At 47.1% G+C, this 288,358-nt stretch overlaps 3 protein-coding genes and 1 long non-coding RNA gene across 5 annotated transcripts; 1 reads left to right on the forward strand and 3 right to left on the reverse strand.

Moving 5' to 3' along the window:
* Window positions 1–9,218: 9,218 nt before the first annotated feature.
* Window positions 9,219–187,841, reverse strand: LOC139052073 (zinc finger protein Gfi-1b-like). Of its 2 annotated transcripts, XR_011509678.1 has the most exons (6): window positions 187,581–187,841; window positions 124,933–125,094; window positions 76,000–76,376; window positions 74,334–74,802; window positions 13,444–14,071; window positions 9,219–9,344 (listed from the first exon to the last, which is right to left on the reverse strand). XR_011509678.1 is itself a non-coding variant. In XM_070529142.1 (5 exons), exons 1-5 carry the CDS (start codon window positions 187,756–187,758, stop codon window positions 13,884–13,886), a joined length of 1,374 nt encoding a protein of 457 aa, XP_070385243.1. In that variant the 5' UTR covers window positions 187,759–187,841; the 3' UTR covers window positions 11,422–13,883. The 2 variants fall into 2 exon arrangements, 1 of the variants encoding a protein (XP_070385243.1); XM_070529142.1 differs by lacking the exon at window positions 9,219–9,344 and having other exon boundaries at window positions 11,422–14,071.
* LOC135908646 (uncharacterized) lies at window positions 109,243–112,953 on the forward strand. The gene is made up of 8 exons (XM_065440496.1): window positions 109,243–109,528; window positions 109,618–109,743; window positions 110,231–110,390; window positions 110,561–110,724; window positions 110,977–111,185; window positions 111,445–111,814; window positions 111,900–111,996; window positions 112,414–112,953. The coding sequence occupies exons 1-8, from the start codon at window positions 109,329–109,331 to the stop codon at window positions 112,420–112,422; spliced, it is 1,335 nt and encodes a 444-aa protein (XP_065296568.1). The 5' UTR covers window positions 109,243–109,328; the 3' UTR covers window positions 112,423–112,953.
* On the reverse strand, window positions 112,383–114,341 carry LOC135908652 (uncharacterized). Its single transcript, XM_065440500.1, has 8 exons — window positions 114,215–114,341; window positions 113,960–114,137; window positions 113,448–113,480; window positions 113,316–113,369; window positions 113,186–113,227; window positions 113,054–113,104; window positions 112,588–112,629; window positions 112,383–112,513 (listed from the first exon to the last, which is right to left on the reverse strand). Exons 1-8 carry the CDS (start codon window positions 114,339–114,341, stop codon window positions 112,432–112,434), a joined length of 609 nt encoding a protein of 202 aa, XP_065296572.1. The 3' UTR covers window positions 112,383–112,431.
* Window positions 187,842–222,560: 34,719 nt separating the features above from the next.
* LOC139052021 (uncharacterized) lies at window positions 222,561–237,924 on the reverse strand. The gene is made up of 4 exons (XR_011509658.1): window positions 237,833–237,924; window positions 236,328–236,436; window positions 228,072–228,130; window positions 222,561–223,386 (listed from the first exon to the last, which is right to left on the reverse strand). It is a non-coding gene; the product is annotated as an uncharacterized lncRNA (long non-coding RNA).
* Window positions 237,925–288,358: the final 50,434 nt, after the last annotated feature.

The following is a 288,358-nucleotide window of genomic DNA, read 5'->3' on the forward strand; positions in this document are numbered from 1 at the left end:
GAAAGGAAGGAAAGAAGGAAAGGTCGATTTATTGTTAGCATCGAGTCAATGCTTCTTGTACGGGAGGGCTAATGCCATCTGGTGTAGCAATCAGGCTGATAGAAGACGAGGGAGTTCAAGAAGATCAGCGCGCAGGCTTCGCGGTTTTCCACGTGGTTTTTCAAGTGTTAATTGACACACACACACACACACACACACACACACACGCATATATATATATATATATATATATATATATATATATATATATATATATATATATATATATATATATATATATATATATATATATATATATGGTTTAAAAAGTACCGGCTGAAGTGTTTGCAACTAAGTACCATTGCAAAGGAGCTTGTTGTACTTGCCTTTAAAGAACGCCCGCGAAATACAAAAACAAGCGCTTGCTAGCGCGACTATTTCAGCGCTCCCACACGACCAATCAAGAAACGAAATGAAACTTTCCAAAACCAAAAAATACCTGTTACTAGGGGTCACACGATCTTCAACACCAGTGAGTTCGGTTCAGTGTCAACCCACAAGCACATTCCGTCGTTTTAGAGCGCAGCTCACAGGCGCCCTTTCCTGTGGCGAGCGTCGGCTTTACATATATATACATATATATATATATATATATATATATATATATATATATATATATATATATAACCTGCATTCAAATACATCGCAGGTCGCTTTAGACACCGCAAGTATTGCAACAAAGTGAAACACCACCAGCGTCCATCACGACACGTGGATTGCGCTTGCCTACCAGCCTGCTTGCGCACGAGCTCCTAGCGAGGAGCTGCCACACCAGTGGAAAACGAATGCGTGTGGCTTGATCAAATGAGGCCGCAAGCGGCGTTTGAGTACAGTGGCACGTGGGAGAGGACGTCTTCGACTGCCTTCGCAGCGCAGGGGGCAGAGTGATCTTTAGTTATGAGCACAAGTTCACTCCTCAATCAATAGCTCATTTTTTGTATAAACCCGCGTTGACAAAAGTCGCTACAGCATATAAATATATATGCACATATTCACGTATTGTCTAATTTTCTACTAAATAAAATAACAACCAATTTCGCTTATGCGTTCCTTGGAACTGTGTGGCTATTTCACGAAGTCCACGTTGAAAGCAGGAGGAAGTTTTGAATGGTCCCTCACCAGGTATGGCCATTTTGAGCCGACAAGCGCTGAGCATACAATGCGCGCCAGCGATCGTGTTTGCAAAGAATTACATCGCTACGTGCCGCGGAAACGCCTGAAATTTTAATCCGAACGCCGTTTCACTCGCGGCGAATTCGCCCGGAGAGGGACGGTGACGTAGTCGGGCTCCTGCGCCTGCGTAGTCGGGCTCCTATGCCTACGTAATCGTGTCCGCAGTGTGACGTCGCTCGCGTTGACCTCATTATTCAAAAGACTAGCGCAAAATAGCAGCCCAGCTTTCTGCCTTGATCGCGGTGACACGTGACTTCGAGAATTATTCAAGACATCTGTTATCTGTGTGATCTGTTGCTTGAAATGACGCATTGAACTTTAGAGAAATAACAAAACACACAAACGGAATGTGTGCGTGTTTTTTGCTTTACTTCGCACCGAAGCAAGAGAGATGTACTTCCGCTTCGTCTGCTTGTTCTCACGGTAGTGCAGTTACGTGTGCAAGTACCTAATCTATATGCCATTTTCTGCCGTGTTCCAGCGAGTGATCATGCTCTGCGATCCGCTTGTTCTGCCTCAGTATTCGTGTCGCACTGAATCATACCGCTAGTCATGTTTCCTTCTGCACAGCGCTCAAAATCGTGCGCTGCGCGAATGAGACAACAGGGCCCGTATTCTGAAACGCTCCCCTTCCGCGAAGCTATCGCCTTGGCCACGCCTCCACCAACCGCGTGCGCTGATTTGCGGTTTTAGCAAAACCGGAAAATAAACAGCCCCTGCTAGTAATTGCGGCCTACGTCACTTTAACGTCATGGTGTCGATGGGTCCTCTTGATATATTGAATAAACGAACTTGTCTTTTGGCGTTCGGTTGGTATTAGAGTGTAGTAGAGATAAGATAGGTGGTAGTTTATAGTAGCCTTTTTGGTGGCGTTTTACACGCGTTGTTTCGCGGAGATATTTGTTGATCGATTTAAAGTAACAGGTTTCGCACTTCCCTATTCAACTTATTTTACCTAAAGCGGCCGTAGCCAACCGTGGTCAGTGCTCAGAACCAGTAGTGTGGCCACTACACTCGAGAACAACACACCCGAACCGCTCTGCACTCGCACGGTGCGTTCCCTCATGCGATGAGAAGCGTTCGATAGCGCGTGTTGGTAGTGCACGCTGACGTCACGGGTAAGCATTCACTTGATTTCTTGAACGTGACTATCGTGGCGGCGAAACTAGACAGTTTTAGTTACACGTACGTAGAGGCGTTGCGTACGTAGATCTTCTACGTGTCAGCAGTGCGCATGCGTAGAACGTAGCGGGTGCGCGCGCGCTTCACGGACGTACGTGGGATTCAATTCTTTGCGTGCGTTTCTTGCGCACGTAGACAGCTTCGCACGGGAGTTCCGCGAGATCACGAACAAGCGATAGCGGGCCGCGCGCGCGCAGACGGCTTGCATCGAAACACGGCGACAGGATTGGCTACCGCCGCGTTCACGTTTCCCGATAGATGTAGCTACGGGGTCCCTCTTGGCATGCGTCGCGTACGTGTAGCTAAAAGCGTTTCAGATGGCGTGCACGTAAGGTACATCGGCTTTTCACGTTTGCGTACGTGACGCCTCTAATTACGTGTAACTAAAACTGTCTACTATCGCGGAAGGCGAACGTTTCAGAATACGGCCCCATCTCGCGCGCGGCGCGGTCAGCGGAAATGCGTAGCGCAGGAAAAAAAAATATAAACGATGAGAAAAAAGTGAAGGCGGATTCTGTGACGTCTGCGTTACGCGATCCTCGAAGTCTGCTATGGGAGAACGCAGGGAAGGAATGTCACTTGCGAAGGCTAGACGGGGCGACCGGAGAGAGCGTCTTGCTTGGCAGTGGAGTCCGCCTGCCTGAAATCATGGGTTTGTGGCACGGAAATATTTCTATCTAGGCTATTAATAAGCCGACTTGAAACATTTTTGGCGCCGAACGCTCCCTAGAGGGCAACTTCCAGCGTATAACCTAAGTTTGCTATGGGGCCCATTGAAGGGCCCTTTAAAGCGAATAGCTTCCATTTGCTTTTTTGCCCGTTTTCGTGGTAGATCGGTGGTAGGGACGTCGGTGGTCATTGGTGGGTGATGTTCTGCCACACTGCCTGCCTACATCGAGGCAACAGGCGCTCCCCCCTGGTTCTTCTGAAGCGGTTGCCCTTGGTGGCAACCAACAAAGTTCCAGGAAATTGTCGAACCCTTTCCGTGGGTTGAACTGAGGAGTCCGGTGGCACAGAGCAGCACGAGGAATCCACTGACATTCTTTTTAATTTTCCTGTGCTGCCCTCTGCGGCACGCCGCTGGAAACGTTTTGGAAGGGTGTCGGGGTTTTCGCCGGTTGAGTTGTGTACCTGCGCCCACATTGAGTGCGCTTCACTTTTGCGTTTCGTTGATCGCAAATAATTATTAATGGCTTCTCCGAGGCAGAATGTCGTTCCTGGAAGCCATGAAGCACTCAGTGAGTATTGGGTGAGCAGGTTTGAGTGCGCTGTAGTGCAAACAGGGTGGCCGATAAAATCATGCCGAGTTTCCTTTGCCGACACGGATGCCTTGGAGCTTGTTGCTGATTTCTGCACTAGGAGCTAACTTTTAGTATTCTTTTTGCAGATTATTTAGACATCTCGCGTATTCAAGAAGTCTGCGAGTGCATGCTTCCACGTGGGATTTATCAAAAGTGGTGCGCTTGTTTACATCGACAACTACAGACACAGATCCTTGTTAGCGTCAAATATTGTGGAAAAGGTGCTTCGCATATATGAAATAATGTCAAAACGTAGCAAAACGTACATATCTGCGCATATGTGCCGCGTTGTTCCACCCTGAGATGAGTCAACAGGAGCGACCGAACCAGTTAAACAATGGCAGCTGTGGTCCAGATAGCATATTACGGGCTGGTTATTTATTTCTGATCCTCGCTTTTCTTAAACTTTATCATACAGTTTGCTCTTGCCACAAAATATTATTGGAGAAAACTATGCTAGCATAAATTAAGTGCTCATTTTTAGACGGTGTTGTTTTCTCGCGAAAACAGGGATACCATCACTGACACCATTGATATAACTGAGCGAGACGGTTGTTTACGCTGCTGTGTACCGAATGCACAGTCTCTCTTCTTTCCTGTTTTATCCAGAGGTAAACAGTACATCTCTGGAATTGAGAAATGTTTCAGCATAACAACACGTACAGACCCACCCACCTCCGTAGCGATTGCGACCGGCAGCCGGATACGAGGACGTACAGATGTTGGCACAGCGCTGTGTCGACGCTTGCCACTTATTGTGTACGTGCCGAGCAAAGTGGTGTAGTTGATTTCAAATCGCTAAGAACATAACTGAACTATCAAAGCAATTTCCTTTGTCCTAATTTCTTAATTTCAATTCAATTCGCCGGTAGCGGGTGCACGAACGCGACGGCGCCTGGCTTAACCTTCACTGAACAGGATCAACATTGCCTCAAACGTTAAAGCTTGTGCATTTCTACTTCGTAGGTATGTTTTGACTCACTGTTAGCGCGATTAATCATATATACAAGCAAAGGCACTGTCACTATCGCGTTGTCAGTTCAATGGCCGATCGCGCAGGGTTCGGTCGAATGATGGTCGGCATGCTGACTTTATTAAACAATTATGCTGTTTCGCGTGCCAAAACCACTTTCTGATTATGAGGCACGCCGTAGTGGAAGACTCCGGAAATTTAGACCACCTGGGGTTCTTTAACGTGCACCTAAATCTAAGTACACGGGTGTTTTCGCATTTCGCCCCAACCCAAATGCGGCCGCCGTGGCCGGGATTCGGTCCCGCGATCTCGTGCTCAGCAGACCAACACCATCGCCACTGAGCAACACGGCGGGTGGCACGCTGATTTTGTCGGTGCCGTCGACAAGAAAGCCCGTCGCAGTGCGTCAACTCGCGTTCGTCGGTTGCGTCGTTGTCGGCCTGGTATGATAAAATGCTTTCAGTGACGCGCTGTATTGAATAGTCGGTAAATCGTTGACTTGAGCGTCTTGTCGGCCTATATCGACCCAGTGTTACTGCACCGTAAACAAGTACGTGAAATCAGGCACGCGCTCCCAGAAGACTTCATCAGCAACGTGATGCTTTTAAGTGTCGCCCAAGTGCAACGCACGGGGTTTTCGTTAAATTTTGCTAGCCACCAATGAAAGGCAGCAACTACGTCGAGCTACCAGTCGAGCTTCAACTCGGCACATGGCACGAGTGTTGGCAACAGCGCGTGCCCCCCAGTCCTTATATATATATATATATATATATATATATATATATATATATATATATATATATATATATATATATATATATATATATATATACGTTCCCTTCCAAAATGTTTTGCGGCTACTCCGCTACGGCAGGGCGCATGCACCGTCGCGCCATGAAAAAAAAAGGCTGATTCCACAGAACTGCTGACTCCTGCTGTGAAGACCAGTTTTATGCAGCTTGAACTTCTCCTTTGACGAAAGAGGAAAGCGATGCGCTTGACGTCAGCACCGGTCCTGCCTCGTTCCTGCCGACGATGGGACGCCCAAAGGGATTGAAGGCACAGCTGGCCGATCGTTAGAGATCATTAGAGAAATTAGAAAGTTGCCAACAGCCGCCCTGTCGGTCTGGTGCGCTCTTCGGCACCGTTCCCTGTGTGCTATTACCTGCTATATGTACATACCGTATAAAGCTTTTGGTCTCTTCCTCGTCGGCTTCAAGAGTCAGTCCCTCATCTTCTACCGCAAGTCGCAATAGTGGTGAGACACGGAGAGAAACATGTTCCTCCGCTTTCCCGATTTAGGTGTACCCTGAACACGGGAGACCCACACCGGCATTCAGCATCAAAAACAAAGTTTTCGTTCATTTATTCTTGTTCTCTCTGTTTCTCGCTCTAGCTGGCTCTCTTTCGCGCTCTTTGCCGATATCGTCGACGAGTTTCTACAAGCTTAGCGCATGAATTTTCCTCCAGAAGGGTCGATCTGCCTGTCGTTCACTTGTAACGATTAAAGAATTTTTCACTTTCTTTGAATGGAATGACCATGGAGAGCGTGAGTCATTAGAAATTTTTTGGTGTGGTCTTTGGCGCGTCCTTGTCCTGGAAAATACATTAAAACATGGTCGATGAAAAAAAATAACGAAATCGTTAATGCTTTGTGATGCCTATGTGGGCCTCGGTAGTGTGCCCTTCAAGGTGTTCTTTTTCTGGCGCACGCTATTTTCGTGAGGCAATGCGTGGCTTTTCGTTTATCGGTGCTCAACAACCTGTCTACTCGAGAAGCACGCATGAAGTTAATTTTATCTTACTGCCTGATGGTTTGCACGGCGTTTGTAGCTATGGCATCTAGCATTCTTGTGATGGCCGAAACACACTGACCACCACTAGCTTCACTTCGAGCAAGTGAAGCATGCAGCCATTTTCTGGAGGTAACGTTCATTTTTCAATAACTCTCATCAATTATACCTCAAGGGCCCCAGATATGTGATATTATAAGAGGGAATGGCTGAGTTTAATAAAACAGCGAGTCGACAATAACCTTGAAGTGATGTGCATCGGAATGATGCGTGGCGTTGGCAGACAGACCGTTCCTGTTCCTTGCGGTCATTCATTCATTAAAATAACTTTATTCAGTGCCCTGCGATTTGATGGGGTGGGCCTGGACCCCGCCTAGGTTTCAGCCAAGGGTTGTTGGCCCTTGGCAGCTTCCTCGGCTCGCTGGACGGCCCAGAGTTGGTGCTGCAGGTCCGAGCTGAGCAACGCAGAATCCCAGCGCGCGCGGAGGCTGTTGCTGTTTGAGGCTGCATCACCATTAGCCTGTATTACAGCCGTACATTCCCATAGTATATGCTCCAGGGTGGCTCTATAGTTACAATGTCTGCACTTGTCCGTTGGGTATAAATCTGGGTGTATTGGGTGCATAATAGCTGGACTCGGATAGGATCTGGTCTGCAACTGCCGCCCTTCTACAGACTGATTTTTGCTTAATTTTGGTTGCGGCGGCGAGAATGTACGCCTCTGCAATCTATGGTGTTGTGTAATTTCGTGAAATCTGGTCATTCGATCTTCCCACTCCCACTCATCGGTAGTCGGTGAGGCGGGGTTAACCGAGGCTCGGTCCGTAAGTTCTCGAGCCATGCGGTGCGCCACCTCATTGCTACCATCTGGTGGTGTGTGAGCGGGTGTCCAGATGAGATCGACACTTCTGTCGCGGTTATTAGCTAATTTTAGGAGTCGTAGTGCCTCTGGGGAGATCCGACCGTTGGCGAAGTATCGTGTTCACTAAGAAATGAGCCCAGATGGGAGGTATAGTCTGTGCCGGGGTAGGATGCACGGCTTTTCTGTGGTTATAATGCGGCTGAACTGGTGATGAGCTGTTAATATAGCTGCAATTTGAAGTGGCGAATGACAGAATTTGTGAAATGTACACAGTCTAGAAATATAACTTCGCGATTCTAGATTAGTAATACCGGCACTGGTTTTCATTTCAGAAACGCTTGCCAGATAAGAATATTCAGAGTAAATGAACCGGGCTACACGATTTTGAGCTGATTCAAGTGTATTAGATAGGATATACTGATGAGGATTCCAGACAGACCATGCATATTCTAAGTTAGGGCGGTCATATATGACGTAAGCTATTAATTTTACTGATCGGGGAGCGGTCTTAGGTTCGGGCACACAAAACTGAGGGTTCGATTCGTGGTACTGGCTGTGTTAAAGACGTGATGCGACCAAGTTAGGGCAGTTGGACAGATTATGCCGAGGTATTTATATGATTCAACGGATGTCATTTCGGAGCTGTATACGGCGTATTTCCCTGTTTGGTGATGCTGTCTGCAATGGAAAGAAACTAGTGAGTTTTTTTTAATTATTTGAAGATATCAGCCATTCGTTAACCATGATTCAATGGGTTTGATGTAATTTCAAAGGAAGTCTATAACTGAAGTGTTAGTTATGCGTCGATAAATTATACAATCGTCTGTGAACAATGCAACATTAGAAGAGATCTCAGTAGAAATGAGATCATTCGTTCAAATGTTTTCTACAGAGGCAATACGTGATACATTTACAAAACATGACAACTTCTTTGACGGTTACTTGGCAGTCTTTCATCCACCATTCCATGCCATGCGCACGGGAGTGCCGATTCACGTTATCCAGAATGGCTTCTTGCTCTGCTGGAGATAAATGCCGGTATTGTCAGTCTGGACAAGAATGGTGTTTGCATCTTTTGTTCTAAAACATTAGCTCTTAGTCACTTATATGATTATCACAATCGGAGAATACACATTTACATTGACGAATAAACAACTTTGTCAGGATCAACATCCGCATTTGCAACTCCATCCCTCTGAATGCGTCAAAGTTGGCGTCTTTCACATGGAATGTCATCGATGGCAGCACTGATCGGCGCAATACTCTTGGCTACTGACTTCATTGGAGAACGCAGAACGTGTTCTGATAAGCTGTTCTAAGTTTCAACAGGACAGATGGACATCAGTTACGATATTTTATTATCGTCCTTTCAGCAAGAAGATTTGCGTAGGCCCTGGGATGACACGTCATTGCAGTGATCAGCTGTGACAGCTTCATTACTGAAAGTGGCATTGTCTCTCTCTATTAATACTCGGTATGTCCTTATGTATCAAATCATTTATTTTGTATTATTTGATTAACTTCATTAATTCACGTGTTGAAGTGCAGAAAGTGCAGAATATGCTGTTTGTTGTTGTTGTTTTATATTGCCCATGTAAGCATATTTAGGAAAGGTGCTTTATTGCCGGAACGTTTTTGCATATCACCTCATGATATCATCCTTTGCTCATTGAGCAATTTTTTTTGTTTGTAAAGATGCTGCCGACACAATAGGTGCCAACATTTACAATTTCATCCCAATAAACGACGCACACCCTCATATGTGTATATATATATATATATATATATATATATATATATATATATATATATATATACATATATATATATATATATATATATTGGCTGTGGCCGGGCTCATCAAAAAATCTGGCTGCACTGGTTGCACCCTCCATCCCGCCACCTTTAATCCGCCCCTACGGCAGCGGATTAGCTGTCATTCCAGATGAGTCGGCAGGCTGCAGACAACTATAGTAGCATCTTGCGAGGCTTTTGGGTCCAGCCAGTCAGCTTGGCACAGGCTGGAAAGCGAGCAGACAGCAAAGCCGTGATATTTCTGTCAAACACCGAGGAAATTTATTCAGTAACATGGCCACCATGAAAATAAAACAAAAACAAAAACAACGCGTCTTTAGAGTAGACACACAGCCGTAGTCGCTGACTTTCACAATCTTTGGTGTTGCTTACAAGTGCTGCACCATTTTGACTTTTTTTTTATTCGTGTACTAAAGCAAGACTAGACAGCAATGACAAACGGCAGCAAGTTTTCAAATTACGTTGGCGCATGCCTTACACGTGAAAACACGGAGCCCGTTCCTGGGAGAGGCTATGTACAAGGACGGGATGCGCACTGTTACGCATGTATGTCGACGCTGCTTGATACGCGGCGCATGCGCGTCTCGCCGTCTTAGCTCGCCTGTATCTCCGCGGCTCGAAATCAAGCGGCGCATTGCCTGTGGACTGGAACCAGTTACACATTCATAATAGCTGCCGCGTGAGTTAAACAAAGCGTGCAGATTCCGGCACAAAGCATTGCCTTGGGGCGTGTCGTCGTTCGTGAACCAGCTTGTCGCGGACGATGTCACATATACAGTACGGGTCTGCAAAATACGATTTAAAGCTGAACAGGACCTTCGTGAAGGGGATGAAACGAGCGTTCAATGCAGCAACTTTTTTTATTATTATTATTATTAAACGTGCAATTTCATCCGCTATCACGATGGGCGCGTGCGAAAAAGTACACAAGTGGTCGCCGGTGTACACCGACGCGCACATGCTAGTCTAAGAATTTCACTGTCAGCTTGGCCAGAAATGAAGGCCGTCCGCTGACCATTACACGATCGTAAGAGGTGGCATGCACCATTCAGAACAAACCAAGTTTGGTAAATCGCACTATTGACACCATCGTTGTGGATGACGCAATAATAGTCGATACATCGACCTCAAATGAGCGCTCGTCCCAACTCCTTCTGCGTTGCTCCGTGTTGAGCGTTCTTTTATTGTTGCATCGCACCCAACTACCCAGCCTTTCTGCGTATCTGAGGCCGCATTCTCAAAAACAGTTCGCTCGTAAGTGCTGCTTCCCAATGGTGGGCCACCTTCACTAATATTCTGTTCAACATCACTACTGGCCGGCAACCGCTCTTGCACACAGTTCTGACGTAAGAAGTTTTTTTTTTCCCTTAGATACTGGCCCCGTTCAGTGCTTCTGCTAGTACATGCGAGCTTTAGAGTTCACCTCCGAAAATTTCCATTTAAAATATATCTCAAAGTAGGCGGAAGGTTTATTATTACTGCTGCATTAGGATCGCGTTAACGACGGCATGTGAAAGCTGACTTTTAGTCGGTAATGGAGGCTACAATACGCTATCTCAGAAAGCACGAGATTTGAGCGCATTGTTGTTGCTCTAATCTCAAATTGTCAAGTTCAAAACACGTGCAGCTGACATTTCAAATCGTTTAAGTAGCGACTAGTTACATGTCAAAACGCAGGCGCTGAACCCGAGGGAGGTACTCGAGCGACGAAATTCCCCGCGGGCCGCATTATTCGAGGCTATCAAAGCCCTCCTTCTGCGTCACACTGTGAGAAAAATGAATTGACGCAAGTTGTACTGCGACAGCTTGGGTGAAATTTGTTTGCAAATAACCGTGACATATATATATATATATATATATATATATATATATATATATATATATATATATATATATATATATATATATATATATATATATATATATATATATATATATATATATATAATGTCAGCGCCGCGTCTGGGCGATTTCATCTGAACGGTCTGCCACGCGTATTCATGTAGTCGCATTTATTAAAAGCCGAGTTTCTAGATCTAAACAAACTGACAAATCTTGACTGCTAATATCATAACCCCCTAAAGAACGTAAAAATAAAAAATACCTGATTAAAACTTCTGCAATTATCTTCTCTGCGTGATAAACATGCTATGGTTGATGCTGAAGATACAAAGCACCTGTCACTCTCCTATTTCGCCTTCTTCCTTTTCTTGCGAGGATTATGTATGTTTTCTCACTTCAGCGTCATTTGAAATATCATGCTGAGTGAAGCTTTGCGATTTCAATAATATTGCACTTTTAATTACGTGCACATGATTTTAACTTGGTCTTAGTGAATAGAAGAAAAAAATGGGGCATGAAAAAGTATATATTTGAGCTCTCTGGATTATTAACCACAAGGGCTTGTGAATTAAGTAGAACATTGTTTAGGAGCAATACTGTGTATTGTAAAATTTCACAATAGCGTCTATATCAACACTACTCATCACAGCCTTTCTAAATTATATCTCGGTCCTTTCAGGGAAGATTAAGAAGCCCTTTATGATATTACTGAAAGCCCGGTAATTTGCGATTTGAAATAATTCTCCTTTTCAGCATGAGACACTGCCTGGCGCTTCTCAAACTTGTTCCACTGTTCGTGCCCGTGTACTCAGTACACGCATGTTCTGCCGTATTCCCATATATGTAATTTCAATATTCCATCCATGTTGTGCTCTATATGCTATCACGCCATGCCTTATGACCCCGCAGACTTCTACAATGTTCAGAAAGACGCCATTGTTATGTGTTTTGTATATAGGGCGGATGGACGTGGTAGAACGGCTACCTACACGTAAGCTATCCCACATGCTGGACACATCCTGCTATATCCCGCTACTATTATTACATGAGAAAACAGTCCTTTCGTCTAAGTAGATTGCTCTAGAACGTAATATTGCCAAATCTAAGGTATGTTGAGAAACCATTAACTTTGTTCTCGATCGCCCTAAAAAAATGACACTTGCTCAAGTGAATCGCAAAGATTTAGTTAAGGCGATGCCGAGAAGTGAAGTGATTTTTGTGACAACCTGACTTAATATGACTAGAATAACCCATAACGTAAGTCACGTTGGCGCATTGCAGGGCGAGATATGAGACAGCTGTAATTGTTACCTTCGCGATACCCACAGCGCACGTACTCATCGGAGTGAAATGCTCACTTCGTCACGTGTTAACAGAGCAGAAGAATCACCCAGAGTCATGTTATGAAGACGGCCTACTTTATACATTACATTATACATTACACAGACGCTCTTTTTCCAGCCAGTTTCAGTTTCAAGGAGCCTGCCAAGGGGAACTAATTGTTCGCGTAGCTCCCACATGAAATCCGTTATTCAAAATTTTATCGTTGGGATAGGTGGTGTCGAGGGCGGGCCCCAAGGTACTCATTTGCCGTAGCCACCTATTGTTGATAATCAGAAAGTTAATTACCGTAACTTCGCTAATTAGGCACGTAATTGCGGAAATTGCTCTTTTTCTTGAGGCTGCCTATCCGTATATTCAAATGGTAAACATAATGTTACTATAATTTATATTTTTCTAATTTTAAATGTTTGGTGCAGCAAAAAAAAAACACCCTGTATTTCTGATAGCTAACTTAGATTTCCAACTCCCATTTTCTAGAACGTTCATTCACTCAAAACTCCACCTTGACTCAAGAAAGTGAATGGCAGTGCCGAACATCGGCAAAAATAGCCGCTGCGCTTCGCTAACGTCCCGCGACAATTCATGAAAAGCATAGCGTCAGCTTCAGCCGAGGGATGGCACTGCGGTCACCTTAATGGAGTGGAGGAAGAGCTTCGAGTCGAGGTTCGCTTGAGGATACAGGGCCAACGCGTCCGAAAGTGTGGTCGCTCTTAATGGCCGGATTTCGTATGTCAGTTTAGCAGCCGGTATAATTAAAGAACAACAGAGTGAGACGCTTCGTTCCGCTACGATCGTGCATTTCCAAGAATCCGAAAACTTGCGAGGGCGTCTCACGAACGCAAAATGTGTAACCCACTCCACGACCTCTGCTAGGTTGCATTAAAAAGGCGCAAAGGCAGCTATCTGTACATGTGTGGCCAGAAAGCGGCCATAACTAGACAGCACATAGACAAACATGAAATTTATGACCGGTATTATAACGTGCGCCGCTAAATCGACAGGACTGTAACGAATCAATAATGTTTGCAGCTTCGTACTCAGTTGTTACGCTTGCCGATCACTTGAAACAACTTCCTTCTTTAAGCACCACTCGCACTCACTATATCATGCACGACTCACCATTTCTGTACACCAGGTAGTTTCATCTTCCAAACACAAGCAGCAGTGCGCAACATCGGGGGCAAACAAAGCAAATCCGCACCGCGTACGCGCAAGAACGCACACAAGAAAGACGGACATTTGTGGCGCACACCGACACGTTATACTAGCGTCCCCCGTTCGCGCCGTGAAGCATTCGCAATTCGAGGGGGCTCTTCTGCGTCGCCCGCCGGTGCTAAGGACGTTCCCTTCTCGCGAACGGTGGTGTCTCTGTCGGCGATTCGTGCCTGTTTCAGTTTCCAAGCTGTCCCGATCCGCGCCGTTACATTGCTGCCCGCGCTCATCCGCGCGGTACACACGCAGCATGTCGTGGTGGTGGCCGCAGCAACAGCAGCAGCACAGCAGCGGCAGCATCGGATGACGCTTAGCGGCGGCGATGGACGGTCGCCGTTCCGGCCCCGTTAGATGGGCCGGATGTCGGCGTGCTGTGTCTCCTTGTGCCTGCGCAGGTCCACTTTCCTCTGGAAGGCCCGGCCGCACACATCGCAAGCGAACGGCTTGAAGCCCGTGTGCTTGCGGCTGTGGGTGATCAGGTTCGAGGACTGGCTGAACGCCTTGCCGCACACAGCGCACTTGTGCGGCTTCTCACCTGCGAAATGACAAGAGGACAGGCGTATGTAAGCATGGGGCAACCCCGCTGGATACGCTCTCCTCCTTTGAGTGTAACAAAGCCGGAGCTGAAAGCGTGCTTTATCATCGTCATCATCGTCATTATCATCGTCATCATTCTATTTGTGTTCACTGAAGAGCGAAGGCTTCTCCCGGATAGCGATCTCCAATTACATGGGTCTCGCGTGAGCTGACACCATCTTACACCTGCAAATTTCCTAATTTCATTGCGCCGCCGAGGTATGCCGCCGTTGACTACGCTTCTTTTCTCTTTGCACCAATACACCTATTGCGTAGCTTAATTTGGCCACCGGTTATCTGCTCTATACCTATTAAATGGCCTTCCATGCGCGATTTCTTCCTCCTAATGTCAACTAGAAACATGGCTACCCCCGGTTCCTCTCTAACTCACCACCAGTCAACCACTTACACGAGAACAGGGCACGATCGACTGCTCAAGCAATGAAAGTTTCTGTGGAAACACAACATATTATTTCACGAGTGAACTTGGGACTGCATTTATTAAACTTTATTTGCTTCGCCATTGGAGGCCCGCAAGCAATGCCTTCGCTATCATGACTGCGTCTGTTTTTACGAACTACTCTAAAGATTAAAACTGCTTTGCAAATACACAAGCAACAAACACAAGAATGCTGGGTGACTGCAATGAAATTTTTCCCTATGCAACAAGCCTGAAGTGTTTCGGTCTTTAGTGGCTCCTGTCGAAGAGAGAGAGAGAAAAAAAAATTCTTCGAACAAATATCCTTTTTTTTTGCATTATCACGAGTAAGCAAGTGCGCTGTGTTTACAAAAACTCAACTGATCTAGTGCAAATAGCTATTACGAGGTGCGAGTTCACGGTGGTCGTTTGCTGCTGTTTGATTTATGTATTTGTTATTCAAGCTTGTTCTAATCCTGCAGTTAATGCTCTAGACAATGTGCACGACAAACTTACGATGCATAAACATGCTAGAAAATAATTAAAAAGTAATATTACGACAATGTCATCAGTACACAGTGTCCATCCGAAGGTTTATATCGAGTATATACTAAAGCAACAAAAAAATTTCCTAGGCTGACTCGTATCATAGTTAACCTCAATAACCCTCTAACCAAGTTCTGCAAGTTTTTTTTTTTAATTTGAGCGAACTATTATTCGTTATATCCGTTTTCAAAAATAGAATGCATGTGCTGTTTAATCCTTAATTTTACTAAAACAATATTGAAAGATAGTGTCTATAACGTGAAACTATTCTACCACTGTGGCGGCTGTTCCGTATCAATATTTTCATTCCAATCTCCTGACATCAAATTTACGTAACCGCCAATGCAGGCATCAGGCGGGGAGCCGCACCGTTGTCTGAACAGCCAAATTAAACGCTGTCCTCGTTTATAGGAGATCACTTTTGTTTGCTTTTAAAACGAATATCATTGCCTACATTGAGCGGTTTTTCGTACCTAATTGGCTGACAAGAGGCGAAGAGCACGTCCAAGTGTGCAGGCTTTCTATATATATGGGGCCGAGCCAGCGCGATGAAAATAGATAACCAGATGAAGATAGCGGTGCCATCGCCTGCGTTTGCTCCGCTTCCCCTTACTTAGCTTGCTGTGGCTGGTGGAAATTGTGCTACGGAAACTTAAGAATGCCGCTAAAACGGATCCTCAGTAAAGAGTCGCAGAGGGACGTTTTAAACGGGCCGGAAAGGGCTAGATAATGTAATACGGCCACGCAAAAAGCTTTATTATACGCAAATAAACCCATGCTCTCCTGCAGGTGCGAGCAGCCAGTGTCTGAGCGATTGGCGGGACAGCCATATTCTTTTCCTTTCGGAACGGGACAGACTCTGGCTAATCAGGAAAAAAATGAGTTTTGTTCGGCCGAGTAATGCATCTTTAACATGTACACGTCACTTTCACGCTGCGAGTTCTGGCGGTTTTGCGACATCGCTTGGCAGACGGGCCATATGGGAGCTGCCCGAGAAATTTCGACCAATAGCAGAGGACTAATGGTGAAACGAGGTCAAATCGGAAATAATTATTTTACTTTTGTTTAGTCTAACCATACATAATCAGTGCGTACACGTCATAGATGGGGAGCGATCGTGGTTTTCGTGACGTCGCGTAACAGACAGGTGAAGTGGGGGTGGCCCAAAACAGTTTTCACCAATCGAGGAGGGCTGATTGCAGAATTGGAATGGGAATGTTTGGAATAGGTTTGCGTTATAGCGCCCCTACTTTCGCTTCGCTAGGCCCGGACCTACCGAAACACTCTCCCCTTTTGCGTGCTTCTCGAATCTGGTCAGCTCATTAGATAAGATAAACCTGTCAAGTAAAGCAATGCTATTCGCTTTGAAAGCAAACAAATGTGATCTCCTATTACCGAGGAGAGCGCTGGATTGGACTGTTCAAACAACGCTGCGGGTCACCGCCCGATGTCGCGTCAGCAGATACGCCAATTTGACGTATGGCGATTGCAATAAAAACAAACTGGAATAGTTTTACGTTATAGGGACCAAGCATGCACACAAGTGGCGAAACTCAACCGAATAGCGCGAACAGAATTCACGAGCACAGCTCGTCTCCGGCAAGCAAAGCACGAGAAGCCTGGCTGAGTACGGCTCCAATATTTGTATGAAAACAGCTATAGGACGAGTACAGACCGGACTTGGTAGTTAAAGAGCTGAGGAATACAGAAGTACAGATATAAATCCGGCCGAGAAGAATCAGGTTGACTTATGCCCTCTGATGACTTGTAACGCAGTTACTCTAAGAGTCGAGCGAGAAGAAAAAAAAGTGCATACCGACAACTACAACGGCAAAAAGAACGGCCACAAAACGCACCGTCAGTCAAGACTAATACCTACCGTCAGGGTTACTGAGACAACTTGGCCGTGCATACGTATACACCATGAATACCGACTGGTCTCCGGTCTTCCGGAGGCGGCAGCTAAAATTATTCTGGCGATCACTGTCGCCACTCTGTCGGTGTATGCGTACAACACGTCGCGCCCGTTAGAAAAGAAGATAATATTAAAAGAAAAGCACGCGAGAAAGCGAATGCTCCCCACAGCCAGCTCCCGCTCTGCGGCATGTAAAAGAGCAATTGGGCCGACGATTGCCGCGATCAGTGCGCCTCATGAAGCAGACATGGGGGGGTGTGGGGGGTGTGGAAGGGAGGGGGGCACCCATTTCCCCGCCTTACTCCGCCAGAGAGCGCGCACGCGTGCGGCCGGGGGGGCGCAGTCGACGTGTCACGTCGCAGCGAACCCATCGCGTAACACATTCAATATGTCGAGCTGCTGCTCTTTTCTTCTGTTGCTCTTTTGTGCGGTGGCGGCGGCGGCAGCCCCTCTTGCGCTCAATGACTAAATCAGCGAGTAATTTTTCGTGGGAGCCGTCGCTGTGCCGCGGCTACGCCGGCGACCCCGAGGGCGAGGAGAGGGACACTCCGGGGAGGCCCCCCCTCGGGGTCTTTCAGGCGCCGTGTTCAGCCGCGGGCTCCCAAGATGAATGGGCCCAGTTTCAGTGAATAGCTATCGACAGTGAACCCTAGCGGGGGCGCGCCCGGAGGAAGGCTCGCGAGCGTGGACTCGGAGAGCCTGTGGTGGAACCACGTTCCGTGTGAGGAGGGAACGAGCAAAACGCGCCGTCACGCCGCTTCGGGTGCCGGGCACGCGAAACGGTGTATAGCACCGCGAGGTCTGGCTCGCTTCGGCTCCCCTGTCATATCGGCGCTTCATTTTATTGAGAAGAGAAGAAATGTCGATTGGAGGTAATGAAGTGGTGCTCATAACAGCCAGAACAAATATTTGTCGCAAAATTATTGGCTATCACAGAATGTCGAAGGTGAGGGAAAGGGAGGTGGTACGCATGTTTTTTGTGCTGCGTTCCTCATTGTATTGTAGTGAGCGACCGTGCACGATAGAATTGTTCATAAACAAATAAATTCCCACTACCCTTGATGCTGGGTATAATGTTACTGGAGATGGCAGGCCTGTGACGAAAGACATGTACGGAAGAAAAGCCGCTTAGGTGGCTACGATCTCAGATGTTTCTTATAGATAAAGGCTGTTTATCAGATCAGCTGAACAAATACAATACAGCTCCCTTTGGTGCAAACGATAGCACGTCACATAATGCTGCTTGGATTAAGTGCGCGATGATTTATGAAACAATCACTTTCTACGCTCAAGAGATACGTTATACTGAGCTACTTGAAATCACATAAATAAGAGGCTCTGTATTCACGGGACAAATTCAGTATGATGATGCCCAAGAATTTGAGCTATTACTTTTATGCCGTTACGAACTCCGGGATGCCATCGACGACGGAACTCAACGCCACAAATACGCATACGTTGTCATTCTCTACACTGAAGAAAAAGTAAGCTTGAATCGACCAATATGTGACCCATACTTGTTTTAGAGAAGTAAAAGAAAAACAACAGTGTACGTAATGTTGCCTGGGATATTCGCTGAACATTTGAACATGAGCTTACTGCTCTCATTTGCGACTCTAGGTACTACAAGTAAAGAAGTGACCCGTGTTTCCGACGTTCATCGAAACTTATACGAGCTTTAAATTCAAGTAGTGTCAACTCAAAGCGCGTAGTAACGAATTGAAAGTTATTAGTGCCCTCCGTTATGTAAGTTATGCGCTTGATAATGACAAGAAAAAACAAAGAGAGAGAACGCAGCATTCGAAGCTTCTTCACAGCGAAATTGTGAAAATTGACGCAGCGAACATGCATATGCTAAGGCTGAATGAGTGAGAAGTGCTTAATCTCAAACGCAGACAGGATACCTCAAATGAAAAGACAGATACTGTTGTATCTTGGGACCAACACCTGACTTGGGGAAATGCCATCGCAGTCCTATATGTATTGCGTTGGTTGTTCCTTACTGTGCTCTCTCTCTCCCTCCTCTCTCTCTCGTCATCCCCATACCCCCTTGCCCCAGTGCAGGGTAGCAAACCGGACGTGCGTCTGGTTAACCTCCCTGCCTTTCCTGTCTTCTATTTCTCTCTCTCTCTCTCTCTATCTCTCTCTCTCTACGAAACAATCTTTCTGTTCAGTTAAAGCAACATAAAGCATTATTTTTTTCGATGCTAAAACGTTATTACAAAAAACTGTATTAGTTGCTGAAACCCTGTTTTGTAGGATAATCTGATATAGTACCAATCTGATGTATAAAGGTGCCTCCAACCTGTGTATTTATGGATGTATATTTACTATTTCTGCATGGATTCATGCTAACATTGTGCTACTGATCCAGATTCTTCTCAACCTGTTTCTTGTCTGACCTTACTTTGACTAATCAAAATGCAATTCATTCAATATAGGCTGTTTTTCTTGAACCAATATTATTCAAACTCGACCCTCAAAAAACGGCCTGCACAAATTTCAGCCTCACCTCCATTTTGGTTTGGAACAACAGTTGTTTCGTTCACTAGGTTCCGATATGATATTTTCCCTCTAAGTATTAGATTCCCCAGGTCTGCTATGGCACAATGTCCGCTATGGCGTGTATGAAACTAAATATAAAATTAGGTTCTGCTACTTCTTGCTACCTGACTCTCTGCCCATCTACCAGCAGTAGGCTTGTGTAGTGTTCTGGAAATAAAAATAACACCGAGAATAGCGAGAAGGGACAAGCCGGTGCACCCCCCGCTTAAATATTCTCGCATCTTCTGGGATAAAAAAATGTCAATAATAAAGAAACGATGGGCAGAACAGGTGATACCCGCTAACGAGTGCTGAGGAAGTGTTCATTGCGCAAGTAATGACCACAGTAAGCGTATGGTACAAGCTTCCGCTTTCAAGGTGCACACACCCGCCGAGGGCTCTAGCTCTGGACAATGGCCCCGTGACTGTACGTCCCAGCGCGGGGGAATCACGCACCTATTCACAGGGGCACCCCTCCCCCCCCCTCTATGGTCTCCTTCTCACAACATCCCTTTCCCCCAGGGGCCTTGGCAGGCAGCGACCCTGGTGGCGTGCATTGTTAATGGCCAGCCTGATTGTGTGTGCTTCGCCGATGGCGTAATAGCAGCGTGGCACAGCGGGGTTGGCCGGCGAAGAACGCGCGGCGCAGCGCCCTTACGGGGCGCAACACGTCCCCAGGGCAATTAAGTAATCTGGCCATCTGCATTCAATCACACGTGGTATGTACAACGTGACTAGGAGAGGAGAAACGGCGAGGGAATGGTTGGGGAGGAGATGGGGCGGGTTCTTTTTGGGCGCGGTGTGGGTGGTAGGGGGCGTAGGACGGTGTGGGGGGGGGGGAGGGGGAAGGGCAACGCAAGCTTTGCGCTGTGGTCGCGTGGCAACCGGTCTGAAACGCGTCACTGCGTTTTGCACCCGCGAGCTGTACTCTTGATGATTTTTTCGCAGTGGTCTTCATTACTGTCAAATCAATTATTTAGTGCATTCTTTCGGCCTTTTCAGCGTTTCCTCCCGTCCTTTCCGAAGCCGGGTGATTAAAGGCGTAGTTGGCTAGATCAAGTACAATAGAGCGAGATAATTAAATAGCAGCAGTTCCGAAGGATGATGAAATAGGTGGCGCAAGATCTTTTAGCCAGTCTGAGAAGACATTGAGAATCGATGAATAGGACCACCCTATTATCAATGTCACCTAAAATCATTTCGTAAAGCCTACGTTATACGATTTCATTTTCTCTTTTTTTCACCTCAAGCACCAACTGAGAGAATGGCACAGTGAAATTGTAGTTCCAGTCGGTTTTCCAAACATCTTCACATCGCGTCTTTCTTGTTATCTTTTCGCCGCATTTAACCCTAATGAAAAGACGGTGTCCAAGCGTTCTGTTACTCTTTCAAGATAATGTAGAATCACTGACATCATCACTTAACAGCCTGTCACAGAGAAGACATATCATGTGTATACAGCAGGTATACCGACTAATTTGATGTTAGGTAGAATTGCAGATGTGTTAGAAGACCATCGCCAAAAACGAAATTTCGCAAGTGACGGAATTGAGAGAAACACAAAGGCTTTATGAAAAGATGTCTTACAGCTTTAAAGAAATCGTGTTTGGCGCGATGCATGTCCATATTGAGAGCTTCGGTTGCGGAGTCAATCATTCGCATATATTTCGCAGATGTGTATTTCAGCGTGTTTTGCTTTCCGGCTGAAGAAATCATGGCAGTGGTGAGTGAGTGAGAAAACTTTATTTCGAATCAGAACGATTCGCGTCCGGCGAGTTAGTGGGCTGGGGCACCCGCCGAGGTTACGGCCAAGAGTTCTTGCCTCTCGGCGGCTTCCTTGGCCCGCCGGACTCCCCAGAGTTGGTCTTCCAGATTCGAGCTGAGCAGCGCGGCTTGCCATCGCGCGCACAGGCTGTCGATGGAGGCTTCGATCGCATTGCCGCGCTAGAACCCATAGCATGTGTTCTAGCGCGGCTCTGGTGCCACACACTTTGCATCTATCTGTTGTGTATATGTCTGGTTAAATTGCGTGCATTAGTATCGGGCTCTTGTGGGATTTGGTTTGTAATTGTCGCCACTGGACAGCTCGCGATCTACTGAGTTGTGAATGGGGTGGTGGATAAGTGCATATTTGCATCTTGTTATGGTTGGCGATGTCGTTGAACCTGGTCGTTCGGTCTTCACAGTGGTGGTGTCTTGCATTTATAACGATACAACTGTGCGCGTTGAGAGAAGAATGTCGCAATGAGAGACCGAAACACAGGCAACGAAGAAGAGGGGTGTTGTGAGGCGTCTAAAAAAATGTCTGTGAAATATCGTTTTCGGACTGTAGTTTCTTTTTGCACAATCCTCACATAGACAAGGCATGGCAGCTCTGTGTAACTAACATCGTTTTACTCACGATAAGCACAAAAAATGGGTAAAGTTAATGCCCTGATTAATTTCGTTCTGCAGAATCGCTCACGTCGTTTGAAAAATGTAGGCGACCATGCGGACGTTAAGGGGATATTCCTATCCACCTGCCAAGCTAAGTAAACTCTAAGAATGCGCAATAAGTCTAGTGCACAGGCAAGATACCATATTCATCTAACAATACAATGTGCCTTGCGCGCGATCTCACTGTCTGGTGTGGCAAGATCTATTTAAGCCCTCTGTCTGAACACTAGGCCCTGTAAGTCCTATTCTAAAGTCTGTTAGGTTGTCCAAATCATCTGTAGGGTTTCGCTGCAGCGATTATAGTTATACTATTATTTTGGTACTATCCCAGCTAAACACCCAAGTCAGGGGCCGAAGTGCTAACGCTTTTCATTCGTAAGTGTTCTTTGCAATTGGCAGGTTACCATCGCTAACAATATATCGAGCACCAGGATAGACCAGCATCTTTTCTTATGAAAAAATCTAGTGTAAGGCATTCTTGTGAGCACAGACTATGATGAGTAGAGAGGGTACGGAGACATCATAAACTCGCCATCTGGAGTAACTTCATGCGAGCTCCATTTGCATAGACCTTTCGCGAAAAGAAATTGAGTAGTGGTGTTATGTCTTTCGTTGAAAAGAAAAGTGCATCATCATTGCATTCTACCGGTACCTTCATATGGGGCAGAAACTTGTAGGGTAACGAAGAAGCTTAAGAACATGTTAAGAATCTCGCAACGAGTGTTGGGACGAAAATTGTTAGGTGTAACTTTATGAAACAGGAACAGAGCGGTGTGGGTCAGAGAGCAAACAAAGCTAGCCGCTGTTCCAGTTGACATTAACCCTTTAAGTCGCCACTTTATCCCGTTGATTGAAAACTTGTTTTCACCACATTTCTTCCATCTTCAGAATCGTAGAAAGTGTACAGCTGCAGAAAAGACTGAATTTTCAATTGTTTAAAGAGTTTCGTCAAGTTAAAAAATTTCGAATGCATTCGAAAACTCACTACAAGAACTCAAAATATGAGAACATATACTATTTCATGTTTTCAAAAACTTTAAAAGCACTTATCCAGCCACTTGAAAATTATGCCTGGTGCATGACATTGTGAGCAACAATGAAAGAAGTGAACCCGCTACATACAACATACTCTACACAGAGTAAAAACACCCAGCCATCTACCTTCCCACTTATTTTGCTAAAACATTCGCCACAGTATGCAAAATTACAGCACAGTTCCAATAATAAATGTTTCAAGATGTATGAAACACATCTTAAATACCATAACTTTCATCAGTACTTTTGCTGTTGATGCACTCTCCTGCTGTGCGCAATTGTGTAGACAGCGTCTCAAACGGTTAAGAGGAAAAAATGTACTTCTTCGTAGGCAGATAAACAGTGGTCCATTAGATTTCGAGAGTGGGTGCTTAGGGAAGGGAAGCGCAGTCGAGGACGGCAGAAAATTAAGCGGGGTGGTGGAATTAGGAAGTTTGCAGGCACAACTTGGAATCAGCTAGCGCAATGCAGTGGTAAGTTGGGATCGGTGGGAGATGCTTTCGTCCTGCATTGGGAATGATAATAGGTCCTTTGTTATTATTATTATTATTATTATTATTATTATTATTATTATTATTATTATTATTCTGTGTTGCGTAAGGTGCATTAAATACTCATTGTATGTTTTTTTTTTTTTGCTGTTATACTGTAGCTGCTTATGGCTAGGGTTTCGTGCATATTTCGTGTCTGTGAACAAATCCGCGTGTGCAAAACACTAAGTTCCCGAATTTGATGCGAAATTGCTTGGTTCTATGCAAAAGCTTCTAGGTCTGATTTCTTGGATATTAATTTTCAGTAGATCTTTCGTGGATGCATGCCGTGGTTCCGGTGGGAGGAGTCTCCAGAATATCGGTGGTGCACCAAGGGCAGACGGTCAATGGACTTTCTGTTCGGCACGGGGAAATTGCAGAATTGGAAGAGGTGGCGATCGCCATGGCAGCTTCGCGTCCTAGTTCCGAATACACCATTACAGACTCGCAACCTGCATATAGAAATTACACGCGTGGCCGAATTGCACCGCTAGCTTGCAGGATCCTCAAACAATCTGGGGTCTTCGTTTCGCGCAAAGAGCTGATTTGGGTGCCAGGTCACGAGGGTGTAGAGGGAAATGAGTGTGCACACGCTGCCGCCCGAGCTTTTCTCCCTCGCGGTCCCTCCTCCTTCCTCCCGAAGTCTCGGACTTCACAGTGCCATTAGTAACTTATGCAGATCTATGACAGCACTTGCGCTTGTCGCGACGAAAATACACAGGCCCGACCAAGGGGTTAGATAAATCAGAAGAATGTCGTTTACGAAGATTACAAATCATGTCATTTATTAACCCAGTCAAGCTACATGCTATTGAGCCACAATCCTTTTCGACCGAGTGTAAATTCTGCGGGCAGAAAGCAGATTTGTACCATATTGTATGGGGCTGTCAGGCTAATAGTGTCTTAGAAGCTATACGATAGCCAACGTGGGAAGGATGGGAGGCAGCCCTGACCAGCTCAGCGCTCGAGGACCAGCGAGCGCTCTTGGAGAGAGTAGGGCGGCGACCTTAGCCAACGGAATTCCGGAATAAGGATCCGACCACCCTTCTCCTAACTCCCCTCCCCTTTTCCTTTCAATAAAACGTTTTTATCATCATCATCATCACCAGTAGATTAGTTATGAATAGATACAATTTTCAAGATGAGTAGCCTCTCAGATATATTTTTTTTTTGGTTATGGGGGTATGAGTCATTCGTTCTCTTACGTGACGGACAAATTTCTTATTGGGTTGGCATAGAAATGCTTACACATTTAACGACAAATGTATCGTCCATGCTGACTGTTTACAATGCATTAATACGACAAAAAATTGCATATTCCGCGTCCATCTTACACGGACTTTCCCACACGTCAGAAGAGAGACTTCAAAAACTTTTAGCTAGAGGACTACGCCTATGTCTAGGAGTTCCACGAGCGACTTCGAGTTCTCTTGTAATAGCTGAGGTTCGCCAAACACCATTTCCAGTTATGCGAACTACAGAAACATGCCGGCATTATTTCCGTCTTCAAACCCAGCATAAAACCACCCATTGGCTCTAGACATAATGAAACGAGATAGAAGTTATGTTCATATAGAAATTCAAAAAAAAATCTTCACATATTGCCAGGAAATGAGTTTTGGAACTCAGACATCGAATATCCTCCATGGCTGCTTACAGTTCCAAAAAACGAATTGTCAGTAGAAGGGATATTCAGCAAAAGAGACATGTTCATTCAAGCTGCTCAACAACTAGCACTATACCAGATATATATGCGGTATTCAGGATACACACACGTCTATACAGACGGCTCCAGTACAGCAACCTCTTCAACTTCATCACTCATTATACCGCACCTCAACAAACAAGAATCATTTAAGTTATCTCGTGCGACTTCGTCCACAACGGCTGAACTGTTCGCAATCCTAAGTGTGGTAAAATTTATATTGTCAGTAACAGAAGCGCAAAAATGGGTAATTTTCAGCGATTCACAGGCGGCTCTAACATCACTCTGCAGCACAAAGGGGAAAACATTCAGCGACAGTATAATATATGAAACACTTAAAAACCTCACAAAGGCAAGCGAAGCGACACATGCAATAGCATTCCAGTGGATGCCAGGGCATTGCAACATTCCTGGCAACACAGCAGCCGATGAAGCAGCATGACAAGCGCAGCTGAAAGATGATACGGCTCCGCTCCCAATATCAAATGAATTACGCTGCATTATGAGGACAACGTCTTTCAACATGTCTTGAAACACTTGGTTTGACCAGAATTCTAAGAGCTCTGACTTATATCATATTGATCCATTTATTGAATTTAAATTTTCATTGTCATTGGATAGAACTATGGAAACGCTTATTCATCGATTAAGGCTAGGCACTGCCTACACAAAGCATTTCTTACACAGAATTGGCCGAGCGAAAACCCCCGAATGTGATTGTGGATTTGTAGATGAAGATATATATCACCTCCTTCTAGATTGCCCACATCACGACACACCAAGATGCCGACTTAAATCAGCGCTAAGTAAATTAGACCGCAGACCTTTCAGTTTAAGGAAACTTTTGGGCCCTTGGCCAACAACGGCCTTGCAGAAGAGCACTTTAAAAGCACTAACGACTTTTTTTGAAGACAGCGGCATCGTTGCACGTTATTAGTGCTTTCATTGTTCTGTTCATTTCAATGTCACTCTATATATCCATCTGTTTGGGAATTATGTTTTGTTGATTGCTCTGTTGTGACTGTATGTGCTAATATATTAACACGATGTATATACCATCCGCTGACTAGACAATGTGTTATTAGGCGACAGTATCGTTTGTACTTTTGAGACTTTCGACTACATAAGTGTGGAGACATTTGCCACGTATATTGTAGGTACCCGCTGACCTGCTGACTAGAAAATGTGTTATTAGGCGACAGTATCGTTTGTACTTTTGAGACTTTCGACTACATAGGTGTGGAGACATTTGCCGTAGTCTTCCTGTGTAAACGTTGCTTTATAAGTCCTGGTGCTTGTGTGAAAAGATGATTTGATATGTAACCGTGAACCCTGAATGATGTATGACGGAACCACCCAAGAGATAAGGAGTAGCCGGCGCCTTAAATTGCGCGCCAACATCTCCTTATATCATATCAATTCAAAAAAACAAATGTGATACGAGAATGCGTGCACACCTATCGTCACTCTTGTTTTATCAAAACTATCTCCCCAAAATTATATGACAATTGGCCGCTATGACCACGAATTGTAAAAGTTGTGGAATTCCCGACTGCTGTCAATACATGGGCTTCTACGGGAGGAAAACAGACAGCCCAATGTTTGTCTGCTAGGATAAAACTCTAGTCCTTCGAAGTTTCATTAAGCTAATTAACTAAGGAGTAGGCTCAATCGCAAATTACGAACCTGTTCTTTTTTTATTGTGCACTCCTTATGACTACACCTCGGTCAATCGCGTTTTTTTTTTCGTGTACTAGTTTGGCTTTGTCGAAGGTTTGCAAAAAATCTGGAGAAAATTGAGGGTATACATTATGTGGTATATGCCGACGACATACCCATATGGAGTGCCAAGGGTAATGTAGGACAGACAGAGACCAGATTACAGGAAAGCTTATGTGTTATAGAGAACACACTGAAAGACATGGGGTTGAAATGCTCGGCAGCCAAATCGGAACTCTTGGTCATTAAACGTCGCAGAAAAAGTCGCAAACCAAGAGGCTACATTCCGGAAGATGAGCCAAGAGTGTGCTCATACACTCATGAAGGATCCGCAGACAGGCTAATTGATACAATCAAGGTTCTTGGGTATCACATAGACGGAAACAATGCTAACTATAGAGCAATACAACATATCTGGAATAAAACAGATGAAGTCATTAGGTTACTAAGGAGAATTACCAATAGACACAGAGGCCTAGGAGAAGACACCGCTTTGAGGCTAATACACACCTTTGCCCACTAATGTGGCTGGATTATCCCAATGGAAGCAGGCAGAACTTAACAAACTTAATGTGATGCTCAGGAAGCTCGTTAAAGTAGCCCTAGGGATACCCAGTAACGCTGCAACTGACAAACTCATGCGTCTGGGAGTGCACAACACAATGGAAGAAATCGCAAAGGCCCAACAGCTAGCGCAACACGAAAGATTGACAAAATCACGAGCTGGCAGGAACAGATTACAGGCAATAGGTGCAGAACTGAATACATCAAGGAGCCCAATAGAGGCTGAAGTAGAATTAAGGACTGACGTTAGGAGCAAGATCAGAACCAACCCTCTCCCCAGAAACATGCATCCAGAATATAACGTCGAAAGGAGAAAGGCAAGAGCTAAAGCACTCTTGCAGGAAATGGAACAGCGGAACCAATTGGCAGCTGTAGTTGATGCAGCCTGGGTGAAAGGTAAAGAAGCATATGCGGCTATTGTCTCAAATTATCAAGGGAAGGTGCAAGATGCTATCACTATTTTTACCAAAGACCCCATGGTGGTGGAACAAGTGGCAATTGCTCTAGCCATCAGGAGTAATAAATGGGCCTGCATTTACAGTGATTCGAAATCCGCTATAAAGTGTTTTGATAAAGGCTACGTAGCTGGTGTTGCAGCTAAACTTTTTGAAAACATTGGGATTATGAGAACTGAAATCCGATGGTTTCCTGCGCATATGGGGAAAGTGGACGAGACTCGGATAAACCTCAATGAGGTCGCTCATGACTTGGCACGAGGACTTGCTAACCGTGACAGTCACAACCCAGCCGTTCACCATCAAGTCAGGGAATCTAGGGATTATTTAATAACATAGGATGACATTACCAAACACTACTATTTAGGGCGCAGGCAATTCCCATTGCCACATTCAAAACTGAACAGGGCTCAGGAAGTCTCAATGCGCTTATTGCAAACAGGTACATATCCCACACCGTACCCCATTAATAAAATGTATCCAGAGAGGGAGATTAAGATGGACTGCAACGATTGTAATGGCATCATTGGAATCAGACATATGCTGTCGGGGTGTCCCACGACTCTCCCCAACCTCGTTGAAGAATGGACACAGTGGGAGAAAAGGATTCAAAGCCCATTATTTCAGGACCAACTAAGGGCCGTCCAGAGGGCCCATGATGTCGCTGACAGGCTTGTCCTGACAGTGCCAACGTGGGAGCGGCCCGCCTTGGCTTAAGAAGCCTAGCCTCCGGACCTCATTAAAATAAATGTTTTCACACACATACACGCACTAGTTTGGCTTTGTTGTCCAACCACGTTCCCACCATGAATTGGGTGTGAATTTTGGAGCATAATGACATCTTAGCTGGCATTCCACATTTATAGAGTGGATTGGCCTCCAATTTTTCTTTGATCTGTTAACATGAATTATGTAGGTAAGTCATTCAAGATAGCTCTCTCAGTTTTCCAAGAAAATAATTGTCAAATCTACGCCATGAACTTTTCTCTCTTCTAAACCTCAGCTCCGGTGCTTGGCGCAACAAGGCGAAATGACAGAGAATTTTCTTTAATTTTTCATTTATGCTAGCACAGCTCGATATTCTCACACCGACCACGTGCTCACGGAAACCTTGGCCCAAATTCATAAAATAGAAAAACTCTTATGCTAGAATTATTCGTAAGGGCAACTTCCAGGCAATCCGGATGCTATAATATTAGGACATATTATTAGCGAAGGCCGCTGGTCAATCGCATAGAGCACTTACGATCGAAAACATTCATACATATGGCCCAGATTACTTCAATGACTAAATTCACAAATATTTCGGTTCGTAAAATGTATTTGCCATTAGCCGGCCGCCTTCGCTCCTAGCATGGTGGACATAACGATTCTTCGGCAACTGCTCTTGCAAAAGGTTTTCGCATAACAGCTTTTTTGTGCATACGTATGCGTAGCTATAACAGGAAATAAGCAACACATACTTTAACAACGCCATCCACCAGCAGTGAATAATAGCAGCAGTACTATTATGAAATGCTACTCTTTTTATGAGGAAGCCGACAGTGTTCGCTCGGAATTCGAGAGAGAGAGAGAGGCGGCTGAGATGAGAAGTACTTTCGGGCGGTCTGCGGAATGCAACCACGCGTGCCTTCGATTCGGCGCCAGGGCAGCCAATGACCTCCGAGGTCTAGAGGAAAGGCGCGGGAGGAGACATTTGAAGACAATTCTCGGCGCGCTCTTGTTTCCTTCCATGAGAGCGCGCAAATTCCATTCTCCGCCCCGTGATCCTCTCGCCATATTTTTTTTTTTCGCCTTGCGTCTCCTGCGGCCGACCGTAGCTGCGCTCTCTCGCCCCAATGTTCTGCCATTCCGTGCCGCAACGCGGGCCTTTTTCAACCGCAGAAAGCGGTTTTCGCCGCGCCGCGAATCACCTCGCAGTGAAGCCCACAGTGTGGAAAGCGACCGCCGCTTTTACAGGGAGAAGACGGTAGCGGCAATGCCTGGGGAAAAAAATAGTGTTTTTTTTTTCTGTTTTGTCTCTGAAACGTTCGGAAACAGCAGCGAGAAAGAGGTACTCGGTGAATTCCTGGGCCCCGTTGCGGTATCTTTCGTATTTCTCTTCTTTCTGAGCCGCACTGAGGCGTCAGTGTTATAAGTTCACGATAAGGATGAGAGTCGAAATGAGATTCCAGACGACATTTAGACGAGTACTCTTTGAGGAATAGGATGCCGCTGGTGCGCGTTTAGAGTAAGCAATAAAACATAAGCTGCAACCTGGGATCCACTTGTGTGAGAGCGCGGCGCGTTCTATATCCTCGTCTCTCGAGCGAGGCGATACCGAAAAAGAGGATGAAAGAATGAAAGAGCGAAACGAAAGAGAGTTCGGTTCTCCTATAACTTGGGGAATCTTTTCATGCCTGCAGAATTTGTCTTTTTCTTTTTTATTTATTTTATTTCTCTCACACATCATTTCTTCAACATCACTGTGCGTTCGCCTATGCCCGTACAAGAAGAAAGATAAGCTTAAGAGGACGAACTGAAATAATCCAAAAGAAAGTTTGAAGAAAGAAAAAGATAAGTGTAGGCGCACTACGAAGTATAAAGAAAGAATGTGAAAGGAAATCTAGAATGGGGACAATTTGAAGGCGCCAAAGTTGGCGCGTCTTATTGGCAATAAATCAAGAAGTGTAATATTTCTGTTCGCATTTTTTCTCTCCCCTTCTCGCTCCCTCTTTTTTCAGTACTCGAGGAAAGTTTTTATCGAAACTCTGCGGCGCTTTGAAGAAAGGGGGGGGGGGGGGAGGAGCGAGGGCGAGATGTCGGCGAATGCACGTCGGAGGCATACGTGCGGCGGATAGTGGGCGAGATTCCACCGACGTTTACGTGGGCGTCGCCTGCGGTCGGGCTCTGTCGTCGTTGGCGCTGGCGAGATTATTACACAGCGCGCACGCATCGTTCCGCGAACGCGGTGGTGATTGAGGGCTCCCGGCGCGAAGAGCGCGCCTCCCCCAACCCCTCTCCTCTTACTTCGCCCTCCCTTTTCATATCACTCATATGCCTCGGCGAAGCTTGCCCACCGCGTGGATCAGGTTCCAGTCCTGCTAGGCGCGCCAATCCGCCTCAATAACAGGCGACTTGCTGGAACCAACCTTTGATAGAGAATAGATGACCTGGGCGCTATGCCCGCTAGAACATCAACCTTCCAGGCGGCGCAGCTGCGATTTATTCATTGTGTTAGTGCGCACCAACGCTATTCAGTTAGCACCAACGCAAGGCTTAATACCTTGTGCCATTTTCACTCCCTTGAGTCAAGGCTAATTTGATGAAACAATGTCTGTTGCGCGTTATTGCTGCTTCTGAAATTTTCAAGCCGTTTCGTATCTAGTTGAGCAAAATTATTTTACTCTGCTTAGATAATATTCACAATATATTACCATGGTTCACAAAGTTCGCTGTTTCCCTCGCCTACTTCTAGTTCTTTTTTAACCATAGCATTCAGTAGCTCAACAATAAGCCTCCACTGGCGTCATGCACAAGCGTAACAATTGTTTGTGAACTGTTTGTCATTAACTAAATGTTAGCAGTTTGCAAATATTGGTTCCCTGAAGGCAAATAAAGAAATTATGGAATATTTTCCAAATAGTTTACCTATACTCAGTAAGGGTTTCTGGGAGTTATCGAACATGGCGCCGCGGCAAATACAAGTCTCCTAGTGAAAACATTGGCTCCAGTCTCAGGCTTTCCTTGTTTGCCCACTGTTAATCACACTACGCTCTTTCATTGGTAGGGCAACATTGCATTCGTAATGTGGAGGTTGTGGGTTCGGCTCGTACTGGCGGCAAGCTTTCTTTTTTTCGTTCACTTTTATCTCCCTTTAGCTTATCATTCATATAATTCAATTAAAGCGACAAATAATTTCCCCTATGCTTTCCTTGGCTTCATTATGTGTTGGTGTCATACGGTTGTGATAAACAAACAATGGGCCCCTCCGTTGCTCTTGCTGTAGTTCATTACACCCTTTAATGTCATTTCACCTACACGTGTGTTGAATGAACGTTAAAAAGAAGCATTGAAACTGTACTACATTAGTGTACCAAGTATTTTTCCGCATGTTACAGCGAAGAAAAGCTGCCTACTAGCGGAGAAGTTAAGTAAGCGGAACCCTTTGTTCTTGAATTTCGGGCTCAAACAGCAGTGTCCTTGGTGTTGTCATGACGTCACATATTTCGCGGTGTGTTAACATACTCGCACGATCTCAATGTAAAAGGGAGGAAGCAGTGGGCAAACGTTGCCAGGCTTTGCTCGCCCCTTTTCAGAGTTTTTTTTATTAATAACAATTACCTAAGCGCAGATATACTGCCAAGGCTTCTGACGTCATAGGTAGCGTGTGCTGGAATTACAAGCTGGCATGGTCACGTTGACAGAAGATTTTGAAACATGAAATTACCTTTTTGCATAATGTGTACAATAATGAAACTGAAACGTCACATACAAAAAATTCGCTGCGACACTTCACGACACGGCTCGGCGCACCATGCTGATCCACGTATCGTACCATGTGATGTCATCCCGTGTGCATTACCAGATCAGTTACCATTGTGGACGGCATCTGCTGTCGATGGAACAGAACCCGCCATCACCAACCAACCCTTCTTCACCACTGCTTCTTCTGGAAATCCAGTTCCAGTACGCACGGAAGTGCCTGTCTGGTAACACTTCGCCTTGCCTACGTCACTTGTCAGAGGATCGCCCAGGTCCATCTAATAGGTCGCGAAGCTCGGAACGAAAAGCATGCCATAAACCTATGGCCAAAGATATCAGTTGGTGGTGCACGATTGAAGCGCGACTAGGTGAGGGGGGACAAACAGTGAAACTAGAAAACATATGTGAAAAAAAATGATCGAAAATTTTTAATCGGAATACTGCCATACGAGTAAATATTCCGTTTCAAATATTTTTCTGTAAACTAAAACAAATGTAAAACTAAAACAACAAATGTTAATTTTTTGTATTTTACTATCTATTAGTTCGTTTTTGGGTACCCCTACCATGCCCTTACCGACCAGCGATTCTGGCGCAAGACATGGCAAGACTGTGCAAACCAGCTATTATGTCATTCATAATGACGTTGCTCACTTGAACGCGGCGGTTTCATGCGAGTTTTTTTATTTCCTAGCGTGTTTGCTCGAAGCGTGGCATGCGATTCACTTCAAATTTTGCTTGGCTAGCACACCACAATCATTGGCGAAAGGTGTGACTGCAGGTTTTTTGTTATCGTGCAAGTTCACGCTGCGGCATCCGACGCGCTTGTCTCGTCGTGACAATAAATGCAGAACTCCCCGCGATGAAACTTGGCGCTATGTTCGTTTACTCTCCGTAACACAGGCTCTCAGTGTCCGACGGGCAGCAAAATTGATCAGCCGAATGTTTCCTAAATAATGATGTGGGGCAATGTTGTCTGGTAACTGTTGTATATGAGTACTTGGTGTCGCAAGCAATTACGAATGATTCTGTGAAAAGGTTCGCATATGTTGCTGTACATTACGACTGTGTGCTGGCCATGGTGTTCTTCATCCATTGAAATATGTTTTGTTTGTTCAGTTATATTGGTTGCATTATTCTAGACGAATAAAAGTGGAGTTGCTTTTGAAACATCTGTGGCAGTGTCATTGATTTCCATCCTATTCGCTGACCTTCCTAAGGAACCTACTGAAGCAATTGCTTCCAATACCAGCCTAATTATGTTGACATTAAGGCGTACGCCACTCATACATTTAAAGGACAAGCTGGCGCTTCAGCTGAGGCGTGTCGCAAGCTCGCATCAGCCTCAAAGAAAAAATAACTGCTGGCGTAGCCATCGAATTGCCTCAGAAGAACTTCACTTTGTCCTAGTTGGTGTTTACTGCATATAATATTGACCGCAAATAAAGACGGGGATAGAGGGAAAGAACACATAAACAGCACGGGCCGTAACATTCAACTGTTGTTTTAACAGTTGAAAGTTACCGCCCGTGCTGTTTATGTGTTCTCTCCCTCTATCCCCATCTTTATTTGCGGTCAATATGATATGCATCGAAATGGCGTACGCCAGAGAAATTGAAACATACGTGCCAAGCCTCATAAGATCTTGAAGTCACTGCTATTTCCGGTTGTGACGTCCCTTTCATAATTTTTTTTATCTTTTGCTTGTTGTTAGTTGTTCGCACGATACATAGATGGCGACGGTTGCAACGAGCCGCCATTTTCTCGACATGCGGGATTCTATGGAAGCTTCGCTACTAGTTTACATATACCTTGGTGTCACACCAAGTAGCAGGGAATAGAATAGTGCCTGCGTGGTGCCCGACACCGCTCGCCACACCATGCTGATCCACGTATCGTTCCTGGTTTGTTACTTCGGCAACGCCAAGAATTTTCGCAGTAGGGACCGTTTTCTCATTACGATGTCTTGCCCATTTGACACAAAAATGACGCGTTGTGGTTTGTTTATCTAGTAACATGTTTGCTTTTTAACTGCTTTCGGAACTTATACTGCTTTTGTCAGGTGATGTCGAATTGAATACAGGCCTACCTCATCCTACCGACCTCTCCCTCTTGTTAGAAGCGATTCGAGCAAAAATCGTAGAAATACAAGCATTTAAAGCAAGTCAAGACAAGATGTTATCGTCCCTTGAATCACGCGTAACACTGCCGTAATCCACCCGACAAACACCAGGAAATGATTCTTCAAAATCTCAAACAACACTGATCCGCAACGACATTGCAGCCCTAAAAGCTGCAAGCATATATACAACTAATAGAATGCGACGAAATAACCTCGCATCCTTAGGATTAGACAACTGTGTCAGTGAGACATGCAGTGAGCCCAAAAAGAAGTTTTTGCCATTGTACTCAGAGAATCTAAACATTCAAATAGAACCTAATTCCAGTGAGCGAGCGCACCGAATCGACAAATCTTGCGAATCAAAGCAGTGGCCTACCATTGTGAAATTCGACCATTTTAAGGCAAAAGGCAACATTCTGTCCCATGGACGAAAATTAAAGGATGCCAGCTACGCCATCAGAGAAGACTTCGAGGCTGCCATGCGCGCGTCTAGATCTAAACTATTACAGTGCGCGTGAACTCAGAAATGTGCATTCAAACTTAGTTTCGATAAACTTCATATCGGCAATAAGTGTTTTTTTTTTGATGCCATCGCGTCTTCTACAGCTAAGGAATGCACACCACCAATTCAGCCTGCGTACGCGAGGGCCAAAAAATTTGTAGAATCATCAAGCGCATTGGCCAAATGATGTCACAAGAATATTACACATCAAGTAGCGCTTCCGAAAGGCTGCCTTATTCATTTTCAAATTTCAACATAGCATTCAACATACGAAGCCTAGTAACAAAGTGAGATCAACTACACAGCTAGATCAGCGACACAGAATCCGATGTCATCTTGCTAACATAAACATGGCTGAGCTCGGGCATAGAAGATAATGAAATTTTTCCGTCTAACACAAACTTCCCATTATACCGTAAAAATAGACAAGGCAAAAGGTAAGGGGCGTTCTTATCGCTGTTAGGAAGACATTATCATCTTAATATATCACGACGATAACCTTGAACATTCATGTGTATGTGTCCATAACAATACGGTAAAAACCGTTTTGATATCTGCTACAGACCTCCTGATAAACAGCCAACTTTCATTGATATGGTGTCCCAATCCTTAGCAAACGTAAAGCACAAGCTGCGAAATGCGCCGCTTTTTCTCTTCGGAGATTTTAGTTACCCACATTTTAATTGGAGTGTGCTGTCTGTATCAAGAGGGAACTTTTCCACTGAGGCTAAGCAATTTATTGAAGTAACAGAAGATTTGAACCTTGCGCAGGTGATAGCATGTCCTACCAGAGGCGTTAACATACTCGACTTCTTACAAGTCACCAGGACGACATTTCTGCCATTAGCGCGATACCTGACTTCGGCGATCATTGTCTCCTGCCCGTTGTTATTCGTCTACCACTGAGTAAGAAATCATCTACCCAAAAGCTCATCTCTGGCTGAGGCTATAAACAGTGGACTGGAGTCTTTTTGGTAGAATTTTCAGACTACTCTTTCGTTACGCTCAGTTAACACAAACTGGGAGTTATTTAAAAATACAATGGTAAACCAAAATGATAAGCACATACCCAATATTGTAGCGCAATCAGATTATAACAAACCTTGGTTCACTAAACATGTCGAAACTCTTCTCAAACGTAAAGAGCGGCTCTACAGGAAAGCTAATCAAAGCGATAACACTGCAGAGTTGGGACAGGTATCGCCGGTGCGTAAAACTGTATATTCAGGAGGTCAGTCAAGCTAAAGATAAATTAACAGTCATGATTCGCTTTCCATTCTCCACTCAATTAAATCGATATAAATTTTGGCGCATGCTCTCCACGAAAGACGGATCTAACACTATAGAACTCTTTGACCTCGACGGGACATCTATGCCTAACGTAGAATGCGCAACCGGCGTAAATAACTACTTTTCTTCAGTATCTACTGCTCCCATTAACGTCCCTGACCTGCTCATGCTTACTGATTCTGTGCATGCGACACCAGACCTACAAATTTACGCGGAGGGCATATTTAACCTAATCAATAATCTTAAACCGTCACATTCCGCTGCCTGTGATGGCATTGTCAGTAAACTTCTAAAAAAAACCAACTCTCAAATATAAGCTCAAATAAGGCTGCTGAGCACGAGGTCGCGGGATCGAATCCCGGCCACGGCGGCCGCATTTCGATGGGGGCGAAATGCCAAAACATCCGTGTACTTAGATTTAGGTGCACGTTAAAGAACCCCAGGTGGTCGAAATTGCCGGAGTCCTCCACTACGGCGTGCCTCATAATCAGAAAGTGGTTTTGGCACGTAAAACCCCATAATTTTTTAAGCTCAAATAATTTGCTAACTATTTAATCAATCGCTACAAACTGGGACCATTTCCGATGACTGGAAGAAAGCTAATATCCTGCCTATCTTTAAATCAGGAGACCGCTCGAACCCTGCCAATTACCGCACAATTTCTCTTACAAGCACCCCCTCAAGAGAGAGAAAAAGGATGCAATAACATAAAACATAAACATAAAGCACATGCTGCGAAATGCACCGCTTTTTCTTTTCGGATATTTAAATTACCCACATTTTAATTGGAATATGCTATCTGTATCAAGAGGGAACTCTTCCACTGAGGCTAAACAATTTATTGAAGTAAGAGAAGATTTCAACTTTCCCCAGGTGATAACATTTCCCATCAGGGGCGTTAACATACTCGACTTACTTCTTACGAGTCACCAGGACGACATTTCTGCCATTACCGCGATACCTGACTTCGGCGATCATTGTCGGCGAACGTTGTTATTCGTCTATCACTGAGTAAGAAATGATCTACCCAAAAGCTCATCCCTGACTCCTCCCAAGTACCCCCTCAACATTATTGAAAACGTCATAGCCTGAAGTCTAATGAAACACCTGGAAGCAACTAATTCTTTCTGCCCAGTTGAGCATGGTTTCAAAAAGCACATATCGTGTGATACCTAACTTCAATTCACCCACGAAGTTATGCAAATCATGGATAGGAACCTGCAGATCGACACCATTAGATTATTCAAAAGCGTTAGGCAAGGTGCCACAAAAGCTCTTACTCGAAAAACTATCTATGCTTGTAATCCGTGACAGCGTACTCAGATTCACTGAACAATGCTTATCCGGGCGCACACAATACACTTCCACAAATGATCATTGCTCACCTTTTACTTAGTGATATCTGATATCTCATATCTGATAGCTCACCATATCTTACTGATATGACTTCGAGCGTCCCTCAGGGCGCTGTTCGTGTGTGTCTTCCTGTGCGCTTATTTTTCGTCTATCCAATTCGTCACTTCACAATACTCATGGTTCACTATACTCCGTTCCATACATAGCAGTCAACGCTGTGAAAGCTACGCAAGAAGTTCAGCCAAAAAAAGTTGTCACTCCGCGCGTTTCGTCCACGCTTCTCTGCATTCAGAACGTTCGCTCGCGCGAGCATGCACGTGAAGCTCCTCGCTTCTGGTTACAAATAAAAAAAAACGAAAAGAAAAAAATCTAAAACAGCGCATCAGCTGCCGCATACCGCAGTGTGTTCGTTTCTAAGAATTAAAACTTGTTTCATTCAACACTGAGCCTATATAAACAACAGTTGTGCACAATTGCGGGCAAAAGACATCGAACTATATCCAAATGCGAACGAAGCCACTGCCAGAAGTCTCTCTAGCTTCAACAACGTTGACTGCTATGTATGGAACGGAATACAGTGTCACTTCCTTGAAGTAATCAATCGGTCTGCCAACACAGAAGTCACGCAGCATCATATCGCACCTTTGTTTGCTTCACTCCTTCTTTTACAATATACGCTTAAGGCACTACCGTATTAAACCACCATGGCGAACTTCCTCTCGCATAAGTCACAGCTCTGCCATAACACGTTTACTTGGCCTCTCAACAGCCATGGCCGTTTCCTTCTTGGTTAATGCAATAGTTTTCTGGAATGCACTCCCTGACCAATCCGTTACCTGTACTGACCGCAAGAAATTTCGTGAATACTTAACACATCCCTTTCAATGACTTACTGTTCCCAGTGTTTACGGTTTAGAATTCCTCACAAATCACTCTTAATAATCTACCTCAGTCAACCCTTCCACACAGTGTATTTTATCGCTTACGTATGCCGTGTTGCTTGTTTCAAATTGTACAAAATCAACAAAGTGTGGTTGTTGACTTTATTTCTGTTTTTAACGACTTTTACGTGCGTTTGTATTGCATCCCCCTTGTGTAACGCCTTCGGGCCTTCAAGGTTATAATAAATTAAATTAAATGACTGCAAAATTGCAATACTGTAAAGGGGGAAAAATGACTTTCACAAAGCATAATGGGTCTCATAGGTTTCAGTGATGAATGCCTTTAATTATATAAAAAAATCGTGATTTGTGGGAGAGTGCCATATTTCGCTGGGCTAAATTGATAGCAGTGGTAGACATTATAAACTTAGCGATAAAGGCCAATCAGCTCTTCAGACTCAATTTTATTCAATTATAACTGTTAGCTATTGCATAATATTGCGTACTCCGCCTCCAATGCTGCACAACCACGCCGGCATACAAGGCAACCACGCGGCAATCTAGTAGACTCAAGTCGACGCAATTTCCATGGTAGTCCTCAACGTTGACCCCTTTCATCAATTAGTGGGCTCTCTGGGACAGTCAGCTTGCAGCGACTCTTCGCGGTTGTTACCACTTCTGCAGAATCTGGTGGTCGTTCTCACCTTGAGGGGAGCTTCTTTGTTGACCCGTAAACAGTCGGCGCCAGGGCTGCGTCAACGTCTGGATGGGCGCTGATGAAGACGGAGGAAAAAGGGGGGGTGCCTCGTGGGACACACTTAAGCAATGCCCTTTGCCGTGTTGAGACGTCAAAATCCATGTATATATGTAAATCCGCGGATAATCTCTTTTCAGCTAACATAGATCACTGGGTAGTCCATGGTCAAATGGGTAGAGCATAAGGCTGCTGTACTGGGGAAAGTGGTTTCACAGCCGACAGTCGGACCAACTTGGGTCATTGGTATGTAGCTCTGCCTAGGTGCCTCAACTCAACGAACTTCTATGACGCAAACTTGTGTCACTGGGTATACGTGCCACTAAGTATGTGCCGTTCTTCAATGACCGGCTTTCACGCCAACTTGCGTCAATGGGCATGTTCCATTGTGTTTTGCCGATCTTCAATAAATTAATGAAGTTTTTCACCATCATCGTCATCTTTAACACTACTTTCGACACTGGGTATGTGCCACTAGCTATATGCCACTCTTCAATGACTGTCTTTCACGCCAACTTGCATCGTTGGGTAGGTGCTTTCGCAACGGCGCCCGCCGCTATCAGTGCGTGCTCGACGAAAGACAGAAGACGACTGTAGTGCAATCCGCCAGCAAGGGGAAAGAGCCCCGTCTTTATTTCCACAGCCGTTTAAGTAGAGCCAGCGTGACGTCAGCGACACGTGGTACCATACATGCGTCAGGCACAATTGCCCGGTGCGCCTTGCGGGAGCGTGCTTTCAGTCACAGAAAAATACATTCCAGCACATCCCCCCTTTTGCAAAATGAAAGAGTTGTTTTCGCGCGTGGCATTTAGCACACCCGCACATGAACAAAAAGCAAGAACCCTCAGTGGTAATCTACCACGAACAAGACCTTATTCATCAATCCCGTGTCGAAATGGTCGCTTAACCACTCTACCAGACTTGGTCACGGTCACTGAAGCAGAAGGTACTAAAGTTGAAGTCATAGCCCCTGATGCTAATGGTAACGAATCTGTTAAGGTAGCAGGTGACTCCCTGTTCGTAGAAACCAATTCGTATGAATCACTTTACTTTTGGAAACTCGTAGCTGCCTTCTCCCTTCCTCTGTTCTGGCAAGTGGTTGAGCATTCGTCGGTTACGCCGCAGCGTACTCCCATCCTGGGTGCGTATTATGTAGGACCGTGGTGTAGCGGCTGTGGCTAGCATCGTTGCTCTAGTCTTCATGTCCGTTACAAAAACGGAATCACCAGCTTTTAGTTTGCTCAATTCTCGGGTTCTGTGGCGCCTGTTGTAGTACCGTGCTTGTAGCTTCTTGTTGGCACTGTCTTTGGCCGCAAGATTAAGCAGCGGTGGCTGCACTGGACCACGCAGCTGCGGCGCCATTGGAACTCTTGTCCTAAGACGCCAGCCCATGAGGATTTCAGCCGGACTAGGGCCAAGAATGCCTGGGGTTCCCTGTAGGCACGCAGAGCCAGGTACGGGTCCTTAGATTTAAGGATCAGGCGCTTAATTGTTTGCACCATACCTTCAATTTTCCCATTAGCATGAGGGTACTAGGGCTAGTAGCGACATGACCAAAGCCATAATCGTGTGCAAACTTATCAAACTCTGTACAAGAAAATTGTGGTCCATTGTCTGTTACTACGGTCTCCGGGATGCCATGGCGTGCAAAAATGCTTTTTAGTCTTTCTATCACCGCCTCAGTTTTTGTTGAGGGGAGGAGGGCTACTTCCGGATACCGTGACAGGTAGTCGACTACGACAAGATAATGACAGTTGTTAATAAAGCACAAGTCGACCCCAACTCGTTCCCACGTGAAACTTGGTGTTGGGGTTGAAATCAATGGCTCCGAGTTCTGGCTGAAAAAGCGCGCACAAGTAACACATTCGTTCACTTACCGCGCAAGTTGTTCGCCGAGGCCTGGCCACCAAACCAATTCCTTTGCCAAAGCTCTAGTTCTCGGATGGCCTGATGTCCATCATGTTTTTTTTTTTAGTGCTTCCTTTCTTAGGCACTAAGGTACCACCAGTCTCGTCCCTTTTACCAGCATGCCATTGCATTCGGCAATTAGTGCTCTTTCCTGCCAACACGGAACTAAGTAGCAAGGAAGCTTTGGTTTTTTCGGCCAGCCTTGGCGACGCAACTTAAGCAAGGCTTGACAAACGACGTCAGTCTTTTGCTCATCGCGTATTCTGTTAACAAAATTGCCACCCATTTGAAGCCCTTGCACACATGTTTTGACGAAAGACGACACTTCCGAGACGGTCAGATGACCGGCTAGTTTATCTGCTTTCGTCGGTGCTCTTGAAAGAGCGTCTGCCGTTAGCAAGCTTTTACCGGGAACGTACACAATGTTAAAGTGATACCGCAAAATTCCGCATTCTGAAGCGCTGAACCCTTGGCGGCGATTAACACATCAATAGGCATTTTACCAAGCAACGAAACGAGAGGTTTGTGGACCGTTTCCAGCATCACCTCAATACCTCTTATGTATTCGTCGAATCTTTCGGCATCTCATGTTAACGCTAGTGCCTCCTTTTCCACTTGCGCATAGCGCTGCTCAGTTTTCGTCAGTGACCTTGAAGCAAACACTATCGGCTGGCGCTCGCCATTGCGTTGTTTCTGGAAAAGGACGGCACTGAGACCGTAAGACGAGGCGTCCGCCGAAAGAATCGTGGGAAGGCGTGGATCGTACATAGTGATGCACTTTGCTGAACAGATAAGAGATTTCAAGCTTTCAAAAGCCGTGTTCTGAGCAGGGCCCCAAGCCCAGTCGGTCTCTTTCTGCAAAAGCTCCCGTAGCGGGGCATATGGTTTGCGCCAAGTTCGGCAAAAGACGGCCTAGGTGGTTGGCCATACCCAGAACACTGCGTAATTGCGATATATCAGCGGGTGCTTTCAGCTCTTTAATGGCTCTGAGTTTGGCCGGATCCGGCTGTACGCCTTCCTCGCTGAATAAGTGGCCCAGAAAGCTTATGCTTCGAACAACGAACACACACTTTGCTTTGTTTAGGGTAACGTTAGACTGGGCCAGCTTAGCTAAGACGTTCGATAGTCTAGAGTCATGTTGCGCTTTGCTGTCACCAAAAATGAGAATATCGTCCATCAGGTTAAAGACGCCTGGAAGGCCTGCCAGGATTTCAGACATTCTTCTTTGAAAATACTCTGGAGCTGATGTAATCCCGAATGGCAACCTAGTGAAACAGTACCGCCCAAACGGTGTAATAAACGTGGTCAGCACTTCTGAGGCCTTGCTGAGTCGCACCTGATGGCAGCCGGAATTCGGGTCCAATTTGGAAAACCATTTTGCACCGGCAAGAGAGCCCAGTGCTTGGTCGACAGTAGGGAATGTTTATCTTTCTCTTAAGACAAACTTGTTCAACTGTGTAAGGTCTACACAGAGCCTTACATCTCCCGAGTGCTTTTGTACAGGTACAATGCCGGTACACCAATCTGTTGGCTCTCCGACTTTACGAATGACGCCCATTTGTTCCATCTTCTCGAGCACTCGTTTTACAGGCTCCTGAAGCGGTATAGGAATCCTGCGTGGTGCGCTTATTGCAAATGGAACAGCATTTGGTTTAAGCCTTATTCTATACTCCCCGGGCATAGTGCCTAAGTTGTTGAAAATCTGAGGGCACAAAACTTCGTAGTTGGGTTCCTTGTGAGCCACAGAGTCAACGAACTTGATGACTCCCAATGCTTCGAGAGCCAGCAAACCCAGCAGCACATGATGCAAAGGACTGACCACATAACGCATTTGGCGAGAAGTTTGCCCCCTCCAAAAGACGGTCATGGAGGAGCGACTCCTACCTAGTGGCACATACCCAAAGTCACTTGCCCGGAACATTTAAGCGGTCACCGCTAGTGCGAGTCAAGACCTCGTCGGCCTTTTCCAAACTCGTGGGAAGTCCCGGAAACGATGCTGGAATTACGGACACTTCTGCGCCTGAGTCGACCTTTGCAAAAACAGGAACGGAGTTAGGTAATACCTGAACGTAACGCGCAATGCGTGAGGCACCTGGACCTCACCCAAAAGAACCTCCCCACTGTCGTTTTGTACAGATGACACTTGTGCCATTCGCTGGTAGCCTGGAGAAGTCCCTTTGAGACACGCCTTGCCGAAGTGTCCCTTTAAGCCGCAGTTGAAGCACCTCTGGCCTCTCGCTGGGCAGGCTGTCCTTGGGTGCGAGTTGCCTCCGCAGCAGATGCACGGTCCCTCGGAACGAGCTCATGTCTGCCGGCTTTCCTCGCTGCGTTGCGGTTTTCTGAGGTAGCCCACTGCGTCGACATTGACGTCCTCACATGGCTTGCACGGTGTGTACTCGTGGACTTCGTTGCAGTTTCGAAGTTCTTCTTGCTGCTGCTGAACGGTCTCCTTTAGGCGGGCCCTCGCCAGAGCTGTTGCGAGAGACAGCTTGCGATCCATTTGGAGTGACTCGGAAAGTTTTTCATCCCGCAGGCACACGACGAACCGGTCCCTGATGAGGCGCTGCTTGAATTCTCCAAAGTCCCATTTGTCCACCAAGACGTGTGGAGTAGTCATAAACTGGTCAATTGACTCGCCAGGCATCTGGTGCCGCGTGTGAAAGCAAGCGCTCTCGTAGACAACGTTGCTCTCCTTGACGAAGCAATCGTCGAACTTCTTTTTGACCAGCTCAAATTTCTTCGAATCTTCTGCAGAAAGATTGAAGGTGGCGAAGATGTCCCTTGCCTGTCGACCCATGGTATAAAGCAGAGTGCGTACTTGTGCCTCTTCCGAGCGCTCATTCAGGCCCGACGCATAGCGATAGCCGTCGAAGTGCAGTATCCACGCCGGCCACTCCGAGGTAGTATCGAAGCCCAACGGTGGCGGCTTCTGAAGACCTGGCGGCGATGCAGTGGCCATTGCTGCCTCGTTTTCTGACGACGTCCCGACGCTCTTTTCCATCGCTTTTAAATGTGGGTGGATTGCATCACTTCTGACACCATGTCGCTATGGCGCCCGCCGCTATCAGTGCGTGATCGACGAAAGACAGGAGGCGACTGTAGTCCAACCCGGCAGCAAGGGGAAAGAGCCCCGTCTTTATTTCCACAGCCGTTTAAGTAGAACCAGCGACACGTGGTACCATACATGCGTCAGGCGCAATTACTCGGCGCGCCCTGCCGGAGCGTGCGTACCGGAGCGTACCGCAGAGAAATCCATGCCAGCACAGGTGCTACAGTGTATGTCCCGATCTTCTCTTCATATACTTCTCTTCATATGCCGCTCTTCAATGACTGTCTTTCACGCCAACTTGCGTCAGTGGGTATGTGCCACTGTGTATGTGCATATCTTCAATAAACCTCCTTCATGCCAACTTGTGACTTTAGGTATGTGCCACTAGGTAGGAGTCGCTCCTCCATGACCGTCTTTCCCGCCAGCTTGCGTCAGCGGGTGTGTGCTACTGTTTATATGCCGCTCTTCAGTAAGCCTCTTTGATGCTAACTTGTGCCACTAGGTATGTGCCGCTTCTTAATAAATGTCTTTCACGCCAAATTGGGTCATTGGTAATGTGTCACTGGGTATATAGCGCCTTTCATAGTAATCATCACATAAAGCATGCCAACAAAATTACCCACCAAACATAACTTATTTTGCTAATAGCATTAAAGTCGCCAACAATCTTTAAAGGACGGATGCGCGGCGGAATCATACTTTTTAGCAGTTTGGCTATAGTTTGCAGCGACACCTTGTGGGATACCAGAATTCAGCGGGACTTATTGGGGGCGAGCTGCACCACTGGAAAAGCTGGAGCCACCGTTGGCGTGACGTGGCATGAGAGATCACGTGGACACAGCGGCCGCGTTGGCTGCTTCGGAACCGCCGAAGCGAGCTGAAAACGAAAGTTTAAATTCCCAGCTGCGCCGCGGTTCTGATTAAGTGGCGAGGCTTTCCCGCCTTGGGTGTCTGCTTGACAACATTTGAAAGAACTATAATATGTATTGGCTGCCTTTGGAGGCGTGCAGCATGGTAGGCTACTGATCGGTACCTTAGTGCCGGACGCACGCAACGGAGCCCGGTGTCAGCCTTATTCACACGTAGCCACAGGGCAAGAAGCTGCGTGAAGCTTGGCTGGCGAAACTTCGAACCGGCAGACAGTCATCGGCTACAACTCGGGTGTGCAGCAAGCACAGACGCGAGGAAGATTTCTGCTACGGCGCTGGGACTGCGCGATGTTCGGAGAGCAGCATAAAAAGCGCACTGAGACGCTCACCCGCACCAGGCTGTCCGGCTAACGTACTGGCGCATTATTAGGCCTATGAACTTGTTGATACTAGATTCTGGCAAGTTCATTGGAATGGAAAGGGAGCGGTAAGAAGCGCATTAAAAAAAGGCATGGCATATGGTCATGCTTGTGTTATGAATTAATGCACTGGATTACGAAAAAGAAGCAGTGGGAAATCGCCCGCTGAGAAGACCAATAAACATACAGTGCGACGCAACTTGAGAAATATTATTCAAGTTTCCAAGAATTTAGAAGACAAAAAAAGATTGAATCGTCGCAACGGCACCTCACAATCACTGTAGGCGTCGAAGTCTCTATAACGAAATTATTTTTGAACAGTTTTGGTAGCGTCCACGCAACAATGGTTGCTGGTGCGCTGTCAAATGCTCACATCATCGTCGTCGTCGTCGTTGTCATCGTCATCATCAACATCATCGTCATCATCATCGTCATCATCAGCCTGGTTTCGCCCACTGCAGGGCAAAGGCCTCTCCCATAATTCTACAACTACCCCGGTCATGTACTAATTGTGGCCATGTTGTCCCTGCAAAATTCTTAATCTCATCCGCCCACCTAACTTTCCGCCACCCTCTGCTACGCTTCCCTTGCCTTGGAATCCATTCCCTAACTCTTAATGACCATCGGTTATCTTCCCCCCTTCTTAACGTGTCCTGCCCATGCCCATGCCCATTTCTTTTTCTTGATTTCAACTAAAATATCATTAACACGCGCTTGTCCCTCACCCAATCTGCCCTTTTCTTATCCCTTAACGTTACACCTATCATTCTTCTTTCCATAGCTCGTTGCGTCGTCCTCAATTTAAGTAGAACCCTTTTCGTAAGCCTCCAGGTTTCTGCCCCGTACGTGAGTACTGGTAAAACACAGCTGTTATAAACTTTTCTCTTGAGGGGTAATGGCAATGTGCTGTTCATGATCTGAGAATGTCTGCCAAACGCACCCCAGCATTCTTATTCTTCAGGTTATTTCAGTCTCATGATCCGGATCCGCGGTCACTACCTGTCCTAAGTAGATGTATTCCCTTACCACTTCATGCCTCACTACCTATCGTAAACTGCTGTTCTCTTACAAGACTGTTAAACAATATTTAGTTTTCTGCAGACTAATTTTTAGACCCACCCTTCTGCTTTGCCTCTCCAGGTCAGTGAGCATGCATTCCAGTTTGTCCCCTGAGTTACTAAGCAAGGTAATAGCATCAGCGAATCGCAAGTTACTAAGGTATTCTCCATTAACTCTTATCCCCAATTCTTCCCAATCCAGGTCTCTGAATACCTCCTGTAAACACGCTGTGAATAGCATTGGAGAGATCGCATCTCCCTGCCTGACACCTTTCTTTATTGGGATTTTGTTGCTTTCTTTATGGAGGACTACGGTGGCTGTGGAATCGCTATAGATATCTTTCAGTATTTTTACATACGGCTCGTCTTCGCCCTGATTCCGCAATGCCTCCATGACTGCTGAGGTTTCGGCTGAATCAAACGCTTTCTGGTAATCAATGAAAGCTATATATAAAGGTTGGTTATATTCGGCACATTTTTCTATCACCTGATTGATAGTGTGAATATGGTCTATTGTTGAGTAGCCTTTACGGAATCCTGCCTGGTCCTTTGGTTGACGGACGTCTAAGGTGTTCCTGATTCTATTTGCGATTACCTGAGTAACTACTTTGTAGGCAACGGACTGTAAGCTGATCGGTCTATAATTTTTCAAGTCTTTGGCGTCCCCTTTCTTATAGATTAACATAATGTTAGCGTTCTTCCAAGATTCCGGTACGCTCGAGGTCATGAGGCATTGCGTATACAGGATGGCCAGTTTTTCTAGAACAATCTGCCAACCATCCTTCAACAAATCTGCTTTTACCTGATCCTCCCCCGCTGCCTTCCGCCTTTGCATAGCTTCCAAGGCTTTCTTTACTTCTTTCGGCGTTACCTGTGGGATTTCGGATTCCTCTAGACTATTCTCTCTTCCATTATCGTCGTGGGTGCCACTGGTACTCCATAAATCTTTATAGAACTCCTCAGCCACTTGAACTATCTCATCCATATTAGTAATGATATTGCCGGCTTTGTCTCTTAACGCATACATCTGATTCTTGCCAATTCCTAGTTGCTTCTTCACTGCTTTTAGGCTTCCTCTGTTCCTGAGAGCATGTTCAATTCTATCCATATTATACTTCCTTATGTCAGCTGTCTTACGCTTCTTGATTAACTTCGAAAGTTCTGCCAGTTCTATTCTAGCTGTAGGGTTAGAGGCTTTCATACACTGGCGTTTCTTGATCAGATCTTTCGTCTCCTGCGATAGCTTACTGGTATCCTGTCTTACGGAGTTACCACCGACTTCTATTGCACCCTCCTTAATGATGTCCACAAGATTGTCGTTCATTGCTTCAGCACTAAGGTCTTCTTCCTGCGTTAAAGCCGAATACCTGTTCTGTAGCTTGATCTGGAATTCGTCTATTTTCCCTCTTACCGCTAACTCATTTATCGGCTTCTTATGTACCAGTTTCTTCCGTTCCCTCCTCAAGTCTAGGCTAATTCGAGTTCTTACCATCCCATGGTCACTGCAGCGCACCTCGCTGAGCACATCCACATCTTGTATGATGCCAGGGTTAGTGCAGAGTATGAAGTCAATTTCATTTCTAGTCTTGCCGTTCGGGCTCCTCCACGTCCACTTTCGGCTATCTATTCATTATTCATGAATAGATAGCCTTTAGGATTCGATAGAATTCATTATCCGCATATTATTCTGTTCCGCAAACTCTACTAATAACTCTCCCCTGCTATTCCTAGTGCCTATGCCATATTCCCCCACTGCCTTGTCTCCAGCCTGCTTCTTGCCTACCTTGGCATTGAAGTCGCCCATCAGTATAGTGTATTTTGTTTTGACTTTACCCATCGCCGATTCCACGTCTTCATAGAAGCTTTCGACTTCCTGGTCATCATGAGTGGATGTAGCGGCGTAGACCTGTAAAACCTTCATTTTGTATCTCTTATTGAGTTTCACAGCAAGACCTGCCACCCTCTCGTTAATGCTATAGAATTCCTGTATGTTATCAGCTATATTCTTATTAATCAGGAATCCGACTCCTAGTCCTCGTCTCTCCGCTAAGCACCGGTAGCACAGGACGTGCCCGCTTTTTAGCACTATATATGCTTCTTTTGGCCTCCTAACTTCACTGAGCCCTGTTATTTCCCATTTACTTCCATCTAATTCCTCCAATAGCACTGCTAGACACGCCTCACTAGATAACGTTCTAGCGTTAAACGTTGCCAGGTTCATATTCCGATGGCGGCCTGTGCGGATGCTCGTATGCTGCGGCCTAAAGCTCACGGCACGGTGCAAAAACGCGCTCACAGCGAAAGCAAAACATCGTGCGCCGATATGCATGCAGACGAGCAGTTGGTCGCTGTGAATCCGTGCGATCGCTGCATTGAGGCTTCATTCTGTTATGCTCCATTTGGTTATACAGACAGCCCACTATAAGAACATGTTTAACATAGTTTACTCTCAGCGTTTGGCTACCTTTCACGCAAGAAGCCGGTTCGGGAGACTCCATCGCGGCGAACGCGCGCAGTGGCGTTCACTGTGCGTATACGGCAAAGAGATATCGTCTGTAAACGATTCTGCGCTTTTAGTTTGCCCAATGTTATTATATCGACAGTCCAAAACTTCCCTCGTTTTGAGAGTGCCTACATAAATGCCCAGGAGGGCTGCCGCGTGGTGTTTTTATTGAGCGCCGTAAGCGAGACCTATGAGGAGCGCGCCGCGTGATCCCTCATACCACGCAAGGGAGGCGCTTCCGACAAATGGCGACTCCGTAAGTCCTCGCCTCCAGTACAGAGGAGGCATCGCCGTGTCGTGTTTCGCGTTGAGGTTCCGTGGTTCAAACAACATATGCCCTTTTGGTAAAGGATGTGGTGTGTCACGACTAGTAAATGGGTTAAAATGTGTTACTTTTTCCAGATCAAGTATTCATAAAGGCAGTGAAAAAAGTTATTCGTGCAATTACATTACGCACGTAAAGATAGGGGGGAGGGGGGGCGTTATGAAGAACCAGGAGAGAGGGTCACGCATATATCGGGCTGGCAGAATGCTATATTTATCTGAGCTTCAGGGAGCAGCAGTCGTCCGTGCGCAATTCACCAGTCTGTGAACTCTCAATCCCGCATCGCAACACAGTGCAAGAAATGTGGCTGTGCGCTCATGTTTCACGCACCAAACTCACGCTATAGCCAGGCATCATGATCAGACAACACGCGAGATCATTGAGGTTTGGCGCATGCATAAAAGAAAAGACGAATGCTTCATTCATCCATCAAATGTTTAGCGTAAAAATAATTTCTGTTTTCTATTTGGTCAACATCGCTTGATCTTGCCACGTGTTACCATATATTCTGTTTGTTTCTCACTAAACCATGCGTTCACAGTCGGCACTTGTGTCCAGCCTTCATCCATCTTTTCTTTTCTTGGCAACATGACACCAGTATGAACCCCATACAAACTAGCCCAACTTTCAATCATTGTGACAGTTGGGGTAGTAACGGGAGTGGACATGGATCTCGCGTTTAGATTTTCTATGGTTGAATGTCCCATGTGTATATGACCTCCCTGTATTTATTGGACTTACGCCGTACGTTGACATTAAACCGCATTTCAATCGGAAGCGCTATGCATATTTCTACTATATGTCTACTACAGTAAACATAGAGCGTTAATTTTTGCCATACATGCACGGAGGAAAGAAAGCGTAGGCGAGCTCGGATCAGTTGAAGTGTGCGTGGCGGAAGTCACGTGGTGTTTTTCGCAAAGGGGCACTGGGACTGGTGTGCCAAACATCAGCATTGCCATGGTAACCGCGCTCCTGAAGCTTTCGCTGATGATCCTGGCCTCTGAAAAGTGAGATCAAATTTTTTCTGTCCGTGTCTTTCTCCCAGCACATTCGGTTCGCGAGACAAGCAGACTTTCGAATACGGTGTGTAATCTAGAAAGTCGTGTTTTTGGTCTGTGACTGTGAGTGTCAGCCAGCAATAGAGACACTCAAGCAACCATGGCGCGGGTCGTCGTTATCTTCTTCAACGTGCCACGGAAAAACACAGGAACGCGTCTGCTTCACTAAAACTGCTACAGAAGTTTCGTAGGCTTCGTTGTGACGCGCGTCAGTAGCACACACTCCCGACGGCTCGTAACAGTGCAAGTCCAAGGCTCGCGCATATCTGCTCCGGCGAGCTGATTGGAGGGGGAAAGGCAGTTTACGCACCCACATGGCTGCATGCACCTCCAGCTTCAAAAACGGGACGTCAGGGCCTCTCCTATTTTGTTTCTTTTCTCGATGCGTATATGTATACTTGACTGTCTTGTTTCTGCTATTGTCCACATTCATAGTGTGAATGTATTATTTACAGTGCTGCGACCTTTTTCAAGTATCTTTTATTTTTGCCTTTAGCCGTAGCCCCCGAGGCAATGTATGGGTTTCAAGTGTTTCTTCGAATAAATAAAACTAAATAAAGTTATTCCACCCACTTTGCCAAAGCTTGGGGATAAAACAAGGAAGACTGACTATGGCTATTGTGATGTTCCTCAAAGGTGGTGTCTGTCCTACGCTGTGTATACGTTCGCACTCTGTCATACCAGTAACACCCCTACCACAAGAAAGCGTATAGCGGCTGCTCTGTGCACGTCTGCTTCTTGCGTGTTTACCTCACCCTCATATACCTAACAGAGCACCCTTCGGGTTGGCTCAGCGGTTATGGTACTCTGCTACTGAGCACAAGATTGCGAGTTCGTGTACCGGCAGCGGCTGCTGCATGTTGATGAGGCTGAAATACAAAAACGCTCGTGTACACATAGACTGATATGCACGTCCGCAAACCCCAGTTGGTCAAAACTAATCCGGAGCACTGAACTGCGTCCTCCCTGATAGTGACAGTGTACGCTTGGGTCGTTAAATGTCACGAATCAATAGATAGTTGCTGCTATCTCTATGCTTGTATGTACTGCTTATTTTTAAAATTTAATAAGGCCAGCATTAAAGGCTCACAGGCATTGCATTACAGTTTGTAAACAGTGGCGCTGTTTTATTACCAGGGCAACTGCCGGTAAAACAATAACACCGCAATAAACTGCGTTCACGCCAACTTTTTTTCGCATAATATACTGAGGCACACGCATATAAGCAACGAAAAAGAGGGGGGGAGGTGGAGCGACGTGATTTACCGTGTGGCTAGCTTACACATGTCTACTGCCACGGGCGACAACCGCGGCCTTTTAGTGTGCCCTTAAGAGACTCCGGAGCTTGGATTCGTTCCTTGTGTCACCGTGTTCAGCTCACGGCGTGGACATATATGCGTCGCGCTTCGAAAACTGCTCCACGAATGTGCTTTGCCGGAGTGCAGCATCGGCAGGAGCGCGTTGTGCGTTTCAGCTGGCCACGGATTCTCGCCTCGCAGAGCGAGAGCCTCTCGGCTCCGGGGTTGCAGCTGCGGGCACCGGAACGTGCAGGTCAATTCCCGGGCGCACTTGCATGCAAATGACCCCCTCCCCCCAACCCATTTTCTCTCCGTACGCTGCTCGCTTCATCTGTGCATATTTTTTTTCCGCCGCTCCTGGCCTCTACCAGGCAGCGCGAGAGTCCACCGTCCGAAATCTAGCGCGGTGCATTTGCATGTTCGCTAATCAGCGGCCCTCTACGGCTAATGACGCCTCCGCGGTGATGATTATGATGATGAGCGGGCTCTCTCCGCCTTCATCAGCGAGTTCTCCAATCTCACGCACACGCGTAGCCGGTAACACCGCGCTGGGCCCTTCGTTTATTCATCGGGTGCACTTTGCCTCGGGTTCGTCCGCCTCTTTGTTCCGTTATTGTTTTTTTTTTTCGTTTAACTATCGTTGCTGCTTCTGTGCTTCACGTGATTCCTCTTGTTATTCTGTTCTCCAGCTCTGGGATAGCGAAATGCTTCAGCCCCCCCCCCCCCCCCATCCCTTATGGTAATAAAAACGTCTGTGATAGTTTGGCGTACTCGTTTTATGCGCAGTGAAGTGGATCTCTGCGGTTCACTGCACTTAAATTAGCCAAGCACTGTATACGAAACGTTTGTGTATTAAACGCGAACATTCTCACAGCTTCAATGACGAACAATTTAGGAGCCTCGTTTTGCGAATGAAAGTGTGCGAAGATGGGCATCCAGGCTGCGCTACTGCAGAGCACAAAGTTTGATAGGTCGTGCAATTACTTTCTTTTGAAGGCGCAGACAGACTTCACTTGGTGCGAGAAACGACCAAATGACTAATGAAAGTAAAACGTACGCTGAACGACGAGCACCGTTGACGCTCTTTTATAGTTGCGAAGTGCCGGTCGTGCCATTTTGTCATCAGAGGTGTGAGTTTATCTGTTGTATAACGAAAATGCGGACACGTGCCCTGTGTGAACACATGCCTGTTCACGCATGTCGGTGAGCTAGTATTCACGTTAGCATAACGAGATGAGTTGTGCCGTGCTTGTGTGGGGTAATATGTGCGCGTATGATTTTTTAAAATTTGTTCACCCTCAAGGCCAATAGCAATACAGAGGGGAGTGGGGAAAAATGCAATCATAAAGGGAATCACAATATATAGTGAGTTACAATAACAATTTCAAACAGGCCTGTACCTAAACAATGGTGGTTAGTGAATCTCGAAGGGGTTGGTTATCAATGATTTATGCAATGTCAGCATGAAGGTGTCTCTGCTCGATTGCTGTGCGCGGAAGAAAAGATCGGAAAATATTTTCGTTTTACAAAATGACATACCTATCTTATGGCGATGATCAATGCGATAAATAAATAAAAATAAAATAAATAAATAAATGGGACATATATAGCGGTGATAGAATAAATTTGTCGCGAAGAATGGTATGGTAGTATATGTTATCAAATAATTTCAAGCGGCCAAGTTTTCGACGTGCGGCTAGGGACGGAAGGGAAAGGCTGGCTTTCATGGTTTTTATTCTAGCAGTGCGATTGTAGATGCAGAGAATCGAAGATATCAAGTCGGGTCGTCAGTCACCTTGACACTGTCTCTATTAAAACAACTCTATCAGACATTTATCGTGTGCTTGATTTTGTGTGAGGCGCCCTCGAACGGCCACAGTAGGAAATACAATTAAAAGAAGAAAAATCATGAAACGGTATTTGAGGTAAACCGAAGTCGGAAATGATAAAGCTACTGAATGGCACCGAATGAAACTGGATGAGATTATTTGAAGTGAAAAGTAGTAGTAAAAGCGTCTTTATTGCTCAGCGGATGTCTTCGAGGTTTATAAGGGGATGGTATAAAAATACTGTCTCGCGCACCCGTTCACATCAGGGAGAGTGAACCGGAGAAGCAGTTGCCAGAGAGATGCGTCTCGCCATGTCCGTAGGCCGGTTTCATCATGGACCTTTACAATATAGCCATATCACTTTCGTTCGATTCAATTCCTTTCATATCGTGTCCGCCGCTCACTACTCGCACATTCGGGTGATAATACAGATGGAGCACCTTTTGGGTAATTGAGGAAGCGCGAAAATGAAAATACTCACCATAGAATCGCACAGAGGGCTCTAGACAGGCGAGACGACAGCAAGTGCGATGCATCCATGGGCGTATCGTCTTGATGGAAGCCAATGATCGATTTGCTGGATTGGTGAGCACCTAAATTTCTCTCGGGCGCGCGCGTGCGTGTGTGTGTGTGTGTGTGTCCTCGATGGCATTGAAGGAACAAGGTAACGTCACGATGGCTTTCACGTTTCACTGACATGGGCTTTGCTCCGTTTTTCTTATTTTCACCACACTTTCATCACATGATAACTTTGCCTGCGTTAGGGATTTCTTGTGCTCTTTTCTGTGAACTAAACTACTTCAGCTTGAACGGACACTGTTCGTGCTTCTCCCAGGTCCAGCTCCGACTCTGCGCTAGCCTTGATTTGTATACATTTGCAACTTTAACTTCAACTTGGTAACATTAGACAGTGCATGTAATGTGTTTCCGCCCCCATAAGCGATTGGGAAAGATTTGGATTGTTTCAAAATTTTTACTGTTGTTTAATTTAGCGGAGTTCTCTTTCTGTATCTTTAGCTACAATTTGGTGGCATCGTGTTGGTGAATAATCAAACTTCTCATTCTGTCGCACTCAATAAATAACAGTAAAACATTTGAAGGCCCACATGCGCAGGGGCCGAATTCAACAAACGTTTTGTTCATAAGCGCTTTCTATCATAGGGCGGCCATTTTTGCTAATAATATATTCAGCATCAGGGGAATCAGGATTAGCAAAACTTTCCTTTGCGAACAATCCCAGCTTAAAGGCTTCTCGTAAATAAAGCTTAAAGCTTCAGAAACAACAACTTCTTCAGCCCCTCTCCCATCCCCCCTTCTCCCTCTTTCCCACAAGAAAGGAGATACAAAAACAAGATTGCCTTAGCTTTACTTCGGCTCTGTGATTGGGGTCTGTTATGGATCATATCAGTTTAGAGTGACACTAATTCTTTCTGATAATCGAAAAGATTGTTCACATAAAGAAAAAAAACGCACGTAAAACAAGATGAGACAGGACACGGGCGCAGCGCTGCGTCCGTGTTCTCTTTCTTTCGTTCTCTCTCTTTCGTTCTCTTTCTGACCATTTACCAACAATCTTCTTCCGAGGAGTAAAAGAAGTGCGAGCGGCATTCGTTTTTGGAAGGTGCACCTTCCGGTGATGAAGCGGGAAGATTCGACTTTGCTTCCTCCTCTTACTTATCCGGACTTAGCATTTACTCTCTACTGAAACAACCCTTTAGCTTCTTACTGCTGAATTTGTTCGGCTTCTCTTGAGTTGATGTTTGGGGTACCCATGTAATAGGGCTCAGCTATATATCCTTGAGGAAAAGAAGACGACGTCAACGCCATTCAATGAAGATGAGACGAAAATGAGATCTACAGAAGAAGGTTAATGAAGACGAAGCAGACCCTCTATATTACTGATATTACATGCAGAAGAAGAAAAGTTGTTTTGGAACGTCCCCGCAACTCGGAAGGCGACGTGCTAGAGCATGAAGCAGGCGCGGAAGCCATCTCTGTTCAACATAGAGATGTTGAGCGGGCGTTAGCCAATTAAGACACATGCTGGTGCAGATCGCGCTCTCCGGGATCAGTATTATCCGCTGTTGCAGCATCAGCAGAGTGACTGAGGGTTCCTGGACTACTAATCTCCTGGTTGTCACTTCGAATCCTTTCGACGAAAGGAGTGTTTTCCTCCTTTGTCATTTTCTCGAAAATTATTTTGGCATTACAGTGGCGGACGGCGGCGGACACCGGTGGGCATCAAAACGACTAGGGGTGTGAACCCATAACAGCTGTCACTGTAAAATACTGGACAATTTATTTTTACCGTAAAAAGCTTGCTATTAATGGGTTAGAGTTTATTGGAGGGCACTGCGCATCTCTTCAGAAACTCAGAAGACAGAGACAGTAAATACTTTAGAAAAGAGCTACATTATGTTTTCAAGAAGGTCTGTGAAGCAGTTCTGTGTACAAAGCAGTTAAATATTCGCAAGTTCTCGTAGCGGCATGCATAGCTTGGGAAGTGTTCACCAGTGACATTCGCATTTTCGGAATTGCAATGTCAGATTGATTACATGATCTGCACTATACGCGCGATGTGTAAGAAGTCGTCCTATCTGGGTTTTTGGGCATTGCTGTTTCTCTTGCTATGATTTTGTGTGTATTGGTGTTGAGCAAGCAATAATAAAATCAGTTAGCACTGGCACCTTGCTACGTCCATCTTCTGCTTTGTGCTGTTCATTTCGCAGACAAATTTATTCATAAAGATCACCAACTAGCACAACGCCACATCATTTTGCTCCGGATAAGTTCAACCTGTTTTGCTGGCCTAACCCATTGGTGCTCCAGAAGGGCTTTCCCAATTCAATAACCAATTAACTGTATTCATTATTGATACATTCTTGCGTTTACAACTTGCTGAGTTTTACCTTACGACTTTCTTCTAGTGAAAAAAGAAAATACATTTTGCTCCATTTCTCACGAACTACGTATCACAGACAGAGACGCTTGAACGCAGCAACTTTATTCCATTTCCATGGACCCAGCGATGTATTTCAACATAATTCACCTACGCGACGAAAAGAACTTACTAATTAAAACAACAAAGAGAAGAAGAATGCTACATCAACAAAGGGATCGCTCAAGCTGTCACCATAATCATGCCTTCATCCGAAGTGCCGGGCATATGAGAGACAGGCAAACAAAGTCGCGGCGGTCACTATAGCGACCTGCAAGAAACGCAGTCCACGCTCGCGCGCAGCTGTCCACAACAAGCGCGCCCTCTACCTCCCCATGTCCCTCCAACCCCCTCCGTCCCTTCCCTATCTTCCTTGGCAGCGAGAGCACCAAGCAAAACAAAGCAAGCGCAAAGGCACGAAAGGCCAAGAAGGGAGGGCGTGAGCAGCATCGTCCCTGTCTCGGCGTGTGTGCGCGTGTGCGGTCAAAATCCCCCAAGGCAAGGTGGAGGAGGCCCCTCCTTTGAATCAAGTTCCAAGGGCCCGCTGAAATTCAATCTTTCCCGAGGCTCTCGGGGTTGAGAGAGCGCGCGCAAATTGCGACTTGTAATCCAGTTAACGGATCTGGACTCCCGTTGTTTGTCCTGCTCGGCGCAACCTGCTGCCCGGCTGCGCGCATTTCGCGGGCCGCTTGCTCTCCTGCGTCAACGTCGATACACGCGATGAGTCAAAGCCGTCACGGCGCCTCCCCCCCCCCCCCCCCCCCCATTCCTCTCGCGCACGACATGCTCCGGACCCCGTTCCCTGTAGCTGCACGAACCCCCTTCCCCGTGCGCTTAGTTCCGGGACGGCTCGTCGCGAGCTCCGCTGCACTCGACCCACAAAAAAGCGATTGCAGTGTGTAAACAGTGTTGTTTATGATGGTGCGGCCTCCGTGCTTTCGTCGCAGAAGTGCGCCCGTCGCAAACGCAGTGAAATGACTCAAGCGATGGTCACACTCTTGACGGGGTGCTTACGGTCACACTTTTGCGATAGACGTAACCGTCTGAACCTGTGTATTCCAATTCGTGGCCTTCGGATGTTGTCAGACTTCTGACACGGTCGCTGTATAAACGGATACAAGGAACAGCAATTGTGAATGTAGTGTGAAGTAACCTTGACCCACGATGGTGGCTATGCGCGTCGTGTATACCGGTTACCGTCTGCAGCGTAATTGCATACCCCATTCTTATTATTGATTTTTAGATGTAGCACCATGAGTAGCCTCTTAAACCCTCCAAATTCGTAAAAACTATCTTGCTGTTTCCCTTCCACTCCGCCAGTGTCACACTATATTAGCTTTCAGATATCATGAGCGCAGAGAAATGGGCGTGAGGGTGGGATATATTGCCAATATTTTCCGTGATAGTTGTTCCGGCAGTGGTCCTAAATTCGAGATCAACGAAGCACCCTAGCATTTACCCAGTTTTAGTGGGGAATTCATGGCGTTGAATGATCCGTTGAAACTTAATTGACGCTGTGCTGAAACAGAAACGTGTAGCATTCCTTATTGCAGTTTGTGAACACGTTCCACATTTCTGCCAGCGTAACCACGTTAGTTATGACTTAATGACCACGACTATGTTATTTTCCCTTGATTTTTTCGATGAGAGAGAGATACCACGCAGACAACACGAGGCAATTTCGATTTTTTTATGGTTACACACAACATTAGCAGTGCCGCTAATCCAGGCTGTACACACCGGCCATGTGGCACTGATTTACGTCACTTGCGACTCTGGTGAGCGAAAATGCTCTCTTATTCGCTTGCTATAGCACTTCAACGCTTTAACACGCATGAAATAGCTAAGGTATCCATTACAATCTCCCCGCAGACACGTGTACCACGGTACACGTGTCTCGTTTTTGACGGTATTGTTTTCAACACTCCGTGCAGAGACACAGAATTGAGCAAAGCAGCAAGCCTCCGCTGTCACAAGTGGCGAAATACCTTTAATCTACGAGTGTCTAGTAACCGGGGCCAGTGGCGTAGCTAGGTCGTCTGGCACCCGGGGCCCTTAGCACTTCTGTCACCCCCCCCCCCCTCGGGTGTAGTCGAGGAAGGCGAGGATTTCGACAATTTTCGGGTGTCTTCAGACATATATGACACCCCCCCCCCCCCCTTCTCCTGGCCCCGTGCACCCGGGGCCCACGGCCCCCCGGCCCCCCCTGTTGCTACGCCTGGCCCCCTGCCGGCTTGATGGTGAAGGGAGGACGGGCTGGCTGTACATACACGTCTCCAGTTTGTTCTATAGTTTAACTATAGCTGGACAGTGGCAGCAAAATTTCCCTTGGGAAACAGAGGGCCACCGTTTATTTTTAGAAGTATAGCAGCAAACGAAGGTTCTTGAGTAACATCCATAACGTAGTATACTTTTTAACCCTAGAGTATACCAGCCACGCTCAACTTGACATTTGAGGCTCCCCGCGCCATTTGTCGGGCGAAACAAAGTTCGAAGTAGTTTTCAAGCATCTCCCTCATTGAGCCTGATGGACACTGTGGTCTGAAAAAAAAAAGATCACAGTGTCTTTAGGTAACGCAGAGCAAAGAGTTGCAAATGTGGTGCACGTAAGTCCAAACACATAAACGAGAAAAAAAAGAAAAGAAAGAACAAAAGGCACATGCTATTAGCTCGCAAACGGCTTCTTCTACTTGTGTGTCCTTCTAAAGTTTCAAAATGAAACAACTTGACACATAAAGTCCACTACTTTACAACTCTACGGAGCTTTTTCCGGATTCCGACGTGATGTTGTCGTAGAAAGACCGGTTGTATTGAGAAAAAAAAAACACGAAAACACACCGCACTCCTTGACATGCACCGCTCGATTGGCACGCTTGTTGCTACGAGAAAGCTCACGCCTGACAAGTGTAGCCTTTGTCCGGCCCCAAGTCTCTTTTTTATCTCCTCTACTCTCCCGTCCCCTCTGCGCATCATCGATTTGTTACCAGAACTCTTACGGCAACGAGTCGCAGCAATGTCAGATAACGAGGTTAGCAGCAGGAAAGGAATAAAGTAGAGTGAGCCAGTCGAAAGTAAAGGCAACCCTAGAGTATAGAGGCCGGTGCACACGTGAAAGGCGGGTCAAAAAGAAAAGTAATAGAGAAGGAAGACTGGTACATATATATATATATATATATATATATATATATATATATATATATATATATATATATATATATATATATATATATATATATATATATATATATATATATATACGTGTGTGTGTGTGTGTCCGAATCGAAGAATAAATCTGCGGAAAAGGGGCAGCGATGCGTTTGGCCAGAACAGAACACGGCTCGTAATTCTCACCCGCAATTTCCGCGGCGGACGGCCTTTCGAGTCAGCCACGAGGGGGCGTCGCGGCGGGCCTGGCCGCGCTGTTGCTGTCAGATACAACAAACCGTCCGGTACGCGATATCGGCCCGATGGGCTCTTAAGCGTCTGCCCGACGAGCACGGACGTAAGGGGAGGGGAGTAGCAGAGTTGACGGAGACTGCACCACTTTCTTTCCCGGGTCCGGCCTGGGCTGCTGGCTTTTATTAAATAGGCCTGGCCTGCAAGTGCGCGTGTGTACCTTGGAGCAGCAGGGCGCTCGCAAAGAAGGATTTCGGAATTCGGCGCTCCAAGGTGCGCGCGCTCGCCAACCGGGCTGATGCTGATGCCACGGCAATCGGGGCCAAGCCCGAGCGGCGCTGTATAATTTATACCGGGGCTAAAAGCCTGAGTCCGGCGCGGGCCGCGCGTGCCACAGGGGCTAAACGACCCGCTCAAACCTCCGACGGGGAGCCAACCTGCGCGCCCGAGGGAAGCCCGCGCGATGTTCCGGAGAGGGGAGCCATTGCAAGACAAATGGCCCACCAAATTGGATTTGTGTGCGCTTCGGGTCGGGCCGGGCTATGACTTCCGGCCGCGATTATTGTGTGCGTGCGCGCGCGCGCGCCTCTCTCTCGAAAGCACACACGAGGCGCACACGCAACCCCTCCACGGGAGCGCGCGATGCTTGCGCCCTCCACCAGTCCCTGCGCGCGCGCACACACGCACGTAAGCGCTTTCTTTGCGATTGTTCAGGGAGCGAGAGAGAGCCAGAGAGAAGAGGGGGGCATGCGCGAACCCTGGTTTTGAAAGTGGAATGCCCGCGCTGCTCCTAGAAGTGGGTGGGTGGGGTGTCGCGCGTGCGAGAAGCCCGCGCCGCAGGGGCGGTTTAAAACGGAGTCCGCGGCGTGTGTCAGGGGCGACAGGACGCGAGGCGACAGTAAAAGGATGGTGGATGACTCCGGTCGCGGCAGGCTCGCAGAATCAGAGCTGGCGTCGTTTCCCCCTCGGATGCGCGCACAAACGCGCGCCTGTGGGTTAGCCCGTAACGCGGTCTGTCGAGCGCTCACACCGGCAAGTGGGGGAGACACCAAGCACACTTTTCCGGACCTTAATTGGTCACTGAATTCTTAATGGGCGACCCCGCCTCCGTTGGCGAGCGCTATTGTCTGTATAGTCGCGCGCGTCGTTGCCTGGCGTTGCCGTCGGCCCGACAAGCAAGAGGGTCGCGCCGAGAAAACGGGCGAGACGTCTGATCAAATTTTAAAGCCGGCCGCCTTCCACCCACAGCTGGCGGCCAAGCGCTGCTGAGCAGTCGCCGCCAAGCGAGCTTTTCCCCGAGGTCCCTCTCTCGGACGGCGTGCGCACACGCAATCGGATTTCCCTACAATTTGCAGCCGCTTTTGTTTTCCCCCGGGTTCATCATGCGTGCTTGGTAACTTGCTTGCCATTCCCTCCTGCCAGCGCCGAAACCAGCGCGCGCGGGAATTCCGTCCTGCTTCTTGCGAGAGTCGCCATCCGAAGGGAAGCACGGCGCCGTGTTTGCCTCTCGTTGAATCCGGCTTCCGCTGCTCGTTTCTGCACTGCGGGGCAGCACTCTCCTGAGAGACTTCTTTTCTTTCGCAGTGGGCTCCTTTTTTTTTCTTTTGTAACGTTGCAATGCTTGCCGCATTGCAAGAAGTGATTGCTATGCCTTCTCTCCAGACGAACACTTGCTTTGTAGCGACCTCGTCTAGTCGTGTCATAATTTTTGTTTTATTTGCTTCATCGGGACAAAGAAGCTAGCGCATAGATACGCTTCCCACCTCCTCATCCTTCCACCTCTGCCCTTTTCTTTTCTTTTTTCTGAGGTACACGTTTTCTTTTCCTGCTTCCTCCCTCCCTGCCTACCTCCCTGAGAAATGAAACAGGATGTTCTGTAAAAGTAGCCTCACACCAACGCAGCAAAAGTTGGCTGCCGTCAGGGCCCATTTTCTTCGACTGTCTATTTTCTCATTTTTGTATGAAACGGAAGCGTTCCGAAAGTAAGCTAATTGAGAAATAGTGAACGTCCAGGTAAAGGGGCTTGGTCACCGTATGGCTAGTGGCGAATAACGCGTTAAATTAAGGACAAAATTTACATATTAAAAACGGCACAATCGTTGTCTCGCGCCATGTCTACTAACACTTGCCTCTCATCTTTATAGCACTCTCTGTTACCTGAAACAGCAACATGTTGCTTTTATTTATTAACTATAGCAAACGAAATAGAAGAAATCTGAAAGTCACAGTACAAAAAATGTGATTCTCATTCCATGTGAAAGATGGCGCGCTGGTAAGTCGCCAACAGTTGATGCCCTGACGGATTCTTCCTGCCCACTGTTTCCTCAGTCCTAGGGCTATGGGATGCTTGGGAAGGTTATTATTCACAATTTTTTTTCTGCTCATTTAGTTATGCATTCTGCCATACCATCTCCACACTACAGACGCTTTTAGCAAGTTCGAAAAAAAAGAGAACGAAGTATAGATGATGTGCGTTCCTACCACTGAGTTTAGACTGAAATCGCGCAAAGCAGTACGCAAACTCCCCCGGCAAATTATGCGAAACGCGCGCACACCCACACACGCAAACACAACGGCGCACGCGCGCGTGTATTTTATACACACACACACACACATATATATATATATATATATATATATATATATATATATATATATATATATATATATATATATATATATATATATATATATGTTGTTACGGGGATGTTGGGAGTATAGACTGAAGATATTTACAGTATATATTCAAGCAAACTCCATGTGGTCAAGATGGCAGACCAGCAACAACAGGCAGCAGACAGCGTCTCGCGATCTTCTTCCTGTCTCTCTCTTCTGTCATCCTTCCGTAACAGGACCTCCGGGTGGTGAAGGGCCATCTCGGCGCATGGTAAGCGAAGAACTGCGAGCGAAGTATGGCTTCAGCCACGAAACGTGCACGAAGTCAAAGCCCGCGGCCTGGTGCACGACGTGCACCAGGCGGCGGGCTTGAGGATGGATGAAACTGTAACGGAGCGATCTCGTAATTGACGTCGTTAACTTGACGTAGGACTTCATAAGGCCCTATGTAGCGAGAAAGGAGCTTCTGGGAGAGCCCGACCCAACAACACGCTCACCAAAGCAGCACCCAAGTACCTGGGGTGAACTGAACATCGCGATGGCACCAGTCGTAACGCTCTTTTTGCAGATGCTGCGAGGCTAATAAGCGAGATCGGGTGACTTGACGCGCCATGGAAGCGCGATCGATGACTTCACGAGCGTACTCAGTGGCAACGCGGGGCACAGAAGGTAGGATGGTGTCAAAGGGCAAAGTGGGGTCGCCACCATGCAAAAGATAAAAGGGTGAATATCTTGCGGAGCTATGTCGGGACGAGTTATATGCGAATGTCATGTAGGCCAGCGTGGCGTCCCAGTCGTGGTGATCGTTGGAAACGTACATCGACAGCATCTCTGTGAGTGTTCGGTTGAGACGTTCCATAAGACCGTTCGTTTGTGGGTGGTAGGTGGTGGACAGCTTGTGCTCAGTGGCACAAGAGCGGAGGAAGTCATCCATAACTCGAGACAAGAACGAGCGGCCGCGGTCTCTAAGTAACTGTCGAGGTGCACCTTGGTGCAGAATGACGTCGTGGAGGAGAAAATCGGCGACGTCTGTTGCGCAACTAGTCGACAACGCCCTTGTTATGGCGTAGCGTGTCCCGTAATCAGTAGCGACAGTGATCCAGTTATTCCATCTAGGCGTCGTCGGAAAAGGGCCAAGCAGGTCAAAATCTACGCGAATAATGGTTCAGAGGGAACTTCAATTGGATGAAGTAGGCCGTCAGGTGCCAGGGGAGGTTTGTTCCGGCGTTGACACAATTCGCAAGTTGCGACATAACGACGCACAGAGCGGTAGAGGCCCGGTCAGAAGAACCGGCGTCGTACGCGGTCGTATGTACGCAAAACTGCAAGGTGTCCCGCCGTAGGTGCATCGTGAAGTTGTTCGAGAACGACGGATCGCAGATGACCAGGAAGGACAAGGAGCAACTCATGGTCGTCAGGGTTGATATTGCGGCGGTAGAGGATGCCGTCATGCAGCACGAACATGCGGCATGTGCCGTCGGTGCTGCCAGATTGCACTCCGGCGATGATGGACTGTAAGGATGCTTCGCGTTGTAGTTCAGCGCGCATGTCGGTCATGTCAGTCAAAGCAATCATGCAGGTCACCGGATCATGTGCAACAGAATCAGGGGGATCCACGGGATGACGCGAGAGGCAGTCAGCGTCCTTGTGCAGATGTCCAGACTTATGAGTGACAACAAATGAAAATTCCTGGAGCCGCAAAGCACAGCGACCAAGCCGTCCTGTGGGGTCCCGGAGAGAAGACAGCCAGCAGAGGGCGTATTGGTCTGTAACGACCGAAAACGTGCGGCAGTACAAATATGGCCGGAACTTCGCGACAGCCCAAACTAAAGACAAGCACTCCTGCTCGGTGATGGAGTAATTTCTCTCAGCAGGTGACAGCAGGCGGCTGGCGTAAGCTATCACGCATTCGGTACTATATATTCTGCTGTTGGGCGAGAACGGCGCCGATGCCGTGGCCACTTGCGTCAGTGTGGACTTGGGTCGGTGCAGATGGGTCAAAGTGGGCAAGTACGGGAGGGGTGGTCAGAAACCTGATGAGAGCGGCGAACGCGTGAGCTTGCTCAGGAACCCATGAGAATGGCGTGTTCTTCTTTAGAAGATCTGTCAAAGACCACGTCGGCGAGGTTTTTGACGAAACGGCGAAAGTGAGAACACATGCCGACGAAGCAGCGCACGTCGGAAGCAGAACGTGGCACACGGAAACTGCGTACGGCGCGTCCTTCTCCCAGATCCGGTTGTACACCGGATGCGCCAACGAGGTGTCCCAACACAGTAATCTGACGGCGCCCGAATTGACACTTCGTGGAGTTCAGTTGGAGACCGGCTTTCCGGAAGACCGCAAGAATCGCAGCGAGTCGGGCAAGGTGGCTGCCGAATGTGGGAGAAAAAACAATAACGCCATCAAGGTAACAGAGACAGGTGGTCCATTTGTAGCCTCGAATCATGCGTTCAAATGTCGCAGGAGCATTGCATAGGCCAAAGGGCATGACTTTGAACTGATATAAGCCATCCGGCGTGATGAAGGCCGTCTTCTCGCGGTCCATTTCATCAACTAAAAGCTACCAGTAGCGGGGTCGAAGATCAATGGACGAGAAGTATTTAGCTCCGTGCAAGCAGTCCAAGGCATCATCGATGCGTGGTAGTGGGTAGACGTCTTTTCGAGTGATCTTGTTTAAATGGAGATTATCGATGCAAATACGCGAGGTACCATCTTTCTTTTTCACAAGGACGACAGGCGAAGCCCAAGGACTGGAAGATGGCTTGATGAGCCCGTTGCGGAGCATTTTGTCCACTTCTGATTGGATGAATCGACGTTTAGCATGCGATATACGATAGGGATGCCGACGAATAGGATTAGTGTCTCCAGTGCTGATACGGTGGTGAACAACAGATGTTTGTCCTAAAGGCTTGTCGCCGAAATCAAAGATATCAAGGTACGATTCGATTAGGATACGTATATCCGTGGCCTGTGCAGAGGTGAAGTAAGGTGCAATCATCTTCGCCAAGTCATCCGTTAGGGAACTGCTTTGAGCTGCATTTGGTGCTAAGAAACCGCTCTCGGCATTCAGACTTTCAATGTCAAATTCGGAAGTATTAGAAACGCTGGCCAAGAACATGCCGGCTGGAAGCACTTGAAGGCACAGGCTGAAATGCAGAAGCGGAAGAACGACGTTGTTGTTAGTAATCGTCACCAGCGTATGCGGAAGAGCGACGTTCCGGTTCAAAAGCACCTCGATTATGGGGAGAAGGAGATATTCAACGTTGGGAATCTGTGGCTGTGCGGTGCAAGCGGCATAAGTGACTGCCTCAGGTGACAGACGCACATCTTTAAGCGAACACAAGTGCGGTTCAGTGGTGCTCGGAGCATCGGCTACCTGAAGCAGTTCCAACTTAAGAACGCCGGTTGCGCAGTCGATGAGAGCGGAATGATGGGATAAAAAGTCCAATCCAAGGATAATGTCGCGAGGGCAGTTGTCGATCACAGCAAAAAGAACAGAAGTAGGGTGACCGGCTATACTTATGAGCGCAGTACACATTCCAAGTACAACCAGCACGCGGCCACACGAAGCACTGGGACAGCTGCTGGGGTGAGGACCTTCTTTAAACGTCTACGTAGGCTAGCACTCATCACAGATGCGTGGGCTCCAGTGTCGACGAGTGCTTTAGCAGGTAAGTTGTATATTTTAACGTCAATTACAGTTCTCTTTGTGGGCACAGACAGAGGATTTGCTGCAGTGGTAGGCAATGCAGCACCACCTCCGAGAGCTGCATTTCTTTGTTTTCCGAAAGGGTGCGGCCAAAAGCCACAGGGGACGAAAGGTGACGTGGCTGCGGTCAACGGGAAGATGGGCGATGTGTTTGCGGTGAGCGAGACTGGTGTTCGCGCGGCGATGGTGGGCGACTGTACCACGTTGGTGAAGCAGCGCACAAACACGGACACAGTGAAGACAAGCAGGAATAGACGACATTCCTGCTTGTCTTCACTGTGTCCGTGTTTGTGCGCTGCTTCACCAGCAAGGTACTATGATCACTCACCAACTAGCCCAACTTTCCACGTTACTGTACCAGGTGTTCCTAGCAGAATTGTCGGCGCTCTTAGAATCAGCGGTGGGCGAAACATTGCGGACATTTCCATTAAAACGGCTCAGGTTGGTCGGCGTGCGAGGTGTTGAGGGCCACGAGTTGCGACAGTATCTGGCGACATGAGCAATGCGGTGACAGGTGAAACATATCGGCTGGTCGTGCGCTGTTCTCCACTCAGTAGGGTTGCGATAACGGGGAGGGAAGCGTCGGGGTGTAGCGAAAATAGTAGAAGAGCGTTCGTTGGCTGTGGGGTTTTCAAGTTCCTTACGAACGATGGCTTGCACGAGAGGAACTGAAGTAGGGGTAACATCAGGGCTGCGCGAACAGGAAGCCCCGGGCGTCATCGCGTCCAGTTCACGTCAAACGATTTGCACCACGTCCTCTGATGGCGACGCATACTGCTGTGCGGGCTGATCTTCACACGTCGACTTTGCGGCAGTATTGGGAAGTCTGGTGAATGGGTGCAGGACGCGCCGGCTTTTGGCGTGCTCGAATTGTCGGCACTCTTTGATGACAGCATGAACTGCAGAGCAGCTTTTGCACATGAGCAGGTTAAAGGCGCCGTCAGCAATTCCCTTGAGCACATGCCCTGCCTTCCCAGCTTCTGTCATGTCGCGATCAGCTTTACGACAGAGCGCCAGCGCGTTTTGGATATACGAAACATAGGACTCTGTAGGGGCTGGGTACGAGAGGCCAGTTCCTGCTTTGCGGCAATTTTACGGCCGGCTGTTTTGCCAAACAACTCTGTTAACTTGTCTTTGCATCGGTCCCAGCTGGTCAGCTCCTCTTCGTGGTTTTCGAACCACACCTTTGCCGTGCCTCTTAGGTAGAAGAATAGGTTAGCTAGCATAAGCGTAGGGTCCCATCTGTTGATTCCACTCACACGTTCGTACATATATAGCCACCAACTCTTCAACGTCGGCACCATCAGTCCCGCAGAAAGTTCCGGGATCCTTGGGTTGCACAACCACAACCAAAGGGGACAGCGTCGTAGCGGGTGATGGTGAAGTTGGAGGCAACAACGACGTTGATCCCGAGTGCTTAGCGTCGGTCATGGTGAGGACGGTGATGCGACGTCCACTGCGGAGCTCCGTTTGCAGCCGTGGTACCCGCATTTCCCACCAATATATTACGGGGCCCATCATCCCCGTAATAAATATATATATATATATATATATATATATATATATATATATATGCTTGTTTGGGAGAATTTGCATGTTGATTTATGTATCGTGTGTGACTCGAAGAGCTGATAGCTTACCTATAGAGGTTCGCAGGAAATGAATAATGAATATTGCTGTTTACCTTTACAGAACAAAACTACAACTTTTGACTATGGCTAGGCTATTGATGCTTACGCACTAATACGTATTAATACTAGATGGTTTGACAGGCTCATGGAATACCAGCGTGCATAGTTTAGACTACAGGCCGCAAACCGATTATCCTAATTTAATGATGAATCAAACTATATGGATTTCGAGCAAATTAATGCTGCTGCTGTTTCACAAATGCAGCAACGTAATCAAGAGGAGAGAGAAAAAAAACCTGTTCTCTGAATTTTTATTGTTCTAGCGAACAGTGCAATCCGCCTTCCGTGAATAATAGGCATGACGTGTGTGATACTGACTAAGACCATTAGCAGAAACCTGAATTAATCTGGTTCAACCAGCTTCCAATGGAATATCAGTGTATTTTCTCGTTCGAATGCGACTGAAATTGGCGCATTAGCCAGCAGTTTATGGAATTACCGATGCGGCGTAGGGATAACGTGATAAGAATTAGCACTCTTTTCATTTGACGCCGTGCTGCCAGAGGTCATCATGACGGGTCCCCCCAGAAAGCACGTCACGCAATGAAAAGGAATGGCGAGGCCAATAGTAAATAAATACGAAATATTCAAATAAATGCTTTATGGGTATGTAAGTAAGATATAATCATGATATCAGCTTAAGTTCAGCGATCTTCTGTGTCCCATTGAAGAGAATCACTGTATAGCCACTTTGACGAACTTAATAGCAGTGCTTCATTTTATGGCAGCACAAAGTGAGCTGGACTGCAGTCTTTTAAGGAGTGGTACTGTTAGTTGATGTAACTGGTTTACGTCTCTTCGAAAAAAAAGTAAGAACAAACAAGGAAAAATACGGTGGTGCCGTTTTGTGGACGTTTACCATGAACCGCTTCTAGCCACTCTATGTTCGTGTTGATCATTATATTGTTTAGTCTTTGGACCCAGTTACATATTCGATAAACGACAATCCGAAAGCACACCGCATGACCTATGAGGCGACACTTTCATTTTTGCATTGAAATTGAAAGGTATCCTTGAAGGTATCGTATCGATGGGGGCGAAATGCGAAAACACCCGTGTACATAGATTTAGGTGCACGTTAAAGAACCCCAGGTGGTCGAAATTTTCGCAGTCCTCCACTACGGCGTGCCTCATAATCAGAAAGTGGTTTTGGTACGTAAAACCCTATAATTTTTTGAAGGTATCGTAAGCAGTAAGAAGGTATCGTAAGCATTGAGGCGACACGTAAACAATAAATATAGAAGGTGCGGTGTGAAGTGGGGCGGGGAATCACTTTGACGAGAGGCTTTCCATGGAGATTATTATACTACTGTGAACTTTCATATAATATAGCATCGCCAATCCATGTCAAACTTCACTCAAGTATGAATTGAACCACCGACAACACCAGACAATATGGAAAAGCACATGCGCACGCGCGCACACACGCACACATGCACACAGTAGAACATTCAAAGATTAGATCATTAGGTAATTCCTGTACGCCAGTACGAAGAAACACGGGAATTCAAATGCATGTGTTCGGTGATGTGTACGCTGCGTTACATGGCGTCATCTGCGCTGTTGTCTACAATGCGGCAGTGCAGGAAGCAACACAGATGACACCATTCAAGCTAGTTTACGGAAGAAGCCTCCTCACCACACTTGACTGCACGCTACCAAATGTCAGAGATGAAAACAACATCGATGCCGCTGACAATCTCCAGCACGCCAAAGAAGCCCGAAAACTCGTCCGCATGCGCATCGAGAACCAGCAAAGAACCGACAGCTGACCCTACAATCTTCTACGACGCTACAATGAGGAATATACCAGCCCGGTGACCACCTTTGAATTCGCACACCAATGCGCCGCTATTTTGGGTCGTACACGATACTTCTTAGTTCACGATACTTTGTCTTGGTGACTATGAGGTCACGCTCGACGGTGTTACGCAATCGCAGGGGCTGCATGCGCGACCTGAAATACGTAGAGTAAGCCGTTTTAAGCCTTTTAACGAACAGTGAACCTATAATTGTTACTTGATTTGTTATGTTATATTTCTACTTGTACTTCGTTGCTTTCACGATCTGTTTGCCGCATGAGGACGATGCTAATTAAGAGCGGGGCATTCATATGCGTACATTATTTAGCGTTTTTGTGTGACAGTGTTTCAACGGCTAAACAAGTTTTCGCTCGGCGCAAGATGCGCCTACGTGTGTCGTAACTTTCCCGAATGTTGTCGCCGTTTCTATAGCAAAAAAACCTTGTCTTATAAGGCTGCGTGAGGGACGCGAATAGAGGCGGTCGGATTCTGGAACGTACGCGCGCGCCAGTGATTACGCTGGAATGTACGAAAAGCCGATGGACTTTGCCGCAGATCCCATTTCAATGACCCGATGACTGTGCTCGCTGATGTCGTTATTCTTTAAGTAGTATTTGATTTCCTAGGCACAAACTCGACATAACGACGATGTGTGGGTCCTTTGCTCGAAATAAATATTGTAGCAAGTTAGCGCCTGTGTCTGTCACGTCTTCCTTTCGTCCTTGTCTTTTCACGCGCTATAAGCCTGACGATGTCATACAAACAAGCCCAAATCAGTGCATTACAGCTCGCTCAAGAGACATGCTATTGGCAGTGTCCTAGTCTTCACTGTCACTACAATGTGACAATTTGAGCGTTAGCGCGCGAAGAAAACAAAAAATTGCTATGGCTTATGTGAAGTGTTCATTGAATTGCAACTGAAGTGATGGCTTTGCAAATTTCATACCACGGGCAACACTAGACTATGGCGGACATTTGTGAACGTATACGATGCCCTACAATGCTGGCACGCCAAAAAATTGAAACGCTAGCTGTCCCTGCGGGCGGGCCGCGAGTTGCCACGACATGAAGAACTCGCGTACCCGGTTACCTTAAATGTCCCTCCTACCTGCACCGAGAAACGCGCGGCCACCGCCGTGCTGCGAAGTACACCATCTCGAGGCTTCCTCTTTGGATTCCGAAGAAATGATATGCGCCACTTTGGTTCCCGACCTTCATCACGCACACGCGCGGCATTTTCGGCCGCGATCTCTCTTTCTCTCTCTCTCTCCGCGGGTGCTATCCCTGAAAGTACCGCGGGCCCAGAGCTGCGTGGTGCCGGCCGATTCACGGCGCCTCCGAATGAAGCAGTCATTGCTCCGCTTCGCGCGGGCACCCGACTGGGCTCGCCGCTTCTTTTCAGCGCTCGTTGGTCTGGAATAGGTTTGCCGCCACCCCGTCCGCTATATATGATAGGGACAGCCTGCGAAAGGGCGCCTCCGCGGCGGCGTCGGCGTCAAGCGGTGCTGATATGAGTACCGGAAAAGTTTTTTCGCCTCCTCAACGTTCTTCTTTCTCATTCAGTTCCTCAAGTCCGACGGGATTTTTGTTCGGTGCGCTCAGTGCTCGGGCCTACATCGCGCACTCTGGTCGCCGCCGCGATGTGGAGCATCTCTTCTTCAATGTGGGAGGAGAATGCAGCGAACGAGAATCCGTTGACGCGGCGCTGGAAAGAGACGCCGCCTGCACTGGCGCTTCCCGATCCTTATCTCTCTCCCTCTGCGCGCCGTGCCTCTTTCTTTTTCCTGCCTCCAGCGAGAGAGAGAGAGGGAGAGAGCTTCGCCGTATTCTACAGCTCAACGCTGGCGCGAATATACGGACGGAGGGCGCCTGAATATGATTGTCTCGTGCCCGCTCATCTCGCACAGTACTGGCGCATTCTATTCCCGGCGTGCTCGACCCTCATCTTTATTCGCATGGCGGGAGTAGATTGCTTTCTACAGCTTTCTCGGGAAGGCAGAAATGAGAAGAATCCGGGAAATACGAAAAGCTGTGGAGGAGGCGAGAAAAGCTTTCGCCGCCCCATCCTCCCCCATTTTCTTTCCGCTTCTCTCGGTCGCGTGCGTAACTTTTATTTTGTGAGCCTAGTATTCGGTTCGGAGGAAAGACTCCTATCGCAAGAGAAGAGCCCAGATGAGATAGAGCGAGAGCAAAGTGGCGATTATAAGGCGCGAGAATTTTTCGCAATATGCGCGCGCGTCAACGTTGTCTTAGAGGGTTATAAAATGCATACTGCGTATGAGTGCATACGAACTACAACAATTCACATGGTGCGAATAGTCATTTTCTGAGAAAGCCACCCTGCTGTGATAACAGCTTATGAAAGAAATCGAACTAAGAGCACAAGCATGCTACGGTAACAAGATTACTACCGGCACAAAACCTGAAAGAAGAAACAAAGAAGATGGACAGAAAGAAATAATTCCATGTGCCACTCTAATTGATGGCTGGGTGGACAAAGATAACAGCACGATGGCGATGACAACGATCGAGGTGGCACGACGCCAGCACTGATGATGAAGCGACGACATGACAATGACGGCGATTACACATTCATGTCGGTGACGATAATGAGAAAAGCACGACAAAGGCAGGATGACGAAACGGCTACGGAACTACGACGTAAGACGGGAATGAAGACGAGAACGCTACAGTGACTGTGTGCTAGCGATAACGATAGCACCGTGATGATAGGGCGATATTGGAAGATGATGGCACGATCAAAACGACGATCATAGAAGAGCGCCGACAGTACAACGAATGCACGACGATAGTGTCAACTACTTCCGCAAACTTAAAGGCGACATAACGGCTTATCGAGCGGTAAGACATTATATTTATTTATTCTCTAGGGACTTCTTCCAAAAAAATATAGACGAGAATAATATCTGCTACAGGCACCATTAAAGTTGGCTGAAGTGCTCTTGAGAAAAAAAAGAAAATTAGGGGGTTTAACTTGTCAAAACCACGATCTTATTATGAGGCACACCGTAGTGGGGGACTCCAGATTAATTTTGACCACCTGGGGTTCTTTAACGTGCACCTAAATCTAAGTACGCGGGCGAATTCGGCCGCCGTGGCCAGGATTTCATCCCGCGACCTCGTGTTCAGTAGCGCGTGCACTTGAGTTCTAACGCTGTAAAAGAATTGCGCAAATTACGCTGTCCGTCAGAAAACAACTTCTGAGTGCCCATATCGCAGACAGTGTATTTTTACGAGACCAACGTCACTCGCGATTTCGCTGGAATTTCGGGTTAATTTCTATTTGTGCCGCTAGATGGGTGACCTGTCATTGTTATAAAATATCATAAGTGGTTACTTAGAATAAGACATTGCAGTATTACGCACGCATGCACGCTTCATGCTTACAAAAAATTTGAAAGCGCAAGGGAAAAGCAAGCCTTCAAATAAATAAATCTTATTCTGCGTGGTGCTTGTAACTGCGACAAATATTTGAACTATGAAAGTTCCTAATGCTCGATGCAAGTCAGAGAAAATGTACAGAGGCGCAGATACATGACATTGTTCAATCCTGTCCCATCGTGGCCAGTCATTCCAGGTCAAATTATGGTGAGAATAGTTTGCCGTGATCACAGTTTGGGAGGCGAATTGGGAAGTGGCAAGCTATAAAATTGGTATAGTTTTATGATTTCAATTAAACGCTTATCTGGTTCTGTCGCCTCTGACAAACAGTGTCATCACTGTCGCCACTGAGACTGTCGCTGTAATCGCTGACAAACATGACAGTGTCACCCCTACCATCTTTGCCATTCTTGCAATTCTGCCTGTTGCTGGCTGAAGTGGATGAACGAAGCAATGATCCCTGCGTATCAACGTTAGTTTCGGAAATATATGCGAACGAATGCATCCACGATTGCACGTGAACCAGTACTTACATATCCGTGAACATAAACCTTCCGCCGTTTTTCTCTCTGCAATTCCTATGCTGCGTGTCGTCTTTGTGAGAGGCTCCGATACCAATGGTAGCACGTGATCGTTGTTGACAGCGTGCCGCGCAGTGAGCCTCGCAGTTGGACGCTTTTATGTTTCTGGAGGCTAACGGCAACTCTCGGCCTCATCGTGCTCAACTCTTGAGCGCCATGATGATGACGAGAATGGTTTATTGGCATCCGCTTTAAAACGGCGCAGTGATGAATAGTCACCTAGCCTGCTAGATCTAATCAGTCATGCTATTAAGGCTTTTCAGTCCAATATTTTCTCTACATCCCCTTTATATTTTTAGCTTCCTTAAAACTTCTTGATCTACCTCGTACCGTTACCTATGCCTGTAACAGGTTGCAACCAGCACTGTTACAAGAACACCACTACGCGGTCTATAGCAACAGTCCCGGCGGCAAGTGTAGCGGCCTGAGACTTGCTTGCAAAAGCCGCGGACGTAGTTCAAGTAGGCTTCCTTCAAAACAGGGCAGGCGCGTCACTGAGAAACGTGAGCAACAGTCGAGCGAGCACTCACCGGTGTGTATGTACGTGTGCTTCTTCATGTCCGACTTCTGGTGGAAGCGCTTGCCGCAGTACTCGCACGGGTAGGGCCGCGTGTCCGAGTGGATGAGCAGGTGCGTGGACAGCGTCGAGGAGCGCTTGAACGTCTTGCCGCACTGCTTGCACTCGAAAGTACGCTCGGACGTGTGCACGGCGCGGTGCTGGCTGAGGCTGACCTCGTGGCCGAACGTCTTGTTGCAGAGCTCGCAGGCGAAGGGCCGCTTTCCGCTGTGCGAGCGCCGCGCGTGCACCTCGAGTCCGTGGGCCGTGGAGAACATCTTGTCGCACTTCAGGCAGGAGTACACGTCAGACAGCGGGTGCTGGTGGTGCAGGTGGGGCAAGTGGTGCAGGTGGTGGTGGTGGTGCACCGCCGACAGCAGGCCGGCCGCCGACAGGGACTGTGGGCTCAGCCGAGGACCCAGGTCGAGTCGGCTGCACGGTGACTGCGCGAGAGAACGGCCCCAAACTCAAGCTCGTCTCAGACTACGCACGCATAATCGGAAGACAAGTTATTTCGCCTTTACCCTTTACATTGTACATCTTTGGTGAGCTTAAGAAACTCTGCTATAATATGTATGCGCGTGCCTTGCTTCTTGTCTGCGATCACATGTCCTCCAAGATTCCTGAAAATGCAACAGATACCTTCGTGCACAAGCTTCCAATTGAACTAGTACATACAGCACCTCACAGAACACGCATGTCGCGCAAGTGCTCACGTAATTTCTAAAAAAAATATGGACACACAGCTCAGCTTTGTCTCGTGAAGTATTTACCGTTCATTTGATACTCTTGGAGGCATATTCCAGTATGTATAATTTCATACATCATGCTGACTTCCCTTATTTCTTCCTTCGTTAACTATATTACTCGTATCTGATGATGCGTGATTTGTCGTGCTGTCTTTGTCTTAGTGGTGTACTTTCGACTGCACAAATTAGGATATATTCTTTCACAATACATAAAAATGTCTAACGAAACTTACAGTGTACTCAATAATCATTTTTCACCGTCGGCAACAACTGTTGCCGTTGCCGCGCGTGTATCCTTGCTTTATTATAGGCCTTGAAGGCAAGGCAGCGAATTGTAGTCAGGGTCCGTATTCACAAGACTTCCGTAACGCAAGAGCGTTTTCACATTGGCCGGTGTTAAGGCGCCCGCCAGTGATGACCGCAATCAATGCGATCGCTAGACGACTGCCTCGACGATGGTCACTCTCAAACAGCACTTAGACTATAGCACTATAGCACTATAGAATAGAGCCAGTTTTGTATCCCCTTCGTGCACTTGAACGAAACAATAGACAAAGCATACGCATCTGCTTGCGCGGACAACACATTGCAGGAACATAGGGTTAGTTGCATCTATCTATCTATCTATCTATCTATCTATCTATCTATCTATCTATCTATCTATCTATCTATCTATCTATCTATCTATCTATCTATCTATCTATCTATCTATCTATCTATCTATCTATCTATCTATCTATCTATCTATCTATCTATCTATCTATCTATCTATCTATCTATCTATCTATCTATCTATCTATCTATCTATCTATCTATCTATCTATCTATCTATCTATCTAACGACCACGTATTGTCCGACGCCACCGCGAAGCTGCAGCTAAAGGCTCCTACCATGGAGGATATGAGTCCTCCACCGGGCTCGCCGGAGGAAGGACTGAGGGCTTGGCGGCTGGGAGACTTGGCCGCCTGGGACGATGGCGTCGGCGGCGAGGAGGCCGCACGGCCGAGTCCCAGAGGACCCTGTGCAGGACTCGAGGTGGTGGTGGTGGAGGCCGGCGGCAGACCAGGAGGAGGGGGCGGCGGGGCGCCCGGAGGTGGTGCAACCGCGTCGGCGAACAGCCATGGCTTGACGGCGCCTAGCCGCAGGTCGCATGTGAGCGAGCTCAGGGCGAAAGGCCGCAAGTGGAGCGCCGACAGACCCTGTGCCGCCGCCGCAGCGCTGAACAGCTTGGACGAGTCAGTTACTGCCGCCCCAGCCTTGCCGCCGCCTGTGGAGAAACACGGTCACGCCGCGGCCGTGTCAATCTTATATCTTTGCAAGAAAGAGGGCAAATACAGGCGCAAAGCGGCCGCTGACTGTCAACTAACCAAGTTTTTTCTGTTGATAGTATCAGCGCTCGTGATGTGTGCATGTGTGTTACTGTCTTTCGCATGCATCGACGAACGTGTAGGGGAAGCGGTCACAGGAGACAGACTAACTTCGTCCCCCCTCGGCTGTAGCGTTTAGCGGGACCATTGCATTTTAAGCTCCGTGGCCTAAATTACGCATTCACCTAATCCTATTCCAAATGCTCGCATGAAAGCAGTCGGTATGCTGAGATTACGTGCTGACCATGTCTTAGGAAAAAGCAGCTTGGAGGAGTTTATGCGATAGTACAGCTTCAACGATTCTTCTTTTCACCCAATCGAATCATATTCTGCTTTATTTCGTAATGCTAAGTTATAATTTATTTCCCCTAAGCCATTATGGCATGATGCATAAAGCAGTGGTTAAGCATGCAGGTGATGAGATCCAACCTTTTAGCGACAATTTATTTGGAAATATTCTACCACCAACTAGTGTATAGCAATGTAGCCTAAAATTCCGTAAAAAGGGCAACTTAGTTGGATGTGGATATTTTATGGATGAGCGAAATGACAATGACAGGTACGAACGAAAGATTTTTTTCCTGCTACAACGTAGTTGCAGAGACGCTTTTTTTAATGAATTGAGTTTCTTAACAGTGTGCGTCAGAATGTAAATGATCGTTTTGTCATGTGATAAGCAATTAAACGGTTATACTTCTCAGACATTTTTCTGCCCATATTGCACACGCGTATTGCATTGAGGCTTAGAAGTTATTTCATGGCTTATAAATAGTGGTTCATGAATGCTTCTATTTACAATAAGCAAATTGAGTTCTAAAACAGCCAAATATGTTTTGTAGAAGAAGGTTGATGAGTAAATCAGGACGTTTACTCTAGAATAGGATGTGTTAGATAAGGCTGATATATCCATTAATTCTAGCGGGAATTGCTGCAGTGGGTCAATATGCTTTGATAAATTATTTAGATATCAAAACTGTGCTTTTGGCCACTCACCCTTACGCATACGACACACTCTCAATTGTACATATATTGATTGGTACTCCTATTTTTATTTCTTGCTTGGTTTCACGGTTGGAGGCAGGGGCACAAGCTGTTTGCCACACGTCGACGAACTGCAATAACTATCCAGCATGTAAAATTGGCACGAATCGCTTCCAGCATGATAGCTAATTAATGAGAAGTCATTAACAAATGACAATGCACGTAAGCAAGTCTATTGTCAGCACAAAAACAAGCAGCATGACTCCATTTTTCTTGTTTTATGCAGTGCCCTTTTTTAGTGAACACACTCATTGCTTTACATGTGCATCTTCTCCGCGCTACACTTTTCCGTCCCTGAATACTCGTTTGACCATGCCCGTCGGGTCAATTAAGCGCAACCATGTATTGCGAATGAAGCGAATCCCTTATCCGTGCTCTTTGTCCATTTTCTGTTCACCTGTTGCAGATAGCCTCATAAAGATAGATTACAGATAGATAACGTCTTTTTGTAGCGTCAAACGAAAATAAATTTGGTCACAAAAATCGTACAACCTGGACAAGAGAGCATATAAACAAATACAGCACGATCAAAAAGGTAATAGTATATAAAAAAACATATGGGTGTGGGTGAGTGCCGAGAAATTCCCACCTTCTCTTTGTCTACTCATTGTCTTTACCGAGGCTAGTGCCGAGAGGTAAGTGACGTGCGCAGTGCTTGATAGACCATATAGTCACTCACTACTGGAACAGATAGTTCTAGGCCAGTGCTCCCAAAGAAGCTCCGTGCAGACGTCTGTATCTGCGCTGATGAAGGTCCTGAGCAGGCCTACAAAAAAGACTTTAAGAACGCCGCTTGCTATCGGTGTATTTATTACCTCCCCATTTTCTCGTTTTTTATTCCTGTACCTCACTCATTATGTTCAGGGAAGCCAACCTGAATTACCTCTGGATAATCTCGTTGCCTTAGTCTGTCTGTGTCCTGTATGCCTCGTTCTTTAAACCACTTATATGCTTAATAAGGCTTCGCCACTAGGTTTATCGTCCATGCAGGCAAAACACGCTTTACAAGATTACATGATGGAAGAGCATGGTTGCAAATGGGAAGAAGACACAGCTGTAAAGTGGGAAAGAAAAAAAATTATCCGATGATTTCGATACTGCCCAATCCAAAATTTGAGCGCAACTCTATACGCGCTTTCATTTCGCTATAAATTGGGGCAAATATATTGAGAGACACATGTAGCAGAGTCTGCGATTGTCGAAAATCTCATCTGCGGGTCAAACGCGTCGGCTTCTATACATGACTCGCCGAAGGTTCCAAAGTAATGCTTGGGGCCCGCGTGCCATCCAGAAAGTAATACACAATTCGCGTCGCGCATGCAATCAGATTACAAAACAATCGCAAACCATGGCAATCGATAGAAGCACGAACGAGACCAAACCAAGGTAATCAAACAAGCGCGAGCGAGAGCTGTGGCGAGCAGCCGATAGTACGAAACGAGGGTCCGGTTGCTACCAGATTCGAGTACGCTGGAGTTGTCTAGCGGGTCCGCATGACGCTAGTTTTCCGCGTGCACGTCACTTAAGCGGCCGCTCTGATTGGTCTCCGCCGTTCGCGGCTTGCGTCTTTTATCTCCCACTCCGCGTTCGCTCTTTCATCCTTCGCTGTGCTCGTTCGTTCGGTTACGCCACCCACGCCGCCGACGCCCACGCTCGCAGCAGGAATAGGTGCCTAAGAGGTGCGCTCTAAAATTATGCCGAACCTACCCAGTGTGAGAATCAACATTTTGCAACGAATTTTACGGCCAGCAGGCTATCTACCCTCGAATGGAGTTGTGCAAAGTATTAAGAAATGACACAATGTGTTTCCGTATGGCAAGTATTTGTGCGTGTGTGTGACGCTACCGCGTGTGTGACGATGAGAAGACGACGGCACAACTACGTCGGCTTCAGAGTGATGATGACGATGATGGCCTAACGGCAACAGCATGACGGCGACGACACGACGACTACGGCATAACGGGGACGACTATGGCATCACGACGACAGCTTGGCGATGGCATGACCACGTAATAGGCATAGGAACGACTTCAACAATGATGGCGAGACGACGGGGACGACGAGGATTGCATCACATATGCTCGGCGTGCCACCACTCTAAGTTCTCGGCTTGGAAACGGGGGGGAAACTGCGCTTGCCTAGATGCTTTAGAGCTTCTAAGCAAATTGTTGCTATACGACATAACGCACTCGTCAATTGTCTCAAGGCGCTAGTTGGCGCAAGTATGCATGCCTCTATGGCCAAGAGGTAGGCACCTGGTAGTTGCGCTGAAGGACACTCCTTTAAATTATACCAACGCACACTTTTTCCTAATTCATTTTTGAGGCACCATACAAGGCCCGACAGACCATGGGCGCAAATTGGCCGGAAAAGGCAAATACTGCATCGCATTAACAGACTTCTGTACAGGGTGAGAAGCGCATTCGCTCACGCATTTACTGGCGAGTTAGTCTTTGCGGAAAAATAGCACATAGTGCGCAAAGAGGTGTCACGCATTCTACTCGCATTTCTGCGGGAGTCCGAACTGATGGACACATTGTGACGCATCATGAAGTGGAAAGAGATGAGCGGAGCACTTGCGGCCTCAGACTTCCAGGCTGACATTGCCTGTAGCAACACCACCACCCTCCTCTCGGAGAAAAAATAATCCAGCAAAAATAGAGCACAAGCGAAGAAACAGAACGCTGCAAAAAGACCGGTCCACTCGCCTCTTTTAAAGGCAGCCAGTCAGGTGTATAATCGATCAATCGCCCCTAGGACACAGAGACCGCCACAACCTCGCGTGCACTGTGTCACGGGTAGCTGCTGCGAACATTGCAGCAGCGACAAAAGAAGAAAAGAAAACTATTCTGAGAGACGGTAAAAAGTAAAGAAGGCGCGAGAAACGCAAAGACAATCTGGACACAAAAGGAACAAAAAAAAAGGGAGCGAAATCAAGCAGTGCGCATGCAGGCAGCGTTCCCCAGGAGACAGCGCGATCGAGCGAAGTGCGCGCAGCACGGGATGGGGAACAAAAGAGAGTCGCCCCCGCGCCCCGACAGAAGAAACAGCAGCAGCAGGTTGTCGGAGCGAAAAGTTAGCGCTTGCCGGGACGTCCACACGTCCACGTTAATCACGCGAGCGCTACACTTCTAGCAACAGGCGCCTTTCGCTCTCCCCCTCGCACGAGCGTGCTACGCTTGGAAACGGGCCACGCTGGGGGAGGCCTCGACCAGTGTGCAATGAAATTAGCGCCCTGTCTGGCGGGGAGAGCAAAAAGCAGTATCGCTTTCAGCCCAGGGGTCCCTCAGGACCAGGGGGACGGACGCGCGCTGCCACCGACGCTGCTGCAGCAGCGAGAGCACTCGCGCGAGCTCGTGAGGAGCGCCGAGATCGGAGCTGCGCGCAGCTCAAACGGCCAAACGCCGCGGCCTACATCTCACGAACGGCGACGCAGGCAGCGAGCGAGCCTGGATGGGTAGGGAAACTGTGCTGTACCTTTTCGACACCGTAAACCACGGGGTCGTTCTAGATCGCTAAGCGTAGGGAAGAGATGGTGCGAGAACTCTGGCCAACAAAGTTTGTTTGTTTATTTTGGTTTGCCTTTTATACGCAAATCCAGAGAAGCGCAGTATATCTACAAGCAGCTCAACAAGTTAATGGCGAAATGTGAATAACTTCGGAGACAACAGCTTTCGTGATGATAATTATTTTATCTTCGCGTTCCGTCTTTCTGGTCGCGATAACGTGAGGGCAACGTTGGTCCTAGGTGCATCAATTTTTTAATGGTTTTAGTTCAAAATTCTCATTGCTTCTGTGAAGCGGAAACGAGAGCACACCCGTGCCACAAAGGTGGCGTATGAACAGTATTCCGTAGACGGGTTGACGAAACAGTGAGAACTGCAGGAATTCATGCCGTAACCACTTTTCGCGCACGTTCACATGATTTATTGCGTCACTGCATACAGTTGCTCACATAAATGTGAGATACCCCTGACGAACCTACTATAGGCTACCTGCGTGCCACGCCTGGGTGTGGAAGTGAAGAAAGCGAGGACATTTTCGGCAGGCTTCGACGGGAACATTGTTGATCGAGTTGAAATAAATGTTGTTTGTTTTTGGGAACCCTGAACTATGCTCCACTCGCCAGCTGGTAGCAATGCAAACCAACTGCACAAAAGTATCTTCGGGATGTAGAAGCCGTCGTTTCTAATGACCCCCATGTTGACACTCTGACGGAAATTTGCACGATATATATTAGAGGAAGCGATGAGACGAACGAAATAAATAAAATCTTTGGTTAATGTGCCAGTTCCTGGCCACACACCAGCTGAAAAATGATGAATAAAGTGAACGCAAATTGTTCAAAATGCTTCAGCACCAATCGTACTCGCATAAAAGTGCCAGCAACACCATGTCGCACCATATAGTCCCGATGGTCCCGCGAAGCAGGATAGCTTCGTTTAGGGTGCCTCCATCAACATATGGCATACCAGCATAGAGTTAGGCACTTATCCAGAAAACGCCTCCTTTAGTGCCGTCACCACACTCTCACCATGTTTTCCTATAACCCTTATCCATATCGCATGAGTGGTGGGAGGCCTTACACCGGTCAATGAAAGACACTTTATTACATAACAGAAGTTTTGTGTCTACAGGCGTTATTCGGGGCTGTGGGAGCATTCCTTTCACAATACTTCCTCTTGTGGTCAACCCACGAGGTGCAAGTTCTTATAGGGATGTCTGTGGGACTTACTGCCAAAAAACTGCTGCCTGGAGGGTGCGGAAGGCTTCTACACCGATAGTGTTTATGTAACCAATAATTTTTGTTGAAACATCAGAACTGTGGTATGTTTACACGAATCTGATTGCTATCTACATATAAGTTATGAAAGCAGCTACAGAAGGAAATGCAGATCGTTAAAGTTCGCACCTTGTGCGTTTTTAAAAAGGGCAACGGTCGTTGTTTTGAAATTACTAAACATTCTAAGAAACCAACAACTTTTTTCAATTATATAGTTTACACTTCTGTGCAGTGCAAACGCTTTTTTTTATCACAATTGCAGCAAAAGACAAGGTTATTTCTCGAACGTCAAAAAGACGTATGTACTTTTTTTTTTAATCGAAATCACTCACAAAGCCTCGGGAAGATGACATTTTGTTGATTGTAGCGATAGTTTTATTGCTGTACCTATAGCACGTAACAGGTTCCTGCACTCTTTTTTTGGGAAATAAGAGAACACACTCTACGAAAGTAGTTTTCCGCTAAGCAAAATCAGAATTATTCACGAAGCCTGCTAAAGTAAGAAACACATTAGGTGACTGTCATGTTCCTCTATGACGCCTCACCGTAAGCTGATATCACACTAACAAGAAGCGCAGGCAAATACAAGCGCGCTCTTTTTCGCACACATACAGGAATAGCACGGCTTGAGTAAACAGCGCAAAGGTCAAAAGGGCTCGTCAGCAAACCCCGTTTGCCCTCAATCTGAGTCTCTCGGGTACGTGCGTGAAGCCCTGCTGCGCCGTGGGAGGCGAGGGTCAGCTATGGGATTTCATTACCGAGAACTTTATCTAGCGCACTCGACCTCGAGGGGCTTTATTATGAAGTAGGGCCCGGAGTGGCGTCAAAACACAGATAAAAGAATCTCGCTGGTATTGTTTTGTTAGGAACTACTGCTTTCCCTCGTAGAATGACACTTCGTAGTCGATATTGTATAAATACACCTGAAGCGTTTTTCTGACTGGTTCATTCTGCTCAGTTGTGCATTTTGCTTGCAACTGCAAATGAGGAGCACAATCGGCTGGTATTCTTGACAAGATGCGCTAGTGTTTTCGCCGCAAGTGCACAGCCACCTTTCTTTCTTCCTTTTTTTATGATGTGTTCTGCCCAATTTTGATCTAAAAGCAGTTAATTTCCCTCCACTGTGTCACTACCTATATCGAGAGCAAGATGAGGGTGATGCACACAGTGCTGATTCTTGCTAGAGCATGATTTTAGTAATATATATATATATATATATATATATATATATATATATATATATATATATATATATGTATATGTATATATATATACAACGTTTCTTATGCTACTATTCTGAGTTTTTATATGACGGTGGCAGTCGACAATACGGGCTTTTTAATTTGCCCGGCGTTTATGGTACGTATACCCAACAGTGCGACAAAATAACATAAACGAAGCTTTCGCTACCTGTGGAGGTGAGCGCTGGGCCCCCGATAATAAAGTGTTATGCCACGGATACTAAGCTCAAGATAGGAAAAGTTTTCCTTCAATTAATTTACAACATGGGCGCCTAACGAGGCAGCTGAATAAACGGTGACGGGTATAGAATGCTCAATCACGGTGAACGCGCGCGTATTCAACAAACAGCAATCTTGTTAACCAGTGACCGTATTCACAAAATCCTTATGCTAGAACTATTCGCTAGAATATGGATCAGCCTTTAAGTCCTGTTGGATGCACTAATTAGCAAAGCAGCACGGCTAACAGCTGTTACAGGCGAAAAATCTCTCTGGCTTTCTCATGTCATTTCTCTCTCTCTCTCTCTCTCTCTATCTATCTATCTCTCTATCTCTACGAGCGAAAAATATAGTGAATGTGGCCGCAGAAACGCTACATAAGGCGTCGCACATTATACTGTGCTGTTCCCAACCACGAAAATGGCTCGGACAAATTCGCGGGGGGCAATTAGTCATCTATGCTTGCAATTCTCGCAAATAAGTTACGAGCCGCGTGTTTTGTGTGAGACAGAAACGATCAATCTGAGGTATACTGTAAAGAACGGCGGGTTGCACAACAAGATTGTCACCTTGCCACCCGATTACGACAAGGGGTGCAAGACGCGCACCTCCCCCTCTCCGTGCTGCAGCTGCGAGGCGTTCAAAGAAGCGACCTTTGCGCTGGAATCCGCCGCCTTCCTCCAGCCCGCTTCGACATTGTGACCGGACGAGTTTGGTGTGGGGACAATGATTCCAGAGTTCCTCAACGCGGAGCTGATCCGACACGCCTGAAGAAGCTACCGCGGGAACGTCTTATTTTTGCGCTCTCACGGTTCCGCATGTTGCAAAACAACGAGCGTCCCTCGAGCGGCGTCGATTTTCCGGAACGGCACCACCTTCAACGCCGTCGCTTGGGCTTCGGAATGTGTGTGCCTTTGTGTCTGTAAACTGGTCTTCAGAGCAGCTGCGAGTTGGTGGTGTGTAAACGAACAGCCGCCGCGTCGTAGGACCAGCGGATCGAGTGTATAAAAACTGTGGTTGTGCGATTGTTGGACACACTTCTCTTGAGCAGTCTTGTTAGACTGGTTCACTTCTCTCATGCAGTCCTGTTGGACTAATACTATTTTTCTCAAACAGTCATGTTAGACTGAGTTAATTTTCTGTAAATAAACCCCTTTTTCCTCGTTCTCGATGAGAAGCAGTTCTTCACTTCATCAACGATCTCAGCGTAAATAAGTTGGACGACGGCATGGGCCAGCTACCTTCGAATTCATGCCGTACTCCAATCTTGGCAAAGGACCACGGACGAAGGGATTGAGCCCCCAATCCTGACAACTGGCTGACAGCGGTGAGATGGACTTTGCGACATGGTGCTGTATCTGTGGTGAGTGCTTGGTTTTTGCTTTGACTCTCTAGGCTTCATTTTGTGGTTGTTCTGTTTAGAACAGTAGGGAAGCTAGATTGTTGTGTGTTAGCTAGGTTGTGTTTTCCTAGCTAGATTTAGAGAGCAGAATCAAGGCAGTAAAGCAGCAGTCATGGAGTTAAGGACACTGCTGAGAGACGAGTTGTTGATTGTTGGTGAGGAACTGGGCCTAGATGTACGCAAGGAAATGCTCAAATCGGAATTATTGGAGCTAATTTCCAATCAGGCCAGTGAGCAAGATATTGAAATGGGATTGGAACTTCTCAAAAAGAGAGAGAAACGGGAAAAAGAAAGAGAAGAACGAGACAGAGAAAAACGAGAGAGAGAGGAACGCGATAAAGATCGCGAGATAACAAAAATGCAACTTGAACTTGAAAACAGACGTTTGGAGTTGTCTCAAGGAAGTGAAGGAGCTCTGGGTCGATCAAGTGAGGCAGAATCGTACCGCATGGACAGGCTATTAAAGCCATATGAGGTCGGGACCGACATAGGCTTGTTCCTAAGCAATTTTGAAAGGACTTGCGAAAAGATGAACTTCGGTCCGAGTACATGGCCACAGCGGTTGCTGTCTATGTTGCCGTGTGAGGCGGCGGAAGTAATCGCCAGATTGAGTGTGCAGGATGCATATGATTATGCGAAAGTTAAGGCTAGTCTCCTGAAGAAATACCGCCTTTCAGCCGAAGCTTTTCGGCAAAGGTTTAGGAGCACAGGCAAGAAAGATAGCGAGGGCTATCCGGAGTTTGCATATAGCTTAAAGGCCAACCTAGTCGAGTGGCTTAAAAGCGCGGAAGCGTACGACAGCAGAGACATGATCATTGAATGCATGTGTCTAGAGCAGTTTTACAAAACCATTCCCCAAGCTGTGAAACTTTGGGTGCAAGATAGAGGTAATGTAAACACTGTGGAAAGGGCGGCTGAATTAGCCGAAGAGTACGCAACCCGTAGAAAGTTGAACGCCGAGGAGGGAAACTGGGACGGTCGAAATGGACCGCGGAAGCCATTTCCGTTCAAAAAGGGTGCGCAAGCTAGACGATCCGAGCCTGTAGACATGGCGGAAAAGCCCGCAGAAAAGAGCGAGGAGAAAGTTAACGGAGAAACCGCACAAAAAGAACAGAAAAGAAAATTCGAATCTGTCAGACCAATTCGCTGTTACAAATGCCACAAACTGGGACATATAGCTGTAAACTGCGAGAAGCCAAGCGTAGTTTTTTCCTACGTGGAGGAAAAGGATGAGAATATGGAACTTTTAAGTCCATATCTCCACGACCTGCAAGTTAATGGAAAACCATGCCGAGTGCTAAGAGACAGTGCCGCCACGCTGGACATTGTCCATCCGTCCTACGTGATGGTAGATGACTTCACCGGAGAAGTAGCATGGATAAAACAGGTTGTAGAAGAACACAGCGTATGTCTGCCCATGGCCAAAGTCAAAATCAGTGGACCATTCGGGGAGCTAGAGACTGAGGCTGCAGTTTCCAAATTTTTGTCACTGCAGTATCCCTACATCTTTTCGAATCGTTCGAATCAGTTACTGCGTGACAGAGGGCTCAAACTGGGAGAGGGCATAGTACAGGCATTGACCAGAGGCCAAGCTCGTAAGATCGCGGCGCTTTCGGCTGAAAATGCTCAAGCTCCTCCAGCTGAAGCAGAAAAGGGGATAGCTTCAATACCCGAATCCGAGCTAGGCCCGACGGACAAAAGAACAGTTGAGGAGAGCCTGCCAGTTGACCAGCTCAATGAGAGCGTAGCACTAGAGTGTCAGAGTTCTAGCCTGCAGGAAGAGCATGCAGACGCGCTCCCAAGCGAGACAGGGTCGTTATTATCACCGGCCTCAAAGAACTTTGATCAACTCTTACGCGTGGATAGAGAGTCACTGGCAGCTGAGCAAAAGAATGATGAGAGCTTAGCTAAATTACGGGACACAGCTAAAGAAGGCATTGCTAGGCGCAACGTAACGATACATGAGAAAGGAGGATTGTTGTATCGGCATTACAGAGATCGAAAGGGTAGGATTTTAGATCAGTTAGTCATACCTACTAAGTATAGGGAGGACCTTTTGAGTCTTTGTCATGGAAATGGGTGGTCCGGCCACCTAGGCATAAACAAATCAAAGGAAAGATTGCTTATGGAATACTACTGGCCTGGCTGTTTCAAAGATGTAGAAAACTTTGTAAGATCATGCGACGCCTGCCAGCGTTCTGGTAAACCAGGAGAGACTTGGAAAGCTCCACTGAAGGTAGTGCCCTTAATAACAGAGCCTTTCAGACGGCTTGTAATAGACACGGTAGGGCCTCTTCCAAAAACAAAATCAGGCTACAGGTACTTGTTTACCATGCTGTGTCCGGCTACCAAGTTTCCAGAAGCAATCCCTTTGAAAGAGCTCAGCTCCACTGAAGTAGTAGACGCGCTTTTGACAGTGTTTGCACGAGTTGGGTTTCCAGCCGAAATTCAGGCAGATCAAGGGTCAGTATTCACGAGCGCACTGACTTCCACATTCTTGCAAAAGTGCGGGGTAAAGTTAATACACAGTTCTGTCTATCACCCTCAGTCAAACAGTGTAGAGAGGTGGCATTCGGTGCTTAAGCGAGTTTTGCGTGCGCTCTGTTACGAGCACAAGGAGGACTGGGAGAACTGTCTGCCGGCAACTTTGTTTGCTTTGCGAACGGTTCCACATGAAGCGACAGGGTTCTCACCAGCAGAACTAGTGTATGGGAGGACACTCCGTTCTCCACTGAGAATGTTAAGAGAGATGTGGGAGGAAAGAGGGGAGAGTCCAACCGTGGTTGAATACGTGCTAAATTTACTGGAACGGCTAAGCGCAACCCAAGAACTAGTCGGAAAGAACATGGCACTAGCTCAAAAGAACGCCAAATTCTATTACGACAGGAATGCGAGGCTTCGTACGTTTAACGCCGGAGACCAGGTAATGATCCTCAAACCTTCAAGAAAGAACAAGCTTGAAGTTCACTGGGACGGGCCCGTTAAAGTGTTGCACAAACTTTCAGAAACTAACTATGCTTTGAGAATGCCCGGTCGCAGGAAGGAAGTGAGGATATATCACTGTAATTTGATGAAGCCGTATGTAGAGCGGAGCGGAGTCGTTAACTATACTGTCAAAGAGCCGGATGGCATTGGTACCAAGTTTAAGGAGGATAGGGCAACCTCCAACTCTGAAATCGGCCTAGAAGAAGTAGTAGAACACTCGGTAAGCTCGCATGCTCTAAGACCCGAGCAGCTAGATGAGCTAAAAGGGGTGTTAGGGGAATATCTCGACAGATTCAGCGATCGGCCGGGTAGAACCGAACTGATAACGCATGAAATTGAGCTGACCTCTACCGAACCAGTAAGATCAAAACCTTACAGGGTGTCTCCAAGACAGAGAGAGATTATGGAGGCAGAGATACAGCGCATGCTAGAGTTGGGAGTTATTGAGCCCGCTGAGAGTGACTACACGTCACCGCTAATACTCGTAGAAACCCCTAACAAGGACCCTCGTCCGTGTGTTGACTACAGGAAGTTAAATGCGATCACTAGGGATCAGCTGTACCCGATACCCAACATTGAGGAACGAATTGAACGAGTTAGCGCTGCTAAATACATTTCAACTATAGATCTCGTGCGGGGGTACTGGCAAGTTCCCCTTTCAGAAAGTGCCAGCCGCTATGCTGCATTCATCTCGCCTGTAGGCACTTTTCGCCCTCTCGCACTCAGCTTCGGGCTGAAGAACGCGCCGTTTAGCTTCTCTAAGTTAATGGATATTGTCCTAAAGGACTTGCAGGAGTTCGCCTTACCTTATCTTGATGATGTGGCCATTTTTTCGGACAGCTGGGAACAACACGTATCGCACCTCAAACAGGTGTTCTCACGGTTGAGGGAAGCCGGCTTAACGATGAAAGCGGAAAAGTGTAGGTTTGGTTGTTCGCAGGTTACTTATCTGGGCCATGTTGTTGGTCAGGGCATGAGACGGCCGGCTGAGCTGAAAATAGCTACGATTGGAGATTTTTCTCAGCCGCGCACGAAAACGGACGTTCGTTCATTTTTGGGACTTGTGGGGTACTATCAACGGTACATTCCGAATTACTCACAATTGGCAAGTCCATTAACAGACGCCCTCCGAAAGGGAGCACCGAGTAACGTACACTGGGATAAGGACAAAGAGAACGCTTTTCAAAGTTTGAAAACGCTATTGGTTTCTCGCCCTGTGCTTCGCGCGCCAGACTACACAAAGGAATTCATAGTTCAATGCGACGCAAGCGACAGAGGTATGGGCGTGGTACTTAGTCAAGTCGGCGACGATAACGAGGAGCATCCTATCCTCTACGCCAGCCGTAAACTAAATGTAAGAGAGGAAGCCTACAGCGCTTCAGAGAAGGAATGCGCTTGTTTGGTTTGGGCCGCCCAGAAGTTGTCGTGTTATTTGTACGGAGCGAAGTTCATCTTCGAGACCGACCACTGTCCTCTGACGTGGCTCAATCAAATGTCACACAAAAACGGCCGCTTGCTCCGATGGAGCCTCACTCTCCAAGAGTACAACTTCTCCGTTAGATATAAGAAGGGAAAGTTGCATAGCAATGCGGATGGTTTGAGCAGGCTAATTTGAATTCTGCGTTTGAGGGTCCCGCCTAAATTTTAGGGTTACTAGTGTTAAATTTATTAAGCGAAGAAGATCCCCTCTCATTTAGCAGGATTCCCTCCATGATTGCTGAATTTGTCAGCAGGAATTTGCTTCAGAAATTGGCATAGTGAAATGCAGCATTTTTTTTGTTTCTGCACTTATGTTGTTGTTGTTTTTTTTTTTGAAGCCTAGCGAGTCTAAAGTGAGAGCCAATGCACGTCATCTCGGCGCAGAGCCGTTTTGTGGGGTTCATTTTGCAGTTGCCTGTCCTTGTTGGATGTTTTGGGGCGGTGACATCAATGCACAAGTGGTCGCTGCGAGCCAAGACATCAATCCCCCCCTGACCAGCAGCCGTTCTCTTCCTGCCTAGCGGTTGTCAGCGCTAGACAGTCGAGACTTTTGGGGCCATGGAGGCGCTGTAAAGAACGGCGGGTTGCACAACAAGATTGTCACCTTGCCACCCGATTACGACAAGGGGTGCAAGACGCGCACCTCCCCCTCTCCGTGCTGCAGCTGCGAGGCGTTCAAAGAAGCGACCTTTGCGCTGGAATCCGCCGCCTTCCTCCAGCCCGCTTCGACATTGTGACCGGACGAGTTTGGTGTGGGGACAATGATTCCAGAGTTCCTCAACGCGGAGCTGATCCGACACGCCTGAAGAAGCTACCGCGGGAACGTCTTATTTTTGCGCTCTCACGGTTCCGCATGTTGCAAAACAACGAGCGTCCCTCGAGCGGCGTCGATTTTCCGGAACGGCACCACCTTCAACGCCGTCGCTTGGGCTTCGGAATGTGTGTGCCTTTGTGTCTGTAAACTGGTCTTCAGAGCAGCTGCGAGTTGGTGGTGTGTAAACGAACAGCCGCCGCGTCGTAGGACCAGCGGATCGAGTGTATAAAAACTGTGGTTGTGCGATTGTTGGACACACTTCTCTTGAGCAGTCTTGTTAGACTGGTTCACTTCTCTCATGCAGTCCTGTTGGACTAATACTATTTTTCTCAAACAGTCATGTTAGACTGAGTTAATTTTCTGTAAATAAACCCCTTTTTCCTCGTTCTCGATGAGAAGCAGTTCTTCACTTCATCAACGATCTCAGCGTAAATAAGTTGGACGACGGCATGGGCCAGCTACCTTCGAATTCATGCCGTACTCCAATCTTGGCAAAGGACCACGGACGAAGGGATTGAGCCCCCAATCCTGACAATACGCAGCTGTTTATAAGCTTTGTATCAAGCAGTAGAACTTACTCAAAATACACCACACCCACAGTTTATTTACTTTCTCTCCTTTCTTTTTTTTATTTTAATGAAAAGAAAACAAAAGAGATGAAGCTCCTCGCAGACCTGGCTCGGAAGCGACGCGACCGCCGTCAGCGGGTTTTCGCTGTCCCCGGTGCAACGCAGTGGCGTGTATTCAAGGCAGACCTAAAGAACCAAAGCGTGGGTCTCGTGTGCGGCCGGAGAAGGGAACGCGGCTATGTAACGGAAGAGATTGATTGGATTGGTCGTGCGCCTGCTTTGTGTCCCGCAGGCTTGCCCCGGGCTATTGACACAACATTAGAAAAGAGCGCGCGCCCGCAGACCGCTGCGTCGGGGTTCCGCGGCGCCGCTCGGTGCGTCGCCAAGGCTGCCGCGCCACTCAGCCCGGGGTGGCGAGAGCGGGCGCGAGACTCGTGTCTGGCCGGGCTCGGGCTGCGGCTCTGCGAGCGAGCAGATGGCAGCAGCAGGGCACGCGTCGTCGGGTGGAATTGCTCTTCGCGTGAACGCTTCGCTAACTCTCGCAAAAAAAGGCAGAGAAAAGTGAGAAAGAGAAAGGGTTAAATTTTTGAAAAACTTATCTGTCTCGACTTGCGAAGGTGATAAACACATATCCACCGCGCTAGATATGAGATCGCCATCGTAACGCAAGTACAGGTAAAGAAATGTAAAAAAAATGAATGCGGAGGAAGCACGTATAGGGTAACTTTCGAACTCAGAGGTGGGTATATCGCAGGATCTTTATACTTGAACTCCGGCGTCAAGGAGAACCAGAACGTTGGTGTTGTGAACGGCGATGAACGAAAAATAAGAAGCAAGCGCCGACAGCGAGCAATCAAATTCACGTTGATCCAGACGGCGCCACAAAACAACGTTCCGCGCACTCCGCTGCCTCTCTGCGTGCGCTGGGTGGAGAGGTCCTCTACGCGTTTACCCCATCTCTACAACGCGGTCGCGAGGGGCGTCGACTGGGATGAGAAGGAGGAAAAGGAAGCGTCTACACACACATCGAGTGCGTGGTTGTGTAGACTGATCTCCGCGACCCCGTTTCGCGCTTATCGAAAGATAATATTATTGCTCCCCCTCCCAGGTAGAGCGAGCGGCCGGAGATTGAAGAGGAGTTGCACGAAGAACTGATCTCGGTGTTCGATCCCCACAAGTGCCTGCCTGTTTTCTTTCTTTCTTTTCTTTTTCTTTCTCGATCTTCGATGAACAATGTCCCCCGCTACCTTCTGTCCCTGTCTGAACGACCGGCGCACGCGGCGACCAGCCCCAACTGCACTCGAGTTCCACTCGGGAGACGCGGTAAGATGCTATTGAGAGGCAATGCAGGAAAAGTGTTCACGCATCGCGGTAGACAATACAATTAGCTTTGTTCATACAAAATATTGTTAGCTCGCACGTTCGCGATGTTAGCGTAGTCTGATCTAACCACACCCCTCGTTCCACGGTTTCTGACCGCGGGGGGGCAATGAGAGCTTCTAGACATGTTTTCCCGCATACACTCGGTCTTAAGTGTACGGCTAGCGACCCGTCCCCTGAAATATAGCATTACTGATGCTTGATGCTTTGCTCTCAGAGCATTCGAGACAAAACAAGTACTACCCGTGTGTCGTTTCTTTGCACCCACTTGCAACCACTTTCAGTAAGCGCCCATCCCGAGTCAACTGAGATTTCAAAATGATCGTAGTTGGGAAAGATAATTCCAAAGGCATCACACAGACTTCACACAGCTGAGCCACAGACAAAGGGCTGCGATAGATCAGAGAGAGAAAAGAAAAGTAAAACAGAAAAAGAATCCCAACAACACACACACACGTACACATGATACACACGAACTGTTTCTGTGTGTGGGCACTTTCACGCAGTCGGCGAAGGCGTTCCTAAGTGTTGCGCAGTGTCACCGTACAGTCCTACGTCACACAGTGTATAGTCACAATTTGTCAGAAAGTTCCCTGGCTTTTAAGTACCGCAGCAGCGCGTTCATAGCAGATCGCGCTGATGTTCACGTAGGCCAGGTTCCAAGGATGTTGCTGTGTATAATTGGGTGCTTGTCCAGTTTGTCTAGGGTGGCTGAGAGGGCTGCTCTTTGCAGGTTGAAACGAGGGCACTCACAAAAAAGGTATGCGATTGTTTCACTGCACCCGCAGAAATCACAAAGTGCGCTGTTGGCCATTCCGATAGCAAAGGAGTACGCATTTGAAAATGCGACTCCAAGCATAGACGGACTAGAAGGGTGCAGTTACGTCGTGGAAGGCCGGGCGGCATGCGGAGCTGTAAATTAGGGTCCACGGTATGAAGGCGTGAACTTGCAAAGTCAGATGAATTCCACTGAGCTAATGTTAGGTCACGCGCAAGTGCGGAAAGTTTTTTTCGCTACGTCGGCTCTCGAAAGAGGAATGGCAACGCAGTAGACGCCGTCATGCGCAGATCGGGCAGCTGCGTCTGCTCGATCATTGCCATGTATGCCATAGTGACTAGGCAACTACTGACATATTATATCGTGGCCTTCGTCAACTATGCGATGGTAGACTTCTCCGATCGCTGTGACGAGCTGCTCATGTGATCCATGGCGCAGTGCTGAGAGTACACTCTGTAGGGCTGCCTTGGAATCACAGAAGATTGACCATTCATGGGGTGGTTCCTCATGAATGAAATGAAAAGCCACACGCAGGGCTACTAGTTCAGCAGCTGTCGTTGATGACACATATGACGTTTTAAGCTGTATTTTGACGGATCTCGTTGATATCGCCACAGCGGCAGCTGAACTTGCAGGTGTGACTGAGCCATGAATGTAAACGTGTACGCGGCTACTGTGCAGCTCATGTAGAAAGCCTAGTGTGACCTGCTTCAGGGAAAACGATGACATGTTAGCTTTCTTTGCGATTCCTGGGATCATCATCAGCAGCAGCAGCCTGGTTACACCCACTGCATGGCAAAGGCCTCTCCCATACTTCTCCAACAACCCCGGTCATGTACTAATTGTGGCCATGTCGTCCCTGCAAACTTCTTAATCACATCCGCCCACCTATCTTTCTGCCGCCCCCTGCAACGCTTCCCTTGCCTTGGAATCCAGTCCGTAACCCTTGATGACCATCGGTTATCTTCCCTCCACATTACATGTCCTGCCCATGCCCTATTTCTTTTTCTTGATTTCAACTAAGATGTCATTAACTCGCGTTTGTTCCCCCACCCAATCTGCTCTTTTCCTATCCCTTAACGTTAACCTATCATTCTTCTTTCCACAGCTCGTTGCGTCGTCCTCAATTTGAGTAGAATCCTTTTCGTAAGCCACCAGGTTTCTTCCCCGTGGGTGAGTACTGGTAAGACACAGCAATTATACACTTTTCTCTTGAGGGATAATGGCAACCTGCTGTTCATGATCTGAGAATGCCTGCCAAACCAAACGCACCCCAGCCCATTCTTATTATTGATTCCTGGGATGCTGAGGCGTATTTCAGGTCTGTGCTGGGACCATAAAGGTGAGGACTGTCGTGATACAGGCATGCAGTTCGATGGCAACAGGGTACGAGTGGCAACAATTATACGACTGAAAGTTGTGTGTGGTCCTTCTGCGGGTAAAGCGGCGAGATGGTGAGAAGGTAGTCGGACAACGTGCCGAATATGCGCCCTGAGAACGTCGGTTGCGAAGTACGTCGATAATGGGTTATCTCGAGCTATGACAATTGTTGCCACTGTAGATACACACTTCGGAAGACCGAGACAGGTCCTTAGGGCTTGAGCTTGTAGTCCCTGGAGTTCACGCAGGTTTGTTTTGCAGGTGTTACCAAGCACAGGGAGCCTGCATCTTGTGAAACCGAAGAACAAGGCGTTATCAGTGAATCAATGGAACGCCCTACCCCACGATAGTGTAACAATCATGGACCCGTCTGCCTTCCAACCTGCCCCGCGCACATTTTTAAATGCATAAAATGCTCAGCGGCCACGTCTTGCCTGGCCTGTTATATATATATATATATATATATTATATATTTTATGGGTATTTTTCATACATCTACCTGCCGCGTGTGCCTTGTTGAAGTGTGCCATGTATTGCAAATGGGAATTGTACCCTGTACTCTCGCCCTAATTTATTTTCGGTTTTTTTACAAACTGCATATTTTACCCAAATCTCTGCTTGATTGTTGTCTTCAGTCGTTTTTATTGTGTTGACATATCATGAGTGAATTGTATCCCCCCTATGTAATGCCTTTCGGGGCCTTTAGGGTATTTAAGATAAATAAATATATAAACAAAATAGATAAAGTTGCAGCACTGACCACACCGATGTGCCATATGACTTTCCACCGAGAAATTTGCGGAGGTGTATTATTCTAACTAATCTCTTCTTAGGTGTGAAACGTGCGGGCTACATGATAGGTCGCGGTCGATTATTACCCCTAAGAAGCGGTGTTTGCGTGCGTTTGCAATTGCTTGCCCATTAATAATTGCCTTCCGAGTCATGCCTTCTGAGTGAAGGTAACACGGCAGTATTTCTCTGAAGACAGCTCTAAGTTCTGTTTTCGCAAGTACACTGCTGTTAACGTAGCTGCCTTTTTTAGCCTTGCTCGTACCTGCAGTCGTGTTAAAGCAGACACCCAAATACAGATGTCGTCAGCATAGATTGATACTGGAAGTGTGTTCGGCAAGCATGTGACTAGGCTATGAGCACTAGGTTGAATAGCGTCGGGCTCAACACTCCGCCTTGCGGTACTCCACGGAATATTTGGTGTTGAGTCGTGGCGCCATTCTCGGTCATCACGACCTGTCGGTGAAATAACTGCATAGCCCCTGAAAAATGCGGCCACCGATTCCGGCTTCAACCAGAGCCTATATAATGACATAATGTGCTACATTATCATAGGCGCCTTTTATGTCAAGGTACCGCAGTGAGTCGTTTCAGACGTTTTTGACGTTGAATAAGCGTCACCAAATCGATTACATCATATATGGATGAACACCCACGCCGGAACCCAGCCTTAGCATCTAGGTACACGTTGTAATGAAGAGCGTAAAATGTGTTATAGCGTGGTTAGAAATGTGCCTTTAATCTTGCGCCTCTCAGGACTTTCAGTAGTAAAGTGAGACATGATGATCTGCTTTATGCTGACAAAGTGCGCTGTGGCAATGTTGTTTCTAATGTTTCTGCGCAGCCGTTGCTCGTGTAAGTTTTCCGCAGTAAAGCTCAGTTGAAGTTCGGCGACTGTCCTTTGTGCATTCTATCTGTGTCCTGTCCGCAAAAGGCGCCGTTATAACGCAACAGAAGCTCACACTGGAGCAGGAGGAATGATTTGCGATTGCGGCACAGCAAGCTGCCGATAACGCCAGGATGATGCCCTTTACAGAGCAAAGTGCTGTAAATTTTGCACGCTAAAAAACTGTACGGCGAAATTGCGGACAAAGCCGGATAGGCGCGGCCAGTGTGGACGGTGTGGTAGTGAAAGACATGTCGAGTATGAATGTAAACACCTGCACACGGTGTGTCACAGGTGCGGCAAACTAAGCCACCTGAGCCGAATGCGCCAGTCAACCACACCTGCTCGCCGACAGCAGAGGTCATACACGGATGGACGGCGCCAGGGTTCGTACGCAACGATAGCTGAAGACAGTGCAACCTCGGACGATAACGAGTCCCTGTACAAAATAGAGGCTTTTCTTCATCAAGAGGCCAGTATCCTCAAGGTACTTTTACAAAGTGTTCAGCTGGAATAACGTCCCTCTAACAATGTTGGTGGACACGGGATCACCTGTAAGCATCATTTCAGCAGCCGTGTTTCAGAAGTGCGAAATGAAGTGGCTTCCGTTGCGGAAAACGCTGATAAAGCTGTCTCGCCTATTGAGCGACCTTCCAGTGCTTGAAAAACTAAACATGACGGCAGCGGCGTAGCCAGAAATTTTGTTCGGGGGGGGCTACGCCACTGGCCCAATATATATATATATATATATATATATATATATATATATATATATATATATATATATATATATATATATATATATATATATATATATATATATATATATATATATATATATATATGCAGCTGCACGTTTTTCGCTGCAACCACTTCAGCAAATTTGAGGAGGTTTGTGGCATTTAAAAGAAAAAGTGTAATTCTACGGACTACTGGCTTCGAATTTTTCATTTAGGAGGTGAATTAGTTATTAAAAATTGGCCAAAATTGAAAATTTTCGGCAAACGAAACTATCAAGTTTAAAACTCCGTGACTCAACAATGAAAAATGATATCACAATTCTGTGAATTGCATCTAATAGTACATCTACAGCGGACAAAATAAATATGTTACACATGAATCTCAAAAAAATTTAGTATTGTGGAAATACGGCTTTTGCAGAACCCTTGTACACAACGTAACCAATTAACGTAAGATACAAATTGACACAGCAAACTTGTCCGCTTTGACTGTTATAATAAATGCCGTTTACAGAACCACAATATCTGTTCTTCATGCATAACTATTAGTTTGTAAACACCGTGCTTCTATTTTTTCAAACTTTCGATTTTCCAAGATATTTTAAACAAAATTCAGGCCCTAAATCGAAGTTCTGTTTCCAACAGACACTAGGATTTAACTTTCTCTTTCAAATGCAACCAATTTCAATAAAAGCGATTAGCAGGATTATCTCAGAAAAGCGTTTCTGCGTTTTACAAGTATTTGAATAGGCCGCGTCGGATTGGGCCCGAGCTAAAGCTTCCTCTTAAACAATTTATCGAGGGATCAAATACATGAATAATAACTGCATTGTCATTGCCAAAGATGCTGCAAACGAATTCTTGAAAGCTACGCTCTGTAAATACAAGTAAAATATGTATTTTTTTCATAAAATATTATACTCGTATGTGCCAAAAATTGTGCCCAACATAACTGACGTCAATGCTTCCATGTTTTTTACCTATTTATTAAGTAAAGAAAATATCACACGAACTTTAGAACTATATCAGTTCGAAACCAGGAAAGCAGTGCATGCCGCTGATATGAAAAATTAAAAGGCAATGAACTGAACAAGTTGAGGACAAATACCTTAATGAAACTTTGTCATTCAAGAACCATGCTTACATTCTTGTATATATGCAATGGCCAGTGAGAAATCTCAATGACGCTGTCGTTTGTTCCATTGTATTACGCAGGAGTAGCTGTCCCTTGTCGTGTATCGTGAGTAATTGCACCGAAGTTCTAGTCGCGACAGAGAGCACGTATAAAAAGCAGGAGTTCTGCAAGATATATGAGGGCAAGTCAAATGAATGAGCCAACAATGGGGTACTTTATTTAAAAGCAGTCTTCATGAGAATTTAGACATTTGTCCTATTGACTAACGAGTTTCGTGATTCCCATCTTATAAAACTCTTTGGGTTGCTGCTTCAAAAAGTCTGTATCTGGTTCCCTTGAGCTGTTTTTTCGGGTGCCCCAAAATGTAGAAGTCGCAAGGTGACAGGTCTGAGCTGTACGGCGGATGTTGCAGCGTTTCCCACTTGAACTTTGCCAATTTTGTATTAACCACATAAGCGACGTGGGGACAGGCATTGTCGTGGAGCAAGATGACCCCATTCGTCAATTTTCCACGTTGTTCGTTCTTGATTGCGACACGCTGCCCATCTGGCGTTTCACAATATCGGAAGCAATTGATAGCCTCTCAAGATTTAGCAAATTCTATCAGTAATGGACCCTGTCGATCGAAAAAAAAAAGTCAACAACACCTTTCCAGCGTAAATGATGGCCTTTACGTTCTTTGGGCGTGGTAAATTCGAATGTTTCCGCTGTAAGCTTTGCCGTCGTGTTTCAGGCTCGTAGTAGGGGCACCAAGGTTCGTCCCCGATCACAGTTGCAAACAAGAAGTCGCCATGCTCATTGTGATACCCGATCAGATGAGTCAAGGCAGAGCGAAACTTCTTCGTCTTCTCGCGATGGATAAAAATCTTGGGGATCCATTGCGCACCAAAGAGCCGATAGCCGAGAAGCTCATGAATTATGGCGTGAACCGAACCGTGACTGATGTTCAGACGGTCTGCCAGTTCATCGATGCTTATCCTCCGTTCTTGTTTCAGCAGCTCATGAACCTTTGAAATTGTGTGGGGGGTGATTGCACCATGGTTTTGGCCCGGTCTTGGAATGTCTTTGCAACGTCCTTTGAACCGTTTGCTCCAACGATTCACAGTGGTCAATGAAATGCAGTGTTCAACGCACACGGCGGTCATATGGTGATTAATTTCTGTTTTGGAAACACGTTCAGCTGTCAAAAACTTCGCGACACCGAGTTGTTCAACTTTTGAAGTGTCCATTATGTGACGCAACCATATTCAACCCAGTGTATGAGAGCATTAAAGAACATTTATCTTCACACCTGCGTGTCACTTTTGTAAATGAGACATGCCGTTCTCCTACGCGCATGCCTCGCAGATAATGAACCGAACCATTATTGCGCGGTTAGGGTAGGCTCACTTTCATTTGACTCGCCCTCGTACATTAGAAATTCAAAGATACAATGGGATATGCAAATGCGAAAATACTGCTTGATAAAGGACAAAAAAGTGTCACTGGAAACAAAGTTCACTGCATGTATACACAAAACCTCGCAACAAGATATTTAAGTATACGTATCAGTCTCCAATGAGTCTATGTATGTAACTGTATAAGTTAACTGTATATAATGCGTCTAATAACTGTATAACTGTAATAACTGTATAATGCGTACATAATACTGTAATAAAGAAGTAACTGTATATAATGCGTCAAACAAGGCAAATAAACATGTTGCACAATCATAGATTCACAGAATCCTAGATTCCGCCCCCATTCCATCCACTCCCCCCGATGTATTGCGCGCGACGGAAGGCGGCGCGCTTGCTCCCCGCTTTTCTCCTTTGCGCACACAAGACTGAGCCACCATCGTCGGCTCACCCATTCCACCTCCCCTCCTACGCTTTCACTCGCACATACAGCATGCAGCGCGTGGTCACGATGTTATCACCCTTGGACTTTATACGAAACATGAGGGCAATGGCAGGAATGCGCCTGGAGTGTCCATATATTTGCTTTCGCAATAATATAATAAACGTATCCGGCAACTGAAGCGTCCCGTCGCCCATTACTTTCCGGAAAAGAAGTATCAAAATCGAACTTTCACCATGCGACAATTCGCTGCGCCGCAACAATGTATTTTTTTTCTGTGAGGCGGAGGCACCGAAAGGAAAAAGAAACGCATAGGAAAGTATCTTGGCCAGAATCTAATGCCTACTTCGGGCACCTAATGGGGCTGCGGAAGGAATACCGAAGAAAACATGAGACGCTTGGTCCACTGAGAACCATACGCGTACTGCTCAGTATCCTACAACGGCGACAGAAGACTTTCCGGAAAGGTTCCGCTCAAGGGATGCGGTGCAATCCTTCGAGTCCCCACAGTGATGGCGGCGAGCGACCATTGTTTTTTTTTTCTCGTCTGCTAGCCAGAAAACGTCCAAAACTCTTTCCGGTGAAAATCCACTCGGCCAGAGCAGACCGAACGCGCATCAAAGTGTACCGCACGGTGGTCGGGGCCATACGAAAAAAAACGTATGCGCTCTGGTTGGCTCTGGCAGCCCATGGTTAGGGTAGCGAGAACAAAAAAAAAATCGAAGAGGCTCAATGTGTCCTCGCGAATAAAAGTCAAAGTAGAAAAAAATAAATAAGAACGTATTTACTTTGGCTGGCTTGAGTATCTTGACATGAATGTTCTGGCGTAGGTTAAAAAAATGTTAATATTTTTTTATGTGACATGACGGCACAAATGAACCACCCCAACGCTTCCTCTCATTGGACCTCGCTGCCTGTTTGTCAACTCGTCTGCTAGTGTGTTGATTTGGATTGTCTCGTTGTATGTTACGATGTAATTAAGACTTTAGAAAAGTCAATAGACATTTGGCGTCAAATGTTTATAACAACGTTAAACCCACAAAGTTCCGCAATTGAATATCTAAAGCACAACTTTGGAAATGTCAATGCACCTTTCACATCAAGAGCTTACGAGATTTATACCCATAAAGTTTCGCGATTGATATCCATGCGCTCCACAGATTCCGTGGCCTCAGAGAGATGCCGCGGCGAGCCCGCTCACCATCAAAGCGCCCTCGAAAATTTGTGCTCGGATGGGACTGCTTGGCGTTATGTGACTTCCGGTGTATGGGCGTTGCCACGAAATCCAGCCCGAGTTTGCAATCTTCGCGGTTAAATGTCTTTTCGAGCGTCAAAAAGACATTCTAGACAAAATCCAGAGTGATTTCCGGCGCCGGAGGTCACTTTGGTCGGCGGTGCATGGACAGCACGAAAAAATTTCGGGGGGGGCTGAAGCCCCATAAGCCCCCCCCCCCTGGCTACGCCCCTGCATGACGGCCATGAGCGATGGGAAAGATGTTTCAGGTACGGTCATAGTGGTCAACAGCTTGGGACCGTCATTATGTGGCTGAGACACGATAAAATCTCTTAACAAGGTCGACGTTGTCATGCTGACGATAGCGGTCCTTAACACTTAAAAGGGCCTCTTCTGCTTTAAAGGATTACATTTTGGCGTAAGTTCCGCGCCAGCCATATTTCAGAGAGGAATGGACGGGCTACTGGGTGATGTTCCAGGCGTGCAAGTATATCTGGATGATTCACATTCGGGAGACCACACAAAGGGAACATTAGAACCCAGTAATTTGTGCAGAATATTATCGTCGAGGAAAAGGAGAACGAGATGTCACAGCTACGGAAAGTCCTCCGGAGACTGCGGGAATATGATCTCCGATTACACAAAGAAAAACGAAAATTTCGGCATAGCGAAGTCACACTACTCGGCCATCGCATCGACGCTAAGGGACTGCGGCCAAAAGACGAGATCATAAAGGTCGTTCCCGAAGCGCGAGAACCCACTTTAGTGAGTGAGCTGAAAGCCTTCTGGTTCGTGAATTATTACGGCAAGTTCCTGCCCAGTCTGGCCACCGTGCTGGCTCCACTTACGCCCTTCTCGCCAAAGGTGTCAGGTGGCAGTGGAAGCAGGACCATAAAGAATGTTGTCGGCCAGTTATGGAGGTCATGGAGGATTCCAAATTCCTGGCCCATTTTGATCCAGATTGCGACGCGTTACCACTAGGAATTGGAGCGGTTTTGTCCCATCGCATCAACGGTGTTTATTACTCCATCGCTTTCCACTCCAGGAAGCTCGCAAGGGCCGAATGTAATCATTCGAAGCTGGAAAAAGAGACTCTGGCACTCGTGTTCGGCGTTGCATGGTTTAACGACTACTTGTACGGACATAAGTTCGTCCTAGTGACAGACCACAAACATCTGACTGGTTTATTTAATCCAAGGAAAGGGCTACCACCACTGGCGGCTGCCAGAATTCAGCGTTAGGCCTTGTTGCTCACCAACTACATCTATAGGTTGCAGTACCGTAAGTGCAGTGAGCACTCAAATGCTGATGCCTTCAGCCGATTGCCACTGGTGGTTACAGAACCACGAAACGGTCATCACGATGAACAGGAATATGTTTTGATTGCCCAAGACCAGGAAGAAAGGGTTATATGCGCCCAAGAGCTGAAAAAAACGACCGATCGAAACACCACTCTTTAATAGGTCAAACAACGAATTTTCGAGGGATGGTCGTGGTGTCGCCCTCAGGATAACGACCAGTACCGGCCCTACTATAACAGAAGGATGGAACTGGCCGTAAGTGACAGTTCGGGTGTATTGGGGGCATCGCATTGTTTTACCCGTGGCGGCAAGAAGACGTTAATTGAGCCTCCTGCATGAAACTAATCCTGGTATGGTATCTTTGAAGAGCCCAACGAGAACGCTATTTTGGTACGCGAAACGAGACTCGAACATTGAGCGACTGGTGAAATCATGCTGTGTTTGTGCGCAGGCTTCTGCGATGCCGCCTCCACAGATACCGGCGATGTGGCCGACGATAGGGGAAGGATGGAGCCGTCGGCACGCTGATTTATCAGGTCCGTTGGACGCACAGATGGTCTTGGTCATTGTAGGCTCGTAAACAAAATGGCCTTTACGGAATCCTGCCTGGTCCTTTGCTAGACTTCTGTCAAGCAAAGGACCAGGCAGGATTCCGTAAAGGCTACTCAACAATAGATCATATTCACACTATCAATCAGGTGATAGAGAAATGTGCGGAATATAACCAACCCTTATATATAGCTTTCATTGATTACGAGAAAGCATTTGATTCTGTCGAAACCTCAGCAGTCATGGAGGCATTACGGAATCAGGGTGTGGACGAACCACATGTAAAAATACTGAAAAATATCTATAGCGACTCCACAGCCACCATAGTCCTCCATAAAGAAAGCAACAAAATCCCAATAAAGAAAGGCGTCAGGCAGGGAGATACGATCTCTCCAATGCTATTCACAGCGTGTTTACAGGAGGTATTCAGAGACCTGGATTGGGAAGAAATGGGGATAAAAGTTAATGGCGAATACCTTAGTAACTTGCGATTCGCTGATGATATTGCCTTGCTTAGTAACTCAGGGGACCAACTGCAATGCATGCTCACTGACCTGGAGAGGCAAAGCAGAAGAGTGGGTCTAAAAATTAATCTGCAGAAAACTAAAGTAATGCTTAACAATCTCGGGAGAGAACAGCAATTTACAATAGGCAGCGAGGCACTGGAAGTCGTAAGGGAATACATCTACTTAGGGCAGGTAGTGACGGCGAATCCGGATCATGAGACGGAAATAATCAGAAGAATAAGAATGGGCTGGGGTGCGTTTGGCAGGCATTCCCAAATCATGAACAGAAGGTTGCCATTATCCCTCAAGAGAAAAGTATATAATAGCTGTGTCTTACCAGTACTCACCTACGGGGCAGAAACCTGGAGGCTTACGAAAAGGGTTCTACTCAAATTGAGGACGACGCAACGAGCTATGGAAAGAAGAATGATAGGTGTAACGTTAAGGGATAAGAAAAGAGCAGATTGGGTGAGGGAACAAACGCGAGTTAATGACATCTTAGTTGAAATCAAGAAAAAGAAATGGGCATGGGCAGGACATGTAATGAGGAGGGAAGATAACCGATGGTCATTAAGGGTTACGGACTGGATTCCAAGGGAAGGGAAGCGTAGCAGGGGACGGCAGGAAGTTAGGTGGGCGGATGAGATTAAGAAGTTTGCAGGGACGGCATGGCCACAGTTAGTACATGACCGGGGTTGTTGGAGAAATATGGGAGAGGCCTTTGCCCTGCAGTGGGCGTAACCAGGCCGATGATGATGATGATGAAACAAAATGGTTCGGAGCCGTACCATTGAAGGTGGCCACGTCGGCAACCACAGTCTGTAATGGTTGAGGTCGGGCATGAAATAGATGGTAGCTGGCCCATGCCGTCATCCAACTCATTCGTCGTCCAACACGCTGAGGACGTTGTTGAAGGGAAGGACTTGTTCTCATCGATAACGAGAAATATAGGATTTATTTACAGTATCTATATGAGAATGTTCATGTTCATCAGTCTGGCATGAATGAGAGAGAATGCACCCTCAGCAGCCGCGCAACCGCTGCTTATAAACACTCTGCCTCCCCAGATCCCTAGGGGAGGGAAAACGGGCGTTCGACCTTCGACGACTTCAGAGCGTCCAAAGTCATCGCAGCCTACCCGCCTTTGAGAGGGAGGGTTTACGCACTCACTTCCGCACAGGTTGCACTGATCACACCAAGGTGAGAGAGTTTTCGCAGACACAGGTTTTGTCCTGATCAGGCCCCTCTTAATCCCAGTGTTGACCCCGCAGACAGTGGCCGCGGCGTCTCTCCATTGACTGACGACGTCTAATGCCCGTGAGACGGCGCCGCAAAACCTCTTCTTCCCAGAGTTCCCCCGCTTCAAACAAACCGTACGGTGATGGCGAATCCACTAATAATACTTGGTCCGCCGACTGCGTCTAGGCATCCCGGAGCCATTCCGTTAGGGACGCGGCGCATTGTCATCCTTACAAAGCGAGTCGCCGCCACAGACATGCCTGCGCCTTTCCGACGGTCCCTTCCCCGAAGGTCGCCAGCCACTGCCGGCCGAACGTAACAAGTCGTAGCTCTAAGGTCAATATTTGCATGGTTTGGGCTTCCAAAAACGTTTGTGTCCGGCAATGGACCACACTTTGTGGGCATAGCCTTTCGCGAGTTCCTGGCACGTAACAAGATACAACTCACAACAGCACCCTGTCACCCACAATACAAAGGGTTGTTTGAAAGAGCGGTGCGCACGCTCAACGAAGCAAAAAAAAAAAAAATCCGGGAAAGAACTTGAAAGCGCGGTTGGATCGTTTCTTGTTTTGTTTTTTCAGGCACCGTCGAACAGCTGGAGAGGATGGCAAGTCGCTGGCAGAACATTTGTTGGGTTACCATATTAGGATGAAGCTAGACTGCATCGCGCCCAAAGAAAAATCAGCAAATGGCTCACCGACAGCAGGGACCAGAAAATTTAATACAGGTGAACCAGTCTGGATGCGCAGTTTTGGAACAAGTCAAGGTGAATTTCAGAGGTATAGTGCAGAACCAGCAAGGTTCCAGAATGGTCACCGTGGATTGTGCACAAGGCCTGCAGCAGCGGCATCTAGGCCAGCTGAGATGTCGAGCTGAATCAGAGGACTGCTCCCTTGGCGAGAAAAACAAGCAGGGACTAGCGGAAGATACTGGGAAAATGGCGCAAGTCCATCCAGAAGAAACCGTAGTGGAAGGGGTACCACCAACCTTGTGAAGATCAACACGGTCAAGGAAATTACTTTAGCGTTACGCCTTTTAAAAGGGGAGAGATAATGCGTCATCAGTAGGCAGTCATTTCAGCGCAGGTCACTGCAACGTCATAGGCTTGCAGTATAAACAGGCTGCTTTACCTGGCTTCCTTGTATTACCACTGACACCGACATAACTGTTTAGTGCGGCGCATATTTAAATTTTCAGCGTCATCCATGTGCTGCTTAAGCAGAAAGTACCGGCTAGGCTCGCGCGCTCGCACACAATATAATTTTAGTACTCAAGCCGAAGGAACATAGCTTCTGCTTCAGACCTTCTGATATTGTGACATTGCATTCATTCACAATTGGCCGTACAAAAATGTAGCAGTTGCTCAGCACTTGAGAGACTAGTTCTCGATACATTACTGCGCTTGGAAGTTATAGTATTTAATTGCAATGGCAATTACATAGATACTCCAGCCGCATTTCTACGGTCGTCGTCGCTGTCGTCACCATGATGTTCCGTATAGTCCAAGGGCGATAACATCGTCGCCGCGCACCGTATGCTGTATGTGTGAGTGAAAGCGCGCAAGGGTGAGCCAACGACGGCAGCTCAATCTCGCACGCGCAAGGGAGGAAGGCGAGGATGAAGCGCGCCGTCATCCGTCACGCGCTAAGCACCGGGGGGAGGAGAGAGAGAGGTGAATGGCGTTCTACTCCGGCGCCGGCTGCGTATGGCGCGGCCGCCCGGGTCCTATATTAAAAGGGATCTGCAATGAATACAGACTCTAGGTGCACCGAGGGCTAATATATTCGTGTGCGCTCTGTTGTCGCCTCTTCGTTCGCGTTGAAGCGAGAGCCAGCACCAAGGCCCATTCGCTCGTTGCTGTGGCTGCGTTTCGGCTGTGTTCACGCTTGAGCTTTCTCCCTCCATCGTTTCGACAGCGAGTTTCCACGCTCATCGAGTGATATGTGTTCATGTTTACTTGTGCGCGCGTGACTCCATGCTTGTTAATTCAGTTAGTACGCGAACATTTCCGCGTTTATACGGCCGATGAATATACTATTTCGTATAGCTCTCTACTAATTTGCTATTCCCGTCGATTCTTCGCCCTTCGGACGAAACTGCGCCTTTTTCTCATGGTTTGAGCAAGCAGGAGGCCACTTTAATCGGCTTTTCGCCCCCTCTACGGAAGACTTCAGTTGAGGTAAACTTGCGGGGATCTATAAAGATTGCTTTTTTATTCTTATTCGAAAGCACGGCTGGCTCCCCGCCGTTCCTGGCGAGCTAAGGGTGACGCACTTGTTTGGGGAAGTGCTATCGCCATGTAACCGCATTAGAAACGCAGCATTTTTTCTAGTAACTTACTTAGGTTGCCTATGGGCTGAACGTTGAAATACGTGTGGTCATCCTTGCAGATATTTTTTCATGCTTGTCTGTGTGTGCGCATTTGTGTGTGTATGTGTGTGTTCGTGCAGTTGTGTGGCGCGCGCGCTTGTGTGCAAAAACAATATGACGGCACCTGCAAAGCTTAGGGTCAAGCGACCCGCCATGGTTGCTCAGTGGCTATGGTGTTCGGCTGCTGAGCATGAGATCGCGGGTTCGAATCCCGGCCACGGGGCCGCATTTCGATGGGGGTGAACACACCCGTGTACTTAGATTCAGGTGCACGTTAAAGAACCCCAGTTGGTCGAAATTTCCGGAGTCCTCCACTACGACGTGCCTCATAATCACAAAGTGGTTTTGCACGTAAAACCACATAATTTAATTTCTTAGGGCCAAGTGATTTTACGCACAGCGAAGGGGAGGGTGGAGCTGGGAAGTTGGCAAGGTGGCGTCGTTCTAGCTAGTAGTCCGAAAATTGACTTTTACATATTGTTCTTCTTAATATCTGTTATTTCTTGCTTTTTCCCGATGCTTTTGCAATGTCTAACACAGATAAAGAATGTGCTCGTAAAGGCTTTGGTTAAGGGATTCATAATAGCAACTCGCAGTTTCTCATGACTTAACATGTCATGTTGTTAATACTTTGAAATGCCTAATATCAATTTGAAGTAAAAAGAAACAATAAGACCACGTATCTTTTATCCAGCAGCGGGTACAGCGCTTAACTCGGTGCGCTTATATCCGACACCGACACCTTCATCACTGGTGATGGAGGAGAACGAAATAAACGGAGAAGGCAAGGATATTAATCAGAAATGCATCTGGTTGGCTACCTTACGCCGGGGGACGGAATAGAGGGAATAGAACGACGAGAGAGACAGAGAGGAAGGAAATACGTGGTGAGTTCCCGTACGTGCGCGGAAGGCACCACTAAGCCACACAGAGGCACACATGCCACACAGAGCCACACATGTGGTCACCCAGACCAGTCGGCCTCAAGAAACCCAAAAGTGTATTTGCATACTTATTGGCAATGGAATCATTAACGGTCATCGGCGCCTCCTTTTCCTGTGTCGTGTGGCAGCCCTGCCTGCTCATTCCCCATCATCATCATCATCATCATCATCATCATCATCATCATCTCCGTTATTTTCGGTACTCCTCTGTTCACTGACAGGGGCACGCTTCCAAATGCGCTATATTACAAAAGTCCACATTGTCAGCTCTGATTCCCTTTCTGGTTAGCTCAAAGCACGAACATGGCTGAATTCGATAACATGGCCATATTTGACAGTGTCGGGCATAGAGGAAGATGGATATAAGGAAGGCAGGGATGTTAACCAGGGAAGAGTCCGTTTGGCTATCCTACGCTGGGGGATGGGAGAAAAGGAAGAGAAAGAAGGGAGAGAGAGATGGGGGTACTATAGAGTCAAAGGTGCTCGTACAAACTATACAGTACTATAGAGTCAAAGGTGCTCGTACAAACCACACGTTCTTAGAAAGCACAAAAGTGCCTTCTCTGCCTTTCGAGCCAATGGTCCGTGGGGACGGTGTTCTAGTATTGCCTGTTCACTCAGGTGACGATCATCTAGTTTCCTAAATGCCTTGGATATACATTGTCTTTGTGCTTCAATTTGAGGACAGCGGCACAATAAGTGGTCAATATTCTGCTCGCATCCGCAGACATCGCATGCACGACTGTCAGCCATACCAATTACTGCTAAATAAGCTTTCGCGAAGGCTACTCCTCAGCACAACCGACACAGAAGAGACGCTTCGCGTCAGTCTAATCCAGCCGGAGGCCAAGGGTTTACTCTGTGCAAACTGCTGCGCCTTTTACGTGTGGCATTCCACTCAGGTGACGAGAGTGTGCGTGCTAGAATGTGAAACTGTCTCGCAGCGTCGGTCCTTGAGAGAGGAATGGCGACGCAGTGGTCTTCTTGGTTTGACGTCCGAGCTGCCTTATGGTACGCCCACACTAGCGACAAAAACGCGCGCGACATGCCGCACGCGGCAAGCGCCCGCGCGGCCGACGCGCGCGGGCATGTCCACAGTCGCGTTTTGCGGCACGCGGCAACGCGCGTGGAGTCGCGCGCTCTCTCGTTCCATTCGATACTTCTCGTGACAACGCGCTCTCCGTTCTGCCGATTTCGTGTTCCATCGGAAGTGTCTGTTTTCTTGCGCCCCTGCCGACCACGCTCAGGCATGTCGGATACGGACGACGAGCTACTCGTGACTGTGAACACTATAATACTGATTTGTGCTGCACTTGCGCGACGCCGACGTGCCAGAAAGCGAGCGAGAAGGTTTTGGGTGCGCCCTATATGGCGGTACAGGGACACCGAGGGCCAGGCGCGTACTCTGCTTCCCCGCCTGCGCGCGAGAGACGAAGGATACTTCAGAGAGTAAGTGGGATCGATAACTACTTCTTCTATTAGGTGCGTGCCACCTGCAGATCGTAGAGTCTCACAAATGTTTGTGCCGTTTCTTGTAGCTACCTGCGAATGCCGCCGAGTGTCTTCGACACTTTGCTCGGTCTCGTGCGGCCCCTGATTGAGCGGCAGGCGACACCGTTCCGGGATCCCATTTCTGCTCATGATCGACTAGCAATGACGATACGGTAAGATTTATTTCAATCCTATTTCTTCCTGTAATGCAGGAATACCGAATGTCTATGCTACACTTGTACCGACACCTAAATGGAATCCTATTTACGCACGGAAAGCTTAGCGCACAGCCCGTGGTTTCAGTGCGAGATCAACGCACCGAAATGCCTCTGTCCCGTGCATTGGTGCACGCCCAAGAACCGTAGGCGACCAAAAATCCCCCCCTCGGCTTCTGCACGCACGCACACGCTTACTTATGGCGTGCCACATTATCAGTTCGTTGTTCTCGCACGTCGAGCCCGAATTTATCATCATTCAGTATTTTCGGTTGTGCAAGAATGAACATGCTAGTCACCAATTATTTGCCCAACTGTTTATTTTGTTATTGAAATTATATTAGCATTGTTAGTGTGGAATACCCAGATAATATATTGTAGAGCACAATGTTGATTGTTAATTTAAAATAATTTCAAAATAAAGGTTTATATGAATTTTTTACAGGTTCCTTGCGAACGGAGACACCTTCAGGAGCTTATCGTACAATTTTCTAACAGGGAGGTCAACGGCATGTGAAATTGTCCGACAAACAACTTCCGTCCTTTGGGACGTTCTTCAGTCAACGTATTTAAGGTTTCCGGCAACTTCCCAGGAGTGGCTAAAGGTAAGCAGAGATGCTGTGCAATTTATGTTGCCTGCAATCTGAGTAAACAAGGTATAGCAGTGGTTTCTAAGGATACCGTGCAATAGTTCAATATGACATCGTTCTGTGTCACGAGTTTGTAATGGTCGAGTACGTAATATGGGTGATAGGTTTGCCTTTGCTATTTTCAGATCGCTGCAGACATGGAAGAATTTTGGCACTTTCCCAATTGCATAGGGAGCATCGACGGTAAACATGTGCATATCCAATGCCCAGACAACTCAGGATCGATGAATTTAAATTATAAGAAAACATTCAGTGTGGTCCTCCTAGCTGTGTGTGACGCACATTACAAGTAAGTCAATTCTTTCAATGCTTGGAACTTTACTGTGTTGATTTCCGCAGCTTGCACTCAAGAGGTCTCATGTCACTACAGCAAGCTCAACTGTCAGTGTGCTCCAATTTGCAACAGAAGCCTTTGCAAACTTTGTGTTTGTTATAAACTTAGAATAACAAATTCAGTACCCAATTCCGTAGGCAACTGTAAAATAAATAGAGAATGTACAAGGGTGTATTCTTTATTTAACTAATGTGTGTCTACTTCTAGGTTCACCTATGTAGACATTGGCCATTACGGCGGTGAAGGTGACAGCGGGATCTTTCAGCGATCACCTCTGCTGGAAGTGCTGGAAAAGGGCTTGCTGGGCATTCCTCAGCCTAGGAGCATTGGCTCTATAGGTCCCATTCCATACCACATGGTTGGCGATGAAGCTTTTCCGCTGAAGCCATTCATGATGAGGCCCTATCCAAGACGAGGTCAGTTGGAAGTTATTTCCACTTGATAGCTCTGCCTTTAACAAACTCTTTATGCTGCTTTTCAAGTAAAGTATGGTGTTCTGATCCCTCTATGATGTTCATTAAAGCTACATTAAACTCTGCATGTAAATTGCAAACCTTTCAGTTGACATAAATCAGTGAGATATAAGTCTGCACGATAGATAACACTGGTTTAGCCACTTCGCACATGTAGTACAATGAAGAATTGCTTGAGGTGTACTGTTTTCATTTTTCTCAGAGCTGCAGAAGTTCAGGAATGACCCAGCTCAGCGGCAAGAGTACCTGAAAAGGGCAACATTCAACTATCGCTTGAGCCGAGCAAGACGGCTGATTGAAAACGCCTTTGGAATCATGTCAAGCAGATGGAGAATTTTGCGGCGACCATTTCGGGCATCGGAGGAAACTACACACAATATTGTGAAGTCATGTGTTGTATTGCACAACTTCCTCCTAAGTTCGCCGCAATCGCGATCTGCATACAGCCCACCGGGTTTCACTGATCATGAGGACTGGGAAGGGAACATTGTAGAAGGATCCTGGAGAGCTGGCAGTGACAGTCTGCCGGGCATAGGGGACCTCATCGCTATGTCTGGTTATCATTCAGCAAGGTAAACTATCTCGCAAGTGAAAGCATGCACAATCAGGATTCCCTTGTTTGGCAACTGATGGTGCTGCATTTTGTTGCTTTTGCAGGGCAGCTATGGATATGCGTAACCACTTGGCAACATACTTTATGAATGAAGGACGGGTGCCATGGCAGGAGAGGATAGTGACCCGAGCGGGAATACAGGTAATGATGCAGTTTTCAATCATTTGCTCAAAACATATTTTGCAGGCGGAAAAATTCACAATAATGCTGCACAAATTGGAGAGCATTCTTTATTGACGGAATGTAGCACGGTATTCATTCGGGCAGCTCCATTTCGGCCTCAAAAATAAGCGAGTGAATCTTAAATAATAGCTCCGAGCGTTTCCTTGCCGGAAACTTTCGAAGCTTTATGGCCATCCAGTTGGCCGCCTCCTGGCATTCGTCTGGTGGGCTTTCGGTCCTGAGCTTCCTAGTACTGTCTAGTCTGCTCAGTGTGCTGCTGCAGCTGCCCAGTGCTTCCTGTACTGCCTCTTCAAACGTGTCATTCTTTCTTCTTTTACTGTAATGACAATGCCGCAGTTTTCATGGGGAGTTACACACACATAAAATGTTTTGCAGGAAAAATGAACAGCGGAGCTACCGAGACTGTGCTGTTGAGGACAGTCGCACTTGGGGAAGCTGCGCTGGCGGCTGGGCTCGGTTTGTTGCACCGTTGGACCTGGGTGACGCATGAAAAGAAAAATATCATCTGTTAAGAGAGATACAATGTAACATGCCTTGAGACAAGCTCACCCGGAAGATGCTGCAGCCTCAGTTGGGGTTGGACTGAGCAAGCTGAAATAAATAGAGAATGTGTTTCCATGAGAAAAATTTTTCCTGCCTACTACTCAATTTAATGTACTCTTTCAGGTTTTTACGTCTATACCAACTGTACGATCCCCTTCTTCCATGTACACTTGCCCCCGCCGCTTCTGCGCGCGTCACCCTCCTGTTTGTTATACCGGTTTACTGCACTAACCCTTTAAAACTAACACGCCGAGGATGACGAGGCCGCCTTTGACGAAGATAGGTCCTCCTATCGAAACGTTGGCCAGCCTGTCTGAGGCACTTTATCCCTGTTTACAAACTTTATACCACAAGACAATGTATGCAATACATTATCCGCCTTTGCAAGTAATAAACTATTTCATTTAGCAAGTGTGTTTCATGCATGTGTGTTCTATGATTGATCATTCACAATAAATTCACAAGTACCCACCTACAGCTCTCTTCATCCTCGGAATTGAGCACAGGTGTTCTCCCAGAGCATCTGCATTGACATCAAGAAATAATAAACAGAAGTACGTAGACGTGATACATGGTAGTGCTAACAAAATGTGACAATGCATACATTTCATCCAGAACTTCTTCGGCAGGCGACAGGCTAGGCCAACTGCATATAAGATTTATCTATGTTGAATGAATATTTGTCAGAGTACCACATGCAGGTCCCAGTACGTAAACAGAAAGAAACAAAATACCAATCGCCTGCAGCACTGGTGGTTGGCAGTGCCTCTTCGGCCTGCTGCAGGTGTCTGTGAGGGCAGGAATCATTATGTAAACACCTAAATTAAGCATTCAAGAACATAGTTAAATATAGGATCAGCACCTACCCATCTTGTGGCATTGGGATATTCGTGGTTAATCTGGAAAGCAACCACACAGCGAGTGTTGTATTCCACGATACACACACATAAGTTAACATTTCTCAATTATGCGGCTATATGCAAATAATAAACGCTGTCCTGCATCGTGCCGCAAAACCCCCGAGCAACAAAATAATGAAACGTAAAAGTGAGAGTAATTTAATAGTTTTATAATAACTGCGTCGATAATGTCGCTTATGCGAGAGCAGTGAAATATGAGTTTGCAAGCACGGGATATCGCAGCCATCAGACGGGGGCAAGAAAATGTTGAAAATTGCAGTGGTAGGTATGTGGCAACAAATGCAGCAATTTTTTACATGGAGAAAGGGCGAGTCGCATTTCTGAATACGGTAGTAAATGCACCCATGCACTAGCGAGCATACATTTAACCAGGCAGCAAATATTCCAATATATGCACCAGATCAAGTTCCTGTGCGAGCGGAAACAGAGGTGAAACAGTCTTCACAAGTGCATCTTACTTTTCCGCGTAGTATGGCGTCTTCCGTAGAAAACTATCAAGGATGTAATAATATGTCCACTCCGTTTTGGCTTTCCCGTCCTTGCCGGGAGCACCACTCTTATAAGCCTTGTTCTTCTCCACCGCTACCTTCAGCCAGCGGTCGCGGAAGTTTTTAAACTTCCCCGCTGCCTGCTCGCCTGCATGGTATGTGCAAACTCAATGACATGCTCACACATGTTCCCGAAACATTAAGAAAATTTCACCAATTACTCACCTGTCATCCCAAACTGCTGTCCGATAATGTGCCAGCGGTTGGCGCGCAGGTCCTTGTCTTTGAAGTCAGCGTTTGATTTGTCATAGAGGCATGGATAGTCGCGCACCGTTTCCAAAAACGCCTCCATTGCGACTTCTTCGACGGTGGTGGCAGTGTGGGAAGGCTTAACAAAAACAGCCCCCTTGACGGGAAATGGCCTCTGAGATTTTACGGCGTGCGTGTCGGAGATTTACGGCGTGCGTGTCACGGAGCCCATAGATTATGATTCTTCGCTTATGCGACAGGTGGCGCCACAACAGCGCGGCTCGGAAAGCGGCTCGCTTCTGATTGGTGGTCGTTTTGCGTCTGCCGCGAAAAATGGGTCTCGCACCCATTCGCGCGTTTGCCGCGCGTTGCTGCCGCTTTTCGTGAATTTGCCGCGCGCGACACGCCGCGCGCGGCGAGCGGTGCTGTCGCGCGCGTTTTTGTCGCTAGTGTGGACGTACCCTTATCTGTCTCATCATTTCAAGGATACTGAAATGGCCTGGCATCCACTGAAAAGAGATATAACGCCTTTTTCTGTCAAGTCATAGATAAGTTCCAGGATTTCGCACGTCATCTGGTCGTGCGTTCCATGTCCGGGAAACGACTGTACACATTGTAAGGCGGGCTTTGAATCGCAGAAGATTGCCCATTTTTTAGGGCTCTCTGTATTTATCACACGAAGCGCATCACGGAGAGCCTCGATCTCAGCGGCTGTAGACGTAGTGGTATGGGAAGTCTTGAACCGTTGGGTTGTAGTTTTGGGCATAGCACCCAAGTTGTCTATGACGAAGGTATAAATGCAACAGAGAGTTGACTAAAACCGAAACCAGACGGGTTACCACCTTATTTAACATGGAAGACAAGATTTCAGTGTGATCTGAAAGACACATGTGTGGCGTAAGTCTGTAATGTTCTGGTGTTGTCAAGTCGTTATATCTTAGTTAAGCATCTGTACCTACGTTTTGTGTATTCGTTCAAAAAACTGTGCTTTTCTATATATTCTCCAACAATCAGAAATACTTGTATTTTCTTGGCACGGCTGTACAAGCTTTCTTTCTGTGGCTTCTTGGAGAGTGAGTTGTCCAGCAAGCCCGAAAGGCGGCGACGACGCAAGGCCTCGTAGTCCCCTCATGGGAGACCTGAGCGCGGGTCGTCAAATTTTCCGGATTCAAAAATAAAGTTGTTTCCATCCATCCATGGCTTCTCGGACTCATGCGAAGAACTTTGTGTACATGCTATTTACCTTTATAGACCTCTCCTGGGGTACGTCACGCCGCGCCGGCGACGTCACAGCGTGACGTAACCGGCGCACATGCATTGGCCCTGGTTGGCAAAACACGCCGCCGCCGGCTTTCTGCGTGGTGCATTCGTGCTGTGCTTGGTGTAAGTGGGCGCCACGTAGATGCTGGTTTTCCTTATTCTTCAGGTGAATCTCCACATTTCCATTGCCAGCCAGATTAGCAGTATCGTGTGTTGGAGAACATCGGCGCGTGGTGAACTGCGTGACGAAAATATGGCGACGCTGGTCTTTTTTAGTTCGCAATGGAAATGTGCTGCTTTTGCTGCGGTAAAGTGTGCGGCGAAAAACAGTGACCATATCGGCTCATCTTTACGTAAGAAAACGGATCACATTGTGTGTCTGTGTGTGCGCGTGCGCACACGCACACACACACACGCACGCACACACACACACACACACACACACACACATGCACACACACGCACATACACACGCACATACACACGCACACACACACACGCACATACACACACACACACACACACACTGTGTACACGTGTGCGTGTAACTGAATGAGACGCGCTGATTTGAGCGCGGTGCTATCGGCATTGTGTACAGAAAACAAGTGAAACCCTTAATTTTTTTACCACTGCTGAAGCTGTGTATATACATTTCAATACCGGGAATGCCCAAATTATTATTATTATTTGTTCTGAACACATATATACAATTAAGAGCAAAGGGAAAGCGAGGAGCAGGCTGGCAACTGCCACCGGAAGGGGCACAACGCCTGCCTACTCTTCAGAAGGGAGGTGACAGCAACACAGAAATGGGAGATATGAAGGAGGGGAGAAAAGAGGAAAGGAAGAGCAACAGGAGTAATCTAAAGAATAAAGTAGAACACACAGTACAGATGAAACACAGTAGGGCCGGTCACTGAACGTCACGCTACTACAGAATGTTGAATAAAATAGTTTCGAGGCTGGGAACGTGAACCTAAGTTAGTTAACTCTAGAAAAGTAACTAGAGCGCGATGAGCATGATCACGTTTAGACGCACAACCACTGGGGTACAAACATTCGTCGAGTGTTGTACACCACAGGCCAAGGAGATGATAGTCTCTCACTAGCGACATGCGCTGCGCCATGTACAGAGCGGTACACTGAAATATACGATGCTGAAGTGTCTCGCAGCGACCACAAGACGTACGCGATGGACTCACCACACGTCCTTGTCTGTATAAACGTTCGTGCACGTTCACACAGCCCCACCTCAGCTTGAGTAATTGTGCCCTAGCGCGTCGAGGCAAGCCTCGACCGCGAACACGGGGCGGGAACGTTCCATTTGCGACGCGCTGGTCTGAATGCTGCTTGAGTAGGGGGTGACGAATCAGCAGACGAGCGTCATCAAGCTTGCACAAAATTTCTGGGCAGTCACAGTTGTGATGAGCGCAAGTTGAAGCGAGCCGATCAGCCTCTTCATTTCCGGTGGTTCCTACGTGGGAAGGTATCCATTGAGCAACGAGGGATACGCCACGTGATGAAATTTTGCTCGCAGAGTCAGTAATGCTGCGCACAAGTGGACAATCAATCTCACTGCTTTGTAACCTGCTAAGAGCAGCGCGGGAGTCCGTAAGGATGACAATCTTCGATGTAGTTAACTCCTCTTGCACGTATTTCAGTGCAAAATTAATCGCTGCTAGCTCAGCAGTTGTTGATGAAATTGGATGAGGTGTTTGAAAGATACGCCGTAGTTGAGTCGAAGGGTAGAAAAAAGCTGCAGAGGCGCCTTGACCATCGCTGTGTACAGATGCATCTGTGACTACTTGAAGATAATCTGGAAACTTTTCGAACATGTGAGACTGAGCCAATTGGAATATTTCTGAAACAGGCATATCAGACTTTTTGTGCATTTCAGGGATTGTGAGGTAAATGGGTAATGCGTGTTTCGTGACATCTTTTGGAGGCGGAGGCGTATCTGAAGCAGCATGTTCAGAAATGTCAGTGATAGTCATAAATAATGCCGCCATTTTTCCCATGTGAGATAACGGGTGGTGAATGAGATGATCAAGGAGCGAATGACCGTTTGATGCGCGGTGCAGACGCTCAATATGACATAGAGCTCTCTGGTCTGCTTGTAGCCTCAGGGGTAATTGGTGCGATTCAGTGAGTAATGCAATAGATTGCGCCTCACGAGGTAATCCAAGCATTAGTCGAAACGCAACGCGATGATCTCATTCCAGTTGGGCCATGAAACTAGGTGGTATGTTCAGGACTGGCAACGTGTATATTATGTCTGAGAGTACAGATGACTGGTACAGCGGGAACCGTTGTTTGGTCGCAGCCAGCACCTCTAGCAGTCAAGGCGGCCACATATTTGAGGACGAAGTGCGATTTGCGTCGTACACATTTAAGCACAGGACGCAAAGAGATGCGATCATCTATAATTAACCCAAATTAACGGTGCTATCGCACCCAGCTTTATAGGCGTTTCGTCAAGGTACAGTCGGCTCATTGTTCGACGAGCGAGTTGTTTAGGGTGATATGCTATTGCAACCGACTTAGCAGGTAATATGAGCAGGCCAACTTCACCCAAGTACTCCACAGTAGCGTTTAGAGCTCTATGCAGGCTTGCGCGAAGCCGCGGACCAAGGTGCGAAGTGCCGCTTATCCACAGAGCAATGTCGTCTGCGTAGACAGCTACGCTCACAAGGAAGTCACTTTCATCCCAAGACAAACGACTTGGAATTAAACAAACAAACGGTATTAAACAAAAGCGGCGATAAAACGCTGCCCTGTGGGACACCGCACTTCGCATTCCGATATTCACTAGTTACTCCTCCGACGCACACTTACATCCGACGCTCCGATAGAAAATTATGCACAAAGCGGAGCAGATGACCCGAAATTCCCGCGGTTGCAAGAGCGAAAACAATCGCCTTATGCGGAACTGAATCGAAAGCTTGCTGTATGTCTAGGAAGAGCATGTAGGCTGAATGCTTGTTTCCTTTAGCAAATTCGAGCGCTGAGACAAGGGCTGATTTGCTGTCCACAGCTGAACGGTGGCGGCAGAAGCCACTCATGACATCAGGAAAAAAATTCAGCTCCTCTAGCCTGACATCTAAGCGAAACAAGGCCATTCCCTCCATTAACTTTATAACATATGAAGTTAGGGATATTGGCCGGTAGGACTTGAGGCGTCTTGCAGAGCAGCCGGGCCTTTAAATTTCAGTGGTTTGCCCAAATGGCAAACCACTGAAATTATCACGTGTTAACGCAGATGTCACTGGTGTTAAGTAAGCCTGAACTTTCTTTTTCCTTCCTTTCTTTCTTCCTTTCTTTCCTTCTTTCCTTCCTTTTTTTTTCCTTAGTGTTAAACTCACCCTTATTGCAAGCACTTCAGGCTGTGATGATGCACATAAACATGCAAAAGTTGGGTGTTATGCAGTTGTGAGCAGCAAAGGAAGTAAGCAGACGCAGCGAAGTTACGGCACAGCGGAAGGAAGGAAATCAACTTTATTCGAGGTCCTGCAGGCCACGAGAGCTTTGGGCTCTCATGGAGTGGGCGTCTCCCACGACGGAACCGGGAGGTTGAGTTACGGCACAGCGGATTATGTATTTATGTACGTATATATAACCCCTGACAACCTTAGAGCACACATTCGACATCTGTGTTGCTTACCCAGTCACTATATTGCTGCTTTGCCAGCGCAAAGACCTCAGGCCACATTTTACATACTTGTTGCGGCACATCAAGACTACCTTCCGACGGGCTTTACACCAGCAGCAAGACCACTGTAACCCCTCTGGTGCCTACCACAGCCACAAGTACGCCTCACAATTCCAGGAATTACGAAGAAGACCTGTCATTCAACAATGGTTCTACGTCATTTCACACTGTCATTACTGATTGAACGAGACATATGAACAAAGAACGCACATGGATCTGTCTCAGCTACCAGATTCACAGGCGTTGTTATCAACCCGGCTTTACAACTCGCAATTAATTTCATAGTGTCCCATATAACGGTCCCTGCGGCAACAGAACTTGCCGCTCTACGTGCCGCTGTTAATTAAATCGCACAAGCCAATGACGAAAGTGGGTCGTTTTTTGTTACTCCAAGACAGCCCTTCAGAGTCTGCACTCAGCCTTACGACGCAAGACCCATGAACAACTGGTGTTTGAGACCAGAGAGGCCCTCATAAACGGACATGAAAACATCTTCCAACGGCTTCCGGGCACTGTGGAATCGTCGGAAATAACCTTGCTGATGATGCTGCTCGGCCAGCCCATAAAGAAACCCTGACACTTCCTATACACTTATCAAGGACAGACGCGGCGAGGGATCTTGGTTCACTTTCTCAAACCAAGACTGAAACTTGTGGAACACCCCGATTTTCTCCAACTGTGGTCTCCACCGGCTGCATCCTACACTGAAGCTGCAGATTCCATCGAACTTCTCCCGCGCTGATGCAACCTTACTGTGCCGCCTCTGGTTAGGGGTGGCTTTTACGAAAGGCTACTTATTTCTTATAGGAATGTCCGACGCACCGATCTGTGACTTCTGCAGATGTGAAGAGACGATCGAGCACGTCTTGTTTTTTTGTAATCTCTGGGAGATTGAACGCGACATTCTTCGGAGAGTGTTAAACCGATTAGATAGCAGACAATTTTCAGAGACTGGACCATGGCCCCACGTGTCGCAGGCTGACAAAGCGACACGGGCACTGCTACGTTCCATAAAATGGACTGGCCTCAGTGACCGACTATAGGCATGAAGTTACGGAGAACCGCATGTATTCACGCTGATAGTACCTTCTGCCCTCCCTCTCCTTTCTTTTCTTCCCTTAAACCCCTTCCCCTGGGTAAGGTAGCAAACTGGACATGTGTCTGATTGACTTCCCAGCCTTTCCTTCCTATTTTTGCTCCTCCTCCTCCTCCTGCTTTATAAATTCCCATATCACGACAAATAATTAAAATTAAGTTTTGGTGTTTAACGTACCTAAGCTGCACAGCGGCGTTTTTTATTTTTTTAGTTTATTTGAAGAATACTGTCAGCCTTATAGAGGCCATTACAGGGAGTGGACGGGTCGGTACACGTAGGAGTACAATTTATAAACTATACATCAGTAATCATAACCGATACAACAGCAATCGATACAAAATTCCATATAACCGATAACAAACAAATCGTAAGCCTCATAAGTATAAGCATAAAACATAAGTAGACATAATATAACCAAGTATAGCACATCAATGTTATAGCATAAAAAGGTATTCTTCTACCTTTTCCACAAATTTCTCTGCGCTATCCATGCCAATAATTTCCCGGGGCAAAGCGTTCCCTATTTTAATGGTAGCAGGAAAAAAAAAATTGTGTTGCAGCGTGTGACATATTGCCTGATATGTATATCATAACACTTTCTACGGGAGTGACGATGTGGTGGTTTCAAGTGGACGTGTTTATCTATTTTTATGCGATCATGATAAAGCAAAAAAAGGAACTTCATTGCTGCCACACGCCGCCGACAAGCAAGTGTAGGAATGCCTGCGGCATTTCGAAGAGCAGTGACGCTGCCCTGACGGGAATATTTGAATGGACGAAACGTATGGCCTTATTTTGGATTCATTCCAATCTCTCTATAAGGTATACCTGATGAGGGTTGCAAACTATACTGCCATATTCGAGAATGGGCCGCACTATAGTCGGATACAACTTTAGAAAAAAGGGGGCGTATACTCCTCCGAGGCGGGTGCACCAATGGGCGCGCATTCTGGACCGACGTCATGCGCCGGACGGCCGGTGACTTCGCCGCTTCGGTCATCTGGGCGGGGCCTCCCCTTTTCTCTAAAGTTGTATCCGACTATAGAGTTTTATAGGCTAATAACTTAACGGAAGGAGGAGCCGCAGCCAACTTTCTTCGTAGAAACGCGAGTGTTTTAAAACCTTTTGCGCATGTATTCTCTATGTGGACGTTCCACTTTAAGTTACTTGTAATTGTTAAGCCCAAAGATGTTATTGCGTCTGTTCGTGTTATGTCGAAGCCCGCTATTCTATAATAGAATGTAATAAACGACTTCCTATGGCTAATAGTCACGGTAAACGGATACGGACACGGTAAAGAAGGGCTCCGGATTAATTTTGTCCACCTCGGGCATCTCACCGCGCTCCTAAAAACACGGCAAGTAGTATTTCTGCATTCCTCCCTCATCTGAATTTAGGCGCCGCTGCTTGGTACGGCACCACTGAACCCCCGTAATGGGCATGATCGATAGTTGCAGACGAAGTCATCTTGTGTGTCAAATAAAGCTGCAGTGTAAATTCGGCACAAATGAGTGTGTTCACGACAGCGTATTACAGTTCTTGCCCGATGACTAGTGATTTAATGGAATTATCATTTCTGCACAGTGAAAATGTACATAATCTGTGATAAAATAGTCGTTTTCGAAGAGTAATTAATTGTTGTGGCTATTTGGGAGCCATCGCTTCGCCCCAATCAAGTTCCTCAGGACAGTCCAATAAAGTTCTTGTAACTGTCATTTGATCTACGAAAGAGGCGCACTCATACGAAATCCCTACGTGCTGATTTAAGGGAACCATGCACTCGGCAACAACGCTACGTCGTTGTTCCGGTAAAACGGGGACATAATTCATAGCACAGTTCATAGCTGCTGTCACTTGAAAAATAGTAATATGCCGGAATTACGATTGCAGCAGTCGATATACAAGCTGCGCTCTTCGCAGAGAGAACAGGTCGCATGAACGCTTTTTTTTTTTTTGTTTTCCAAGCAGCGCCCACTTCGAAGGTTCGCAGATTGGAGGGACACTCGCAATGACGTCACGCTCTTTGCAAACAGCGGGAGGTCTTTTCAGGGTTTTTCGCCACGTTTAGCGACTTGATTTTCTTTAACAAGCGAAGACGAGTAGCCAGTGCTACTTATGAAGGTGCCAACCTCTCTTATTACATCCTGTCAATAAAAAAATAATAATAATAGAGGGGCGACCACAAACAAAACCCATTTCATGTGCAGATGGGAGCCGGACGTGCTAATTACTGCGTTGTCGGGGAGCTGTGGCACCTGGCAACATGCACGGAATTTAGCGCGCCAGGCGGACGCAGAGAGTGGTGGCGCATGTGCACGTATTTCGGAGGCCACCGCAGGAAATGCAACATTGGACGAAAACTACTTTTGTGCGCATCTCATAGAAGAAGACGATAGCGGTATCCGCTGTGGGAGTTCATACTTATGAGATAGCTTTAGATTAGGGGACGCAAGCGGCTTGCGTAAGCAAAAAACTGGGATCCACGGTACTGCGCATGCGCAGACCCTTAGGTCTGGGTCTGCGCATGCGCAATACCGTCGACCCTAGTTCTTCCGTACGCAAGCCGCTTGCGTTCCCTAATCTAAAGCTCCTTATTTCTGAGCAAATTTGTTCGGCACCGCAGAAATTGCTGAAGGCTGCAAATTTTTTCGGGACAATATGCTAGACATCGACATAGGGCAGAGTACACCATGGGGGCGGTATTTTGCAACATTTCTATTCATCTTGCCATCCGTCTTTGACTCACACGAAGCCACGCCGGCGATAGGACAGGGTGATCGAACCGACAACCTCCTGCTAGCATCATCATGCCGAAACCACTAAACCAATACATCGGGATGACTGTTGTTTGGCAGTAGAGCTAGCAGGCAACACTTCGTTCGCTTTATTCTTCCATGGGCTCAAGTGTGAAAGCCCAATGTTTGCACTCAAGGACGCATCTTACCCGCCGCAGTGGCTTAGCCTCTATGGCGCTGTTGAGCTCGAGGTCGCGGGTTCGATCCCGGTCGCGGTGGCCGCATTTCTATGGCGACGAAATGAAAAAACGCGATTGTGCTTAGACTTATATGCATGTTAGAGAACCCCAAATGGTCGAAATAATATGGAGTCCTCCACTGCGGCGTGTCTCATAATCAGATTGAGGTTTTGGCACGTCGATAGAACTTAATTTTGTTGTTGAGGACGCATTCTTGTGAACGGTAAAGTAGCGCTTAAGACACGAACGAAAGGAAAACAAGGATACACAGAGTCGTTGTGTCTTTCGTCTTCCCTCTGTCCATGTCATTTTGGTCTGCTTTACCATTTCTTATACCGAACTAACTAGTACAAACTATTATCCTGGCGTCTTTTGAGTCAGCGCGAAGGTTGTAAAGCAAGATTTGGCGAGCGTGGTGGAGGCTGCGCGTCGTCACTCTGTTGGTTATTCTAATGCTGTATGTGCAAATACCTCTAAGATTACGCGTGCCGGCTTAAGGCGCTGTTCTTTGATGTCGTTATCGGTCTACTTCGCAACGACGACTGAAGAGGATGTGGCGAACCCCAACGCGAGACAGATTTATTCGCAAGCGCTTATCTCAGGCATGTCGTGCCTGTAATACTCAAGCCGTGCTTGATCCACTTGCAGCGCAGCGAACTGTTTATTGCGCCATATTTTACGAGTCAAGCAAAAGCTGACAAGCCGCACTTTGATGCTTATATATGTCTACGTAAAGAGAGAGCGAGAAGAGAATTATCGTGAAATCCCGAGACATTGCACGCGGTTCCGCTTGTCAAGAATAAAGAGCCGAGTGAAATAATAGCAGCTCTCGCGTTACGTTGTCGAGTGGAAACTTGCCCGGTTTTATTCCCAAACCATTGAAGTCATGCTTCTGGTATGTGGACCCGCTAGCACAAGGAAATCTGAGCGGAATGAACATTGTGAACATGAGGCTACAAAAAACAAAAGAAAAAAACAAAAGAAAGAATACACCAATAATTCGGATGCGGAAAGATCCTACACGAGGAAAATCTATTCCGATTACGAAGAAGAAATAAAATTCATTTTGCAGAAAAGAGAACGATGCAGAGTTACTATGCGGAGTTACAGAGTTAATATGCTATAGGCATATTGTTTCGACAGCGGTAATCATTTATGGATCATTAGAAGCTGAGCATACCTATGTAGTCTCGCACGTTATAATCAAATTGAGCCCAGCGAAAATCGTTTTACTTGGTGGCCTGGCGAATGGACAGCCCTAAAATTTCCTAAGTGAGCAGACGCACGGTACTGAGATAACAAAGGTGATCATGAGAACATCCTCGCTGCGGTTAACTTGAATTATTCATATACCATGTGTCCCAGCTAACGTTAGCGAAGGATCATAGGTAGCTTATAAGCAGCGCGCTTTGCGTGTCCGCCATGTTTGTTTACAGCGCAAGCAGCGCTGACGTGTTTCCTTTTACGGCGTCCGAATGCTTCGGCGAGTGGCATTCGGATCGAGATCGCTTTCTCTGTCCCCGATCTCGAGCTTGCTCCGCATAGTTGCGATTCGAATCGGAGCGCGGTATAGGATCCAGTCAGAATGTACCATTACAATTTCCTGCGCAGCATAAGCGAAACCAGATGCGCAGGCGATGAGCGCGTACACTCACCGGGAGAGAGCAGGTGGCCATCCGAAGGCGGGTAGAGGTGCAGGAAGGGCCACAGCGGAGGCGGCTGGTCAGCCCGCAGACCGATCGGCCACAGCGGTGGCAACAGTGGGTCCAGAAGCCAGTTGCCCGGACGGGGAAGGCCCGACAGGGTCGGCAGGCCTCCTACACCAGGCAGACGTAACTTTTAAGACAAGCTGCCCGCATGCGTCAGTAATGGCGGGACGCATATGTTCAAATGGCAGTTGCGCGTGCGGTACGATGTACAGTCGAACCGACTATAGTTCCACTATAAGTTGTATTGTCAACCGCAGCCCAGAAGTTTCCACTGAGAAACTTATTTTTTGTTTTGTTTTGTTTTGCGCTAATTGCTATATCCACTTAGACAATGAAGCGTTTTTCAGCTTGACATGCAAAGAGGCGGCCTGCACATGCGAGAGCTCGTCTGTTGTCTACACTTTGTGGCCCGTTCAGAAGGCACTGCTGTATTTTATTACCCAACTTTCTTGTCCAACCGCTGCCCTGCCGCCGTCCAAGCCGGGAGAACTCGAGACGTAAACAGCCTACAAGAACTGTTGAATGGATTCTCAGAGCACGTGCTCCACTTCTGCATCCGACAGTTCAATTTAGCCCCGCTAATATGATATGAGGTGTCCTATACTTTCACCTGTGCCTTGATAGAAGGGATCCATATTCATATCAAGGTGATCCATATTCATATAGAGGCATTTTCACCACCACTAAACAGGTTCCAACGGCTGGAATAGCGATCTTTTAGTGCGCGCCGTCCGTCGCATGTACTGTGTGTGGTAAATCTGTAGAAACAATAGAACACCTCATACTAAAATGTGATGGTATAAATCGCGATGTCGATGCGGCCACAGTCACGCTTCCTGAGGCCCGAGGGTTCAGAGATAGTATTAGTCTTGTAAATAAATGTGCGGTGTAAATTAGCAAAAGGCGATTGGAGGATTGGTGTCTCAAAAGCAGAGCGGTGACATAAGGTTAAAAGGGCAGGAAGACGTATTTAAAGAAAATCGACAATTTTAATAACAAAGACCACAGGTAAACAAAAATAAAAGGCAAAATAAAAAGCTGAGCATGGTGGCAACTGCCATCACCCCGTTTCAAAGGGGACGCTCCTACCTACCATCCATCTATCCATCCATTGTGCCGTTAGTGTCGCTCACACAAAACTGGGAAGGAAATGACAGTGAAAACGGCCAGAAATGGCACCGCACATGCTTCAATATTCGTCTCAGTGTTATGCGCCGAGCTCCGCTCAGGCGTTTGGGCTTGCGCGTTCGAGCGCATCCACAAACACTTAAGCTTCTCTTCACATAGATGACAAATTTCAGTTGGATGTACTACATGCTTTTATTACTTCTTTTTGCCCCTAATGCACGGGCTTGGCTGGGTGGAAGGTGAAGTAAGGGGGTACGGCTGCTGTGAAGTGTTTGATTCTTAAGGCTTTTATGTTTCCACGCGTGACCGTTAAGCATTAGTATTTAAGGCTCGGCCGAGATGCATATTTACCTATCTCAAACCAAGGTTTGCGCCTAAGCCACTATAAGCGGATGCAGGCGCTCGTAAGGAGTGATCGGTATCATTTGTTGGCGCACCCGCCGGGTAGCTTAGTGGCTATGGCGTTGCGCTGCTAAGCGCGATGTCGCATGTTCGATCCCGCCTGCATCAGCCGCATTCTTATCGAGATGAAATACAAAAACGCCCTTGTACTTAGATTTAGGTGCACGTTTAAAGAACCCCCGGTTGTCAAAATTACTACAGGGTCCCCACTACAGCATCCTGAATTATCGTCTCGGGGTTTATCGTAAACGCCAGAATTTTTTCTCTGCGATTTCCATTCATATTCGTGCAACAATGGAGCCTCGGTTTGCTACATTTCTTGAAAAGGAAGACAAGAGAGAAAAAGTTCGAGTGCCAACGGAAAGTGTCAAAAGCATTTGCAAGGGCACTTGATGTGCGCAAGTGAGGCTTGACGGAATTTGTCCATTTAGTGCACTGGCTTCCGCTTTGTTTTAGTTGTGAACGCACAACGACAACTGGCGATTTTTTGTTCCGTTTTGTATCATCCTTTCTTTAACCGGCCGGCGCGCCATCACGAGGGTTAACAGTTATCCCTGCGCATCTGTATCCCACTGCGATCGCCTCCATCGTTAATCGCTTTACCTCGTAATATATCAAGCTAATACGACGGCCCCCTTGCCGTACATCGATACTCAAAAGACTCGACAGAAAAAAAGATTGAAACGCACAAGATGGACCACAATAAGGAAGCTAACATTCGGCAGCATTACAAATTCATTTGTCAGCAAAATTGTAATGACCGTCGGAGCCCCTTTGCTGGTGGATAAAAAAAAGCAAAAAAAATCCCAGAGAAGTCAGCTAACAAGACAAGACAGTCTTGCCGTGCCGCCCCTATCTCGGGACTCCCGCATTTTGCCTCCCCCAAAAGAGATGATGCTCCCGCAAGCCGAAAGAACAAACTCCCAATAAGCTCAGCAGCTTCCTTCGGTGTCTTACTGCCTCCGAGTTGCAGTAACGGCGTTTTATAATGGAACGCTCTGGGTCTTCCGGCGGCGTGCGAGCGCCCATCGGCCGAATGGAAAAGCCAGGTTGACGCCGCCACTGGGGCTTGTCGCGCGGCGTGTAGAAGTTGCCGCTGCGCGTACCCTCCTCCTCTCCTCTTCGCGGCAGCGCCGGTGGACTGGCCGTGCCGGCTGCCCGCCATAAACGCGTACAAGCCCGGAAAGGGTGGGGGTGGACGCGGCCTGCGGCTGTAATGGCATTTGGAAAAAGCCGATCGCAGAAGAACAGACGCGGAAGCGTGCGTATTGGAGCCGATCAAATATTCAGCGCCATCAGGGTAAGCGCTGCCGCCGCAGGGTCCGTCCAGCGTCCTAAACATCGGCCGCGAGCTCCTGCGCCGCCGACACCGCCGACGTCTCTGTTTATCGGCGCGCACCGGCTCGCGCTGATAACAGATTGTCCCGGTAACAGGACGCGACGCTTTCGCGGCGGGGCGAAGGGGGAGCCTGGCGGCGCTTCGTTCGCCGTTGTCGGGGTGTGTACGCCACCTCACGCGGGCACTGGAGGAAGGGAGAAGGCGTCCACTTGTCTGCTCGCTAAGCGTGCCGCCTGCATGGACGCAGGCTCGGTGCAAACGCTATTTTTATAATGCAGCAAATCGCCCATAGCACGCAGAGTCCGCCGTCGGCGAAGCTTTGGCAGAGCGCTAGGGTTGTGTATACCTGCCCCCTTTTGTCGCTCTTTTCTCTGTCGTTTCTTCTTTCTTCTTTTTTCTTTTTTTTTATTCGCTTGCTTGTTTGTTTTTGTACAACGCTTCTTTCTGGTCATCGTTTCTATTTGGCCCGTTCTATTTAGTCCGTGCTTCATTTCTATTTGGTGCGTTCTTGAAAGCTCCGTGCTTCTTTCGTTGGGCAATTCTCGTCAAAATTGGAGTTGAGCCTCTGTGACAGCAACATATTCCTTGTGTACGTATGTGGCTGCCAATGTGTTATACTTGTGTCAACAAAGTGTTAAAGGAAGCGCAACATACGTTTACACGTAATTAGGTTGTTACGAATCTCATGCGTAGAAGACGTTTGAGATGTTTACGAAGTTCTCACTTACTCATACTACCTATGACCATAAACCCTAATTAGATGCTCGCATATTAAGGAAAACAAATATGCATCCCATCAGGTGGACCACGGGAGTCGTAAGTAGATTGGCTATTGGCTGATGTGCACCAATACTATATCACGTTTTGGCTGCTGTTTAGCTTAAGTATGAAACTAGTAGTTCAAGCAATAAAGTGGCAGTGCTAAGGTGAGTGTACAAAATGTTCTGTTTCTTTTTGTGCTCAGACGTTGCGTGGAAGCGCGAGCGCCCCATATGAAGAAGTGTTTTTTGTCGTTTTGCCGTTTTTCAGCTTCGACTGAGCTTTTTGTACTCTGCGTCCTGTTTTCGTCGGCAGTAGAATACCACACAAACGCGAGGCATATCGTTCGCATTTAACCAAGCTTGTAAAATGTTATCAAGGTAGCACTTTTGAGATATATTAAGTAACAAAATCCTCTATACTTGCGTACAACTTTCTATTGCAATGAAGCGAACACTATACAGGGGCGAAGCTTCTGCACATGCGTTACTGCGCCAGGTAATGCGGCGAGATTTCACAGTGCTTTCGATTTCTCGGAACTCAGACTGGAGCTAACGTAGCGCCGCGTACTATGTTTTCGCATTTTCCAAGACGCGAGAAAGAGAGAGAGAAAAAAAAAGAGTATAAGAAGAAGAGTATTTTAGTATAACAATTGCTGCGAATATGATGTTTATGGGTTCTGTTTCTCAGCGTAATCTAACGCGAAAGAGACTTAGAACAATTGTGTACTCAGGAGAGAAGGAAATGCGCATTTTGCCTCCGCATAGCTTTCCCTTCATTGTCACAGAAACTTGCCCACTAGTCTATGCGTTCCTGGAGAGATAGATAGGGGATAGTTACACCCCCATCCCCACCCCAAATCTGCTCCTTTTCCACTGACTGCAAGTTTCCAAGCTTTTGAACAGTTTAGAGCTGTGGCTATACTACCTGAAACAGTTAATAAAGGGAAAATCAGACATCCACCCGTTCTTAGCAATTGCTACAAAGGAAACACATACGGGTTGATCGAAAGAAAAGCCTAAGAGTTGAAGAAAAATTCGTCCTGGTCCGGGACACGAACCCGGGACCACCGCCTTTCCGGGGCAGCCGCGCTACCATCTGAGCTAACCAGGCGGCTAGCAGATGGCAGGGCGAAATCGAATTTGTTGACTGAAACAGTGAGCTGATTCGGGAAGGTGTATAATGGCAGCTTCTCTATTCCGCACAATGACTTTCAAGGAGGAGTTCTCACTCGATTTGGTTTATGTTCGTCTGTTTTCTTAGCTGTACGCGTGAACCAAGACAAGAACCGAAATATTCACCGTCTTTTACAGTGTTCTGGAAAATAAACGCTTGATGGCACTCGAAACAAGCAGTGTGGTGGCAGATGAAAGCGTGAAAAAAAGAAAGCATTACGGAATTAGCTGTTATAAGGCTCCAAATGGTCCACATTTTAGACAAAGCTGAAGAAGCGTAAGATGAGCTGTAGCATAAAAAACAAGGTATGATATCTTGGCTCCATATTAGCTGTTTCACACCTAAAACAATAATTAAGGGGCAAAACTGCAGGCCGCGCAATATTTCATGTTTACAATCTTTTACGGCCGTGGAACAGGAACAATAAAAGTTAGTCACTAGTTCTTTTCAGGATATCGGGTGCACGTGGCGGTCCTACACCATGACGTCACATGGTCCGCCTGTCCTGTCTCTTGCATATCGTATGCGTGCGACTGACTAGTAAATATGTGTATGCAGGAATAACTAACTGTAACGAAGCGATTTGCATTGTAATCGCAGCGACCAGATTACAACAATAGCCAGCATTGTTCACAAGCATGGGTGACAAGCATTACAAGGTACACCGAACCAAGCAATGTTCCTTTCAAATGGCTTCGACGCCATTTGAAAGGAAAATTCCGCGTCTTTTTTTTTTATATGAACGCTTCTTTGCCTCATTCCAGGCCCTTCGTGACAGATATAGATTCCTGCATCGCCTCATTTCGGGCCTCCTCAGGAAAAAAACAAAAAAAAACGAAGAAGTCATGCGTAACCGGTAGTGGGATTAACCGTAATTCTGTCTCCCAACAAAGAATCCCGATGGTCTATACACTCCTTGATTCTACGCATTGTTCCAACCAGTTCTTTTGACGTTTGACACGTGCCGTCACGTTCCTGTTTCTCACATGCTTCTCTCGTGGCAGCTACCGCTTTGAGTTGCTGTCTTAGACTGCACCGTCTTCGGAAATGGCCCACATTCCCCAGTACTTTACTCGTGGCAGCTAACCCTACAAATAAGATGTGCGACGTTGTACCACCTCCATGATTTCTTCAGCTGGAACAGGTTATAGCGCTTCCTCACCAGAGTAAGAGAGTATGTAACGTATGATTCTATAACAGTCTGTCGCAGGTGATGGCACCATCCAGGTTTATCTCGCTTAGGCCGGTCCCGTATATGTAGGATCGAACAATCGGCATGTCGTGAAATCGCATCACAAGGGCAGAACGGAAATCCTGCCGTCGCCATCATACGATCGTCGTCACCATCGTTGTCGTCGTCTCGCTGCTATCATCAAACGCACACACGCTCGCGCCGCACACAGGTCTCCTCGCCTTACGCAAGCACATTGGTCCACCTGGTAGCGCTCTGCGGAACCACAAACGATGCCGGATAGCCTGCTGGATAAACCGCAAAATGCTTAGCATAATTGCAATCGATTCCTACAGTGCATGAAACCTCCATATCTTATTTTTTTTCTCCGGGCTTTTCATGTAAAGAAATTCTCCTTATCTACGACACAAGCTTTAAAGCGATTGGGTTTCTTTGCTTACCGTGAATGTTCGGCGCTGGCCGGGTATCTTTCCGAGAGTCAGCGGAGTGCGCGGGGCGCGTTCGTCGCTGAACAACGACTAGCCCTTTAAAACGCACGTGCTCTCCAGCGAGAGCTTTGAGGTGTCCCAAGGTTTAGACGCGGCATTTGGTGCGGGTGCTGTATACTGTTTCCCCGCCTCGTGGCTTGCTGGGCGCATTCGTCGCCGTCGTCGACTAACGAAATACGCCGAAAGACGCCGTTTCGTCGTGCCGACTCGCCACAATTTTGCTTAGACCGGCTTCCATAGTGTGTGGGATTGGCGCAATTTTAAAGGGAATGCTGTTGGAGCTAGCAGTGCATTATATATATATATATATATATATATATATATATATATATATATATATATATATATATATATATATATGCTGGAATGCTGCTGGAGCTAGCAGTACATTATACTGTATATATATATATATATATATATATATATATATATATATATATATATATATATATATATATATATATATATATATATATATATATACACATACAAAGTGAAGTAGACGCGCGTATGAAGCGGTTTATTGACGTTTCGGCCGGGGTCCGGCCTTCATCAGAATACATTGCATGGTGGCAGTACAGTTAATATACATGTGCTTATCAACCAAATGAAGATACGTTAACATGCAAAACGAATAAAATAGGCGAACAAAATACATCCGAATCGTTCAAAGGACAGCTGACACGTGTATAGACCGATGGCGATTGCAAACATATAATCTAAGATACAAAGCATAAAAACGTACCGAAATGAATTGTAAAAACCAATCGCCACGTGACAACAAAACGTCGATATGCGCTCAATATGTGCTATGTTATCAAGCAAACACAGACACAGAAAAAGGGGAATAGCGACGTACTAGTAGAAGAAGGGACAAGCGACGGGCTACAAAGACAGGCAACTCAATTTTCCTACACATTCATTCATACCACACGCGACAGTATCAAACTTATAGATAAGGAAGGATTCGCGGGCTTCTCTATCATAATTTGAGCGAAATCCAGATTCAAGCAACGTGACTTTCAGTTTATCAAATGAGTGGTCAGGAAGATGTACGTGTTCTGAGATGGGCAGGTTGGGCAACGTGTTAGCGTGGGATTTATGATTCTTAAAGCGGAATCTGAAAGGGCCTTCTGTTTGTCCGATGTACCGTTTTTTGCAGAGCGTACATTCAAGCATATATATTACGTTTTTTGTGTCACAGTCGAAATCGCCTTTGATTTTCGAACAAAAGTTTGAAGACGTACTAGTAACCTGTTGCGATGTGGTCATGTAGGGACATACTTTACATCGCGGTTTTCGACAAGGATGGCATCCGATGGCATCAGGGCAGTCAGTCTTAGATGATGATGCTAGTATATCTCGAATATTTCTAGCTTTACGGTATACTGCTTTAGGCGGATCAGAGAATATGTTTTTGAGGCGTTCACTTTGCATTAGAATATTGTGGTTTTTCTTTAATACATGCGAAACATTTGAGACTGACGCAGTGTGGGTTAGGACAAGATTTGCCTGGGGTGAGGGAGTCGGTTTGTTCTTAATGCAAAGAAGCGTCCTTCGGTCATGCACGTCTGCGCGTTTTATTGCATCGTCAATTAATTGTGGTGGGTAATTTTGTTTGACTAAAGCGTTTTTTAGGGTACCACAATTCTTTTGAAACTCTGATTGCTCAGAACAAATTCTTTTGAAACGTAAGGCTTGGCTATAAGGAATGCTGGTCTTGCAATGTTTAACGTGACTGCTATCGAAGTGTAAATATTGACATCTATCTGTCGGCTTTTTGTATAAGGCAGTAGATAGTTTATCATTTAGCACTGAAACGCTGACGTCAAGGAAGTTAATAGTAGATGCAGAATACGTGTGAGAAAATGATATAGATGGATGGGCATTGTTAAAGTCAGATATGAAAGAAAGCAGTTCCTGTTCCCCATGAGGCCAAATCAGAAAAACATCGTCAATGTAACCTTTGTAGTAAAAAGGTTTTAAGGTCCTGGTTAGCAAAAATTTATCTTCTAGCTGACCCATAAATATATTGGCGTAGTTCGGGCCAATTCGCGTACCCATAGACGTCCCACTAATTTGCACATAGTGTTGTCCTTCAAATTCGAAGTTATTTAGTTCCAAAATAAGGGCTAGCAAACTTGCCAATGTGTCGCTGTCGATGAGTTTCTCGGGTGATACACATTCGGAGCAATTGACGACTGCCATGATGCCGTCAGAATGTGGAATGTTAGTATACAAAGATGCCACATCAAGTGTGACCAAAAGAGAACCTTGAGGAATAATGAGATCGATTATATCCGACAGGAAGTGGGTAGTGTCTCTTACGTAAGAGGCAAACGTAGCTGGGATATTACTAATCAGGGAGTCTACGTAGCTGGACAAATTTTCTGTGACTGTACCTATACCAGAAATGATGGGACGACCTGGGTTGTTTATCTTATGTATCTTAGGTAAAAGGTAGAAACGACCAGCAACAGGACTTAGTGGAATTAGAGAATGAACCGCATTGTCAGGCACCTTTTTCTTCTTGACGAGATCTAGCACTGTGCTTTTGATGAGAGATTTATATTGCTCAGTGGGGTCATGATCAATGCGTTTATAGAACGTCGCGTCTGCTAGCTGTCTGTGGGCCTCTGCGGCGTAATCGGACTTGTTCATTATGACAACGGCACCACCTTTGTCAGCAGGCTTAATGACGATGTCTTTGCGAGAGGAAAGGGTATCTAGTGCTTTCACTTCGCTGGCGGACAAATTACGGCAGAAGGGTGCTTGTTTTTGATACAATTGCAGAACGTCTCGTTGTACTGCTTTGATATACATGTCCAAAAATCTATCGCGCTGTGTGGGAGGGACCCAGTGCTTGCCAGAGGGTACCGCCTGTTTTGAATCGCTTCAATTGGAGCGGTCATGGAAGTATTCGCGCAAGCGTAAGTTACGGGCGAAATTATCCAAATCTTTCTGTAGTTGAAATTCATTATGTCCACCTGTTGCTGGACAAAAATTAAGGCCACGACGTAGAACACTGCACTCCTCAGTTGTTAGCTGAATGTCCGAAATATTAACGATATTATTTAGCTCCTGATGGGCAAACCTACTAACAGAATCTTTTCTGGTATATATATATATATATATATATATATATATATATATATACATATATATATATATATATATATATATATATATATATATATATATATATATATATATATATATATATATATATATACCAGAAAAGAATATATATATGTATATATATATATGAATATATATATGAATATATATATATATATATATATATATATATATATATATATATATATATATATATATATATATATATTGTGGGAATTTATAAGCTATATTCTGTCATCTGCACACGATCATCATCATACGGGGTTCATATGGGGTTCTTCTTCATCATCGCTTGTGGGGCTGGTTCTCGTGTGTGCTCCGTGCTGTGGGCGTGGTCGGTTCGCCTAATCTTTTGACGCGGAATAAACGCCGTGATTACTGCTGCGTCACAAGTGGTGCAGTGTGCTCTTCGGTCCCCCGTCCTCTGACTCCCCTCTCAACCTCCTGGAGCTTCGATCGGGTCGCCGATTGTGCCAGCTGTCCGCCAGCATGTCGCAGGACGAGCCAACAGGCACTTCTACTTCCACCATCTCGGCCTCGGCTACCCCAGCCTCTCCGTATTGGGTTGTCAGTGGGCACCAGCGCGATCCGCATCTGTTTGCTGGACTTCGCGGCGAAGACGTCGAGGATTGGCTGGACGACTATGACCGAGTGAGTTCGGCTAACCGTTGGGACGATGCGTCCAAGCTACGTCACGTCGCCTTTTATCTGACAGGAGTAGCGAAGACTTGGTTTTTCAACCATGAGGTTGATTTCACGAACTGGGGCGCTTTCAAACAGCAGCTCCGCCAAATCTTCGGCACACCGGCTGTTCGTTCCGCCCTCGCAAAAAAGACGCTCGACACTCGCAAGCAACAGCCCGGTGAATCTTACACGTCGTACATCGAGGATGTGCTTGCTCTTTGTCGACGCGTGAACACGGCCATGACCGAATCAGACAGGGTTCGCCACATCCTCAAAGGCATCGGAGCTATTGCTTTCAATACTTTAGCCATCCAGAACCCCGCTACAGTCACTGATATCGTCGCTACTTGCCAGCGCCTTGACGAACTCGAATCAGTACGGTTGCAGCCAGACACCACTACAAACACTACCACCGACGACCCTGCGTTAAGAGCGATGATACGCGCAATAATTCGAGAAGAGCTCCAGTATCTTGGCTTAGCCGCGGGACCTATGCCTTCTCCTATGCCTTCTCCTCCGATACCAATCTGCGAGACGTCCTCAAGGAGGAATTGGCAACCATGGCTGGTGCAGCGCACACGGACCCTCTAACCCCTAGGGCCCCATCAACGTACGCACAAGTAGCCGCAGCTACTCCAGTCATCGTCCCACCGATGCCTCCAAAACCAACACCGGCTCACATCGCTTCCATGACTACCAGCGCACCTACCCAAACCAGCTATCCGCAGTGGCGTCCTCCTCGTCCCATCTGCTACTACTGCGGCTATCGTGGCCACATAGCGCGTTTTTGCCGCAAGCGCCAACAAGACGAGCGTCGCGGATATGATGTCTACGAACGGGATGACTTTTTGCCCGGAGCTACTTTCCATCGTCTAGGGAGCTTCCATGACCAACGCAGTCCTTATGGTCCACCGCGCGGACGCTCTCCATCGCCTACTGTAGCATCCGAGACGGCTTACCGTCCTGCGAGACGCCGCTCGCCGTCACCCCTTCGCCGCTCTACGTCCCCACTGAGACCTGCTTCTCAATTTGCCGAGCGTCGTCCGGAAAACTGAATTATGCAGCTTTTGGAGGAAAAGCTGCATCGAACGACAGGACAGAAATTCCTCCATCGCGTCCGTACAATGTGATATTGGTTGTTGTAGAAGGTGTACAAGTAGAAGCTTTAATAGACACTGGTGCTAGTGTTTCAGTCATTCACCGTGATTTGTGTTCGCGACTTCGGAAAGTTATGACCCCCTATGATGGACCTACGCTACTCGCTGCTCAAGGGGCCTCCATTATATATTATATATAATATATATTATATATATTATATATTATATATTATATATATATATATATATATATATATATATATATATATATATATATATATATATATATATATATATATGATATGTCGCCAGTAGAGGGCATCGATGAAGTGCGCGTGCGAAGGCACTGGCGGCTTTGGCATGAGCGTGCCTCACGGAACGAGCGCCTCGCCAGTGCTGGGCGAGGGATTTGCACCTTGATCGATAAACGGCTAACTCATATCACCCACGACCTCAATCTGGCGAGGAGTAGAATCGAATATGTCATGGTTGAGATCCTGCTCGACGTTCCGCAGCGGAATCAGCGCAGAAACAGCGTGTTCGTCCTCAATGTATATAGCAACCCCAGAGACTCGCGCCAGCAGTTCAAGACCATTCTCAAGAAGGCGACCGACTTGGCCGGCCCTCGACCCTTCGTCGTCGTCGGCGACTTCAACGCACCATATGGCATCTCGGGTTACGTCTACGACACTACCAAGGGGCGAAACCTGTGGCAAGACGCCAACGAGATGGACCTAGTCACTGGCAAGAATTTTGCTACGTGCATTGGCAACTCCATGACCCGGGACTCAATTCCCGACCTCGCCTTCGTGAGGAACGTCGAGGACGTGGGTTGGGAGAACACCGCCATGGAGTTCGGCAGCGACCACTACATTCTCGAGACCAACTTCAACGTGTCTCGGAGTAGGGTCAGGGAATTCACGTTCATCGATTGGGGCCATTTTTGCAAGATTCGTGACGAACCCGGTAGAGCCAGGGCACCCGCCACTCTCGAAGAATGGTGTGAAGGCATCCGGAACGACGCTTCCGCGGCCACCAAGAAAGTGGAAACAAACCTCGACGTCGAGCGGATGGACAGCAGACTCGCCCACCTTACCGAGGCCAAAACCACCATGCTTCGCCGATGGAAGGGTCAAAGGCTCAATCGCAGACTCCGAAAGAAGATTTCGGAGCTCAACAAGGTCATCGAAAACCACTGCAAGGCACTATGCCAGCAGCAGTGGGACGAGCTCTGCGAATCCATCGACGGACAGATGCTCAACGGCAAATCCTGGGGTATGCTGAAGCACCTTCTCGATGAAAGCGGCTCGAAGTCAAATCAAAGGCATACGTTGGCCCAGGCCCTTCCCGAAGCCACCAGGTCTAACACGGTCGATGAACTTGTCGCAAAACTCATACAGAAGTACCTGCCTGTCCGTCGAGAAGGAGATCCGTCGACCCAACTCCCGGACAACCGAGGCCCTCCACGCCCCGTGCTGGATGAAGACTTCTCCATTGCCGAGGTCAGACAGGCCATCTTCGCGCTCAACCGCAAGTCTGCGCCGGGTCCGGACGGAATCACCAACAGAATGTTGAGAAACCTCGACGACACGTCGATAGTCTTTCTGACCGACAAGATAAACGAGTCCTGGAACAGCGGCATTGTACCTGCAGAATGGAAGACTGTCTGCACGGTGCTCATTCCCAAGCCCGGCAAGGCCCCGAACATCGAAAACTTGAGGCCGATTTCTCTGACCTCCTGCGTCGGCAAGGTCATGGAGCGCGTCGTCCTCAACAGGCTTAACGGGTACCTCGAAGACAACGAGTTTTACACGTACAACATGATCGGCTTCCGCGCCGGACTCTCGACGTTCCGCAGTCTCAACGCAGGGTGCCAACGCAGGGTCTCAACGCAGGATGCCATGAAACTAATCAAGCATCAGATAGTGGATGGCCGTTCCAGAGACGTCAAGGCTCTGCTCGGTCTGGACCTCGAGAAGGCTTTCGACAACGTGCTCCACACCTTCATCGTCAAGACCATTTGAGACCTGGGTCTCGGTTCCAGATTCCACAGCTACGTCAGCTCTTTTCTAACTGACAGGAAGGCCAAGCTTCGCATTGGAGACTTCCGCTCCGAATATGTGCCCCTCGGAGGGCGGGGCACTCCTCAGGGCGCCGTCATCTCCCCAACATTGTTTAACATCTGTATGATTGGTCTTTCCGAGAGGTTGGCGCACGTCGAGGACGTCAAGCACACCATTTACGCCGATGACATCACCATATGGTGCTCGCGCGGCTGCGAGGGCAGAGTCGAAGAAGCCATGCAGGAGGCGATTGACGTGATCGAGGAGTATCTCCGCCCCACCGGACTTCGATGCTCCCCCGCCAAGTTGGAGCTGCTACTTTACAGAAAAGAGAAGGGAGGCAGACCTAAAGATTGGAAGTCAGTCTCTGAAAGCAGCATCAGACTTCGCACTTGTGACGGGGGGGTGATACCCAGGGTCGACGTTATTCAGGACCTGGGCATGTTTGTCGAATTCAACGGCGGAAATGGAACTGCTCTCCGCAAGATTATCGCAAAGATGGACAACGCTTACCGCCTCATTCGCAGAATCGCAAACCGGCATCGAGGCATGAAGGAAAGCAATCTTCTCAGGCTGATCAATGCCTTCGTACTCTGCCACCTCACGTACACGATTTCTATGCACAACTGCCTCAGAGCGGAGCGAGACAAGCTCAACGTTCTCATCCGCAAAATAGTCAAGAGGGCTCTCGGGCTACCCATCAGGACCCATACCGAGGATCTCTTGAAGCTGGGGGTACATAAAACCGCCGAGGAGATTGCCGAAGCCCAAGAACGCACGCAACTCAGTCGCCTGGCCACCACAGCGGCAGGTAAACGCATCCTCGAAGAGCTGGGTTACCACCCTGCGGAATTCTCGATGGTCAGTACCCCGATCCCTAGGTGCATTCGAGACAAGTTCGTAGTGGCCCCTGTGCCCCGAAACGTCCATCCCGTCCACAACGAGGGCAGACGCAAGGCCAGAGCAGCAGCCATCCTCAAACAGATCAAGCGGCACGACATTAGCGCAAGCTTCGTCGACGCTGCGGAGTACAGTGACGGGAAGACCTTTGCCGTCGTTGTGGTCGACTCGAGCGGAAACATTTCCAATAGCGCCTCGATTCGCACTTCAGACCCCGGAGTCGCCGAGCAAATCGCCATCACCCTCGCCCTGCTAGACGGTCGTGGGTCCGAAATCTATAGCGATCCCAAAACGGCAGTTAGGGCTTATCAAACGGGTTGCGTCGCCAAGGAAGGTGTTCGTCTTAGCGGCTCGAGTCCACATGCTCTCACAAACCATTCAATTCACTGGTTTCCCGCTCACGTAGGATCGGCCGAGGGTGCTCCCCCGAACCTCAATGAGGCTGCGCGTGACCTCACCGACCGCGCTTCCTCTATAAGGAGCACTGACTCCCCTCCTCTCTACGGTCACAGGGACCCTCCCGCTACTCACAACGAGATTATTAAATATTTCTACATGTCCAGAAGGGTCTTTCCACCCCCTCACCCCAAGTTGAATAGGGCGCAAGCCGTTTCGCTTAGGCTCCTACAGACCAGCACATATCCGTGTCTGTCCGCTCTCCACGAGGCTTACCCCGACGTGTATTTCGACGACGCCTGCCCGTCCTGCGGCCAGACCTCCACTCTAGCGCACATGCTGTGGGAGTGCGGGTCGACATACCCCAAGTTCATCAAGGAGGAGTGGGACTCGCTTCTGCGTAGCCCCGCTCTAGAAAACCAAATCCTGGCCGTCCGGCGTACCCGCGACCGGGCCGGTGGGCTAGACCTGCTGGCCCTGACGTGGGACTAGCCGGGTGCGCGACGAGTTCGCATCCTCGCTGGACCTACAATAAAGTTCAGTCACTCACTCACTCACTCGCCAGTGCTGGCTCCTACATATATATATATATATATATATATATTGAAGTGGGGTTTATGTAGCTCGTTCGAGGGATCGCAAGTAGCTCTAGATACGAGTCCTAGCGCTTCGCACCAACAACCCGCGCTCGTGTCTCGCGCCGCAGCGGTGGCAGTCCGCACAGTGCCACATGCATATTACCCACTACAACTACAGTGCCACATGCATATTACCCGCTACAACTTCCCCCGGGGCGAAGAGGAGCCATCCTGGCGACCTAAGGCGATGATACGATAAGGGGGTCGTGGTACGGCTTCAGGCGGCTGACGTGAACAGTCTCGCGGCCACGGCGGCGTTTGTCCGAAGATGGCGTCACCGGTTCGACCACATAATTCACAGGCGAAGTACACGCGACGATCCGGTACGGACCTTGATATTTCGGGGCAAGCTTTGGGCTAAGGCCTGGAGCTTGGAAGGGCAGCCGAAGCCAGACGTGAGAGTCCACGGCGAAGGACTGTGTGGGCTGATCGTTGTCGTGGCGATCTTTGCGGATTCCTTGGGTATCCGACGTGAACGAGCGAGCCAGTTGGCGGCACTCTTCAGCATGGCGAGCAACTTCGGAAAGAGGGGTGAATTCAGAGGCATCCGGGTGATATGGTAGTACGGTGTCGAGGGTAGTGGATGGTTCACGCCCATAAAGAAGGAAAAATGGTGAGAAGCCTGTGGTAGCCTGAACGGCGGTATTGTATGCGTACGTCACAAAAGGGAGGACATCGTCCCAATTGGAATGATCCGACGCAACATACATGGTGAGCATGTCCCCAAGGGTGCGGTTGAATCGTTCCGTTAGACCGTTAGTTTGTGGGTGATACGCCGTAGCGGTGCGGTGAATAGTGCGGCACGCGGCGAGTAGCTCATTAATAACTTCGGACAAGAAGACGCGGCCTCGGTCACTGAGCAGTTCTCGCGGTGCGCCGTGCCGTAAGACGAAATGCCGTAAGATGAATGCGGCGACGTCGCGAGCAGCAGCCGAAGCAAGTGCAGCAGTCTCAGCATATCTTGTCAGGTGGTCTACTGCGACAATTATCCAACGATTTCCGGTAGCGCTGCATGGAAGAGGCCCATAAAGGTCGATGCCAACCCGATCAAAAGGACGTGCAGGACACGGTAAAGGTTGCAGAGGGCCTGTCGTATGAGAAGATGTCTTGCGTCGCTGACAGGCTGCACATGACCGAATGTATTTGCGGACATAAGAATACATGCCGCGCCAGTAGTACCGCTGGCGGAGCCGCTCGTAGGTTTTCAGGACGCCAGCATGAGCTTGTTGTGGGTCTGCATGGAAATACGTGCATACGTCGGAACGCAAATGGCGAGGGATGACTAGTAGCCATTTGCGACCGTCGGGCTGATAGTTTCGGCGGTACAAGATGGCGTCCCGTAGCACGAAGTGGGTGGCTTGGCGACGAATGGCTCGAGGGCATGTAGACGTTGAAGAACTGCTAAGAATGTCAATAAGAGAAACAATCCACGGATCTTTTCTCTGTTCAGACGGCATGTCAGTAACAGCAAGCGTAGCAACCGGGCACTCTGTGGATGAAGGTGGCCTTTCGTCGGATCGCATGGGCGCACGGGAGAGCGCATCTGCATCAGAATGTTGGCGCCCGGATCGATAAATGACGCGAATGTCAAATTCTTGGATCCGAAGAGCCCAACGTCCAAGACGCCCCGACGGGTCTTTCAGTGACGCAAGCCAGCAGAGCGCGTGGTGGTCTGTCACAACGTCGAACGGACGGCCATACAAGTAAGGGCGAAATTTGTTTAAGGCCCAAACAATAGCTAAACATTCTTTTTCCGTGACAGAATAATTGGATTCTGCCTTCGTGAGAGCACGACTCGCATATGCAACCACATATTCTGCAAAGCCAGGCTTCCGTTGTGCAAGGACGGCCCCAAGACCAACGCCGCTGGCGTCGGTATGAACTTCAGTCGGTGCACTCGGGTCGTAGTGGCGTAGAACAGGCGGTGAGGTAAGCCGACGACGCAAAGTGGTGAAGGCTTGGTCACACGCCGGAGTCCAGTCGCGAAGGTCACCAGAGCCAGCCAGGAGCTTCGTCAGGGGAGCGATGATGCAGGCAAAATTGCGCACAAAGCGGCGAAAATAAGAGCAAAGACCGACGAAACTGCGGAGCTCTTTCACTGTAGTCGGCCGCGGAAATTCTGCGACAGCACGAAGTTTGTCAGGGTCGGGAAGGACGCCGTCTTTGGACACGACATGGCCAAGTATGGTCAGCTGGCGGGCTCCGAAGCGGCACTTTTTCAAGTTAAGTTGAAGGCCGGCGGTGGTAAGGCAAGTAAGGACTTCGCGTAGACGAGAGAGGTGAGTGGTGAAATCAGGGGAGAAAACTACCACGTCGTCTAAATAACATAAGCATGTCTTCCATTTGAGGCCTCGTAGAAGATTGTCCATCATCCTTTCGAATGTCGCGGGTGCATTGCAGAGGCCGAATGGCATTACGGTAAACTCATACAGGCCATCAGGCGTAATAAAAGCTGTCTTGGAGCGGTCGGATTCATCCACTGGCACTTGCCAATAGCCCGATCGCAAGTCCAAAGAAGAAAAGAATTCGGCACCATGAAGACAATCTAAGGCGTCATCTATGCGCGGTAGAGGATAGACATCTTTTCGTGTAATCTTGTTGAGGCGACGATAGTCCACACAGAAACGAATCGAGCCATCTTTTTTCTTAATGAGTACTACAGGAGATGACCAAGGGCTGCAGGATGGCTTGATAACACCACGTTCAAGCATGTCTTCAACTTGCTCGGCGATGACACGACGCTCGGTGGATGACACGCGGTACGGACGCTGGCGTAATGGTGCGTGATGTCCCGTATCAATGTGGTGAGAGACGGTACTTGTGCGGCCTAATGATGCTTGGTTGCAGTCAAAAGAGGCGTGAAAATCATTTAAAAGAGTAATAAGCCGCTCACGTTGTGTCGGCTCGAGGTCAGCGGCAATAGAGCGACAAAAAACATCCGGTGGTACTCGGTTAGATGGCACATGGGGTGCCAGTGCTGTTACGTTGGCAGTATCCACGTCGTCGGGAACAGGGAAATGCACAATAACGTCAGCGTCCACAGTCTGGATGGTACCAATAGTCTCGCCACAGTGCAAAGCCAAAGTGTACGAATTTGGGTTAGAAATCAGTATTTCTGCAGCCCCATGGTGCACCGTGAGGAGAGCGAAAGGCAACAATATAGGCTGGCGGCGAATGAAGACGGCAGCGGGTGAAAACATGACCGTCGCTTCGGCAAGCGATGCGCATGAAAGAGGGACAAATACCGCGCTGTGAGGAGGAAGGTCAGTATCGGAAGCTACACAGATCCTGGTAACATCATGAACTTTAACGTCGTGAGATGGCATATCGCACAGAACGGAGAACTGAACCTCAGCACGTGCACAGTCAATGACGGCGTGATGGCGCGACAGAAAATCCCAACCGAGAATCACATCGTGGGAGCAACAAGTTAGCACAAAGAAATCAATCGGATACAAAATGTCTCGAATCAACACCCTGGCAGTGCACATAGCGACTGGCTGAACTTGCTGTGCACTGGCTGTTCTAAGCAATAATACCGAAGGCATCATGGTCACTTTCCGTAATTTACGGCAAAGTTTCTCACTAATCACAGATACAGCAGCACCTGTATCGACGAGGGCAAGACATTTGATGCTATCAACAGACACTTCAATAACGTTAGCGGGGGAAAAAGGAGGACTTTGATGTTCCGACGATGACGCAGTTCGTGCCTCAGGAACTGCGGAAATCAGTTTTCCGCCTCAGTAGTACTGGCACTGGGCCTACGACGCATGGGTGAGAGTGAGCGCCGACGAGGGGAAGGCGAGCGACGAGTATTGTAGAGCTGTGACTGCGGTGCTGGTATGTCATCAGCAGCGTAGACTTCCGATGGTGGTCGCTGAGGCATACGGTATGGTCGGAATCCGGAGCTGGGTGGTCGCGCGGTGCCCACGAAGGCCGGCAAGCGCCGGCGGCAGAAGCGCGCTACATGCCCCGGTGTACCGCAGGCATAGCATATTGGGCGGTTGTCAGGAGTACGCCAAGGATTTGTGCCTTGCTGCTGTGCGCTGAAAAAGGGAGCGACCTGCTGGCGAGGCGAGGGCGGATGAGAGAACCCCGGCTGGAGAGGCGCTGAAGGCGGAGGAGAGAATCCCGGCAGACGAGGCGCCCGTGCAGCGGCTTCAGCATACGTCAGAGGCGCGGCCACGGGAGCCGGCTGACACGGAGGTGGAAGAGCTTCGGTCACTTGCTCTTGAATTACCTGTCGGATCGCTGGAGCCAAATATTGAGAAGGCTTCTCCGTGGTCGGCAAAATCGAGAGCTGTCGCGCGACCTCCTCGCGCACAAATTCTTTTATTTGCGTCAGCAAAGTTGCGTGGTTGTCGCCAATAACCAATGCTGCTAACGAATCTTCCGTAGGCGGTGGGCGCCGAGCTAAGATGCGTTGTTTCCGTAGCTCGTCAAAACTTTGGCACAAGTTGATAACTTCGGCCACCGTACGCGGATCCTTCGCTAGCAACATTTGAAATGCGTCCTCATCAATGCCTTTCATAATGTGTTTTATCTTGTCCTGTTCCGCCATTGACGGATTCACGCGCTTAGACAGGTCAATGACATCTTCGATGTAACTTGTGAACGTTTCACCGTGATGTTGCGCGCGCCCCCGTAAGCGTTGTTCTGCGCGAAGCTTGCGCACAGCGGGGCGCCCGAACACTTCTGTGAAACTTGTCTTGAATCTGCTCCACGTTGTGAAATCGTGTTCGTGGTTTCGGAACCAGAGGTTCGCGACGCCGGTTAAGTAAAACAGCACATTGTGCAACTTTGTGACGTCGTCCCACTTGTTATGCTGGCTCACCCTTTCGTAAGATGACAACCAATCCTCCACGTCATGATCATCGGTGCCGCTAAAGATGGCAGGATCACGCTGGCGCAATGCACCGGAAACGATGACCGTCGGAGGCTGGGGTGCATCTTCCTGGGTGGTTTCGTCAGGCATGGTCGCAGCAGTCGGTAGCGTCCTGCTTCGGAGTTCCAGTTTTTGAGGTTACCCCGCAGCTCCACCAAATGAAGTGGGGTTTATGTAGCTCGTTCGAGGGATCGCAAGTAGCTCTAGATACGAGTCCTAGCGCTTCGCACCAACAACCCGCGCTCGTGTCTCGCGCCGCAGCGGTGGCAGTCCGCACAGTGCCACATGCATATTACCCACTACAACTACAGTGCCACATGCATATTACCCGCTACAATATATATATATATATATATATATATATATATATATATATATATATATATATATATATATATATATATATATATATATATATATATATATATTCGCAGAATTTCTGCGACCAACTACAGTGAAAGAGTTCCGAAGTTTTGTCGGTCTTTGCTCTTATTTTCGACGCTTTGTCTTTGTGCGCAATTTTGCCTGCATCATCGCTCCCCTGACGAAACTCCTGGCTGGCCCTGGTGGCCTTCGCGATTGGACTCCGGCATGTGACCAAGCCTTCACCACTTTGCGTCGTCTGCTTACCTCACCGCCTGTTCTACGCCACTACGAACCCGGGTGCACCGACCGAATTTTATACGGACGACAGCCGCGTTGGTCTTGGAGTCGTCCTTGCGCAACGCAAGCCCGGCTTTCCAGAATATGTGGTTGCATATGTGAGTCATGCCCTCACGAAGGCGGAAACCAATTATTCTGTCACAGAAAAAGAATTTTTGGCGATAGTTTGGGCCTTAAACAAATTTCGCCCTTACTTGTATGGTCGTCCATTCGACGTTGTGACAGACCACCCCGCGCTCTGCTGGCTTGCGTCACTGCGAGACCCGTTGGGGCGTCTTGGACGTTGGGCTCTTTGGCTCCAAGAATTTGACATTCGCGTCATCTATCGATCTGGGCGTCGACATTCTGATGCAGATGTGCTCGCCCGATCGCCGATGCGATCCGACGAAACGCCACCCTCGTCCATAGAGTGTCCGGTTTCTACTTGCTGTTACTGACATGCCGTCTGAACGTAGAAAGGATCCGTGGATTGTGTCTCTCATTGACCTTCTTAACAGTTCTTCAACGGCTACATGCCCTCGAGTCCTTCGTCGACAAGCCACCCATTTCGTGTTACGGGTCGCCATCTTGTACCATCGAAACTATCAGCCAGACGGTCGCAAATGGCTGCAAGTCATCCCTCGCGATTTGCGTTCCGACATATGCACGTATTTCCACGCCGACCCACAACAAGCTCATGCTGGCGTCCTGAAAACCTACGAGTGGCTCTGCCAGCGGTACTACTGGCGTGGCATGTATTCTTATGTCCGCAAATACATTCGATCATGTTCAGCCTGTCAGCGACGCAAGACATCTCATCGTACGACAGGCCCACTGCAACCTTTACCGTGTCCTGCACGTCCTTTTGATCGGATTGGCATTGACCTTTACGGGCCTCTTCCATGCACGGCTAAAGGAAATCGTTGGATAATTGTCGCAGTAGACCACCTCACAAGATATGCCGAAACTGCTGCACTTGCTTCGGCTGCTGCTCGCGACGTCGCCGCATTCATGTTACGGCATTTCATATTACGGCACGGCGCACCGCGAGAACTGCTCAGCGACAGAGGCCGTATCTTCTTGTCCGAAGTTATTACTGAGCTACTCGCCGCGTACCGCACTATTCACCACACCACTGCGGCGTATCACCTACAGACTAATGGTCTAACGGAACGATTCAACCGCACTCTTGGCGACATGCCAACCATGTATGTTGCGTCTCGACACCGTACTACCATATCGTCCGGATGCCTCTGAATTCACTCCTCTTTCTGAAGTTGCTCGCCATGCTGAAGAGTGCCGCCAACTGGCCCGTTCATTCACGTCGGATACCCAAGGAATCCACAAAGATCACCACGACAACGATCAGCCCACACAGTCCTTCGCCGTGGACTCCCACGTCTGGCTTCGGCTGCCCTTGTAAGGTCCGGGCCTTAGCCCAAAGCTTGCTCCGAAATATCAGGGACGGTACCGGATCGTCGAGTGTACATCGCCCGTGAATGATGTGGTCGAACGGGTGACGCCATCTTCGGACAAACGCTGCCGCGCCCGCGAGACGGTTCACGTAAGCCACCTGAAGCCGTACCACGACCCCCTTATCGTGTCATCACCTTAGGTCGCCAGGATGGCTTCTCTTCGCCGCGGGGGCAATTGTAGTGGGTAACATGCATGTGGCCCTGTGCGGACTGCCACCGCTGCGGCACGAGACCCGAGCCCGGCTGCTGATGCGAAGGGCTAGGACTCGTAACCAAGAGCTACTTACTACGTATATATATATATATATATATATATATATATATATATATATATATATATATATATATATATATATATATATATATATATATATATAGACAAAGTTGACAAAGGTTTGTCAGTAGCTGGCCGACTTAGCTAATGATATGTCCAGCATGCCGATTGGCTGCCAAATCTGCTCTGTACGATCACTTCTTGAGAAGGCACATTTTTTTTTCAATATGGGCCCTGAAGTGGTTCGGCTATTTCATTCCTTTTCCTTGGCAAATTATTGACGAAGCCTTACTTCAATACACGCGTGAAGTAACAATATAAGCGCAACAGAATCTATATTCTACAACCTTTAATTTTGGGATGACGACACGCGCAGCTTTCAATTAGAACCTAAACCTGTGACATATTTAAATTCTATACAGTCGGCTTAAGCCGAAAAAAAAATATTCTTGCGAACGTACCGATGCAAGAAACACACATTCTCAACGCACCAAGCTTTGATTACGACTAGTATTCTCTGGATCCATGCAGTGTTCCACATATTATTCGACATCAAAAGTAGAACGAAGTTTCGCCTTGCAAATGAAAGACAATGGAGACACTTCTATAGTCCGGAATAGGGATATTGTGAATGATACCTTCGTGACGAGGCCAATTAGACGCTTTAGTTTCTCGTTTCTCTTTTTTTTTTTTCGCCCTCTCTCTGTCTGTCTCCCTTACTGAAAGAACACGACTGAAAAGTGAGCCACGGGTGTAATCCGACAGCAGATTTTATCCCGACAGGATACGTTCCCTCATTTGCGGCACACTTCCGTAGCTCTGAAGCTGGGCTGAGAGATAAAGGCCGGGGAAAGAGGGGGGGGGGGCTGTCGTATTGTACTGCTATACTACTGCCGCTCGCACCTGTCGCGAGTCTGCACGCGCCGTAACTTGAAACAAAGGCTGTTACACGTCGGCTTTGTGCCACTTATTTGAGGATCGCAATCTTGCTCCATGCGCGCACTTCATACGTCACAACCCCCGAGTTCAAACGTTGCAGCTGTAGGCTCTCCCTTTTTACGTATATACAGAGAAAAAGCAGACATTCTTTACTGACACGGAACATATCCGCCTGATATTCCTAGAGCGAAAACTTACATACAAGTTGCGAATTCACGTCGAAGAATTCCGTAAAGCGGCGTCTAGAGTCCTCACGACAGCAGCGCGGTGGAAGCGAGGCCATTCTTAGTTTTACATTCAGACGCAAAGCAGTAGGATGGAGAGAAGGACGAGAATGAAAGAAGCGTACCTTCATTTCAAATCCTACCTTCCTTACAACGTCAGAACAACACCACAAGAGCGCTGGGACCCGAAACCCCGATAAGCTGCAGCCGCATAAAAGGGGAAAAGTATAATAAAGCACAGACGACTTTCCGAGAGGAGCAGAGATTATGGAGTAGATGTGCGGTCAAGCTTGAAAATCATCGCGCCACCGGGTAGCAGCGAACGTTGGAAAAGGGCACCGCGATATTTCTTGTAATAGTAATACTTGTTTGTTTTTCTTTTTCTTTTTTTCATCCGGTATATATTTTAGAATGCTACGGCTTCCGCAGCTGAAGCGGTGTAAATGAGAGAGAAGTGAAACAAAAAAGAAATAAAAAGAAATGGAGGAAAAAAGAACACACACGTCGTTTCGCCAAGAATGAACACACGCTGGCGTACCCGTAATGAAACGAGAGCCGCAAAGCATGGAGCGTCGAAATGCACCCTAGAAAGCGAGAGCTGCAGCCTCAAGCTGGGAGCCGATGAATCGAAGGGGCCTAAAAAACAACAAAAAAACAGAAAAGAAACAAAGAAAGGAAACCAAGTACGGTTAAGACGGACAGAGGCAGACAAGCGCAAGGAAGGTCTCTCTACGAGTCTTCTCTGTGTTTTGCGGCTTTTGCACGAAACCACGAAGAAAAATGAAACTTCAGGGTGAAATAGGATGAAAAAATAGAAAAGACAGGTTGTGTGGAGAAGCGAACCAGAAGAGGGGTGGCAAACACAAGGAGGCGAAGGAAAGCAAAGCACCGAGAGCGCAAAGCTGGATTGAGAGAGAGAGAGAGAGAGAGAGAGAGGCCCAGCCGAGGAGACAGGCACGCGTGGCGAGATAGCGGCTGTGCCGAGGCGCCCGGACTAGAGTTTGCTCTCTTTTATTTTTTTTTTCTTCTTCCACCCGCGGGTTTTCCTCCCCGTCTCGTCTGGCGCCTCTCACGAACGGCGAAAATCCTCCGGTTCCGTTGTTCTCACCTCGCCGCCGCCGAGGGCTTAAGAAGAGAGGGGAATGATTTGTCTTTGAGCTCGGGGATTCCCCCCCAGGCCACAAATTAATTGCGGTCTATGAGGAGAACCGAAGAAAAGAGAGACCGCGGAGGGTGTGCAAGATGAGGGGGTGGGCGAAGCTACGGGCAGGCGCCTGAGCTACCTCTCTATACCGCTCCTAGTACGTGTGTTTGTGCGCGCGCACTACCCGGCGGCGGCAGGCAACGGCGACCGATGAGCGCCGGCGATGGCTGTGTGCAGTTCCTGCTGGCTTGCAGTGGTTCCGGTGGCCGAGCAAGCGCGAGCGGCGCAGGATTAAATTCGGCCGCTCTCCTGGTCCGGCCCACTGACTGCTCGCCCGTCCGCGGCGGCGGCGGCTTCCGGGAAGCAGGGCGTTAACAAGCTTATTACTCGCAGCATATTGGTAACACGGGAGGTGCGCGCGGACGCTTAGGTCCGATTGCGCCGTCTGGCTGGCCTGCTGTAGCGGCCGCGATCGCTCGAGGTGCTGCTGCCGGGCTTTTTCTTTACTTTCTTCTTTTTTTCTTTCGGTTGTTGCGTGTTCCTTTCTGGCGACCAAAAGCTTGCGGGGCCGGGCGCAGTTCTGAGTACATCGGTGGAACGCTAGACTCTGCTATTTTCCCTCTCTCTGGCTCTGTACCTCGTGCTCATGACTAGGAGCCCCCATATTTTGCGTGGTGTAATGTGTGCGATAGATAAATTCTGAGCGTCTAAATGCGGCGGGTGATTCTCGCGCGTCTTAAAACATACCGCGCTGTAAAGTATACACGTACTTCTCTTTGCGCAAGCGGAAGGATGCGCATTCAGAGCGGATATGATTCGCGTTTAAAAGTACCATGCGCGGGGCGTTATTTCGGCAACTGATGCTTTATTCTGTGGTGTTTACACAGAGAAGGAGAGGTAAAGGTGAGTGGTTTGTTTGGAGTCGCCGAGGACACTCAACATTTTGGCGGATATTTTTATTAACTGCATTTGTTGTTCCACCTGCATTGGATGAAACGTCTCCTGCAAATTGAGGCAGCTCCGCAAATCTTTTGCACCTTGTGAAATTATCTCCGATGTGTACAAATGTACAGGGACGTTTACTAACACTGGTTTCACCGAGGATAGCCTGCACTTCTGGAACTGCCTTGAGGTGAATGTTTCCCACCATGGAGAATTCAGGCCCATTATCCTGTAACAATTAGTGAAAGCATGCTTAGAATTCACGCGAGTGAGCCGCATAAGCCATACTTAGTCGACTATAGTAGGTATACTATATTGTATTCACTATAGTAGATATAATAGCTATAATAGCTATAGTCGCTATACTATAGTCGCGGTAGTTGCGCTACAGACTATAAGTGCGCTAGCGGCAAAAATATTGCAAGCTATTTGAAAGGCTGAAATGTATAGCCAGTGATTTTGGTGTCTCTTATATTAAAGTTGGCACAAGTCTTAGACATTTAAGTAGACATCTTTTGAGCATTGACTGAGGCCCGTATTCACAAAGAAGAACGTTAGCTAAACTATTCGTAAGAGGTGGCAAGGAGGACTAGGCACAGGCGATCAGTGAATGCGACTGGCCAATGACACTCGGCACTTAGGAACGAAAAGCTTTGTGAATTCGAGCGCGTTTCGTAACGAGCCGCATGTGCGCTAACACAGGCAATTGGCACTTTCATGCGAAAAACAAAAGCAACACAGGAAATGCTTTTATGAAAGAAACGGAAAATTAGCGAAAAAGAGAAGGAGTAGAAGAGACTACGAAAACACCATTAACTTAAACAGAATATGAAGCTGAATTCTGAGAACTCTTCCTTCTTATGTGGTGTGTGCTATTGCGTGGTGGCGTTTAACCTGAAGATATATATATATATATATATATATATATATATATATATATATATATATATATATATATATATCCGTTTTCTAGCCCCGGGGAAGATAGGAATTTGGAGTGGTGTCTGGTTTGCTGTCCTTTGCCGGGTTAAGAAGGTGGTTACGGAGCGAAAGGGAAGGAGAAAGGAGGCACAGGGAAATGTAAAAGGGTGGACTAAATAATGCAAACGTATGGAGAAGAAATAAGTCAGGAAAGCCACTAGACTTCCACTGAGAAGACACAGAGATCACAAAGTGGGGCCTATTCGCTGACCAAGGTCGCTGCACCTGACGGCTGCGTGCTTCGCGAAGCATGGATTGTGTACGAATAGCTTGTCTGACAAAAGAGAGCGGGGAGGATCAGGGTGCCGTGAGAAGCCTGATCGGCGTGGAGCAATCCGCCGAGCTGGGCCGAGCGAGCAAGCAAGCGGCATCCGAGACGGCCATTAAAGCGCAGGGTCGCACAACGCCGGCGCTCGTCTCGGCCGCCCCTAATCGGGTTACGGCCGGGATGTCGGCGGCGCAACCTTGCGACAGGCTGCCACTCACTATGCGCGCGCGAGCGCCCAAACGCCGGGATTCGGAGACGCGATTCGCATGCCCATCGTCCCAAACTAAGGGGCGCGCGTATACGTGCACTGGCCCCGACGCACCCGCTAATCTCTGCCCATTCGTTTTGGACCGAGCAAGCTAGCCGCGTCTGCTGCTGAAGGACTCCTGCTATTGTGCTTAGACTTTCGGATGAATCCCTTGATGCGTATTTGTACTTTCTGAATGGTGCGCATATTATAAAAAAGGTTCACATACGTGTATGAGGATTTAGCGTTGGCATATCTGTGTATGTCCACCCAGTGATAAAACGCATAGATAGTTTTCAAGTGACGTGGCGCGCAGACGCAGATTCTCACCATCCTAGTAGCCAAACATGGTGGTCATGATGGCGTCAGTGCATCATATTTGGGGTGATATTCTGTAACAATCCCCCTAGTGGACTGCCCATTTCGACTGTTCCTGATTGTCCAGGGCCGCTCGTCCCCTCCTCGTCCGTACAGCTGCATCCAATCAGCAGCTGCCGAAAGGACAGTCCACTAGGTGGACTCTTGCAGAATACCTCCACAGGTCTCTTTGATTTGGCGAGGAAGCTTTAGCTCCGGTGCTCCTATCTAAATACATGTAAAAGGAGAATTCGTTTTTCTCGGCAACCACTGCACCAAATTTGACTGGGTTTGCTGCATTTAAAAGAAAAACTTAAAATCTAGTGACCGTTGGTTTCGAATTTTTGAGTTAGGTCGTCAATTTTTTATAAAAAATTGACAGAAATTGCAAATTTTCAGAAAACGAAACTATCAAGTTTACAACTCTGTAACTCAATAATAAAAAATGATATCGCAATTCTGTGAATTGTATCTGATAGCACATCTAAAGCGGACAAAATTGATATGTTACACATGAACGTCAAAGAATATGTTATTATGTAATTACAACTTTTGCAGAACCCTCGTAAACAATGTAACAAATTCACGTAAGATGTAAAATGACGTATAATATTTGTCCGCTTTGAATGACCTAATGGATGCCGTTTACAGAACCGCGGTATCTGTTCTTGATGCAGAGCTATTAGTTTGTAAACTTCATGCTTCTATTTTTTTCAAACTTCTGAATTTTTGAAAATCTTTCTAACAAAATTCAAGCCCTAAATCAAAATTATGCTTCCAAAAGTCACTAGAATATATCTTACTTTCTCAAATGCAACAAATTTCATCAAAATCGGTCGAGGGGTTATCTCAGAAGAACGTTTTTGCGTTTTTACATGTATTTGAATAGGCCGCGTCGGAGTTGGGCCCGAGCTAAAGCTTCCTCTTAACTCCACTTTAGTTCAGGGAGCGCAGTACATTTCTCCCCGATTTTGCAGTGCAGCAAGCGTTCCGGCTGCACCACGAGTTCCGATTTGACTTCGTGCGAGGCAAGTTCTGCACACAGTTCTGCACTCGCTACTCTGGAAGTGCAGGCGTCGTGCATGCACGAGGTAGCAGACAACATGGCGCAGCACTATACTGGAACAATGGTGCACGGACGTGCACTCCAGATGCAGCTTTCTGTTGCTTGATACGTGATCCATCGACGTATTTTTCCGGAATGAGGGAAACCTGCGAATGCACGCAAAGTGGCCCGAGCCTCCAGTTGTGCAGCAATATTTCGCGTATTCGCAGACTGCTTTCATGCTTGGAAAAACACCTTTATGTAGCTCGTATTGAACAACAAAAAACTGTATCGGCAGTTCTTCATGTTGCTCTACAATTTTCTCATTGACGCGTTTCCTCTAACTATAATATTCGAGGAATTGATTGATTAATTAAGACGAATTGTGTAATTAGGCAGGAATGCAAAACTAATCTGAGTATACCTCCTCGCAACGGCAAACAACATTGCCTTCGTTCTGTCCAGTTACGTGGCATTTGCATATTTTTTTTAGTGTTTGGTTCATGTTACGTGGGACACCCGGTATACCAACCACGCGTTTTGGAATAGAACTGGGCATTTATTCTAAAAGAAGTTTAGGTCATTTTTATTTCTGAACCTAACTATGTTAACGCGCAGGCTGTGGCCACAGCGCGCGATAGAAACAGAGAAAGTAGTGACAAATAAGATTGCCAGTATGTCGCATTGAAGTGTGTATTACCCATGGATGAAGAGTACATTTCGGTACATCTCAGCAATAGAGGCGCAGCGGAATTGTACAAACGTGTGCCGCAATCGGTAGGCCAAGCGGCGGAGAAACGAGACACGGCGATAACACCGACCACAACAACTAAGCGCTTTCGACAGAGACACTTAAGACTGAAACGTGTGGAAATTCGAAAGCATCATATCGTTTGTAGACCTCGGAACATCATGAACGCACTCATTTTATGAACTCATCCCTTGGCTCCACCTCCTCCCCATTCGCTGCACCGTCACATGCCCAATCACGCACGCGCTAGGCCACCCCTTTAGTCAGACACATGCCTACGACGTGACGTGTACAATGACATGCGCATGCACTAGGCACACCTTTAGTCAACTATACAACCGCGGAGCCGCCGTGGCGGCGGGGAAGCGTGCTCGTCTCGTACTTAGGTGCGGGTTCGATTTCCACTCAGACCGTTACGCAAGAAATTTTCTTTCCGAATCCATTAATTAACGTTGTTTACAGAAACCTTGAGAAATTTGACGTCAATCCGAGCGTTTTTTTTTTTATTATGTGTTTTTACTCCTTGCGCCGTCGGCCATTCTTGGTACCATCGCTTGGTCACGCCGCCGACTACGACACCGGATTTTATCGTAATGGGGCATATTATGCTTTCGTATTAAAACGTGAGACTCGACAAAGTTCTTGCGCGACAGCACGTGAGTCTCAAAGAGCTATAGTTTATGTTCGGAGACGAACGCGGCCCCGCAACTTGGTTGCGCGAGAGCGCGTGCCCTTAGCCGAGGAAGACCGAGCATACGTACATGGCGTGGCAGAAACAAAGAAAACCATTCGCTTTAAAAGGGGGAAGAGAGCCAAAGAAATGAATTCAACTTAATAAGGAATTCGCTTTGTTAGAAGAAATAAATATACGCCTGGCGACGTGTATTAGTTGCAGTGATGATATTTAGGTATCCTTTGCTGTTTCGTTGCGTAATTTGGTAGACAAGAAAGGCGTGGTGACCAGCGCATCTGTATTGATAGCGCACGTTTCGTATACGCTTTCCGGGGCCGAGACGGGCGATGCCGGAAGTCTGCGGTTGACCTCCAGAAAACCGCTTATGTGCCAAAAGATTGTTGCGCTAAACTTGCTCGAAAGTCTAGATGACATTAAATCGTCATGTCGGCATAATATTAGCGAAGGTGGGCATTAAATGGCAAAGAACACTTACTAACGTAAAGCTATGTGAATTCGGCCCCTTGTCCAGAGTAATATAACGATCCACCAGGATCGTCCTCTCATGAGCGGTGGATGATAAGAAAGATGCATAGTCGCGTGGAATGAATCGCTGCATTATACAGGTCCTGTATCTTTTATACGGGTAGCCTATTTGTTATAAGATGTAGGCTGGATTTGCCTGTGTAACGTGGACCACCAGTGAACAAGAAGCTACTCGAGTACGCCGTGCGAGACGTTCGATTTTTTTCGTGGGACCCATTAGTCTCTCTATCGCATAGGCAGTGGAGTTGTGCGGGCCTTCATGAATTAAAATTTGAATTTAGTGTCCTCTTCCTTTTTGTCTTTGCGTGCTGTGGTGCTATTTCAATCAAGGATCTGCTTTGGCAGAGCACATTTGGCGCTACTGGAGAGTTAATGAAGCAAATGCTCGTAGCAGCGATGGTTGTTAAATGCCTGACAACACAACCCAAGCTGCTTAATCTGTTTAACCACTTCCGGAACACCTCCAACTGAAATCTTGCTTGCAGCTACATAAAAGAACAAGGCCAGACCTTAGCATCTCTCCAAGTATGCTATCGCATACTTAGATCGAGATGACTGAGTAGTCTCGACAGCGACGCGGGCTCTCATTTATCAAAGTACCGTGCCTAACCTGGTATATTTCTTACAAGCTTGCGATTTTTTTTTTTTGCACACTCTGGCGCATAGAGTACGCTCAACACGCCTCCAGTTTTGGCTGATATACCTCCAATTCAGGTGAAGTTCGCCTATAATGCTATAAACAAATGCGTGACCAATGGAGGCATCGAATACCTGCCTTCCGTCGCGGCACGCCAATGCTCTAGCCACTCGGCCACGATCGCAAGCAAGTTTCTCTCGTGCCAGTGTCGCCCTTTAAAACGCCTGGCACGTGCGCGGCGTGCAAGTTTCTCGCATTCTTCTCTCGTGACAGCTATAGCGCTTTGAGGCGATGTGTTAAACAACACTGCCTTCAGGATGGGCCCATATTTGCTGTTAGATACCACCAAATTGGGTGAAGATAGCGTAGGGTGCTATCACATCAAGACATGTTGCACTCGAGGAAATACATGTGCACGAGTCCCCATCAGGAGCAATTACTCTTTTTCCCGGTGGCATAGAGCGGCAAAGCTAAGGTTGCTTTGCTCTTCCGCTACAGCAGTTCAGAGCTCGAAATAGGGTTAGCTTTGTCCGTCCTTCCGCTCACTCGATTTCGCTGACGACGAGCGGAAATATCATCCAAGGTATTGTACCGTGATCAGGCCGCCTCGCCATCCGGAGCTTTACGATCGTAATGGCGTCATGAGAATTAGATTTCTCGCGCTGCGGACGATCTAAATCTCAGCCATGGCAGCCGGCTTATATAGAAGGGCAATTTGACCTACGCCTTGGTGCCAGTGAGTCCATGTGTGTTCTAAATAATTACACCAAAACTATAAGCGGCTTTATTTAACTCGATCTGATGCTTCTCAACTATAGCTAAAAGATTTGCTTCTGAAAAAAAGGACCGACTGTGGAGCTTGCCGACCCAACATTACCCTTTCCTTTACTCACTCGACCCAAATCTCAGATCCAGACTCCCATCCAATATTTCTCGCCATTTGGAAACTCTTTATCATCGTCTTCGCCTGAACTCCGCCTATGGAAGCGGCTTACGGTACCGTTTCCGTCAAGTGACAACTCCACACTGCAACAGCTGTCTCTCAATTGAAACCGTGGAGCATATCCTGTTTGAGTGTCGAGTGTGCGTTCCTTTGTCATTTGTCATTTGTCATTTGTCTCTGTCAAATGATCTCTGACATTTGACTGTGTTTTAGGTTCTTTAGCCTGCCTCACACAACAGAGGCGTGTGATGTACTTTTTATTAACACACTTAGAACACATTGGTCAACTCGAGAAACTGTAGTTCTATTGTGTCACCCTCATGCACCTTTCACGCGACGAATTGTGTCACCTCTCTGTAGGAAGGTGCATACAATGAGTCAGAAAACTCAGTGGCCAATTTTTTTTTAACTTATTCCTTTTCTTGCGCATCTCTTCTTCTCTCTTTCTCTCCGCAATTCCCTTCCCCACGCAGAGTACCATGTCAGCGATTCCTATACGCCGGCTAAAATCTCTGCCTTTCATTAAACGGTTCTCTATCTCTCTCTCTCTACATAATTAAGGAATGAATCAAGCATAATACCTGCTTAGTGTGTATATTCATCTCGTAGGCCTCTAAACCAAACAGACCCTCTTATGTAAGAGCGTATGACATCCAACGGCTTCAAGGCAGAAGTGGAAGGTCTAAGTTGTGGCAACATATCAAAATGTACATGAGAACATGGGCAACACGCGCGGGGGCAGCCAGAAGGGGGCGTAAAACAAAACTTTGTCTACCACTGGGAGTAGGGTTCCACTGGGTCAGATATGGAACAGAAATAATGTGCCGCCGTATTACAGTAGATGCTCTAACGTCAGAGAAAGGGTCGGTGCCTCTACTAAAGCTCTGGAGGTTGGGTTTCCGCTTCTTTCTAAATTACATTCTTGCCTTAACGAACCACGCCAAAATACGGCAGTACCGTTCAGCAGATATTATGATGTCGCCGAACATGCAAAAACGGCTGTAGTCGGTAAGTATTTTTATAAGAAAAGAGGTTCGAGCCTCATTCAAATAATTTATTCGTAGAATGTGTTGAATATATAGTTGAAACATGCGAAAAATGATTTTTTTTTTACTATTCAAGCGAACGCGTCGGTAAACATGCCGGTCAATCATTCTCGCAGTCAGCTGGCGACGCGCGCCTGTATTGAGGTCGTGGAAAACGAGTCTCTCAATGGCCCCCTCAGCAAAAGCGACACAGCTGCAACTAATATCAACATGTCTAGGAAGCTCGGTTACACTACATATATGAAGCAAACTTGGTCCTGAAAATCCGTGCAGAAACGTTCAACACATTTTGCGTAGTCTACAGATATCGTCTTTCTTTTTTTTGCCTGAAGTGAGGCTAATTTGCATACCCCCGCCCCCTTATGTAGAGACACAGCTTCTTTGTTAGAGCTTCATGAAGTCGTGGTCTTCGAACATCACCGCAACAACGCCACCCCTTCAAATGCCTGGCTCTCTACCAAGCTCGCAGAGAGATCGACGTAGCGGAGGACTTCTGTGTCAAGCTTGCTGGTCTACCCCCATCGTTCGTTACACGTGATCCCTGTGATGTTCCAATCTCGCGAGATTCTCGTATGGACAATCCGTTTTCCATCGAGGAATTGCAGGCGGCGTTGGCAGCGTGCAGACGTTCCTCATCGCCTGGGCCGGACGGGGTGACATATTCAGCTCTCGGAGACCTCGGTCAAACAGCCCGGCATGCTCTTCTAGGCGTGTACAATAATTCATGGCGTGAAGGAGTGGTTCCTGCTGCATGGAAGTCCAGCCGCCTTGTGCCTCTGCGCAAACCAGGTAAATCACCCTTAGACGTGGCGTCTCATCGTCCCATGGTTCTGGCCAGTTGTCTAGGAAAGGTGATGGAGAGGATGGCGCTGACCCGTCTAGAATGGTATCTAGAACACTACAGGTTATGCCCTGACGCTATGGCAGGCTTTCGACACGGACGCTCTTCTGTAAACAACGTCATCGACCTTGTCTGGTCTGTTCAACACGAAAAAAGCCTAAGGAGGCTGTCAGCGGCAATGTTCCTGGATGTTAAAGGCGCTTATGATAACGTAACCCATCGAGCCATCCTGGACGCTTTGGGCAATGTCGGCCTAAACGGCCTTGTTTTTCGGTGGATATTCAGCTTCTTGAAGGACAGGTCATTTTTTGTGCAAACAGAGGATGGTGCGTCATCACAACACAACACCTACCGTGGCGTACCACAAGGCGTAGTCCTGAGCCCCACTCTATTTAACCTCGTGCTCATAGACCTGGTTCACACACTTCCGCAATCCGTCCATGTGTCGATCTATGCAGACGATATATGCATTTGGTCATCAGGAGCGACGAGTCCGCAGGTGTGCACGAGACTCCAAAAAGCGGCCAAGCTAACATCAAGCTATCTTCGAGCACGAGGCTTGGAGGACCCCTCCGAGAAGTGCTCTATTGTCGCTTTCACGCGCAACGCAATGAAACCGTACGTTGTCAGAATTAATGGACATCCGATTGCCTACGAGAAGACGCACCGCTTTCTAGGAGTGATAATAGATCGAGATCTCTCCTGGAGCCCACATATCTCATACCTAAAAAGGAAATTACTCATGATAACCCACGTGCTCAGATTTCTTGCGGGAAATTCGTGGGGAGCGTCTGGGAGTGCGATGCTCCAACTCTATAACGCACTGTTCCTCGGTTTCCTGCGCTATAGCTTACCTGTACTGGGTGGGACCGGTAAGACCAACCTCCGTGCCCTCCAGTCTGTACAAGCTCAAGCTCTACGAATTTGCCTTGGACTTCCCAGATGTGCATCCACGGCAGCAACAATAGCCATCGCACATGACCACCCTATCGATACGTACCTTCAAGTCGACGCTTTAAAGATGCATATCAGGCACTTCGCGCGACTTCCATCGCATCATCTCGCCTCCCTTCCTGCCGCTCGACCTCGTTCAGCGTTTAGCAGGATTATTGCCGCCAACCACGGAACTTTACCGTCAAATTTCACGCCTGCAGCACGACCATCTCTACCGCTGTGGTGCCTCCGTCCACTCCAGGTTCTTCTTGTTATTCCCGGTATCAATATCAAAAGAAAACGCAGATGTCATCTTTCGCGCTCAAAGAAACCGTGCTTCATTCCTACATGACGAACACAAAGAACGCATCCACGTTTACACGGATGGTTCTGTCTCCTCTAATAGTTCAGCTGGAACAGTGGTAAATCCCGCAGAGTCTGTCACCCTCAAGTTCAAGACGCCTCACATTACATCATCGATGGCTGCAGAACTCGCAGCTATCCGTGCTGCTCTGGAGTTTATTTGTCACAAATCGTCACAGTCATGCTCCCTCTTATGTGACTCGAAGGCAGCTCTCCAGTGTCTGATGTCCCCTTTCAACCACGGACGAAATATGCAACTAGTGGCAGACATCCGACTACTTCACCATCACGCAACGAACAAGGGGCACAACATCATCTACCAGTGGATACTGGGTCACTGTGGAATTTCGGCCAATCACAGTGCGGATGATGCCGCCCGATCGGCCCACGATGGTGCCCGCGTTATACCAATACCACTGTCACGAACAGACGCAGCCACAAGTCCTCGCTCCCTCGCCCGCGAGCTTACGGAAAATCTGTGGAACACCAATGAGTGCAGGAACGCACGTCTCCACAGATTGGATCCATGTCTGCAACTCCGTCAACCACCAGGGTTGCCACGAGCGGAAGCAACACTTCTGTGCCGCCTGTGGCTCGGCGTGGCATTCACGAACTCCTGTTCATTCCGCATTGGAAAGGCCGACAGCCCTACACTTGCGACACCTGCGGCTGCGAGGACACGATTGAGCACCTCCTTTGTGACTGTCCCAGCTACAAAGTGCCAAGAACAGTGCTCGTGACCGCGCTCGAAAAACTGGACAATCGCCCCTTTACAGAGGAAAAAACCCTAGGACACTGGTCCAGACGGGCTTCGGCACTCAAGGCCTTAAGGGCTTTGCTGAAGTTCTTAAGGACACGCGAATCGTGCGATCGCCTTTGAGTGTTGTATCCCGTACTATCGCGTTACTGCATGAATTTTCCGATTTCTCTTTCTTTTCTCCTCTTCTTCTTCTTTCTCCTTTTATTCCTTTTACCCCTTTCTCCAGCACAGGGTAGCCAGCCGGTACTTACACTGTCTAACCTCCCTGTCCTTCCTCCTCTTTGTCTCTCCTTTATTGCGTAGAAAAACTATCCCCAGTTATGTCTACCAAATATTACAGCTTGATGGATCGCAAGGAGCCTTACACCTTTGAGAACCCTCCACTCGGTTTCCCGGTGGCCTCGCTGCAGCCACTTTTGATTGCCGCAGAAGCCATGGCGGTCATCTGTAGCGATGGCGCCTCCATGGTGCAGAATCGCTGTGCTTATAGTAGAGAGTGTGGACTCACTCCTTTGCAAAAATTTAGAAATAAAAAAGTGAAGAGCATTGATATAGCCTAACGCCATGGTACTGGATCTTGTCTCAACCATAAACTCACGCCGGTAAGATGTAGCCAAGAAGGCATGAGCTCTGAGGAAAGCACGATGTATAACAGTGCCCCAGGCGCCTGGAGCTTGGATATTAGTAAACCTGTGACACCGTACAAAATCATTCCAGCATAACTTTGGCGGAAGTGCTATTTGCAGAGTAATTTTATGCATGTTATGCACAGCGAATTAGTTTGGCGTGTGCTGGTCGACAGAAAACGTACTGATCCTCGTTAACCCTTTAAGTGGCAAGATAAGAAAGACTTGACCTAGAAAGTTTTTATTGCTTTATTTCTTATTGATATTGTTCAAATACATACCAAATGAAATGAAGGGGTTTCTCTGAATGCTAAGTGAGATACAGTGAGTCGAAAATATTCCTGACCAGCTGGTTAGAGGCAAATGTATGGTACAAAACTTCTGTTTGGTACTTGCTTTGACAAACTAAATGTCTGTTCTTGAGATACGCCTCAATGGAGAAAAAATATAATAGCTTTCTTAAAAAAAACATTTTTGCAATAGCCATAATAGGACCACCACATTCGCTATGACGACACCAACGAGATCTTCGAGTTTTGTCACCAAAACATCGGCTGCTGCTCACGGTCGACACTTTTGCGACTACCACTGTTAAGCTGGTACAGAAATTAAAGTAAATTGAAAGGCACCGGCTAATATTTCGTTTTGTACAGTGTTTGCAGATATTTTTGTGGGGTCAACAATATTGTTGAGCTGCCAGTTAAAGGGTTAAAACCAGCTAGCATATCAGTAGAGAAAAGAGCGATAAATAAGATAAGCGAAGACACAGCTTTGCGTCATGATATGCACCGTAAACATGTCAAGCCTGTCCCTCGCCTTTAGTAACCATTTTTACGTCTCAACGTTTGCCGGGAGGCAACCCCACCCATTCATCAGCGCCTATACAGAAGTCAACGCAGTGTTAACGCCGACTGTTGCCGGGCCAACAAAAGACCCCTCTAGCTGAACCTGACCACCTGAACTAATTGATGAAAAGGGCCAACGTCGAATGCTGCAACTGTCGTAACAGCTTCGACCTTGGATTCCCAGGTTGATAAGTATGCGGGGGCGAAGGTACAACACCGCAGGCACAGTTCGGCGGAACGGTGCGACATCACGGAAGGGAAACTGCGACCAATTCGACGGTTGTGATTGACAGCGATACAGTCATCATATTCCCTAGTCTAGTCACCTAGGGAAAACGACGGTATCAAAAGCGGAGTCTTTTGGTGCAGTGAGAGTAGATGGCGTGTCCTGATGTGAATTCTGACCTTTAATATGCTCCTGCATGGAGTGGGCTTCTGCATCTGGATCCAGCGTAAATAATGCAAAGTAAACCTGTTTCCTTCATTCCTACCACCGGACGTACTCGTCGATCGGCTTGGTGGATTCCTTATAGCTTAATATATGTCAGGTACAAACACAGAAAACGCCTTGTTCCGTCAGGCTTACCTTCAAGCTCAGCCAAGGTGAAATTGGGTCTTATTTTGCCTTATGCGCTGCGGAGTAAAAACGAACAGCGGGTGTCGGCGATGCAGCCCGGAGAGTAAACTGAAACGAACTGCCAAGTTTATTGTTTCGAGCCGCCACTGCCAAAGGCGCTGGCGGTATGGCCAGTGCCTGAGAGCATGGTTGTCAGCAAAGCGACAGCATGGTTCGATTTTAATGTAAGTCCTTCGAATGAGACAAAATAATGGGCACTTCTTCTGCCATTGTCCTCAATTTTCATTACAGCCGAACGAGTTCTCCTCAGGGCCAGGGTCGTTTAGATGACAGAAATAGCGTCATGACCAAGAGTGAGGAATAAGATCATGTCTAAGGTATTCGTGGAGTGCAGGGGCCCTATAACGTAAAATTATTCCAATGTGTTTCTATTCCACTCTCCTGACGTCAGACTTGCGTAACCGCCAACGCAAGTATCGGGAGGTCACCTACAGGGTTGCCTGAACAGACCAATCAAACACTCTCCTCGCTCGTAGGAGGTCACTTTTGTTTTTTTGAAAATTGAATAACGTTGCCTAGACTGAGCGGCTTGTCTTATCTAATTGGCTGCCTAGAGGCGAGGAGCACGCTCAACTGGATAGGGATTCGATAGGGTCGAGCCACTGCCTTGAATATCGATAACGGGATGAAAAGGGTGGTGCCGGCGTCTGCGATTGCTCCGCTTTCCCTTTTTTAGCTTGCGGTGACTCGTCGAAAATCGCTTCGGTATGCAACGAAGCCTAAGAATGCCGCTAAAGCGGATCCTCAACACGGAAGAGTTGGCAGTACGAGGTCATAAACGTGCCGAAAGTGCTAGAAAACTTTACATGGCCACGCAAAAAGTTTTATTATACGCAAATAAACCCACGCTATCCTGCAAGTTCGACTATAGGCATTGCCTGAGCGGTCGGTGGCAGTCATCTTTTATTTTTTTCGGAACGGGGCAGCCTGCGGCTATTCAATAGAAAATCCAGCTTTGTTCGGCGTATTAATGCATCTTTAACGCGTACCCGTCACTTTGACGCGGTGAGTTTTTGCGGTTTTGTGAGGTCACGTGACAGTCAGGTGAAGTGGTTGCAGCCCGAAAACTTTTGACCAATAGCCGAGGGCAAGCGGCGAAAAGGCGCCAAATCAGAAATAACTATTTTATTTTGTTCGGTCAAATCATGCATAACCATTGTGTACACGTCATATCAGATGGGGAACTATGGCGGTTTTCTTGATGTCGCGTGACAGACAGGTGAAGTAGGGGTGGTGCCAAAAATTTTTGACCAATTGCAAAGGGCTGATTGCAGAATTAGGATAGAAAAATTTGGAATAGTTTTACGTTATAGCGCGCCATCTGTAAGGCAGTCGGAGACCAGCTCCATGAGCGACTTATACCTGGGGCGCCATTACGTACAGCTATTTCAAACTTATCTTTTCCAATTCTGCAATCAGCCTTCCACGATTGGTCAAAAAATTTTCGGGGACACTCCCACTTCGCATATCTGTCACACTACGTCACGAGAACCGCGAAAATGCCCCATCTGATATGATATGCGCACACTGATTATGCATGATTAGACTGAACAAAAGGAAAATAACTATTTAAGATTCCAAACCTTTCTCTCCATTAGCTCTCTGCTGTTGGTCAAAAGTTTTCGGGCTGCCCCCCTTCGCCTGTCTGTCCAATGACGTCACAAAACCGCGAATACTCACCGCGTCAAAATGACGCGTTAACGCGTTAACGATCTATTAAGGGGATCCTAAACCATCCTTCGGGCTTGTTGAAAAAAAAAAACAGTCAGTGCATAGCACACCCTGCTGAGAATATCGCAACCAAATTGTGCAGTCATACAAGGCGCGCAGATTTTGCAAGCGGAGCGGGAAGTCACCTTTTTCTCAAACGCTCTCTGTTCAACAGAAGCATGCTCCTCACTCGTTTCTGGACGCTTTATTTCGTAACATAGCGGATTCCCATACGCGGCTACTTTTGACCAATATATCTGGCATCAATCAAGAAATGTGTTTGGATCGATACGCTTGTTACTATTGTTGCGGTGCATATTTATTGACTCAATTTAGTAAACAGGCTGAAGTAAGCTAAAATCTGCTTTAGAATTTCGATAATAATTATGTACTTCCGGAGGAAGCCGACTATCGCCTGCTCACGCTCGGCCGTGGCTACCCGCGCAGGAATTAAACTTTGGCCGCCCTGCTTGTCGATGTCGTAACTATCGGGTCTCGCTAATTTCGACTAGCTTTCAACGCTCAACTAGCCTCGAACCACGCGAAACTTGAGGCCAGGCCACACGCATGCTTGCCAGCGCTCGCTCACTCCTGGCCACTCCTGGTTAGGCACCTTGGCAGACTTCGTATTGATAACACGTCCAAAAGCGCAAGCTGAATGTGGCTACTATCCCTCGCTCAAGCTGGTGGAGGACATAGCCGGTTCGCACCACGTAGCACGGCCAGACGAGCATATGAGCGCGAGCACGCACTCAAACCCTGTCGTGCACAAAGCAAACGCTGCGCACTTTAGTTGCATGTAGCTGCGGTCTGCTACGTACCGTAGATACCGCGGCCGCCGCGGGGTGCCGCGGCGAGTCCGTTGGCTGAGCGCTGAGCGCACTGCGGCTCGCTGAGAACAACGTTTGGCAAACGTTTGGTGCGTCGTAGGCGCCAAAATCGGAAATAGTGGCGTATACGTGCACACCCAAAATCAAATTTGAACTGCGCGCCACGGTGACGTTAAATAGGCGGATCTTTGTGGGTCTGCCCCGTTCCGCCGTAGCCTTCGCAGGGCATTGAAGAAGCGGAAGCACCGCAAATGGTGTGTTTGATCGCCAGTAGAGAATTTTAGTACGTCCGGTATTCCGGCAAGCCCGGGTGGTTTGGCGGATGAGCGGGGGCGTAAACGTGAGTGGCCAGATTGGTGGCGCCATTAAGCATGTACAGAACATCACTCTGCCAGCTCTTCTTGCTGAGGATCCGTTTCAGCGGCTTTTTGAAACCTTCCGTTGCATTTTGGACCAGCCACCGCAAGCTGAGAAAGGGGAAGCGGAATAATCGCGGACGCTGGCACCACCCTCCTTACCGGTTATCTGCTTTCACTCTGCTGACTCGGCGCCATCGAAACCCTCTCCACTTGAGCGTGCTTCTGTACTCCTGTCAGCCTATCACATAACAAAAGATCGCTCAATGTAGGCAATGCTAGTCGCTTTTAACGAAAACAAACGTGACCGGCTGTAAACTAAGAGAGCGTTTCATTCGGCTTTTCAAACAGCGCTACGGGCTACAGCACCATACTTGTGTCGATGGTTCAGTACATTTGACATAAGGAAACTGGAATAAAAGCAGACTAGGAGAGTTTTACGTTATAGGGTCCCTGAAGTGCAGCTATAAGGCAGTCGCGGAGTGAAGCTGCCTTCTAAAAGCGCTACTGCGCATCTTGAAGAGATATGAACTCCACGAGTGCCTTTTAATTTCTTGACATGACACGTAGTGAATCTCTGTCTTTCATTAAGTTGATATTTTTTCGTGTCCCCTCCTCTATTTCTCCAAGGCTCGTCTCTGGTTAACTTCCCTAATTTTCCTTGCTTCACTCTCTCTCCGGCAGTAGTCTCGTTTCAGAAACAAAACGTTAACAGAGGACCTGGTGACCAAGAACATCGAACTATCAGCATTGAGCACACTGATCGAGTAACCCAAGTAAATTCTTAGGTGTGCTTCGAAACCTGACTAAAGAAGAACGAAGTAAAAACAAAGAGCGCTCAAGCGCATTTTGGCACCGACCGACATGAAGCGACGGACAAGTTCATCTCGCCTCACACGCGCTCACACCAGCGTAATGGGGGAGGACGCGCGAATCGATACAAACTGGCGAGCTCTTGGAGGTACATCTCAAAATCGTCGGTCGCTTCGAGATCGCTTTATTATATAGAACAGTATACAGTACAACGAGCGCAGGAAGGGGCGACCGGCGGGGAGAGCCGCTTCTTTATGGGGAAAGGTTGAAGAGCGCTATTACCCGGCAATTACATCGAACGCCGCAGGGAGCAAGGACGGGCATGGCGAAGGCGTGCGCGACTATGCAATGCAATCGTTCGGCGTGTAAAGACCCTGTCGAAACCTTTTCTCGCGGCTGCCGCCGACGAATGGCCTGGGTCGGAACTGCTGCGCCGCGCACGCCAGCATTCGGATCGAATAGACGACGCGAACGAACCAATCTCGCCACTGCGGGGCCGCGCACCCATGCGAGCACTGAGCAGAAAGCATGGTGCAGAGCGGCGCCGAGACAAACTCCTCGCCCCCTGCAGCCCCGTTTTCACCCTTATACTCCACGGATCGACGGTGCAGCCAGAGTCATCCACGCCTCTGCTCCGCTGCTGTCGTGCGCGGGGCGTCGATTTGTAATCACTCAATTCAGAGGCTTGAGGGGCACTCACGCATCCCCCCCGCCCCACCAAAATAAAATAAAGAAAAGAAACAAAAGCAAGAGAAAAACGGCCAGAATGAACGGAGGTATATCGCCACAACGTTCTCTTTCGGCAGCCCATAAACAACTCAGGCAAAAGAGCCAGAGGCCGATCGAAGAGACCCCCCGACCCGTAGAGTTACGTACACAAAACCAAGTGAAGTGGGATTGTAGGCTGCATGCTATGCGCGTATGCGCTACCCGTCAGGCAGCAGTATTATTGTCTTCGAAGAACGCATGGGTTGGTTCTAATTTGTCGGTGTTTTTCGTTGTCTCCATTTGTTAGCTGCATCCACCCGCTTATATGAGGGGCTGTCCTTGAGGTACCACATAGCGTTTTGGTTTGAGGCGTTCCTCGGAGCTCAAGTATAGCCCTTATGCCGATGTTTCCCTCCTTGTAATTGAAAAGGTCTCTTTTTGGCAGTATCGATTAGTCAAGCTCTCCGAGGAAGTTTGTAAAGAGGAGAAAAAGGGGGAAATAAGGTAAAAAGGGGAACGAGCTTTCTTAGGAAGATTATGTTTTCGCAACAGTCATGAACGTTTAAGTGATGACCTGATTAGGTTAGGCGACGCTGCGTCCAGCCTTTGATGAAAGATCTGCTCGGGCAAAATAGATAGCGAATTCGCATCTGCATAATTCTGTGCTCGAAGCAATGTGCATCACTCTATAGGCACCGGGCGCGGGATGAGTTTGGACCGGCGGTGCCTTTATGCGCCTTTATGCGACGAATGTAATGGCATGTGACCGACAGGCCGGGCTCGAGCAGGCGGTGCCGCCAGTTACGTTGATTTAATATATTATGTCGTTTTTTTCTGTTTGCGTTGTCGAAATACATTGACATGCCTACTTGTTTATCTTTTTCGGGTGACCGTTTTTCACCGGATAACAAATGTTCAACGCTATCGCTCAGCGCAGGATGCGCCTACATGTATCGGAAATTTCTCAAATGTTATAGATGGTTCTATCCGTGTCTGTTGTCACTGAAGCTTGTGTAATCTGACTGTATGAGCGATGCGAATTGTGTAGCACTTTCTGGAAGACACGCGGGCACCATCGATTACTCTGGAACCTTCGAAGACTCATGCAAAAAAGGCGACGTGATTGACCCGCAGATCAGAAATTAGGGGATCGCCGACTGCGTTTGCCGCTATCGTTGTTATTTGAAGGTATCTTGTTTTTGAGGACGCAGGTTCGCCCAATAAAACGCTATTGGGGGCGAGCTCCACCACTGGAAAAGCTGGCGCCACCGTCGGCATAACGTGGCATGAGGGATCGCGTGGACACAGCCGCCGCGTCAGCTGCTTCAGAAGCGCCGAAGCGAGCTGAAAACGAAAGTTTAAAGTCCCACCTGCGCTGCGGTTCTGATTAAGTCAAATCAAATCAAATCAAAATCCCTTTATTTCAGGGCATTACCTGCGGAGACAGAGTCTAAAGGCTGAAACAGCCTGACTGGGCCCCTGCCACCGTTCAGTTCATACAGCATTTACGCGTACAATAACATTTACAATAAGGTGCACATTATATGAAAATTACAGTTGCACTCAATGTACAGCCGACGAAGGAAAAAAAGCGACTTCTAATACATCAAATAAGAAGCATGAGATGCATACATATGCACACAGATCACGCAGATAGATATACATATACAAAAGGTCACACTGGATTCATGTGTTAGATAGCTAGTAGACCTTTTATCATATTACAGATGTAGAGAACGATTATGTACGAGTACATTGTGCGTACAAAACAAAAAAAGAAAAATTCAGAAATGCTATGACTATAGTAGAAGCTAATGTAAAAGAGTCTACAATGCACATGCTGTTGTGACAAGAAATGTTTTGTACATTCTTTTAAGTTTACCACGGCTATCTGTCCAATTAATTATGTCTTTCTGTTTATTTAGAGTCTGTATAGCTTGATATGTTACCGCTTGGTTTAAATTTACACAAATTTACATTTACACAAATGTAAATGTAAATTTTTAATTTACATTTACATTTTTAATTGTGTACTTCTCAATGATGGTGTAAGCACAGCTATGACTGATATATACCGCCACACCCACTCCTCTTTTCCCTACGTGGTCCAAGGGTATGCAGGCGTAATTGTTAGTGATCGGTGTATCGTCGGTAATCGTCAGCCAAGTCTCCGCAAGAACAATGAATTCGAATCTCCGCACCAGAAACTCCAAGAAAATTTGTAGGCTGTCAAGCTTGTTTTTTATACTTCTAATGTTGAAATAAATCGAAGAGACGTTAGATTGCTTGGTCTTAAATGCGGTGTTAATTACTTCTGATGTGTATACTTCACGCGTGCTCATCTACAATAAATAGAAAGCAAGCTTATAATTAGCTGATGCAATCCTTACTTCATTTTTGCAAGGAAGAAGAGATTCGCAGGACACGGCTATCTTCGTCTTTCCTTGCTAGGACCTTCCCAACTGCTGTCCACACAAACTTCCATTTGAGCTCTTTCTTCTTTGCCAATATTGCTTCAAGCAACTGCTTGTTGTGGCATGCCAAATGTTCTTTGACAAAAATTGCACTGTTAACACCGGCCAGGCCAACGTCTTTTGTGTGAATTCTCATTTTCTTAGCCTGGGCTAATATCGACTCTCTCTTAGCACGCCTCACAAAACGAACAACGATGTTCTTGGTTGTTGAGCTCGCAGTTCGGACTCTATGGCATATATCAATGTCCCTCTCGTCAATCGCCTCTCTGACTATAGTTCAAAGATTTTTCGAACGGCTACTAATGAGTCCCACTCGCACGGACCACCTTTTATCTCAAGGTTGCTACTCCTTTGATACTGTTCCAACTCTTGTAATTTCAGAGTTGACTGCTTGTTTTCAGTTTTTAGTTTTTGATTCTCAGACACCAAGCTTTTTAATTCTTCTCTTAGTGTCTTTAGATCTCGAGTCACGTCTTTGACATCGTCACACGTGCCACTGCAGTGCTGAACCGACTTTTTCAGGTCCCTGAGTCCAGCACGCATTTCCCGCTTAAATTCTGCAAATAAGGCTGGTACTTGAAGTGGTGAGGCTTTACCGCCTTGGGTGTCTGCTTGGTAACATATGAAAGTACTATAATAGGTAGTGGCTGCCATTGGAGGCGTCGAGCATGGTAGGCTACTACTCGGTGCCACAGTGCCGGACGCACGCAACGGAGACCGGTGTCAGCCTTATTCACACGCAGAGGCAGGACAAGGAGCTGCGTGAAGCTTGGCTCACGAAACTTAGAACCAGTAGGCAGCCATCGGCTGCAACACGGGTATGCAGCAAACACAGACGAGGGTGCCGTTTAACACAGCGTCCCAAAGCGTTAACTGCCACGAGGCGAGAATGGGACAAACTTACACGCTTCCCCTCGTTACGCAAGGAAGAAAGTCATTACTTCTAGTGGCCGAACGCAAGCTAGAGCACACGCAAGTGCTCTAGCTCGTGCGATGTGGGACGTGGCGTATACGTGCCAGTCGTGCCAAAGAAATGTAATGCAGTCAACCGCCTTTAGAATGATGTGCTTGGGATCTCCGAAATCCTTCGTTACACAGGTCACTTCATTGTAAACGTCACGCAGCGCGCAGCTCAAACAAGTACAGGGACAGCGTTATTCCTTCGTTATACAAGTCATTCCGTTCTAGTGGCGTTCGTTGCCGAGGTGCTCAACTGTAGTTGGCGTTTGCATGAGAGAAGCCTGCGTCAGGGGTTATATCCAGCCAAATCTACTTATGTGTTTAGAAAAAGTTTATTTCTACAAGATACGATACGAACACTGAGTCATAATCACGGCACAATTCCACCGGGACGATAACATGTAAGAAACGAAACACAGCACGTTTTCAACGTAAGTAATGTCCGAGTCCTCACGCACCAACATATAAACACGTATACCCACGGAAAAGCACAGTTACACATCAACTAAATGGCACATGTACAAAATGATATTCAATCTATACAGTGTACACAATGGTTATGTACTGTGATGATGTGATAGAGCACTTTACACAATATTGAAGTGATGTGCACGAAATGTGTATATACAAAAATGATCATGTATACGAAAGGACACACACACAGAAACCACGTCACCTGCCTTCTATGTGCATTGAATGAATGCTTCTGATGGTCTGGCTACAAGAACCAGGCTAGACGAAAATTCAGCCATACGTGTCCATCAGCCACCGACAGGAAACGACATGACCACTGTCGAAGGAATTCTTCTTCTCCAAGGAAGAACAACTTCTCCGACAGAAACGACAGTAGCTCAGAGTAGAGCCTCCCCATAAGTGGAAACAGAGTGCGGTGACGACGTCCCATGGCAACTGGCTCGCACCGGTTACGCCATGGACAGAAGGCCCCCGCAGCAATTAAAGGTTGCGCGAAGCGGCCACGTGAGCAGCGACCAGATGTAATAAAGCGGTTAACTTCAAGGCCACGAAATCCAGTATGCACGGTCCTCCAAAATATCCTGGCAACGACGCATTGCAGCAGTACATGTTTATTGGATTCTTGAAGGGGGCAATTGGGACACTGCGAAGATGGGACAACGCCCCACCGCTCAAGCCTGTCCCGAGTTGGAAGCACTTGCCACCCTAGACGCCACATGAAGTCGCGTAGGTGGCCAGGTGAAAATGACACCGTTATCGCATCCCACGACACATTATTGGAACGTGCGAGGCGTGCTGGGGGAACTAGAGGAAGCAGTAAGGCTGACATAGTATTTACTACACGGTTTTGGAGAATGTCTACATCAGGACATACCTGTTGTATGTGGCGATAAAATGCCACGGCCGTACAGAAAAATGTAGGTGCGTTTAACACTTGTGGTCCGTTATTTAAGTGAACGCCCGGTAACATGAAGCGAATTTTCGTGCCAAGGAAATAGCAAGCGAGTTCACGCGCTGGACACTGATCATGCTGTAACAGACGGAGCAGAAATCGCAGAGCAAGCAGCCGGCAGCGGACAGACACGGATGGGAAGGTGAACCCACCGCGAGAGCGTGGTTGCCCAAGCGCCGCGCGACAGACCAGTTCTGTACGGCCCGACCAGAAGAAGGCATCAACAAGGGACTGCAAGGACCTAGTAACCCGTAATGGTGGCTGTACGGCGTGACAAACGTACCACACTCGGCCGCAAAATACAGACTGCGCTAAGTACCTTCTTTCTGATAGGGGTAATTCATACCCTTGAACATCTTCAATATTTCGCCTTCCATCTTCAAGAATTGAGAGCCACACAGAGTCTGATATGCCATTAGAGGTGTAGTCAAGGCCTAAAATGCGAAGAGAATTGCTCTTTTGAAGACGGAAAAGGGGACTTAGGCATGTCTGTGGTGAACCAATGAACAAATAACGACATTTTGAAAAATTTAGCGCAGCACCTGAAATATTTCTGTACTCAGTGAAAATTTGAAGGCTACGGGTTAAGCTATCTTCATTCCTGAGTTATAATGTGGTGTCATTGGCGAAGGCTGTCCCTTCACAACACCGCTACCAGGCAGTGGGAGACCACACACGTGAGGGTCTCTCACTATTGAGCGCAGAAATGGTTCAAGGCTGAGCACAAAGAGTACTGGGGATACAGGGCACCCTTGACGAACGCCACGAGTAACGGGAAACGGTGCACTTTCTCTACCATCAAGGAACAATGTAGTTGGGATATTTGAATAGGTAGTCCTAATAAGTTCAACAAAATTTGACGAGAAGCCGAACGAGGTCAGTACATTAAAAATGTAGTTATGTTCAAGGAGATCGAATGCCTTTTCTTGATCTAGTGAAACTAAGAGACCACGTGCCGACCTGGTCAGCGTGTATGTCATTATGTCACGCGTAACGAAGGAAAGACTGTGTATCTCTCTGCCCGGGACTGAGCATGCCTGATGGTGTCCTGTTAGGGAAGGCATCAGGCTTCTCAAGCGCCGGGTGAGAACAGCTGTGAAGGTTTTGTCGTCAACGTTGAGAAGCGTGATTGGCCTCCATTCCTCTGGAAGAACTGATGACGGATCGTGCTTAGGTATTAGCACAATACGACCATGCCGAAAAATAAACGGGAAATCAAAGTTCTCAAAGCATTGGCTGATAACAGATACGAAAGTGGCACCAATATCTTCCCAGAACGTTAGATAAAACTCAACGGGTAATCCGTCCGGCCCTGGGGCCGAGCCACACTTCATGGAAGATAATGCTGCCTTCACTTCCTCGGCTGATGGTCGTGCACAAAGACGGTCGTCAGCTACCTCAGGTGGAACCTGAGGCAGCCCACTAAGCAATGTATGAAATCCTCGAGAGCCAGAATCTATTTGCATGGTCGTACACGCCATGTTTTCAAAATGCGTTACAAAGAGCGAATAATCACGCGTGGGAGGTGGTGTAACAGGAAGTGCTCTTGGGGCCGCAGAACCGAATGCATTCGGCTGTCTAAAAAGCGAGTTTATTGAAAAGCGCAGAACTTCGGGGTGTGCACACGGATTACGTCTGCATCGCCAAGCAGCAGCTGACAAAGACGACGCCGCGATGAGGCGTTGTTACGCCTCCGTAGCTTACGCTGCCAGGACCGCATCAACGGAGTCAGTTGATTGACCCGAAGGGCGATGCGGAGCTTCGTGGCAGTATCCGCCAGTTCTTCTGACATACGTCGTCTGAGTGCACGTCCTTCAACTGAACAGTGCAGACGCCATTACACCTTGAGCGCATCCCATGGCTCTCGGTCAGATCTAGAAACAGAGGCGCCCAAGACTCTTGACAAAGAAGAGCGCGAGCGCGCGTCATGTAGAACGCGGATGTCCAGACGCCAGGGTTTTACTGATGAGGAAGCAGGGAAGCGAATTTCAAGTATTACTGGTTTGTGATCGGAAATATAAACAGGGAATGAAAGTAACGTTATCACATCAGACCGGGTGACATACTGAGCTAAACTGCTTGGCACATAGGCACGGTCTAACCTGCTTGACGACGCACCGCGTCGCCAGGTCCAGGCAAAAATAGAACCATGAAAAAGTCGATATGTATCCAGCAACGAAAAATGCTGGACGAGGCGACGCAACTCCCGTGCGTTCCAATCAGGGCGACCCCAGCCCGGGCCTTGCACATCTGCTCGCGTGTCTAAGACGCAATTAAAATCCCCAACGAGCACCACGTCACGACCGTCAAGGAAATACACGTCCAGCTCACGGAAAAAATCATTGGACTTAATGGCCTGCGCGGGTCCATATATGCACAAAATCCGTAACCTAAATGAAGATAGTACACTATCAAATGCCCGCATTCGCCCAGTCCCATCATAAAAGACATGATCATCTCGCAAGAGAGCTCTGTTGAAAATAATATTACCAACACCAGCCGCTAGATCGTGATGTAGCGAATGAGATGAAACAGTCTAGGTTAAAAAGAGCGTTTTTGGTACCAGTTTACCGCTATTCAATCCAAAGCGCACACGCGCAAGTCTACATGTTATCTATCATAACCACAGCTCTTACTCTGGCAATCTTTGTTGTCTTGTGCGAAACACATCGTAATTGTATACAATCAACGAGGAAACCAGAACAATTTTCGCGGACCGCTTCGATAGTAGCAAAACCCTTTTAGCTCAATATCTCCCAAACAAAGCCCTTAAAGAGCACAAACGCGATCTTGATAGCCATATTTGGGAAGAATGCGCTTTCTGAAAGTTGGGAAAAAAGCAAGAACACAGTGTCGAGGTCGAACCCACATTTGCAAGAAAAATCGCATTACGTGCCGTCACTGCATAGGTAGGATGTAGCCGTGATACTTGCAAGAATACAAGTTCACCTCAAGAAAGTTCAATTGACGTCAAGAAAGTTCAATTGCAGAGCGGCAGGTTGGGGGCCCGCTGGCCCCTGGGGCATATACCCGTGGTACACATAAAGCGGCTCCATGGACAGATATACAGTGGTATGTGTTTTACGCATTTTTCATAGATCCTAGGTGAATTTTTTTCCTACTCTTCCCGTATTTACATGATTAATGCGCGACAATGTTAACGTTCGCAGCAATATAACATCTGGAATATAGGTGCTGAAGCTCCACGTCTTAGAAGGGCGACGGTTTGGGCTAGTTGGTTTTCCATTTTAGGCTGTGTGCTATAGCGCGAAGCGGGACAGTGGACACAGGCGTTTGTCGTTGTGTTTTCCTGTGTCCGCTGTCCTGCTTCGCGCTGTACCCCACTGTCCACGTCTCAGCTTATCGCGGTGAGCTCTGTTGGCGAGGTGCATCTACATCGCAATTCGCACTCGTTTTCTACTTTATATATTACCTGGTGCCACGAATGAGGCCTGCATCGTACAAGTGACGACCTTTCTCAAAAGCAGGCACACGAAAATGCGTTTTCCGGTGTGGCAGGCTTTAAAACCCGCAGTGCGAAATCGCTGAAATCACCGCGAGCGCCTTCGTCCAGTCGTCTGCTTCACGTGCCAGTGGTCTGACTTCTGCGGTTCGCGGCGCTGTTTGCCAGCCCGTCGCTGAGGCACCACTGGCGCCTTACGACGGCCGCCCAGTGCCTATAGTGAGCAGTCGGGTGTTACCGATTCTGACATCACGCTTATATTCTGTATATTTCAGAACGCTGTGACGCTTTTCATTATTGGACATCTTTTTTTATTTGCCTTATATTCTAGGGTTATGACGCATACATTAGTGGCTAAAAGCGCCACCATCTCTTTCTTGTAGATTATGCACTGCACATGTTCTACAAGGAACGGCAGCCACAAAAATATTGACGGCATGAAAAAGAATGAAAACGCGAGCTCGCTACGCAATGCAAACGAGGGGGCTGTATAACGCAGTTATAAAAAATTAGAGGACGCTTAAGCTTCATCTTCAAGAGTGGAACGCGATAGCGTTATCGCACCCCGTTCACACTGCCCATTCATTCGGTCGGCATGCTCTTGAGACGAAGGGGAGAAGCGTGCGGGTGGTGCGCCACCTGTCGGGGCAGCGCCGTACATTGCGAGGAGGGGTCTTCTGTGTTTGCCGCAAGATGGCTCTGCGTGTGCGCCAAGCGCAGAAGAAATGTAGCGGAAACGTAATTCGCTACTCGTTTAACTGCGACTTCTGCAATTTACATGCTCATAATTACCGATATACACCACAGTATAACTTTCTACGGCGGTTTCTAAGGCAACACCGCGTTCACTAGAGGCGCTTTTGTCCCACTTGAACCGTCGAACTCATGGCTAAGTGGTAGCCTCTCCGTCTCACACTCCGGAGACCCTGGTTATATTCCCACTTCGCCCATCTTGCAAGTTGTTTTTATTTATGAATTGCCTTCCGGGATTTTTTGCTCACGGCCAACGCCGCCGACACCTGCTTTTCTGCGACACGAGCTCCTTAACGCTATCGCGTTAAAACCTCCTGTAAACGCTGTAAAAAAGAAAAAAAGCGGCGTTTAGTAGTAGCATGTGTATTTTGTATACACAGTGACTACATTCACACATCAAATCCACTTACGGAGTTCGACGCCCCAAAATCACACATGGGACATGAAAGAAGCCGCAAAAAAAAAGAGAGATGAGAGGGAAGGGATACTTTCGTTAAATATTTTTACCACCTGCGGCTCTTCGATGTGCAGCTAACTAGAAAAGAACCGCTCCTGCAACTTCATGCGCAGCAGCATAACGTACCAACCACCGCGACAGATCCTCATTCGCAAATACATAGACGAGCATATTCATTATACGTATTATATATACGCCTCAGGACGTCGTGATATAGCCCTGCTATCTAGCTTATGGCTCGACTCATTTTCTCGTGTGCCCTGGTGCAGGTGTTAAGACACTAGAGCCTCTTTCAGAATAGCAAAACCGTACTGCCAACCTGGCATGCCGCATCGGCCTTCTACCAGCTTTGAATTGAAAGTGAATCATCACATCCATCCTGGGCCTGTATAGTTTTACATTCGTGCGGTGGTGCCACTGCCATTTTCCTCCAATATACCGAAGCTCGGTTTTCTTAGTAACAGTGACACGAACCGTTTCTCATTTCAGAGCAGTATTATTTCGGTCCAGTCTAACTTTTGCGTTTCCTAGAACAGCCGCATCACGCTCGTGCTGTTCGGAACGATACAAGCTCAGCTGTCTCAGCTGCCACTCGGGCACACGATAACTTAGGTACACGAAGTAAAACTCTTGCTTGGGCTAGTTGGTTCATGCTTGAATTAGTAAAGGCAAGGCGCAGAAGACCAGGACTCAAGGAGAAAAGCACAAACGACAGGACCGGTGCCACGCACAACTAAGTTCATTTTCGCAGTGTTATAAGGCAGGCTTGTTGCAGAAATAAACTTACTTGTGAGTGGCTCCGGTCCTGTCGTTTGTGTTCGTCTTCTTGAGTCCTAGTCTTCTGCGCCTTGCCTTTACTAATTTAGGTACACAAAAGCCCGCATAATTCGCGATGAGTGTCTGTTTGGATTAGGTTCCTCAAGAGGTATTGCAGCAAGCAGTCGTATATGGCTTTCAGGTGGGCAGGAATTCTTTGGGACCTGCATTTGATGAAGGTACCTCTCCTAAACACTGGAACCTGCTGACTCTGACGATATTTTATTCTGACGCCAAATATAAATTGACTTGCAAGAATAACGATTAATGAGTTTTCCGAAGTGAATTCTGGGCTAATGCCGGCCTCAGTTTCCACAATGCAAGCTTCATTTTAAATGTACGCGAAATGAGCGTGCAGGAATATGCCTACATCTTTTCTTTTCTTCTTTTTTTATTTTTGAATAATTAATGCCACTTTTGTTGCAATCATTGTGCTGGCCACAAATTGCGGAGCTTTAATAAAGTCACGGGAAACTGTTTCTCCCGCATTTTCATGCAACGTTTGAGGGCTGCAAGTGTTTTCTCGGCCCAAAACAAAATAACGTCGATCAGTGCGCGGGATGTTGATGCCAACGTTTTTTGTAATGGTCGTCTGTTAAAGTTAGTCTCGAACTTATTTTTTTGCTTTTTATTCGTCGCTTGTACGCCATTTGTTAAGGTGCCAGGAAAACCTGTATGGGACGCGCCTCTGGTAAAGGTACGTTGCTCTAAATGACTTATAGGCGTAAATCGAAACCTCCGGGGTTTAAGAGTTCTAAGGAAAGCAATCCACGTCGATATTTCCAGGTTCGATATGATAGTGTCCCACAGCGAACTTATCCGAGTACTGACTTGCAAGTTTCCGTTCATTACAAATAGAAACTCTGTATCATGTGCATGACTTCTGTTTAATTATTCATTGTTTTTCTTCCAGTTCGCACAATCGTTCTCTGATCAATGTCCATGAGCGTCAGCGAACGGAAACGATTCCTATAAACATGGGACCAGGAATTTCTCTGACAAGAACAATTTGTCGCTACCAGTCACCTTCTCTGCCAATTATGTCGCTACCACAATTTGCGTGCATCCAGTTCCGTGAACCGTACGTACACCGAAGCTCTTGTATATCTCACTATATCAATATCTGTAATATCAGTTCCTGCATATTCACGAGGCAATCGGTTACCATGAAAGAAAAAAGAAACTTGTAGCTCCCATGCCATGTGGGAATACATGTCGTGCGAACCATTTTGTAGATAGCTGGTTATCAAGCATTGACTGGACTTATGAAAAGTGTTACCAGATGGGCGAACATGCTTGTGTAAGGCGAACACTTGTGTGTGTGTGACGACAGCAGCAAGACGATAGTGACAACGATATAGTATGATGGTGATGGCATCATGGCTGATATATTGTGCCCCTGTGAAGAAATATTATCAGGGTTGCACTTACTCGCACTACGCAGTCGGCCGAATCAGACCATACTACACGGCTCAGCACATACTAAGAAACTGAGGTATCGAGCCTAATAATGCTTTGCATATCTAAGAAATAATTAAAACTACCAAAAAAGGAAACAACAAATCAGTTCGTGAGAGCCGCTGTGTTCGAGTGGTGATGACGAACGAGATCGCAACTAAGGAACGGCGCAGCGTCAAGCTGTTCTTACGCATTTAATTCTGTTGGATTTCGAACTCTCTTGGTTCCTCGCAGGGAGTCGAAGACAGCAAGCGCCGTCAAGCGTCCACAAATTCGCAGGAGACGTGATGGACGGCGTAAAAGCAGCTGAAAGTTGCATCCCACGTCGGCGCTGCACGGTTCGTGTACGTCAGCTGTTGTTAAAATAAATACGCGCAGAGCGCCGCAACGGACGCCGCTGAAGCATTGAGCAGCGCTTACGCACTCGAGTGCAATGGCCGCGGGCACTGATTAAGGTCCCGAAGCAGATTGCCCTCTTCGCCCCTTTAGTGCAGTCAAGGAGCACGTGCGGTTTTCTATGATGTGCGATATATATCTCGCGCAGCGAGAGCCACGGCCAATAATGTTGGCAGTGGAGCACACTTATCAGTATGAACGTAGTCTGAACAAGGTACACGGAGTGCATGCCTCGGCTACGCTCTCGGCGTCCCCTTAGCTGATATTTCAGGCACGGTATGCACACAAACGTGCCCGCTATTTTATTACATATAAGCCTCATGCAGCCGCTAGCCGCCGCAAGGAGGGTAAACTCAATACAAAAGCACGCTTTTCGGCACCGAGAAATGTGCGGAGGTGTCTAGATAAAAAAAAAAAATAATTGCAGGCGCAGCGTAACCATGCCACTAAAGCGTGAGTTACTTCCCCAAAGGCACAAACAAACGGATGCAGTGAAGAGCAGCCGGCACTGTCGGATGTTAATGCTTAATTTTAAGGAAGCTAGTTTCATTGCGACTGTGCAAATCAATATTAACGCTTTGCTCATTCTACAGGGACGTTTACTGGATAGGCGACAGTAAACACTATTAAGAAAGTTCGATGATGCTGATTTATTGACATCCCCTTCGAAACGGGGTGGCGACAAATAGTGACCCAGCCTGCTAGAGCTAATAAAGTAATCTATAGATATTTATTAGTCTAAGATATCGTCGATGTCTGTAGTGTTTTACCTCAGCCTTAAAACCTCTATATCTACATTGCGTAGTTACCTATGCCTGTAGGGGATCCTGCCCATCCCTGATCCAGTCCTACGCCGAGCCCGTCCTAAGCACCATCGCAGTGCCCCCTTCCAGCGCGTCCCGTAAGTTTGTTTCCCCTAGCTACAATTAACGCGGTTTTATTTTCCTTTTTTTTTTATGGGGGAGGCTGGATGGGGAGTGAATTATGGGTCTGCCCTAATAGTCCCGGTAAACTTCACACTAGACTCCGCGCTGCCTTACAAGTCTCCACTCCGCCTCTGATCTGATACACCGATTTTTCGACCACTCTTCTTGCCATGCTAATGGAGCTGTAATCATTATGAGCATTCAGCACTAGGCGCTCTCGGCACTTTTGCATTGCGAAGCACTATGTTGCTTTCCGAAGTGGTGGATGTAGTGGTACTGCAATCAAATAATGATACTAGGAATTACAGAAGTGGGTTTTCTCCGCACATACTCTGATGTAGTGGAGAAGCCAGCTTAGTAACTGTCAGCATCGTACCGCGCGCCAAATTGTACATATACTACGTGTTGTCTTTAAAAAAACTTAAAAACGAAAGAAAGAGCGTCGGGAACCTCTCCGCGTAAGCTAACACGCATAAGCACATTAAATATATTCAGCTCTTGGGATTTTAGCACTTATACAAGCCTAACTCTGACACGACCTTTACGCTCATTAAGGAGACTTCTAGTGTCACAATTTGCCATATTTGCTGTGAATCATATTTAATTGGTGAAGTAAGGAGAACAAAGGCTGCAGTGTTATAGCATAAGCTCGAAGCAAAACCCCGGCAATAATAATGGCGTAGAGCGTGAGTTTCCGGTTTGCAGATAACATTGTTCGGTTCAACACCGGTGCAAAGAGCTTGCGACAAACAGTTCACAAGTTAAACCAGCAAAGCCTACGGGTAATAGCAACAACTTGATTTGGGTGAGTTAATTTATCTTGAGTAAAAATCGAAGCAGCGTGAAGAAGACGATGACAGAGCTCGTCCCGTTGCGCGTGTTTCGATTCCTGTCCTCGTCGTCTTCGCGCTGCTTCAAGCTTTACTGTACGGGCAAGCTTCAAGATGATCATTAAGGAAAAAAAAGTGACGCTCAGTATTATTGAGCCTGTGCAACATGGGTGAGGGGATGAACGCCCAGCTTGCCGATGCCGCCGAATAAAAGAGTATATGTAATCAGTCTATCTTGCCAGTGATAATCTACAGGGCAAAACTTCCAAAATGGCGAAGAAATTCGTAAAGAAGGTGAGAATTAAATACGCAACGAGCGTTGAAGCAAAATGCTCTAGGCACAACGTTAACAGACAGCTAAAAGACTGCTATACAGATTTCAGGTCAAATATTGGTATAAGATATTCCAGTGGAGGTTAAGATGACGAGGCGAAGTTGGGCCAGCCATGCAATGCCTAGAACATATAACCGTTGGTCTGCGTGGAAACCTGCAACGCTAACACCAAAGAAACCGTAATTGATGAGGTATTCTAGCTGCCTGTGCAGGCTCATAATGATGGTGAGCAGACTGCCCAGATTTTCGTGGTCCCTTCGAGTTAGTCTGAGCGGGATTCTATATAGTACACATTGAAACGCCTGCGTTCGCACAGAGCATTTCCCACCACTCTGTTCATTTTTTTTTTTTATGCGAAAGCATTGTATGCCTCATTACGCGAAAATCCGGCTTTGTGGTCGCCTGCGCGACCGAATGATGGTACCAGATATGACTGACGGCAAAGTGTAAAAACACGTCAGAAAATTTGTATTGACGTCAAATTTCTCAGGGAGCTACTTGTACAGAAAGCAAACTAACGCCATTTGAAAAGAACATTAGGTAAATTTCAGTCTCAATAGGAATCGAACCCGGGCCTCCGGGGTGCGAGACGAGCGCGCTTCCCAGACGCCGCGGCTGCTGCACGGTTCTGGCTGACTAAATGTGTGCGCAGTGCGTGCATCATTGGGCACGTCACGTCGCAGCCGTCTGGCTCGCTAAAGGCGTGGCCTGGTGCGTCCGTCGTTAGGCACGTGGCGGCGCAGCCAATGGGTGTAGGGGGTGGCGCCAAGTCACGACTGCATAAAATGAGTGCATAAAATTAAACTACGGGGTTTTACGTGCCAAAACCACTTTTTGATTATGAGGCACGCCTAGTGGAGGGCTCCGGAAATTTCGTCCACCTGGGATTCTTTAACGTGCACCTAAATCTAACTACACCGGAGTTTTCGCATTTCGCCCCCATCGACTTGCGGCCGCCGTGGCGGGATTCGATCCCGCGACCTCGTGCTCAGCAGCCTAACACCATAGCCACTGAGCAACCACGGCGGGTGGTGTATAAAATAAAAAATGGCTGTGGCTTAGCTAAGGTTAAGCCCAGGATGCGAAGCATACTAGCCTTTATTTTAGTTGTTGAACCACTGTTTAGCCTGGTGAACTGCTGTTGCTTGGCTATATTTGGTTCGGCTAGACGAAGAAACAACTCATGCGTTACTCTGCTTCGCCTTCAAGAGTGGAACGCGACAGCGTTCCCGTCGACCCACCAAGGGGTGTAAGACAATGGGCTACGGCGCAGCGACTACGCGCCCCGCATTGGACGCGGTGAGCGTCGAGCAACGCAGCGTTCGGCGCGGCAACGAAATGTGCGCCTGAGCAAGCGACGCACGCCTGAGCCTTAGAAACAGCTCGTTTCTAAGGCAACACCGCATTCACTAGACGCGCTTTTGTACCTCTTTGAAGCATCGTACTCGTGGCTCAGTGGTAGCGTCTCCGTCTCACACTCCGGAGACCCCGGTTCGATTCCCACCCAGCCCATCTTGCAAGAGTTGAGCCAAAGCCACCTAGAAACAAGCACCGCCGCGACGCCGCGAGCGACGGCGCGAGTTGGAGCCCCGTTTCTCCTCTGTCGTGACGTCACGGTGTCACGTGGTATGGCATGGGGTCAAAGGTCATTGAAGGCGACACCGCCGCGCCTGAGGAGCTGGGTTGAGCTCTAGTAATATGCTTCGCATAAAATCATTCATGTCCACTTGAACGCCGCTAAGCTTTTTTTTTCGCATTATAAAGTCCTCGCGGGCAAGCAAGCTCATTGGGACGCTTCGCGCGTTTTCATTTGGCCTGCCAGAGGCGCAGTTAAAACGCATGCGAGAGCTTGCGTGGACAGGGAACGTGCAGAAAAAAAAAAGCGTTTTACCAAAATGACTGTAGTGCTTTCGCATTCCCACACATAAGCAGTCTTCAGTATCTCTGCCGAAGTTTCTTTTTTTTTTGTCTTCTTCACTCGCTACCACCCTCCTTTTTTATTCGTTTGATCTGTTGCTCTTATTCTTCTCCTGCTCTCCTTTTTCTATGCATATTTTTTCCTTCTATATTGCAGGCAGGCGTTGTGCCCCCTCCTCTCCAACTGACTCTTTTCTCCTTACGAATGTTTTACGTCTGCATACGGTAATAATAATGACAAGGCAACCCATAAATACGAATCTGCCTGTTTCAAAGAAGCGTTTCCCGCATTGGAGGGAAAGCGTATACATGATACCGCTAAGACCACAAGCGTTCTTTTTTTTTTTTTCGACATGGTCGTCCGCATTTTTCCAGGGGTTTTCCGTGAAAGCGTTATTCTATGCGAAAGTGCCCGCGCAGAGCGGAGGAGCCGCAGACGGATCCGAGAGAGCGCAATATTCTCACCGTCGCATAAACACGAGAGGAGTAAACAGAGGAGTGCGCTGAGCATACTGGCTTTAATTCTGTTCGGCAAAGTGTTTCACAATGCGATCTTCTTCAGATCAACGTGCACCACATCATCATCATCATCATCATCATCATCATCATCAACGTGCACCACATCAGCCGCGTCATGTATCAGTTTGTTAATTGCTCTGGTGAAGTTGAACTCTTGCCGCACCAAAGCGGCCTTGTGTGCGCGAAGACCAGCGTCCACCAGGGGCGAACGTGCACCTCGCGCAGTTGAAAAGCCCGATGCGCTGCGCGAGCTGTCGTTTAGCGGAGGACACGTCTAGTGCACCGTTTACATTGCGTAGCATCATTTAGTCAAAGGCCGTTTGTAGAGCTAAATAAATAAGTTAATAAATAAGTAAATTGTTTACACTGCGCCCCACTCCCCAGCCAGCCTCTCTCTCTCGTACTGTGTTAGCCAATAAACAGAAGTGAAGTTGTCATCCATGCTTGTCGCAGAAGCCTAGCGTACGGATGTGATTCTTTTCCTTCACGCTAAGCAAGAGTGATAAGTGTCAATCAATCAATCACATTTTGCAGTGAATAATTAGTGGCTATAAAACCCACACTTTAAAGAAATAATAGAAAAAAATTGTAGAAAGAAACACCCACCGCCCTGTGTGAATGCACAAACAGTGCTGAGATAGCTTTAGCATCTTATATCAGACCTTATGTCTTTCGCAGTAAAATTGGAAATCGTACGATGAGCTCATGCATAATGTTCTAAATATGCTGCGTAACCGCTGTAACGCCACTTCCCCTCGTGCACAAACCTTAACGAGTCCGTCAACGTTGTTCAAAGCCTAGCTTAAATCTAAGCTTAAAAGCAAAGAAAAAAAAAAGAAGGCTGCGCACGCGAATCGTCTACTGCATCTGCCGTTTTAATTTTGTGCTGCAGCGCGCAACGTACGCGTTTGGTAGAATTAAATTGACTCGCGGTTGGATTTCTCTTTTTAATCTCCTCATCGAATTTCCGACACTAATGCTCGATTACCTGCCAGAATTATGAAATGTAAGCACATTAGTTGATATCCCTTTTATTAAGAGCACTCGAGAGAGATGGCATTTCTTCAAAACGCTATGGCGCTTACATCGACTACCCCTTTTCATTCTTCTTAGGTTAGCGCGAGGATCTAGTATTGAACGTTAAAAAAAAAGAATTACAAAAAAACTACAGATACCTCAACTCAGCTTGGGCAATGAAAATTTAGATTTCGTATTCATGACATCAACGGCTCATTCGCTGAGCAGTTAAAAAAAAATAAAGGCATTGCCTATCACGAAAGCACCCACCAGCAAAGAAACTGATACAAGAACACGCTCGCTCACCGGAAAAGGCGAGGTTGAAATGTGCACCGAACCAAACATTTTAGACGTAAAATGTGAACTGCTCAAACAATAAATGGACTTTTTTCTCTTCTAACTGACGTAACACGGTGTTCAGCAAACACTCTTTTCGCGAGAGGGACATTTGGACAACCGTATGGCGATCACGCATAGCGTCGTAAAATGGGGCCATGGCAAGCTTACGTGAACCGTTGTTGATAACTGGGAGCAAATTTAATCGGACGGCACCACAATGTACATTGGAACAACATCTAACGAGACTGTGGTGTGTCGACGTCATTTTATCGCTCCGGTGCCTAATATTTTCTTTTGCATCAGCGATTCACGTTGAGGGGCCGAATACACAATTTTTTCCGTTGTGTGCTGTTTACCATTGGTTGGCGATCCTCGGTAATAATAAATATATCTACGATAATATTTGTTGACCCATGTACTCCTACAAACGATTCTAGCTTAATAACTTTTTTTCGCTTTTCTTTTTCTGTGAATACCGGCCCGCTAAACTCGCTGCCTCGGGCTGCGGTATACTGACAGCTGAGATGAAGTTCGTCAGAGCTCCCAATGGAAAGTATAAAAAAAAACGAAAATTCTTTTTTAAACACTCAGCTTGCCGGATGTACGAAGAATGCAAAGAAATAGAGGATACTTTGTTTTGTTTTCCCCCATAGCTTGCCATAGGTTGCCTGTTTCAAGCGTATGCACTAAGTGTATATAGGTGGTGGCTCAAATACACAAAAGTATTCTTACGCTAAATGTGTTCGTAAGAGCAAATGCCAGACAATTGTTATGTTGGATATATTATCAACGATGACACGTGGAGAATCACAAAGAGTATTTACGAACGACAAGATTTGTGAATCTGGCCGTAGCTTCTCTCTCACCGCGGAGTTCACATACGTATAGCGTGTGCGAGTCAATAAAACTGATTAGCCGATATCACTCGTCAATTGCTTTCGCACCACTGTTTTTGAGCTTAAAATAAAATGAAGAGAAATATAGCACGAATGGCGAAAGTGTCTGGGCGGCATCCCTGCAGAACATGAATGAGAGGAATCCTTGCTATTCGGCTATGTTTGCGCGACCATGACAAAATCGTTTACATTCAGAAACCCATTTGAGTAGATCTTCTCCCGGTTTATTTATTCACTTGCTTCGTTTGCTATACTGCTCGTCAACATGTATTTGATGAGTCTGGCAAGGAAATTCGTAACACAGACAGTCAGTGAAGTTGCCCCGCAAGCGTAGGCACGAAGGAACGGTGTCGTACTATATCGCCACTTCTCGTCAGACCCGCGCCTTCGAAAACGGGTAGAGGCCTGGTTTACTGTCACAAATCCGAATTCACAATTCTTAGAGGTATACGTTCGGAGAAATCAGCTCAAGTCAAACACCGCATAATAAAAAAAAGAAGAAGAAAAGCGACATTTATTTTGAGCAGCCCACGTGTGACCAAAAAGTTACACTCCCGTCTGTCTCGAAGCAGTGCGCGGCATGCTCGGAGCACTGTCTCGAAGCTAAGTGATGAGCTTCATCAGTTAGCTTCCGAGGCAGCGGTGATAACGGCCCACCGTCGTCCCCACCCCGTGAAAGAAACGAACGAGTGGCGATTGCTGAAACTGGTCAAGCGGCGCCCGCGCATAGAGCACGCCAAGAGGCTGCGTCGTTGTTCGAAGAGCTCACCGGTGAAGCTGTGCTTGGGGGTGACCACCCGGAAGGCCGAGCCTCCCAGTTCGCGGGGCATGCTGCTGCGGTGGCCGGCGCCGCCGAAGCCGGCCGCGGCTTCGAGCGCGGCCGTGGCGTGGCAGGAGCCGCCGTCCTCCTTGGCAGCGGCCGTCATCCTCTCGGGAGACTTGGCCATGCAGGGAAGCAAGAAGCACGGCGGCCAACACGCGCAGCTGCTGCCGAGCCGCACGCGCGTTCGAGTGGCACGGCGCGTGCACGCCTTCCCCTTTCCGGACGCCGGCCGTGCTTGCCGGTGGCGGTCGAGCGGTGGGGGGTCCGCCGGAAGGGGCAACAGCGCGCCGTCGCATGGCCCCGCCGCTCCGCGCACGACGCCCCGCCCACGCCAATCAGGGCCGCTCAAAGCGGGCCAATGGCGGACGCGAATGTTAATAAGATCGAAAGGAAAAAGGAACACCACGCGGGGCACGGGGGTTGGGGGGGGGGGGCCAAGTGGATCGATTCCTCCCGTGTCCGTCCTTCATTGCGCGCCTTCACTCTTGGCGGCGGCCAGGCGCCATCTCGGCTCTGCCTGTTTTTGTTTAGGCGCGCCCGCGATTTCGTTCGCTTTCCCTCTTCTCCGTCTCATACCCCCACCCGACCCCCACCACTCATTTTTTTTTTCCTCCGCCGTGCAAACGACGCCCTGATTTTCTCCCCTTTCTTCGTTCCGTGTGTGGCCAGGCGCGTGGTGGATTTGGCTGCGGCCAAGGCTCGGTCTTTATTTCATGCTTCACGGTCTTAAGCTTTGCTTTTCTCTCGAGGCGTCAGAGATCTGCGTGTTTACTCGCAGGGCGAAGTTCGTTAAAAGGGTGCTTCGCTCTCAGCCGCATCCGTGCGGAAGTTGGAGAGAAATGGGTGGTGAGTAGTTGCAGGAGGATACGAATGCCTTGAGGCGTGCATTTCGGAAACAGAAAGCGCGTCACCCACATGACGGCCTCAATACGTTAGACGCTATAGGCCTTCTCGCAGCTTGCTTTTCATGCATACTGCTATGCCGAGGAGTGTACATTCACGGCCCAATAACATCGGGAATCGGTTGCTTCAAAGTCTCATAAGACGAACTGCGCAGTGAGTTGCAAACGCACTCGCACCTTGTCGATTGATCTATCGATTGATCTCAATGCTATGTGGGTGTCGGACAAAAATTTGAATGTTTGTGATGGAAACTTCAACTGCTACGCAAATTCACATTTTTACACACTAGTGTAAGTGCGGCTAGCTCAGGCAGTTGTTTTTTTCTTTTGAGCGCCGGTCCTATGCATGCCGTTTCGAGTTGCTGTTATAGGTAGCGCTGGTTCTTATTTATACTTGCATATATCTGTCATTATTGCATGAGTAGAATTGGCAGCAGAATGGAAATAAAAATGTTTCGCTGAGAGTTCGCAAAATGATGAAAACGTAAACAAAAGTCACCAATATGTATGACTAATATGTATGTATTATCAAGGGTGTCTAATTAGTGATATGTTCTATAGGTTATGATTATTGTGACGAATATATAGAACGATGGACAGACTTACGTTACGCACAAGTGCGGGGTGTTTATTAATGAGAGTGCCGAGGCCCGTTGAATGGTGAAGCTCCTCTCTTGCGCTTCCCTTCTTTTTTTCATTGAAGTGCGGCACGTGCCCAGTGAGCCAAGTTGGCATAAAAAAGGTTCGAGGCAGACAAGCATAGACAGCGGAGAGTGCGTGAAGCATCGCAGGAATCCTGATCGCATAACAGGAAAAAGAAAACTTGCTTTAGTGTCACCATTCGATAACGCATGTACGATATCCGGTCTCAGTAAACAGCGCTTAAAGCGCCCCTCACCGGGCCCCATAGCAAATTTTGGTTATATGCTGGAAGTTGTGACGTGTTCTCTGGGGAGCATTCTGCCGCAAAAAGTTTTCAAATCGGCTCATTAATAGCCAAGATGGAAATATTTCAGTGCCGTGCACCCATGATATCAGCAGGCTGGCTCCACTGCCAAGCAAGACGCCACTCGCTCCGTTTAGCCTACGCAAGCGAAATTCCTTCCCTGCGTTCTCCCATACCGGATCTCGAGGATCGCGTGACGCAAATGTCACAGGCTCCACCTTCATTTTTTTTTTTCTCCTCGATTCTTTTTTTTTTTCTGCGCACGCACTTCCGCTGACGGCGTCGCGGGTGAGCTGTTGTCTCGTTCGCGTAGCGCACGATTTTGCGCGCTGTGCACAAAGAAACATGACTAGCGGTATGATTCAGTGCGACACGAATACTGAGGCAGAACAAGCGGATCGCAGAGCATGATCACGGGCGGTGGAACACGGTAGAAAATGGCATATAGATTCGGTACTTGCACACGTAACTGCACTACCGTGAGCACAAGCAGACGAAGCGGAACTACATCTCTCTTGCTTCGGTGCGAAGTAAAACAACAAACACGCACACATTCCGTTTGTGTGTTTTATTTCTCTAAAGTTCAATAAGTAATTTCAAGCAACAGATCGCACAGATAAGTGATGTTGTCGTGAATAATTCTTGAAGTCACGTGTCCCCACGAGCGACGTCACAGTGCGGACAAGACTACGTAGGCGCAGGGGGCACGACTACGTCACCGGCCGGTTCGGGGCGCGGCGGCCACGAGGAGAAGGAAAAACGGCGTTCGGTTTGAAATTTCAGATCTTTCCGCGGTGCGTAGCAATATAATACTTTGCAGACACGATGATTGTCGCGCAATGTACGCTCTGCCCTCGTCAGCTCAAAATGGTCAGACCTGGTGAGGGGCCCATTAAAGATACGCGACAATCATTAGGCACTGGTCACCTAGTAAGCTGCCGTTCAGCGCAAGGTGCATTATTATTTCTAAATTACTTCATTTTGTTCGTCCCCATATTAGAGAGTTTTAGAATAGCGTGTATACCTATTTACGAAAACGTGAAACTCAAGCCCTTTACGGGATGCTACTTAGCGTCCGTTGAAGGCATAATTAATGAACTTAATTTGTTAACAAAACGTCGTTTCATGCACTGAAGCGCACAAGTGAGTGGAACGCCAAGGCATTTCTCCGCAAAGTTCTGGAATTTATTTCTCGAAATTGGTGTCGTCCTGAGAATTCTTTCCACGTGGACCCGCCTTGCGAAGTCCACTGCTGGAAATTGTAAATTGCAATATGGGTCATAAAATAATTAGCTAAAATTTTAGTGACTTCTTATTAATTAGTCAATTTTGCATTTTAATTTTTTTTTTTTTTGCAAGTAGCGTCCGCCACTTCTAGTAGACCGGCTCATCAACTAGAATCGAGCTACCTGCCCCAGGCAACCTTTAAAAAATTTTGAAAGTGTTCGCTGAAACGCCCTGTATTTATACGCATGGAAAGCCGTAGAGCACACTAGCATCTGAGAGGTATGTATACTCGTTTAAATCGGAACGCTAGAAAACATCCTTTACGCTGAAATATCATGGACGTAGCAGAACTTTCAGACCCACAAGCGATGCGGTGAGCTCGCGATCGGCTCACAATGCGCATTGTGGCGTGGGTGAGGCGTGTGCACAGAACATGTGTGGATATCGCATGTGCACGTAGTTCAGTGTTTACTATATCATCGTTAACCGCACACCCTCTCTTTCCTCCCCCTTTCCCCTTTCCATTACGCCGAGTAGCAGGCCAGAGACAAAGTTGCTCCTGCCGACCTCGCTGCTTTTGTCACATTAAAATGTTCTCTCATTCTTTCGAGATCAAATGCCAAAATGTTTAGCCCGCACCATAGCTAAGGTTTTAACATTCGCGTTACACACTTCTAAACGTCCTGTGAATTTTTTTAAAATTTCCTATACTGTTAGCCTTCTCAGAATTTAATGGTAAGATATCTCTTGATATCTTACCTATTGTAACTTTTCTACATTATCTGTCTATATCTAGTACCAAAGCTTATCCGTCGCAAGCGGTAAGATATAATTGCAGTAATTTCCTGTAACTTCTTGCACGATATTCATATTTCCTTGGTATAGCGCTCACTAAGAGCACTTGCTTCGTCTTGAACAGCAATATTACCCATCACTGATAAATTATGAGTGGGTGCACAAGTGGCGGGAAACATATTCTGGGCCAGTCCGACAAAACTGTACTAGCTAACTCTTGCCGTACACCAAAACATAGCGTGAAATGGAAACCAATGAAGAAGTAAAGGTGAAAGCGTCCTGAGTGCATCAGTACTATAAATGTATAATTAGTGCTAAGAGCATTAACTTATACGTAGGGCTGTGATAATATTCGAGATTGCGAACACGGATCGAATAATGTTCGCTATTCGATTCACACCCGCTTCGAGAATCGACTATTAGAAGTTCTCGAAATTCGTCTTGTTCGAATACTAGAAGGAACAATAACATTCCTAGCAGTTCAGAGATTAATACTGATGCAAGTGCAAGCTCTTCCTGGTGATTGTGCGTCACGAGAACCGTGGTTGTTGAGCAGGCGAAGGCATGGAGGACGCCACTCGCGCAGAATAATTACCTATTAAGTAAACACGTCTTAGCTTGGGCAGGCTACGAATTCGCTGTACCGATTTAGGCAAACTAATTTATTTGGCCAATTTAACCTTGCGTGAATTCCCTCCAAACGATGCCGGGTGCTGTAGTAGATGCTCAGCTCATTCGACGAGCTCTGCGCGCTGCTAAGTGGATCTGCGATGATGACGTGCTCTTACGTTATTTAATTGCTGTAATTGTCATGATAGCCCTGATATGATTACGTGCCTTACTTGGTTTCTTATTAACAAGCTTCTCAGTTAAACGGCCATCCAGCTGTTCACAGCATTAAATGTACCAAAGGACCTAGACAAACCGTTTGTTGTAAAATAGACTCCACGAAACCTTTCATATTGCAGTGCTTTTAATGCAAAGTATTCAATACTCGTATCAATATTCGAAAAAGGAACTTTTCTCAAATATTTGTACCTGATTCGATTCGAAAATTTCACTATGCGGACACCGCTACTTCACGTCTACGCTTATGGCTCCTTTCTTTAGATACGACGCTTTCTTTTGCACTTGGTTTATGCTGTGTCAAGGTCACTTTACCCGTAACAATTATTCCCGGAAGCTATTAGCCCCGAGAACGAACTACAGGGGCGCCGCGAGCGCCGCTCGCGTGCCGTCAGGGCAAGTATACTCGCGCTTGTCGTCTGCTGCAGTTCGGGGGGTGTCCGGGCGCCTTCTGCTGTGTTTTCGTTTGTGCGCTCTCGTTCCCTCTGTTTGTATACTTAAGGCGGTCGTCTCAAATATGTCTTTACAACGTCGTCGTTCAGCAAAACTTAATCAAAGAGCTTATTTCTTAGACGGCAATACAGTTCTCAAAAGCAACGCTACAGTGCCAGCCGAACGAGCGCGGACCAGCCAAGTGCGGCTTTTTCATGCGCGGATCGACAACCGCAAAAACATAGCATATAAGAATCCAGTTATGGATACCATACCTGCAGCGGTGTAACAAATATGTCACAAACACTGGCTATGTATGACTTCTACAACATTTACCTCGATTTTAATCTGCCACAACAGGTTTGCTCACGACGAGAAGTTCATGGTATGATATCGAATTCTTGCATTTCTTCACAGAAACGCCCGGGAGTAACACTGGGACTTAACTAGCACTGCAGTTTACATTCTACCAGCACCACTTGCTTCTTCAACTACATCTCAAAATTGGGTAGTTTCTCACGTGTTTAATGGCGGTAATTTGAAGTAAAGCTAATTGGGTCTTACAGCTGTTTGCAGAATACGAAAAGAAATGTACCAATATATATTCCATTTACCCTGCTACACGGTCTACTTACTTGAACAATTTACTGGTGTTTGTTGCTTGAGGAATATACATGACGAATCTGTTTGGCGATCTGACACAGGCCGCTCTGCCCAAATGTTTTAGTGAAATATTCCTTTTGGACTGTATGGCTGCCGCCAGAAAGAAGCCGAACCGTCATTCATTAGTAGTATGGGACAAACTCAAGATGTAATTCCCCGGTGGAGGGTAAAAAATCAAGTGAAATATGTAAGGCTTGAGTCTCCCTCAAGAAGTTTTGCGAGGTTCTCTTTTATGTACTGAGGAAGCGAATAGTTCTCAGGTTGTAGAGTTAAACAACGCTGGATTGAGACATGGTAAACCAGAAGGTGCTTGAATTTTCCTTTTCTAGGCAGCCTAAGCTGCGCTGCAGTACTCGAGTATAGTTTAGGCATTGCAACAGATGCTGTAAAAAACTGCTTTATGGTTTCAATTCAAGCGTGTACGGCGCTGACGGGTTTCGCGATCAATGCTTGCCTCGCCATAAGTACAGTCCGTTGCTACTGTTGTTTGAGGTCTGCGCCATATTGTCGATAAAGCCTACTGAGGGTCACCATGAAACATTTAATCGCTTGCTATGAATTGGCTCTTTGTCTTAACATGACACTTTTCTTTCAGCCGATTGCTACTATGGTATTTGTGAATTAACTATGTAATAATCTACATGACACGCTGTCGTGTTAGCAGCCAATTCCTTTTATGGGGGCTTGTTTCAGAGAGCGTTGAAAGTAGTAGCAAACTTTTTCATACGAAATGCGCGCCACGTACTTTTACGCATTAATAAAGGGCCCATATTTGACAAGAACAACTCACCAGAGTAACAAGAATCATGATGAGAGCTTCATTGGGCAGTGTCTTTCTAACACGGACAACACGTGTGTTGACACCAAATACCAAGATTTTTCTTCCATGCAAAATGTCTCTCATAGCTAAGTACTAAGGGAATGTTACGTATTTAGCGAAGCATCGTACACAATTTCGCGTATTGAATTTGCATTCTTTTTTTACGCAAAATTTATGGACAGACATAGCGCATATATGCATTGCAAAACTAGTAGAGCCCTTCAACGCTACATAGCTTGCGATATCCAAGCCGCTACCTTTCTCGACTCGCATGCTTTTGAAGAAGGAACAGTGGTTCAGGTATGGCAGCAGAAAGAAGCCGACATGCCCTTCAGTAGCTATGGCTCGAGCCACCCATACTCCAAGCGTACACGAAGGCAACGAGCGCGCGCGGCCGCCGAGTGAGCCGGAGCGAGCGGCGTCCTGGCCGTGACGTCACTCGCGAGAGGGCGCCACTACAAATTCTCGCCGCTAATAAAGTCGGAACTCTTCTCGAGAAACTTCACAAAACGAACGAATCCAGGAAAGAAGGATACAACATATTCCGCTGCCGTCTTTTGCACTGTTTTTTTCGTTGACCTTGGGATTGGGCTTTACGCACATCGAGGCGTCATCTATGGGCCATACGTCGCTGTTCACCGCCTGGTTGAGGGTCAGTGGAGACTCCAAATGAGCAACTCCCCATTTAATGCCTCAATTCCGTTCTGGAGATGTTTTTACGTACAATACCCTGCTCAGACCTTCAAAGTAAAACATACCCCTTTACGGTGTAAACAGCTCATCCAAGTCTATGCTTCGTTATTAGTCTAAATAGTTTACTCAAGTTCAATAATACTAGAGTTGCATTACAACACAACTTGTTAGTACCTTTAACTCGTAGCAGCCTTGAGCCACAGGCTATCGGTATGGTTGGTTTAATATAACTCTACGAAACTCGCTGCCATTGTTCAAAAGCGCTATTTAGAGATATGTAATCTGTAGGCAACATGCCTTCGCGTGTAACTTTCTTGTACAAAAATTTTTTTTCACTCGTCTTCTCTGTTGCTTATCGCACAACTGTCATAAATGTTATTTTGACTGCAGAAGTTTCACTGGTACTAATGTCACACGTTTGGTGTAATTATTAACAAGATGTCCAATTTCAGTATTCTTCCGTAGGACGCCAATTTCCATACTACTTCGCAATGTCCTGTAATATGTATGAAAGAGTATAAAATATCTATCTATCTATCTATCTATCTATCTATCTATCTATCTATCTATCTATCTATCTATCTATCTATCTATCTATCTATCTATCTATCTATCTATCTATCTATCTATCTATCTATCTATCTATCTATCTATCTATCTATCTATCTATCTATCTATCTATCTATCTATCTATCTATCTATCTATCTATCTATCTGTCTGTCTGTCTGTTTATCTATCTATCTATCTATCTATCTATCTATCTATCTATCTATCTATCTATCTATCTATCTATCTATCTATCTATCTATCTATCTATCTATCTATCTATCTATCTATCTATCTATCTATCTATCTATCTATCTAATCTATCTATCTATCTATCTACCTGTCTGTCTGTCTATCTATCTGTCTGTCTGTCTGTCTGTCTGTCTGTCTGTCTGTCTGTCTGTCTGTCTGTCTGTCTGTCTGTCTGTCTGTCTGTCTCATCATCAGCCTGGTTACGCCCACTGCAGGGCAAAGGCCTCTCCTATACTTCTCCCAATAACCCTGGTCATGTGCTAATTGTGACCATGTTGTCCCTGCGAACTTCTTAATCTCATCCGCCCACCTAACGTTCTGTCGCCCCCTGCTACACTTCCCTTCTCTTGGAATCCAATCCGTAACCCTTAATGACCATCGGTTATCTTCCCTCCTCATTACATGTCCTGCCCATGCCCATTTTTTTTTCTTGATTTCAGCCAAGATGCCATTAACTGGCGTTTGTTCCCTCCCCCAATCTGCTCTTTTCTTATCCCTTAACGTTACACCCATCATTCTTCTTTCCATAGCTCGTTGCATCGCCCTCAATTGAAGTAGAACCCTTTTCGTAAGACTCCAGGTTTATTCCCTGCAGGTGAGTACTGGTAAGACACAGCAGTTACACACTTTTCTCTATCTCATAAAGGAGCTTAAGTGTTGTCTCTCAGAAATGCCCTGTTCCACTGTAGTTAATCGCGAAACACACACCACTCGACCCAGCCATATCAAACTGATCTCGATGTTTTATACGTTACTCTCTTAGTTTCGAAACAGTGCATAAAACTTCGTATTTGCTTTGCACAAAACACTTCCATTCTCCTTGACGAGGCGTCTGCTTCCTAACAGCTATACTAATGTGCGACGATGTCTAAGTTTTCACCTAAAATGGGAGTGATAAAAATGAAAGGGAATGAAAGAGTTCAACACAACGCTAAGTGTAGCGGTAAGTGAGCGAGTAACAAGTTTATTAATCGAAAGTGTGAGGGGTATACGGGAGGCCAATCTACGCAGGCTACCAGGCTGTGCTTCTCGATGTCGTCTTCAGCTCGTGCCAGTACCCGTGTCTCGATGTCTAGTTCGGTGCTGGACAGGAGGGCCTCCCATTGTTCCTCGGTGGGGGCTGGCGAGACGAGGTCAGCGGGCGGGGGATTCTCAGGGCAGCCCCAAAGGGTGCAGCGGTAACTTTCATTGTTAAATTAACTGTTTAAGTAACGTCACTGTTCTCCACTGCCGTGTGAAAGGACTGCTTTCTTTCAACACGCTGATTTGGAAGCCAACAAATTTCTCCCTAAAGCTCCCTTTCGGATAGCTCGAAACTCATCATTCTTGCTAAATACCCACGTCTTGATGGCTGGCTGGCTCGCAGCACATTTCCTGTAGTGAGATAAAAAAAAATCGACTTATTCCATTTGAGTTAATCTGAGGTCATAGCACGATTTCTAATGTACGCCGGCGCAACTAATGTTCAGCCGTACAAATAGATATTTTACCTTCGCTGCAATGCTATTCAAGCATTACTTAGTCTTCGGCGTAACACTCGGTACGTATTGAGTCTCCCCAAAGAGCGCAAATGAAACGATGCAGGCGTTTCTTCACCTCACACCATCCGTGACACGATGCGCTGCGTAAGGTTCAAAGTTTACACTTTTTAGCCTCTTATAATGATAACAATGAAATCACGAGAAGCGCCTTCCTGCGACCAGCGCCAGAAGCTGCTCGGATTTGCATTTCCCTCGCGAATCAGATACAAAAAAGAAACAAAAATAGAAAAAGCCATTCCGAGAATTTTGCATACATTGTCAAGCGGCAGTAAGTTCGTCTGCGTGCGTGCACTGTGGGATGTACATTATACAGCGAGGCGCGAGAAAACTGAGCTCCAATCGGGCGTGCATCTTAAAAATCTTGTCATGAGAGCCATGAAGTGCAGTGGAAGGGAACAAAAGAAACAGGACGAAGTAAAATGAAGGGAAAGACAAGAAAAAAGAAGGCGAGAACGCCCGAGCATGTGCGCCTTGAGATCAGTGAAGGAAAACGGGAGATTGGAGAGCACGCGGCCGGCCCTTTGTTCTTCGCCTTTCCTTCATTTATTTCCGCGCCACCCTTCGTTGCCTTTAACTGTTCTTTTTTCTTTTCTTTGTGCTATCTTATTTCTCGCTGTGTTTTCTCTCGTAGGCTTTCGGGTCATCCCTCGGGGAAAAAGAAGCCCGGCTCGCAGTTCCGCGAGCAGATTACCGATCAATAGAGTCGTCAATCAGCGGACGCCGGTCGGAATCCCGCCGGCACCTTTCGGCCACGCGTCCGAATAAAGTCACCGGCCGTCGCTTAGCGGCAACGGGCAACACCTTTCCCTCACGCTCTCTCTCTCTCACCTATACGTGCGAGATAAGAAGAACAAGCCTAATAGGAACAAGACACGCGAGGCTGCTGGCTGCATATACGCAGGCATACGTATCGTTCTGGTTTGTAAGGCAGTGCCACTCAGATACACCTTGCTCTATGCATGCACCATCATGGTACTCTTATGCATAGTCTATAGAGCAAGGGGCAAAGATGGTGAAGCCCTCGGATTCGGCCGCTGAAATTGTTGGAGGAGACGCTGTATACGGTGGAGAAGCGATCAAAAACATCAAAAGTGCGTGCGTGCGTGCGTGCGTGCGTACGTGTGTGTGTGTGTCTCCGGCTGTATACGCAAAGGACACATATACGTGCATATTGTATATCATTTATATGAGGTGTCGTTGAAATATTTCATCCCAAAGCTACCCACTTGCTCCATTATAAGATTGTTCGTTTTTTTTTTCTCGGATTGATGCTACTTCAGATGCGAAACATACTTTTATTTGCACGCGTTAGGTACAGGCAGAGTTCTGTGCGGTAAATCCATTCATTCACATGAATCACGACAAGGAATGAACCGCCTCTGCGATGGCGGTGCCATTCACGACTTCGCTGTACTTCATGCAGGTTAGTTTTCACAAGACCCATGGCTTTCGTGGCATTATTACCCGCCGTGGTTGCTTGGTGGCTAGGGTGTTGGGCTGCTAAGCACGAGGTCGCGGGATCCAATCCCGGCCAAGGCGGCCGCATTTCGATGGGCGTGACATGCGAAAACACCTGTGTGCTTAAATTTAGGACATTAAAGAACTTCAGGTGTACCACATTTCCGGAGACCCCACTACGGTGTGCCTCATAATCAGATTGTGGTTTTGGCACGTAAAGCATAATTTAATTTTAATTTAATAATAACATTGTTGCATTGCCAGTTCCACCCCAGCGCTTTTCTCATTTATACGTTCTCACACAAATAACAGAATGAACCTGTATCGTAGGCGTTGTCATTTTGTGCTTTTGCGTCACGCTTCTTTTATATTTTATTATTGCTTGTGTGCTGTGATGAGCTGAATCCCGCCTCTGATAGTGCCCTTCTAAAGGAAGCTTTGGGTAGCCAAAAGGAAATCAAAGAAAAGTTATCATCTATAAAAATCTTCCAAGCTGAAAACCACGTTGCTATGGCTGCCTTAAAAAAAACCATTTGGATAAGCTTGAAGCGAAGATAAATAAAATTGACGAGCTACAGACAGCAGTTTCAGACAGCAGGGTAACAGTGGAGCAGAATAGGGCCGGAATCGACACTGTGGTGGCTAAAGTTGACGACATTGAAAACAGAAGCCGACGTAATTATCTGGTCTACTCTGGCGTTGAATATAATTATGAACATGAGAGGGCAGTTAAATTTGAAAGCAGAGTGTCAGAACTGTGCCGGTTTCATTTAGGAATAGAGCAAATTAGCATTGAAAGGGCGCACTGACTAGGCGGGTTTAGTTCACAGAAAAAAGGACCACTAACAGCTAAATCTACCAGTTATAAAGACAGGCAGTGTATTCTAGTTCTGGCGAAGAAGTTTAGAGGCACAAGCATTAGCGTCTCGGAAGATTTTTCGGAAACTGTGTGAAGAAAAGAAAGAAGTTATGGGATTACTCCAAAGTGCACCGTAAGGAGGGTGATAAAGTAAGCCTTCGTTATGATTATTTATTTTTCAACAACATGAAGTACACATACGATGAGACACTTGGTTCAGTAATACAATCAGGGTGACAGTGAAGCAATGGCACCAGGATCAAAGTATTGCCTGTGAATTGCAGAAGCATTACAAACCAAGTTGATGATTTCGCTAACCTTCTTCACATGACTAATCCTACTGTCGTTCTTGGATCCGAGCCGTGGCTGAACAGTGAAATTAGTGACAATGAAATCATTCCCGTAAATTATGTGGCTTCTCGGAGAGACAGCGATCGATACGTGGGCGGTGTATCCATATTACTTAAACACGAGGTTTATTCTAAAATGTTAAGAATGCAGCCACGAACAGCTGAATCAATCTGGGGAAGTTAAGATTGCAGAATGGAAATACTGTGTCAGTCTGCTCCTTTTATAGGCCACGGGGAAGCCAAATTTAACTCAATAATGATTTGAAAGTGGAAATAGAGGCAGTAAATGATGAACATATTGTACTCGGACAAGATTTCAACTGGCCTAAAATTAATTTGTGTAAAAGAAAATGTTAACACTCGCATTAATAGTGGCTAAGGGAAATAATTGTTAAGGATGTGTAGTTGTTTTTCGCTCAATCAACTTATTTTGTAACCTACAAGAGGAAATAATGTGCTGGATATACTATTTACTGATTTGCCTTCTAAGGACCAGAATACACTAGTGCGTTGAAGAACCTCAGGTGGTCAACATTCTCCGGTCTCCGGCTCTCAATTTGTCAGAAAGTCCCGTGTCTTTTAAGTACCGCAGCAGCGCCTTCAAAGCGGATCGCGCTTATGTTCGCGTAGGCCAGTTTCCAAGGGTGTTGTTTTCCGTTATTGGACACAGCTCACAGAATTAACTCATGACCTGGCCAGTGTATTGCATAAGTCGGAACGATAGATTGTATATTTCTTGATTTCGAGAAAGGTTTTGGTGTTGTGCAGCATGAATCCTTAATAGAAAAGTTCTCATGTTGTGGTATTGACACTACAGTGATTAGTTGGATATAAAATTATCCGCAGCTTGGACGTTTGAGGGTTCTTATAAAAGGAAAGAAATCGGGTCAGGCTGACGTGACGTCAGGAGTACCACAAGGGTCGGGGCTTGGTCCACTGCTCTTTTTGATTAATGTGAATGAAATTATGATAATGTTAACTCTCCTGTGCGCATGTTCGCAGAAGACTGCGTATTGTACAGGGTTATTAATCATGTAAAGGATTGTGCAGCATTGCAAGGGGATATTGACGGAATCACGCAATGATGTTCAACATGGCACATGAACCTTAACGTAAAAGAACAGTGCACATCTGTTTCTCTAAAAATAAAAATAAACATATTCAGTCTAATTATAATATTAATGGTATACAACTGTTGACTGTGTCAGAATTAAAATATTTGGGAGTGTATTTCAGCACTGATCTTGGACACATCACATTGATCACTTTACTGCCAAAGCATATCGGTTTCTATATTTTTTGAAAAGAAACGCGGAACCATTTCCGATCAAAGCGAAGGCTCTACTTTATCTTTATAGTGTCCGATCACTAGTTGAATAGGCTAGCACGGTTTAGGATCTTTGCACAAGAACGAACATAAACAAGCTGTAAAGTGTACAGAGTAAGGCTGTGCGATTTGTGTTTAAAAATTACAAACGAAATTTCAGTGTAACAGAGGCTGAAAAGGAAAGTGGGTGGGTCATGCTGCAAGAACGACGTTGAATTCATAGACTAAAACTGTTCCATTCTATTTTTCATTCAAGAACACGTATCGATAACATGAACTATTTAAATATGCCGGACTACGTGTCCATGATCGAGAGTCGATCAGGAACTCAGCGTGAAAGAAACTTTATGTAGAACTAACGTGTTTAGTAAGTCCTCTTTCCCTAATTCAACTCCAGGCTGGAATCTCTTACCAAATGATATTGTTAAAATAACTTCAAATAATGTGTTCGTACAGTCGCTTCATGATGTAATATTATAGACATGAGCATGTTGTGGTGTTTTATCCTAAGTTGCCTGTATTTACATCTTTCTTTTTCCTTCATCTGCTCAACTCCCCTCCCCCCCCCCCCTCCCTAACAAACACTGCAATGCCTATTTAAGGCGCTGTGGGTAGATTGTAAATAAATAAATATATCTAGCAAAAGTTCCGGAAGGGGGCGGCCCTCCTGCCTTTTTTCTCTTTTTAGCAGTAATTTTGCGGACGCGTCATAAATCAATAAAGTGCTTTGAATAAAGCGCACGTGTGGCATCCAGGCGTTAAGCATAGGCTGTGCTAACGCTGGAGTGATTAAATGCTTTCGATGAAACTCTGGTCAGAATGACAAATAATGGTTTGCATTACCAAAAGCTCGTCCTCAAAGTTCTCTACGACACTGATCTGCAATGTGAATGGTGAATCGTGTGTGAGGGATAACAGCGCAACGTTGAACGGATGGGGCGGTGTGTTGCTCTGAGACATTAATCTGTCCTCGCTCATTAATTTTAATATTTAAAACTAAATTCCCGTCTTTTCTTTTTTTCGTGCTAGAACCGCAATCTGATTATGAGACACGTATCAGTGAGGCACTCCGGATTTGTTTTGACCGCCTGTGGATCTTCAGCATGCACTTAATGCACGGTGGACGAGCGTTTTTGCATTCCGCCTCTCACGAAATGCAGCCTAGATCGCACCTGCGACCTAGTGCTCTGCAGCGCAAGGTTATAGCGACTGAGCTAGCGTGGCTAGTCTTCCTTAGTCGCTTCCGGTGTTACTTACCATATTCCTGATTCGAGAGTCTCGAATGTGGCAGTCTTGTTGCCATGAGGGCTTATGCCCAAGCGATGGCTTATTGACTCAAGCTGCCTGCTCCTACAGCATAAGCTCACGTGCTACGCGATGCTTGCGGTTAAATGATGTTTCACATCTACCACCGTGGCCATGAATGGCGCTGGCTAACACTCCCAGCACTCATCTTGAGCGTATGCAGAAGTGGCCAAGAAAGTGAACGGGAGGATGGCCACCGTAGTAGCTGAATTGGTGAGATAGCACACGGGGTAACGCGGACGGTCTGCGCTCGGCTCCCACCCGCAGCAAGTTATATTTTCGCCCACTTTCATTTTTCATTTACTTCATTATTTCTGTATTTCAGCCAAGCATAACATTTATTTCCCCCTGCGCTTTCCTTGGCTTCAATGCCTGTTGCTTTGTGCGCTCGTGAATAAGAAGAAGTCGAGGCCCTAGGATCCCCGTATTCGTCTCATTAATTGTCATATGCGTTATGTTAGCGATGCATTGTGATGGGCTTCAGACACTACGTAGACGCGGTTAATCCAGTGTTTTAGCTGAGCGTTTACGGTCCAGTCTGCTCAGACTGGCATATGCTAGCAATTTCCTCACAAGCGCGCTCAGCGGGAACGCTATTGCGCTTGCGCACTGCGCTCATGCCGGCAGCGAAACGACGATCGCTTCTCTCGGTACGCTTACGTACAAAGCCGACTGAGCGGAACGTGAGTGCGCGGTCGTTCCGCAGTCGAGCTGATAGCGCGTCGCTCGCGCCTCGCGAAGGCGCGCTCATCAAATGCGAACATCTACGCAGTTACTAGAGAGTTTTAGCAGAGCGTTCACGGTCCGCTCCGCTCAGACCGGCCCATCACAACAATTGGCACGCAGCCGCTCATCAAAGCGCTACCGGGAACACTGACGCGCGTGCGCACAGCACACTTAGCGGCAGCGGAACGTGGGACGCTGACCACGCTCCGCTGGGAACCTGATTTAGCGGTGCGTCAGGAGGCGTGTAGTTGCTTTCGTAATCGTTTTACCGCCAAGCTGAGAGCACGTCAGTGGCGTCTCTGGGAGACGCGCTTGTTAGATAAGCGAAATCAATACATTCTATGCAGCCACCGGCGCGCGTGAAACGTGTGCGGAGCGGAGCGCAAGCAGACGCTCTGCTAAAACTGTCTACTGTGCAGTTGCCTCAGCGCGTGAAATCTGAGCGGAGCGGAGCGTAAGGAGTAAGCGGCGCACACCTATAACTTCAGAGTTATAGCTGAGCTGATTTACGGGCCAGCGGGTCTAGTGGGTGAGCGGAGACGCCACTGCGCATGTGCTGTATGTTGGCGTGGCAGCCAGCGTGCTTACGGAGCGGGCCGCTCGCTCGCTGGTCTCGTCTTCACAGCGGAGCACGCGCAGCGGACCAGCGTTTTTGCAGAACAAGCATTACGACCACCCGCACGAACAGCTGTAGGTCGTCGGCGTGGTCTTAAAACGCGGCGCTGGTTCGTTTGCCGGCGAAAAAGTATCGGAGGTGTTTCACCACTGAAGCAGACCTCTGTGTCTCGCGAGAGGTTTTAGCAACGAGACCGTTTGGCGACGAGTTGAAGTGGATGACAGCGAACCTGAAGGGAGCGTACTGATCTTTTCCCAGTAAGTCCAACCTTGTTCGAGAGGTGGCGCAGCAAAGCGCTCCGCTCGACCGAGCCAGGGATCGCTGAGCTAAATCTCCTCCATTCGTGCGGCGTACCGCTACCGTCTCCGCTCGCCCGCGGGCCCCCGCTGAGCTATAACTCTCTATTGTTTATTACGTGGCGCTCGGGCAGTGCGATCGCCGGCAGCTTTATCGGGGCTAAATTTACTGGCAATACCTCAAAGGGTTAATCCGCGGCAGATAGCGTCCTTGATAATGCGTTACTGGGAGACAACATACTCACACGAACATTCGAAATACGTCGTTTACTAATCAGCAAAGTATCAAAATTTTCGCTGTACTTTCAACTAATCCCGTTGGGGTACACATACTAATTTACATATTTTAGCAGGTTAGTTGTTTACAAGACAATGCTCAGTTGTAAAAAATTATAAACCTGGCAAGATATGCTAGTCCCAAATTACGTGACAAAAAATTCGTTGACAGTGAAGTTTGTTTTGAACTGCTTAAGCAACCGTCTTGTTTAAAAAAAAAAGAAGTGATTAAAACGAAATTGCATCTTTTGCCGCAAACTGGTGCTATAGTTTCAAAAAGTTGCTCCAATGACGAACGTATTTGAGAATTCTCAATGACTCCTAGTCGTCAGCACTAACACCTACTCTAAAGGAATTTTTTAAAGATTTATTACTCAAACACTTACTCTCTAACTACTTACAGTGGTATCTCATCTATATAATCTGTGCGTCTTCTCCCCTATATTATTTTTTTTTATATCAGTTAGGATTTAACAAGGAAAAAAAACTGCCGTGGAGAACGATCGTCTTGGTTTGATCACTGGCCATAGCGGCCGCATTTTGAAAGTGGCGGCGAAGGGCAAGAAACACTCGTGTACTTAGATTTTGGTGCACGTTAAGGAATACCACATGGTCAAAATTAATCCGTGGCCCTCCGCTACGTGTCTCTCACAGCGCCAATTACGATTTGGGACGTTAAACAGCGCAAATCAAGAATAATAAAAAAACAGCATAATGCAATATCAAATCGAAAAGGAGAACCTTGCACGAACCGATACGCACGCGCTACGGGTTTTTTGTTTGTTTGTTTGTTTTGCGACACTGCTTTGCGTCAGCTATAGCAACAGGGCCTTTGGTCGGTAACCACGCGATGTCGTATGCGCGGTCATGTGCCCTTGTCTACACTGGCGCATAGGTTAGAGGGCAGCCACAGGGCAATGCTGACGCCGGCTGGCCTGCAGGTGCGTACCCCTAAAGGTGGGGAAGAGGGAGAGGTGGGGGGAGGGGGGAGGGCCGGTGTAACTTTGGCTGCACGCAGCGCACGGAGATTGCGTGGCAGACACGTGCAGCGCGACTCGTAGTCGCCGCACGTGCAACACGCACCAACGAGAGGGCGTGCGCACTCAATTCGCCACGGCCTGGCGCCCCGCTGCGCGCGCCTCGCGGCTCGATCGAAACTGCCATGCAGGGAAGGAAGCAGTTGCTCCCCCTCCAGGCATGGCCGCGTGCCGCTTGGGCAGTGAGGGCTCTCGCTCCGCTGCTGCCGGGACACCGTGCAGATACAGACTGCTTCAAGATACCGCGGGAGCGGCTGCTGCTTTATCGAATGCTATATATTTGTAAGTGAAGTTAAAGGTCGTTCGGTGTGGGGCAGTAAATAGCCGCTGAGAGTACTCAGCCTAAGTGAGGTCCAGGAGTTCTGGACATTGCCCCTTCGGCCAGTTCTTGGACGTCACCGTAATGAATCAGCGCAACTCCATTGGCAGCACCTTTAAAACGAGATAATTCAAAACATCGGCCGCATTTCAACAACTTTCGGTTAGCAACGTCGAGACGGTGCACCATCTGATGACACACGCGTTTGCGACACTTAGTCGGAAATTCGATGCTGCGTTCTAGCAGCATCTTTGTACTGACCAAAACACTGATTCGATTCCACTGCACTGTAATGGTGGCTAGGCTCTATACCAGACAATGATTGTCTGCATAAAGTCTTCCCAGGAAATTGAAATAAATTAGTAATTACGCAGGAAGTTGATGTCGGGTAGACATAATGAAAATTTTAGAACGTATAAGTTCTTGAATATGACCCTTCTTAAAGAATAAGCCTATGCAAATCAAACCATTGAATCTATTTTTTAAAAGATGGAGAATCGGCATTTTATTGAACGGAGCCCGAGCATGTGTACTTGGTTTTACGGCGTTCATTACAGCTTTTGTCTTATTCTCTCTATATGCATTTGGTCATCAGGAGCGACGCGTCCGCGGGTGCGCACCAGACTCCAAAAAGCGGCCACGCTAACATCAAGCTATCTTCGAGCACGAGGCTTGGAGGTGTCCTCCGAGAAGTGCTCTATGGTCGCTTTCACGCGCGAAGCAATAAGACCATACGTTTTTAGGACTAATGGACAGCCTATTGCCTACGACAAGACACACCGTTTTCTAGGAGTGATAATAGATAGATACTTCTCCCGGAGTTCTCACGTCTCTTACCTAAAAAAGAAACTAGTGTTGATAACAGACGTGAGCACGCACCGCTTTCTAGGAGTGATAATAGATCGAGACCTCTCCTGGAGTCCTCATATCTACTACCTAAAAAGGAAATTACTCATGATAACCCACGTGCTCAGATTTCTTGCGGGAAAGTCATGGGGTGCGTCTGTGAGTGCGATGCTCCAACTCTATAACGCACTGTTCCTGGGTCTCCTATGCTACAGCTTACCTGTACTAGGTGGGACCGGTAAGACCAACCTCCGAGCAATCCAGTCTGTACAAGCTCAAGCGCTGCGAATTTGTCTACGCCTTCCCAGGTGTGCATCCACGGCAGCAATGATAGCCATAACGCATGACCACCCCCTCAATACGTATATTCATGTCGACTTTTTAAGGATGCACATCAGGCACTTCTCCCGACTTCCATCGCATCATCTCACCTCCCTTACTGCCACTCGACCTCGTTCAGTGTTTAGCAGAATTATTGCCGCCAACCATGGAAGTTTACAGTCAAACTTCACACCTGCAGCACGACCATCTCTACCGCTGTGGTGCCTCCATCCACTCCAGGCTCTTCTTTTTATTCCCGGTATCAAGAAGAAAACGGAGATGTCATCTTTCACCCACAAACAAACCGCGCTTTCATTCCTACATGACAAGCACAAATAACGCATCCAAGTTTACACGGACGGTTCTGTCTCGTCTAACAGTTCAGCTGGAGCAGTGGTACTTCCCGCTCAATCTGTCACCATCAAATTCAAGACGGATCACGTTACATCATCGACGGCTGCGGAACTCGCAGCTATATGTGTTTCTCTGGAGTTTATTGATCCCACACCACATTCATGGTTCCTCTTTTGTGATTCGAAGGCAGCTCTCCCGTGTTTGCTGTCCCCATTCAACCCCGGACCTAATGTGCAATTAGTCGCAGACATCCGCCTACTCCACCATCACGCAATCGACAATGGGCGCAACATCATCTACCAGTGGATACCGGGTCACTGCGGAATTTCGGGAAATCACAGTGCGGATGACGCTGCCCGATCGGCACACGTTGTTGCCCAGATTGTACCCATTTTTGGTATTGCAAGTGCATGTATTAGTAGATAATAGTTATTCTGTTGCAGTAACCAAGGCGAAATGAGTAAGGAAACCAAGGGGATCCGAGAGGCTCAGTTTTCTGTGCGTCACAACCACGTGACCAAACGGGCAGTGGAGCCGTAGAAAGCATAATAATATATGGGGTTTTACGTGCCAAAACCACTTTCTGATTATGAGGCACGCCGTAGTGGGGGACTCCGGAAATTTTGACCACCTGGGGTTCTTTAACGTGCACCTAAATCTAAGTACACGGGTGTTTTCGCATTTCGCCCCCATCGAAATGCGGCCGCCGTGGCCGGGATTCAATCCCGCGACCTCGTGCTCAGCAGCCTAACACCATATCCACTGAGCAACCACGGCGGGTGTAGAAAGCATAAGAGCAATTTAATTGTTACGTTTAGTTGAAGTCTAGAAACAATAAAGTAGAGGAAAACGAAAATGGACGTAAAGATAACGAGCTGCAGTTACGAGCCGAACCCACACATACCGCATTACGCTAGCGGTGCTTTACCAATTCAGCTACCATGGTGGCCGTCCTTCCGAGCACTTTCTTGGGTATTTTTCTATGTGTACAAAATTAGCCCGGGGAGTTTTAGCCAGCGCCACGCATGGCCAAGGCGATGGTGGCTTAAAAAAAATAAAAAATTACGTTTTTTATGCAATAAGCTATACACGGTACAACAGGGTTGAGGGACAGCTGCCAAAGCTTGAAACTCGCTGCGCAGATATTGAGATATCTTGATGTGGCCGATAGCATGGCGCTGTTCGCTAATAGGCTGAAGAAAACAAGGTGGATGTGCGCACAGGTGCTCATATAAATTGTGCCATTCTGCATTATACGCCGCTGTAAGGAATATTCTTGAACACTCGTAGAACATTGCAGTATTACCTCGTTTGCTACATTTTCCAATGCGAATGACGAAATTACCGGCCATGTTGAAAAAGTATAAAATAAACGTAACAGCGAGACGTAATCACTTTGAAGTAGAGGCCACTACGCCTTTCCTATATAGGCATACAAAGTGACAGCATGAAAAGTTACAAGGAAGAAAGCATTACAGAGAAAAATGCAGACCCGCACCACGTGGGCAAGCTGAGCAAGACAATCGAGCTCGAAAGAGACCCAAGAAAGCACGTAGTGAGTCCAAATGTGTTCGAAAATATGGATGGCCAGCTAACAGAATGCAAGCACACGCCCTTACTAACAAATACCTAGAGTATCAGACAAAAGGACCTTACAAGAAAAAAAAACGAAAACAAAAACAAACATGCCATGTCCTCCCTGTTTTTATGAACTCACTAAATAATGAGGATTACTTTTGCAAGTGCAGTCATTTATTTATTTATTTATACGCAAGATGTGCATGGGTGCATTGCATAGGTACATTGAAGTGCAATGATTTTACCACTGTTAAAAAAAAAAGAAAACAGCATTTCAAGCAAGTGCGCAGTGTTTCCTCCACGCTGGTTGCAACACCCATAGGCCAAGTAGGTTGGAAATAGTCGAAGGCTGACGTGGTTGGCGAACGTTAAATTGCTGCACTGTAGACATCGATAGTGCGTAGATGTGAGTGTCAATAGAGCAGTACAGATGACGTATCTCATCATCGTCGTGAGCGCATGAAAAAGATGGAGATGAGACCCTTTTGACGGCTGTACAGTAAGGGATCAATGCAAGCTGTAGGAAGACCGTCGGCGCCTCTGAGTATCTCAAGACCTAAAGGAAAGTTCAGGTGTGGGCTCACTTAGTTAAGAATCGACACTTTCGTAATGTCTGTAATGCAGGTTCGTGTACACAACCGCGCTATCGATACGTTCCGAGACGTGTCCCGTATACCGTCTGGTGAGAAGGGAACGAGGCTACAGTCTTAATTTAATTTTAATTTAACGATCACAACAGCGAAATAGGAAAGAGCGAACACGGAGTGGGAGATGAAAGACGCGAGCCGTGAATGGCGGAGACCAATGAGAGCGGCCGCTTCAGTGACGTGCGCGCAGGAAACTGGTTTCATGCGGACCCGCCCGACCGCTCGTTGCGTACTCCTGCTGGTCTCAGCCGGACCGCTCGATTCGTACTATCGTCTGCTCGCATCAGCTCTCGCTCGCGCTTGTTTCGTTTGCTTGGTATGGTCTTGTTCGTGCTTGTTTTGTAATCTGATTGCATGCGCGACGTGAATTGCGTCATACTTTCTGAAAGACAAACGGTACCAGTGATTACACTGGAACCTTTGACGAGTCATGTATAAAAGCTGATACGCTTGAACTAAAGATCAGCTTTTCGACGATTTCTGACTCTGGTACATGTCTCTCTCAAATTATTTGCCTCAATATACCGCGAAATGAAAACACATGTAGAGCTGCGCTCAAATTTCGCATGAGGGAGTATCGTAATCGTCGGTGATTTTTTTTTTATTACTGGCCTTTGCCAGCTAATGCGTGATTTCTTTTCATTCAATGTCGGTATGTACCAGGACTCACTGAAATGGCGTTTCTTGTTCCTTGTTTTCTGCAGCTTGAGTCAGTTCTGTGGCTGACGTTTTCTCTCGTAAAGAAAGGTAGCAGCAAATCTGTCTCCTTGAAAACGGTGCGATTTGTGCGTTGGTTGTAAGCCATACGATTTGCAGAGTGCACACGTAGAATAAATTGAGCGCATCGGTTGAGTTACCCCTCGCGCCGTTTTCAAGAAGATGCCTTATGCACAAATTTATATAACAATAAAAAAGTTCACTTGTAAATCTGCATCCCTCGCACGTGCCTAGGAAACCGAGAGGGATGCAGCCCAACGATTTTACGGTCGACTGAGGCTAAGGAGGTACTTAATCTAGTGGAGAAAGGAGGGGGGGGGGATCATTACATATAGTACGCCCCGCTGCACACAAGGCGCTTAAATCGGTGCAGAAAAGAATGGTTGTTCAAACGGGAGATAATGCGTCCCTTCGTCTGTTTTACTGCGAGTGCTTTTAGGGCGCGACAAATGCGAGTCTCCGCTTCGACAAGGAGGTGATGGGGGACGGAAGTGGTGGAGTTGCCAGGCCATTGACGCCTGCGGCACGGGGACCCGCCTATGGATTGCATGGGCGTCGGCTCCCTCTGCGCCATCGGCGGATCGCGTCCCGCCTTAAGCGCCACTTTCCCCAATCACGGCGGCGCACTGCCGAGAAAGCGCCCTTTCAGGTGCTCTCTTGCAGCCAGCAGCGTCGCCTCTCCCGGTCGGTTTCAAGGCACCTCCTCGCGCTTAGCGCCGCGGCATCGTCGTTCGATGTCTTCGCGCGTGGCGTGGTTCGCGAGAGCCGTGGACTGAGTCTCGAGAGAACAGCGTCAACGTCCTTTGCGCGCGTATTTAGTCGCTGACACACAACATTTGCAATCAGAAAAACCTAATGAAATGGCGATTTCTTTCTTTCTTTATGTAACGAAAGCCAGGTTAAGAAATAGGCTCTGGTAGTAGATTTTTGTTCATCTGTGCTACGGTTCCTCCCAGTTCTTCACATCTGATGTTACAGGGAGCCTTCATTTGTGTCCTCTCCGATGAAAGTCGATGAAAGTCCGAGATTGGGTACCAGGTCGTAACACCAAAGGCGGCAACCACAGGCATTGTAAAAAAATGGAAACGATTAAGCATACTTAAAAATAGTGAAATTATAAACCACTGTATCATTACAGGCCATATAGTAAGTCGAGAAAAAAAGACGCTTGGTACACACTACACAATTTGACTAAACAAGAAATTACATTTTTCGCACTTGTATTGTGGAAGACGTATACACTGCAAGGCTAATGCATCTTTAAACACATCACACACACTGGAATAAAACGAACAAAGCAAAGTGGGAATCAAAGGAACCAGTTGTTAGCGTAGTTAATCAGCGATTAAGAGGTAGCTTCTGTATTTATTTTTTTTGGACTGGGGTAAGTTAACGCATAATTGAAGTTTTTCTCGTATAATATTGTCATTATTTAGGGGACACGATATCCGTAAGTCTAGTATTTTCGTTCGGTATCTTGTCTGCACTCTACATAGGTGTTTCAATTCTCAAGTCCAACAGTATAAGGAGTTTCTTTCTTGCGATATGTGCCCTCAAAGCTTTGAAAATCTGCTCTTCTCTGTTCAAACACTTCAATACAGTATACGTGTGAATAAACACATTTCGGGAAATATTTTGTGTGTTTCTTTAAGTGCGAATTGGCATTGGTAAATGACAATATAACATTGGATAAACGAAGAATGTTGTTGTGTTTTCAGTAAGGACGTGTTCAAATAGTGGATTCCGAATCAAATTGAATAGAAATATTAGAGAAAAACAACCTTTGAGTGGCAAATCTAACATAGAATATTAGGTTTCTAAATGCAGTTAAATATAAAGCTTGCGTGTAGTTCTATTGCAACAACAACTACAACAATCAAAAAGAGCACATTGACATTATTTACATTGTGTAGTTGCAGACATGTTAATACGGTTAATACTACTCACGCATTGACATCCGGTTAATTCAGGAGCTTTTACACGAGAAACAGCTGCTTGCAGTTATCCTGCGCACCAACCCCCGCCATGGTTGCTCAGTGGCTATGGTGTTGGGCTGCTGAGCACGAGGTGACGGGACCCAATCCCAGCCACGGCGGCTGCATTTCGATGGGGGCGAAGTTCGAAAACACCCGTGCACTTAGATTTAGGTGCACGTTAAAGAACCTCAGGTAGTCAAATTTGCTGGAGTCCTTCACTAAGGCGTGCCTCATAATCAGAAAGTGGTTTTGGCACGTAAAACCCAATGATTTAATTTCATTTTGCATCCTGCGCACCATGACGATGACAATAGAAAGAGAAAAGGAAATAGCGTGCCACCAGATGTACGTAGAATGTTGAGTTCGTTCAAGGAAAGAAGTGGAATACTACAGCACCACACGTTTTTTTTTTTTTTTTAAGGAATGGAAACATATGGTGCGAATGGCCCAATAACAAATTGCTTTGCCTGTATCGAGACCAGAAATTCGCATTTATGTTGTCTAAAAAGCGAGGCATTCATAATTAATGACCGAAAATAACTGAACTTATACGCCCCGTGCGTTGGCTTGCGAACTCGTGCCTCCGTGCAGCTCTCCTGCAGCAGAATCATTCGGAACAGTCCGCGCTTCCATCGTTCTCGCTCCTTTGAGACTACAGTGAGTGTTGCGAAATAAATGTTTGACAGTGTCGAGTAATGAATAGTCGAATGGAACACGAATCGAATAGCGATTACTGTTCGATTCGCATTCAAATGTTTGAACATTCGCACACCTCTATCGCTGCAAAGTGAAGATTGTTGGCCCCATGGTGCGACGGGGGGCGCTGATTATCTACTTGTGAGTTGTTAGCGCTTTGCCTAGCCAGTTTTTAGGTTGTCTTGGAGGAAACTATCCCTACAGCACATTCTTGCTTCCGTATGGGTAAGGACATGAGCTCTTGGAGTGCAACTTTTCCATTTCCAGCTATGTATGGTCACCAGCGCCTTCGAGGTGCAGCCAGGATAAAAAAATATTTTGTATCTGCAGCATGTACGGGAAGTCGACCATACTGAACAAAAGTCGAAGTACAAAATAAAAAGAATGCTTATCACAAGCGTCATTAATAGCAATGGGTCGAGTACACAGCACAAATTCTGAACTTCTCGTGTGAATTTTAGAGGTGCGTACCTTTCCGAGTCAACCACAATGTTCCGAGAGTAGATGCCATCAGCGACGGACAGGCGACCTCAGACGTATATCTACGTCTACGTCGGTATTTCATCATCATCAGCCTGGTTACGCCCACTGCAGGGCAAAGGCCTCTCCCATATTTCTCCAACAACCCCGGTCATGTACTAATTGTGGCCACGCCATCCCTGCAAACTTCTTAATCTCATCCGCCCACCTAACTTTCTGCCGCCCCCTGCTACGCTTCCCTTCCCTTGGGATCCAGTCCGTAACCCTTAATGACCATCGGTTATCTTCCCTCCTCACTACATGTCCTGCCCATGCCCATTTCGTTTTCTTGATTTCAACTAAGATGTCATTAACTCGCGTTTGTTCCCTGACCCAATCTGCTCTTTTCTTATCCCTTAACGTTACACCTATCATTCTTCTTTCCATAGCTCGTTGCGTCGTCCTCAATTTGAGTAGAACTCTTTTCGTAAGCCTCCAGATTTCTGCCCCGTAGGTGAGTACTGGTAAGACACAGCTATTATATACTTTTCTCTTGAGGTATAATGGCAACTTGCTGTTCATGATCTGAGCATGCCTGCCAAACACACCCCAGCCCATTCTTATTCTCCTGATTATTTCTGTCTCATGATCCGGATTCGCCGTCACAACCTGCCCCAAGTAGGTGTATTCCCTTACGACTTCCAGTGCCTCGCTGCCTATTGTAAATTGCTGTTCTCTTCCGAGACTATTAAACATTACTTTAGTTTTCTGCAGATTAATTTTTAGACCAACTCTTCTGCTTTGCCTCTCCAGGTCAGTGAGCATGCATTGCAATTGGTCTCCTGAGTTACTAAGCAAGCCAATATCATCAGCGAATCGCAAGTTACTAAGATACTCTCCATTAACGTTTATCCCCAATTCTTCCCAATCCAGGTCTCTGAATACCTCCTGTAAACAGGCTGTGAATAGCATTGGAGAGATCGTATCTCCCTGCCTGACGCCTTTCTTTATTGGGATTTTGTTGCTTGCTTTATGGAGGACTAGGGTGGCTGTGGAGCCGCTATAGATATCTTTCAGTATTTTTACGTACGGCTCGTCTACACCCTGATTCCGTAATGCCTCCATGACTGCTGAGGTTTCGACAGAATCAAACGCTTTCTCGTAATCAATGAAAGCTGTATATAAGGGTTGGTTATATTCCACACATTTCTCTATTACCTGATTGATAGTGTGAATATGATCTGTTGTTGAGTAGCCTTTACGGAATCCTGCCTGGTCCTTTGCTTCACAGAAGTCTAAGGTGTTCCTGATTCTATTTGCGATTACCTTAGTAAATGGTTTGTAGGCAACGGACAGTAAGCTGATCGGTCTATAAATTTTCAAGTCCTTGGCGTCTCCTTTCTTATGAATTAGGATTATGTTAGCATTTTCCCAAGATTCCGGTACGCTCGAAGTCATGAGGCATTGCATATACAGGGTGGCCAGTTCCTCTAGAACAATCTGTCCACCATCCTTCAACAAATCTGCTGTTACCTGATCCTCCCCAGCTGCCTTCCCCCTTTGCATATCTCCCAAGGCTTTCTTTACTTCTTCCGGCGTTACCTTTGGGACTTCGAATTCCTCTAGATTTTTTTCCCTTCCATTATCATCGTGGGTGCCACTGGTACTGTATAAATCTCTATAGAACTCCTCAGCCACTTTAACTATCTCATCCATATTAGTAAGGATATTGCCGGCTTTGTCTCTTAACGCATACATCTGATTCTTGCCGATTCCTAGTTTCTTCTTCACTGTTTTTAGGCTTCCTCCGTTCCTGAGAGCATGTTCAATTCTATCCATATTATACTTCCTTATTTCAGCTGTCTTACGCTTATTGATTAACTTCGAAAGTTCTGCCAGGTATATTCTAGCTGTAGGGTTAGAGGCTTTCATACATTGGCGTTTCTTGATCAGATCTTTCGTCTCCTGCGATAGTTTGCTGGTATCCTGCCTAATGGAGTTACCACCGACTTCCATTGCACACTCCTTAATGATGCCCACAAGATTGTTGTTCATTGTTTCAACACTGAGGTCCTCTTCCTGAGTTAAAGCTGAATACCTGTTCTGTAGCTTGATCTGGAATTCTTCTAGTTTCCCTCTTACCGCCAACTCATTATTCGGCTTCTTATGTACTAGTTTCTTCCGTTCCGTCCTCAGGTCTAGGCTAATTCGAGTTCTTACCATCCTGTGGTCACTGCAGCGCACTTTGCCGAGCACGTCCACATCTTGTATGATGCCAGGGTTAGCGCAGAGTATGAAGTCTATTTCATTTATAGTCTTGCCGTTCGGGCTCCTCCACGTCCACTTTCTGCTATCCCGCTCGCGGAAGAAGGTATTCATTACCCTCATATTATTCTGTTCCGCAAACTCTACGAATACCTCTCCCCTGCTATTCCTAGCGCCTATGCCATATTCCCCCACTGCCTTGTCTCCAGCCTGCTTCTTGCCTACCTTGGCATTAAAGTCGCCCATTAGTATAGAGTATTTGGTTTTCACTCTACCCACCACCGATTCCACGTCTTCATAGAAGCTTTCGACTTCCTGGTCATTATGACTGGATAGGGGCGTAGAATTGTACAATCTTCATTTTGTACCTCTTATTTAGTTTCACAACAACACTTGCCTCCCTCTCGTTAATGCTGTAGAATTGTAGAATAATGTTAGCAGCTATATTCTTATTAATCAGGAATCCGACTCCTAGTTCTCTTCTCTCCGCTAAGCCCCTGTAGCACAGGACGTGCCCGCTTTTTAGCACTGTATATGCTTCTTTTGGCCTCCTAACTTCACTGAGCCCTATTATATCCCATTTAGTGCCCTCCAATTCCTCCAATAGCACTGCTAGACTCGCCTCACTAGATAACGTTCTAGCGTTAAACGTTGCCAGGTTCATATTACATTGGCGGCCTGTCCCGAGCCAGTGATTCTTAGCACCCTCTGCAGCGTTGCAGGTCTGGCCGCCGCCGTGGTCAGTTGCTTCGCAGCTGCTGGGGACTGAGGGCCGGGGTTTGATTGTTGTGTTCATATAGGAGGTTGTGGCCAAGTACTGCACCAGGGTGGCCAATCCTGCTCTGGTGAGGGAGTGCGTTACCGGTTCTGGTCACCGGGATCAGGCCACACTCCAGGCCTGTTTTGTGCAATTTTATCAACACGCGGATTTTTTTTTTTATTCCGGTGGAAAATTGCCGGCACCGGGATTCGAACCACGGACCTCTTGCACGCGAGGCGGGTGTTCTACCTCTACGCCACCGCTGCACCGGTATTTATGCGTATATTATGCTGTTTTTGAGAAACTGCCTCTTTTGTCGGCGTCATCAGAATTGCAACGTCGGAACGAGACTTGACATGGCCGCTGTCCGCTTAGCTGTGTATTTAGCCATCTATGGCGAGTATTCGAATTCAGTCATAAGTTCGATAGATTCGCCACTGAGATCCACGCATTCCCTCAGCAAACAATATTCTACAGGGCTTCTCGAATGGTCCCCTGAAATAACTTTTCTTGAATCCCGTGCAACATGCTGGAATCGGTGCTTCAGAAGAATGATTTGCTGGGCGAGCTTGTATTTCATTCTTCAGACAAGCAGTGCAAAAAAATATATGCACAAATAAATAAATAAATAAATAAATAAATAAATAATTAAATAAATAAATAAATAAATAAAAATCAATTAATAAGCAAACAATAATTACGCTTATTGAACGCGCATGTTGGAATCTATTGGGAGCGAAGCTATCTCGATGCAGCTGGTCAAATGACACACAAATAAATGTGATGCTTAGATTTGTCTTTAATTTGATTTTATGCAATGTCTAATCTGATTCAATATTGGTGCACTGCAAATCAACGCCATGCATGCAATCTTTTATTTTATGCCCTACACCGTTCGCCAGCTATGTTAAGATGGTTAACACCTAGTTAAGATGGTTAACCACCGTGAGACGTCGACGCAGCGACGTCAGGAGGACCAAGGTGCTGTTCGATCCTCGTCGGGGAAAGAGTGCTGTGTGACATATACGTGAGTGCACTTACGCTTTCGACGCACAGCATGTCACAGTGTCCCATACCTATTCTGAGGAAGCGGCCAAGAAGGGGCATATACGCAGTGGCACATACGCAATGGCCATAGAATGGGAATAGGCTAACTGTAAGAAATCTTAACGAAGTTGTTAAAAAATACGCGCTAATTTACTAAAAGGTATGTCTGCAAAAAATATATCTATGGGGTCGCATTATGTGTACAGGTTTTATGTCGTGATTTATTGTTTGAGTACTATTGCGACTCGGGGTCGAGGACGGACTCTTGGAGCAGACAAAGAGAGGACGAAAAGCTTTATAAAGTGTGTACAGATATAGCAGGTTATAGCGTAGACGTAGCGGTGCCGAAGCGCACACCAGACGACTGGCGCGGCTGGTGGCGACTCTCTCTCCTAACAATGGGCCGGCTCTGCCTTAAATCCCTTTGGTGACCCTTCGTCGGCAGGGACGAGGCGAGGTGGGTGCTGACGTCAACCGCGTCGCCTTCGCCTTTTGTCCCGGGGAAAATCCAAGCTGCACACCATCGCTCTCCACGGCAAGGGGTCAGCAGTTCTGTAGAATTGTGAAGGCTCTCACTGGATTCGTCATGGTGATCTGTGCCCCCGGACTCCTGAGTTCGACCCATGGAAAAGAGTCGGCAGTTTCGTGGAACTGTGAAGGTCGTCAGTGGATGTTTGAAGCCCAGCACAAGGGCAACCACTTCAGAAGAACGAGGGGGGAGGGGGAAGTGCCAGTTGCCTCGACGATAGGCACACAGTGTGGCACAACAGTACGCACAACACACATGTGCTCACTGACACTACTTCAGAGGTCAGCATATTGGAAATGTAAACTTCTTTGCACGTTTAAGGGTGTTTTCTTATCGCACTAGTAACACCCTTACCGTTAGGGTTTTACAAAAAATTATAGAGGACGACAACGGAGCTCTAACTAGACGTGCGATGACAAAAGCAACTATGTAATCATTCTAACAGCCTTGGGCGCACAGAAATATCTTTACGACCTACCGGCCGATTGCACTTGCGAGTTGCATAGGTAAGGTCATGGAGAGGATGTTGCTGACACGTATGGAATGGTACTTCGAATACTACAACATTTACCCTAAGGCTATAGCTGGTTTTCGACGTGGACGGTCTTCAATTGACAGCGCCATTGATCTCGTGACCTCCGTGCAGCAACAAAAAGCTGTAGAACGACAGAAAGCTGAGCTAGTTGGTAAGTATTCATAATGCAAAGAAGGGGTAAGGCGTGCAGACACGGACACTAGGGAAGAGAAGTGGACAACACGAACGGTGCTATCAACTGAAGGCAGCACAGAGGCAAAAAAAAAAAAAAGAAGACGACACAAAACTCATCTGCGCATGCCCTGGAATAGTAGTACCACGCGTCAATTGGGTACACGTGCCGGTCTAGGTGAGAGGTAACTGTTAAGACATTTGATTTCTTCCTCATGTAAGGTAATCGTAGGCTGACTCACGTACGCACTTCCACCCTTGTTGATATGCCATGCCTCGACCATAAGGCGCGTATCTTTATTCCTATGCCTGTACAATACGCGCAAAGTATGTAATACGTACTATAATAATAATAATAATAATAATAATAATAATAATAATAATAATAATAATAATAATAATACGTAATACGTACAAAGTATGTAAGCTATTCTATCGGGAGTGTGACAGGCTTGATGAGGCCGCCCTCTCCCGATTAACGCAAGAACAGTCGTGTGAAGAAAGGACGGCCGCGTTAGCACTACGGCGATCACCCCGAGGAAAGGAGAACTAACAGAAATTGCCGCCATCAATAAGTGGCAGAAACAAGGACAAAGGCTTCCTTCAGTCTACGTACGTACATGCTCATCGACTTGGTCCCATTTCCACGTCCCTGCCACTTTCGCTGCTCGGTGTACAATTGACGCCGCCTGCTGCGTACACGTATTACGTATACGTGAAAGCAATCAGGCATAACTCAAGCGCACACGACGCCCGTTTTTCTCGTGGCGAGAAAACCGACAATGATGCGGCAGTGCCACGCCTCAGCACAGAGCTAGGTGGGATTGAGCAATTTGTTCTTTTCGCTGGGCGGGGACGCACGCGGCGCGCATAACCCGTTGCGACGATTATTTTCCGCCCGATGACTCAGGTGATGAGCATTTCTTGTCACCTCCCCCTCCCCCAGCGCACTTCTTTCTTCTTCCGGCGAGGTCCGAAGCGGAGACAAGAAAGGCGACACAGTCAAGTGCGCCAATTGCGGCCCCATCGCCCAGAAGCCCCACGACGAGCAGCAGCGGAGAGGAGTCGGGGCCGCGGCTGGAAGGGTGCGGAGTCAAGTGCGCTTAATTAATAACCGCGCTACGATTCCGGGTAGCTCCCACGGTCTGTCTCTATTCGTTTTGGCCGGGCAAGGGTGACAAAAAATATGGGTTAGAGCACGCGGCGCGACGGCTCCGACGCGGTCTGGAGTGGCGTCTGGAAGCGGCCTTGTCACATATATTTGTCCGGGGTTGTTGTCCCGAGCCTGCTGTTGTTTACCGATGGTAGAAAGGAGGTTAATTTGTGGCCTGCCACAATTGGCGGCGGAAATGGGGATGCGAACGCGCTGCTGATTGATTAACAAGAAGCGCAAAGAACACGGAGGCGACCGCTGGAGGGGCAGAGCTCTATCAATGTGTCGTTCGCTTTAGTAATGCACGGTGTTATATCAAAAGCGAAAAAAAAAGACAGGGGAGACAGAGTAAGCCTTATTGGTCTCCACACTAAGGCTGCCGGGAAAGGCCAGTGCATGACGACGCATGGTTTTAGAAATAGAGGCCTCCAGATTGACGGTTGCCATCGGCCCTGCCCGCGCGCGCGCATGCAGGCACGCGCACATGCCACCGACGCTATGGTTTGGCTAATCGTCCGTTCAGAATCCACATGCGTCCTCTCTCCGACTTAGCTCGGGGAAATCCACATGGCTAAGTTTCTGGACAATATACAGTTCAGGGCCACGATTTTGTAGCGAAGCTTTTCGCTCGACTCTGTGCTGCTCGTATTATCCACCGTTCACGGCCGGCTTATTTTATTGATAAAGTAGGCAGAGCGTCACTATGACCACTGACGATTGTAGTGCGAAAAGGAATAGCATCGGCAAAAGCACGCTACAATGTCGCGGTCCAGATTCAGCTTCGTGTCTTACAGAATCTTAACTCTCTAATACCGCTGTGTGGCTCAGAAGCAACAAATATTATTTGTGAAGCACCTATACTGCCATACTCGGCGCTATCTGCAGGTTTAGGCGGAGTTATTTTAGTCTTGTAGAATGTATAGCAGTATCGTAAGGTGTACATCACCGAAGAAGCTCTAGGCCAGTTGTTGAGACGATAGTCGAACTCTTACCCCGTCGGTTTCAAGGGCAACAGTCATGCATCGGCAAAGCTATGACAACATCACCGCGAGCTTGCGTTCTTGAAGGCAAGCCGCTGATTCCGAAGCTATACCAGTAGCCCCCATCTGAGCCCGAAAAAGTGTTCTGACGACGCTGATGAAGCGTCAGACGACCATGAACCTGTCACCAAGTCATGTATCGTATGGCGAGAAGTGCGACGACGACGCTGACCAAAGGCGCGAGTAGCAGAGACATCGTAGCTACATGCATACACTGTAAAAAAAATTTCTTCAGTTTACGGTCAAAGTTGTAGGTAAAACGTTGCCGGACACTTTTCCGTCAAATGAAAAACGGTGTTTCCGTAAAACGGACAGGCCGTAAAAATTATTTCCGTTAAATGGAAAACGGTGTTTCCGTAAAACGGACAGACCGTAAAATTATTTCCGTTAAATGGAAAACGGTGTTTCCGTAGAACGGACAGGCCGTAAAATTATTTCCGTTAAATGGAAAACGGTGAGCTCCGTAGTTGTGATAACAGAATCGACCGTATTTTGCAAATAAGAAAAACGGTGAGTTCCGTAAAACGGAAATGCTGTAAATTGAGCCCCGTACTTGTGATTATAGTGCATGACCGTACTTCGGTAATGAAGAAGTGGGGACTTGAATGCTCGTGTTCTTGAGCCAAATTGTTTCGTTCATTGGAATAAGTTATTTTGGGCAATGAACCACCCAAGTCGTACATTACAACGTGGATAACTTGCAACATCATTTAAGATATAGCTGGAAATGGGGCAGAAATCATAGCACACAGGAAATACACCAGACAGAACGTGCTGTGTTTGCATGTTTCCTCCTAGTGTCATTGTTTTCTACACCGCTTATTCTTCGTGTCAGTGTTGTCATGTTGCACTTGGGTTCTACACCCAACATGTACACAGCATACATACAAATTTGTGTTCGAGAAACAACAAGCCGCTTGAATCTGAAAAAACCTGTGTTTATTTTGCTTTACTGAAAAAAGCAGTGTATGAGACCGGGCTAGTTGGTATTCCATGCTGAAGTGACCATCGCAAGAGTGAACGCAGGACACTAAAAAGGTGACAAGAACAGGTGCGAACTTCCAATTGGTGTTTATTACGAAAAGGCATGTATATATACTCTTGTGCACTTGATCATAATCAGTTACAAGAGCGCACTAAGGCCGCCCCAAGGCCTAAGGCGGCCTCCCACATACAGACCCCAGGTATGCAAATTCTTTAATGTCAACGCTAGGGATAGTTTGCCAACGCAGTTGCCTTATGCGATATCTGCCCCCTCAATGATGGGCCTAGTGCTTTCTTGTGCGTTGCTTGCTATTATTTGTTTTATCAGAGTGCATGACATTTGCATTGGGAGTTGTGGATTCCAAGGAAACCCTCTCTCCCTTTTGTACTTTTGTAATATGCTCCTGTAGTCTCATACTTAGGCACCTTCCCGTTTGTCCCACGTAACGCTGCCCACAGAAAAGAGGTGTGCTATTCACTACTCCCTCTGAGCATTTCGACGAAACCTTTTCTGTGAGCAATGTTGCATGAAATTGATTGTCTGCTGACAGGGCTGGTTTTGGCACATAACTGAGATAACTTGATGGGTGCGGGAAAAACGACCGAAACTCCCACCCTTTGGCCTATTTTCTTTAGTTTATGCAAGATAGCGTAATGTATGGGATGACTGCTAGATTCCTGCGAACAGTATCACATAGGTGTAACTAAAGAAAATAGGCCAAAGGACTGCAGTCTTGGTCATTTCTTCCGCGCCCCGCAAGCTATCCAAGTTATGCCCCAAAACCAGCCCTGTCAGCAGACAATCAAAATCATGCAACATTGTGCACAGAAAGGGTTTCATCAAATGCTCAAGAGGAATAGTGTATAGCATACCTCCTTCCTGCAGGCAGCGTTACGTGGGACAAATGGGAAGTTCCCTAAACTTGAGACTACAGGAACATAATCGGAAAGTACAAAACGAGAAAGGAGGTTTCCTTGGAGTCCACTGCTCCCAATGCAAATGTCATCGACTGTTTGAAAAAACAGAAATAATAGCAAGCAGTGTGAAAGAAAACACTAGACTCATCATTGAGGCAGCGGCTATTGCAGAATGCAACAGCATTAACAAGCCATCCCTAAGCACTGACTGTTAAAGAATCTGAATATCTGGGGTCTGTATGCGGGAAGCCACCTTAGGCCTTGGTGCGCTTGTTTATTTGTGATGACCACGTTGACTTGCACGATTGTAACAGATTATGATCAAGTGTGCAAGAGTACATATACACACCTTTTTGTAATGAACACCGGTTGGAAGTTTACGCCTGTCCTTGTCGCCTTTTTAGTGTCCCGTGCCCAGTTTTGCGCAAGTCCTTTCCGCATAGACACTAGAAATTGGCTGACTAGAGGAAGGATTGGTTGAGACTTGGAATGACTGGCTGCTTGCAGAGGCCTTCGGCTTTGCCTGAAAAGTAAGAAACACCAATCAATTAAGACTGTTCAATTATTTACCATCATCATCACTACTGTTACTCAGATAAACAATGATTTCGTATTCACAACTGTCACTACAAGTGCTCTTGTCAAAAGAAATGGTTCAGACTCAGCCATGTTGGTATATATTCATTCGTAGCCTTATAGCATAAAAAGCTTCAGATAGAAAGGACCCAAGTCAATTTATGGTTTGCTTGGATGTCACGTGCACATTATGACATTCGGAGATTACATCTCCCATATTTAGGTAGAGCTGCCATGGCCACATACTGCAGACCATAGCTTTCAACTTTCACTGCTCCATTGCTCCATTAAACAACCTTGCAGATTTTACTGTTTCCCAAAACAATGAAGTACTCTTGAAACAAGCGCAAACCCTGCATGTTGTTTACTTCCGACCCAGAACACGCAAGCCAAAGATATTGTCCAGCTGACAGGCTGGTAGAATAGCAACAATAGCAACAATACAAAAAACCATGCTTGCACCACAACTGTGTCACAACAGCTGTCAGCCCCTTTCGGATATGGTTTGTGTCACGGAAGAAGTATCAATGTGTAATAGTCTTTTTACTCAAGCAGTGAAAATTGAAAGTTACGGTCGTGAATGCATCAACATACCCTTCCCATCTTCATAAAAAGTTATAATATTGCACTGCGTTCACCGAAAAATTTGCCCTTTTTTAAAGAAGCCTGCAATTATGCCTGGACCCCATACATGGCTCTGGCAGGCAGTACTGTTTATTCTGTCCGTTTCTTGACTTGCAATCCCATAACGAAACAAATAATGCAACATATTTTTCCAGATTGCATTGCTTCATGTGAATGTGCTTAATTTGGGAAATTTCCTAAATGAATCAAGCCTCTCCTAAAAAATTTTGAAGTAGAGTAATTCATTAACATGCCTAAACACGAGCACTTCCGTGGATTTTGAGAGCCAATGAGGCCAGAGCTATTTGCTCAAATGTCTACGACTCATGGCAACAGGATGGCCAAATTCCGTGCTGTTAGTAAATGCAAAGAAAAAAAACTTTAGTCAATTTATGCAATGTTTCTCTCCAAAATTTTTCTTCTTTATACCGTAGTGGAGATACTCTGTGGTAATTAGTTGGAATTAATGCTATTGGCCTGCAGTCTGGTACAAAATATTTTTAAAGCCGCAGCGACAACACTATTTCCTTCGGATCTATCCAAAATGCAGATTCGGTAAAATCCAGGGAAAATGCTTCTAACTTAACTAAACTGGTAATTCCATATTGTTTTTTGCAGAGACACCTTTTTTTTTCTTGGAAAACTAAGGTTAATTTCATTGTCGCCAGGCTCGGGCAGCAAAATAAATTTTTATAGTACCTTGCTGGTGAAGCAGCGCACAGACACGGACACAGTGAAGACAAACAGGAATAGACGACACTCGCTGCACTCGCAACTATTTTGTGTCGTCTATTCCTGTTTGTCTTCACTGTGTCCGTGTCTGTGCGCTGCTTCACCAGCAAGGTACTATGATCACTCACCAACTAGCCCAACTTTCCACGTTACTGAAAATAAATTTTTAAATCAAAATTAAAAGTGATCGCCAGGCATGTCCAGTTGAATTCATCTGAACATGCACTACTGTCTGCAGTACACATGTTGCCACTTTAAAGGCCTGCAAGAAGGCACCAGTTATATTTTCTAGGGCAAGAAGGCAATGAAGTATGTTACTTAAGGCAATTAGTCACAATTAGTCACAGGAGTCCTGGATCAGTAGAAGAAAATTTAAAGACTATAAATTGTTTAGAAGACTTAAGTCACATAAAGGTACCATCATTGCATTGTCCTAAAACTAACCTAAGAGACTGAAACCTGACATGATAAAAATGGAGCTTGAGAATGAAGGCTTGCTCAACAAGCAACAGAACGACAAAAAATGATATGCATGATAAATTTTTAAAAACGCGCTGATGAGGACGGTAAAGAACTAGGCACCATGACGAAATTTGTAAATATGCAAGCATAGGATGGAGTCAGTTGGCGCAAGCCATATATATTTACAGATTACTAGGAAAGGCGTTCGTCCCGCAGTGGACATAATGTATGTGATAGCACTGTGCCCCTTCAATTATGCAGTCCCAGACTCTCCGCAAACCACCTGCGGCTTCTGGTCTGGCTTGCATTGACAGAAGGACACATCAGAGTCATGTGATCCCGCTGCCTGGGACTGTCCAAGGTTTTGTTTGAAAGCACCGTGATTGGAAGTCGCTCTCCTGGCTGCTGTTGTCTGCTATTAGCTACTTAAATTAGGGGGTTTTACGTGCCAAATCCCCTTTCTGATTACGAGGCAAGCTGTAGTAGAGGACTCCGGAAATTTCGACCACCTAGGGTTCGTTAACATGCACCTAGATCCAAGTACATGGGTGTTTTCATATTTTGCCCCCATTGATATGCGGCCACCGTGGACGGGATTCAATCCCGTGACCTCGTGCTTTTAGCTTCTTGTAGATAGCGCCCTACCCAGCAAATTCAGTAGCGTGGTCATCAAAATGGTGCAGTCTCAGAGGGCATGTCGCCAACACAACCATAAAGCTTGCATAATGGAATCGCAGCCTGAGCACATTGAACATGTTAACAAAGCTCAGTTTACATCGTGCTCTCGCTCTTCGGGCCCCTTAACCGCTGTATTTAAGCCAGCTCATTCATTTCCTGTAAAATTTAAGCGTCATTGCCACACAAAAATAAGCAAAAACACGGTTGTGCCACATCACTGTTCACCCACAAAGCACAGGCCGATATCCTCAAAGCTCGTGAAACCGTCTACTAAAGGCCTGACGTGTGTCTAGGACAGAGCGCATCTACACTGTCTACTAATCCTGCACATCCAAAAGCAAAATTTCGAATTTGGGTAACAGAAGGAATCAGCACACATGTCAACAGCAATCGGTGAAGCTCTGATTATACAGGTTGTCCCATGTAACTTGAGCCAAACAATAAAAATATGCAAATGTGACGTAGCTCGACAGAACCAAGGTAACAGTTTGCTGTCACTTGGAGATACTTAGATATTTTTCATTCCACCACAATAAATATTTTATCTTCGTTAATTAATCAACTTTTCGAATATTATAATTAGATTAGAAGTGTCCATGAGAAAATTGTAGAGCAACATGAAAAGCTCCCCATACAGCTTTCTGTTGTTCGAGACATGCTGCGTAGAAGTGTTTTTTCGAGAAAGAAGCTTGCGAATACACGCAAAGTGCTGCGAATGGACAGTCACGCAACAATTTAGTGTGTATTTGCAGGCTTCTTTCACGCTAGGAAAAACACTTTTATGTAGCATGTATTAATCATAATATTTGAGAAGTTGATTAATTACAGAATACTAATGATTTAATCTGGCAAAATAAAAAAAAATGAGTATCTCGAAGCGAGGGCAAACAACATTACCTTGGTTCTGTCCATTTACGTGGCATTTGCATATTTTAAATGTTTGGCTCAAGTTACGTGAAACACCCTGTATGCCACGCCAGCTACCAGCATTAAATATCTACATGCAATATGATATGTTTCCTCGTCCACCAGTTTCACTCATCTGAACAGCGAAATCTACCTGTTTACTATGCATATAGCAATGAGCATGACAGATTTCACGAAACACATCAAGAAAAGCAAGCATTTGCACCTGACCACTGTGCTTTGCCTTAAAAAAACACAAGGACTAAGGTTGCAGCAATTAGACCACTAATGAAAACCTCGCATTATGGCACACAAAGCATCGATTTAACGGAAGCGATAGCTGAGTGCATGATATTTTCTGTCTGGAACGCGCAAAGTACACATAAACACACAGCCTCTTTTAAAACATGGCGTCAAGCCCGCATGCATCTTTATAAGACAGCCGCCGTCTGGTAGCTACTTGCATATGTCTGAACAAATATCTGCTGACAGCTCTGAGAGTCCGCAGAGTCTGTGACTTCTGGTAAAACGAATGTGATACTGGCTGCCCTCAGACTGGTGGATGGGGCTTCCTAAGCTGATTGAGAAAATCGAATGCGGGACAGCAGTGCTAAGCAGTCCAGGACTGTCAAGGACTGATAATCGAAGAGGCCCACTAATGCTTTGTGTTCCTATCCTATGTAATCTCTTCATACTGATCAGCTCAAGCTGCATGGCAAAGAAGTCTCTTGTTAGTGCTCTGAAGACAAGCCTCTTGCCCAAACATTGGCTATAGAGACGACCATCGTTCGACAACTGTTGATCTGTTCATAGAAGTGAGAATTCCGCGACAAACTTTTCATTGAAGTAAGCAATATGATGATGAACTTGTTTCACAAAACTTCATAAGTACACCTGACCTTTGACTCACTTTTGCATGTAAGTAAATATTAAGAAATTGTCGCTGCGAACAGTTGTCCCCGACTGCTGTACACTTGTGATAAAAAATTAACCGTATTTGAAAGTTTGTATAATTAGCCAGGAGAGCCACACTTGCTGGATGGCTCATCGTTTAATTTGGAAAAAAATTCAGCAGTGAGCAGCAATTGGATCACTAATGACCTTGAACATCTTTTATAATTATTAATTTGTAAACACCTGTTGTCGAACAGCCCACCTACTGAAGTTTTGAACACATTGTACACAATTATAGCACATACTACACGAAATAAGAACTGTAATAGACCTTACCAAATACAATATTAGTGTGGCGGCAGGTCAAATGGCTCCTTGCAATGCTTGCGCCCTTCCTGGGAGAACAAAAAACGACATTAGGCTTACACTGACAGCACCAAACCACATAATTTAAGTTGAAAACAAGTGCCCCAGAACAAAGGAAGTTCTAATTAGATATGGTCAACCTGCTTAACCATGTCACAGACATTGAATGACAGAATGTACTTTTATGGAGCCTCAACTCCATGAAATACATGCTAATACAAACATGCTAGTACACAGAATCAAATTAGATGCATGAAAATTCTCAGTAAACTTTTATTTCCTAGCAACCACAAGTTGCTCTGTGAAGTGCAGCGAGTGTCTAACCTACACTAAGAAAGTGGAAAATTCGGGATCCTTTCTGGTGAATAACTAACCATATCTCTACCGGTACCCAGCAATACAAAGGTGAATTGTAAGTATTATATTGATTAAAGAAAGAGTTCAGTGCTACCAAGCAAGTACAATAAATAAATTATTTCAAACTCATCTTCATGTCAGGCTAATCAAGTTAATTTTCTTTAGATCACATGAGAGAATGGTTCGAAAAAAATATTGGAATCTGTCAACAATGTTGAAGCAATTTTATGACGGCCTGCAGATAGCAGCTGGTGAAATAAGACCTGGGGCAGGCGGAGAAAAGACCAAGAAGTGTGATAAAACAAAATGGGGCCTGTGCTGTGCAGCTACTAAATGCAGTTTTATTAAATTATGATGTGCAAAACAGCAGATGTAAGAGATGCGAGACCCTCAGGTGGTATTTTGCAATGTTATGGGAAATTGTTTCAAGGAGCATGACTCCTTAACCCTTCGAGGGTCAATGACGTAAATATACCGCATTGCGAAGTACAAAAATGGTCGATGCCGTATATTTACGGCGCTGTCTGTAGGTTTAAAAAGCGCGACAATTTCCTAACCTTGTCTTTTCTGTCATGTGCTGCCATTATGTGGAAATACAGGGAATTTATTTTGCACGCCTCGCTCTCTCAGTTTTCGTTGCATGGTTTGTTTTAGCGCTAGTTTGCTCCTGCGCATCTTTGTACGACCGCTAGCGCATTGGCGTGCGCGCGGGCGGGTGGCGGTTTGGGTTTTGTTTTCGCAGGCCGTTTCGGCTTCTTGCGCTTGCAAAACTGATGGCTATCTCGTTACTAATCGCTCAAAAGGCTACTGATTGTTTCTCGCTCATTTAGTGCTCGCAGGGGTGCGCATAGGAAGGATGCTGCCGTGCATGCGCTTCTGTTGCTCCTTTTCTTTTTTTTTTGAGACTCGCGAAAACTAATTGCATCTGGTTGGCGATAAGATGAAGATTAGTGGAAGTTTGTCACACGTTTTGCTTTTTTGATGGGCACACAACCGCACAGTTTTCTTGAGTGCGTGCACCTACACAGTTCGATTATGCTATGGATGTACTATCATAAGCAATATGAAAGGGAACACAGGAACGCATGGCAAACAGCCTTGAAACAGACTCGGAGCGATACACAGATGGCGCTGTGAAAAATGAAGGGGGAAAGGAGAGCGCTCTTCCACTAACTGTTGGCACTCCCACCATGCTGGCATTTCTACAAAGGAGCAGCTTACGTCATGGATCGTCCGACAGCCGATCGGTGATCGTCGCCAGTGACTTCGATTCACTTTCTTTTCTTTCATTCTCTTTTTTTTTGTTCGTGCAACCGCTTGATAGTACCCCGAGAAAAAGTTTGCCCTGTATTTCAAATCAATTCTTTATTTGAATTGACGCACTCCGTTGTCAGGGGCACCTCGAACAGCGGCGACGCTCGAACCAATGACGACAGAGCAATAGAATAAAGAAAAATTTTTAAAAAGAGAACATTGACAAACTGTCTCTCGTGCGACTGTTGCACGAAGTTTGTTCAGAAAAAATTCACGTCGCACACTGCAGTGGCCCACGCAGAGCAGTCAACTCTGAATTTGTAGCCTCAAGATGCCTCGAGTGCCTCTTAAAGACAGGAAGATATAATAGAAATGTCTAAAAGAGGTTATACGCAGTGCAATATTGCTCTCGTGACAAGCCGCCCATTGAAAATGGTCAACCGGATTATCCAGGCTTACCGAGACGAAGGACGCATAAACGATGCACCACACCGCACACGACCTCGATCAACAACGAACGACTAAGACCTTTGCATCGTGGCTGCCGTCAGCGACAAGCCATTTCAAAGTGCAAAAGACGTTCGAGGTGCTCTTGGCTTGAACAACTTGAGCGACAGCACGGTACGACGAAGGCTTAGAGAAGCAGGACTGCAAAGTTGCATCGCCGCGCAGAAACCTCTGCTCACCGCAGCCAACAAAGCGGCTCGCCTGAGGTTCGCTACTGAACACCGCAGCTGGAGTGAGAGTAGGTAGAAGTATGTAGTTTTCTCTGATGAGTTCACGTTCTCGAGCCGCTGGGACCAACGAAAGAGAGTGTGGTGGACCGCAAACACACACTTTAGTCCACAGAATATACAGGAGGTGGCCGCCAGTGGACACGTGTCTGTGAACGTCTGGGGGGCGATTTCCCACGCAGGCCTAGGCCCACTGGTGAGAATTGATGGGAGGTTCACCAGTGCTGCGTATTGCACTCTGCTCGAGCACCAGATGATCCCCTATGTGTTGAACAGGCCGCACCCGGATGGGTGTTATTTTTTCCAGCAGGACTTGTCTCCCGTTCACACATCGAAGGACGTGGCAGGCCTTTTAGAAGAGTGAGGGGTAATGCAACTTCAGTGGTGTGCGAAGGGTGCCGACATGAACATTATAGAGCACGTTTGGGGCCGTATGAAAGTGAACCTTTCGAAGAGCTCACTAGAACTGGCGAACTCCAACTAACTATGGGAAGCAATAGAACATGAGTGGAAGCCCGCCTTCAGCGTGATACCGCATTCATCGAGGCTGTCTACGCGTCTTTGCCTCAAAAAATGGAGGCCATCGTTAAGCCGACGGTGGCATGACGCATTATTAGGCCACCAACGAACAAAGCAAAGGACGAGGATAAGCTGCGATAACGCTATTGCCTTATCTCATTTGCTTCAATATCTCTTTAATATTCGGCAAGCGCCAATAAACTTATTTTGAACTCAGCCTTAAAGACAATTTTTTCCCGGTTTAGAAGATTTGCCATAAATCGATATCGAAGTCCGGAACAGTGCTATCTTTTGTAATGATTCGACGCAAAAGGTTACCAGTGACGCAATATCGAACAGTGTTATCACTGTCTGCTGGTCATGTGAAATTCCGCACTTTGCAGACGCATGGCGGGAGTGCGAACAGTTGTTAGAACAGCATCCCCCTTTCCACTTTGTTTCTGATGGTGGCCGCTGCGTATCACCAATATAGCTGGGTCTGAGGGTGTTTTCTACGCGTTCCTGTGTTCCCTTAGATATTGCTCACAATAGTATGTATTAGTGTAAGAGCAGGAACATTTGAGTCTTGCAAAGTATTCTCGTGTGCACATTTTCAAAGCCTTGAACTATAACAATGTAACAAATTTTTTACTCTTATAGGTTTATTTCCTTTTTTATTATTGTTACTCATGAATAAAGAGTACATATAGTATACCAATGCAAAATAATTTTTTTCTGGCTTTACGGACACCCTAGAAAAATTACGGTAAATTTTTTTCGAAATAGGTCCCTAAGAATTGGAATCTGCAATAAAAAAAATCGACCCTGGGCGGTCGAATATGGCGAAAAAGATCAACCCTCAAAGGGTTAATTATATTCATGTAATCTTTAGAAACGGATGGCATAAAGGACATACTTGTTGACAGTTTCATAGCGAGTCATGAACACGATGCACGCGGGAGTTAAGCATCTTTAAAGAATGCTCTAGAAACTTGCAAAAAGCAAGTTTCTATAACCTCTCACAACACCGAGCTTCACCTACAAGTGTTGTAACATTTCCTTGCAACGTGCAGCACTGTTTTCCCAGACAGTTTGACTCACTGTGTCACAAGCTCTGGAAACAAAAGTGCATACATAAGTGCTAAACAAGCACATATGATGCCCTACCCCTACTGCACAGACACATTTATCTACACCAACACATGTAGATGGGTTATGTCATCCATCTGGTAGCTTCTGATCATCTTCCAAAGCATGAATCTCATAACTGCAAATTCTATAAGAATGTGACACCGACTGATTACTTGGGGACAACATGAAAAGACAGAAGGCCAAACAACACGAGCGCAGGCTAAGACTTTTGGTTAATTGCGCGCGCGCGTGCACGCACACACATACACGCACACACACACACAAAAAAACAAATATTAGGCCTATTTGTCCTGCCTAGTTGCAGCTGCAGGACAGCGGGATGTTGTAAACAACCACACAGTTGAACTGCTGCATGTGCCTCTTGCTACACTTTGCGTCAAGGCCTGGTATGATTCACCTTTTTGAACCCAGATTTTGAGACTATGGCTGACCTCTTGAATGTGATCTAACAGTGGTCACACCACTGTAGGCCAATGTTAGACCTAGGTATAGAAGTTCTCCTCGCCTTGTTGAGGATGCTATTTCGTGCTTCTGTGACAGAGCTTCACAGCCGAACAGTGCGCTGATGCGAAAGGCAGAATTCCCTCCTTAAAAGACGGGGCATAGATGCAGTGCACATGACACTCACCAAAGAAAACAATGAGGTCAAGAAATGGAAGATCACTGTCTAGTGGTAGTTTTCCAGTAGAACACGTTGTGGGGCCACTTGGTGAAGGGCTTTCAGAAGATGAAGCGCCAACAGAGACAACACAGTAAGAAAGAACAAAGACAGGACAAGGTGCTACTTGCAACTGTTTATTGAGGTCAAAAGCAACTGAATATATAGCCATGGGGAGAAGGGGAAGAAAAAAACAGAAGCATTGCTTGTGTGAAGGTGCACGCGCGAGAACACAGAAGATGAAGGGAATCATAAGATTAGCCAAAATCTAAAACTGATCTAAAAACATGCATTCATTTGTGTAAATATTCAGACACAGGCATGCTGACACAGGCATCCCCTCTATTCTTAATCTGGTTGGCCTCCAACAGTTCACGTGCCACAGTGTATTTGCTTTTAAGCACGATCGTTGTATCCTGAAGCCTTGCTTCACATACTTGCTTATTCTCATTCCTGCAGGCCTTGCAATGAAGTGGTAAGTTTGAGCCATAACTATTTTTCAGCGAAAGCTTGTGCTCCCACAGGTGTTCGCCGATACATCAGCCAGTTTGTCTGATATACTCTTTCCCACACTTCCACGGTATACGACCGCTTCTTCACACTTCACAAAAGGATTTGTATGTTAAATAGAACACTCTACTTTTAGAGTCATGAGATCCAATCAGGCGGCACGAAGTAGCAAGCTTTCGGGACACAGCAAAAACTACAGGAATTTCATATTTAGCGGCGACGTGTTTAAGATTACGCGCCACTTCGTGAGAATATGGTATCACCACTGGATACGGCAGAAATTCCTTGCGGGCACAAGGTCGGTATACCGACCCTGCAATTAATTGTTGCAGTATAAGACTATGCACTCCAAGACTGTTAAACGTGCGATTGCCGCTATGTGCCTTGAATTTACCCTTAAAGAATTGTGCTGTCATAAGGCACACAAAACCTTTGATGAACAGATTTTGAAGTTGAAGAAAGCTGCCTTTCCTTGTTTGGTTTTGAGCAAAGTTTCAGAGGCGTTGTTGAAAAAGGTGCAAAAAGAAAGAAACTGAAGCAGTGAAGAAGGCCAAACATTGGAAAAGAAAGCGAAACCAGTGGTGATACCGTATTCTCACAAAGCAGCGCATAATATTAAACATGTCATCGTGAAATACAAAATTCCTGTGGTTTCTTCCGAGCCCCAAAAACTTGCTACTTTGTGCCCTCTGATTGGATATGATGACTAAGAAAGTAGAGTGTTCTAGTAAACACACAAACCCTTTTGTGAAGTACAGAGAAGGGGTCGTATACTGCATACCGCTGAAGTGTGGGAAGGAGTAAACTGGCCAAACTGGCCAATGTATTAATGAACGCCTGCAGGAGCACAAGCTTTCACTCAAAAATGGTTATGGCTCAAACTTGCTGCTTCATTGCAAGGCAGGTGAGAATAAGAATAAGCAAGTACGTGAAGCAAGGCTTCCTGATACAACAAACATGTTTAAAAGCAATGACACTTTGGCACGGGAACTTTTGGAGACCAGCCAGACTAAGAAAAGAGGGAACGCCTGTGTCGACACCCCGTCTCCGACTATTTACAGAAACGAACGCATGTTTTTAGATAAATTTTTGATTTTGGTTAATCTTCTGATTCCCTTCATATACACCTTCCATATTTTTGCACATGCGCACTCACATAATCAGTGCTTCTTTTTTTTTTCTTCCCCCTCTCCCCATGGCTATATATTCAGTGCTTTTGACCTCAATAAACAGTTGCAAGTAGCACCTTGTCCTGTCTTTGTTCTTTCTGACTGTGCTGTCTCTGTTGGCACTTCATCTATTGAAATGTAGTTTTCCCCCTTCCATGAGCTCATCTAGCACTGTAGAGAAGACAGAAAACAAATCACTCAACCCATTTAGTAGCCTTACTTCACGTCATATAGGGTAGGAAGTTTCCAATGAAGCAGAATACCTCTACTACGCTGGTTCTTACAGCAGCTAGTGTTTACGACTAGCTGACAATGTTCTCGGCAGCGAAAAGTCGCAATTAAAGTGGTTGAGCAACTTTTTAATGTCTCCTACAAAGTGCCACACATGTTCAAGTAAGCAAAACTACTACTGAAAGGCAAGCTCCACTATCTGGGCCTGAAGATTTTTTGTGGTGAGCATCGAGCTGGAGCTATTCCCTGCACTCAAAGGTGTTTTCAACTTTTCTGTTGGTGCACCTGAACACTGAAGCATGTTGTTGATACAGGAACATCAGAGAGCACATTTAACCTTTGGTACCACCCCGACGTGAAGGGGAGCTTCCATAACCAAGTACAATGTTTGCTTTTAACAGTGCGTTTGCATTGCCTTTTAGCATGCATTGCCAAGAAGCATTTAATGGAGTTGAACATAGTTGACGTCTCAGGTCAGACAACTTCGAGAAAGCCAAGGCCTATGACTGTTATGCAATCTGTACACAAAGGCAACCATCAATTCAAGCAAATTGCTCAGAGAGTTGAAACTACCTCTTTATTTTCAGTGCCAAGCAATCTGGGCACGTACAAAATGTTAACCGGACCAGGGCAACACGTAAAGTTTACATAAAAAAGTATGTGCTGGAGTTCATAGGTACTACGGTTGGTTCTATTTACAATATCCCACTGTCCTGCAGCCGCAATTATGTAGGACAAACCGGCCGACGACTCAAGGATTATCTTACAAAACATGCACAGACCCTTGACACAACATGGGGGAGCAACATAGCTATTGATGCTGCTTTGTGCAGTTGTACACCAAATTTTTAGCAGTGAAGTATCTTCATGACACATTTTCATAGCAGACATAACTTTCAGAATAGCTCCCACTATGCTAGCGTGCCATCATTTAACCTGCTTGGCATATTGAAGTATTCAGATCAACCTGCCGAACGTTCTGAATTGGCTGCTTGGTGCATGTTTAGAAGGGAACCGAACAGGGCTACAGACAGGACAAAGGGAATGTGTTGCTGTGTACAACGCTGTCACTTCATACTGGCAGTACCACTGTTTGTTCCCTTTTAAATATTCATATCTTTTGGTCGCCTGACCACGCAACGCAGCTGCGAGCTCAGGCTATAATTTTACATTGTTACATTGCCTTCCAATGTTGCACTTAATTACATCATCGCATACTCACCTGTTATAGTTAGCTCGACACTAGCTCACAGTGAGCTTATTCGTGGCTAATCTTAGTTACCATGGAGCCCATGCATGACAGTGCTAACGATCAGTGTGCAGTGTTGTTGCATACTCATTAAGCCAACACTAGACAAACAGTTATTTTATTGGTGCATGTTTTATCTGTTGCCTCAAATCTTTAACTCTGGCGCTATAAGTGTTTTTTAAACACCACTCATATGTGCAACCAAGTCAGCGACGAAACAATATCCCTTTCAAGTCGACGTGCTCATACTGAACCAATTTGTTGCCACAGGAAAACAAATCATCAATTATTCTTGAATGCATCTGCAAAAATTACTCTACTTGCATAGGCCTCGTCATTCCACCAACATTTGCAGTCACTGTCTATTAAGACTGCATATGCAAGACAGATATACAATAGAATGGCACAGCTTACCAGAACAAAGAGCACCACTAGACAGACTGCTGTGGCACACTTTCTCAGGGCCGCTGGCTGAGAAACTGAGCACAAACCGGCACACAGACATCCTTCACTGGTGCAATAGCTGCAATTGAAGCAAATATTATCATGTATTTTCAGACCGGTCGTCCACAGTAAAGCAAAAACATTTTCATATACAAATACTCTTGCACATAAGCTTGTCACCGAATTACCGATTGCTGTGGTATTGTTTGGTGTCTTCAATTGTATCGTTCAACTCATTTAAAAAAAGACTTCATGAAGCACCTTCTATTCGGCAAAGCAGCAGACATTTTGCTCTACATAACTCACAACATGTATTTTAGAATAATTATTGTACTGATGCCTATATGCTGAAAATTAGTCTACGCAACTAGAGACAGTCAGTATTAGAACCAGCCTTTAACATCAGTGTTGACACATCTTTTGATTTTTTTATACCAGTTTGGAACATTTGTAATTTTGGTTGTCCATTACACACTTTTGGGCACCACTATTCTGTGTCAAGGTTACCTTAAAATTACTTATCACATGCACTTGCTTTACAATAACGGCCGCAGATAGGCAAAATTTACGTGGCAATCCACTCCCAGATTACGTTAAATGCTGACGTATTGCGTCAGAACGTTGATAGTCAGCCTGGTAGCTGTCTGAAGTAAAAACAAAACAAAAACAAGAATTCGCGAATAATCTGATGCCGATTACCAGCTAGCAAAATAATCAATTTCTTCTCCAGCGACCCTTAATGGGTATCACGCGGACACTTTCAAGTGCGATCGCGCACGATTGCTCGGGCTCGATCCCAAAGTGTTCCAAGGCACCGTGTTACACCAGTGTTACGTAACACTGCAGATCGCACGAGGTTACGGCAGCAAACACGCTACACCGTCCATTCATTGTGATGTAGGGGCATCGCATGCAACATGCTCTATGAGGTCTTCATACACAAGCAGACTTTCAATTCCAGAAGCAGTCTTATGAACACAGCGATTATGCACGCCAAGCACACTGCGTCCTAAGCTTAAGGAAAAATAGAATTTCGCTGTGATGCAATGCGTTGCCGAATACGGCTAATATAGTGTTACACCGCACCGTGAGAGATTGATAAGGGCAACAGTAACTTCACTTTATTTTGGAATGCCAAGAACACATCACAACACATTGTAAAACTGGAATGCCAATGTCAGTAAACCAGCTGCCACATACAGCCGATAACGAACTGCTACAGACGACATCGTCGCTGATGTTGCCTACGCGCCTCAATGTACTCTATATGCAATCAGCACAACAAACGCTACACCATTTATCACAGTCTCGCAATGCCGCGGCTTTATCAATCCTCATGGCCAAGCGGGAATGTCGTTACAGGGCATTGACAGGGCATGCTCACACAACACAGTTGAGCCCGTCACCGGCCATCGCGGTGCATTTCGCACGCGCGACGTGCACCAACAACAAAAAAGGACACTTAAATCACTTACTTGCGTAGCACTCCATCGTCGATTCCTTCTTATTCTCTCAGTGAAATCCCAAATGCAACAGGTATACCACCACCGCACACCGCCATTTCCAGCCGCTGTCCACTCTGTACTGTTGAGGCGGAGAAATGCAACCCGTCGTGTAGAAGCGATGAAGAGTGGTAAGCAGCGCCACCGCTGAAACCTCTCCCGTTTGTGCGTGCGTACTACGATTCGCCTATGAATAATGTTCAAGCAGCGTTACCTATAGTGATATTATGTAACTGCTGGTAAACGTGGGCGGTGTCTTTTCTTTATATTCGTTGCGTGTTGATTTTTCGCTCTTAACATGCTCAGTTGCCCTCCTCATGAAATTACGGACGGTTCTCCGTATTTCAAAAAACAGAGCTCACGTCCGTTTTTTTACGTAGAATTCCGCCGTTTTTCATGAAACTGAACGGTCTACGTAATTTTTACGGCAGGTTTGACCGTAAAATTACGGAAATTTTTTACAGTGTAGTGCTGAAAGACGCAGGGCTAGACCATCACGAGCGCAACATACCACACACATCTCAGCGTTGTGTCCTAAGTCCCTCTCGTTTTGTAGCCATGGTCAGAATTTTTCAATTCTGCAATAAGCACAAATTAGCAAAATTCTCCTGATAACGTCAGAATTTGGAAATTTTCGATTAGACCTCTGTATTCACGTGTTACTGTACGCTGACTTCACCTTTACGGGAGCTGCGGACCAAGCAAGCTGTTCTGCGAGCCGTGTCATGACCCCGGCCTTTTTCGCTCTGGGAAAGGAACTGGCAGTTTGGTAATTCAAGCTCTGTATTTTAGTTGTGCACGGCAGTAGGTTGGTTGGGTTGAAAGGAGGGTCGTAAAGTACCATCATCCCCGTCAATGAAATAAATCATGATGGCGGCAATGAACTTCCTTTGAATTTTCAGAAGAATAATAAAAAGAACGGCCAGGACTTGATTCGTTCTTCGGTTCCCATAACTCTATGCTGGGAACAGCAGTTCTGAGAAATCCCTGGCCATACGGCTCTCTATCCTGGGGCGCAATCGGGGCGATTCGTGCGACATACTGCACATAACTTTAGCCGGCGCGAAGTCTTTTTAGAGCGCAACTCCTACGCGCGCGTTTCGTGTTGAGCGTCGGTGTACCTCGGCGTCCCTCGGCATCCCTCGTAACTGACCGAACGAGCACAGCGAAAGATGAAAGAGCGAACGCGGAGCGCAGCGGATGATGAAAGACAGCGATAACGAAGAGAGCGCGAGGAGGAAAGCGGAGGAGAGTGCAGTGTAACCATGAGAAGGAACGCGGAGCAGGAGGGTATGACGAAAGCGTGAGAAGAAAAGCTTAGCACGAAGCAAGACGGGCTCTGCGGTGACGCTGACTTCGAAATGGTGCCAGAGCAACCCGTGTCAGACATATGAAAACAAAGCACTGCATGAGCAGAGGTGTGTTTGCGGCGGCTATTGTGAATCGCGCCCATGCGTCACCCATGCGCTGCCTCTCGGAATATCCAGATTAGTGATGCAGTCGCGGCACACTTCGCTCCGTTTGCAGCGCGCCGCACGAGACAGATTGTCCGCGCCAGCCAATACATCGCAAAATGAAAACCCGTTTAGAGCTGCACTCAAATTTCCTATTAAAGGGACCCTGAAACGCTTTTGACGATTTTCTACAAACGTACTGAGTCGTTAGAGTAGGTCCTTCTGATCATTAATTGACACATCTAAGTGCTCTGCGTAAAGCGTGTAATTTATTATAGGGTTTTAAAAATGCAAATCGCTGCCGATCGCAGCGCACCGCTCGGCGGAATTTTAAGCCGCCCCTACCCATATGACCGAAATCACCCATAGGACGTCAGTGGGGCGAGCTATCCGATTGGCTGACCAGGGTGCGTGATCGATAATTTTTCCAACTTTACGGTAAACAAACGATCTTCGTAGTAGTTGGAATGTTAGTTAATTTGTTTTTATAAAGAGAAAGTAGCAGAAAGAGAATGCACAAGAACAATTTTTCAGTACACTTAAGCACTTCCGGCACACACTTCCGGCTCTCAGTGTCGTCTGCTTGTGTTACAACGTACTCCATTTTGACGAGAGCTCCGCAGTCAGAGTTGGTCTCAGTCTTTTCGCGAGCACTATGATTCGACTTTGTTGCCTTGTGGACTGCAAACGTAGCGACTGGCAATATGTCAAGCTGCGACATAGTGTCCCTCTGCAGGGCAGCGTACGAGCGAACTGGCTGCTGCGCATCGGACTGCCGCTATCCGATTGGCGCCAGGATTTGCGCGTTTGTGGCCGTCACTTTACACCGGCAGATTACTAACGCACTAGCGTTTCGCGAGTCCCGTATTAGGGCAAACGTAAGCGCAAGGGGACAGGGTCTGGCCGCTTGACTGTGCCGTAACGGGATGAGCCGAGATGAGCAGAAGGGCAAATCTGAATGGTCTGCACGGTGCAGCCACCTGGTGGCATAGAGCTCAACCATACACAGCAGCGGCAACGAAGCGTATTCTTCTTTGCTGCTGGTGTGTATTTTTCGCAGGAGTGTAATCATCAACACGTTGTTTTTATAAATGTTTAAAATGTTTTACACTTGGTTAGAGCAATATTAGCGCTTTGTTTGGCTGGTTAAGCGCTGCGCCAACAAGTGTCTGGACCGTGCAGACCGATCAGGCCGCTCATGTACGTCTACGCCAAAGTTCCTTCATCAGCTTGAGTTTACGCCTCCAGTCATTTGCCGATATGACCAGCTTGCCTGTGGTTAACGGAATACCAGACACGTTCGGCGCTACGACAGAATGCTCGCAACGCACGCTGCTTCGATAGATCTCGCTTGGGGTCGACAGCCAAGCGGCTAGCGGAGAGGTATCGCGCGGGCGGGGGCAGGCTCCAAAACAACCGGAAGTGGACGATGTGACGTCGCATCGTGACGCAGGACCAGTGAAGGCGGAGCTTAGCCCCGCTCGCTCGGCGAACAAGTTGAGGAGGAAAAGCATGGCTGGGGAGGAGGGTAACTTCTAATCGCTTGTAGCTCCATTAATACGTAACGCTTCACTTAAATTGTGGTGCGAATGTTCTACTTAAGCTGTACCCTACGCGTCTACAAAATTTTTCCGAACCGTTTCAGGGGCCCTTTAAGCTGGTGAATGTTTTATTTTCTCTCTAATGCTAATTATCTAAGCCTATTTCTAAGCCCATCCTATCTAAGCCTAACTATCTGAGCCTGACACCCACTGTCCCGAAGCCCTTTCAACTAAGCATCGTTCTGAGCAGCTCACGTTATCTGCTCAGCCATTAAAGGCCCATACTCAGAACATTTCCTATAGCTTACAACAGTTGATTGCAGTAGATGGTGGACGTTACATGGCTCGACTCGACGACGATAAACTGCGGCTTTATGCAGCACTCCACCGCGCAGTTACTGAAGCGAAAGCATCAAGTGGCCCATTGAGCAAAAAATCCGGCGTCTGTAGCATAAAACGGCACCTGAATTCTCGTTGGATGCGACGCCACGTCACGCGCGCGCCTCGACGCTGCACAGCGGGCGAACCGGAGCACCTGCACGCGATAGCGCGCCAGGTGTTGCGTGAGGGGAGATCGCATCGCCGCGACGTCACGGGCGCGTCTCGACGGAGCAGATACGGCGAGGAGACGCCGCGGGGCGTTGATGGTTTGTCGTCGGTGGGGTAGTCGCGTGACTCTCGCTTGCGGCTGTCGCGTTCTCGCTCTCGGAAGCAGGCGCACGGTCGGTATCTCTCGCTCTCTATCCTCCACTGGGATTAGCTGCTGCGCGCGCGTGCCGGCCTTGGTGGCTGCTGCTGCTTCCTTCCTCTCTCGTCGCGCAGGACGTCGGTGGCAAACGGCGGCCTTGATTTCTCTGCAATATCTTCCAAGTGATCCCGGTCGACAGCCAACGTGCTAACGTAGAAACTGAACAAAAAAAAAACCACACCAATTTAATTGCAAAACTCGATAACATACCGAGCAGCAAAACTCGAAAACATTACTTGCAGCGCAAAACTCGAAGGACCGCTCAGCGCCTTTCATTTGGACATTATTGTTTTCGCATTCAAAACTCATAAATGCTTAGGTGTCCTCGGTTTTTTTTTATGTTGTATGAGAACCCTTTGATATTCTTGCGAATGGACGGATATGTTCAGCCCATTCCCCAGTTCATAACTGCATGATATTCGCATGATATTCGCAGTAAAAGGATGTCCGATAATCATGGTCGCTGTGCAGAACTGACTCCCGAACAGAAAGGTCGGTGAGTCGGTGACTCTGTAGTTCGGGAGTTCTCGCTTAGTCCACGCCCGGGAAGCAGGCAATGATATTGCGACGCGAGCAAAGCCGGGGGTCAAAATCTTCCCTTAGAACGTCGATCCTGAGCCAATATCTAGCTGTAGAGCAGTGGTCATCCTTCCTGTGGACATAGGTCAGATGGACATAGGTATATATGCGTCTGCTAGCTACTAATTAACAAAGACGTACTTTGTTAATTCAGGTATAGAGGACAATCCGATGTCATATTGTAAAACTCAATTACAAAGTAAGAAATCATGCCGACTGAGGAGAGTGATTCTTGGTAACAATCATATGAAGCCAACTAACAATAAAAAAAAAAACATCAGGGGGAATGAACAGTATTTTCTAAATTACATGTGAAAATAGAAATGCGGGATAAATCTACGATAAAGTTGACATTTTCATTTGTATTATTACGAATTTAAAGCTTGTAACAAATTTAATCCTCATCCATAATTATACGGGTCTTTCAATTGGCCTTTACAATAATTCTAGACAAAAAAGCCCCCCCCCCCCCACCCCCACCCCCTGAACGCTTGCCAGTTTTTGCATGGCCTATATTCTTGCGAAAAAAAAAAAACGTTTCGTCACTACATCCGTCATTCTGCCTCCTCTGGCTGCAGATATCTTGCACTATCTGTATTTCTTTGATGTCGCATAGCGTAAGCGTATGCGGTGCTGCTGGAACACCGCCCTCATCGCCCGTCGGCCCATAAAGCGGTGAAGGCACTTTTGTGCTTGTTAAGGACGACGGGCTTGTGCGACCATCTGTGACTATTAATGCGATTTCTGTAAGGCCACACACGTCAGCAAACTCACCGCAATTTCCTTCTTTCCTTCCCTCCTCTCTCTCCCTGTTTTCTTTGTTCTCCCCCTTTCCCATTCTCCCGGTGTAGGGTAGCCAACCGAACGTTATTCTGGTTAACCTCCCTGCCTTCCACTTATCTCTTTCCCTCCTCCTTTCCTTCACGTTGCCAAACTACAAGTGACAACAGATCACGTAATGTCATGCCAACACGCGATGCCTAGGCCGTCGTGTTCTGCGTATGGCTTGCTAGACGAATTTATATTCCATTCTTGAGGCAAAGAGAGCGAAAAAAAAAATAACACGGCCGAAATTAAGATTGACCCGCCGCGGTAGCTTAGTGACAATGGCGCTTCGCAGCTGTCCTCAAAGTCGAGAGTTCGCTCGCGACCGTCAGCGGCCTCATTCTGACGAAATCGGAATGCAAGAGCGATCAAATGCAAGAACGATCGCGTACCGTGCATCGATGGCACATTTAAAAATTGCAGGTTCTTAAAATTAATGATGAGCCAACCACTATGGCATTGTGCTGTGCTATTTGGAGACGTGTAACACCCCAATCTGATTCTTTTTATTTTAAATAAAAAAAAGAGGGCACTGTGTCCGTCTTTCTATCGTAATATTTTTTCGCATTGCTTGCGTCAATATTGTGTTTCGGCTTGTGCAGGGTTGTTTACATCATTCGTAAACTTTGAGGGCTCTGTGCATGCTATCAAAGAAACTTTTGCCCATCTTTTTTTTCTTCTTTCGTTTCTTCTTTCATTGAATCCTCCATTTTCTTTTTTTTTGGGGGGAGGGGGGTGTGGAGTCGCTCACCCACGTGACCGTAACGCAAGCGCTACTGCCGAGCTCGAAATTTGACCGCGACAGCGCTGAATGGGCGTCAACGCTTTCGGTCTGATTGCGCGCACGTGCGGGGCCTGTTTCTTTTATTTATTTATTTTTGTCAGCGAGGATTTGGACGACCCCTCTCCAGCGCTGGCGACCTTCCGCTGCGACTCCGGCGCCGAGGCACACCACGCGCGCGATGGTTCCACGCTAGTGCCGCACGCGCCCGTGCCAATGAGAGGAAACTGGACCGGATCTTTACCTAATTAGAGCGAATTAGCGGATCGCACAGAGCTGCCGCCATCCTTGGGCGCCCATATAACACGGCCGCGTCGAAGGGCGGGCGCGCCCATCCCGAAAGCTTAGCATGCTGCCGGGGCAGGAGGAAAATGGAGCGACGGTTTAATAACAAGAACTCCTTCGGCACGGAATGCTGCCCCCCTCGTGGCCGTTTGTTTTACTGTCTCGGCGTAAATCACTGGTGAGGGTCGCGTCGAAAACACGGGCCGAGACGGCGGAGGAGAAAAGCGTCGCGCGGCGAGAGGAGGAAGCACAAACTGAGCGAGGAAAAGAGGAGAGGCAGCCTGGAGGAGGCGGCGCTGTTTCGACCAGGCTCCCTGTCAAGTTGTGCGCGGCAAGTATATAAGTGCACGACGCCCGGCGCAAGGAACAGGCCCGCCGACGTCGGCGGGAAAAGCGGCGCACCACACTGCGCACCCCCCAGAAAGCGCGGCGGGTTTGATTGCAGCCATTAGCCGTATCCTGCCTAAATAAGGGTCCCGCCAGCGCGGCGCCCGCTCTCTTAGCCGCGCCAGCGGTGGAGGCCTCGGCGACATGCCCGGCGGTGAGAAGAGAGTCTCGAATCTCCCGTGAATGCAGGCGCCGCAGTTTGTCGCGGAACCGCGTGACGCGACACGGCCACCGGTACCCGTGCAGCGTGCTCCTTAGCCGCTGGCCCACATACGGCCAGGGCCACGTCTCGTCCTTTCCGGCACCCTGCTTCGGGAATCGCTAAGAGCCCCGACGGGGCTCTGCGCATGTCTAAGACGGTGGTGACCGGCGACTGCAGACAACCAGCGCGGAAACTTCGCGTACTAACAGCAGCGCCATAACACACAGACTAGCGTGTGGAGAGAACAATCGTTAACGGAAATGCATTCATTTTGCGTCAGCAAATTAACCGATCATTTTGAGGCGTACAGCGTCTGGCGCCCCTGGGCACCGGCGTGCTAGAACGTATGAGCGCATGCGCTCCTCGGAATACGCACTGCCACAGACAGAACTTGCCCAGACACGCCGAGTGTTAGCCAGTGTTCATACCAGCGCACGTCTGTCATGGTTCAGTATAACGTACCATTTTTGTCGAGCCCATGTCGGACGGCGTCAGCGTATTTTAGTAGGACACCCAAACTGCCGTAGCGCCTCCTGGCCAGCGACGGTTCGCGATTGGAGATGGCAACGTATGTTGCTATCTGCTGTTCAAAAAATTTCGCATAGTTAGCATGTCATCGCCCTATGGATTTAGACTAGTCGCGTTCATCTGTTAAATACCATAAATAATAGCACCATAACGCAATTAGCTCGGAATACAGCGAATATAATAATATACAACACTCCCGGACCGAACATTGACATATTATCTGCTGCCGTACGAATTACGGGAACCAAATGCTCCGATTTACAATGCTCACACTGCTAAATCAGCTTATGTGTGATGATGACACTTACGTTGCTTTTATTTCCTTGAAGAACCTACGTGATATATCCGTACAAAATTCTTTTGAAGATTCCGAGTGACCGCTTGCTCTGTATACCCGTTTTTATTTTGTAATAAAAGAACTGTGCTTTCTATACATTATTTACCATTGCAGGCGAGGAATTGCGTAGTTTTCTGCGCTCGCATCCGTACATGCTGTTCATTATTCTTATTTATGTCTACCTTCACGAATACTCCAGTGAAGCGGTGCTTGTGCTTACTACTGTTTCTGTAACCGTTGTCACAAGCTTCCAGTTATGTGGGTGGCCACCTGCTCAAGCTGCTTAGTATAGCATGCTTTATGTGGGGCTTCTGCCTTTTAACCAGCAAAGAAGAAAGGGGGTAAATAATAACGCAACAACTAAGATAGCCTCATAGCACCTGATAAATAAGCGTGTAGCGTTGAAAAGAAAGAACAGAGAAAGGAAAACGAAGGCATGGCAGATCGTTTTGGTGCCGTGTGCAAGGCTCGCCTTCGCTGTATACATATATAACTATCTAGAGCAGCGCTTCTAAAATCACGCTGCCAACTGGTTGGCCGCAGATTTCCAACTACAAGCTGCGTCCGTCACCAGTAGTGCTATAGGCAGTTTTCGCGTGAGATCACAAACGTCACAGCCTCTGACCTTGCTGGTACCCACCAGGGCGGCCACGATGACGATATTGTACCGTATCATCGCCCCTACAATGCTCAGCGATCGAAACATGAGAAATCAGCCCGCATGGTGTCCATGGCGCTTCTTGCGCCTCCGGTGGGCGCTGGGTGATAACCGGGGGGCCAAGTGCCGTCATAGTGCGTCAGAAAGGCCCCTCGCTGTCATCGTATATGAGAAAAGCGCCTGCAAAACTTTCTACAGCGAAAGGAAGAAACACATTCATTCTAGGCCTCAGAATCATTTACTTTTCCTATTGATCTACTTAAGTACAGCCGTACTTCCACAGTAAAAGAATTCTCATGAATTGGGCACCACAAAGTTTAGTATCGATCAGCAATGTTGTGGCATACTGATACGTATATGTTTGCGTGTGGAGAGTGGTTGGAGGGAGGAGTGGAAGGTGATGAGGTACGGTATCAGGCTGCTGGATGCTATGACCTTATCTCCTTTTGTTGTAGCACAAGCTGAATGACAAGGACAACAGTAAGGCAGATCTGACACACGCAGCGCTAACGTTCTACAATAGATTTATTTCCAGTTCTCGTCGCTGTATATACACCTTCGAAACGTTATACTATCTAATGCTATCGCGAAAAAGAATGTCAGGCTAAAGCCGGATATTATATTTGGCAGCAGGCCAAGTTCCACGCAAAAAAGAAAAAAAAAGGAAGAAAGGCTACACATTGCGAGGGGTACTAGCGCGGTATTACGAGGAGATATTTTTACATTGGCGCCAAAACAAGCATTTAATTTCGGCGACTATAGCTATGCAAACGCTACCGCACCATAAGAATGCCTGGGCGCCACACACAAGTGCGCTTACGTACAGCTGGTTCTTCATAACAAGCGCTACTGATCTGGCCACTGGCTCATTGAAATTGGAGTGTCAAGTTGCGGATTTAATATTGCGCAGCAATGAAACAACAGTGGCTGGTACTTCTTGAAAACGGTTGCGATTATGTGCATACCGATCGACGCCCTCTCTATAAATTCTAATACTTGACAACGTTTACGTTGCTTGCGTCGCTTTTGGATGGCGAATTTCAGAATATAAGGTTACATCTGGAACACAATATAAACCCCGTAACAGATCTCAACAGCCACCGAGTAGGATTTGATCCACCGAACACTGTCCATGCACGACGTTGCGGACTAATCGAATTTATCCCAGCTACAACTAACCTACAAAAAAGAACACAACAAGCAAATGATACGCGCATCTACCACCCCCCTCCCCCTCCCTACCCCCGCCTTTACTTTCGTAACTCTTTGGCCAGAGACGCGGCATGTGCCCGTGACAGAGAGAATAAATCATTGCGAGTATTTCACGAATCGCCACAACCAGCGCGCCATGGGACACGCAGTGGCCAGTCTGTTGAGCAGAGCGACAGAGCCCTGCCTTGGGCTGCCCGATGCAAAATAAGTGGGCCCAAACGGAGTGCCTTATTGTGGCACTGTTATGAGGAGGGCATGTACTCGCGAACGCGATCGAACGCGAGTGTGTGTGTACCATCCCGAAACTTCGCGCGGGCACAGCCGGCGGCGCTCGTTGCGAGGTCAGGGCGGCGGGTCTCGTTACATCCATGCGCGCCGCCGCCGTCGCAGGCCAAACAAACGGTGACGGTCGATGGCCGCCGAGATCGCCTATGCTTTCGTGCCACACCTCCATATGTCACCTTTGACTTCTTTCTTTATTCTTATCAGCGGGGGAGGAGATGTTGCCCGCAATGGTTTTTAGCAGTGGTTCCGCGCCTCTTCGCACCTGCATAATTCTGCCCGCGTATACACGTTATCGCTCTTCTACTGAGCCACGAGCCCACGGGTTTGATGCCGGTCGTGGCGGCCGGTTTAGGTGCAGGTCAAAGGAACTTGAGGTGGTCGTGGGCATTCGTGGAGCTCTCTTCGTCTCTGTCGCTGTTCTAGTAAAGACGTCTCTTCATTTCCGTCACTTTGTGAGGGCACAAAAAGTTGCTACGCCGCTGCGGTGGTTAAACGTTGGTATCGCGACTGCAACAATATGCACTCTTCGCTCCTTGGTACGCCGCAGAGGCCGGAAACCCACCGCACTCGAGTTTCGACTGCGTGCACCGTGTGCAGCCCTCTGATTTAGGGGGCGCGCAATACGGCCACCGTTTATTCACCGCCACCTGTCTGTTAGTATAAATATCCTCACTTGGGATGTATCTGCAGGTTCTTAGAGTGCGTCGGGCAACGTCTCACGGACAGCCAGCTGCCCTGCCGTCCTCTTGCGACTCCCCAACCTCATTACCCTTAGTGGGCCATTAAGCCATTCCTATATTTGCCATCCCTATATCCCTAGGTTTGCAGCGGTGGCGTAGAGGTAGGACACCCGCCTCGCATGCAAGAGGTCCGTGGTTCGAATCCCGATGCCGACAATTTTCCACCGGATTAAAAAAAATCCGAGTGTTGATAAAATTGCACAAACAGGCCTGGAGTATGGCCTGATCCCGGTGACCAGAACCGGGGAGAGCCGGGGAGAGTTATTAGTAGAGTTTGCGGAACAGAATAATATGAGGATAATGAATACCTTCTTCCGCAAGCGGGATAGCCGAAAGTGGACGTGGAGGAGCCCGAACGGCGAGACTAGAAATGAAATAGACTTCATACTCTGCGCTAACCCTGGCATCATACAAGATGTGGACGTGCTCGGCAAGGTGCGCTGCAGTGACCACAGGATGGTAAGAACTCGAATTAGCCTAGACCTGAGAAGGGAACGGATGAAACTGGTACATAAGAAGCCGATCAATGAGTTAGCGGTAAGAGGGAAAATACAGGAATTCCAGATCAACCTACAGAACAGGTACTCGGCTTTAACTCAGGAAGAGGACCTTAGTGTTGAAGCAATGAACGACAATCTTGTGGGCATCATTAAGGAGTGTGCAGTGGAAGTCGGTGGCAACTCCGTTAGGCAGGATACCAGTAAACTATCACAGGAGACGAAAGATCTGATCAAGAAACGCCAATGTATGAAAGCCTCTAACCCTACAGCTAGAATAGAACTGGCAGAACTTTCGAAGTTAACCAACAAGCGTAAGACAGCTGACATCAGGAAGTATAATATGGATAGAATTGAACATGCTCTCAGGAACGGAGGAAGCCTAAAAACAGTGAAGAAGAAACTAGGAATTGGCAAGAATCAGATGTATGCGTTAAGAGACAAAGCCGGCAATATCATAACTAATATGGATGAGATAGTTCAAGTGGCTGAGGAGTTCTATAGATATTTATACAGTACCAGCGGCACCCACGACGATAATGGAAGAGAAAATAGTCTAGAAGAATTCTAAATCCCAAAGGTAACGCCGGAAGAAGTAAAGAAAGCCTTAGGAGATACGCAAAGGGGGAAGGCAGCTGGGGAGGATCAGGTAACATCAGATTTGTTGAAGGATGGTGGGCAGATTGTTCTAGAGAAACTGGCCACCCTGTATACGCAATGCCTCATGACCTCGAGCGTACCGGAATCTTGGAAGAACACTAACATAATCCTAATCCATAAGAAAGGGGACGTCAAATACTTCGAAAATTATAGACCGATCAGCTTACTGTCCGTTGCCTACAAACTATTCACTAAGGTAATCGCAAATAGAATCAGGAACACCTTAGACTTCTGTCAAGCGAAGGACCAGGCAGGATTCCGTAAAGGCTACTCAACAATAGATCATATTCACATTATCAATCAGGTGATAGAGAAATGTGCGGAATATAACCAACCCTTGTATATAGCTTTCATTGATTACGAGAAAGCGTTTGATTCTGTCGAAACATCAGCAGTCATGGAGGCATTACGGAATCAGGGTGTAGACGAGCCGTATGTAAAAATACTGAAAGATATCTGTAGCGGCTCCACAGCCAGCGTAGTCCTCCATAAGGAAAGCAACAAAATCCCAATAAAGAAAGGCGTCAGACAGGAGATACTATCTCTCCAATGCTATTCACAGCGCGTTTACAGGAGGTATTCAGAGACCTGGATTGGGAAGAATTGGGGATAAAAGTTAATGGAGAATACCTTAGTAACTTGCGATTCGCTGATGATATTGCCTTGCTTAGTAACTCAGGGGACCAATTGCAATGCATGCTCACTGACCTGGAGAGGCAAAGCAGAAGAGTGGGTTTAAAAATTAACCTGCAGAAAACTGAAGTAATGTTTAACAGTCTCGGAAGAGAACAGCAATTTACAATAGGCAGCGAGGCACTGGAAGTAGTAAGGGAATACATCTACTTAGGTCAGGTAGTGACGGCAGATCCGGATCATGAGACAGAAATAATCAGAAGAATAAGAATGGGCTGGGGTGTGTTTGGCAGGCATTCTCAGATCATGAACAGCAGCTTGCCATTATCCCTCAAGAGGAAAGTGTATAATAGCTGCGTCTTACCAGTACTCACCTACGGGGCAGAAACCTGGAGGCTTACGAAAAGGGTTCTACTCAAATTGAGGACGACGCAACGAGCTATGGAAGAATGATAGGTGTAACGTTAAGGGATAAGAAAAGGGCAGAGTGGGTGAGAGAACAAAGGCGGGTTGATGACATCTTAGTTGAAATCAAGAAAAAGAAATGGGCATGGGCAGGACATGTAATGAGGAGGGAAGATAACCGATGGTCATTAAGGGTTACGGACTGGATTCCAAGGGAAGGGAAGCGTAGCAGGGGACGGCAGAAAGTTAGATGGGCGGATGAGATTAAGAAGTTTGCAGGGACAGCATGGCCACAATTAGTACATGACCGGGGTTGATGGAGAAGTATGGGAGAGGCCTTTGCCCTGCAGTGGGCGTAACCAGGCTGATGATGATGATGATGGTAATAATAATAAAAAGCGTCTTCATCATCATCATCATCATCGTGTACTGTGAGCGAAGTGATGGTAAGCCACATCGTGCGTATTCTTGCAGTGCCGTAGACGAGAGTCACTGAAAAACTGCGTGTCTCTCCACCATCACTTAAAACCCTCCAATGATTCAAGTGCGTGAAGCAGCTGCGTGTGTAGGAAAAGATGGGTCAAAATATGCGGGTCTCTTTGAGCGGCCAGCCTAAATTTGAGGTCACCATGGTCGGATTAACTGTTTTATGAAATTTATTTATTTATTTATTTATTTATTTATTTCTCTGCTTGCTTGTACCCTCAGGGTGGAACAATATAGAGGGGAGTAGGTTAAGAATCCAACACACTTTAAGAACACCAACATCTGAATGCAAAAAATACTTGCATCAAAATGTAGCACTATAAGTCGGTATAACGCAGCAACACAAAACAGGGGCTGTGAGAGACTCCGCAGCGAATAGGCCCATTTAGCAGCTCCGCAAAGCTTGGCATAACGAACAAGACTGTAACTGCATACCGCCTCCAATGAAGCGCGTCCACAGCGAAGCGAAATCGAGCCCATGGCCTCGTTCTCAAAAGGCGCCAACTCGGCCAGGAGATTAGGCACCGTGATGTGTCCGAGAGTCGCTGTGCAATAATAAATTCATGAGCAATACAGTCTAATTACGACCGCAGACGTCGCACCCTGCCCCATTCATTCCTTGGTTGCAGACATTGTAGCCATGGAACCGGTCTATTGCAGAAGTCGGTACCTGGTACAAATAAACAGTGTCAAAGTAAATACATCTGTAAATAAATATGTATATCAAGGTGCAAATAGAGGAGGACGTTCTCGGACATTCACAACTGTTGTAACTGTATTGACCGGTTTTTGCAAGATATTCGACTATATAGTTCCATTGTCCGGGGGAAATTCGGACCGAGAATGAAAGAAGATATGTTTAGTTCGTGACTGTTTCTGGTGGATGATTATTTAGCCCGTGTTCGGCAACACGTATCGGGAGGAGTTCAGAGAGCACCGCCGATTCAGGGACTCAATGTTGGGTCCTTTAGAAAGAAGAGTGAAACCAAACTGTGCTAGATAAGAAAACGGCGAAAAGTTGCTAATACCTCATTCATTTTTAGGAGATAATAGACTTGCATCAAGGTATGTGCGGCAGCGTTTGTTCCCTCACCCAGTCTGCTCTTTTCTTAACGTTAAGGGATAAGAAAAGATCAGATTGGGTGAAGGAACAAACGCGAGTTAATGACATCTTAGTTGAAATCAAGAGAAAGAAATGGGCATGGGCAGAACATGTAATGAGGGGGGAAAATAACCGATAGCCATTAAAGGTAACGGACTGGATTCCAAGGGAAGGGAAGCGTAGCAGGGGGCGGCAGAAAGTTAGGTGGGCGGACAAGATTAAGGAGTTTGCAGGCACGACATGGCCACAATTAGTACATGACCGGGGTTGTTGGAGAAATATGGGAGAGGCCTTTGCCCTGCAGTGGGCGTAACCAGGCTGCTGCTGCTGCTGCTGCTGCTGCTGCTGCTGATGATGATGATGTGCGGCAGCTCCCAGATATAGCGCAAACAGCGGAGTTGTCCGTCTTTGCCATGATCCGAGTGGACAGCAGACATTCAGAGGAAGGGTTACTAAGTTTATTTGTTACGAAGTGTGGTATGGTGCGTGTTAAGTTGTCCGTATTCTATTTTACTAATCTGGGATTGGGTAAAAAATGCCGAAACTGCGTCACATAGTCCTCCATTCTTTGATCGAATATAGCTTAAAGAGTCTGCAGCTGTGTGGGTTACCATTAACCTCTGGGAAGAAATTTCATGGAACTTTTGCGTAGCAAATATCCACAATCTTACCTTTCGGTGTATGTGGGCATGTACGGAAGGACTGATTAAACTGTAGGGCAGGTTTGCATTTCTCTCTATGTAGCAAAAACAGCGTGACAAGCGGGACAAGAAAGAGAGGACAGGTCCCATTTGTCACACTTCTTGCCCTCATGAAGCCGTACAAACAAACTCAAGCTCACACCCTTCTCGCATCTCTCTCTCTCTCCCTCTCTTTCTCTATCTCTTGCTGTGCAAGCCGCTAAGAAATACGCGGTATTCTAAAGATATAAAAGCTATGATATGTGAATCCCTAACCTGATCGTACTATACTTTGGTCGGAACAGACTTATCAACGACGGAGCTGGTGGAGGTAATGAAGCTTTTGGTACATTTGTGTCCATGGTCGCTGGACGTTAAGTATTTCAGCCAGTCTATAGTGTCTCTTTAGAAATTAAAGCCATCATAGCACCCAATCGTTCGTGCTCTTCAGGGAGTAAGTAGCGCTGAAACTTTGTGTTACCAACAGCAGCTTTGCACCGCATGATCTGTAGCGAGGGGAGGAAGCACTTTTCAATAGCATCTACTGCGATTTCACGGGGCAAATGGATCGCTTATCTTTCGGCAGATGTTTCTAGCTTGCAACTTGAATCGGCACCGTCATGCTAGAACAGTGGAGCCCATGTGCTTCTCACAATGTGGATGGTCATGGACACGTCATGTACTGGTTGGAGGCATCGGGCTACAGCAAGAGCTACCCAAGCGTTGTGTATATCCACTCCGTTGATATACATGCTCACGTATACGTTATCGGTAAAGGTGACGAGTCATTTTCGCGACATGCTTACCGGACGTCGTCAGCATTATTGCACACTCAAAGAGCCATACGGCCGTACCCCCTCCTGGTCACCATAGGTTCTCCCTATCATCCTATGCGAACCCCCTTGGACTCGCTCAGGCCCTCCGTGTGCGTGCACGAACTCACAGCAGCTTTCCTACCCCTCCCTCTATCTCATCTTTCTATTCCCTCTCTCTTGTCCCCCATAGCAGGGTAGCCAAGTAGACGCATTTCTGGTTAACATCCCTGCCTTCTCTCGTTATTTGCTCCTCCCCCCTATCATTCTCGGTGCTCACCGGCGTGAGATTGCGCAGCAGGAAGCAACAACTCAAGCAATTTACTCAGCCGATTACATTAACAGGCTGGGTAAACAGCTTTCTAGCAGTGTAACCTTACCTTCCTTTGAAATCCTTGAGTGTGTTGGGCTGCTGAGCACGAGGTCGCGGGATCGAATCCCGGCCACGGCGGCCGCATTTCGATGGGGGCGAAATGCGAAAACACCCGTGTGCTTAGATTTAGGTGCACGTTAAAGAACCCCAGGTGGTCAGAATTTCCGGAGTCCTCCACTACGGCGTGCCTCATAATCAGAAAGTGGTTTTGGCACGTAAAACCCCAAATATTATTATTATTAAATCCTTGAGCCATGCAATGTCCTTGAACTTGTGAACGCACCACAGATGGCGCTTTGGTCATGGTGCAGGTAGGAATGCATGCCTTAAGTCACGCAATATGAATACCTGTCTGTATATGAACGACGAAAAGACCTACTCAAACATTCACCAATATAATCTCAGGATGAAGGGGAAGCGGAATGCAGCAATAATGATACAATTAGCACTTTGGGGCTGCAGTGAATATAAGGGGGGTGCGAGAAATTTGGAAAGGAGTAATTGTGCCAGCGCTAACCTTAGCAAATGCCCTTCCGCGCTTAAAATGAGGGATGTTATCGAGCTTCAAATTTAACCAAAGGTGTTTGGGCCGATTGGCATCAGAAGCCCACGGTAAAACCACGAACGGGGCAGTGCCGGGAGACATGGGCGGGACTCTTGAATTCGTAAAGCGCAGAGCAATATTAGTTTTGAAGAAAGACTGATCATTATGAATTAAAAGAAATGGGCGCCTAAGGAGCACAAATATCTGTACCTCGAACGCATAGACACGAAATGGAGGAAGAGGAAAAAGAAGTTGGCACCCTACTACAGGGTAATTGAATGTGTAAACTAACAGCCAGGAGTTATAAAAAAAAAGTGCGGGAAAAAGAGACAGTAAATTGGATGCAAACGATCGAAAAATACAAGACTATAGAGATTTACAAATATGACAAGAAATACCTTAGGAGGCAAAATCTGTAGGATAAAAACAACGGGGAGTGCCTTGCTATTTTAGGTGCTATCTGGTTGCCCGAGGAAAAAAACAAAAACATGCCAGAGTAAATATTCGCAGCAACTGGATGAGGCCTGTGTCTACTGCAGCAAAAATCCGCAAACGACTCGGTATATCATACACTCTAAAAACTAGGAAGGGTATCGCAGGAGTGAAGCGGCCGGTTCACTCTTCAAAGCGTCGTTTTACTCTCAAAAAATGTCGAGGAGAGTGAAATGCATTGTTCACTCTCTCACCAAGGAGAGAGTGAAATGTGCTTTTCACTCTCCCCCTTCAGAGAGAGAGAGTAGTTCTACTCTTGCGGCAATAGAGAACAAAACGTAGCGTGATCTTCTGCTTCAACTGTAGGTGACTGGCCCCGAACATGGCAATGTATCATTCATGCACGCTGAGCAAAGAACACATCGTTTTGCTTCTAAGAGAACAGGCCGCCGCAGTTCAAAGGAACGCGTAGCGAGCGCTCTACTTTTTCACTCGGAGTTCTCCACCGCGCGCGCGCGCGCTCAAGATCGCGGAACAACACAGCACCGGAGAAAGGTGATCTTTTATTGTGTCTGTAGCTCTCAATTTACTCATCACGGCTTTTCTTTGAATGCCTCAACCGTTGAGCTTCCTGCTTCTGCTCCTCCAAGTACATTTGTCGCCGGTTCCATGTGCCTAAAACTGGTATCTGCAGCTCCTTTGTAATTTGAACTTTAAGGATGTCGCTTTCCTTCTATTACCTCCACAGACAATTCTCTGTGACATGCGAAGAATGTCACAGAAGGGAAAAAAAAAACACTTGGCAATGTCTGGTATGTCTAGCCAAGTGTACAAATTTAAGGACTTTCCAGTACTTCTAAAAATTCCAGGCTTTTCAATGCCTTGAAAATGGCATTTTAGAAATAAAGGGTTTTCAAGGATCGCTACAAACCCTGGTTTCTAGCACCTAAATAATTTTACAAGCTTATTTTGGCATGGAGTTCGGAAATTCATGCTTTTTAGCTAACGCTGCATCATCTCTGTACATTGAAACCACGAGAGCGCAACCATTTTGGAGTAAAGAAAAATACTGAAAGCTTTTAATACCACTCTTTTTCTATGGAGCTTCGTATTGCCTAGTTAGGTTTACGAATGTGCCTGGTTTTGGTGGGCGTTTCTTCGACATTTTCTGTGAGAAGTAGATGACTAACCCCCGTATTCAGAAATGTATATTAATACAAAGCCCATGCTTGACTTTATATAAACGACGCCTGGTGCGAACGTCCCCCAGACGCTCACTGCCTTTCTTTTGGTGCGTTCACGACTTGCGTCATTTAGATCAAGTCAAGCATGGGCTTCAAGTTATGATGCATTTCTGAATATGGGGGTAAGCGTGCGCTATTTCGGGCAACGCATTGTGCCATTGACACTGAGAGGAAACGGGGAAAACAAAGTTAACGCCCTATACTCCTAAACTTTCGCGTACCTGTGGTGTGCGTGTATCGTGGAAGAAGAAACAGCGCTAACACCAGGACGAAAAAAAAGCATCGACCACACCAGCGCTTCGTGGTGTTGTCCATGTTTTTGCGTCGTCCTTGTGTTGCGCTGTTTCTTCTAAAATGCTCAACCAACTAGCCGGCAAGTCTATGCTGTGCATATATATTGAACACACGTATGAATGTAGATGGTCTTCGAAGCTTTTAGAACGAGCACTGCCACAGGATACGAGCAGTGCACGCGTAACAAGTGGACACATTACTCATTTAAACATGCGTGCCAATGCATGTGACGCGGCTATCGGCATAAGCAGTCTCCAAATGCTGGAATGCGTGCTCTTCAAAACGCTGACGATCCGCTGCTAATGCAGGACAACAGCTCACAGCGGACTGAACCAAACTCTAAACTAATGCACCTGAAAAGAACGCCTACACGGCAGCGTGAGGCACGTCGAAATGCCTGGTACTGGCATCGCAGTTGACCACATACGAATGGAACTGGCGGAAAAAATAAACAGAAATGCTCACCAGTATACGCGCGACTTAAATTCACATACGTGGATGGTTGGCACGATACTTTGTATCCGCGTAATTTCGGAGAACATATAATGCATGGACTGGAAAAGCACTCGATCGTGAGCTGAACGGCACATTTGTTATTTTCCTGGGGTGACGACAAGCCGTGAATAGTTCTCACGTCGTCGTCTACGTTGTATTCCTCCGTTAGTCGTAGCAAGGAATGGAAATGATGCAAACGCAAACGTATTCCAGTACACAACAGCACAGCACACTGCAGAGAAACTCCAACCACCGCAGCCGATTCCTCAAATACATTTGTTATGTATATAAGCTCTAAAACAACACGACTGAGCGTGGTGGCTTTGTGGTATAATGGTTAGGATGTGTGCTTTGAATTGTATGGATGCGAGTGTACGTGGGTTCGAATCCACGTGATGTATAGAGCAATGTGGTTCTCCATAAGTGTGTGATTCCGTCGACTATTGTGTTCTAATTAGATTATGTGTCTCCTGATTGTGAAATATGCGAAAATATTTGCGGATTAAATGTGAATTAGCTTTTTTTTTCTCCGCAGTGGCGTTCGGGACACATACGCATAGGCCGATTACGAGCCGTCACGACTCATGGTAGGCAGCAAATAGCCAGGAAAAATGACTTTAAAATCCTGCATAACATTGCTCACGCCTATTCTGAAGGCCGCTTGGAATTGGGCCACTGAGTCTGAGGAGCCGCCTAGAGAACGGTGTATCAGCGACCCTAATTTGATCTGATTTCCTGCCTGCATGCGTGGCCAGGACTTCGCTAAGAGGGTATTGGGAAGAGTAGTTGCACTCTGTTTGGGGGAGTAGAAGTACTCGGTCTGGTGGAGTGCCATTACCCCTACGGTGAGAGTATTACCACTCTGCGGAAGAGTACTAGCACTCCCTGTGGGAAGAGTATTATCACTCTGCAGAAGAGTACTAGCAATCCCTTGCGGCGGAGTAACAAAACTCTGTCAACAGGAGTTGACCTACTCTCTCTCAAAGAGGGTCGATCTACTCTCGAAAAGAGAGTGAAATATGGGACAAGCCGCTACTCCCTCAAAGGGAGTGCCCGGCACTCTCTTAGTTTTTAGAGTGTAATGGATTGCCGAGGATTGGATAGCATAATGGATTGCAACATCCGTAGAAATCGTCCACTTTCCAGAAGCGCTGGAATTCAAAGCGGAGGGTAGCATTAACTGGTCAGCAGTTCAGATAACCAAGAAACGTTTAGAGCATTGGTGAAAAAAAAAAATGCTTGACAGAAATCGATTGAACCGAAGTCGTCACAGGCATAGGTAACGGCACAATATAGACATAGATGTCTTAATGAAGAGAGAAAAGATCAAGGAAATATCGGCGGAATGCTAGACTGCTATACATGTACATAATACCTGATTAGCTCAAGCAGGCATGCGAGACTTATTTGCACCGCCCCTCCTTGAAGGAAATGCCAATAAAAATAATAATTTATCATAATTATCGTCATCATCATGAGGTGCGATCCTCTGCTCGGACGCTGCGATTTACAAGAAAAGAAAGAAAAGAAGAAGAGGAAGTAAAAAAGAAAGAGAGAGAGAAAGGTCGCACTAAAATATGGTGCGAAACCCGTCTACAGTTAGCCTGATCACCCCTTGAGAAGAAATTCCGGATATATAAGGAAAGGTGCGTTCACTTCATTTCAACAGCATCGTTGTTGCGACTGTTGCATAGTCTTCCTTTTTATTTCGACAACAGTTACACGGACTCTCGAGGCGCCTTAACAACACGCTCATGTCCTCAAAGTCGCATGCGCCGCTTTTCACTCGCGGAGAGTTAGGAGGTCTTCAGAGACGTGCAGTGGGTTTAGCTGCCAAAACGACGAAGCGAAGTCGACGCACCGTCACGCTCCGCTTTATCGGTTCTGGGGCGGAGCTGGCATGAATTGTGCGCACGCGAACTGGCATGCTTGCCGAGCATCTGTGCGTATACAGCGGCCTGAGCGGAACGACAATATATATATATATATATATATATATATATATATATATATATATATATATATATATATATATATATATTGTTGCATTCGACTGTTGACCACCATGGCGTGTACACGTCGCGAGAGGCTATGACGGTGCAACATTCGGCCCCTTGGCAACCGATGGTTACCGCAGCGGCCGTGGAGTACAGCGCAGCCCCACAGTCGAGGATGACAACACGCCCGCCGACTCCGCGCTATGACCAACGCACTCAGCGCACGCCTTCTCGACGCCCGATGTATCCTCGTGACAAACGCCACGAACCAACCCACTACACGCGGGAAAATGGTAATGTCCGCTTCATCGACGAACGACCAAGGTTTCGACCTCTCCCGGTGTGTTATTCCTGTGGCGTCCCGGGTCATATATCGCGGTTTTGCAACCAGCGTATGACCACGTGGTATGGCCAGCCGTCAGAATTTTCTCGGCCCTCCGAACGGCCACACGGTGCCCCGTGGCCAGCACACGTATCGTCTGGCGATGAGTATTGGCCGAGCAGCTCCCGGAATCGCTCCCCAGCTTCTGACAGAAGTTTGACACCCCCACCGCAACGTCGTGCTCCCCGTTCTCCCTCACCGCTGCGTCGCACCGCGCCCCCTTCGTCACCGGAAAACTAGCTAGCGCGGCCGATGGAGGTGAGGTCGCTGGAGACGTGCTACTGACAGAAATACCTCCTGTGTTGATGCTGAAAAACAAAGTGCGCGTGCTTGTAGATAATGTCCCTGTGATGGCTCTGGTGGACACAGGCGCAACAATTTCGGTCATGAGTGTGTCTTTTAAACACGTGTTAGGGCGAAAGGTTTTGTTTAAATGGGACGAAGATTCAAAGTTCTGTGGAGTGAGTTGTTGCGACCTATTGGTGTGTGCAGTGCTGACGTATTTTTGGGAGGCCATGTTATTACGACAGAGTTTGTAATTATTCCTCGGTCGACTCATGATGTTATTCTCGGCATGGACTTCTTGCGGGAGTGTGGTGCTACTGTCGACTGCCGCACAGGAAAAGTATTCTTAAGTGGTAGGATTCCATCAGGACTCCTGGAGAACCCTGTAGATCGCGAAACTGCACTGTGTGTTTGTGGTGATACGGTCATACCTGCATCATCTACCGTTTGCGTTCCCGTTGTCTGTTGCGGCGCCGATTCCGACTGCTTCGAAGCTACCGTAGAACCGATGCACTTTAACTGTATGAAGAAGAATGTGTTGGTGCCACATTGTGTGGTGTCGATCAAAGGCGGACGCACTGGCTTATGGACCGTAAACTGTTCTAAGGAGCCCGTTATACTATCAGATGGCATGAAATTAGCCTTCGCCAGAGAACACGCGTCCTTATCAGTGGCTGAACTTACAGATGTGCCGGAAGAACCCGATGGCCCCAGTTTGGAAACGGCCCTTTTGTCGATGGTAAATAAATCGCTCAGCACGAGTGAACGCCGAACGTTAGTGGGTGTGCTTTCGAAGCACGTTTCGGTATTCGACTTTGCGCAGAAGGACAATATACCTGCAATCCCTGCGTCTCGAACGCGCCATACAATCAACACGGGTTCGGCAAATCCGATTAGACAAAAGCCATATCGTGTTTCACCACCAGAGCGCCAGATTATCAACGAACAAGTGCACGAAATGATGAAAAAGGGAGTCGTACAAGAGTCAGCAAGTCCGTGGGCAGCTCCAGTGATTCTTGTTAAAAAAAAAGATGGATGTGGAGATTTTGCGTCGACTATCGCCGTTTGAATGCTGTAACAAAAAAGGACGTGTACCCACTCCCACGTATTGATGACGCAATAGACTGCCTTCATTCCGCCTCTTACTTTTCCTCAGTAGATTTACGATCCGGCTATTGGCAAATTCCGATGCATCCTGACGACAAGGAGAAGACTGCCTTTGTAACCCCTGACGGGCTCTTCGAATTTAATGTGATGCCATTTGGATTGTGCAACGCTCCGGCAACTTTCGAGAGATTTATGGACACGGTATTGCGTGGCTTGAAATGGAACATCTGCATGTGCTACCTCGACGACGTCGTCATCTTTGGCCGCACCTTCAGCGAACACAACTCGCGTCTAGATATTGTCCTGAACTGCATCAGAAACGCTGGTCTAGTTTTAAACTCTAAGAAATGCCACTTCGGAGACCGCCAAACCCTTGTGCTTGGGCACCTCGTCGACAAGGATGGCATCCGCCCTGATCCCCAGAAAACAGCAGCCGTTGAAGCTTTCAGTGCACCGCGCTGTGTCAAGGAGCTCCGTAGTTTTCTGGGGCTTTGTTCCTATTTCCGCCGATTTATTCCTAAATTCGCCGACGTTGCGTATCCGCTGACATGCCTGCTACGAAAGGACACCCCCTTTGAGTGGACTCCGGAGTGCGACTCTTCTTTTCGTCAGTTGAAGTTCCTGCTGACGTCACGACCGGTTCTTCAACACTTCAGTCCTTCAGCTCCGACAGAACTCCATACGGATGCCAGTGGCATAGGTATTGGTGCCGTCCTAGTTCAACGCTACGGTGACCGCGAACACGTGATCGCATATGCAAGCCGCTCATTAAGTCGGCCCGAGCAGAATTACACTGTGACGGAACAAGAATGCCTCGCGGTAATATTTGCGGTTCAGTGGTTTCGTTCTGACCTGTATGGACGCCCCTTTACAGTGGTCACCGACCACCACTCATTGTGTTGGCTCGTGAATCTTCGTGACCCTTGTGGCCGCCTTGCACGCTGGGCGCTCCGACTGCAAGAATACAGCTTCACCGTCTCTTATAAGAGTGGTCGACGACACGCTGATGCGGACTGTCTCTCGCGTATGCCACTTAGTACTACGGACTGTGACGCCGACGACTTCGATCACCTCGTGGCTTCTGTGTCGCCGCGTTTTCCAGACGTCGACTGCTTCAAAACCGAACAGCGAAAAGACGATAAATTAACACCGCTCTTCACCTCCACGACCGCGTCGACGACAACAAACCAGTTCTGTGTACGTGATGGACTCCTCTATAAGAAGAACTTTTCCAGCACTGGCGCACGTTTCCTCCTAGTGGTGCCGGAGAGCCTTCGCACAGCGATTCTGAGTGCTATGCACGACGACCCTACGTCTGGCCATCTAGGTTCGGCGAGGACGCTCTACCGGATTCAGGAACGCTTTTATTGGCCTGGAATGCGACAATCTGTTGAGACGTATGTGGCCAGCTGCATGCAGTGTCAGCGCCACAAACGGCCATCTACTGCTCCAGCAGGTCTTCTGCAGCCGATCCCGCCTCCAAGCACGCCTTTCCAACAAGTGGGCATTGACTTCGTAGGCCCATTTCCAAAATCAGCCAAGGGAAACCGTTGGATAGTTGTTTGCGTCGACTACCTCACACGTTATTGCGAGACGGCGGCCGTGCCCTCCGCAACTGCCACTGACGTTTCAGCATTCCTGCTGCAATATGTGATCCTGCGACATGGTCCGCCTCGCGTGATCATCAGCGACCGTGGACGACAATTCACAGCAGACGTCGTGGAGGAGCTGCTTCGTTTGTGTGATTCCCACTTGCGTCACTCGACACCATACCATCCACAAACGAATGGGCTTACGGAGCGCACCAACCGAACAATTGTGAACATGCTATCTATGTACGTTTCATCCGACCACAAGAACTGGGATGACGTACTGCCTGTTATCACGTACGCGTTCAACACCGCCAAGCACGAGACCACCGGCTATAGCCCTTTCTTCCTGCTGTACGCACGGCCACCCCGGTACACAATCGACACTGTTTTCCCCTTCTGCAGTCACGAAAATCCCACTGTCGCCGAGACTCTCTGCCTCGCCGAAGAAGCTCGTCGTATTGCTCGTTTGCGCACTTTGGCATCGCAGGACAGGTCAAAAGCACGCTACGACATTCGCCACCGCCCGGTAACCTATTGCCCTGGTGATTTAGTCCGGCTGTGGACTCCAGTACGGAAACGCGGGTTATGCCAAAAGCTTTTGGCCACCTACGATGGACCGTTTGTGATTATTAACTGACTCACGGAAGTCACGTATAACATAGCTCGCCTCACGGCGAGTGGTAGAAGAGCTGCCAAGACACAGGTGGTCCATGTCGCCCGCTTGAAATTGTTCACGTCAAGACACATGGATTGACTCGCCCGGCGGGCTTCGTCTGCGACGAGAGGAATGTTACGCATGAAGAAAACGAAGACCAGTGAACGTGCTTGCGGTCCCGGGTGGAGGAAGGAAGAAGAGGACGACGCTCAGTGGATAAACCAGCTGACCGCTCTTGCGCTCACCTTCGCGACCTAAAGTAAACGGTGCCCTTCATCCGTAAGGGTTACAAACGGTCTCCTTCTTCTGGCATGTCGAAGATGGTCACGGCTGATGGCGGGAGGCCGGCAAGTCGACGGCTTCGACGAAGCTGCGGCAGTGATAGTTCCGTTGTTGTGAGCGGTACCCAGCACCTCCACCACTTTGTTGCGAGCGAAGGAGACCGTTTGTAACCCTTACGGATGAAGGGCACCGTTTACTTTAAGTCGCGAAGGTGAGCGCAAGAGCGGTCGGCTGGTTTATCCACTGAGCGTCGTCCTCTTCTTCCTTCCTCCACCCGGGACCGCAAGCACGTTCACTGGTCTTCGTTTTCTTGATGCGTAACAATATATATATATTTTAACACCTCGAAGGCCCCTGATATATAATGGGGTATTACACGAGGGGTGGGCTTCTTGTCAATGGATGTCTGCAGATAAGAAATTCTTGAGAGTAGATAGGTTGCAGAAGGCTACTGTTGCAGGGGGGGCAATTCATTCCATTCCCTTCATGTATCTGGCGTAAAATTACGATAGATGCGCATATGTTCGGGTGGAGGTATAGACTGCGCATTGATGGCCCACGCGGTTTGAGGTGTACGATGAGCCAGTGAAATGATTGAATTAATTAGATTGGAATAGTAAAATCTTTAAAAAGAGACCAAGTAATGCTATTTTACGGCGAGACGACAGGGAAATGACGGTGGCTTTATATATTTATATATTTCTTCGATATTGGTTTCGATACTGGTTTCCATATTGTTTTCAATATTGCCTGGATTGAGCGCTACAATTCGACGACGAATTTTTCGAACTGTGTGTGATTTTCGCGATTTTCGAACATTGGCATGGCGGGAGGGGGGGATTGAAATATGACTGCCTCCAAATTTGCCATCTAATAAATTGCCCCAAGGTTTTTCTAAGAAAGTTAATTAACGACATTCTGCTAACCATTCTTCTGAAACCCACGATATTACATATACCGGGTGTTTCAGCGAACACATTAATTTTTTTAAAATATCCTGTGGCGAATAGCACAATTCTAGCCCATGGGCTTGTCTACTGGAAGAGGCGGACATGACTTGCACAAAAAATTTAAAGGAATAATCGAGTAATTAACGAAAACCACTAATTAAGTTTTTGACTAATTGCCTTATGGCACCAGAAGAGGGTTATAGCACCCGCCGTGGTTGCTCAGTGGCTATGGTGTTAGGCTGCTGAGCACTAGGTCGCGGGATCGAATCCCGGCCACGGCGGCCGCATTTCGATGGGGGCGAAATGCGAAAACACTCGTGCACTTAGATTTAGGTGCACGTTAAAGAACCCCAGGTGGTCAAAATTTCCGGAGTCCTCCACTACGGCGTGCCTCATAATCAGAAAGTGGTTTTGGCACGTAAAACCCAATAATTAAATTACATAATTAATTAGGGTTATAGCGCCGAAAAAACACAACAGACAGCAACCTAGACGGGACAGGCGCAGTTGAATACGTGCAAATTGCAATATGTGCCTTATGGCACATATTGCAATTTACAAATTCGAGTGGGGTAGTTCTCAAGGCAGATGCACTTGGAATGACTTCTCAGGATGACTCCTGTTTTGAGATATTAATTAAATAACTTTGCGGAGAAATGCATTGGAGTTCCAGTTATTTTGTGCTTCAGTGCACAAAACGATGTTAGTTATGTTAAGAAAGTAACTGGGACGACAGCGCATTTTTACGGCGATTTTCACGTCCCATATCTCGTAAATAACAGCCGTGGTTGCCAAGTGGCTATGGTGTTGGGCTGTTAAGCACGAGGTTGCGGGATCGATCGTGGCCATGGCGGCCGCATGTTGATGGGGGCGAAATGCGGGAACACTCGTGTACTCAGAATTAGGAGCACGTTAACGACCTCCAGGTGGTCCAAATTTCCGGAGTCCCCATTACAGCGTGCCTCATACTCAGATCGTGGCTTTGGCACGCAAGATATCATAATTTAATTTAAAGATATCTCCTAAATGGTGTCCTACACACAATTGTTTCAAGTGGATAAGCCTCGTAGTTTCACTCGCTAGAATTTGCAAATTATCACATGTGCCATAAGGTAATAAGTGAAAACTTACTTGGTGACTTATTTAAATTATTCGATTGAGCATTTAATTTTTTTCTGCAAGTAATATCCGTTTTTTAGTACAGTAGAATTGTGCGATCTGCCACAGGTATTTTTGAAGTTTTTTGAAAGTTTTCGCTGGAAGACCCTGTATATCCGCCTCGTCTAGGAACTCCAATGCGAAAACGCTCAGAGTCTTATTATAGAAAAAATTATTTCTTTTCTGGAGCTCACGTTATTAGAGACAAAGTATGTCCGCCTCGCTTATGAACTCCTAAGCAAAAACGCCATGTTCGCTATGCTCGGAGTCTTTTTATTTAGAAAACTCAGTGCCCTTCCATTCTGTGAAGAAGGGTGACCAGCGAAGCTCTGTGTGCAGACTCCTTAATGACGAACTGCACGTCCGCCGCGGGTCGGTCCGGCATTGTACAATCCTCGGGATTTTTTTTTTTTGTACACGTGGACACGATAGTGGGGAAAGTAGCCCTTAACGATTCACTGTAAAAAACTCTATTGTTCAGAAATGCGCCCTGTATAATGCGAAGCTGTAGGCCGGAGTGCACAAGGTAACGAGCTACGTCAGTGCGAGGCCCACACAACCTTGGTTCATTTCTGAGAATCAGATGAACAGTTTCGGAGGATGGACAGAGAGGAATTTGGTTCCTTTACGCAAAGCCGTGGTCTACCGCAACGCTCCGTTCTGGCCCCATTATTATTTAATATTGAATTCAAGTCTGTCGCATTACCCGCCGTGGTTGCTCAGTGGCTATGGTGTTAGGCTGCTGAGCACGAGGTCGCGGGATCGAATCCCGGCCACGGCGGCCGCATTCCGAGGGGAGCGAAATGCGAAGACACCTGTGTATTTAGGTGCACGTTAAAGAACCCCAGGTGGTCAAAATTTCCGGAGTCCTCCACTACGGCATGCCTCATAATCAAAAAGTGGTTTTGGCACGTAAAACCCCATAATTTAATTTTTTTTGTCATGTCTGTCACGTGAAAACTGCAGGACATCGCTGATATATGATTTCTTATACTCCTCTACGATTTCTTAGGTTTCTTATGTAACGTACCACTGCGCTATAGTCACAAAGACGTTGAGACACAATATGAACAACCGCAGAAGGTCTCCATATTCTAGACAAATACGTGTAGACCCCTGGACTCCAGCTATTTATGCAGAAATCTTGCTACGTGCACGTTGCCCAACAAACCGGACGGATGAATTAGTTTGTGATAGAGACTTCCATCTCAAGATTGGCTAATCTTGATTCCGGAGACAGAAGAGCTGCGGGCTCTTGGCCTGGAGGTTCCCCAGTTAGGATCCAGCGTGAGGTGGCTTGAGACCCTTTTGAAAACATCAGGAATATTAAAAAAATTATCGGGTTTAACGTGCCAAAACCACGATTTGATTATGAGGCGCGCCGCAGTGAGGGACTCCGGAATAATAAAAAATAACGTACAGCGCGAAGGACAAGGACTGCGAAGACGGCATTCCTTGTCCTTCGCGCTGTACGTTATTTTTGATCATGAATTACCTACTAGCTCAAACAACCACCCTAGTAGACTCCGGAATAATTTGGACCACCTGAGGTTCTTCAACGTGCACCTAAATCTAAGTACACGGGTGTTTACACATTTTCGCGGCCGCCGTGGTCGGGATTTGAACCCGCGACCTCGTGCTTAGCAGCACAACACCATAACCACTAAGCAGCCACAGAGAGTATCAGCAACGTTTACTTGCTCACACAAAATTTACCTAATCATGGTCTTGCTCCTTTCGAGATCTGCGGCCTTGTACCACATCCATTTCAACAGTAAAGACGCCATGCATTTCTTCGTATCTCACATAAAGGAAACGCTTTCGGCTCTTTCTCGTAGAGGTGCCAACACCTGTATTTAAATGCATGTCAATATACTCCAGAGCTCGTTGCTTGGCTTAAACGAGGGAAACGAAACAACAAGGAACTACACCGAAATAGGAGACATATAAAGGATGGTGGGGTGCCGCTAGTTAAAGGGAGGGGGGGGGGGTGCAGATACACCCACTTCAACTACACCGTGTACTGAACAGAGCAGCGCCCTTGCTCTCTGGGAGTGCGTCAGGTGGCACCACCGGCGCACTCGAATGTCTCCCTCTCGGTGCTAGCACCCGCGAAGCCGGGAGCGTCGCCCGGCCGGCAGGGTGGATAAATCATTTGCGGTTGAGGTGAGACACGGCGGGTGGAGGAGGGCACTGCCAACGCAGCCACAGAATCTCTTCGCGCTGTTGAGGGCTGACGCAGGAAAGGGAGAGATTCGGCGACGCGTTGGTCGTCGTCGGTGTGTCGGGGGTTCTCTCGTTTGGCGCGGGAGAGGAGGGACTGGGCGGCATATGGCGCTGTTCTCATCACCGCGGCGTTAACCTCGCGGGTCAATACGACACGCCACTCGGTTGCGTCGAACAGAGGCAGCACCGATACGCGCCGAGGTGACGAAGGCTTCGCTTTGGCGGCGACAGAGATTAGGAAAGGCGGAAGGGGAAGAGGGGGCGGGAGGCGAGAGTGTGCGCTCCCCAACTATCGGGGAGTGCGGATTCACGGAGCAAGCGCGCGAACCGAGCGCGGACCACAGAAGGGAGAACGAGTCGGCTGCGCTACATCGACACGCCTGTTATCGTTGGGCGTGGGTTATGTGACTGGGTTACATAATCATTCGAGCGTCGGTCTTCGCCGCTGATGTGCTCGATGAGCAGAAGACGATCTCTGGTCTCGCTCGCGGTTGACAGTCTGTGGCTCTCAGCGGACGCTTCATTTAGTCACGGTTGTTGTCCCCCTCCCCCTCCCCGCATTCGTTTCTTGTTAGGTTGATTAGGTACGGCATTTCGCGAGGTTTGCCTAAATGGTACTGAAAGAAGTAAATTAAATGTCGAAGTATAACAGGGAGAGACATCGAAGTATTTGTTTTGCTGGCTGGGGGCTAAAGACCTGTTTGTACATGATCGAAGATTAAGCTTAAGAAGCTAACTGCTAATATACTTCGGGTAAAGGTGCAGTCATGTAGAATGTATTTCAGGCTTAATTTCAGCGCGTCATCGGCTTGACTGCTACATGGTGAGCATCAAAACTGACCACTACTATGATGAATTAAGTATATGATAACCTTGTTTCCTTGTCCTTGTTTGATACGCCAACAGCGCTAAACGCATAATCAGGCGTAAAAGACCCTTTTGTGTGTTACACCCAAAATAATTTGCATGTTTTTGCAACCTCAATCTTGCAATCGTGCAAATCTAGCAGTGGCTTCTCACTAACAGCGTCTCCCTATTTAGGCAGATCCTTTTAGATATAACCTTCATGTCAGCATACATGTAGGGGAAGTAAGCGGTTGAGCTGAATTAGTTATGTTTGCAGTTATGTTGATCATACACGAATTATTTTTCACAAGAACTTCGACCCTCTCCCCCTACACCCCACCCGAAGCAACCATCAATAAACTACATTACGACCCATGGAATCAGGCAAGAAACTCTGCAATGTCCGATGCTAGATGCACACCGGCACCGTGCAGAACGTAAACGCCATGAATTATTCCGAGCCTCGCGCTGGGCGCAGGCATTGTGTGCCATTAGGATAATGCGCAAAACATCACGCGCTTCTAGTAGCTACTGCATCTGGCGTCGACCCTCTTGAGAATCACACCTTTCTGCGCGTCGGCAAAGGGAACAAGGGGAGGCGCAGCGAGCACCCGCTGAGCCCGGGTCACATGAATACGCCATTCATGAGGACTGGAACGTGTGCCTGCTGCGGCCCCTCACTTTCTTTCTCCAGTCCAGCATTTTCTTTTCTTTTCTTCGCTCGTGTTGCGCGCTCAGCGCAGTCGAAACACACACACCGAAGCTTAACTCGGGCGTGCGGCAGCGCTTTTAATTAGAGCTATGCCCACCTGTCAGCAGCAACTGTGGCATCATCTACGCACCACGCAAGGTGCCGGCCGGGTATCATGTTATGGTCTCACTGTGGAGTGGCAGTCTCTGTGCTCTCATGATCCCTGCTTCCCCGTTTCAAATCGGAAAAGCGTCCAACAGGCTTTTTTTAGGAGAGCTCACGGTCCCGCCGTCGGGGTGCCACAGAGTGTCACGTATACACCGCGGCTTTTTTCTTTTTCAGTGAGTTTTTATGCAAACAACTCAAATGATCGCGGTGAAATAAACTCAAACTCAAACGTAATTTCGTCAAAACCGTATACTGAGCAAACGGACCTTTTTGTTTGGCATTCGCTGGGTCCTATAGGTCATGTACGACTCTATGTTCTAGGTGAGATGGTAAAGAGTGGTATGGGGGTGAGTGTTGGAGAAAAAGAACTGACACTGCATGGGCCGCACCAATTTAGCCAGTTTGAGCGCTTGCAACACCTTTTGGCAGACTCGTTCTCTGCGCATCGCACGTGCACCGTGCGAGGGGCTTCTAGTAAGTGGTCTTTGCACCCACTGTTTCTAAGTTTCGCACATGCACCATCCGGACAGCTGCAGTGTTCACAGCCCGTAAGCGTTAAAAAAATTCCTGGCCTCATCCAAAGGTTTCGTGTTAGCGTTACTAAAATAAAAGAATAATATATAGATTCGCTGTGGCTTTGACTCACTAGGCTGATGAGCCTGCTTCTGAGTGTATCGAATATCGAGACCAGCGAGGACGTTGACCAGCAGCGTCATGGGAAAGCTGAAGCTCAAAGCGGTCGGTGCAGGGTCTTTCGCGATTGCGTTCGGGTATACGCAAGCCACTCACGCAGGACACTGCCAGTCCGCTCTTGGTGTGCCTAAGCGGGCCGCCGGTCTCGGCACAGCGGTGTCTGGGTTCTCAGCCATAGCGCAGTGAATGCGTACGCGTGGCCGGTGACGCCTCTTTCGCGTCCACGCGCCCACTCGCAGGCTCCGCGGCAAGTTACACGTGCTGCCCAGCGAGCGTGCCTAATACCGCCGAGCATGGTTAAAGATGCATCCGGTGTTGTTGGATTGCCGTCGGCCTGGGGTGTCGCCTCGCCGCCGACCGCGTATATTTATCCTGGCAGATACACGGCGCTCCTCTTCGCTTGATTGCTATCGCCGCGCCAGCTGAGCCTTTTTGCGAAAAAAAGAATGAAAAGTGTTGATCGCCCTGTACCTTTTCTTTCCGTTTCTCTTCATTTTTCTTGTTTCTGCATCTCCCGACCCCTGGGGCGGGCGTTACGGGAGCGAAGCTTGCGCGGGTTTCACGTAGTGCTTCGGATTCTATACTTTTACCCTCGTGTACGCTTGTACGCTGTTGGTCGAAGTCCGACTAAGCTGGCCGCATACTCTAGCGACCCCTTTGTATTGTGTGATCGTTTATTTTGGAAAAGAGGCCCCCGCCCTGGTAATTTGTTTTCCCCGGCTTCGCTTTCCTCGATGAAAGCATTTTTAGACTTGGCGCTTGTGCCATTACTTCAGTTCGTTGCTTAACAACACTCGTTCAATGCAGCTACGTCAGTAAGTCAACTGAAATGTTTTATGGCTAAGCTACGAAGGTTAGGTTAGGTTAGTTATTTTTATTACCTACGACTTTTTGACATTTTTTAGGTCAATATTTCTGGAAATAAAGGTCTTGTCTGGGCGGTACACCTTGAATTTCCCGCGCTAGTTCGCTGTAGCGTGATGGATTTTAACGGCGTCTGCTACAGCATAGCTATTTTGTTGCTGTTGTTAGTAAAGATAGCATAGATTGTATTCTAATCTAGCCAAACAATGAACGTGGGGAATTTTGAGAACATTTATTGCCGCCACAGTGACCCAAATGCAAGGACATACATAAAACATTGCGATGTCAGACGCACAATGTCAGATGTACAAGCGCTGGCGCTTAAGAAAAATTAAATTATGGGGTTTCACGTGCCAAACCCACTTTATGATTATGAGGCACGCCGTAGTGGAAGGCTACGGAAATTTTGACCACCTGGGGTTCTTTAACGTGCGTCTAAATCTAAGTACACGGGTGTTTTCGCATTTCGCCTCCATCGAAATGCGGTCGCCATGGCCAGGATTCAATCCCGCGACCTCGTGCTCAGCAGCCCAACACCATAGCCACTGAGCAACCACGGCAGGTTAAGCGCTTGGGTTTCGTTGCGAAATTCAAGAAAATGGAAGTTTCGCCTTCAATTTCTCTACAGGTGATCAAGCTGTTGAGGCGACATTAACTACGAGGATTAACTACGTATAACACAATTTTGAAATAATGCTTGAAGTCTAAATTGATTTAGTGTTCCTTTTTAGTGAAGCTCTTAATGTCGTTGTTGCGTTTTTCGTTCTTCGAACACGTCTCATTTATTCACTTATATTTATTGAGTTATTATTATTAACTTACTTATTAAGGCAACACAGGTGAACTCGAAAATGCGCTAATGTACGGTAGTTAATCAGCAGTTTTTGCCCTCGGACTTATGAAACATTTCAGCGAGCAGCCGTTGACGCAGCAGAGCCGGATCGACGCACAAACAAACGCAATCGCACGACTGGATCTAGCTGCACTGATGCTTCACTTGATTGACTGAAGCCTATGCTTGACTGCATTTAAACGACGCCTGTCGTCAAGGAACTGAAAGAAACGCAATGAGTGTCTTCGGCGCGTTCACACCAGGCGTCATTTATATCAAATCAAGCGTGAGCTTCAAGTTGCATTTCTGAATACGGAGGTTAAGGCAATAACTGACTTACTGCGTTCCTGCCAGTCATTCGTCTCAGCCCGAAGACCATGCTTGTAATTCCCAGGCTGCGAGACTCTGACTTCTGCTCGTCATCTTGTCTCCGTGATCGGTTCGAAAGCCTTTGTGGTGTGTCATGCGCGCAGCGCATATAACGTTTTCGTCACTCTTGGCATATTGGAGACAAAATATTTACAACATAGAAGGAGATGTCGGCGCACTAATATCGCACTGGCTATTCCTTCGCTTTTGGGCATGTGGTACAGTTACGAATAAAGTTTTGTGCACTTTTGCGCACAGTTTTGTAGGCATAGAAGAAGAACAAAAGTTAGTACACACACAACTACCTCATCACATTGTCGTCAAGACAGCACGACGAGATCACGAAATTACAAAGAAACTCTCAAAGCAACAATGCGAACAACAACACGTCGACATAAAATAAAGCACTGAAGGCAACAATGCGAACCACAATAATGTCACATGTGAGGCAGAGCGACCGTAAAAGAAAAAAAACGCTCAACATGATACACAAAATATTTTCTTCTGGTCGTTTTCTTTTACATGCGTTAATAACGCCTAACAATTCAGCTCTCTTCAGGAGTTGTTTTATTGCTATTAAAGGGCGGACGCTTCGATGGCTCTTCTTCGCTCGCTAATTTCATTTAACTGAGTGGTCTATGGTCTAGTGCAAAGACGATTTCAGTGGACGACTTGGTGTGTCAGGACGCGGGCACTACAGATGAAGGCGATATGTGTCTACGTCAACAAAGCCACATTCACAGTGTGGAATTTGAGTGTGATGAATTTCGTGTAAACAATGTTTCTGTGTAGGCGGTGCCAAGCCGTAATCAATGAATAAAGGTTTTCGTGTTGGTACGTTCGTAAGTTAGTGAAACGACAAATTCTATAAGCGGACTAGTACAAAGCAGGTCGTAGCTAATGAAATTTTAGTCGAACTATGTCTTTCTACATATTCTGAATGATACTGATTCTAGGATACCACGCAGCTCACTTCCTCGCAGTGGAAGTGAAATCATATCTCTGCCATGTGCATCTTGTGCCGCAAAGCGATGTTGGTGCCACCTGGGAGTCTCTGAAAACTACCCACTTTTGCGCCTCGTACGGAGGTTACCAATTTCATAGCGAATTGTTCAGCCATTGTTAACAATGTTGCACGACATAAATTAAACTTTTCTTTTTTATTGAGGCATGGTATACCAAGAGCTAAAGTAGAAGTGCTTGCTAAACATCCGTGTATACACCTGTGTATACTGTGATGTATGTATAATGTGTCTGTCTAGAGCTAGTTGTTAAGCAGTATGAACGATAATGTTTCTTTTTCTTATTATACCATCCACTGTCAACTCTATATTCGCGTAAACATATACAGCCACGAAGGGTATTCCCCCTGTCAGAACTCTGAAATTTATGATTCGGCAGGATATATAGGTGCTCCTGAATTTATTGTACGGACGTGACCTGTGTCCCTTTTTAGCATGTCTGAAATGAATGGGTGACTTTGACGCTGGGTTTGATGTCAGAAAAAATGCCGGCATGTTTTTAAAGTTCTCAGAACTCGGAATGGTGATTGGCGAGCCTAAGGCAATAACACGGCAGCTAGAAGTCACTCGTGGAACTCCTAGTCATATGCGAAGACTTCTCGCTCTGAGTTTTTAGATTCACTTCGAAAATTTTTGCCTGCATTCAGAAGGTCCACAAAAATTCCTCACGTATATGGGCCTGGAAACTCGCACATGCGAATCTTTGGCGACGTCTGAAAAACGTGATATAGTTGTGTAGCTCTTTCTTTTAGAGGGCCGTTTTGTTGCGACATTACATGATAGCTTAAATGAAGTATTTATCTTAGGAGCTATGGAATTATCGTGGTTTGTAAACCAATCTACTAGATTACGTCACCGACCTAACTTGGCGTGTGTGTGCCTGCGTATGTGTGCGCGCCTGAGTGCGTCTGGGTAAGGATTCTGTGGGCGCTTATGGTCAGCGAGGCAATACAGTATCATGGTAGTATAACACGTCCCACTATTTTTGCAGATAGTAAAGTTTAGGCGACTTCTTGGTGTCATTGGCGACTTCGATGGCCAAGTGGAGAAGAATCAAGCATGGGGAACAGGCATTTGGAAGCAATAGCATGAACTCTAACAATAGGAGAGGAGATATGTTGGTAAAGTTCGCGAAAGATGTACGCTGCAAATAATTAGTAGGACCGGGAAAGGTCCTGAATTGAATTCTCTGGTTTTACGTGCTAAAACCAGAATTTGATTATGAGGCACGCAGTAGTGCAGGAACTCCGGATTAATTTTGACCACCAGAGGTTGCACGGGACACGGGCGTTTTTGCATTTCGTCCCCATAGAAATGCGGCCGCCGCGGCCGGGATTTGACCCCACGACCTCGTGCTTAGCAGGGCAGCACCATAGCCGGTAAGCCACAGCGGTGGCGCGGGAAAAGTCCCACCAGGGTAACAAGAAATTAAATAAATTTCGTACTCTGCGCCGACTCCAGCTTTCTCCAGGATGTAGAATCATTAGGTAGGGTAAAAGGCAGATCACAGGTTAGCTAGGCCAAGGATTGCTATCAATTTTGCGGAGAACAAGAACAAAAATTAGTCAAGAGGGAACAAGCTAATCTCGAAGGCGCCTGGGTAAATGCAGATGAATTGCGGCTACTACACGCGGACAAATATAAGCATTTGGAACAAGAAGAGGAAGTGTCACGCAATACCTGTCCTTACGCCTCGCTCGACAGAATGAACGTTTGGACGCAAGGGAGTTTCTAACCAAAGAAACTTCATTTCAACACACAAACACGAACAATGAATACGATAACAAGACTACTGTAACCAAAAGCCCATCAGGCTCAATGGCTAGCAAAGCTTTCCTTCAACGTTCTTCTTACAAGCTTCTGCAACAGAAGCACTCTTTAAAGTTTTCCGAAGTTATAAATCATGCGCACACGATGTGGTCCCGGAGTATGATCACTACCTTTGTGTTCCTAAACAAATGATCAAAAAATGTCGCCAAATGCGGGTCCGTAATGTTCTTCGTGGCGCGATCACTGACGAGCCCCCACGTGGACGTGGCCAGACGGCAAGCCGTGCACTGGTCCTGGCTGTCGACGGTGACGCCTCACCTAGACATGACCTCGGGTGACTTGGGTGACTCCAAGATCTGGGGCGGGACACAGACCAGCTTGCCAAGGCCTTGTCCAAGTGGCCGGACACAGCGCTAACGCGTCCGTTCCTCTACAGTTCTCGAGCCCGTTTTCTTTTATTTTTCGCCATTCGTACTCCTACGTCTTTTCTCTCGTGCGCTCCGTTTAAACGCCGTGCTTTTCAACTGCTTTGTCTTTTCAGCGATCCCCAATACCATCCGAAATCCTTGTTTGTCAATCATAACAGGAAGATAACATAAAGATAATGAACGGTACTTTAACTAATCTAATTTTGGAGGCCGCAGTTGAAGTGTGTGTAGCCTGCGTGTAGCCTGTTTTTATCGCTCATATTCAAAAAATCGCTTAACAGCGTTTCAATTCCACATGACTGGCAGTTGGCAGGTTCATTCGAGTCTTCTAGAAAGGAAGCCGATAATCACCGAGTAACTACCGCCCTATTTCCATAACAAGCGTCTCTTGTAAATTATTGGAACATACTTTATACTCGCATATTGCTAACTTCCTAACATCCGTCAATTTTTCCACCCAAGTCAACATGGTTTCCGCAAAAATGATTCTTGTGACACCCAACTTGCTCTTTTCTTGCGCGACTTACATTTAAGCCTAGATCGTAACGTCCCGACTGACACAATATTTTTAGATTTCGAAAAGCCTCCGATAAGGTCCTCCATGGTCGTCTCTTAATAAAGTTATCTCGTCTTAACATTCATCCGTGTGTTCTAAGCTGGATTCGAAGTTTTTTAGCTAACTGTCAGCAGTTCGTACACGATAAGTCACACTCTTCAGCCTAAACACCCGTGCTTTAAGGCGTACCTCAATGTACCGTACTTGGTCCCCTCCTTTTCTTAATGTAATCAATGATCTGCCTTGTAAGATTTCTTCTCATATCCGACTCTTCTCAGATGACTGTGTGGTTTACCGAGAAATTACTAACCCAACCGACCATTTCGCGTTACAAAGTGACATATCGCTCACATATCGCTCACTTGTCTAGAAAAGGGAAGCGTGATTGGGGACGGCAAAGAACTGTAGGCAGTGTGATGAAATTAGAAAATTTGCAGGCATAAAATTGAGAAGGTTTGTTCAAGACAGGGGTAATTGGAGATCACTGGGAGACGCCTTCGTCCCGCTGTGGACATATATAAATAGGCTAATGGTGATGATGATAATGAAATCGTCGACATTTCAACGCATCATTCTGATTCAGCGTTCCAGGTTTGCTTCGAGGCTGTGCTAGTGTGACAAAATCTGAATCACGAAACACGGTCTTCCCTCACACGCAGGCAAACACTACGAGAAATGCAAGCAAGCATACTTGAGGCACCTTAAAATGCTTAGAGTGATGACTGAACAAATATTTCTTTGAAGAAGATAGCCGGACCCATTTCTAGGTGATATTAAGCGAATCAGTGTTTAGCGGAGCCGCAGGAGTTTTCATGCTGCTGGAGTTAGACGGCGCAAGGGAAGATGGAATGTGCAAATGGTGTGCGGTTGAATGAAGTGTATCTGCAAGGCACGGCGCCGGCAGAAATTTGTTGCGTCTTTGTCGTCGTGGCGGATGCACACTTGCGCTGGCGAAAACGGACGCGCTTCCAGTGGCGCATGTTACACAGGAGTTCTGGGTTGCTGCGTCGGGAAACACTATAGAGGTGGCTCCCAATAGAGCAACCCATCGATCAGCGAAGGACGACGGAGCACCTGAAGCTGCGTTAGACAAAAGACGAGAAGCTCGACGGCGGCGAGATGCGGCTAAGAAATTCGAACAGCGAGAAGCTTCGCTTATTACAACAATCATCTTCGATAGTTTCTGACTAATTCAATCTTAGTTACGTCGTGAAAAAATAAAGAATGAATAATAATGCGAACTCACAGACAGGCAGCAGTAGCTAACACTGTGCGTCCCTTTGGTTCACTGTGGACAGGCATGTCTGCCGAGCAACGAAATTCTAACTTTACGTCTCCCTTGAATGTAATCGAACAGTGTGCAATTGTTTTGTCGTATATATAGATATTTTTACATTCATGGCTGTTACGGGCTCTGTTCTGGCTGAAACTGGCACTCGGTTTTCAGCACAGCCGATAATAGTCTCAGGCTTAGCAGGAAAGTAAAATATAGCACGCCCCTCTTGAGGCCTGATTTGATCCCTGTTAACCAAACAGCACCACTTCAAACCTAACCAGTGTTATAACCTTACAGTTAAGTGCAAAAATATAAATAAGGTACAGTAAGTTTTACTTTCGTAGACCTACACGGAAAGATTATTTCCAGATAACAAAGGCAAAGAAAAAGAAGACCACCGTTACTGAAAATTCTAAATAGGACAAACGAAAAAATAATGACATGGTGGACGAGTATACTGGATGCGCGAATTGAAACAGAGGACCTGCCGTGGTTGCTCAGTGGCTATGGTGTTGGGCTGCTGAGCACGCGGTGGCGGGATCGAATCCCCGCCACGGCGGCCGCATTTCGATGGAGGCGAAATGCGAAAACGCCCGTGTACTTAGGTTTAGGTGCGCGTTAGAGAACCCCGGGTGGTCAAAATTTCCGGAGTCCTCCACTACGGCGTGCCTCATAATCAGAATCAGAAAAGGGTTTTGGCACGTAAAGCCCCATAATTTAATTAATTTAAAAAGAGGAAAAGGCAGTATGGTAGGGCGCGTGCTCCAGAGTAATGCGTATGCGCCACAGTTAGTGCGATCATCGTCCTCATCAACACCAGGACTGACTATCACTGTCAATGAATCGAGCTTAGCGCAAAACTGCTTACATTAAAGAAAATCTTAACCAGCGGATCACTTGCTGAGTCGGGTCACGTATTCTCGTTGGGAAGATTGCTTATGAGTACGGAAAAGAACGCTCGGCGAAGGTCGCATCTTCGTGGTCACGTGCACTAAGGAGGGCGGAGGAGCCGTCTTGATTTACGTGGGACGCCGGGATAGCGGAGGGAGGACATGGCGTCATCTCGTCGTGTGCGTTCGTGCGTGCGGCGCCAAGCTCGGCGGAGAAAGTGCGCCTTAACCGTGTAAGCAGACGACGATGACAGCGGCGCCCCTCTGGTAACGAGGTTAAGTGCTCTGATTGGCCGGGCGCCGTGCTGCCGATGGCGCTGCCGCCGCCTATGCTTCCAATTACATGGCCAGAAGGCCGAGGACTTGGGGGAGGGGTATGTATGTTTGTGCGGAAGCAGGGGGATGCGGTAGTTTTGACGGTCTGAAACAAGTAGTCGGCGATGTCGACTCATTGGTACGGCTCGCGTCTTTTCGCCTTTTTTTTCTCTGTGCGATGCCGATGACTTATTGTTTGTTTGGCTGTCGACAGGCGCTGGAGAGACGGCCGTGCTTCACTGCACGTCAGATGCGTTCAGCAACGAGCCGTCACTCGATTCAGACGTCTGTAGCTAGATGGAAGAATTGCAGGGCCTGTAAAAAAGGATCCCACGTTGCGATGACTCGTTTGTTTCAGTTCAAACAGACGCGGCAAACGGTTGTAGCCGGCAGATGAAGGCTATGATGGCCTAAAATTATCTCTGACTAAGCGCATTCCTTTCCTTTTGAGTCTCGCTTTCGGAAGTTGAACGATGTTCTTTTTTTTAGTATGTATTTATCAGGTGTTGCAGCTATTACTTTTTCGATGTTCTCCAGTGTCGCCCTATATGTTTGTTTTGGACGCCTATGTCTAGCATTACAACTTTACGAAGTACTTCGCCTAGGACGGGCCCACAATGCTGCGTGTGATGACTCTGGTCGCAAGGAGACCCTTGATATCATATTCTTTGTTTCACGTCCACACAGAAACGAATGCTCGCTTCTGTGTTTCTAAGGAAGAAAGTGGAGGGCAAACACGCCGTCTTCCGTCGCATGAAAGGCCGTGAAGGGATGGGAGGGAGGGAGAGGGGAGCGGCGTTGTGCTCTGGCAGCAACTGCGCATTTCGCGACCGGGCGCAAGGGGAACTGGCGATCGCTGCTCAATCTCGTGTGCAATATATGGAGGAAAGAGGGGAGGCAGCGCGGGAGTGAAGGTGGGGGCGCTTCGACTCCGTCAGGCGTAAAGCCAGGTGTACTTTGCACGGATGCGCGCAGTCGCGCGCGCCCTATCTTGAGACAAATTTGCAGACGGCTCATACCTTTATGCGCGCTGTGTCGTCGCCGCTCTTGCTTTGAAGCGATAGACCGCACGAAGGTCACTTCGCTTGCTGCTGCTGCCGCGCTTGCTCACACCGGCGTTTTGACAGCCAGTGTCCGCACTCATCCAGTACAAATAATTTCCCCTGTGTCGTCCTTGCTGTCTTTGTTTGTTGGTTTCTTGTGATATGATTGACAAAAATAAGGCTTCTCGGTTAACCCTCTTTCTTCTCGTCCATTATTTGCTCGTAAGTATGAAGGCAATGATAATCCAGAACTCGACAGAGACTTCGAAGTAGAAGAAATACAGGTGCTGCTACTAACCATGAGAAGAAGTACGACGCCAGGAAATGACAAAATTACGATCGGCTTGCTCGCCACCATGAACAAGAAAATGCTAGGCCAGCTGACGGGTTATATCAATGAGTGCTGGAGAGCTGGAAAGCTGCCCCTGGGGTGTGAAAATCGGCAGACGTCAGCTTTATCCCTAAGCCAGGCAAAGAGGTAAATATTAACAACCTCCGATCGATTTCACTCACTTCATGTGCTGGCAAGCTGATGGAATGCAGTGTATGCCAGACTTTCAGCGTATTTGGAGGCAAATGATTACATGCCCCACTCCATGCTTGTCTTCAGGGAGCGCCTATCCACGCAAGACGCACTGCTGCAGCTAAAGATGGAAGTTATTGACCCAGCCAACAAACACAGTAGCAGAGCCATTTTAGCCCTGGATCTGAAGGGCGCTTTCGATAGTGTGAAACACTCAAAGATTCTGGAGAACCTGCGGAAGACATAGTGTGGAAGAAGGACTTTTGAATACATCAGAGACTTCCTACTAGACAGACAGGCTCATTCAAAAATTGGAGATGTTAGGTCCCAGCCAATGCCTGTGGGAACTAAGGGTACGCCACAAGGAGCAGTCCTCTCCCCTCTGCTCTTCAATATTGCCCTTATAAATTTGCCCGAACAACTCAATCGCATAGAAAGAATTCAGCAGGCCCTCTATGCATTTGACATCACGTTCTGGGTGATGGAGGGCAGTCTGTGGCAGATGGAAGAGGCGCTCCAAGAGGCTGCTTCGACAGTCCAAAAATATGCCGAGGAGTGCGGACTCCGACGCTATCCGGAAAAATCGGCACTTCTAATCATGCGCAGACGAGAGGATGAAGCCCCAGTCAAAATTAGGGTGCACGACGCTGTGATCCCTGAGGTGGAGACAGTGCGTAGCCTGGGACTGCTGGTTAACAGCAACGGTGTCAACGCTGCAATGATTACTCAACTCTGTACATCATGCGAACGAGTATGCGAATGATCCCACGTATTATCAATTAGACGAGAGAGATGATGTAGAGCGACGCTCTTCGGTTGGTAAAGCCTTTATACTCAGCCGAATTTTGTACGTGGCTCAGTACCTTCGGATGGGGAGGTGCGATTTAAACCATTTCGATGTCATGTTCAGAACAGCATATAAGAAGACACTAGGACTGTTGGTTAAAACATCCACAGAGCACTTGTTGCAGTTGGGGGCGTACAATACAACAGATGAGATAATTGAAGCCCACCTATTAAGCCAATATCCCATATTGGCAAGAACGAAAACGGAATGCAAGGTACTGGAGGACTTGATTATCAGATGTCCTTACTATACGGCAACAAGACAAGACATCCCTAAAGAGTGGAAGGGCAAATTTGCGATACTACCCCTGCCTAAAAACATGCACCGAGAACATCATCAAGCAAGGAGGAGGGCAAGAGTCAAGAAGATGGACCAAATCTATTCTAAATTAGACGGAGCCTTCTTCGTGGACGCTGCCGGTCCGGTGGGAGGAGTCTCCACAATATCAGTGGTGCACCAAGTGCAGACGGTCAATGGACTTTCTGTTCGGCACGGGGAAATTGCAGAATTGGAAGAGGTGACGATCGCCATGGCAGCTTCGCATCCCAGTTCCGAATACATCATTACAGACTCGCAAACTGCATATAGAAATTACACGCGGGGCCGAATTGCACCGCTAGCTTGCAGGATCTTGAAAAAACTGGGGTCTTCGCCTCGCGCAAAGAGCTGATTTGGGTGCCAGGTCACGAGGGTGTAGAGGGAAATGAGTGTGCACACGCTGCCGCCCGAGCTTTTCTCCTCCGGGGTCCCTCCTCGTCCCTCCCAGAAGACTCGGACTTCCCAATGCCATTAGTAACTTATGCAGATCTATGACAGCACTAGCGCTTATCGCGACGAAAATACCCGGGCCCGACCAAGGGATTAGATAAATCAGAAGAATGTCATTTGCTAAGATTACAAGCCATGTCATTTTATAACCCAGTCAAGCTACATGCTATTGAGCCACAATACTTTTCGGCCGAGTGTAAATCCTGCGGGCAGAAAGCAGATTTGTACCGTATGGCATGGGCCTGCCAGGCTAATAGTGCCTTAGAGACTATGCAACAGCCAACCTGGGAAGGATGGGAGGCAGCCCCGTCCAGCTCAGCCCTCGAGAACCAGCGAACCCTCGTGGAAAGAGCTAGGGCGGCGGCCTTAGCCAACGGAATTCTGGAATAAGAATCCAACCACCCTTTTCCTAACTCCCCTCCCCTTTTCAATAAAACGTTTTCATCATCATCATCATCTCGTTTATTACATAACGAGGGTTTTGAATGCAGCAACGTTGATGCCTTCAGGAAGCACGTGCGGTTTTATTGACCAGTGGCCTCCACCTAAAACGATCACGTACACGTGACGCCTGCGGTAGAAAGGATGTTCCACATCCGCTGCCAAAAAGTGGTGTCGCTGGCTAACACTCCCAAGGTTAGTTCTAATAGTGACACATAAATATCCTAGAAAGTGTATGGGAAGATGGCGCCGCGGTAGCTGAATTGGTAGAGCCTTGCACGCTTACTGCAAGGACGTGGGATCGTTCCCCACCTGCGGCAAGTTGTTTCTTCATCCACTTTCGTTTCTTCAACTTTATAATTTCTTTATTTCAGTTAGTAAGTACAAGTAATTTCCCCTGTGTTGTCGTTGGTGTGTCTGTTTGTTGGCTTCTTATGACATCTCTGTCACTGGCATTTGAAGCTTGTACCTTTGTCTCGCTTTGTTTCTTTCCAAATTCTGGGAGCTGCCCCTATCTTGTTGCGGCAATGGATGAAGAAGCCCTCGAAGACCTTCCTGGAGCCATCACGTGGGGTCGCGTCCAAGGAACATCGAAATGCGTCAAGTGACACGGACAGCGAGGCAACCCAGTTGTACACGGACAGCGTCGACTCGTCGGACGATGATTTCACACTTTTCATGAACCGAACCTAAAAAGAAGACTGCTACGGAGGTCATCGCCACTAAGTGTCTCCACCGTGAAGACAAAACCACAGCGCTGGCCGTACACTATGCTCTTCATGCCTGTGGACCCAGTGTCCAATCAGCGACTCCTAAACAGGCAAGTCCTTTCTGCGTTTATTTATTTATTTATTTACACATACTGCAGCCCCTGCTGGGGCTATACACTCTAATACAAGAAAGAAATACAATAGGCAACAAAGAAAGTTTAGGCGCAGTGTTGACCGAGTACAGACAAGAATTCATTTAGTGGGAGAGAACGGTTGGCTCCTGGTAGCGAATTCCATGTTTCAATGGTTTTAGGGAAAAAGCTATACTTAAAAGTATTAGTGCGTGCAAAAATGGTGTAATGTTAAGCGCGTGATATCTCCTACTAGAAGAGATTTTTGCAAAGGTGATGTATTCATTACTGGAGAGGCGACAAGATGAGTGAATAATGCCATGAAAATTTTTTAAAGAATTAACGTGTCGCTGTTCGGCGAGAGATGTCAGGCTGAGTGAGGACATGACTGACGATGGTGAGAACTGGTGGTCATAACGTCGGTAGACAAATGTAATGGCTTTCCTTTGTATGGCCTCAACTCAGTCTATTTCGTACTACTTGTAGAGATTGCAAACGATACTACCCTACTCAAGTATAGGGCGAACAATAGTTTTATATAATTTAGTGTCGCGCGGAGAATTAGACAGAGTACGACGTAAATAACCGAGTTTTTGTAGAGCTTTAGTCGTAATGGAATCAATGTGCTTTGATCAGGACAGGTTAGTGGTGAACGTGAGACCAAGATATTTATATTCAGAAACGAGTTGAATTAAATTATCAATAAATCCATAGCTGAAAAGGAACGGGTTAGCTTTATTAGAGAAGGACATGACGACAGTCTCACGGAAGTTAATATTCATTTGCCATGTTTCACACCATTTAGAAAATCTGACGAATGATTCACTAAGGCGAACATGCTCATAGGGAGGTGAAATGATGTCATACAATACGCAGCCATCTGCATACATTCGAACTTTAGGTGATATCTCGCCTGGAAAATCATTAATATATAGTAAGAAAAGTAGAGGTCCGAGGACCGAGCCTTGAGGAACGCCTGATGACACATCCACCACCGAAGAATTGATCGAGTTAAAGCTTACGAATTGAGTGCGGTGAGACAAAAAACTTTCTATCCAGTTCACTAATTGAGGGTTATCAAGAATGGCATTTAGTTTGTGCAGTAGTTTTGAGTGAAGTACGGTATCGAAAGCTGTGGAAAAATCTATAATTATAGCGTCAATTTGAAATCCCTTATCCATGTTAGAAGCTATGTCATGCGTGAACTCGACAAGTTGTGTTATGATGGTAAAACCGCGTCGGGATCCATGCTGTACATTAGAGAGAATGTTGACATGTTATGAGGGAATTTCTTATGACATTATGAGGGACTTTCCTGAGGGAATCGCGCCCGGAAGAATAAACGCACGGAATAATGTCCTTGCAGTAGATGTTCTACAACGTAGTGCACTGCAAAGCCTGCGACACGTAACAGAAATCGGCAAAGTACAAGTGCGATCTATGATACCTACAGGCTGCAATGGCACTGTCGGCGTTATTTATGATGTAGATATTTCTATACTAACCGATGACTTACCGATATTAATAAGGCCAACTACAGAAGCCCCTCATATCACGCACATCACAAGACTTGGCAACACACGTTGCCTGAAGCTGTGGTTCGAGAGAGACAGCCTTCCCTCACAATTCAAAGCTGGTCACGTCCACCATCTAGTCCGCCCATACGTGCCGAAGCCCCTGCAATGCACGTATTCAGCAGATGCTGAATATTCAGCAGATGCCTCATTCAGCAGATGCCTGCCGCGCAACTGTGTTAAAGTGCCCTAACTGCCATGGTACTCATGAGGGCTCATGCAATGATTGCCCGCGGGTGAGGAACGAGTGAGCAGTACTCAAACGTATGGTACGGGACCATTGAACACACAGAGAGGCTGCCGCTACTCTCAGGCGACGACGATACCGCCACCGAAGAGCATCACGAAGAGTTACATCTACTAAAAGATATACACCATCTTCCGGCAAAGCGGCTACCGTATCAACGCCGACTTCCACAAAGACAGACACTGCGAAAACAAAGAAAGGGGCAAGACTCGCCCCTCCTGAAGAGTGGCCTACACTTCCACGAACACAACCTGCATCGGAGTCACATCAAATTGCGCCGCCCTCAATGACCTCACGAACCGCGGATGCGACGACGACTGACGATCGCCAAGTCATAGTGATGCTGAAGTCACTTATGGACGCCATGCGCATTCTACTGAGCAGCATGAAAACCCCGTAGGCACAGAGCGCACTGCAGGTGCTGGACACCTTGAGTGCGGTGCTTGCGGCTCTAGGGTAAAACGACGGCCCGAGAATTGCTGTCGTTTCAAGAGGAGGTCAAGAATGCATCTGTCGTTCTGTGGAACGCCAGAGGGCTTAAGTCATGCATGTCCGACTTTAGACAGTTTGTCCTGACGCACCAATTCCCCATCATCGTGATTTGCGAGCCCAACCTGTCAGCTCCCATCAGACTGTCCAGGTATGAGTGCTTTATGTCCTCTACTCATGTAGACTGCAGCAAGGTTGTTGTGTTTATACACCGTGACTTGACTTATGTACATCACCCAGTGTCTCCTGACGAAGCAAATCAATACGTTTGCTTAACAGTGAAGAAGAAAAAGCTCGCGCTCACAATTCTTGGAGCCTATTTATCTCCGACAAGCCGTCTAGATTGTGAGCACTTACGGGGAATTTTGACATCGACTCCACAGCCGTGGGTGCACACTGGTGAATTTAACGCCCACCATTACCTATGGGGCAGCTCCAAGGTGAAGTCTAGAAGCAGAACATTGGTGTTCTTTGCCTATGAACTCGAATTGTGCCTGTCAAATGATGGAAGCCTTACTTATCTGCGTGGATCAGCGTATAGCAGCTGCTTCGACCTTACCTTCATTTCACGTTCGCTTTCGAGAACAGTGCACTGGTTTTCGGATTTAGAAACGCAGGGTAGCGACCACATCCCGACCTATATGAAGGTCGAAGGTTTGACTAGCTCCAAGTCCTCTAGAACCGTCCAGTGCACCGATTGGCCTAAATACAGAATAATAATGGAAGACTGTTGTCGTTACGGCACCCCCTATAACCTACAGGGCACGCTAAAGGATGCCATATAAACCACTACGCATTTGCTTTCGAAGAGTTCTTCCCGCACCGATTTTGACACCGAACTAGCGAAACTTCGAGCAATTCGCCGTCGTGCGGAGCGAAGATATAGACGCACGAGGTCTAATTATGCTTTGAGATTGGCTAGACCAACACAAAAGAAAATACAGCGTCACATGCACAAGCTGGCTTTGCGACAATGGGTATCCTTTTGCGAGTCCCTGTATCCGCGGAAACCTTTGTCGCTTATATGGAGGACTGTTCGTAACTTTCGCACAACCTTTGGTCAGCGCCACCCATTTATATCTCTGGCACTCTATCTACATTGTAGAGATATTGACGTCGCTAAATCTTTCTGCAGAAAGATTGCTGGCGAAGCAAATTCCGATGGAACGGGTACGGGAACGCTCGACCACCCACTGTTCCCACGCGATCCCCGCATGGAATTCCCTTTTTATATGGAAGAATTAGAAGCTGCGCTGGCTTTGTGCAGGCGTCCTTCAGCGCCAGGACCCGGCGGCATTACATACCGTGCCCTGTGTAACCTAGGAGACCAAGCTCGGAAGGCACTCTTGCTCCTGTACAACGACTCCTGGCAGACGGGTACGGTTCCGCAAGAATGGAAGTCAGCTCGCCTCATTCCACTTCTCAAAGCTGGCAAGTCGCCTTTGGACATTTCTTCATACCGTCCGATCGCACTGGCCAGCTGTGTCGGAAAAACAATGGAAAGAATGATTTTAACACGTCTGGAATGGTACTTAGAGTACTATGAAATCTACCCATATGCTATGGCCGGATTCAGACGTGGCCGTTCGTCAACAGCAACGTTGTTGACTTGATAACATTTGTGCAACACCAAAAGGCCTGTAAGCGACTATCTGCTGCTCTGTTTCTAGACGTTAAAGGGGCTTATGATAATGTCGCCCATGAAGCCATCCTTAGCACGTTAGAAGCCTTCGGACTTGGTGGTAAGATATATATGCGGGTGTGCAGCTACTTACAGAGGAGACCATTCTACGTGCACACAGAAAATGGCCCGACATCCGAGCATTACGGTAGCCGAGGAGTCCCTCAAGGCGGAGTGCTTATAGCCCGACTCTTTTCAATCTCACCCTCTGTGGATTAGTTGACAACCTGCCAAGCACCCTACGACTTTCCATCTATGCGGACGACATGTGCATTTGGGCATCAGGTGTGACACGACTTCAGCTTTGCGCTTGGCTTCAGAAGTCAGCCACCATAACACCTTGCTACCTTCGTGAACAAGGACTTGAAATTTCATGCAGGAGGGAGGAAAGAGAAAAGAAGAAGGCAGGGAGGTTAACCAGAATAACGTCCGATTGGCTACCCTACATCGGGGAAATGGGAAAAGGGAAAGCAAAGATCACAGGGAGAGAGAGGAGGGAAGGAAAGAAGGAAATTGCGGCAAGTTCGCTGACGCGTGTGGTTTTACAGAAATTGCCTTAATAGTCACAGGTGGTCGCACAAAACCGTCGTCCTTAAGAAACACAAAAGTGCCTTCACCGCTTCATGGGCCGACGGGTGATGGGGGCGGTGTTCCAGCAGTACCTGCACAGAAAGCGGCCGATTGTCCAGTTTTTGGAAAGCTTTGGCAAGTTCTTGTCTCTCTAGGGCATATCTTGGACAGTGGCACAGCAATGGTGGCATTCACGAGGAAGCGAATGTCTGCTTATGGCGTATCTATTACCGGGCAACTTATACCATACAGCAGAAGTCACAGGTTCTCGGAAGTCCTAATTGACAGAGACCTATCGTGGACTCCGCACGTGAATTACGAGAAAAAGCGGCTGATTGCTATCTGTCACCTGTTCAGGTGCCTTGCAGGAAAAAGTTGCGGAGTATCTATACACGCTATGCTACAGCTGTACATGGCGTTGTTCGTTGGATTCCTGCGATACAGCCTGCCTGCAATATCCAACACCTGCAAGACTAACCTGCGTACGATTCAGAGTATTCAAGCCCAAGCCCAAGTATGTCTTGGCTTACTACGCAGGCCATCAACGGCTGAAACCATTGCCTTTGCGCAGGATTACCCAATCACGACAAACATTATCTTTGAGACAAATGAGTATGCATCTCAGGCACTATGCTAGGACCCCTTCCCACCACTTGGCGAGCCTCACTGCTGCAAGGCCCTGCTCCACATTTAGCTGTATTGTCAGTGCACATCGTGCGTCGTTTACTTCAGGGTAAGCACCTGCGGCCAAGCCAGCGTTTCCTCCGTGGTGTTTGAGCCGTCCACAAGTGCATATAATGATTCCAGGACTACAGGAGAAGACAGATCTACCAGCCCCGGCTCTAAAACAGCTGAGCTTACTTCTTTTGCATGAAAAGTACAGCAACCACGTGCACATATAT

The sequence above is a fragment of the Dermacentor albipictus genome, unplaced genomic scaffold, assembly GCF_038994185.2.
Source record: "Dermacentor albipictus isolate Rhodes 1998 colony unplaced genomic scaffold, USDA_Dalb.pri_finalv2 scaffold_17, whole genome shotgun sequence".
Taxonomy (NCBI): Eukaryota; Metazoa; Arthropoda; class Arachnida; order Ixodida; family Ixodidae; genus Dermacentor; species Dermacentor albipictus.

What these genes read in the sequence shown, in the direction of transcription:
- LOC135908646 (XM_065440496.1), top strand. Translation starts at nt 109,329, where the DNA reads ATGTCGGATACGGACGACGAGCTACTCGTGACTGTGAACACTATAATA. An exon ending in GAGGCCCTATCCAAGACGAG is followed by an intron (nt 111,186 to 111,444) that starts GTCAGTTGGAAG and finishes CATTTTTCTCAG; the next exon opens with AGCTGCAGAAGTTCAGGAAT. An exon ending in TCTGGTTATCATTCAGCAAG is followed by an intron (nt 111,815 to 111,899) that starts GTAAACTATCTC and finishes TTGCTTTTGCAG; the next exon opens with GGCAGCTATGGATATGCGTA.
- LOC135908652 (XM_065440500.1), bottom strand. Translation starts at nt 114,341, where the DNA reads ATGGAGGCGTTTTTGGAAACGGTGCGCGACTATCCATGCCTCTATGAC. An exon ending in ATCCCAATGCCACAAGATGG is followed by an intron (nt 113,370 to 113,447) that starts GTAGGTGCTGAT and finishes CTGCCCTCACAG; the next exon opens with ACACCTGCAGCAGGCCGAAG. An exon ending in GAGGATGAAGAGAGCTGTAG is followed by an intron (nt 112,630 to 113,053) that starts GTGGGTACTTGT and finishes TATTTATTTCAG; the next exon opens with CTTGCTCAGTCCAACCCCAA.
- LOC139052073 (XM_070529142.1), bottom strand. Translation starts at nt 187,758, where the DNA reads ATGGCCAAGTCTCCCGAGAGGATGACGGCCGCTGCCAAGGAGGACGGC. An exon ending in TGGCCACCTGCTCTCTCCCG is followed by an intron (nt 76,377 to 124,932) that starts GTGAGTGTACGC and finishes GTTTCTCCACAG; the next exon opens with GCGGCGGCAAGGCTGGGGCG. An exon ending in GAGGACTCATATCCTCCATG is followed by an intron (nt 74,803 to 75,999) that starts GTAGGAGCCTTT and finishes TCTCTCGCGCAG; the next exon opens with TCACCGTGCAGCCGACTCGA.